The 288358-nt window shown below is 49.5% G+C and overlaps 1 protein-coding gene across 2 annotated transcripts; it reads right to left on the bottom strand.

The window, feature by feature from the left end:
• Nucleotides 1-1377: 1377 nt before the first annotated feature.
• LOC144808341 (NXPE family member 1-like) lies at nt 1378-158801 on the bottom strand. Of its 2 annotated transcripts, XR_013606852.1 has the most exons (8): nt 158673-158774; nt 98658-98766; nt 84652-85445; nt 44898-44959; nt 14486-14704; nt 3337-3888; nt 2173-2774; nt 1378-2027 (listed from the first exon to the last, which is right to left on the bottom strand). XR_013606852.1 is itself a non-coding variant. In XM_078673628.1 (7 exons), the coding sequence occupies exons 2-6, from the start codon at nt 98754-98756 to the stop codon at nt 3353-3355; spliced, it is 1710 nt and encodes a 569-aa protein (XP_078529754.1). In that variant the 5' UTR covers nt 98757-98766; nt 158673-158801; the 3' UTR covers nt 1378-2774; nt 3337-3352. The 2 variants fall into 2 exon arrangements, 1 of the variants encoding a protein (XP_078529754.1); XM_078673628.1 differs by having other exon boundaries at nt 1378-2774; nt 158673-158801.
• Nucleotides 158802-288358: the final 129557 nt, after the last annotated feature.

Below are 288358 nucleotides of genomic sequence, written 5' to 3' on the forward strand. Positions count from 1 at the left end.
GCCGAATGGATGAAGAACAGCCGACTGAAGCTGAACTCAGACAAAACAGAGGTCCTCATCATCGGATCCACCCCCTCAGCCTGGGACGACTCCTGGTGGCCAACGGCGCTGGGAACAGCACCAACACCTACCGACCACGCACGCAACCTGGGAATCATCCTCGACTCCTCCCTCTCCATGTCGAAGCAGGACAACGCTGTCTTCTCCTCCTGCTACAACACCCTCCGCATGTTATGCAGAATCTACAAGTGGATCCCCACCGAAACAAGAAAAACGATAACCCAGGCCCTCGTCAGTAGCAGGCTGGACTACGGCAATGCACTCTATGCAGCTATCCTGGCCAAACACCTACGACGATTGTAACTCATTCAAAATGCATCCGCCCGACTGATCTTCAACATCCCTCGCCACAGTCACATCACCCACCACCTGAAAAACCTACACTGGCTCCCCGTCAAAAAGAGGATCACCTTCAAGCTCCTCACCCACGCACACAAATCCCTCCACAACACCGGACCAGCCTACCTCAACGACCGACTCAGCTTCTACACCCCCACCCGACAGCTCCGCTCCGCCAGCCTTGCCCTCGCCGCTGTCCCCCGCATCCAACGTACAACCTCCGGCGGCAGATCCTTCTCCTTCCTCGCCGACAAGACCTGGAACACCATCCCCACCCACCTACGACTGACCCAGGACCTGCTCACCTTCAGAAGACTACTCAAGACATGGCTCTTTGAGCAGTAGCAGCACCCCCCACAGCGCCTTGAGACCCTCACGGGTAAGTAGTGCGCTCTATAAGTACTATGAATGATTGATTGGGAGGGCCTGGGGTGGTTGCCGGGGGTGTTGTGGCCCTCATGGGTATCGGAGCTGCATGATCATTGGCTCCATGGCATCTGTGGGTCTTCAGGGGTGGCTCTTGGCTGGGCCCCCTTTCATGCTGCAGGTAGTCATCCTGCTTCACATCAGCAGTAGGCAGGTGTTAATTCCCTGCTGCTACCGCGGCTTATCGCATGTTTTTGTTTCACTTTGCAGATCTGGCACTTCGTTGTGAAAGTGGTATTGTGGTTTTGTCATGTGTTTTTGCAAAGGGAACGCCTACTCTGCATCTCATTAGGGTTAGTTGGTGGTGTCCACCATGGAGATATATTTTGGGGCAGTTATCGTGGGAATACGGGCGATGTCTGCAGTTTGCACCAGCTTGTGAATGGGGTGTTAATTCTATCTCCACATTTGTTGCACTAGGGTGGGGATGAATCGGAGTTGAGTCCTTGTGAATATCCCCCTCAGATTCCCCAGGGAGTCATGGAAACAGGTCTTTCCCCTTTCGCTGTTTACTCATGCATGCCAAAGGTAGACACAAGAATGACACAAAGAGAGTTCACGAAACATTTATTGAAAACTATCATAGTCTTGCATGAAACATATATGCTGCCATACATGGGCAAATGATACAGAATAATATAACCAGCATTATGATCACAGTAAAAAGAATATTTATTCCAACCACTGTGGAACTATCCCCTCATGTATATCTAACCCTTCTCTGTGACCTTGGTGTCAGGGAAAATGTTATTTCCATGATCCCTGAGAGCATTGCACCCATACATCAATGCTACAGTTAGGCCCTCAGCCTGCTGTAGGTTGGCAATCCTTCTTGGCGAGATGGAAGGCACAGAGATGCATGTTTGAATCCATGATTGTCCCAGGACAGTCTCCACCTCTTGAATGCACCTCTCTGCCCATCAAGGGCACGATGCTTGTTTTATATATTATAAACAACCATGTTAGAAAATGCAGCCCTGAGAGGATGTTGGGCCCGATTCACAGAACTAACTTGAGACAAAATCCTAAACTTACTACCATTTTGGTATTCACAGGAGGCACTTACTCATTTCAGTATTTTCAGAAGTTAGGAGTCCTAACTTTAGGACTCCTAAATGCCTTCTTTGAATACCGAAAGTCTTAAAATTGGGATTTTTTGCAGTTTAGTATTAGTAAAGTTAAGGCTCCTAACTTTAGGACTCCTAAATGCCTTCTGTGAATACCGATAGTCTTAAAATTGGGATTTTTCTACTACTATACGGAGAAACATCCCAATTTTAGGACTTTCGGTATTCACAGAAGGCATTTAGGAGTCCTAAAGTTAGAACTCCTAACTTTTGTGAATACCGAAATGAGTACGTTCCTTCTGTGAATACCGAAATGAGTAAGTGCATTCTGTGAATACCAAAATGGTAGTAAGTTTAGGATTTTGTCTTAAGTTAGAGCTGTGAATCGGGCTCAATGTGTCTAGATGTTAGAAGCTTGTTGCTGAATGAACAATGAAAACAGTACATTATCATATCATGTATTCTGTCCAAACATGTACTAAATGTGCAGACTAAATCCAAAGACAAGCTAATGGATAAAAAGCAACACGTACAGCGTACACCTAGAATATGGCTGCAAAAGAAAATATACAATGTATAACTTTGCGATGCCGCGGCAGGCTAATAACATTTAAGACATGAAACCAAGAGAGAACCAAAGTAGATCCAAAAGGGAATCGCGATAGAACTCTGCTGCATGATGGTTATCCATAGGACAGCGACATGTTGACTCTGTAATGGACCAAAAGTCTTCACCAGAAAAATCGACAATAAATATAAATAATTTACACAAGGAACCAATGTTTTTGATCTCCTGGTTTTTGTTGTGTGCTCGTCCCTCATCCTTGTGTTATGTAAATTACAAAGTGGTCTAGGCACAATGTAAACATGTGCAGCCCGAGTCTTTGGGGCCCATTAGGATGTCTGGCGGATCGCCACCGCCATGTGGGCGGTGGCGATCCGCCAGACATCCTCACCCGGCCGTCACCCATTTCCCCCCGCCATATTACTATGGCGGGGGGGACCGCGGCGGACGGAAAGACCGTCCGCTGCTTTTCCACCCCGGTCGAAAAGGTTTAATATGGTGGCGGTGTCTATCAGACACCGCCAGCCATATTACAATGGGCCAAAACAGATGCCTTTCCGTGGCGGCAAAGGCAGGCGCTCTTCACTTCGAAGGCGAGGTGGGGGGTGCCTGTGGTACCCCCCTGCATTTGCATACACAATCCGGCATGCACCGCGCGGTGCCTGACGCTTTGTGTATGCAAATTCATACATGCATTTTTAGCATTGTGGTGGGCGGTGCTGAAAGCACCGCCCGCCACAATGTTAAAAATGCAGGATTCGCCCGCCACTGTGGCAGGCGCATCCTAATGGCCCCAACGGGACCACCGCCCTTATGGCGGGCGGTCTCATTATCCGATAGGATGGCGGGCGGACTAAGTCCGCCCGTCTTCCTAATGACCCCCCTTGTCTGTGTTTCAGCAGATGTATGCAAGGAATTGGTTGACTTCATTCTGGATGACCAGAGGCGGGGGATGCATATCATTCGAAGCGGCGGCTATAGTCATGTCCCACGCGTCCACAGTGGCAATGTTCAGATCCTTCAGCAGGTTGTTCAAGATTTTGTACTGAATGTAGCCATGGAAGTCACTCAGACATTCAAAATAAACTGGTTTAGAAGCAGTATTCTCAGTTTTGAGGACGATTTTTGTCTCCGGGCTTCTTAGAAGTAGTTTCTCTATGGCTTTGCGGACGCCGATCGCTCGCGCGATGTAGATGTGTAGAGGGAAGGCTCTGAAATGTGCCCCAAATGAAAGGGTGAGCACTGTTTGTTTATTCCCTCCAATATGATCAATATGTTCAGGGATAGCCTTGTCCTCCGCACATTTATGGAACTCTAGATACAGGAATGGAAGCCCATGGACTCGGAACTGGAGTTTGATGTTTCTGGAGGTGTCCACCCTTAGATGAGTCTTGAGCCATCCGTCGCCGTAGAGCTCAAGGTCCTTCAGATCTGAAATGTGAAAACAAGGCATTAATACAAGTTGGAACCTATAGACTGAAATTCCACCTGGAATGAGGAAACAAGGCCTTAGGCATTTAGAAAGAAAGATGCCTGAAGGAAGAAAACAAGTTGCTACAAATTATTAACTATGTGGAACTGAAGACTTTCGGAAAGTAGGAATTCAAGGCCTATCTATACTACTATAATAAAGGAAGAACTTTCAGCCTTTGAGGCGGGTAAACTCGGGAACCACAGCGCCAATCCACACACCCGATACGCCGTTGGAATCGACAGGGTGTGTAGATGGGTATAGGCTATATAAATTTTAAAACAAAATGTTATTTAAAAACTTTTAAGTAAAAAAAAAAGTAGTCCCTCCGAAGTAGCGCCGGCCGCAACGTGCGTGCTCACGTTAGGAGTGCGGGGAGGAGCGGCGTCCAGGAGCGCGACGAGGAGCGGCGGACATGGCGCGGGGAGGAGCGGTGACGTGAGGAGCAGCGGACAGGCCAGCGGCGGTGCGAGCAGCGGACAGGCGGGAGGAGCAGCGGCTCAGGTAAGGGGACCCATGTCGGGGCAGGCGGGGGTCGGGACAGGCGGGGGTCGGGGACCCATGTCGGGGCAGGAGGGGGTCGGGGCAGGCGGGGGCCAGGCCGGGCGGGGGCCCGGGCTGCTGCACAATGTCGGGGCGGGCAGGTGTCGGGGAAGCCTGTTGCACCCGGACAAGGTCGGGACGGGCTGCTAGTTAAATAATAAGTAATTTAAAGGGAATTTTATGCAGTGATACCTACCAGACTTCTGCCTTTTCTAAGCACTGCCAGTAATAGATGTTATCATCACTTGAGTTATGGCATTTTACTTATCTACCTACAGAAGGAAGGAATTCAGAGACTGCTTTCCTAGGATTCTAATTCATGACCTCGGGCATGCTGCATTTTGTCAGCAGCAATTGCTCAGCTCACTGAGCTATACTGTCAGATTGTGACATCATTATAATCTATATTTTCAATTATTATTTGCTTGAAATAAACATCTGTGTGTGATACACAGAGGTTAATAAGCATAATACAGGTCAGAGATTGGGAAGCATAGCCCTGAAGGATGTGTCTTTCTCTAGTCCCCGCATAGGTTTCTATAAGTCACATTGGGATACTTTGTGCAAACAGCAATAATCGATTCCGAAATCACGAGCTATTCGTTAAGTCCTATTCAAATAACTGGGAGTTCAGAGAGTCTGATCGAGCAGCCAACACAGAACCCACTCCCACCAATCACACCTTTTGCCCTCACACAGCAATGGCCTTCGTGGACCATGTGAGAGAATAGCAGTAACTACTTCACACCCTTTTATAAACCATGTGCCTTCACCTGGCCATGCTCAATCATGAGCAGGGCTATGACTAGCCCTGCTCATTATCCCTCAGCCCTGGGCACTCATTCAGCCACCAAACTATGATATCTCATGAACATGAGAGAAAAAGCACGTACCCTCTTTTACATCAAGGAACACTGTCCGAACTATAGCAAGGGCGATATCGCCGCTTTAGCGGGACTTTTTCTGGCGAAAGCGGCGATATTTCTATCGCCCTACTAGCAAGCTGTCGCTAACAGCAGTTAGGTACAGCTTGTAGGTGATAGCGAGCGGTTTGGGGCCCGCTTTGCATGTCAGCGATATTTATCGCTAATGACATGCAAAGTGGCCGTACCGAACCTGTTAGCCACTGAAAGCAGTCGCCAACACAGCTATCGCCTATTAGCAAGGCAGGCGAAGCGCGGTTATCGCCAAAACCTAACGCCTGCTCAGTCCACTTCTTAACCTGTACATCCAATGGGAGGTGGATATTCAGGTTAAGTCCCCATTAGCGATGATGCCTGAATAGCGCTGGGGGCTTATGTATGAGAGCCCTGCATCACTTTTGCACCACATGAAGTGGTACATACGTGACGCGGGCCTCTCATTTCGATTGATGATGCCACTCAAAGCCGCCCTGCGTGGCCTTGAGTGGCCTCATGAATCATGAGTGAGGCAACGCAACGCAATCGGCATCTCCTTACTCTGTTCCTGCAAGGCATTCCATGTGCATTGCGGCGGGTTTTCTCACGCATCACCCATGGAATGTAAACCTGTCCCGGATTTACAAAATCATGTCAATCTGGGGAAGAGACAAAAGCCGTACATACGAAGGTGAGGCGTAACCAGGAAAAATATGTTTCTTTATCCTCACTTGTTCCTCTTTCTATGATTCCTGAATGACGCACACACAAAAAAAGAGGATTGCACCTCTTGGGATTATTATTGAGCAGAAAGGTGCCCCTTCCTGCACATAAACAATCCTCCCAGCTCAGAGAGAAAGGACAGGAAGGGAAACATCCTTTACAACGCAACTGTTACAACGAAGTGCCTTTACGACGCACCCACTACAACGCAACTTTTACAACGAATTGCGCTGAGGGGCGCTCTAGGATAGGGAAAAGTTTCCAACACCTTCCCTACTATCCACGGGGACTGGAGTTGGAATAGTAAATTAAACTATTCCACTATCCAGCGCCCCCCAACGCAAGTCGTTGTAACGACTTGCGTTGTAAAACTTGCATCGTAAAGGCATGCGTTGTAATAGCATGCATTGTAACGTCATACATCCGGACAGGAAGGCACCAATATTGGTTAAATCCAGTGCATTCCTGCTCTTCACTTTGGTATGGGGCAGTGAAGCAGTAATCCCGTAAATAAGCCCCAGAGTTTCTGGTTGTCAGAGGTAGGCACCCTGTCCAAGCAGGAACCACAATCTCAGTCAGGGCAAGTCAGATAAACACTAAATAAGAACACAGGCTCACCCTCTGGTAGCCTGGCACACAGCATTCAGGCTAATCTAAAGAGGCAATGCGTACATTATTTGTGCAACAAAACACACTGTAACACAATGAAAATTCCCCCAAAAAGAATCCACACTAGTTTTACAAAAACAGAAAATATTTTTTTAAGAAGTCAAGAACAGATGAACACAAATCCAATAAGTACATGTCGAGTTATTCATTTTTAAAGATTACAAAGTGTTATAGCACTTAGAAGCAATATGCGCAATTGGGGGTTATCTGATCACCTGAACCGGGGCAAGTCAACAGTTCAGGCCAACCACGATGGAGCACAGGCCGTATATAGGAGCCACTCAGGCCTGGTGAACAGAGTACCTTGATCCTGGACAAAACAGCGCGATGCGGGCCCAGTTGAGCAATGCATCGATGTCGATTCCGCAGTGGTGGTGATGTACCGGTTCTGAAGATGAAGCGCCACAGCTAAGGGGCATTGGTTCCAATGCAACGTGCTGGGTTTCTCCATGCAGTCAAGGGATGTGTCGATCTCTCCACACTGCAGGGGTGGCGATGCGCAGTTCTGATGTGTTGAGTTCTGGAGGCGATGTACTGGTTGTAAGTGCGATGCGCAGATCCTAGTCCTGTAACCGGGTCGATGCGCCAGTACTGCTTCAAGCAGAATGGAGATGCATCGATTCCTCTGGTGGAAGTATCTGCATCCACTTCCAGTAAACCAGGCACAGGAGCAGGTGTATAGACTTTGACAGCCCTGAGTCTCACTCGGGGTGACAAATGCAAAAAGAACAATTGGTGGACAGAATGCAGAACACTGTCGTACATTCACCCCAGTACAGAGATCTGGGCCTAAATCCATCGTTTGTTTTACTCACCATGCCATTCCAATTTGGACCCAGCCATATGCAAATCAGTCTTGACTGTGTGCCCAATGGCAAACCTGCCAGGACAGGTCACCCCTGGACTGGAAACAAGCATCCTAGGGCCGGTTTCAGGCTTTCAGCCCTCATCCGCCAGGATAGCTTGACTCCAGTGGCATGGAGAGAACAGGACCCACGTCTGGGCATACCCGTCCCTCTCGTGGTGACAAATACAAAAAGAACAATTAATGGACAGAATGCAGAACAATGTCGTACATTCACCCCAGTACAAAGATCTGGGCCTAAATCCATCGTTTTTATGCTCACTATGACATTCCAATTTGGACCCAGCTGTAGGAGAGTAGGATCTGCTTACAATGCTTACCGCCACTTTTTGCTGGTGTTTCACTGTTTCTCGACTTTAGTCTGGCTGGGGCCCTGCTAACCAGGACCCCAGCCTAGCTGCTTCCTCTCTAAGATGATTGCATGTACTTTAGGTGCACTCCAGTTTGGGTACTGGGGTGCCCTTATGAGTCCCTAGTATATGGTACCTTAGGTACTAAGGGCATAGGTACCCCCGAGGCCTACCAGTGGCTGCAGCATGTATTATGCCACCCCTGGGAAGCCTCTCAAAATGATACCACAGGTCTGCTTCTGCAGCCTGGGTAAGGCGGTGCCTGCACCCCTTACTAAGATATAGGCTACTTATATCTACCTTTAATCACTGACACATGTAAACCTGTAAGTCACTCCTATGGCAGGTCTTGCCAATCCTGAAGGCAGAGTGCTTGGTTTTGTGTGAGAGGGTGCCCATGCATGAGCAGGACCCCGCTGCAGCTTTCGGAATCTATTAGCTGAAGCTGTTCTGTGATGCAGCCAGACCATATACTCTTAAGTGCATTATAAACTTGTGGTAAATGTTAACTTCGGTATGGATCCATCGAAACATATCGTGTTTGGTGTCGAACACTTTGGAATCCTACCCCCCCTGCCAGTCCTGGCAGCGGGGGTAGACTTCCATCCTTCTAGAGGGAGAGACATGTACACACTGGTCTGAACGGTAATAGTTTAAAAGAACTCTAACATCACAAAATGGATGCTGCAGCCACAGACACGGGCCTGACCTCCTGCTGCTGGACGAAACTCCGGCAGGGGAGGCCTGGACAATTGGTTTCCTGTCACAGGGAGGTGTAACCACCTCCCAGACAGGCTTTAGTGTATTGGGACTGGGTAGGAGCATTCAGTGAATTCTTTTCAGACAGTGCTGGGGGCACAATTGATGTCCCTGTGCATATCCCAGTTCAAACTGGTTGCAAGGGCACTCAGCCCCTGTTCTGGCGCGAAACTGGACAAAGGGAATGGGTGTAACCACCCCTCTTCGCAGACCCTCACATAGGTGGGTCCCCAGAGTATGTCCAACCCCCTTTCTTAGTATAAGTATGGGACCCCAGTCCTTAAGACTTCAGACTACACCTGGGCGAAACTCTGCAACACATATCCTGGAACTTCGACATTCTACACGACTAGAAGATGGAAGAATCTCCCTTGGGGTCAAGGAGTGACTTCCCTGTTCAAACAGGCACCAACAAAGCATTTGCCGGTCTGCATCTTTGAAGCGCCCGCCAGACTCCAAAGTACCTGCAGCCCAAGAAGAGGATTTCCAGACTTCTCTAAGGCCGACACGAGACCACAGCAAAGCTGAGACCCATAGCCTGAATGAGTGACGTGGAACCAGAACTCCTGACACCGTGCACATTTGCTAAGTGCATTGACTTCCCGAGCTTTCCTGAAGTTGCGCTTTGTAGCCCAAGCCCTGAGCATCATCTGCACTGAAGATTGTGGGCCTACACTCAACGAGAGTTCCGTGGGCTTGCTTCTTGCATTTCAATCAATCAATCATAACATTTGTATAGCGCACTACTCACCCGGAAGGGTCTCAAGGCGCTTGGGGAGGGGTCTGCTACTGCTCGAACAGCCAGGTCTTGAGTTGCCTCCTGAAGGCGAGGTGGTCCTGGGTCAGCCGAAGGTGGATGGGGAGGGAGTTCCATGTCTTGGCTGCCAGGTAAGAGAAGGATCTTCCTCTGGCGGTGGCTCTTCGGATGCGTGGTACGGCGGCGAGGGCGAGGCTTGTAGAACGTAGCTGGCGGGTGGGCGTGTAGAAGGTCAGGCGGTCGTTGAGGTACTTGGGGCCCAGGTCGTGGAGAGACTTGTGTGCGTGGGTGAGGAGCCTGAAAGTGATCCTCTTGTCGACGGGGAGCCAGTGCAGGTCCCTCAGGTGGCCGGAGATGTGGCTGCATCGGGGGATGTCCAGGATGAGTCGGGCGGAGGCGTTCTGGATGCGCTGGAGTATTTTCTGTAGCTTGGCTGTGGTTCCGGCGTAGAGGGCGTTTCCGTAGTCCAGTCGGCTGGTGACGAGTGCCTGGGTGACAGTCTTCCTGGTCTCAGTCAGGATCCTTCGGAAGATCTTGCGGAGCATGCGTAGGGTGTTGAAGCGTGATGAGGAGACGGCGTTGACTTGTCTGGTCATCGAGAGGGAGGAGTCCAGGATGAAGCCCAGGTTGCGTGCGTGGTCTGTTGGCTTGGGGGTGGTGCCCAGGGTGGGGGGCCACCAGGAGTCGTCCCAGGCGGAGGGTGATGGTCCCAGGATGAGGACTTCCGTCTTGTCTGAGTTCAGTTTCAGACGGCTGTTCTTCATCCACTCGACGACGTCTTTCATCCCTTCGTGTAGGCAGGTTCTGGCGGTGGCGGGGTCTCTGGTGAGGGACAGGATCAGCTGGGTGTCGTCAGCGTAGGAGATGATGTTGAGGTTGTGTTGGCGTGCGATGGCTGCAAGAGGTCTCATGTAGACGTTGAAGAGGGTGGGGCTGAGTGATGATCCTTGCGGTACGCCGCAGATGACTTCGGTGGCCTCGGAACGAAACTGGGGGAGGCGGACTCTCTGTGTTCTTCCGGCGAGGAACGAAATGATCCACTCCAGTGCCTTCCCTTGGATACCGATGTCGCTGAGGCGTTGAGCTAGGGTGCGGTGGCAGACAGTGTCGAACGCTGCAGAGAGGTCCAAGAGGATGAGGGCCGCTGTTTCCCCGTTGTCGAGCAGGGTTCGATGTCGTCGGTGGCTGCGATGAGGGCGGTCTCGGTGCTGTGGTTGGCTCGGAAACCGGACTGCGAGGGGTCGAGGGATCCGTTCGTCTCGAGGAAGGCGGCAAGCTGTCTGTTGATGGTCTTCTCGATGACTTTGGCCGGAAAAGGGAGGAGCGAGATGGGGCGGAAGTTCTTGAGATCGGTGGGGTCCGCTGTAGGTTTCTTCAGTAGGGCGCTGAGCTCGGCATGCTTCCAGCTCTCGGGGAAGGTGGCGGTGTTGAAGGAGGTGTTGATGATGTCCCAGAGTTGGGGTGCGATGGTGGAGTCGGCCTTGTTGAAGACGTGGTGGGGGCAGGGGTCGGTTGGAGATCCAGAATGGATGGTGTTCATCGTGCGGGCTGTCTCTTCGGTGGTTACCGTGGTCCAGGTGCAGAGGGTGGCAGTGGGGGCGTTGGTTCGACGGTTGGGTACGTGGTTGGTGCACCGAAGCTGTTGTGGATGTCGGTGATCTTGCGGTGGAAGAACGAGGCGAGAGAGTCGCAGAGATCTTGTGAAGGAGTGATGTCGTTGTTGCCGGTGCTGGGGTTGGAGAACTCCTTGACGATGCTGAAGAGTTCCTTGCTGTCGTGGGCGTTGTTGTCCAGTCGTTCCTTCAGTTCTGTTTTCTTGGTGGTGCGGATAAGCTGGTGGTGCTTGCGGGCGGCGTGTTTGAGGGCTGTCATGTTGTCTGCGGTCTGGTCGAGGAGCCAGGCTTTCTTGGAGTCCTTGAGTTCGTCGGTGAACCAGGAGGTTTTCTTGCTTCTAGGTCTGCTGGGAGGGTTCTTCAGTGGCGCGAGGTCATCGGCGCAGGCGGTCAGCCACTGTGTGAAGTCGCGGGCTGCTTGGTTGGGGTCCGTTGTGCTGGTGGGAGGTTATGGCTGAGGGAGGTGGTGAGCTGTTCTGTGGTGGTCTTGCTCCAGCTCCTGCGAGGAACCTGTTGTGGGTGGTGGTGGGTCGTGGTTCTTCTGAAGCTGAAGTGGACGCAGCTGTGGTCGGTCCAGTGAAGTCCGGTGGAGTGGCTGAAGGTGATGTGCTTGCTGGATGAGAAGACGGGGTCAAGTGTGTGGCCGGCGTAGTGGGTGGGGGTGTTGACCAGTTGCTTGAGTCCGAGGTTGGCGAGGTTGTCCAGCAGGGCGGCGGTGTTGTGGTCCTTGTTGTTCTCCGGGTGGAAGTTGAGGTCCCCTAGGAGGAAGTAGTCAGCGGAGGGGAGGGCGTGCGGGCTGATGAAGTCCGTGATGTCTTCGCTGAATTGTGTGCGTGGTCCCGGGGGTCTGTAGATGAGGGTGCCTCTGAGGGTCGTCTTTGGGTCGGTGTGTATCTGGAAGTGGAGGTGCTCGGCGGCGGAGAAGGTGTCGTTGGAGTCGGTCGTGATGCGGATGGTGTTCTTGTGTACGATGGCGACGCCTCCTCCAGTCTGGTTCATGCGGTCCCTCCGGGTGATCTTGTATCCGTCCGGGATGGCGATGGCGATGTCGGGCGCAGAGGAGGCGTTCATCCAGGTTTCTGTTAGGAAGGCGACGTCTGGTGAAGTTGTGTCGAGCAGGTTCCAAAGTTCGATGGTGTGTCTGTGGACGGATCGGGTGTTGAGCAGGATGCACTTGAGGTGATTGTTGCTGGTGCTCGGCTTGGCGGATGCGGTGCAGGTCCGGGGGCAGGTGAACTTGCAGGCTTGGCAGGTGAAGGGTCCGTTGGTGCGTCTCGGGGCGGCTCGGTAGCAGGCACGATTGCGGTCGGGTTTGAGTGCGATGAGGGTGGCGGCATCGTAGGTCCGTCGTGTGGGATGGCAACGTCGGGGGCCAGGGGTCCTGGCACTGGGCGCGGTCCTGGTGCGGACGGACGCAGACGGGCTTGCCTTTGGTGCGCCTTCGGCGCACAATCGGCCGCCAGCTGCGCGTGAACGCTGCGCGTACGCGTGCACTCCGCCATAAATGGCAAAGTGGGAGGGAGGAGCAGCTGGGAGGCGGGAGCGGGGCGGCCAATGGGGGGGATACAGAAAAGAAAGGGGCGGGGCCGCAGGCGAGCAGCGGTGGGGAGCGGGGAGAGGGCGGGAATGCGGCAGGGGGCACAAATACGCTAAACAGAGGCAGCGACGAGAAGCAAAGGCAAGCTACAAAGCAAAACTCTACAGTGGGAGATACTAGACACGAAACAGAGGCAGAAGCGATAACATGCAACAGAGGCAAAAACGAAAAACGACAAACACGCTACAGAGGCAGTGACAGGAATACAACGATCAGGAGCACAGCTACGGGCAGCGACGGCACTCAGCGGGATTGTGGGCAGCCTGGGCTCACTCACGGGGAGTGTGCTCGGTGCGTGGGGTGACCGGCCCAGAGGGTTTCCACTCGAGGCTCCTTCGCAACCCTAGTCTGTTGACTGGTGGGTCCCCTCAAAGGTTACTCTACTTTTCCTTGGGCTTCCCTGATTGCTCCAGATGTGTCCTGAATAGAGTCATGAGTCCCCTGTACCCACTCATGTCCCCAGGAGAATAGAGTTATGAGTCCCCTGCATCCTCATGTCCCCGGGAGAATAGAGTTGTGACTCCCCTGTACCCTCTCATGTACCCGGGAGAATAGAGTCATGAGTCCCCTGTACCCACTCATGTCCCCAGGAGAATAGAGTTATGAGTCCCCTGTATCCTCTCATGTGCTCGGGAGAATAGAGTCACGAGTCCCCTGTACCCACTCATGTCCCCAGGAGAATAGAGTCCTGATAACTCTATCCCCTCCCATTTCTGTGTCATGTCGTGTCTCTCTCATCACCGTGCACTAACCAGTACTAGGAGGGATGAAGCGGCCTCTTCTTATCACTTCTGTCCACTCCTGTACCAGGCCCTGGCAGAGATGGAGGGACCTCTTCAGACCCATTCCATCTCCTCCCAAGACCCCAGGAGAGAGGACTCAAGATCTCCAAAGAAGCCTCCAAAGTCACTCTGACCCCCTGAGAGCAGCACCTCAGGTGACATAAGAAAAGATCGGAAACACCTGCGAAGGAGGACTCTGCTTTCTGAGACACACAACACTCTGTGAGAATGTGACCAGGCTTCTGCCTCCATACAGAGTCATTCTGCAGACACATCTGGAACCCTCTGTTCCAACATCCGGTCATGTTGCTTTCTCTTCAACCCTTGAAGTTGAGACATACAGCTGCTGGTACTTTGGGGTAAACAACCTTTACAACGAAACTTTTACAACGAACTAGCATTACAACGCAACTTTTACAACGCAAACTATTACAACGCATTGCTCTGGGGGGCGCTCTAGGATAGGGAATAGGTTATTTTACCAGCCAATAACCTTCCCTACTATCCACGGGGACTGGAGTTGGAATAGTAAATTAAACTATTCACTATCCAGCGCCTAAAAGCATTATGCGTTGTAATGGTATGCGTTGTAAAAACCGCGTTGTAAAGGTAGGCGTTGTAAAAGTATGCGTTGTAACGTCATACATCCGTACTTTGGTGCAGACTGACACCTGACGCACAGGGCCTGACAGCCCTGGGCCCGAGACATGAGCTCTACAGCAGCTAATAATCTATACAGCCTCAGGTGACACACACCTGCTGACTGTCTGTCATTGCAGGATGCATGGGACATGCAGTTGTAATTCTGTTCAGGCTGAGGCAGAGCTGCAACTAGTCTAGTCTGGCCTATGCTGTGCATATAATGGTAGCCCCAGTAAAGGCCAGTATGGAGCATACAGCTGCTGAGGTTCTGATAAAGGCTGATATGGAATGTATAGACGATTATATTATTATACAGGCTAATGTGGTGTATGCTGCTGATGTTCTGATGTTGACTTACCTTTAAGAAGGCCAGTGAGGTGTTCGTACCACTGCATCATCGTGGAGTCCCCGATGAAGTGGAGGAAGTTTCCTTTCAGACAGCTGTTAATCTCATCCTGAGTATATATCTTGGTCAGGCTGCAGGAGGCAGGGTGCCAGATGTTCTGGAGGAAGTAACCACTGGGGAACTGATGCTTCATTCCTGTCTTGCACTTTTGCTTCACAGGTTCACTCTGATCTGCAAAGCAAAATGGTGGGCTGCATAAATTTAAAGACAAGATAAAAAGAGGACAGGGATATGGATCTTTAAAGTAAGCAAAGTAAAATGACATCAAAATGTACATACAGTATGAGTGATACAAACCTGTTCAGCCTAAGTATGGATGTAGAACTGTAATACAAATTAATAATGCCAATACACTTTGCAGACATCTTAATGATGACATGTCCTCAGTCACAAAACAGAATGAAGGCTTGGCCTGGTGGAATTTTAATTCCACAAGTGTAATTGGAGCAATTTGGTGACTCCGCGTTACTCTTGTAACCCTGAGTTCCCCCCAAATTTCACTAATCACTGCGTGGTGGGATTTTTTCAATTCAAGCAGCACGAGGACAAGCGTAACAACACAAGGCTTCAGAATAGGGGCTGGCAAGCACGAGGGAGTTGTGGCATCCCCTAGCATGATTTCCGGTTGCCAGAGGTACTTCCTGAGAGGTTTCTGGAAGTGGGAGGTCCTGGTCGGAGGGCTTCCTCCTAAGGGTATTTTCTACTCGAGCGGCACCAAAGTCAACTCCAAAACAGTTTTTTTTAGTAGGTATTCTACCTGAATGGACAGTCCGGGTATTTTGTTTTGCTCAAAATGCAATTTAATTTTTTTTTTAACAGAAAGGAAGTTCCACAGAGACTCAAATTCCTCTTCCTGGGCAGAAGACTCCACCCACTGCTTAGTCCATCTCTTGGAGGGAAAGAATCACTCTTTTTGTGCAATCCCTGATGTGGTCATCAGTAGGTAGTTATAGTTAGGACCTAGTTTCCATAGAAGAAGCATTTTTTGACTTGGCTATAACTTTGGCGTCGTTTGATCAAACTCCATGACATTTTCCCAAAGGGTCAAAGTAGGTTCTGATTGTCATGAAAAGTGATCTGCTCAGTACGGACCGAGAAATAGGGGTGCGAGAAAAGGGTGGGTTTGTAACATTCATTCCCATAGGAACTTGTTGTTGAACCTAAAGCCCGAACCGCTGGACGCAATTATGCCAAATTTGGCAGAAAGGTAGATGATGTTACACAGATTGTGCTTTTTAGGTCGAGCCTAGCGTTGCAGCGCGTGCGCTGTCACTTTGCGAGGCATGCTGTATACTGTGTAGCGTGGAAGCTTCGAGGAAGCTCTGCCCACTCTCCTCCCCTCTTTTTCATTGGCTTAGGTCCTAAATGCTGCCTTCTGATTGGTGTTTTGTTTGTTAGTCCGTCCTCATGACGGACATGTCCTTATTTGTATCCTTCCATAGCTACTGGCCCCTTTACTCCGAACACTCTTTTCTTCCCTGGCTCCCCCACCACCTCCTGCAGTCCTTGACTTCTTGCGACCCTGCCTCCACCCCCCACTCCTGTTACTGCCTTCTTGCCCACCCACACTCCCGTTTCCAATGCAATAGGTCTCACGTAAATGCAAGTCCTATTGCATTGCAAATGCTTGTTTATACAGGAAAAAAAACAGAATGTTGCTAAGATTATTCTTTTGTGGGCTACCAAGTACTTTTAGTTTTTACCTTTTGGGGCTTCAGTTCGTCAGGTGGTTTACAGAGCGAAGAGAAAGCCTGTGTGAGATGCTGAGAGGGGCGTGGTCGGCCCAGGGATGGCTGCTCGCTCCTGCCTACAGTGTCCGCATAGGTCGAAAGGACGGGACGGGACAGGACTTCTTCTCAGTGGTGATCGCTCTCTGCCTCATACAGAGCTCGTGCTCGTGCCTGCTCTGGACACCGGTCTGAAGGCCCCACTGAAGGTCAGTCCTTGTTATTCGTTTTTACTCTGTTTAGTAAGCCATGCTCGTTTTTTTTTTTATCCCATCTGTCGAAAGTGCACGGTTGCGTTTATAAACTGCTTCTTTTTTGGAGACAAAGGTGCCTTGTGGGAAACTCAATATAGAGACCACTAGATTTAGTTTTAATCAGTGGATTTCATGAGGAAATTTGTTCTGAAATAGGTGGCAACATTGCAGGAGAGGAAAGTGGAAGATTGCTTTAAAAAATGAATAGGGAGACTGTATCCTCACCCCCCAAATTGTCTTCTGTTGAGCGAGAGAGAGTTTCAGGGAAGGAACAGCCAAAATAAAGCCATTTTGGACTTTTCAAATCAGGGAGGGGAAGGTGGGGCCTTCCCCTCCCAAATAGAGTCTGATGACATGTATGTACTGAGTATCTGCACTTCTTTAATTTAAATAGGAGAGTGCCTGCACTTCTTATTACTGCTCAATACTTTTCATTGGAGAGTCTCAGGAGCAAGCAGGTACCTGCACTTCTATATTTCCATTTAAAGCCGATACAGTGCTTACATCCCCTTCCGCCCAAACCCCAGAAGTTGTTCGTGATTACAGCTCTTTAAAGAGCGAACGGTGTGTCATTTACTCTCTCATCTCATAAATATGGATGTGAAATGTCTTCAGGGAGATGCTTTTCTACTCAAATAAAAACAGATGGCAGAACTCAAAAGCTTGAAGCCAAACCAATAGCTCTTTAAATAATTGAAGCACATTATATGTACTCTGATAAAAGGCAGTTTTTTAATGGATTTCCACCCCAAAGTACAATTTCTTGTTAAAATTTGATATTCCCCTATTTTGGCACTGACCCTTCAGTGTCCATTAGGCAAAAAGGCTCCAACCTTAGGGCATGCCACAAAATATCTGTCCCTAAGGTTCTATATCGCTCCACTCCGATGTTGTCGAGCACTGCGGATCTAGATGCCCTTTGAATTGATTCGTGGCTTCGTATCAACATCGAGGCTGCTGCCCTCTCGGCTCCCTGGTTCAGTAATCTTCTGAAAGATAACAAAAGGAACTGCAGGAAAGCGGAGCGGTAATGGCGAAAATACTATCTACCCGATGACAGGAAGGCTTATAAAGATAGCCAAAAACTTATCCTACACTTATTAAAAAAAAGCTAAAATCAACTTCTTTCAATCTAAGATTGCTACTGCCCAAAAATTGAGTAAAAGAATTTTTAAGATAGCCAAATCTTTTATCTCACAGGCAGCCTGTTCTAAGATAGGGCCTTGCTCAGAGAAATGGTCAAAGCAGATCGCTCAATTCTTCCTTAGGAAAATCTCTCTGATTCAACATGCTTTTTCTAACATATCAGAGAATGAGTTGACTTTTTATAATAGCAACAATAGCAAATTTCATTTTTGGATCCTCCACCTCTTCTTGTTTTCCCAGAGCTTCAGCTGGATGAATCATTGTCCCTCCCTCAAAACATTAACTCGGGTTCCCCTACCGACCCCTGTCCGGCCAATATTTTGTCTCTGGTCGTCCCCTCAATAAACCCATTTGCTCACCAGCTCTTTCATACTTCGCTCTCCACGGGCATTACGCCCAAGCTGTGGAAGCATGCGAAGATTCTCCATCTGATAAAAAAAACTAAAGTTGATCCTATGGATCCGGCTAATTATAGGCGGATCTCTTTGCTTCTGGCTCTCTCTAAAGCTTTAGAGAAGCACGTCGACAAAAGTTCTTCAAATTCATATTGAAGATGCGAAGCTTCTCCATGATTCCCATGTCTGGCTTTAAGGCCATTTTCAGCACTGAGTTTGCGCTGCTGGAAATGACAGAATTCATCAAGGGCAAATTAGACGGGGGAGGTAAGGCTGTTTTGATATTACTCAATTTATCGGCGACCTTTGATACGGTCCCACACGAGAGGCTCTTAAATAGACTTAAAATATTGGCCTGTATTGGAAGGCGGTGATGCGAACGCTCTCACAGGTCACACATGTTACAGTATTGCCAGAACCTAGGTGCTGCTGCTCAATATCTGGGAGCCCACGAATCTCACTGGGACGGCCCAGGACTGGGTGACATTAGGCATGACAATAGCAAAGCATAACATCGTGCAACGCTGGGGATCTAGAGATAGCCCTACCCTCAATCTGTGGTGTAAGGATATCGACATGGCAATGATGGCGGAAAAATCAGTCTATGTACACCGAAGATGTCCCAAAAAATGGGCAAAGGTCTGGGGAGGTTGGAATAGCCATAGAGGCGACATATGCGACCCACCCCTGGGGGAAGACTCCGAGTCCGATGCCAGCATCTGGAAAAGAGAGCTCGACGTGTAGGTGCCGAAAGGATTGTTGTCAAGAGGAAGGGGTACACAGACAGATATTAATGCCCAGTACTGTATTTTTAAAAATATTGTTAACGGAGAGTAAACAGAATGTAGAAATGTTTATATGGATGACATGCAAATATGTACTTTATGCACTGCCATGCAAACAGTTCAATAAAAATTGTTTAAAAAAAATATATATTGGCCTGGGTGGTACTGTCCTCTCATGGACGTCCTTCCATCTGGAAAACAGATCTCAGGACATCTGGCTTCCACCTTTTTCCTCCCCGGTCCCTGCCATGAATGTAGGTGTCCCCCAGGGCTCCATTCTCAGCCCTACTGCTTTTTTTTATTTATCTTTCTCCGTTGGCCTCCTTGGTTGAGGAAGTGGGCGCAAAGACCATCTCTCAGGCTGACGACACTCAGCTTATTTTCTCATGTGACAGAGGCTCCGACATTGACGGGGTAAAGATCAACTCCTGTCTCTCGAAGGTTTTTAATTGGCTGAGGGTCAATCAACTTAAGTGGATAAGACGGAGGTGGTGTTTTCTTCTGGAAACTAATAACACCTGATTGGAGGGCCTGGTGGCCCACGGATCTTCAGACCCTGCCCGCTGATAAAGAGAAAGTAAAAAATCTGGGAATAATCATAGACAAACCATTGTCGATGCGCTCTCAGATCCAACATCTTTCCGGTGCATGCTTCGGCATCCTCCGTATGCTAAAAAACCTTTCACCGCTCCTGCCGCTGGAGAGTAGGACTGTCTTGCAGGCCCTTGTGACATCCAAACTCGATTATGTCAACTGCCTGTACCTTGGTCTTTCTAAATCCTTGACCCAGCGCCTGCAAGTGGTTCAAAATGTGGCAGCCAGAGCCATTGTGAGATCAAGACCTAGAGCTAGGATGACCCCGATTCTCAAATCCCTTCACTAGCTTCGTATTAAAGAGCGAATCAGCTTTAAAGCCATGACCATCTTCTTTAAAGCCTTTCACAAGGAAGGAGCTGGCTACTTAAAAAAACGAGTAAACCACTATCTTACATCTAGATCTTTGCGTTCCTCTAACGCTAATCTGGCCATTGTGCCCAAAACTCGCCTTGTTCGCACTGGCGGCAGATCCTTGGGCTTTGTGGGTGCCAAACCATGGAACAGCTTCCTGAGGCTTGACACAAATCTACTTTCTTTTAGAAAGAATCTAAAAACATGGCTCTTTAACAAATAATTGGCTTCTTCCTCTCCTTTTCCCTCCGTTGTCTATGCGCCAGGACATTCTAGCTTAAGTAGCTGCGCGCCTTATTAAATACTGCATTTCATTTAATTTCAATGCAGGTACTTTGAATCTTTTGTTAGTGCAATTGTGTATATTGGTAGCATAACAGTGACTTACAAAGATAAATGAAATCTAAAATGTTTTTTTGCATGTTTTCTTTCATTCTTTTGTAACTTTTCCGTAAGGCTGATGAAGTCTGGAAGCAAATTTAGAGTGCTAATAGTGTTGTTATTTATCAAAGCTGTGTTATCCATTTGTACGTGCTGCTTGCATGGTAACAACCTGATTACAAAATTCATGTGTTTGGTCACATTTTTAATGACTCACAAATGATTGTGTTTGACTTGACCTGATATCTGATTGATTTGTTCGAAATATGAATGACAATGTCACTAAAGAAAATCTGTCTCTCTGAATGTATATTTCGTGGCACAGAGAAAGGTGGAGGTAGATGAAGGTAGACCGGTATAGAGGTGAGGTAGTGAGGGAATATAGAAATGTATTAGGTATGGAACTATCTGAACAGGTGCGGATGGGGTTCAACCGCATGGCAGCCAAACTAGATGTACGTAGGTGTCTAAGTCCCATCAGGGACCACTCACGGTCCCTTACGGACACCCACAGTCCGCTCCATGCTCTCCAACTGACATCGCTGGAGCCCTGACTCAGAGACTAGAACAACTGTCCAGTGAGTGTGGGACTAGTGATGTCACACGGGTGTTGGAACACATGCGGAGGTCAATGGAGACCATGGAGCGGACGCAGGCGGAAAGAGTTGTTTCCACAGCTGCTCACCAGCGAGAGGTAGCTGGATTCCTCAATGACCTCAGGACCACCCTCTTGGCATTGCTGCCACAAAGCCTGGCACTGATGCATGCTGCTGTTACCACTACATCCACACCTCCACCCCCTAAAGTGTCAGTGCCTTACAGTGCGCCAGACATTCCACCTCCGGCCCCTGTCACACGGCATCATCGCAGGCCGCACACCTGCTCAGCACTTAAGGTATCCCTACCTCAGTGCACCGAAAGTCACCGTTCCATAGCGGTGTGCCTGTGCCGGCTGCATTGTATCCGGTGCCACCAAGTCTCTTCCCCGCAAGTCATGGACCCTGTATGATTGAGTATCGTGGTGCGGCAAACAGCATGTCACCTCCGCTCCAAGGGAATGTGATGTTGCAGGGCCTTAGGCCCTCATGCCTACATGTACACTACACGGATGCACCCAGATAAAGAGTGGAAATGGCATCCACCACGTGCGCCCGGCCCTTTTAATTGGCAGGGTCACCTGCCCCGTGACGCGTGTGCTGGATGGGTGTGGTGTGGGTTTTTACCAGCTGTGAGGGAGTGGCTATGGCATGCTGACAACTAGACCTGTGAGCAGCATATCGCTACCGGGAAGACCTGGCACATGTAGCGCTGTCGTCCCTCCCCTGTGTGCATAAGTGGAGTGGGTTGGCCTGGCCTGGTGTATGCCAGTCCAGCGTAAGAGTGTGAACAATGAGCCCGGGGCTCTGGGCTTGGTTCCGTACTGCGCTGGACAAGTAAGCAACTAATGCGTGTCTCCCTGTTGTATCAGTGCCACCCGGACCGCATTCAGCAAAGTCTCACCCTGTGACCCAAGTGCAACTTCATGAGCAACATGGACTTAAGGGGGAATCACTGAGCCAACATTCATCCGTACTTCCACACTTAAAAGATCATAGACATGACACACCTGTGTGATTATGAGTTTTTAAGGCACATTCAGTGGAGTGTTGCAGGTGGAGCAGTACTGGGCCGTGCAAGCCCCACTTTACATTGTCGGCCCGTGGAGGGCCAGCCAGAGTCCTTTAGGGATTGACAAGTCGAAAGGAAGAGGAAGAGTTCAGTCCGCAGTCTGATTGCTGTGTCATTGGCGATCAAACAGGATATGGCAGTCCATGTCGGGGTCCAAGGTGAGTGTCGCAGAGTGTATCGGGGACAGTGGAAGGTGACGATGCAGAGGGTAGGACCAAGCAGAAACAGGCCCTATGGCGGAGATGCATGCTACTGCGTACTTCGTACCACGAAGGCAGATTCATCCGGCTCTTCATCCTCTGCTGTTTCATGTGCCTGACATGTGGGTGGTGGTCTTCTGTCTCCTGCACTGTGTGACTGTGACACCTCAGGGGCAAGAGGTGGAGGGCCCGATTCACAGAATGAACTTAAGACTCAATCCTAAACTTACTACTATTTTGATATTCACAGAATGCACTTACTACTTTTGGCATTGACAGAAGTTAGGATTTTGTCTTAAGTCTGTCTTAAGTATGTCTGAAGTCTGTCTTGAGTTTGTCTTAAGACAAACTTAAGACAAAATCCTAAATTCTGTGAATACCAAAAGTAGTAAGTTCATTCTGTGAATGCCAAAAGTAGTAAGTGCATTCTGTGAATACCAAAATAGTAGTAAGTTTAGGATTGAGTCTTAAGTTCATTCTGTGAATCGGACCCATTATGTCTGTCGCACCTTGTGGCACTGACACTTCAGGGTGCGGAGATGTGGATGTAGTGGTAGCAGCAGCATGCGACAGCACCACGCTTTGTGGCAGCAATGCCATGAGGAAGGTTTTGAGGTAATTGAGGAACCCGGCTACCACTCGCTGGTGTGCAGCCATGGCAGCCGTTCTTTCCGCATTCACCTGCTCCATGGTCTCCATTAATCTCCGCATGTGTCCCAACTCCTGTGTGATATCGCTAGAGCCACTCTGACTGAACTGTTGTTCGATTCTCTGAGTCAGGGCTCCAGCAATGTCAGCCCTGGTCCATTGGAGAGCATGGAGCGGACTGTGGGTGTCCATTAGGGACCATGAGCGGTCCCTGATGGGACTTAGACGCCCACGTATGGCATCTAGTTTGTCTGCCATGCGGTCGAAGCCCTCCCGCACCTGTTCAGCCAGCTGCTCCTGGCACCCCAACACACAGCATTGGAAGGCCATGTGTTCTTCTTGGGTGTCCTGGGAGGCAGCCATGGTGGTGGGTGCTGCCTGCTGTGTGGTCTGTGCAGGGGGTGGGGTCTCCTCATAGCTGCTGGGCTACCATGCTCCTGGAGGTGGGGTGCAGAGGCTCTCCACAAGCTGTTGGAGGGCGTCCGAGTTGAAGCTGTGGTGGTCCTCTTTGTCATCAGAGAAGAGAGGGTCAGGCTGCGCTGCAGGAGGTGTTGATTCTCCCTCTGCAATGTGAAGGGGAGATGCAGTTTAACAATGAGTCCACATGTATGTTGTTGCATTGTACATGTTTTCATACAGACTGCATGACTATGTACATTGTGGCTGTTTGGGAGGAGCTGCCTATTTGATGGGGGACAGTGGACATATCGAAAACAGATGTTTCCCTGCAATGCCAAATGTGATTGGCCAGTGTCTACAACCAAGTGGCACCAGTTGTGTTGTTCTGTTTTGGACGTGTGGCTGTTTGTACCACATTGTGGCAGTGTTGGTTTGCTCTGCATATTATGTGTGTGTGCTACATTTTGGGGGAGTGGCCCCTGCAGCTCTGATTTTGCTGCCCCTTATCCCTTTCATGTGGTGTGCCTTTGACTTCTGTGCTTGAACAGTGCTGAGAATATTTATAATGCACTCAAAATGTATCACAAACTCGTGACATTTTACCCATACAGGTATACAAGAGCATTTTCCACATGGACTGCTATGAACAACCTGAACTTGGAACTAAACAGTTCTACTACTCGGCTTGTGCTGCAGTGCAGGCAATATTTGAAGGTGAACAATTTAATGGAACAACGCACACACACCGTTTAGGTGATTCCTCTACTCAGCTAGCAGAAATCCATGCCCTGTTACTAGCACAAGAAAAGGCTGGTCCATCCGTTCTCACACTCGCAGTGTTGAATTCCGCATTTTGTGTCCAAGGCTACAATGTAGATTTAACACATTTGAGCTTAAACTGATACAGAGATTGAAAAGGAAAGTCATTTAAAAATAAACAACTTTAGGAAAGTGATTGTCCACCAGAATATGGATAAGGTACCCTAGCTCTTCAGAGCGTTTGAGGACTTGCGTGCTGAAGCGCTGTCCTGAAGGTGCGCTGCGTTTTTTAAATCACCCGTTTTGTATTTCTGTTAATTTTTAGCTTGTTCTCCCCTGATTTTAATAGTGGGCATTTTCCCTCTTACCTGCACCTTAATTGCTGACTCACCGCTGCTTTAGCGGGTCCGGTTCTGGGGGTTCTAATACTGTGGAGAATCGGCTGCCATCTTGGGAGTGGTGGTGATGTTTTCTGGGTGCCATTTTGAGCAGTCTAGTGGTGTTGCAGACACGCGGTAACCCTACTTAAGGCGGTTCCTCAAGCGGGTCAGCCTGGATAAGGTACCCTAGGTCTTCAGAGCGTTTGAGGACTCGCGTGCTTTAGCGCTGTGCCGAAGGTGCGCTGCATTTTTTAAATCACCCGTTTTGTATTTCTGTTAATTTTTAGCTTGTTCTCCCCTGATTTTAATACTGGGCATTTTCCCTCTTACCTGCACCTTAATTGCTGACTCACGGCTGCTTTAGCGGGTCCGGTTCTGGGGATTCTGATACTGTGGAGAATCGGCCGCCATCTTGGGAGTGGTGTTGATGTTTTCTGGGCGCCATTTTGAGCGGTCTAGTGGTGTTGCAGACACGCGGTACCCCTACTTAAACCAGTCCTCAAGCGTGCAGCGGTATCGCGCAGCGGGCGCGCCCTCATCGCGCCTGAGTCGTGCCAGAGTCCTGCCCGTCTGCGCCCGTCAGCGCTAAGGAGGCGTAAGGCGTGGCGGTACTCTGCACGTGGGAGTTCGGAACATTCTTAGGTAATGTCCTCGGTGAGTGGATATTCCAGGGATGAGCTGCTGGGCATTAGGCAGTCGGTCCCATGCTGTTTGCATGGGCCTGTTAGTCCCCTTTGTGGCCCGTATAAGTGTGCCTGTGGAATTTGGTCTCTTAATGCCCCTTCTTCGATCTCTGCCCTGACGGAGTCTTCTCCGGTCAAACCCTCTCGCAGTAGACCACTGGTCTCTCTCGAGATATTACTATTTGGACTCTTAATATCAGATCCCTTCTGAAGCACCACTCAGAACTTCATGATCTCATAAGGGATGAGTCACCTGACGTCTTCTTCATGACGGAAACATGGCTTCAGGAAGTGGACACGGCAGCCGTGAATATTGCACTCCCTCCTGAGTATTCCATCTTCACTCACAATCGGGCATCTAGGGGAGGTGACATCGCTGTGGCCGTAAAGTCCTGCTACCCATGTGACTGGAGACTAGTGGATTTGGTAGGATGTGAAAGCGCGTTTTTCAGAATTTCTATTAGCCATCATTTCACTTTCTCTGGCCTCTTAATTTTCCATCCTCCCGGCTGTGACACTGCTTTTAGAAAGACACTCCCGGAATGTGTCAGTTCTTTGGCAATGGGCTGCGCAAACTTCAGCATACTTGGAGACCTTAACCTTCATTTTGATTGCGGTCATATTTCTGCCATTAGCAGTACTCTGGCGGATCTGGAGGCTCTTCAGCTAAATCAGATGGTTACCTTCACCACTCATGTGGGGGGCCACATCCTTGATCCTTTTTTTACGAATTTGACTGGGGCCAAGGTGGCTAGGCCCAGCCCAGTTGCTTGGACCGATCACTTTTATGTGAAAATTATTCTTTTGATCAAAGAGCACCCATTTAAGCCCCTGGATAGAGTTGTGCATAAACGCCACTGGAAGAAACTCGAACTGGAGGACTTGCATCATCTCCTGGAGGTCAACCCACTAGGCCCTTTTCTCAATGTAGAATCTGGGTATGACCTTTTCTGTGATTGGGTCTCTCGGGCCTTGGATGCATTGATCCCCGCTGTCTGGACTAAATGTCGTTCCAGAGAACCCAGCCCATGGTACGACAGTTCCCTGGTGCCGTTAAAATAAGCTTGTAAACAGGCAGAAAGGGACTGGCGGAAATCCTATGAGGCTGGAAAAAAAACTCTGTATTTCTCAAAAATTAAAACATATCATAGAGCTGTTTGTAGAGCCCGTGCAGCCTATTATTCCCAGGAATTTAGAAATAGCCTCAATCCGTCCAAGTTAATTTTTAAGGTCCTTAAGGACCTGACGGCCAAAAGAGCTCTTGCGGCGGAAATCTGTTCAGTGGCTCATTGCGAAGATCTGGCCGCTTTTTTCATTGAAAAGGTCCAAGCTATCTATCGCGCCTTTCCCATCACTGAGCCGGTAGCTGAGCCCACTAGCCCTACACTGGCCATATGTGAGGCCTTAGCCATTAGCCTTAGCCTCACTCCCTAGTCTGTCGAGGGAGACATTTCATAAGCTGGCCTATAAGATAAAATCTGGCTCGCCAGCGGATCCCTTGAGACCAGCTCAGTTCAGAGACTCTGCTGCTATTTGTCTTCCTCCAGTGCGCCACCTTATAAATCTTTCTCTCGCCTCAGGTGTTGTTCCAATTAAATGGAAACAGGCTGTTGTGACACCCATACTGAAAAAGGCTTCAATGGACCCCCTTAAACTCGAGAGCTATCGCCCGATTTCTCTCCTCCCTTGGGCCGCTAAAATTGCTGAGGCCTATGTGAATGGGGTGCTGTCTGAACATTTTGTGAGGGCAGGTATTCTGGATCCCTCCCAGAATGGTTTTCGTGCTGGTCACAGCACCGAGAAAGCCTTGCTCTCAATGACGGAACATCTTCTTTCTGTGCTTGACTCTGGTCAGACTGCGGCACTAGTACTACTTGATCTTAGTGCCGCGTTTGATACGGTCTCGCACAGGATCTTACTCCAACGTCTTGGAGAGGCGGGTGTCACAGGCACTGCACTCAACTGGTTTAGCTCCTTCCTTGCTGATCGGACCTTCAAGGTAGCTACCCCGCCTTTTGAGTCCAAGTCCTATCCGCTGGAGCTGGGTGTGCCTCAGGGCTCGTGGTTGAGTCCCACATTATTCAACCTTTATGTGAGACCGCTGGCGGATGTCGTCAAGCAGTGGGGCATGACTATGGTCTCTTATGCTGACGACACGTAGCTGGCAGTCGCCCTGAGTGGGGACTCTGACCTTGACGCCCCCAGATTCCGGGATGGACTCTTGGGGGTAGCTAGCTGGATGAATGCCAACTGTCTCCAGCTTAATGCTAAAAAAACTGAGGTAATGATTGTGGGCAAGCGGACGGATCTCTGGGGTGACATATGGTGGCCCCCTGAGCTGGGTGTAACTCCTATTCCAGTCTCAGAGGTAAAAAACTTGGGGGTTTGGTTAGATCCTGCCCTCAGTCTTTGTTGCCACACAAAAAAAGTGGCGGCCACCTGTTTTGCCATCTTACGAGGGTTGAGACCTATTTTGAGGTTCTTTGATGCTCCTACCAGGCAGTTTGGTCATACAGGCATCCATACTATCTCGGCTTGATTACGCCAGTTTGCTCCTGTTGGGGGCCAACCAGGCTGAAATCGCCCGGATGCAACGTGTCCAGAACGCCGCAGCTAGAGCCCTGGTAGGCTTACCGAGGTTCTGCTCTGCGGAAAGTACCATCCGTTCTTTGCACTGGCTGCCTATGGATCCACTTTAAGACCCTGTGCCTTTCCTTCAAGATCCTCAAGTTGGCCTCTCCCCAGATCCTTGATAATCTTTTGGTGCCTTACGTGCCCTCGCGTTCTTTGAGATCTCTGGGTCAAAACTTGGTGGTGGTCCCACGGTTCAGGCTGTGCAGGGCTGGAGGTCGGTCCTTCCGGGTTTTGGCTGCAAAATTGTGGAATTCTCTTCCGTCCCACATTCGTGAAATGGATGAGCTTCTGAAGTTTAGGAGGGCTATTAAAACGCATCTGTTCCCTCATACATCTTAGTACTCTGATCTGTGCGCTTCTGCCCTTGCTCTGCTGTGTTGTGTTTGGGTACCCTCTCTGAAGCGCCGGGACGCCCCTTGGCTGGGGCAGCTGTGCGCTATAAAAGTGTTATTAACATAACATAACATAACAATAAGCTTCGATTGAGGCCATTTACATCACACCAAGCCAATAAAAGTGAAGAGATTGACACTAAAGGGAACTGTGCAGCAGACTTGGTTGCAAAAACAAAGCTGGCTACTATAATCAGACGTCAAAGTAAGACCGACACAGATAGGTTGGCAGTGATTCATGCAACTGAAAGGAGGCAAGCCTTCTGATGACTTTACATCTAAAAGCTCCTACACCCTCACTGGACAATTCTTCAATGTTTATTTTACCCATGGTAGGAGATAGACAAATTCCTAATGAGGAAGCTATGTCAAATTTAATTAAGGCAGCTCAAAAGGGGATTGTGTCTGTTCATGATGGCATAGAAGCTACTACATCAATGCTAAAACAGCAATACTGGTGTCCGTACAAACCAAACAAACTAAAAAGATATGTGCCGCAATGTAATATTTGTCAACTGATGAAACATTTTACTGTTGCAACTTCAGACAGTGCAAACTCCCCTTACTATGTCTGTTTGCCCTTTTAGGGTAATAATTCTCGACTGTGTGTGACCAATACCTTTGATTCATGCTCTGGATTCCTATGGGTTTGGCCACAAAGAAATATCACTGCTCGAGAAGTCATAAAAGACTTAAGACTTCCAGTCCCTAGTAGCCATGGGAGCAGTTCATACCTTCCATTCAGACAGGGTCCTGTTTTGCTGCGAGGCATTCTGTGATGCCCTGTCGGCTCAGGGAGTACAATGTCTATATTCACATCCTTTCCATCGGAATTAAACAAAATCCTGGAACACGCCAATGGTATGTTAAAATAAGCCTCGACCACTAGGACATCAAGTACAATCAGTCAATCAATACATTTGTAGAGCGCGCTACTCACCCGTGAGGGTCTCAAGGCGCTGAAGGGAGGGGGGGTGGGTGCCGCTACTGCTCGAACAAGCAGGTCTTGAGGTGTTTCCTGAAGGTGAGATGGTCCAGGGTCAGTCGTAGGTGTGCACGGAGGGAGTTCCATGTCTTCGCTGCCAGGTAGGAGACCGATCTTCCTCCGGTGGTGGTTCTGCGAATCCGTGGGACGGTGGCGAGGGCGAGGCTAGTGGAGCGGAGCTGGCGGTTGGGGGTGTAGAATGAGAGGCGGTTGTTGAGGTATTCGGGGCCCATGTTGTAGAGCGCTTTGTATGCGTGGGTGAGCAGCCTGAACATGATCCTCTTGCTGACGGGGAGCCAGTGCAGGTTTCTCAGGTGGGCGATTATGTGGCTGTGGCGAGGGATGTCGAGAATGAGTCGTGCGGAGGCGTTCTGTATGCGCTGAAGGCATTTCTTAAGTTTGGCTGTGGTTCCTGCGTATAGGGCATTCCCGTAGTCCAGTCGGCTGGTGACGAGGGCCTGGGTGACCGTCTTTCTGGTTTCGGTGGAGATCCACCGGAAGATCTTTCGGAGCATGCGCAGGGTGTTAAAACATGAGGTCTGAGACTGCGTTGACTTGCTTGGTCATCGTGAGGGAGGAGTCCAGGATAAATGCCAGGTTGCGTGCGTAGTCCGTGGGTGTCGGTGCGGTGCCAGCGTCATGGGCCATGTTAGAATTGGGGGTCTCTGGTTGGCGCAAGTATGCACTTGTGACAAGCAGGGACCCTCTCCTCCAAGTCAGGGCGAAGGATGACCCCTTAGAATTACCCTTGCTCACCCTCTAGGTGCGTGGCGTGAGCAGCCAAGGCTATTCTTCAGGCGTTAGTTAGTTAAGCATTTGTAATCACACACACAGTAAAATATACCAATCCCCCCACAAATGGACACCAGGCTGTAAATATATAAAAATACGCTTCTTTATGTAAAAATATATATATGTAACTCAACAGACTTATCACAAGACCAAATAACGTTTTTGTTGCACCACAGGTTGTAAATAGGCAAAGGTTCTCAGTTGTAGCTTTCAATGGTTGTTTGTTCAAAAATACTTCAATGGTTTCACTTCAAGAAAATAGTTCCTTTTCTCCTTAGTTGCAGTTCAAAAATGGAGATTTCTCTGTTAAGGCGCTTTTGTTATAAATCTCCTAATTCCACAGTTCTCTCAGTGTTCTTTCCTTTCAAAAGAAAGCCTCTCTCTGTTCTGGGGCTTTGGGACCCTCCCTGGGCCTTCGGAGCGCCTTGCAGCGCCTCTCCTGCCTTCAAGGGTGAAACTGACACAGCCCCTACCAACTCTCACGCATCGGGCGTGAGCACGCCTGTGCCGGCCCCGGCTCTTCCTCTCAGCTCGAGGACAGAGTTAAAGGCGGGCCGGCCCAGCAGTGCAGGAGGACTCGGGGGACAGCGTGACAGGTGAGAGCAAGCTCGGGGTCCCTGACGGGGAGTGCTGACAGAGCACACAGCTCTACTCACCCGTGGGGGCTCCGGGCACTCGGAGGCTTCTCTGCGCAGCTCCCAGGCAGGGAGCGATGACGGGGAAAGAAGGAGTTGCAGGCCCCGGGCCCGGTGGTGATTTAATGCACACTTCTTCTTCTTTGGCAAGAGTCGGCACAGGCTTGTGCGACTCCAATGGGGGCACTCTTGGATCTTGACGCCAGCGGGCGTGTGCAGCCAGGCAGGCGCGGCCCGCGACCCTTGGCACGACGGTGCAGGGGTCTCCTCAGCGGGGGCGGCGCGGCCTGGCAAAACCTCGGGGATTGCGAAGCGGGGTCACAGGGCACGGACTGTGCAGCTGTCGACCCGGCGTGGATCACAATCCACAAAGGAAATTCCGGCGGGAGGGGTGAGAGCGCTTCAAGGCACTCCAGTAGCAGGCAAGGGGCAGAGGAGCAGGAAGCCAAGCCTGGGGGCAGAGAGCGACTCCGATCGGAGCGAGGCTCTCACAGGGCAGAGGCTGGCAAGCTCCCGAGTGCCACAGCCCTAGGAGGGGGCGATGAGGGGCGCAGTCTGGCTCCAGCAGGGAAGCACACACGGCTCGAAAGTCAAGACGAGCAAAAGCACCAAGGACCCACTAGTCCTGGGGTCCAGGTCAGGGGGCAAGCTCAATCAAGCCCTTGGAGAATGTTTAAAGCACAAAGAAGCAAAGTCTTTTCTCAGCAAGTCTTCTCCTCTCCTTTCTCAGCAAGGCAAGCAGCAGGCCAGTCCTCCCAGCGTCTCTTCTCCTTCTAGTCGGGCAGAGGTCCTTTGTGTTAAAACAGGATTCTAATTTACAAGGAGCATGGCTCCTACTTTTATACCCAGTTTCTTTTGTTCTCACAGGCCAGGGGGGCCTTTGCATAACTGCTCTCAGCCTCTGAGCACTTGTGGTGGGTACTTCTGCTTCTGTATTCAGTGTGAGGGCAGGCACATCAGCCGCTCCCCAGGGGGGCGGAGCCAGCATTGTGTGGACAGGGGCAGTCAGGAGCACTTTGTTGACAAGCTTCGGTCCTTCCTGGGCCAGGTGCAGGCTGAGTCATCAGTCGCTCCCCAGGGGGGCGGAGCCAGCATTGTGGTGGCAGAGCACAGCCTGATGCATAGCTCAGGGAAACTCCCACCTCCCACTAAGGTGTCATCCTGCCATTCACCACCTGTCGCCTCCCAGCCCTGTCACTCACACAACTCAGACAGTCAGATACACACAAAGCAGAGGCGGGCTGAAATGGTTAGGCAAGCAAATGCTAACTTTCTAAAAGTAGCATTTGCAAACACAGGATATTAAAATAAACTTTACTAAAAGAAGTATTTTATTATTCTGAGTTGTGGCATACCAAACATTAATTTCTACCATGTTCCCTGAGCCTGCTGGGATTATAGAGTGTAATAATTCCAGCAGCCCATCTGGCCTAAAGGGAACAGGTAGCCTTACAATAGTGAAAAACGAAATTGGCAGTAATTCACTATTAGGACATGCCACACACATCAGAGCATGTCCTACCTTACACTTACAATGCACCCTGCCCTCAGGCCTACCATAGGGGTGACTAATATGAAGATAAGGGAAGGTTTAGGGGCTGGCAAGTGTGTGCACTTGCCCAGCCAGCATGACAGTACCAGACTGCACGCAGGTTCTGCAATGGCAGACCCTAGACACATTTTAAAAGGCTGCTTCTGTGGGTGGTGCAACCAGCGCTGCAGGCCCACTAGCAGTATTGGCATTTACAAGCCCTGGCACTCCTGGTGCACTTTACTGGGGACTAACAGTAAATCCAATGAACCAATCATGGACATCAATCACAGTTACATTTTATACAGGGAAAGCATATGCACTTTAGCACTGGTTAGCAGTGGTAAAGCGCCCAGAGTCATTAAACCAACAAAAACAGGTCAGAGAGAGTATTGGAGGAAGGCAAAAAGTTTAGGGATGACCCTGCCAAGAGGGCCAGGTCCAACAGGCCACCAGGAGTCGTCCCAGGCGGATGGGGATTGTCCTAGGATGAGGACCTCCGTATTGTCCGAGTTGAGCTTCAGACGGCTGTGCTTCATCCATTCTGCGACATCTTTCATTCTGTCCTGGAAGTTGGCTTTGGTGGTGAGAGGGTCTTTGGTGAGGGAGAGTATCAGTTGGGTGTCGTCGGGGTAGGAGATGATGTTGATGTTGTGTTTGCGTGCGATGGTGGTGAGGGGGCTCCTGTAGATATTGAAGAGGGTTGGGCTGAGTGAGGAGCCCTGGGGTACGCCGCAGATGTTCTTTATGGCCTCAGAGCGGAATGGAGGGAGGCGGACTCTCTGGGTTCTATCAGAGAGGTAAGATGTTGTGCAGTCCAGGGCCTTTTTTTGGATCCCAGTGTAGTGGAGGTGGGTTATTAGGGTGCGGTGGCAGACGGTATCAAAGGCTGCCGAGAGGTCCAGGAGGATGAGAGCGGCTGTCTCTCCGTTGTCCATCAGGGTCCTAATGTCAACGGTTGCTGCGATGAGGGCGGTCTCGGTGCTGTTTTTGGCTCGAAATCCGGACTGGGATGGGATCGAGTGAGTTGTTTTCTTCGAGGAATGCAGTCAGCTGTTTATTGACGTCTTCTTGATGACTTTAGCTGGGAAGGGGAGGAGAGAGATGGGGCGGAAGTTCTTGAGGTCTTTGGGGTCCGCTGTTGGTTTCTTCAGAAGTGCGTTGATTTCTGTGTGTTTCCAGCTTCATGGGAAGGTGGCTGACGTGAAGGAGCTGTTAATGACGTTCCAGAGTTGGGGTGCGATGATGGTGTCGGCTTTGTTGAAGATACGATGAGGGCATGGGGCGGAGGGGGAGCCGGAGTGGATGGTGTTCATAACGCGGGTGGTGTCTTCCGTGCTGATGGGGGTCCATGCGCGGAGGCGGGTGGTGGGGGTCGTTGGTTTGGTGGCTGGAGGCGGAGTCTGGGGTCCGAAGCTGTCATGTATATCTGCGTTTTTGCGCTGGAAGAATGTGGCGAGGGAGTTGCAGAGGTCTTGCGATGGTGTGATGTAGACTGCATTAGCTACATAATTTGTATGACATAATATATAATCTGCCAACGGAAGTATTAGGTGGTCGTACTCAATATAAAATGAGCCTTTGAGTATTAATGTGCATGCCTGGTGTCACTGGATAGGTTGCAGAGTCAAAATTGTCTGACCCGCAACATTTATTTGAATCTTCTACTCTTCCTCCAAGAAGTCAGAAATGAACTATCCAATATGAAGCGCTGTGACGTTGTCACCAGTGAAGTTAAGCTTTTCAAAGCTGCTGATGGGTGGCTCCCCAGATTAGGAGAGCTAGTTCAGGAGACGATCCGTGATAAATACGTTTTCAAGCTACGTCACAGACCACATGTCCAATTGTTGGGGTAGAAGACACAAAACTAGTAGTCCTACTGCCAGTGCCTGGATCAAAGAAGCAGAGGAAGGTGCTGATGGACCACCTTAAGAAGCATTGACTCTAGAGTAAAACTGCACATCCTCTCCCGACTCCGCAAGAACGGCCTCTAGAAGAGTACGGCTATTTTGAAATCCAGAGCCCCAGTCCTGAGAAAACCTGGAAAAATCTGATTACCCATTACGGGTTTATATCATCTGCACTATTCAGTGAATCGCTCGCTGTCCATGGTTATCAATATTAGAATGAGAATATAAATGAGAAAAGTATTTGGGGCGCCACATGTTTGCAAGTTAATGGTATGGATGCTTTATGTCAAGCACGCATGATACACAGGGAAATAGTTTCTGAGCAAAACCATCCAGCAGAACACCTGCCTGGGATTTGGCCCCACGAGAGATTTGAAAACACTGCGGGCCCGATTCACAGAATGAACTTAAGACTCAATCCTAAACTTACTACTATTTTGGTATTCACAGAATGCACTTACTACTTTTGGTATTCACAGAAGTTAGGATTTTGTCTTAAGTCTGTCTTACCGCGACTTTCCCGGAAAGCTGGAAGCACGCCGAAATCACCACCCTCCTCAAGAAGCCCAAGGCGGACTCCAAGGACCTCAAAAACTTCCGGCCCATCTCCCTGCTGCCCTTCCCGGCGAAGGTCATTGAGAAAATCGTCAACATGCAACTGGCCCGCCACCTAGAAGACAACAACATCCTGGACCCATCCCAATCCGGATTCAGACGAAACCACAGCACCGAGACAGCCCTCATCGCTGCCACAGACGACATCAGGCACCAATTAGACAGCGGCGAAACATCAGCCCTCATCCTCCTGGACCTATCTGCCGCCTTTGACACGGTCTGCCATCACACACTAAAGACTCGCCTCCATGAAGCCGGTATCCAAGAGAAGGCCCCCGACTGGACCACATCCTTCCTCTCCGGCAGATCCCAGAGCGTCTGTCTTAAGTTTGTCTTAAATCTGTCTTAAGTCTGCTTTAAGAGTAATTTAAGACAACATCCTAACTTCTGTGAATACCAAAATAGTAGTAAGTTTAGGATTGAGTCTTAAGGTCATTCTGTGAATCGGGCCCTCCCTATTCTAAAAGGAAATTCATCACAGCTTTAAAGTTAGCATTGGTAAGAACATATTACTGAAAATGACTTGAATAAAACAATTCAGAATGGAACCTATAACTTGACTGTATTTGATTCTAATAGAGTTGCCATGTGGCCTTTAGATGCTAATGTGTGCATGAACATGAACAGGTTTTTCAAAAGCTCCTGGTCATTTAGCAAATCAACCAGACCCCAAGTATCATGGATAAACTCTTACAACAGTGTCCCTATATGTTTTGGGCAAACGTTGCCAGCAAAGCAAGCACCGTCCAGCTGCTGAGAATGAGCATTTGGCCACAATTCATTAAGAAATGGATTTTAGTGATTTTCTCCTGGGTACAAATCCAGTGAAAACCAAACCTCTTATATCCACAGTAATATATGCACTTATTGAAGAGAGCAGGATTATTCGGAAAGGGAAGCTGCAGAAAGGATCAGACGGGCAGAGCCAGAAATAACACAGATCACATTCAAAGTTATTGACACCGGCTTCTAAGCACTCTCAACATGAGTGAACATGATCAGATCGATAATGTCATCTACCCTCCACCTGCTGAAAGAAAATTCTAATATTTTGCAAGAAGAACAAGCTTCGATGCGAGCTCTGAGACACATGTGGGCATTACAAACCTAGCAGTGTCTCAGCAGCTCATGAACAAGACTTCCAGGTTTGAACCCTTTATTCAGACATTCATCCAAACAATGATGGCTCAGAGGAGGCGCCCTGAACTCTTTTGAGCCGTGAGGCAGCCCCCGCTGTCTGTGATGGAACATCCGTGATCACAGGGTTCCTGCAAGCGGTAAACCCCCGCCATTCAAAGTCTTTGGGCCTCATTTATGAGCCCTTGCGTCACTTTTACGCCGCGAGTGCGTCACTTTTTGTGATGCACCGGTGGCGTAAAAAATGCACCTTGCTGTGCCAGAGACATTTTTATCTAATTCCAGCAACAGAGTAACACTGAGGCATCCAGTAAGAACTGGCTGATTTACTGATAAAACAATTTACATTAATGATATTAAATGACAGGAGCGGGAGGCGGTCAGGGGTCTTGACCTGCGGGTCCCATATTTCAGTGAATATTCCTCAGGTTTCTGTTGAGCCGCAATCAAGCTTCAAAACCAACCAAGACAGGACATTTCCACCATCAACTGTTGGGCAAACAGCTGAGGAAGGGCTCATTCCAGCTCTGGCAGCCATTAGACAAATGTCATTCAATGTGGGCTGTTAAGGCGCTACTTCAATCTCTTGATTTAAAAACAATAAACACAGTCACTGAGGCTTCCCAAAGGTTGCTTCCTGTGCGGCAAGGTCCCAGCAGGAACACAAGAGCAGCCTGGTGGACCCACATCTGCAGCAGAGGGGCCTGTCATGTGGAGCTGTGTGCACAGGGCAGCCCTGGGTGTGTCTGACACTCACAGGAGCATCCTGACCACCGCCGAACACCTACACTTCCAGATCCACACCGACCCGAAGACCACCCTCAGAGGCACCCTGATCTACCGACCCCCGGGACCACGCACACGATTCAGCGAGGACATCGCCGACTTCGTCAGCCCACATGCCCTCCCCTCCGCTGACTACATCCTCCTGGGGGACCTCAACTTCCACCTGGAGAACAACAACGACCGCAACACCACCACCCTGCTCGACAACCTCGCCAACCTCGGACTCAAGCAGCTGGTGACCACCCCCACCCACCTCGCCGGACACACACTCGACGCCGTCTTCTCATCCAGCAAAGACATCACCTTCAGCCACGCCACTGGACTCCACTGGACGGACCACAGCTGCGTCCACTTTAACTTCAGAAGAACGACGATCCACCACCACCAGCAACAGGTTGCCCGCAGAAGCTGGAGCAAGATCACAGCCGACCAGCTCGCCGCTTCCCTGAGCCAGCACCCTCCCGCCAGCTCAGCGAACCCCAGCCAGGCCGCCGACAACCTCACGGAGTGGATCAGCAACTGCGCGGACGAACTCGCCCCCCTGAGGACCCCGCCCAGCAGACCCGGCAGCAGAAAAGCCCCATGGTTCACCGACGAACTCAAGAGCTCCAAGAAGAACTGCCGAGCTATCGAGAAAACCTGGCGCAGAGACCCAACACCAGACAACATGACTGCCCTCAAGCTCGCCACCCGAAAACACCACCAACTGATCCGCGCCACCAAGAAAACTGCATTCAAGGACCGGCTGGACAACAACGCACACAACAGCAAGGAACTCTTCAACATCGTGAAAGAGCTCTCCAACCCCAATGCCGGAAACAACGACATCACCCCATCGCAAGAACTCTGCAACTCCCTCGCCTCCTACTTCCACAACAAGATCGCGGACATACACAACAGCTTCAACACCCAACCGACGAACGCCACGTCCGACACGACCGAACCAACGCCCCCCACCACCACCCTCCGTGCCTGGACCCCGATCAGCACCGAAGACACCGTCCGCATGATGAACTCCATCCACTCCGGATCACCGACCGACCCCTGCCCTCACCACGTCTTCAACAAAGCCGACGCTGTCATCGCACCCCACCTACGGGACATCATCAACACCTCCTTCACCACCGCCACCTTCCCGGAGAGCTGGAAGCACGCCGAACTCAGCGCCCTACTCAAGAAACCAACAGCGGACCCCACCGAACTCAAGAACTACCGCCCCATCTCGCTGCTCCCGTTTCCGGCCAAAGTCATCGAGAAGACCGTCAACAAGCAACTGGCCGCATTCCTCGAGACGAACGGATCCCTCGACCCCTCACAGTCTGGCTTCCGAGCCAATCACAGCACCGAGACCGCCCTCATCGCTGCCACCGATGACATCCGAGCCATGATGGACAACGGAGAAACAGCGGCCCTCATCCTCCTAGACCTCTCCGCGGCCTTCGACACCGCCTGCCACCGCACCCTAGTGCAGCGCCTCTACAACGTCGGAATCCAGGAGAAGGCACTGGAATGGATCATCTCCTTCCTCGACGGAAGGACCCAGAGAGTCCGCCTACCACCGCACAAATCAAAGGCCACCGAAGTCATCTGCGGCGTACCCCAAGGATCCTCGCTGAGCCCAACCCTCTTCAACGTCTACATAAGCCCCCTCGCGGCCATCGCACGCCAACACAACCTGAACATCATCTCCTACGCCGACGACACCCAGCTGATCCTCTCCCTGACCAACGACCCCGCCGCCGCCAGAGCCAACCTTCACGAAGGAATGAAAGAGGTAGCCGAGTGGATGTCGACCAGCCGCCTGAAGCTGAACTCGGACAAGACGGAAGTCCTCATCCTGGGATCTTCGCCCTCCGCCTGGGACGACTCCTGGTGGCCCCCCGCCCTGGGAACCGCACCCAAACCGACAGACCACGCACGCAACCTGGGCTTCATCCTGGACTCCTCCCTCTCCATGACCAGGCAAGTCAACGCCGTCTCCTCGTCGTGCTTCAACATCCTGCGCATGCTACGGAAGATCTTCCGGTGGATCCCCACCGAGACCAGGAAGACTGTCACCCAGGCACTCGTCACCAGCCGACTGGACTACGGCAACGCCCTCTACGCCGGAACCACCGCCAAGCTCCAGAAGAGACTCCAACGGATCCAGAACGCCTCAGCCAGACTCATCCTCGACGTCCCATGACACAGCCACATCTCCGGACACCTAAGAGACCTGCACTGGCTCCCGGTCAACAAGAGAATCACCTTCCGTCTCCTCACCCACGCACACAAAGCCCTCCACGATCAAGGCCCGAGCTACCTCAACACCCGCATCAACTTCTACGATCCCAAACGACACCTCCAATCAGCCAGTCACGCCCTCGCCGCCGTCCCCCGCATCCGAAGAGCGACAACAGGAGGAAGGTCCTTCTCCTACCTGGCCGCCAAGACCTGGAACTCCCTCCCGACCGACCTGCGCCTGACCCAAGACCACCTCGCCTTCAGGAAGAAGCTCAAGACCTGGCTGTTCGGGCAGTAGCAGCACCCCCCTCCCCCTAGCGCCTTGAGACCCTCCGGGTAAGTAGAGCGCTCTATAAATGTCTATGATTGATTGATTGATTGATTGATTGATATGGACATGGGACTGATCTCAGGGGCAGCCCCGAGGTCCATCCATGGAGACTCTGAGCTGTGCAGCCAGTGACCCTTGCTGAGACTCCTGGACACTCAAAGGAGCTGCAGGACAGGCGCAGCAGGGAATCCATGGAGCCCAGAGGAGCTGTGCAGGGAGTCTGCAGCTCATATAAGCAGTATCAGTGATGCTGGGGTTATGGGGCTCACCCCTGCCCCCAGGCGAGCTGTGCAGGGAGTGTGCAGCTCATAGAAGCAGTATCAGTGATGTTGAGGTCATGGGGCTCCTCCCTGCCCCCAGGTGAGCTGTGCAGGAAGTCTGCAGCTCATAGAAGCAGTATCAGTGATGCTGAGGTCATGGGGCTCACCCCTGCCCCCAGGTGACCTGTGCAGGGAGTCTGCAGCTCATAGAAGCAGTATCAGTGATGCTGAGGTCATGGGGCTCACCCCTGCCCCCAGGTGAGCTGTGCAGGGAGTCTGCAGCTCATCGAAGCAGTGTCAGTGGTGCTGAGGTCATGGGGCTCACCCCTGCCCCAGGTGAGCTGTGCAGGGAGTCTGCAGCTCATAGAAGCAGTATCAGTGATGCTGAGGTCATGGGGCTCATCCCTGCCCCCAGGTGAGCTGTGCAGGGAGTCTGCAGCTCTTCGAAGCAGTATCAGTGATGCTGAGGTCATGGGGCTCATCCCGGCCCCCAGGTGAGCTGTGCAGGGAGTCTGCAGCTCATAGAAGCAGTATCAGTGATGCTGAGGTCATGGGGCTCATCCCTGCCCCCAGGTGAGCTGTGCAGGGAGTCTGCAGCTCATCGAAGCAGTATCAGTGATGCTGAGGTCATGGGGCTCATCCCTGCCCCCAGGTGAGCTGTGCAGGGAGTCTGCAGCTCATCGAAGCAGTATCAGTGATGCTGAGGTCATGGGGCTCCGCCCTGGCCCCAGGTGAGCTGTGCAGGGAGTCTGCAGCTCATAGAAGCAGTATCAGTGATGCTGAGGTCATGGGGCTCCTCCAGGGCCCCAGAGGAGCTGTGCAGAGAGTCTGCAGCTCATGGAAGCAGAATCAGTGATGCTGAGGTCATGGGGCTCACCTCTGCCCCCAGGCGAGCTGTGCAGGGAGTCTGCAGCTCATAGAAGCAGTATCAGTGATGCTGAGGTCATGGGGCTCACCCCTGCCCCCGGGTGAGCTGTGCAGGGAGTCTGCAGCTCATAGAAGCAGTATCGGTGATGCTGAGGTCATGGGGCTCACCCCTGGCCCCAGGTGAGCTGTGCAGGGAGTCTGCAGCTCATCGAAGCAGTATCAGTGATGCTGAGGTCTTGGGGCTCACCCTTGGCCCCAGGTGAGCTGTGCAGGGAGTGCAGCTCATAGAAGCAGTATCAGTGATGCTGAGGTCATGGGGCTCCTCCCTGGCCCCAGGTGAGCTGTGCAGGGAGTGCAGCTCATAGAAGCAGTATCAGTGATGCTGAGGTCATGGGGCTCCTCCCTGGCCCCAGGTGAGCTGTGCAGGGAGTGCAGCTCATAGAAGCAGTATCAGTGATGCTGAGGTCATGGGGCTCACCTCTGCCCCCAGGCGAGCTGTGCAGGGAGTGTGCAGCTCATAGAAGCAGTATCAGTGATGCTGAGGTCATGGGGCTCACCTCTGCCCCCAGGCGAGCTGTGCAGGGAGTCTGCAGCTCATAGAAGCAGTATCAGTGATGCTGAGGTCATGGGGCTCACCCCTGGCCCCAGGTGAGCTGTGCAGGGAGTCTGCAGCTCATAGAAGCAGTATCAGTGATGCTGAGGTCATGGGGCTCATCCCTCCCCCCAGGTGAGCTGTGCAGTGAGTCTGCAGCTCATAGAAGCAGTATCAGTGATGCTGAGGTCATGGGGCTCCTCCAGGGCCCCAGGTGAGCTGTGCAGGGAGTCTGCAGCTCATAGAAGCAGTATCAGTGATGCTGAGGTCATGGGGCTCACCCCTCCTCCCAGGTGAGCTGTGCAAGGAGTCTGCAGCTCATAGAAGCAGAATCAGTGATGTTGAGGTCACTGGGCACATCCCTCCCCGCAGGTGAGCTGTGGAAAGTGTCTGCAGCTCATAGAAGCAGTATCAGTGATGCTGAGGTCATGGGGCTCATCCCTGGCCCCCAGGGGAGCTGTGCAGGGAGTCTGCAGCTCATCGAAGCAGTATCAGTGATGCTGAGGTCATGGGGCTCACCCCTGCCCCCAGGTGACCTGTGCAGGGAGTCTGCAGCTCATAGAAGCAGTATAAGTGATGCTGAGGTCATGGGGCTCCTCCCTGCCCCCAGGTGAGCTGTGCAGGGAGTCTGCAGCTCATAGAAGCAGTATCAGTGATGCTGAGGTCATGGGGCTCACCCCTGCCCCAGGTGAGCTGTGCAGGGAGTCTGCAGCTCATCGAAGCAGTATCAGTGATGCTGAGGTCATGGGGCTCACCCCTGCCCCCAGGGGAGCTGTGCAGGGAGTCTGCAGCTCATCGAAGCAGTATCAGTGGTGCTGAGGTCATGGGGCTCACCCCTGCCCCAGGTGAACTGTGCAGGGAGTCTGCAGCTCATCGAAGCAGTGTCAGTGGTGCTGAGGTCATGGGGCTCACCCCTGCCCCAGGTGAGCTGTGCAGGGAGTGCAGCTCATAGAAGCAGTATCAGTGATGCTGAGGTCATGAGGCTCATCCCTGGCCCCAGGTGAGCTGTGCAGGGAGTCTGCAGCTCATAGAAGCAGTATCAGTGATGCTGAGGTCATGGGGCTCACCCCTGCCCCCAGGTGACCTGTGCAGGGAGTCTGCATCTCATAGAAGCAGTATCAGTGATGCTGAGGTCATGGGGCTCACCCCTGCCCCCAGGTGACCTGTGCAGGGAGTCTGCAGCTCATCGAAGCAGTGTCAGTGGTGCTGAGGTCATGGGGCTCACCCCTGCCCCAGGTGAGCTGTGCAGGGAGTCTGCAGCTCATAGAAGCAGTATCAGTGATGCTGAGGTCATGGGGCTCATCCCTGCCCCCAGGTGAGCTGTGCAGGGAGTCTGCAGCTCATCGAAGCAGTATCAGTGATGCTGAGGTCATGGGGCTCATCCCTGCCCCCAGGTGAGCTGTGCAGGGAGTCTGCAGCTCATCGAAGCAGTATCAGTGATGCTGAGGTCATGGGGCTCATCCCTGCCCCCAGGTGAGCTGTGCAGGGAGTCTGCAGCTCATCGAAGCAGTATCAGTGATGCTGAGGTCTTGGGGCTCACCCTTGGCCCCAGGTGAGCTGTGCAGGGAGTGCAGCTCATAGAAGCAGTATCAGTGATGCTGAGGTCATGGGGCTCCTCCCTGGCCCCAGGTGAGCTGTGCAGGGAGTCTGCAGCTCATAGAAGCAGTGTCAGTGGTGCTGAGGTCATGGGGCTCACCTCTGCCCCCAGGCGAGCTGTGCAGGGAGTGTGCAGCTCATAGAAGCAGTATCAGTGATGCTGAGGTCATGGGGCTCACCTCTGCCCCCAGGCGAGCTGTGCACGGAGTCTGCAGCTCATAGAAGCAGTATCAGTTATGCTGAGGTCAAGGGGCTCACCTCTGCCCCCAGGCGAGCTGTGCAGGGAGTGTGCAGCTCATAGAAGCAGTATCAGTGATGCTGAGGTCATGGGGCTCATCCCTCCCCCCAGGTGAGCTGTGCAGTGAGTCTGCAGCTCATAGAAGCAGTATCAGTGATGCTGAGGTCATGGGGCTCACCCCTGCCCCCAGGTGAGCTGTGCAAGGAGTCTGCAGCTCATGGAAGCAGTATCAGTGATGCTGAGGTCATGGGGCTCACCCCTCCTCCCAGGTGAGCTGTGCAAGGAGTCTGCAGCTCATAGAAGCAGAATCAGTGATGTTGAGGTCACTGGGCACATCCCTCCCCGCAGGTGAGCTGTGGAAAGTGTCTGCAGCTCATAGAAGCAGTATCAGTGATGCTGAGGTCACGGGGCTCACCCCTGCCCCAGGTGAGCTGTGCCGGGAGTCTGCAGCTCACAGAAGCAGTATCAGTGATGCTGGGGTCATGGGGCTCATCCCTGCCCCCAGGTGAGCTGTGCAGGGAGTCTGCAGCTCATAGAAGCAGTATCAGTGATGCTGAGGTCATGGGGCTCACCTCTGCCCCCAGGCGAGCTGTGCGAGGAGTCTGCAGCTCATAGAAGCAGTATCAGTGATGCTGGGGTCACGGGGCTCCTCCTGCCCCCAGGTGAGCTGTGCAGGGAGTCTGCAGCTCATAGAAGCAGTATCAGTGATGCTGAGGTCATGGGGCTCACCCCTGCCCCCAGGTGAGCTGTGCAGGGAGTCTGCAGCTCATAGAAGCAGTATCAGTGATGCTGAGGTCATGGGGATCCTCCCTGGCCCCAGGTGAGCTGTGCAGGGAGTCTGCAGCTCATAGAAGCAGTATCAGTGATGCTGGGGTCATGGGGCTCATCCCTGGCCCCAGGTGAGCTGTGCAGGGAGTCTGCAGCTAATAGAAGCAGTGTCAGTGGTGCTGAGGTCATGGGGCTCACCCCTGCCCCAGGTGAGCTGTGCAGGGAGTCTGCAGCTCATCGAAGCAGTATCAGTGATGCTGAGGTCATGGGGCTCACCTCTGCCCCCAGGCGAGCTGTGCACGGAGTCTGCAGCTCATAGAAGCAGTATCAGTGATGCTGGGGTCATGGGGCTCATCCCTGCCCCCAGGTGAGCTGTGCAGGGAGTCTGCAGCTCATAGAAGCAGTATCAGTGATGCTGCGGTCATGGGGCTCACCCCTGGCCCCAGGTGAGCTGTGCAGGGAGTCTGCAGCTCATAGAAGCAGTGTCAGTGATGCTGGGGTCATGGGGCTCATCCCTGCCCCCAGGTGAGCTGTGCAGGGAGTCTGCAGCTCATAGAAGCAGTATCAGTGATGCTGAGGTCATGGGGCTCCTCCCTGCCCCCAGGTGAGCTGTGCAGGGAGTCTGCAGCTCATAGAAGCAGTATCAGTGATGCTGAGGTCATGAGGCTCATCCCTGGCCCCAGGTGAGCTGTGCAGGGAGTCTGCAGCTCATAGAAGCAGTATCAGTGATGCTGAGGTCATGGGGCTCACCCCTGCCCCCAGGTGAGCTGTGCAGGGAGTCTGCAGCTCATAGAAGCAGTATCAGTGATGCTGAGGTCATGGGGCTCACCCCTGCCCCCAGGTGAGCTGTGCAGGGAGTCTGCAGCTCATAGAAGCAGTATCAGTGATGCTGAGGTCATGGGGCTCATCCCTGCCTCCAAGTGAGCTGTGCAGGGAGTCTGCAGCTCATAGAAGCAGAATCAGTGATGCTGAGGTCATGGGGCTCACCCCGTCCCCCAGGTGAGCTGTGCAGGGAGTCTGCAGCTCATAGAAGCAGTATCAGTGATGCTGAGGTCATGGGGCTCATCCCTGCCCCCAGGTGAGCTGTGCAGGGAGTCTGCAGCTCATATAAGCAGTATCAGTGATGCTGAGGTCATGGGGCTCCTCCCTGCCCCCAGGTGAGCTGTGCAGGGAGTCTACAGCTCATAGAAGCAGCATCAGTGATGCTGAGGTCATGGGGCTCACCCCGTCCCCCAGGTGAGCTGTGCAGGGAGTCTGCAGCTCATAGAAGCAGTATCAGTGATGCTGAGGTCATGGGGCTCATCCCTGCCCCCAGGTGAGCTGTGCAGGGAGTCTGCAGCTCATAGAAGCAGTATCAGTGATGCTGAGGTCATGGGGCTCACCCCTGGCCCCAGGTGAGCCGCGTGGGGACCGCAGGTCTGTCTTAGAGCCTCAACACCTGCCTTCTGTGTTCCAATGTCAGCAGCGCATATTCAGACACACCACAAACCACTGGAGACAATGTAATTCAATGTAAAACTGACTGAATAACTCTTAACATTTACTCGAATGCCAAATACAACTATTCATTCATTCACTCATTCATTCATTCACATTAGTGCTCTCTCTTTTAGCCTCACATTGCTCCCTCACATCACTGGTGAGATAAAGGTATCAAATATTTACAGATACTCAACATGTTTTTAGAAAGAAGACTCACTTGAGCACTTCAGAACACTGAGGTCTGGTACGCTGTGAGGGATGACTGCTCGGATGCGAGACCTGGAAAGGTAGAGAAAAGAATCATTACTGAGAACATGAGGGGCCTCAAAGCATGGAAAGGATGGCTCAGCGAGCTCTGGGGGGCTTGCATGTCTTACCTCAAAGCATGGAAAGGATGGCTCAGCGAGTTCTGGGGGGCTCGCATGACATCGAAGCATGGAAAGGATGGCTCAGCGAGCTCTGGGGGGCTTGCATGACATCAAAGCATGGAAAGGACGGCTCAGCGCGCTCTGGGGGGGCTTACATGTCACACCTCAAAGCATGGCAAGGATGGCTCAGCGAGCTCTGGGGGGGCTTACATGTCACACCTCAAAGCATGGCAAGGATGGCTCAGTGAGCTCTGGGGGGCTTGCATGACATCGAAGCATGGAAAGGAAGGCTCAGCGAGCTCTGGGGAGCTTGCATGACATCAAAGCATGGAAAGGATGGCTCAGCGAGTTCTGGGGGGCTCGCATGACATCGAAGCATGGAAAGGAAGGCTCAGCGAGCTCTGGGGAGCTTGCATGACATCAAAGCATGGAAAGGATGGCTCAGCGAGCTCTGGGGGGCTTGCATGACATCAAAGCATGGAAAGGATGGCTCAGCGAGCTCTGGGGAGCTTGCATGACATCAAAGCTTGGAAAGGATGGCTCAGTGAGCTCTGGGGGGCTTGCATGACATCAAAGCATGAAAAGGATGGCTCAGCGAGCTCTGGGGGGCTTGCATGACATCAAAGCATGAAAAGGATGGCTCAGTGAGCTCTGGGGGGCTGCCATGACATCAAAGCATGGAAAGGATGGCTCAGCGTGCTCTGGGGGGCTCGCATGACATCAAAGCATGAAAAGGATGGCTCAGCGAGCTCTGGGGGGCTTGCATGACATCAAAGCATGAAAAGGATGGCTCAGTGAGCTCCGGGGGGCTTGCATGACATCGAAGCATGGAAAGGATGGCTCAGCGAGCTCTGAGGGGCTTGCATGACATCAAAGCATGAAAAGGATGGCTCAGCGAGCTCTGGGGGGCTTGCATGACATCAAAGCATGAAAAGGATGGCTCAGCGAGCTCTGGGGGGCTTGCATGACATCAAAGCAAGGAAAGGATGGCTCAGTGAGCTCTGGGGGGCTTGCATGTCTTACCTCAAAGCATGGAAAGGATGGCTCAGCGAGCTCTGGGGGCTTGCATGACATTAAGCATGGAAAGGATGGCTCAGCGAGCTCTAGGGGCTTGCATGACATCGAAGCATGGAAAGGATGGCTCAGCGAGCTCTGGGGAGCTTGCATGACATCAAAGCATGGGAAGGATGGCTCAGCGAGCTCTGGGGGCTTGCATGACATCGAAGCATGGAAAGGATGGCTCAGCGAGCTCTGGGGGGCTTGCATCCATGGAAAGGATGGCTCAGCGAGCTCTGGGGGGCTTGCATCCATGGAAAGGATGGCTCAGCGAGCTCTGGGGGGCTTGCATGACATCGAAGCATGGAAAGGATGGCTCAGTGAGCTCTGGGGGGCTTGCATGTCTTACCTCAAAGCATGGAAAGGATGGCTCAGCGAGCTCTGGGGGGCTCGCATGACATTAAGCATGGAAAGGATGGCTCAGCGAGCTCTAGGGGCTTGCATGACATCGAAGCATGGAAAGGATGGCTCAGCGAGCTCTGGGGGGCTTGCATGACATCAAAGCATGAAAAGGATGGCTCAGCGAGCTCTGGGGGGCTTGCATCCATGGAAAGGATGGCTCAGCGAGCTCTGGGGGGCTTGCATCCATGGAAAGGATGGCTCAGCGAGCTCTGGGGGCTTGCATGACATCGAAGCATGGAAAGGATGGCTCAGCGAGCTCTGGGGGGCTTGCATGACATCGAAGCATGGAAAGGATGGCTCAGTGAGCTCTAGGGGCTTGCATGACATCGAAGCATGGAAAGGATGGCTCAGCGAGCTCTGGGGGGCTTGCATGACATCAAAGCATGAAAAGGATGGCTCAGCGAGCTCTGGGGGGCTTGCATCCATGGAAAGGATGGCTCAGTGAGCTCTGGGGGGCTTGCATGACATCAAAGCATGGAAAGGATGGCTCAGTGAGCTCTGGGGGGCTTGCATGTCTTACCTCAAAGCATGGAAAGGATGGCTCAGTGAGCTCTGGGGGGCTTGCATGTCTTACCTCAAAGCATGGAAAGGATGGCTCAGCGAGCTCTGGGGGGCTTGCATGACATCAAAGCATGGAAAGGATGGCTCAGCGAGCTCTGGGGGGCTTGCATGTCACACCTCAAAGCATGGAAAGGATGGCTCAGCGAGCTCTGGGGGCTTGCATGACATCAAAGCATGGAAAGGATGGGTCAGCGAGCTCTAGGGGCTTGCATGACATCGAAGCATGGAAAGGATGGCTCAGCGAGCTCTGGGGGGCTTGCATGACATCAAAGCATGAAAAGGATGGCTCAGCGAGCTCTGGGGGGGCTTACATGTCACACCTCAAAGCATGGAAAGGATGGCTCAGCGAGCTCTGGGGAGCTTGCATGACATCAAAGCAAGGAAAGGATGGCTCAGTGAGCTCTGGGGGGCTTGCATGACATCAAAGCATGGAAAGGATGGCTCAGTGAGCTCTGGGGGGCTCGCATGACATCGAAGCATGGAAAGGATGGCTCAGTGAGCTCTGGGGGGCTCGCATGACATCGAAGCATGGAAAGGATGGCTCAGCGAGCTCTGGGGGGGCTTGCATGTCTTACCTCAAAGCATGGAAAGGATGGCTCAGCGAGCTCTGGGGGGCTTGCATGACGTCAAAGCATGGAAAGGATGGCTCAGCGAGCTCTGGGGAGCTTGCATGACGTCAAAGCATGGAAAGGATGGCTCAGCGAGCTCTGGGGGGGCTTGCATGACATCAAAGCATGGAAAGGATGGCTCAGTGAGCTCTGGGGAGCTTGCATGACGTCAAAGCATGGAAAGGATGGCTCAGCGAGCTCTGGGGGGGCTTGCATGACATCAAAGCATGGAAAGGATGGCTCAGCGAGCTCTGGGGGGCTTGCATGACATTAAGCATGGAAAGGATGGCTCAGCGAGCTCTGGGGGGCTTGCATGACGTCAAAGCATGGAAAGGATGGCTCAGTGAGCTCTGGGGGGCTTGCATGACGTCAAAGCATGGAAAGGATGGCTCAGTGAGCTCTGGGGGGCTCGCATGACATCAAAGCATGGAAAGGATGGCTCAGCGAGCTCTGGGGGGCTTGCATGACGTCAAAGCATGGAAAGGATGGCTCAGTGAGCTCTGGGGGGCTTGCATGACATAAAAGCATGGAAAGGATGGCTCAGCGAGGTCTGGGGGGCTTGCATGACATAAAAGCATGGAAAGGATGGCTCAGTGAGCTCTGGGGGGCTTGCATGACATAAAAGCATGGAAAGGATGGCTCAGTGAGCTCTGGGGGGCTTGCATGACATAAAAGCATGGAAAGGATGGCTCAGTGAGCTCTGGGGGGCTTGCATGTCACACCTCAAAGCATGGAAAGGATGGCTCAGCGAGCTCTGGGGGGCTTGCATGTCACACCTCAAAGCATGGAAAGGATGGCTCAGCGAGGTCTGGGGGGCTTGCATGACATAAAAGCATGGAAAGGATGGCTCAGCGAGCTCTGGGGGGCTTGCATGACATAAAAGCATGGAAAGGATGGCTCAGCGAGCTCTGGGGGGGCTTGCATGTCACACCTCAAAGCATGGAAAGGATGGCTCAGCGAGCTCTGGGCGGCTTGCATGACCTCAAAGCATGGAAAGGATGGCTCAGCGAGCTCTGGGGGGCTTGCATGTCTTACCTCAAAGCATGGAAAGGATGGCTCAGCGAGCTCTGGGGGGCTTGCATGACATCAAAGCATGAAAAGGATGGCTCAGCGAGCTCTGGGGGGCTTGCATGACATCAAAGCATGGAAAGAATGGCTCAGCGAGCTTTGGGGGGCTTGCATGTCTTACCTCAAAGCATGGAAAGGATGGCTCAGCGAGCTCTGGGGGGCTTGCATGACATCAAAGCATGAAAAGGATGGCTCAGCGAGCTCTGGGGGGCTCGCATGACATCAAAGCATGGAAAGGATGGCTCAGCGAGCTCTGGGGGGCTTGCATGACATCAAAGCATAGAAAGGATGGCTCAGCGAGCTCTGGGGGGGCTTGCATGACATCAAAGCATGGAAAGGATGGCTCAGTGAGCTCTGGGGGGCTTGCATGTCACACCTCAAAGCATGCAAAGGATGGCTCAGCGAGCTCTAGGGGCTTGCATGACATCAAAGCATGGAAAGGATGGCTCAGCGAGCTCTGGGGGGCTCGCATGACATCAAAGCATAGAAAGGATGGCTCAGCGAGCTCTGGGGGGGCTTGCATGACATCAAAGCATGGAAAGGATGGCTCAGTGAGCTCTGGGGGGCTTGCATGACGTCAAAGCATGGAAAGGATGGCTCAGTGAGCTCTGGGGGGCTTGCATGACATAAAAGCATGGAAAGGATGGCTCAGTGAGGTCTGGGGGCTTGCATGACATCAAAGCATGGAAAGGATGGCTCAGCGAGCTCTGGGGGGCTTGCATGACATCAAAGCATGGAAAGGATGGCTCAGCGAGCTCTGGGGGGCTTGCATGACATCAAAGCATGGAAAGGATGGCTCAGCGAGCTCTGGGGGGCTTGCATGACATCAAAGCATGGAAAGGATGGTTCAGCGAGCTCTGGTGGGCTTGCATGACATAAAAGCATGGAAAGGATGGCTCAGCGAGCTCTGGGGGGCTTGCATGTCACACCTCAAAGCATGGAAAGGATGGCTCAGCGAGCTCTGGGGGGCTTGCATGACATCAAAGCTTGGAAAGGATGGCTCAGCGAGCTCTGGGGGGCTTGCATGACATCAAAGCATGGAAAGGACGGCTCAGCGCGCTCTGGGGGGCTTGCATGACATCAAAGCATGGAAAGGATGGCTCAGCGAGCTCTGGGGGGGCTTACATGTCACACCTCAAAGCATGGAAAGGATGGCTCAGCGAGTTCTGGGGGGCTCGCATGACATCGAAGCATGGAAAGGAAGGCTCAGCGAGCTCTGGGGAGCTTGCATGACATCAAAGCATGGAAAGGATGGCTCAGCGAGCTCTGGGGGGCTTGCATGACATCAAAGCATGGAAAGGATGGCTCAGCGAGCTCTGGGGGGCTTGCATGACATCAAAGCATGGAAAGGATGGCTCAGCGAGCTCTGGGGGGCTTGCATGACATAAAAGCATGGAAAGGATGGCTCAGTGAGCTCTGGGGGGCTTGCATGACATCAAAGCATGGAAAGGATGGCTCAGCGTGCTCTGGGGGGCTCGCATGACATCAAAGCATAGAAAGGATGGCTCAGCGAGCTCTGGGGGGCTTGCATGACATCAAAGCATGGAAAGGATGGTTCAGCGAGCTCTGGTGGGCTTGCATGTCACACCTCAAAGCATGGAAAGGATGGCTCAGCGAGCTCTGGGGTGCTTGCATGTCACACCTCAAAGCATGGAAAGGATGGCTCAGCGAGCTCTGGGGGGCTTGCATGTCACACCTCAAAGCATGGAAAGGATGGCTCAGCGAGCTCTGGGGGGCTTGCATGACATCAAAGCTTGGAAAGGATGGCTCAGCGAGCTCTGGGGGGCTTGCATGTCACACCTCAAAGCATGGAAAGGATGGCTCAGCGCGCTCTGGGGGGCTTGCATGACATCAAAGCATGGAAAGGATGGCTCAGCGAGCTCTGGGGGGGCTTGGGTCCATGGGAAGCATGGCTCAGCGAGCTCTGGGGGGGCTTACATGTCACACCTCAAAGCATGGAAAGGATGGCTCAGCGAGTTCTGGGGGGCTCGCATGACATCAAAGCATGGCAAGGATGGCTCAGCGAGCTCTGGGGGGCTTGCATGACATCAAAGCATGGAAAGGATGGCTCAGCGAGCTCTGGGGGGGCTTACATGTCACACCTCAAAGCATGGAAAGGATGGCTCAGCGAGCTCTGGGCGGCTCGTATGACATCGAAGCATGGAAAGGATGGCTCATCGAGCTCTGGGGGCTTGCATGACATCAAAGCAGGCAAAGGATGGCTCAGCGAGCTCTGGGGGGCTTGCATGTCACACCTCAAAGCATGGAAAGGATGGGTCAGCGAGCTCTAGGGGCTTGCATGTCACACCTCAAAGCATGCAAAGGATGGCTCAGCGAGCTCTGGGGGGCTTGCATGTCACACCTCAAAGCATGGAAAGGATGGCTCAGTGAGCTCTGGGGGGCGTGCATGTCACACCTCAAAGCATGGCAAGGATGGCTCAGTGAGCTCTGGGGGGCTTGCATGACATCAAAGAATGGAAAGGATGGCTCAGCGAGCTCTGGGGGGCTTGCATGACATCAAAGCATGGAAAGGATGGCTCAGCGAGCTCTAGGGGCTTGCATGTCACACCTCAAAGCATGCAAAGGATGGCTCAGCGAGCTCTGGGGGGCTTGCATGTCACACCTCAAAGCATGGAAAGGATGGCTCAGTGAGCTCTGGGGGGCGTGCATGTCACACCTCAAAGCATGGCAAGGATGGCTCAGTGAGCTCTGGGGGGCTTGCATGTCATCAAAGCATGGAATGGATGGCTCAGCGAGTTCTGGGAGGCTTGCATGACATCAAAGCATGGGAAGGATGGCTCAGAGAGCTCTGGGGGGTATGCATGACATCAAAGCATGGGAAGGATGGCTCAGCGAGCTCTGGGGGGCTTGCATGTCATCAAAGCATGGAAAGGATGGCTCAGCGAGCTCCGGGGGGCTTGCATGACATCAAAGCATGGAAAGGATGGCTCAGTGAGCTCTGGGGGGCTTGCATGACATCCAAGCATGGAACGGATGGCTCAGCGAGCTCTGGGGGGCTTTCATGGCACCAAAGCATGGAAAGGATGGCTCAGCGAGCTCTGGGGGGCTTGCATGACATCAAAGCATGGAAAGGATGGCTCAGCGAGCTCTGGGGACCTTGCATGACATCAAAGCATGGAAAGGATGGCTCAGCGAGCTCTGGGGGGCTTGCATGACATCAAAGCATGGAAAGGAAGGCTCAGTGAGGTCTGGGGGCTTTCATGGCACCAAAGCATGGAAAGGATGGCTCAGCGAGCTCTGGGGGGCTTTCATGACATCAAAGCATGAAAAGGATGGCTCAGTGAGGTCTGGGGGCTTTCATGGCACCAAAGCATGGAAAGGATGGCTCAGCGAGCTCTGGGGGGCTTGCATGACATCAAAGCATGGAACGGATGGCTCAGCAAACTCTGGGGGGCTTGCATGACCTCAAAGCATGGAAAGGATGGCTCAGCGAGCTCTGGGGGGCTTGCATGTCACACCTCAAAGCATGGAAAGGATGGCTCAGCGAGTTCTGGGGGGCTCGCATGACATCGAAGCATGGAAAGGATGGCTCAGCGAGCTCTGGGGGGGCTTGCATGACCTCAAAGCATGGAAAGGATGGCTCAGCGAGCTCTGGGGGGCTCGCATGACATCAAAGCATGGAAAGGATGGCTCAGCGAGCTCTGGGGAGCTTGCATGACATCAAAGCTTGGAAAGGATGGCTCAGCGAGCTCTGGGGGGCTTGCATGACATCAAAGCTTGGAAAGGATGGCTCAGCGAGCTCTGGGGGGCTTGCATGTCACACCTCAAAGCATGGAAAGGATGGCTCAGCGAGCTCTGGGGGGCTCGCATGACATCAAAGCATGGAAAGGATGGCTCAGCGAGCTCTGGGGGGCTCGCATGACATCAAAGCATGGAAAGGATGGCTCAGCGAGCTCTGGGGGGGCTTGCATGACCTCAAAGCATGGAAAGGATGGCTCAGCGAGCTCTGGGGGGCTCGCATGACATCAAAGCATGGAAAGGATGGCTCAGCGAGCTCTGGGGAGCTTGCATGACATCAAAGCTTGGAAAGGATGGCTCAGCGAGCTCTGGGGGGCTTGCATGACATCAAAGCTTGGAAAGGATGGCTCAGCGAGCTCTGGGGGGCTTGCATGTCACACCTCAAAGCATGGAAAGGATGGCTCAGCGAGCTCTGGGGGGCTCGCATGACATCAAAGCATGGAAAGGATGGCTCAGCGAGCTCTGGGGGGCTCGCATGACATCAAAGCATGGAAAGGATGGCTCAACGAGTGCTGGGGGCATGTCACACCTCAAAGCATGGACAGTATGGTTCAGTGAGGTCTGGGGGCTTGCATGACATCAAAGCATGGAAAGGATGGCTCAGCGAGCTCTGGGGGGGCTTACATGACATCAAAGCATGGAAAGGATGGCTCAGCCAGCTCTGGGGGGCTTGCATGTCACACCTCAAAGCATGGAACGGATGGCTCAGCGAGCTCTGGGGGGCTTGCATGACATCGAAGCATGGAAAGGATGGCTCAGCGAGCTCTGGGGGGGCTTGCATGACATCGAAGCATGGAAAGGATGGCTCAGCGAGCTCTGGGGGGCTTGCATGTCACACCGCAGATCATGGTAGTAAACTCAGCCTGTAATGCTCCTGATGTCATTGCATTGGCTAACGGTAACACCTGAGGGTGCAGCCCTTAGAAACAGGTGACTAAGTGCAGAGTCATTGTAAGCTCAGGCAAAAGGGATATTGCCCAGGGACCCACCTCCCAAGAGTCTCCTGTTGAAGAATGTCTCTCTTTTTCTCCTCTGTGTCTCTTGTTTACAGCCTTTCTCAGCCGACTGCGGCTTCTTATTTTGTCTCTCTCTATCCTGCATGAATCACTACTCTCCACCTTTCTTTCTCTTTCCCTACCTTGCCTACTTCCTGCTTTATTGTCACTCCTTTCTTATACTACATTACCCCCGCCCGCCACCTCTCACTCTCCTTCTCTATCTTTCTCTGATTTGTACTGTTGCAGCAAGAAGGCGTGTTGGGTTGGCGTGGCATGGCACCACTCAATATTGCCACAGTCTGGCACAGTCAATCTGCCTTGATCTAGGCCCGGGCACAGTTTGCGGAGTTGGGCTACGCGGAACTCCGTGAAGTCGCACAAAAACAGAATGTAGAGTTTCGCTTGCGGGCAGAGTTTTCCGGCGCACTTATTCACGTGCGATGGGAACGGGATGTGCTTTCTTGATGTCCAAATCTAACACAAACAGCAGCACACGGTTCTCTTGTGCGTCCTCGCGTTCCAAATCACGCGCAAATGGCACCGCTCTGTCCACATGGGCGTGGCCATCTTGTTCTTCCGCTCTCTGTTACGGTGCTGGGCCTAAATCTTAATCCCACTTTTATCTCTTTATTCCTCACCCTTTAAAATGTATCTACCCCTCATTTTAATTTTTTATGTTAGAGTGTGTCTTTGTGTATTTTACATTTTAGGGAAATTTCTTTCATGTTTTTGATGACTTTCTGTATTTTGTTATTTCTCCTTACTTTCTTCTTCTTTCCTTTTCCTTTTTTTTCTAACCCTTCCAGCGCCATGGCAGAGGGAGGATGGTCACATTTCCGGGAGGCGCTGCCTTCCAAGTGTAATTTACTATTCCAACTCCAGTCCATTTAATAGTAGGGAAAGTGTTGGCATAGTAAACTGCACTATTTGTAATGTTAGCACGCCATCTAGCGCACGTCGATGTAAAGACTTGCATTGTAATGGCACAGCGTGGTTACATCGCGGTCGTTGTAACGACCGTGATGTAACAGCATCGCGGTGTACTGACCACGATGTTAAAGATGTTTCCCATTTTTTACATCAGCACCGAAGGGCAAGCAGAGGGATGTTGTTGAGTGTCTGGGAGAAGCTGGTCAGGAGGTGCAGACCACCAGCGACGCTGCTGAGGGCTCTTCTAACCCCAGTAAACCCTAATATTTATTTATTATTTCCCTTATCCTGGGTTTTGTTATGAATGTTGTGGGCTTAGGGTAGAATCTTGGGGTATATTGGAATGTTGGTACTGGGTTCCAGGATCAGAGATTCTACCTGGAGGCTGGTGTTGCTGGTGAGAAATGAAGCTTCTCTGACACCCTTACCTGCCATCTTCCTTCCATGGCAGCGAGAATGGGGTACAAACTCGCTTGTGCAAGGCACAATGAATCCACCTTCGGTTTCATTCCTACTATCCCTGCATTAGCTTTTTTCCCTTATATTACATGGTTTTCTATTTTTTGGTAGCTGACTTTTTCCGGTCTCTAGTTCATCTTCTGCTTTGCTGGTTATCTTTCCCGTTCTCTTATATGTATCTTGTGGTTCTGTAAGAGTAAGGCTAGGAATATCACATTTGTTTGGTACTCTACTGTCTACCATGAAGATTGAAAGCCCAAGTAAGCCGGCATTATAAATAATATTCACTATGTATGTTCGCTGAGAAGGCTTTCTTATCCCTGCTCATTTTGTAACAGTTGAGTTCACGAGAGAGAGGTCATGGTCTCATAGACGTCCCCCCCATGTTGTGTGCTATCTCATTCATTTTTATTTCTACGGTTTACCAGCAGTTTTCCATGGCAGTGCAGCAAGGCTGGAAAAAGGTATGAGGTCACATTCCCAGTGCAGTTACCAACCAGCAGCACAGTCTTTCAATGAGCGTTATTCAACGCCTGGCTTGTCTAATATTGTGTGAACCAACCCAATGCCCAGAGTGATATACGATACTGCAGTGGTAACCGAACTGTAGTGATGGATTGCTGTTGTGACCGTCCTGATTTACTCAGAAGCGGTCGCTCCTCACGCTGCTCCCTGAACTGAAAGCGGTATAGTAGCGCCACACTGCCAGACTGCTCATCGCACTGCTTACTGCAATTATTTGCATATTGATCGTAGCGCTGTACCATTAGACTGATCACTGCTGCAATTCATTGTGCATATTGATCATAGCGCTATTCATTGTGCATATTGATCGTAGCGCTGTACTGTTAGACCAATAATCGCTTTGCCGCTTGAATTGTTGTGCCTGTTTGTACCGGTGCCACTGCTCTTTACTTTGCGATTGCCAGGTTGTGCCCCAGTCTCGTCGTGTTTCACTTTTCATTTCGCTGCCATTTTGTTGTTTGTTGTGCTTCCCAGCCCGGCTCTCCACCCCGCTCCCGCCTCCCTGCTGCTCCTCCCTCGCCCCTCCCCCCTCCACTATCCACATATGACAGATGCTTCTGCATGCAGCGTCCACGCGCAGCGGTCGCGCCCCATGCGTGCTGAAGGTGCGCCAAAGATAAGCCCGTCTACGCCCGTCCGCGCCTGGACCGCGCCCAGCGCCAGACCCCCTGGCCCCCACATAATCCACTCCGCCCGCATAACATACGACGCCGCAACCCTCTCAGCCCTTAACCCCGGCCGCACAACTACCTGCTATCAAGCCACCCCAGGACACACCCATGGACCCTTCACCTGCCACTCCTGCAAATTCGACTGCATCAGGACCCACACCAAATCCACAAACTCCAAACAGAGCTCCAACACTAACCACCTACAGTGTATCCTGCTCAACACCCTGTAGTGTAGTTCCTATTATCCCAATAGGCTCTGCGCATTGGAATAATACCTCCAATAGTATAGACCTAGACCAGACGTTAACTAGGTCTTCTACTGTCGATATTAGACTTAAAGTTTTGGGTTTGCCAGCTAGCTCAGAGTTCACTAGAAACTTTCTCGAATAGGCAAGGAGGAGTTGAACCTCCCTGGATAGACAAGAAGGGATTTCGTTTCTGACAACCATAGAACATGACAACTTTGCTCTCCCCTAATCAAGAGTGTATCTCTAGAGTCGTGTGAAAACAAAAGACAACTTATTTTACTCAGTCAGTACGTGCATTATTAGTTTCACCAGATTGTAGAGAAAAGGAAGAGACGGGCGTGTTCAATAAAAGATGTTATTTATTGATCAGTCTCTTTTCTCGTACAAGAGAAATGAATCGATATTATCGCAATACTTATGGTTAAGTAAAGTGCATACAATAAAAGCAGAATTATAAAATAATACTGTAAAAACATCGATATGGTTTCTAAGCCATACGTTATTTAAAATGGACAGAATATATACATACACATATACATTTAACTAATAGTACTCAACTGGTGCTTCTAACTACGCCTACCCCAGTGTACCTGACCTAAGCCTAATACGTGGGCGGGGATAGAAAGTAGCAGTTTAAGTTAAGTTTGTTTTGCCAAGTGACTGACTCAAGAATTCTCTGCAAGGGGTTATTCAGTTCCGTACCTTGAATCTAGGATGATTGAGGGATGGTATCTCTCATCTTTGGTCTCGATATTCCAGGCTGCCTGCAAGGGCTGCTCGGAAGCGCCGGAGCTGGATTTCTCGGCAGGAGAAAGGCAGCGTCTCGTTCTCAGCGCGTCAGGAAGGCGGGGCAGCGCCAGTGGGCTTCGCTCTCTGCTGAGCTTCGGCAAGTCTCGCTGCTCCGATCTCGTCACCACCGCGTGTGTTTGCTTAAGGCAATATCGGTAATATTTATACCTGTAAGGTGCCGAGATTGACGTAAGGATGGACATAGATACGTCAATAAGGATGTCATACGAGCTGGTCGTTAGCACATTCTTTTACTGAAGTTCTTTGAGAAATCAAAACAATGGCCGCAGGGATTTTCCCAGGTTGTCATAGGTTTGATTTGTTTTGAGAACTCCGTATGCCTTATCAGGGACTGGAGGAATATTGCTTGCCTAATTAGATGGCAAGCGTTATGACCTAATCAGATAACGCGCTCCTGTGCCGTGGTCTGGCGTAATCAGATAACGGTTTCTGCATCATGGGATGGCTGCTAGTTAATTTGTTAACCAGAATATGGTCAGGAATAGGGGGATCGATACAGAACCTATAGGAATTCATCACACCCACTCCACGCTAACTATGGCCATATTTACGAATCTAGGCATAGTAAAACATACTGTAGAGTATCGTGTATACCTTACCACCCCAAAATACACATAATGCATTTTGAAATTATGTAACATACGGGAAAAAAATAGTCATATGTACTATATGCACTCAAGCAGTAGAATAATGCTAAAATAATCACGCATATGTATACATTATTAGTAATTGAATATTAGAATTACACATGAAATGGCTCTTAATACAGAAGAAAAGTTCGAGACCATTTCATCACAGTTCAAAAATATTTATGAACATACCAGCGGGCAGCTAATGTCTATGAAGTTTCTAAAAATAGAAATTAGTTCTCTAAGAATAGTTCTTACTTTAAGCAGAAGAAAAGTGTCCCGTAAAATTAAAAAAATATATTTTGGGGCTGCTAAAAAAATTGCTGTCCGTGGACTGGAGGAAAAGTTGATCTTGCTACTTTATTATTAAAGTTGAAGGCCAAATTCAAGGTGTCGGGAACGCCGTGTGCTAGCTTGTTCAAGAGTCATTATTTCTGCTCTGGTGAGAACATCATATCATTGAGACTGCTGAAAAAGCTGTCAACAGCTTCCTGTGAGAGTTCCACTAACTCGGAAAAGGATGTAACCATGCATTCATGTGCATGATTGTCTCCATTGAAGTTTTGAGTAGTATTGCTGACAGAAGGTTGTACCTGATCGATGCTGCTTTCATCTTGATCTTCACTACCCCTTAATCGTAGTGGTGAAGTTTCCACGAATGCCGTCATCAGGATTGGCAGCCGTTGAGGGCAGCACAATGCATGAGCCTTTACCGGACCCAACAATGTTTCTGCATCCATTGGCGCATCCGATTGTAGCGTCAGACAGGTGTCCAACACGCATTCTTCTCCGCACAGCATGCACCTTAGTACAGGTAAAACACATCTTTGCCATATCGGCTGAAATGAAAGAAACCAAGTCATGTTCAGGTCTCTAAGCCGGGTTAGTCCCAGGATTTTTGATATCCGGTCCCGGTATCCAATGGCTCGGATTGTTTCTTCCCTTGTCGCGGGTGTTTTGTCTGTGACATGGTTTGCCATAACGAAATATAAGGACTAAGAATAGGATTCCTGCAATTAGTCCCAAAATGAGGGGAACTCCTCCAAAAATCGAATGGACGAAGTCTGGAAAAATACCCAGTATGGCTTTGAATGGTGTTAATGCCATCGAAAATACTGTCTTAAATACATTTGAGACTCCACTGGTATCAGAAATATTTAAGATTTCATTCAGGATTTCAGCGAAATGTATGGGGGAATTAGTTGATAATAATGAGTGAATCTCTGCAGTCGTCCTTGCGACTAGGAGATCATACGTTTCTTTTGATGACGTGAGCCTGGTCGGCGTCTGAAGAAGCACTGTTTTCATTCTGCTTAAAGTATCAACTCGAATAGAAGTAATTTTCAAGTTAGGCCCTGCCCTTGCCTCCCTGTCTGGAAAGGAGCTGGGGAACAATAAGCGTCCACAGCACATGACCTTCGCAGTCGTACTAACGAGATAAGGAACCCCGGGCAGTAGACTACAACATCTGCGATCCACAATTACAATGTAACTCCCGTTATAGAGTCTTTTAAAGAATGGTTCTATCTCTGTTGCAGGTGTGCCTAGCTGGTGACATGAAAGGTTATTTGAATTCCCTTCACAGGCTCCATGCAAACTAATTCCATTACACAGAAGTGTACCGCTTAGTGACCTCGCACAATTATTGCCACTAAGAAACGCTTTCTGTCCTTTATTACTGACACATGCATGTGAATAGGGCAAGTTCCATGTTGTCTTAATGTACCCTTTACCCAATTTTTCGTACATGCCAGCCTGTATATATTTTTGGCAGTATTGAAACCTGAAAGTAGATATCGGAATATTAATTATCCCATGTATTATCCATTCAATGACAGGTCGTTCTGACATTGTCAATGGTAATCTCTCGAGTTTCTCAATGCTCAGGATTGTATAATCAGCACCCTTTTGTGCCATACTGATTTGTTTATCAGTAAGGTTAAAGATATTGAATAGTGACGTTGTGTTGATTAAACGCCAATGCACATAGCCTGAACGCAGATTTTGTAACGTCCAGCCAAGCTGTACAATAGAACGCAATTGAGACTGACCGTGTTGTAACAACAGTAAGTCTTGCGATATTATGTCGATTGCTGATGACACAATGCTGTCCAATGAAAAGATTCTGGAGGACAGAGTCATTAACCCATTGTCCACTACAGAAAGCGGTTTTTCCAAATTAATACGGTCAATTTCCCGTATACTTTCTGCTGTCTCAATTTGAGTTATCTTCCAGGCCTCGTTGTAAGCTGCATATATAGAGGCTGCTATGAAGCGTTTTTGAACGCTGTTTGCGCGGTCCCATAATGAAATCACGCAAGTCAGCACCATCAGTAAGTAAAGTTAGGTGTTGCTTAATCTCTGTCAGTGTGGAAGTTTGTAGCCATTGAAGGCAGAGTTTGCCCACACTGTAGGTGGTGATTATCCCTGGGTGTTGTCTTTGGGAATATCTAGGGTCTGGCCTGGTCAATGTGAACCCCTGTGTTTTGTTCAGGAATCTGTCTTGACAGTTATTAGTATCTGTGGGCCAGATCAACCATTGTTTCCAATCAGGATTTGTTCTGTTTTGGTTTAATACAAAGTTTACGTCTATCTCTTCATCTGCAGAGTTATTGCTGTTCATTGTTGGTTTTGGAATAGACGGTTTATTTAAGTCTTTGATTTTGGCTAATCCAAGACAGGTAGTTTGTTGAATAGTTTCATTCAAGAATATAATTTGTTCTGGGATCATGCAGGCTCTAAACAATGATTCTATACCTTGGACTTGCCATTCTTTTGTACCCCAAACACTTTTTACTTCAACATTTTTGTCCCAATAATCAAAACCAAATGTATTCATTTGTTCAAAAAATGAGTCCGAATATATCAATTTTGTGTTTGTAAGCATGGTTTTTGTTCCTGTCCTATTTGACAATTTGAAATAAAATGTTTCAGCATTACTTGTGTTGAACCCTGAAAAGTATGAATATTTGTCATAAAAGGTTCTTGAGCTTCCTTTTGGAGGGGTTGCACAATGTTCCCATTGATTATAATTTAAAACATTTCTAGGTTGTGCTGATTTATGTAAAAAATGGTTACCATAGTGGTTGTAGCAGTACATACTGTCATAATTAGACAAACCCTGCAAATAATCATGTTTGGTAAATTTAGCAGACATCACTAGGTCAGACATCATGTCATTAATACTTTCAAAGTCCCAATCATCAGCAAATGAGTTTGGTTTTACAAAGTCACTCAACGAGATCTTGATTTGGCGTGGATATTTGAGGATTTCAACCGGACCATAGATTTCATAGTCAGTATTGTCCCATGCTACCCCACCCGGTATAGGATTGGCTGTGAAGTTGACTGAAGACAGTTCTCTTTTCTCGACGTGTGAAGACGTGTGTGGCTTGAGGATCAAGTTGATTTTCTGGCTTGCTGTGTCCATTTTTGCATATTTTCCCTCAATGAAGCGTCCCAAACATAGTATCATGATGAGCCAAAGTATCAGGATAAATACACCAAAGGACACCCAAAATTCAATCCATGGAGAAATCAGATAGGTTTCTTTCAGCTGTTTCAAAAGTTCCTTAGCTTTGTCTTTAAAAGTTTTTGTTGATGGCTGTGTCTTTGATTCACTTAGATCTTCAGAAGAATCATCGAAGTTTATGAAGTAGCCGGATGCCGTTCTGTCTATTGTTCCAATTGCTTCAGGATTACTGTTTCTTGCAGCTTCAGCATATTCATTTGTTACTTCATTGTAGGTTGGTGTGTCTCTACTAAATGTTTTTATTTGGGTTTTCAGAGGTGTGAGTTCCATTGCATTGTTGCATATTCCTTGTTGTTGTTCTGTAGGCGTTTCGAATGTGATTAGCCTTTTAGTTAGCACCTCTGTACTTGTAGCAAACCTCGGTGTTCTACTACTTATCGGGAGTCCACTTGGCCTACTGTTTGTTATCGGCCACATGATTGTGGTTTTACCAAGTCGATGGATACAACTCGGTTCTCCTTTTTACCAGCAAGTGGCGGTAGTACAACTGATCTCGTCCCGTTGATGGACAAGACAGGAACTGCTTTTCTGTAAGAAGGCCCAAATTCCTTCTTTACCGCGATCTTTTCTCTGACTAGATCCCCGATTTTTGGAATCCAGACAGGTCTTGCTGGGACAGGTGGTGGTTCTTCAGTGGTTGTTGGCTGCTGTTTCAACTTTATGTTGCTCAGGTCTTTTCTTGTTTTGTTTAAGTCCTGTAAAATAGCCAAACGATCTTTGATATCAAAGCTTTTTTCTTTCACCACTGAAGTCTGACTGTCAAGATCTAAGACTAGCGTCCTAGTCCCAAACAGTAATTCGTACGGACTGAATCCCCTCAGAGAATTTCTTGGCAAGTTGTTTAGACTACGTTGGACACTTATTAGATGTTTGACCCACCCAGCTCCCGAACCTAATACCTTTGCTGTTATAGATTGCTTTATGCCTTGGTTTTTTCTTTACACCATCCCGTATCCCTCAGGAAGGAAGTGAGAAGAATCCCGCTTCGCTATGCTCATTTGGCCGTGCTTTCCCACAAGCTTGAGGGCTAAAGTGAAAACATTGGTCAAACGTAGCATGCTCCTAGCGTATATGCCATTTAGACTCGCAAATCTTTGTATAACAGTCCCGACGTCAGCCGAGTGCTGGGGTCTACATTTATAAGTGGAAACTAGTCTTTATTTGTTAATGGGACGCATTATTTACACTTGTTTCACTGATTATTGTTTAGCCCTTATTGAGTGAAATGCCATGGTATTACCCCGTTCCTCTCGCCGCTGCGATCTCTGTTGCAGCCCGGGCATTTTTTTAAAAAAATGTGATGATACAGGCTCATGCCTGGCCACCAGTACACTGATTGTAGTTCTTCCAGAGAATCTTTTAGTTTGAGGTGTCTGAGACCCTCGCCCATATGTGCGTCTGCTATTAACAAAGTTCTCCTGTCCTTGTTTGGAATTACTCTATCCCCCACTCCAGGGATTCGAGCAAAAGGAACGGAGTTCGCATCGATTATGTATGTATATTCGAGTGGGTAACTGATCGGTAACGCTGAGCAGTCGCCTTTTGATGACGTTTTCACCGCCAGCATTGTTTCACCGTCAATGTATTTTACTGCATGCTTTTTCCTAGCTACGGAAGCCGATTTAGTTGCTACCGCTGTGGCTTTCTCAGCCAATGAATTCCCTGCAACGTGAACGCCATCACGATGATGACTCAGTGAGTGTATCACGTGAGTCTTTGGTAGTTCTTTTTTTAACAGAACTATTTGTTCCCAAAGCAGTTTTTGCTTTATTGTTGCACCTGTGTCATCTTTGTAACCGTTTTGAATCCATTTCTGTAAATCGCTGTTATATGATTTGACGCAGTAATACGAATCGGACACTATGAGTGTCGGGAATTCGCGATCTGCATTATCTAGCGCCATTTTCAATGCTATTATTTCAGTCTGTTGTTCTGAATTAGTTTCTACTGAGTGTGTTTTTGTTAATAGAGGTCTTAGTATACCTCCGCGTCACACTTCTTTTGTAATCTCACATGTGGGGTTGTATGCTTGTTCTCCCCAAACGGATGGTTGAGCATGTCCGTCTGTATAGATTACACAAGCGTACTGTCGTAATGGCAGAATGTTGATTGGCAGAGTGAATATTCTTTCATATTCTAGATATTTTAGTTCCTCTAGTTCTGGATCAAAGTAGTATTTTACTTTGTCCATTGTAATGGAATTCACCCATTGTATCCATTCCGGATTCAATGCTGTTGTTGGTAAATTACACGGGGTTGTTAATGCCTCGAAGGCTGATTCTGCTGTTCTGACTGTGATGTGTCTACCGTCAGCTTTATCTTTTTCTCTAGCTATTGCGGTTTGAACTGCATGAACAATGTTTTCTTTAATGCTGAATTTCTTTTCAGCTTTAGTGTACAAGTGTGATTTAAATGCAATTGGTACCTTTTCTCCCTCATTAGAGGTCAGGTATGTGAATCCGCATCTTCCTGGGATGACTCGAATCACAAGGTTGCGTGTGTTATCACGTGTTTCTAGTTTTGTTTTAATTAACATATCTGTTTGTAAGGATCTCAGAATTTCTGTGTGTGTTTGAGTCCAATTGGTTTTTTTAAAATCTGGTTTTATTAGATCATAAAGGGGTTTGACCCTTTCTGCGTAATTTGCAATGTATGTTCTTCCGAAATTTAGGAAGCCTAGAATTGACTGTAGGTTTTTTAGTGTTCTAGGTGCTTGGAGTACGGCACATTTCTCTAGGAAATTGTCAGCCAGGCTTTTGCCTTCACTTGATAATTCATATCCTAAGAACAGGACTATTAGATGGTCAATTCTAGATTTTTTAAAGTTGAATTTGTAACCCTCTGCCGCGAACCCAAGTATTATGGTGTTCACTCTCTTCAAGTGAGTATCCAAGTCATCGTCTGTTAGGTATATGTCGTCGACATACGATAATGCTTCGTCATCATATGTTTGTAGTAATTCTGTTACTCTCGCTGAGAATAATCCTGGGCTATTCTTGTACCCCTGGGGTAACCGACAGAATTCTTTTTGAGCGCCATTTATTGAGAACGCTGACAAGTATCTGCTCTCTGGTGCTATATTTTGACAAAAGAATCCATTAGAGATGTCTAATGTTGTTTTATATTTTTTGCGCACTATGTTATTCATTAGTGCAGCACTATGCGAGTTTTGTACTGCAAAAGTTTTGCAACATGAGTTAAGGTGTCTGTAATCCAAAACTAGACGATATGAATTGTCTGGTTTGGAGACAGGAAACAAAGGATTGTTCATTTGTGAGGTGCAAGTTTCAATCACCCCCTGGTATTCTAGTTGATCTAGAATTTCTTTTACCTGTTTTTTAGCTTCTTGCTTGATTGGATACTGCCTTTGTGCAGTAGGTTGTGATTTTAACTGGATTTTGTGAGGAGGAGAGTCCTCATCCCATCCTACATGATTTTTATATAAAGCAGGAGCTTGAGCTACTGCCCACTTTCTTGCAAGTGTATATTTTTTATGAATTGGAATATGATTTGAGAAGGCAGGCATAATTATTTCTTCGCCATGTGGGCACTCCCTGACGAACTCTGGTGGCCAATCTTTTTCAGCTAGAAGGATGTCATAGCCCTTGGAGAGATTATCCCAAAAAAGGCCCCTTATTTTCCTAGTCTTATCCCCTTCTATACGTAAAGTTATTTCATATATTTTGTGAGGTTTGCTAACTCTGGTGTCTGCAGTTTCCACCTGAATGTATTCATTCGTGTCCACTGTCTCCAGATGATTCATAAGGACTTTGCGTGCTATGCTCACTTCTGCTGCGCTGTCTAGCATTGTCTGAGCCCACTCTCCGTTTTTCAGCTGTGTCCTCAGTATTCTCGGCATTGTTGAATACTTTAATACTGGCTACCTTCTTTTTTGGAAACTGTAATTTTTTATTTGGATGAGCAGGTTCCTTGTCTTTGGACTTGACGTACCCTTCCCTGGGTTCCGATCGTCCTCTTCTTTCCGATTTCTGCGAGGAAGTCTGAAAAGATTGAGAGGGACGTGTATCAAAATCTTGATATCTATCCGGTTTCTTTATGTTATCCCTATTTCTAAGGTTGTATTTTTTCACAGAGGGCTCCCTTTGGGGAGACTTGGGTCCTTGGTCCGGAGATCTTTCTCTCCGCCGAGGAGACCTTCCTCTGGACTGGAATCTCTTTTCTTTTGGATTGGATTGTTTGTTTCCATCCCAGTTCTTCTTTTGACTGTTTAGATTATTTTTAATAAATATTTTTTCAGGACTTTCAATTAGTTGGGGCTTTACTGGTATTCCACCCAAACTATCTCTACCTAGTTCTTCATAGGATTTTTCTATAATTCTGGCAATTTCAGCTGGTTGGTCAGCTATATCTGTCTCTTTTAACCTCTGGCGGATCGCCACATTCGCTGCTTCTCCTTTTATGTTGGCTAGTAATATTGCCGAGACCTGCTTGAAGTCTTTTAGTAATTTCATACCGAGAGTTAAAGCGGGTTCTGGACCGTATTCGTCTTGAATTTGTTTTAGCACATCTGGTATTACCGACATGGATGGTACACCATGTGTTTTTGTGTAAATGGAAGCAAAGACTGTACCCCAAGTGTCACAGTCCTCCACGTGTGGTGCGATTCCCATTGGAAGACAGATAGTCAGAATCCTGTGTTTATCCACAGGGGTGGTGTCTGGAAACACCGCCTCTATTTGGGTGATTTTTTGTGCTAACCAGAATGGTATTTGTTCCTGTTTAGCTGGTACTTTACCTAGGCAGGACTGTATGTTCTGTGGTGTAATTTTATTTGTGTTCCCCTGATGTGGGGTCAGCTGTGGAATTTTAACTACAGGTTGGATGGTTGAAGTCCGCATTACATATTGGACTAGTTGTCTATATATTTTAATTAATTGTTTTAGTTGTACTAAAACATCTGCTGCAGACATTCTTTCGATGTCTGGATGTGGTGTGTATCCGGCTAGGACCGGCCACGTTGCTCCTGGTCTACCTAGTGGACCGAGCCTGGTGATGTGTTTGTTGTGTTTTAGGGCGCCATTAAACAAGAGCAGGTGCTCTTGGAATTTAAGTGGTACTTCTACTTCCTCGAAAGGAGTGTACTCATTAGGAGGTTCCTCTATTTTATAATAGTGGAACTCCTTCGTTACAGCATTTGCTGCTGGAAAGTTTATCCATGAATAGAATACCTCTGTCTGCCGATATTCGTGTGCCTCAATTACGAATATGACTGTACCACCTCTTGGTGTCAGTCCATTTTCTATAAGTTTTAACGTTATAGATCTTCTTATGTTGACCGGGATGAGTTTTATATCCGGGTCCGCTTCTTGCATAGTATTATCAGCTTCTATTAGTTCAGCTGCTACTCTAGCTCTCTCTCTTTCATCATCACTTTCTGGCATTTTACTGTCAGGAAGGTTATTCTGTTTGTTTGCAGATCAGGTTTCTTGTGGAGACAAAGATTAGATGCACAATATTTTGGAACAGTGTATCCTTCAACGTTGATTGAACCAAGAACCATACATAGGAGTTCCCTCCTGCGAGGTTTGGCGGATTTTACCTCTCACCCACTCCAGACGTCTTTGGAGTATTATGGGAAAAAGGGGTCTGAGTGAAAGAGCACGACTGAGTTACTCTAAAGTCTTGCGTTAGTTTTATCGCCTATCCAAACACGTTGGGCGCCATGTAGTGTAGTTCCTATTATCCCAATAGGCTCTGCGCATTGGAATAATACCTCCAATAGTATAGACCTAGACCAGACGTTAACTAGGTCTTCTACTGTCGATATTAGACTTAAAGTTTTGGGTTTGCCAGCTAGCTCAGAGTTCACTAGAAACTTTCTCGAATAGGCAAGGAGGAGTTGAACCTCCCTGGATAGACAAGAAGGGATTTAGTTTCTGACAACAATAGAACATGACAACTTTGCTCTCCCCTAATCAAGAGTGTATCTCTAGAGTCGTGTGAAAACAAAAGACAACTTATTTTACTCAGTCAGTACGTGCATTCTTAGTTTCACCAGATTGTAGAGAAAAGGAAGAGACGGGCGTGTTCAATAAAAGATGTTATTTATTGACCAGTCTCTTTAATCGTACAAGAGAAATGAATCGATATTATCGCAATACTTATGGTTAAGTAAAGTGCATACAATAAAAGCAGAATTATAAAATAATACTGTAAAAACATTGATATGGTTTCTAAGCCATACGTTATTTAAGATGGACAGAATATATACATACACATATACATTTAACTAATAGTACTCAACTGGTGCTTCTAACTACGCCTACCCCAGTGTACCTGACCTAAGCCTAATACGTGGGCGGGGATAGAAAGTAGCAGTTTAAGTTAAGTTTGTTTTGCCAAGTGACTGACTCAAGAATTCTCTGCAAGGGGTTATTCAGTTCCGTACCTTGAATCTAGGATGATTGAGGGATGGTATCTCTCATCTTTGGTCTCGATATTCCAGGCTGCCTGCAAGGGCTGCTCGGAAGCGCCGGAGCTGGATTTCTCGGCAGGAGAAAGGCAGCGTCTCGTTCTCAGCGTGTCAGGAAGGCGGGGCAGCGCCAGTGGGCTTCGCTCTCTGCTGAGCTTCGGCAAGTCTCGCTGCTCCGATCTCGTCACCACCGCGTGTGTTTGCTTAAGGCAATATCGGTAATATTTCTACCTGCAAGGTGCCGAGATTGACGTAAGGATGGACATAGATACGTCAATAAGGATGTCATACGAGCTGGTCGTTAGCACATTCTTTTACTGAAGTTCTTTGAGAAATCAAAACAATGGCCGCAGGGATTTTCCCAGGTTGTCATAGGTTTGATTTGTTTTGAGAACTCCGTATGCCTTATCAGGGACTGGAGGAATATTGCTTGCCTAATTAGATGGCAAGCGTTATGACCTAATCAGATAACGCGCTCCTGTGCCGTGGTCTGGCGTAATCAGATAACGGTTTCTGCATCATGGGATGGCTGCTAGTTAATTTGTTAACCAGAATAGGGTCAGGAATAGGGGGATTGATACAGAACCTATAGGAATACATCACAACCCTCTCGGTCCACAGACACGCCATTGAACTCTGGAACCTACTCGACACTACATCGCCGGACGTCGCCTTCCTTACAGAAACCTGGATGAACGCCTCATCAGCTCCCGACATCGCCATAGCCATCCCGGACGGCTAGAAGATCATCCGAAAGGACCGCACCAACCAAACAGGAGGAGGCATCGCCATCGTCCATAAGAACACCATCCGCATCACGACCAGTTCCGACGATTACCTCGCTACCGCCGAACACCTTCACTTCCAGATCCACACCGACCCCAAGACCACACTCAGAGGCACCCTCATCTACAGACCACCAGGACCCCGCACACAATTCAGCGAAGACATCACTGACTTCATCAGCCCACTCGCCCTCCCCTCCGAGGACTACATTCTACTGGGAGACCTCAACTTCCACCTGGAAAAGAAAAACGACAGCAACACCACCACCCTTCTGGACAACCTGGACAACCTCGGACTCGAACAACTTGTCAATACCCCCACCCACTATGCCGGACACACGCTCGACCCAATCTTCACCTCCAGCAAGCACATCACCTTCAATCACACCACAGCTCTCCACTGGACGGACCACAGCTGCGTTCACTTCAACTACAAAAAGACCACGACCCACAACCCCCCACAACCTATTCCCCGAAGAAACTGGAACAAAATTACTACCTACCAGCTTTCCACATCGCTTCACCAAAACCCTCCTGCCAAATCATCGGACCAAAACCAAGCAGCCACCAACCTCACACAATGGATCACCCACAGCGCTGACGAACTAGCACCCTTGAAAAACCATCAAATCAAGCAAGGTAGCAAAAAAGCCCCCTGGTTCACCGATGACCTTAAGAAATCCAAAAAGCTCTGTCGTACCCTTGAGAAAGCCTGGAGAAAAAACCCAACCATTGACAACCTGGCCACCTTCAAGAACGCCACCCGCAAACACCACCAACTGATCCGATCCACCAAGTAATCAGCATTCAAGGATTGCCTTGACAACAACGCCCAAAACAGCAAGGAACTATTCAACATTGTTAAAGAATTTACCAACCCCACCGCCGGCACCAATGACATCACTCCCTCCCAAGACCTCTGCGACTCCCTAGCCTCATTCTTCCACAACAAAATCGCCGACATACATAACAGCTTTGGAATCCAGTCCGAAGACCAGTCCACTCCACCCACCTCCGAACCAAAACCACCCTCCAACAACCTTTGCGCCTGGAACCCAATCACCACTGAAGACACCATCCGCCTGATCAACTCCATCCACTCGGGATCGCCAACCGACCCATGTCCCCACCACATTTTCAACAAAGCAGACTCCATTATCGCACCCCATCTACGTGACGTCATCAACTGCTCCTTCAACTCCGCTACCTTCCCGGAAAGCTGGAAACATGCCAAACTCAGCGCCCTTCTGAAGAAACCCACAGCAGACCCCACTGAACTTAAGAACTACCACCCCATCTCGCTCCTCCCATTCCCTACCAAAGTCATTGAGAAAGCCGTCAACAGTCAGCTCGCCGCCTTCCTCGAATCCAACAAATCCCTCGACCCCTCTCAGTCCAGCTTCCAAGCCAAACACAGCACCGAAACCGCCCTCATCGCAGCAACAGACGACATTCGAACTCTACTGGACAACGGAGAAACAGCTGCCCTCATCCTACTTGACCTCTCCGCAGCCTTCGACACAGTCTGTCATATCACCCTCATACAACGCCTCAGCAACATCGGAATACAAGGAAAAGCATTGGACTGGATCATCTCGTTCCTCGCCGGAAGAACTCAGAGAGTCCGCCTCCCCCCTTTTAGATCAGAGGCTACCGAAGTCATCTGCGGCGTACCACAAGGATCATCACTCAGTCCCACCCTCTTCAACATATACATGAGTCCCCTCGCATCCACCACACGCCAACACAACCTCAACATCATCTCCTACGCAGACGACACCCAGCTGATCCTCCCCCTCACCAAAGACCCAAACTCCGCCAAAACCAACTTTCACGAAGGAATGAAAGAAGTAGCCTAGTGGATGAAGAACAGCGGTTTAAAACTGAACTCGGACAAAATGGAAGTCCTCATCTTAGGTTCGTCCCCGGCTGCCTGGGATGACTCATGGTGGCCACCGGCCCTGGGAACCGCACCCATACCTACGGGCCACGCACGTAACCTGGGCCTTATCCTGGACTCCTCCCTCTCGATGACCAGACAAGTCAACGCCGTCTCATCATCATGCTTCAACCTCCTACACATGCTCAAAAAAATCTTCTGCTGGATCCCCGTCGAAACAAGAAAGACTGTCACCCACGCACTGGTCACAAGCTGACTGGATTACGGAAACACCCTTTACGCCGGAACCACAGCCAAACTGCAGAAAAAACTCCAACGCATCCAAAACGCCTCAGCCAGACTCATACTAGACATCCCCCGTCAAGCTCACATTTCCGTTCACCTGAAAGACCTCCACTGGCTCCCCGTCAACAAGAGAATAACGTTCCGTCTCCTCACCCATGCACACAAAGCCCTCTACGACCTAGGACCCGAATGCCTCAACACGCGACTAACCTTCTACACCCCCACCCGCCAACTACGATCGTCCAATCAAGCCCTCGCCGCAATTCCGCGCATCCATAGATCCACCATAGGAGGAAGATCCTTCTCCTACTTAGCGGCCAAAACCTGGAATTCTCTCCCCACCCACCTCCGCCTTACACAGAACCACCTCTCCTTCAGAAAGCAACTAAAAACTTGGATATTCGATAAGTAAAATACCCCCCCTTCCCCAAGCGCCTTGAGACCCTCTGGATGAGTAGTGCGCTATACACATTTTTGAACTTGAACTTGTTGTATTTTTTGACTGAAAAAATATAGGGTGGCATATCTGGCATCTAAAATATTTATTTTGGCCACAGAGACCAGCAGTGACGCCGGCCCCAGTGCAGCTGAAGGAGGGGATTCAGTTGGAGGGGGAGAGGTGGAGGTCGGTACGGGCACTGGTAAGTCGCATAATTGTTTGCTTATTGACAATGATACTCACTAGCTCCCAGGGTGTCGTCAACTCGTGATCGTGATCCCGCCCCAGCTTTATCAGCTGCAGTGGTAGTTGAGTTATAAGGGCCTCTTCTATCTGCAACTTACCAAAAGCTCACACAATAAGCGTTGATTGCTTGAGGGAAACGTGAAAAAAAGAAGGTTAAAAGAAAGGAAAATGGTATATTGGAGAAAGGGTGGGTGGGTAAAAGGATGACTGGAAGAAAGGGTGGATATTGAATGGATGGATAATACTTTGGAAATGTTGGTGAAAGACTGGATGAGGTAAAGTAAAGCTTAATCAAGGTGGCTACTGGTGAATTAGAATGAAAGGATGAATTAATATTTGCATTTTTTTGATGAATAAGCAGATCTTTCCATGGAGAGGGGTATAGTGCTCCCCTACTTCACTTACTTGGTTTACGTAGGGTTATGAAAGCTATGGGTCAAAGTGGGGGAATTTTTTATTTTATGTTCTGCTCTCTTGACTCAATGTATTTTTTGAGTGAGCCAGAAGTATCCCATTCATCATTCATCACTCCCCCTCCCCACCCAGGGCATTTCGCCACCTATGACTGAGGTGCAGGGTGGTTCAATTTATGATGTCACATGACTTCAGTAGTGTTGGATGTGCAATGTGTGTCTCCTTCAGTTAATGCAGCATTTACAAAGTTTTGAGTGCATTGCAAACCGAACACACAAGGGGTGTTTCCCTTCGCCCACTCAGTTACCTCTTAGTACCGTTTCCCTTTATTTTTCCCTAAGGTCTACCGTCCCAGTCTACCAGATAATTGGAAAATCCATTCTTGGCATGTGCCACATTTCATGTTACCACGTGAAGTGAAGTGAAACATACCACAGTCTTCCTGCCTCCCCTGGGGCCAAATGGGCGGAAAGCCCGCTAAGAACCAGAGATATGTTTATGGGCATGTCCGGGAGCGGCTCCTTAGGCAGGGGTTGCTGCCCTGTTTTTATTTCATTCATAATCATTTATTCCAGCCACAAATTAATGAAAACTGTTTTAGCAGAGTATTCCACTTTGAAACAGGCATGATTAAAGCGTCTGCAGCTCTGCGGAAGCACAGCTCCAGTCCTAACATCATAGGAAGGAGATGTATTTCTAAATGTCATTTTGTAAGTAGACCTCTCTGAGTGGAGTCTAGTTTCCATGAGTTTATCCAAAGCAGTCTATGACCAGCTATTGAAGCCGGGGAACATCGTTTACAATGCAACTTTCACTCCGCACGACCATTACGACGCAGCTATTACAACACAAGTCGTTACAACGACTTGCGCTGGAGGGCGCTGTAGGATAGGGAATAGTTTAATTTTCTATCCAACACCTTCTCTACTATCCACGGGGACTGGAGTTGGAATAGAAAATTAAACTATTCCACTATCCAGTGCCCCCAGCAAGTCGTTGTAACGACTTGAGTTGTAAAAACTGCGTTGTAATGGCATGCGGAGTAAAAGCATGCGTTGTGATCTCATACATCTATTGAATCCCAACCGATGCTGCGGCTGCCCACGAGCTATCGAATGCGACATCCGAGATTCATTTGAATACCAGTTTCATGCTTGCTAGAATATTAGTGGGGGTCTTCATTTCCTATAGGCAGTCATGAAGGTATTGAAAATGTTTAAGTAACACTTGGGTGTGGCATATGCTGAAAAATTAGAAGCAACATCAGACCTCTTAAACGAAGCTTCCAGACATTGGGCAGGTGGGAATTCTCTAATAAAATCTTAGATGCCGATGCCATTGAAACCAAAATAATGTTAACATTCTGAGTTTGAGTCCTGCACACCCCAGAACATTTCCTATTAGGATGGTTCCCTCACACGGCCAAAAACAAAATGACTGGGGCCCTCATTTATGAAAAGTGACGCATCGCTGCGTGAAAACACCGGTGCGTCACTTTTCATTATGCCCTCCTTGCGACACCAATGATGCGTCATATTTACAGTATGACGCATCATTACGCAAGGAGTTACAGATACGTCAGTATTTCTGACGTATCTGTATGGCGCAAAAGTGACGCATTGCTGGAGTGTGCCACAAAAGTGACGCAACTCCAGCAACGTGTACTTTCACATGGCCTGTGTCAGTCTTACGCCTGCTGTGAGGCAGGCGTACGAAATTGATGCATCTGTGTCCTAGAAGTGGCGCAGTGAAATCTCATAGATTTCACTGCATCACTTCTACGACCCTTTCTTGCGTCAAAACGCCCCCCTTGCATACATTATACCTGGCCATTTTGTAAATATGGCGCAACAAGGCGCGTTTTTTACGCTACTGGTGCGTCACAAAAAGTGATGCACCAGCGGCGTAAAAGTGACACACAGCCTCATGAATGAGGCCCTGGGAGTTTTCAGGACCTGGCCTATCACTTGGCCAAAAGGGAGCTAGCCAGAAACTGGAAGTCACCGGGGGGCCTAGAATTCCTTCCTGGAAAGTGAGTTGGAGAAATGTACGGGGCGGAGGGGAGACTGCTACGTAGGGAGCTAACCGAGGGGTAGGGAAGATAGACAGGGCCAGAGCTTGGGAGAATATAGTCAGTGCACTGGCAGTAGATGAGCAAGACAAAGATGAGGCAGGCAACCCACCACAGGAAACCCTGAGGAGGAACAGAATAGATGAGAGCACCAAGAACAAGGCTGTCAGGCGTACGAAGAGACTAAGACAACTACTGACGACTAAGAACCAACGAATACTCAGAGATCAGGCTGGGTGCACATAGGCGCAACTCAAGGGGGGTGGAGGAAATTTTTTTTAGTGCTAATGTTAATAAATGTACCGAGATTGCTAGTGGCAGGTCCTGTGTAATAGTCTGGAAGTACAGAGGACACATGACTGTGACTAGTTTCATTGAAAATCAATAACATTTGGTTGTAAAAAAAAAAACCTTAGAAGTTTGAGGAAAATCTCTTTAAAAATCTCTGACCTAATGTCTCTTGTTCAAGAATCGCAGAATGGCAGAATTATCTGGATCTTTCCACTGTTTATATAAAATTTCCTTTGACATCGTAGAAAATCTCAGGTCACATATATTGTAAATAAAACCCCTCTTCCTTTCGGTCTTTGCCTTTAACCCCTCCCATGCTGGTGACGGAACCGCTCCGTCACCAGCCTCGGTCGCGCTGTGCTGGTGACGGAGCGGTTCCGTCACGGCCCGCTCGGCGCGCCTGCGCGGTGCTGATATCGTGCCTGCGCTGGTTGTTCCATTGAGCGGGCGGGGCCGTGACGGAACCACTCCGTCAAAAGCACAGCGCGCCCGAGGCTCGTGAAGGAGCGGTTCCGTCACGAGCATGGGAGCGCCGCGCGGCCCCCCCTCCCTCCTAGCGCTGCGGCGGAATTGCTGCCGCAGCGAAGGGGTTAAAACCCAGGGTTTCTCTGATGGGAAACAATAATTCTCGCATTTGAGAGCCTTACATATATTTTCACTTTTGATCCCTTTCAAAATCATCCATCATCTTGCTCTTTAGAGCTCTTTCTCTGGGTTCTGCCACTGCAGAATCAACCTCCTTTTTAGGTCGAGCCCAGAGTGCGCCGCTCTGCGAGTCTTGCTGTACTGGAGTATGGAATAGAAGCCCCGCCCACCCTCAGTACATATTTGTCATTGTCCTTCGTAAATGCTGGCTTCTGAGTCGTAAATAGGCTTGTTAATCCCTCCTTAGTACCGCCTTGTCTTCATTTGTAACCTCACTTTGACGACTGGCCCTTTTACTTCAGTTGTTACAGATTTTGGGGTACGGGTGTATGGGAGATGCAGAGCAGGAATAGTAACTTTCGCAGGCTGAGACTGGAATTTCTAAGATGGAGGGACGCTCCAGCCTCATCCCCTCCGACAAAAAGGCTTGTAACTTTAGGATGGAATCACCCCCTCAACGCTGGCAGCTTGCACCGAGGTTCAAGGGTGCCTGCTTCGGCAGCAAATTGTGCACCAGCGCAGGAGAAAGCACAGGGATGTGTCAAATTGTTACAAATATGACGCATCCCTGTGCTTTTAAAATCACGCAGCTCAGCGCAGCAAAATGGTTTGCGGCGCAGCGCTGCGTCATTTAGTTGTAAATGAGGCTCTAGATTTTATATATAAATGGAGACAAGTGTGAGTGGATTATAGCCCATGTCTGAAGTGTTTTGTGGGGTGTGCATGTTACTGAAAACTGCTCAATATGTGTTGCAAACAAGTGTGTAGGTTCCCCTTGGGAGGTGCAAAGCTAGGGCCACATTTTGGCATACCTGGACCAATTTCCAGTCCCAATCCAACCCTAGAAATCTGTAGAAAGTGTCAAGGTGGATGTATGACGTTACAACGCATACATTTACATCGCGGTACATTACATTGCGGGTTTTACAATGCAAATCGTTACAACGACTTGAGTTGGAGGGCACTGGACTTAGGAGTTGTATAATTTACTATCCCAACTCCAGTCTGCATACAATAGGGAAGGTATTGGATAGTAAATTCTACTATTCCTTGTCCTAGAGCGCCCCCCAGCGCAAGTCGTTGTAACGACTTGTGTTGTGAAAACCACGATGTAATAGCATCGCGATGTAATCCCCGCTTTGTAGACGACCTCAAGGTCAAAGATTCAAATCTCATTGAGGATAGCCCAGCTTTTCATCCTTCTCATGTTTTCAAAATGAGTGCCAGTTGTGTGGGCAATAACAACACCAAGGGGCATATTACCAACAAGTAGCGATATATATCGCTAAATAGGCTTAGCGACGATTTTTTTATCGCTGCCTATCGCTGGATATGTTAGCAGAGAAAACGTGCTATTAGCAACGTTTTTCTCCATTGTGCTAAAATATCCAGCGATAGCGGCGAAATGCGTGAATATCGCTGAGAATACAGCTATATTCATGCATTAGCGACGAAATCCTCTTAGCCATGTCATCCACCTCCCATTGGATAACATGGCTTCGAACTGGTCTGGGCAGGTGTTAGTATTTGGAGATATTCGCGCTTAGCGTGAATATTTACAACGCTACGCCTGCCTTGCTAATAGGCGATAGCGACGTTAGCGACTGCTTTCAGTCGCTAACTGCTTGGGTACGCCCACTTTGCATGTCATTAGCGATAAACATCGCTGACATGCAAAGCGGGCCCCAAACCGCTCGCTATCGCCTATAAGCTGTCGCTAACATCAGTTAGCAACAGCTTGCTAATAGGGCGATAGAATTATCGCCGTTTAGCTAAATCGGCGATAATTGCCTATCGCCCTCCCTTGGTAATATGCCCCCTAATATTTACTTTGATTACTACAGCGAGATTGCATTGTTAATGGCTCGTGATACGTATACTATATAACCTGCTAAATACCTTTGTGCTTATTGATTTCAGTAATTATACTTCGAAATGAAGGCCCTATTATCTAGTAAAGTCTCTACTTAATATGCTTTCACTGCCATGCATTTTTTAACCGTGGGTATACATATACGCCTTTGCTCATGTAGTCTGTGGCCCTGGTGTCATTCGAAAGTCTGTAGCTGTAAATGTTATTTCAAACATGGTTTAACAGACTTGAGTTCCGCTTCGAATGATCTGCAGCGTAATTCTTTAAATAACCACCGGATGGCGATATACAACTGTGTAATGCATTTTAGCTTGTTCGAGGGATCGGTGGAAAAAAGATTGGCCTCATTTAACATTGACTGTATAGAAGATTGATAGCAGTGCAAATGTATTTATAACATCGAAATTGTCTTCTTCGACCCCAGGATATTGCGACATGCATCACATTTTCTAAATTTCGCACGCAGATTTGTAAAAATCGCAGCATTTTTACAAAACTCATGATTTTGCAATTATTTTGCAAATTGTGAAATCATGGAGAGTCTGCATAAGGGAGTATTTAGTGGAAATACCACTGCCAATGGAAACGCTGGGAGCCCCCAGAACCATACATGAGGTACTGTTGTATTCGATATCGGTACCCTAATATAGGTCCAGGGACCATCACTAGGGGTGGGCGGAATTTGCGAAATTCACTTTCGCAAACTATCGCGAAAATGTCAAAAATCTCCGCAAACACGCGGAAATATTGCGAAGACACAAAGTTTTTTTCCCCACCTGTTAGCAATATTTTTTGCATGATTGCGTTGAAAAATGTCTCGCCAACTTGCCCCATGCGGTCGCCATCTTGTTTTCACTTGTCCCGCCCGCTCGCGATGCTTATTTCCTTTTCGGGGCTTCGAATGACGTGTTCGCGATCGCAAACTCACGCAGGATAGCGTGTCCTGCTACCAACAATCCAACATAGGAAAACTCATCCGCGAACGCAGGGACGCTACCGCGCGCGCGAGAACGCATATTTAAAGCACAAGCAAGAAAAAGCTTCCGTTTCGCGACAGATTGCGAAAGTTTTTACATTTTCGCGCACTCCATGGAACGTGAAAATGTCAAATTATCGTAATTTCCGCGAGCGGAACGAAATTTAGCGCCCAGGCCTAAACATCATACACTTTCCCTACATCGGCTCCCGTCATTTCATATGACCGAGCCTTATAAGGACATAACTCCAAATAATGAAAGACTGCCTTGTATGGACATAACGCCTTATAAGGTCAGCAGCCTTTTATGGACAAAACCTTTCACCTAGTTCATGACGAGGGTGGGTTCTGCTCGATCGCTACTGCTAAGACATCATCCTTAGCATATATGAATAATTAATGAGTACACTCTCCAGGAGGTACACTTCATCTCTCCCATCGATGCACAAGGTTTAATCCCGAAACGTCATCCTCATACTGAACAATCGCTAACACACGCACATAGACTGTATAAATACAGCACCTCTTGCTATCAGTAGTCAGGAGGGAACCAAGACTTGAAGGCCGACACACTGACCAGAGACGCTGTGGCTCCGGCATGACATCGCTCCAGCTGACAATGGTCTATCGATCCCTTGTAGGGTGTCCATCTCGAGTCCAGGACGGAGTCCCAGACTCTCACTATTCAGGTATGGGGGTTGGACTAAATCCTAGCGGGATTCTTGGCTCTTAGATTCTAGGATATTAGGCTATTAGGCTCATTAGCTCTTTTGCACCTACTCACATGGTAGGTACACTTAGGTACATCTAGAAAGGCCTCTTAGGAGTACGCACTTTATTTTATAAATGAATTCTATATTGCAAAATGCTGGAACAATACTATTTCTTCTTATTCACTGTTCTGCTGGCTTTATATCTCTTTTACTCTGTGTCACAGTCGTAACAGCACACGTATTCTACATGAGAAGAACTACTGTACAATAAATTCTTATTGTAAACACGTTCGACTGTTTCTTCTCTGTATCTCTCTGAGAGCAAAAACAAGCAAGCACGAGTGACTGGGTAAAAAGTAATATAATGTTTCCACGAGTCTGAGGTTATTGTGTTCTAAAGTTGCACAAACTAATCTCTGTGATAACAGGAGATTCTAGTGGCACTGCGAGCTAGTTAATGCGAACCATAGGCTAATATATGCGGCGGGGTGTACACAGAGTCAGTCTGCCACCAGACCCGCAGTAAATGTTATCCGTAATCGTCGTATGTCCTGCATGACAGGCTACTTTTTGGGACTCAACTACAGTACGGGTGATTATCAAGGGACTTGCCAGAGGCAAAATACCTGGCAGTGCTGGTGTCCCTGTAGAATTCTACGCTGCCTGTGTGGCCCCCGGATTGGTAGAGCTATTTGGAACAGCATTGGACGAGGGCCATCTCCCTAGCACTACTCGAGAGGGGCTGATAGTCCCCCTCATCAAGCCAGGCAAATCTCTACGGGATTGTAGAGGCGATAGACCTCTATCCATGCTCAACCTGGACTTCTCAGCAGGATACTGGCGATGAGACTGCAGCCGTTAATGACAGAACTCATATATCCATACCAGGCTGGATTTATCCCGGGCCGGACCGCCGCACTCAACATAAGACACCTACTGGCGATCATGGAAGCATGTGGCAGGATGGGGGAGAGGCAGTGGTCTTTGACGTAGATATCGAAAAGGCATTTGATAGTCTAGAGTTGGAATTTCTATATAGTGTCACACAAAGAATGGGACAAGGTTTTCTGAGATGGGTCAAGCTGCTCTATATGGGCCCACTCGCTGGATTTAGAACATGTAAGACCATATCAGAACAATGTCACGTGGAGCGGGGTACGAGACAGGGGTTCCTCTCTCCCCATTGTTTTTTACCGTGGCTATGGAGCCGCGGACCTGCCTGGCTAGAGCAAACATAAAGTATAGAGGATGCACCTGGGACTAGTGTTCATCATATAGTATTATGTGCAGATGACCTCCTGATGTTCCTGGAAAACACAGGCAACACGTTGATGGGAGCAAGGGACTTAATGATGGAATTTGGGGAAAGGTCAGGCCTACACATTGACTGGCAAAAGTCCAGATTTTTTCCCCGTACAAAAAATAGGCACCCCCCCCCCCCCAGAGCTAGGAAATCTACAACGGGAACTTAGGTGCTTAGAGTACTTAGCAGTAAAGATATACCATACTCACCCTGACATGTTTGAGGTAAATATCTGGACAGCTATAAGATCTTTGAAGACCAGAATGGAATTTTGGAAGGGCTCCCTTTATAACTCGGGGAGGGTGACTCTTTTATGGTGAAATTTCCGCAGGTATTGTACTTTTTTACTACACTCCCAATATGGATACCCCCTGGATGGTATTCTGAGTTACATTCTTTAGTGGTGAGTTTCCTCGCGGGTATGGAGCGCAAACGGGTGGCCCTGAAAACATTGCAGCGACCAGCGACGGAGGGGGGCCAAGCGGTTCCTGACTTTGAAAGATACTGCCAGGCCGGCCAACTACAGTGGTTCACCCGGAGGATTGCAGAGCAATAATCGCCGTAACGAGATGGGAGGTAGCTTATACCAGACCTAAACACATTACTGAGAATGCTGGTACGAATGGACAGGGTTCCGAAAGGAGAGACCGGGGAGCTGCAACTAGTTCCGCGATTTTGGAGACGAGGCCTCCAGAAGACATGGAACCTGGTCCCTTATTCTACGGACCTCCCCATAACCTGTTAACACATGGGGGCAATGGGAGGGACTGGGAGGCTGGGGCATCCAGACTGGGGGACTTTATTTAGGACGGGTGCTACTCCAATCTTGAAGTATTCAGGGAGAGCTTTGATATTCCCCATAGGCAGTTCCTACAGCACGGAGGTGGCGGTGACGATCCTGGAGTATTGGGGGGCGGGACTATTGGAACACCATGAAACTTGCAGATACATGGGTATGGTAGGGGGTAGGATTAAGGTGGTCACATGCCTTTATACAGCACTAGGCGGGGATACCCTTGAACCGCTGACCACCCTCCGAGAGAGATGTGAAGAGGACCTAAATATCCCCTTAGAGAACAAAGCCTGGGAAACCGTAAAAGCGGGGACTCCTAAAGGGTCAAGGAACGCCCGTTTCCGTCTAATTCATTATTTCATACTGCATAGGGCATATCTTACCCCAGGTCGGATCAATAAATATTTCTATAGAAAAGATATGAAATGCCCAAGATGCAGAGAATTGGGAGCAGATATCCTACACATGCTCTGGACATGCTCAGTGCTGCGGGATTTTTGGAGACAAGGGACTGAAGCACTTGGGGAGATTATAGACCACTCGGTACCAGGGGACCCCGCGCACTGCCTACTGGGCTTATTTCTCCATACCTCCAAAACATGGGTCACCAGAAGGTTTCAAGACCTGCCATTGGTTTGGGCCAAAAGAGAAATAACAAGGCACTGGAAGGCGCAGGAGGGAACCCGATTGTTACCGTGGGAAAAAGAACTAGAACAATGGGCGCGCTCTGAAGGGAGGGCTCTCCTTAGAAATGCACAGTGGGGCATTGGTTCTATTGAAAGAGCAAGTGCATGAGAGGCTTCAGTAGAAGGCCCAGAGGGGCATATGTACAAGCCCCTATCGCCACGGGAATGTCACATCCAACCTGCCTCAGGCGAATCAAGCCCCACAGGACCGACGCCCAGAGGAAGTCTGATAGGACAGGAAGCAGGGGGATTCAAACCTAAACACCTCTGAATAAAGTAGATTTCAACTAATTAACTGCACAATAGAAGGGGAAGGGGCAAGATAGGACACACATCAACCTTACACTGTGATAAAATATTTAGCTCAGGTGAGGCCTCTGGTGGGATCTGCAAGGGGCGAGGGGTGGGGGAGAGAGTTAATGGACCCTGGCTCATCTGATAGGTATGTTTATTGTATGCAATTCCGAGCTCACATATTGTTGTACTGTAAGATAAGAAGAACTTGATATATAGCTCTAATGGAATGTAGAAGTAGATGTGACTGTGAATTCAATAAAATATGGTTAAAAACAAATATGTACATTCAGGGGCATATAAACAAGGTGGCGATAAATACATTATTGCCGCTTTCGGACGCTAAGCGACGACAATCATATCGCCGTGTCAACAAGGCCACTTAGCGTTGGTTTTCAACACTTAGTGACCGGATTTGTTATCGCCTAGCCTCACATCTCTAATGAGATGCAAGGTAGGCGTGTGGTAGGTGTGTCTGGGAACACTTCAGGGAAATCTATCGCTAACGGGGCTTCGCGATATTAACAACGAGGCCCAGTCAGCATTAGTGTTGCGATTTATATCGCTAACAGGTGCTTAACTCAGGAATTTAACGTCTGCTAAATACCTGATTTAGGCATACCTGTAATGGGGGGTGGATTATGTGGCTAAAACCACAGTCCCTATCAACAAGGTAATCGCCTTTTTCAATGGAATATCGCTGGAAAACAGCGATATTACATTGAAAACAGCAATAATCCCCGCTATCGCTGGGATTTTTATCTCCATGGGGTTAAGTGCTGTTAATACAACGCTAACATGGAGATTATCGGCAGCAATAGCTGGCGAAAGATATCCTCACGCTAACAGCGGTCAGCGATAATTATCGCTGCCGCTTGTTAACTCAAGTCAAGGCAAGGACTGGAAGACTACCTGGAAATCACTTTACAAATGTACCCAAAAGAAAAGCATTGTGTTTGCTTGTCATTTTCATCTTGAATCATGGCTGCAGAAAACTGTAATGCAACAAAACTAAAGTTCTTTTGTATTGTCTTGGTGCTTTTGTAAAGTGCATTGACACCATTTGGGTCTAGCCTGCACTATAAAAGTTGAAATAATAATACATAAAATCTACCTGCTCCTCTCCAGTGCACTCTATTTTGTCACTCTTAGTTAATACACATCCCCTCCCCCAGGGTACCTTTCACACAGCCCCTCCCCCTGGGTACCTTTTACGCAGCCACTCCCCCAGGGTACCTTTCACACATCCCCTCCCCCGGGTACCTTTCAAACACCCCTTCCCCCAGGGTACCTTTCACACAACTCCTCCCCCAGGGTACCTTTCATGCAACCCCTCCCCCAGGGTACCTTTCACGCAACCCCTCCCCCAGGGTACCTTTCACACAGCCCCTCCCCCCGGGTACCTTTCACACAGCCCCTCCTCCCAGGGTACCTTTCACACAGCCCCTCCCCCAGGGTACCTTTCACACTGCCCCTCCCCCCAGGGTACCTTTCACACAGCCCCCCACGGTACATTTCACACAGCCCCTCCCCCAGGGTACCTTTCACACTGCCCCTCCCCCCCAGGGTACCTTTCACACAGCCCCCCACGGTACATTTCACACAGCCCCTCCCCCAGGATACCTTTCACACAGCCCCTCCCCCCAGGGTACCTTTCACACATCCCCTCCCCCAGGGTACCTTTCACACAGCCCCTCCCCCTGGGGTACCTTTCACACAGCCCCTCCTCCCAGAGTACCTTTCACACAGCCCCTCCCCAGGGTACCTTTCACGCAGCCCCTCCCCCCAGGGTATCTTTCACACATCCCCTGCCCTCAGGGTACCTTTCACACTGCCCCTCCCCGCCAGGGTACATTACACACAGCCCCTCCCCCCAGGGTACCTTTCACACAGCCCCTCCCCTCAGGGTACATTTCACACAGCCCCTCCCCCAGGGTACCTTTCACACAGCCCCTCCCCCAGGGTACCTTTCACACAGCCCCTCCCCTCAGGGTACATTTCACACAGCCCCTCCCCCAGGGTACCTTTCACACAGCCCCTCCCCCAGGGTACCTTTCACGCAACCCCTCTCCCAGGGTACTTTTCACACAGCCCCTCCCCCCAGGGTACCTTTCACACATCCCCTCCCCTCAGGGTACCTTTCACACCGCCCCTCCCCCCCGGATACCTTTCACACTGCCCCTCCCCCCCAGGGTACCTTTCACACAGCCCCTCCCCCAGGGTACCTTTCACACTGCCCCTCCCCCAGGGTACCTTTCACACAGCCACTCCCCCAGGGTACTTTTCACAGAGCCCCTCCCCCCAGGGTACTTTTCACACAGCCCCTCCCCCCAGGGTACCTTTCACACATCCCCTCCCCTCAGGGTACCTTTCACACTGCCCCTCCCCCCAGGGTACCTTTCACACATCCCCTCCCGCCAGGGTACCTTTCACACTGCCCCTCCCCCCCAGGGTACCTTTCACACTGCCCCTCCCCCAGGGTACTTTTCACACATCCCCTCCCCCCCGGGTACCTTTCAAACATCCCCTCCCCCCCCGGGTACCTTTCACACATCCCCTCCCCCCAGGGTACCTTTCACACATCCCCTCCCGCCAGGGTACCTTTCACACTGTCACTCCCCCACAGGGTACCTTTCACACCACCACCCCCCCCAGGGTACATTTCACACAGCCCCTCCCCCCAGGGTACATTTCACACAGCCCTTGAACACTACTGGAAGCTTCTCTTGTAGAATGATCGGTTGCTTTGTCGATACTTGTGTGATATATAAATCGCACTCATACCCACATGTATACAATGAAGTCATTGGTGTGTGTTGTGCAAGGGACTTATCCATTTCATCCGGTGACGTGGTCCAGCGCATCCTGAGATCTGAGTGGAATCTGAAGGACACAGATGGACTTCATGCCTCCTCAGCTCTCTACGCCCTTCGATGTAAGTGTGGTGCACAAATACGTGATCTACGTGTAATGATGGGCAACTGTCTCTGCCATGATGATTGGCTAAGACCTTAACCCCCCTCTTTTCAGTACCAACCTGGCCAGAGCAGCAGCTTCTTACTAAGCACCTATCTTTCTTCAGTGCTACCACCCCAGAGTCATCAACTTGGAAACATGGTGCACAAATACACAGAAGCCATTGCCAACCGAGCTAGACCATGGACCCTGTGAGCATCTGTAGCCTAAGGTGAGGCACTTACTTGTCAAAGAGTGGCCGCTCCAGCTCGGTGAAGTATGAGCGCCCGGTGTAGTAGCTGCTCGTTTTAGTTATCGAGCTGCAGAACATGTGCGCAGGTCTGATGCAGTAGAAGGGATACTCATCCAACGCCTCCATCAAGTTGCAGACTTCCTCCTCAGTGTCCAGGTCATACCCGCACTTGGCCTCAACCTCATGCGTTGCATTGGTATATTTCGCCTTATGATCTATGTAGTTATAACCAGTGTTGCGTCCCCTCCATAGAGCTGCCACAGCTTCACTGGAGTGGATCACAAAGAGGGACACTTTCACTTTTCCTTCCCAGAATAAGATAAACTTTACATGATATGTTCCATTGTGGAAGTCCACAATCTTCCCAGAAGCTCCTGCCTTGAGATCTGGCGAGTAGATCCTCGCTCGTAGGAAGTCACCACCATATTTCTTCTTGTTACCCAAGTAATCGAACACATCAATCTGAATGGTCACATTGTCCCCAATGCAGTACCTCTCTCTGGGGTTTATGATGGACACCTTGCTCTTTGCCGCACACGTTGCGTTATCCGGGTGGGTGAAGCTTACTTTGGGTATTCGTTGATCTATTTTTCTCATGATCGTTTTTACTTGCTGATCAACTTCTTTCGATGGAGTCCTCCTCTCTGACTCATTTACAGCCCTCATGGGAACCTTTGGAAAGTTCATCAACGTGAACTTTAATTTGTCTTCCAGGTTGTCTTGCATCTTCTCCAAGACGGGTTCTGAGACAGACGTCATTTGGCAAAAATGGCTTAAAGTAGGAAACTGGCAACAACAAGAAAAAGCATCACATGATTATACTGCATTATACACAGAAGAGTCACAAATTGACATATTGTATACCCTTTTTTAATGTAGCAATGACGTCCGAGAAAAAGGTAATGGTATCTATCTATACAACAAACCACCCCTTCGAACAAAGCATTTGAACACCAAGACAGACGTGCCATAGGACCACAGTTGTAGTATCAAGAGTCAGGATGTCACAGGAAACTTAAGAGTAGGAGAACCTCAGAACTGTAAGCTGAAACTCCACAGGGTGGAGCACAGAAATGAAGTTAAGGAAAAGTTTTCTACTAAGGTCCAGATTACGATACCGTTTGGAAGGGCTCCGGATGGGATTTGGTTTTGCAGAATCAGATTTGGAACCCTTGTTTCTGATCGAATCGTACAGCTTTCCAACTGAACGATTACGATGTCTGGAAACCGTACGAGCAGTCCGAATCGGGTCCTAAAGGTATTTGCACAACCCAAGCCTTTTAGAGCTGATTAGTACAGTTACGGTTTCCGGACAACCGATTATGATGACTGATTCGGACAGCTGTTCCAGTTCGGTTTGCCCGGAACTAAATGGCTGTTGGAATCGGTCTTTGGGGGCCCATTGCAGTCATCCCTTCACCCGGAGGGCCTGTGGGGGTACCCATGGGACCCTTCTTCCCAACCATGCACAATGTGGCAGGCACCATGTGGTGCCGGCCACAGGGTGCAAGGTTTTCCCCTACAATCAATCAGGGATTTGAAGAGCGCACTACTCACCCCTGAGGGTCTCAAGGTGCTGGAGGGCGAGGGGGCTGTTTCTGGCAGCTCCGGTCATCCCAAGAGTCACGTCTTGAAGCTCCGCCCGAATGCTTGCAGTGTGGGGCATCGTCTGATGCTGAGGGGGAGTTCGTTCCAGGTCTGGGTCGGGAAACAGCGTTTATAACGCTGTCAATACCATGCGGGTAGGTTACAAAGCGGACGTTACATCGTCTGTGTTGTTACCACGCATGGCATTACATCGCAAGTCGTTTCTACGACTTACGCTAGATGGCGAGTAACACCAAGGAATGTGTTGGATTTTAAATCCAACACATTCCCTACTGTTGCACCAACTAGAGTATGAATAGCACTTTATACTATTCCTACGTCCAGCGCGCCATCTAGTGCAAGTCGTAGAATCGTCTTGCGATGTAAAGCCATGCGTGGTAACAACGCTGACGATGTAATGTCCGCGTTGTAACCTACTGCGTGGTAATGTATGTCATAGTAACATCATACATTCGGTCAGCAGAGCAGAGGTTTCTCTTGAGGGTGTAGACAAATATTCTTTTGTTGAGGTACTGGGTTCCGGTGTTGTAGAGGGCTTTGTAGGTGTATGTGAGCAGCTTCAAGGTCATTCTTTTTTCGACGTGGACCCACTTGAGATCTTGAAAGTGCTGTGTGATGTGTTCTTGTCGTGGGATTGAGAAGGACAAGTCTGGCTGCGGCGTTCTGGACAGTCTGGAGTTTGTGGAGTAGAGATTTCTCGATTCTGGCGTGGAGGGCGTTCCTGCAGTCCAGCCTACTAGTGATGTGCATGGGTGATGGTCTTCCTGGATTCGGGGGGATCCATTTGAACGGATTTTCATTTTAGAATGCAACCTTCTTCATTACTTCCTGGAAGTTGTGCCTGGTGATGTCGGGTTCCTTGGTGAGGGAGAGTATGAGCTGGGTGTTGTCGGCATAGGATACTATGCTGAGTCTGTGTTTTCTGACGATGGTTGCAAGGCGAGCAATGTTGAAGAGTGTGGGACTGAGGGAGGATCTTTGGGGTACTCCGCATCTGATCTCTGTTGGTTCGGAGAGGAATGGAGGGAGTCTGATTCTTTGACTTCGGTCGGCGAGGAAGGAGCGGATCCAGTCTAGGGCATTTTCCCTATATGCCGGCGTTGTGGAGTCTGGCGGCTAGTCTGCAGTGGGAGACAGTGTCAAAGGCTGCTGAGGGGTCTAGTAGAATGAGGGCTGCAGTGTGGCCTTGGTCGAGAAGTGTGCTAGGAAAGTGGTCGCAGCAGAAGCCGGATTGAGATGTGTCGAGGATGTTGTTGGATTCTATGAAGTTCGTTAGCTGGATGTTGACGATCTTCTTGGTGACTTTGGTGGCAAACGGGAAGAGGGAGATGGGCCTGTAGTTCTTGAGGTCTGTCAGGCTAGCGGAGGGCTTCTTGAGGAGGAGTTTGACTTCTACGTGTTTCCAGTCGTCGGGGAAGGTGCCTGTTTCAAGGGTGCAGTTGATTGTCCATCCTAGTTCTGGTGTGATGTCAGAGGTGGCCCTGTGGAAGATGTGTAGCGGGCAGGGGTTGGTGGTTGCTCCAGAGTGTATGCACCTCCTTGTCTTTGCGGTGTCTTCTGTGGTGACAGGAGTCCACGTGAGGATGGCCGACTGAGTGGAGTTGCTGGTGCGTGGTGTTGGATTGGTGCCATGGTTATATTCCTCAAAGTTGTCGTAGAGAGTCCAACCACCCCTTTTTTCAATGGGAGCCTGTGATCTCGTTCAGAACGCACCCTCCCATTGAAGTCAATGCGAGTCCAACCAAACGATGTTGGGAAGCATTATAATAGGTCGGTCGGACTTGCAGGACCCGATTCGTTTTGACACTAGTCCAAACCCGATTCAGTCAGGACCGTTTCCAGACGACATCGTAATCGTGCCCTAAGAAGCGAACCTCAAGCCTCCAGCATTGATTGACGTTTAAGGGGGGAAAGTAGAATGTTCCTGGATATTTCTGAAATAGGATGCCACTTTGCAGTTAGTCCTCAAGAGAGGTAGAAACTTTGTGGGTTGCTTTTTAAGGAAGTACTGAAGGAGGGAAACCCTAAGTGATTGGTAGGAGACACCCAAAGCTTGTATTTGTGATATCCCGGAGTTGAAAATGGGAAGAGGGGTGCTGAATGTGGTGCAACTTGCTTCACACAAAAAGTATTACCTGGGAATACTTTATGAAAATGGGAACCCCACAATGCTTTACAGCATAAGAACATGGCACTTAGGTACCCAACAAAGGCCTGATTTATAATTTAGCGGACCGGGTCACTGCGACACAAACGTGATGGATATTCCGCCTGCTGTATTACAAATCCCTTATATTCAAGGGCACTTGTAATCCAGAGGAAAAGATATCCATCACATTTGTGATGGAGTGACCTGTCGCTCCAAGCTCTACATCAAACACAAAGTTACAGAGGTTGTTAAAGTGCCTTAACCATGCAGCAATCCCTGGCCACCACTGAGTCACTGTTGCAGGCACACACTATCATAACATACAGCATTTGTATAAGGTTCACGTTGAGGGTTGTTGCAGGTTCACCAGCAGGTGCAAAGCTTCAGTGCGTCTGGGACGCACTTGACTGTTTTGTGATGAAGATCATTTTGACTGAGATTTGGTAAAGGTGCTGAGCAGCAAATGTTAGTGACTCCTGAGGAAGCTTCTCCTTGAGCCGATCTTGCCTGCTGGTCTTCGTGAAATGGGCCTTGGTTCTGTTCCCTCTTATTGGGCCCGATTCACTGAACTAACCTAAGACAAAATCCTAAACTTACTACCATTTTGGTATTCACAGAAGACACTCATTTCGGTATTCACAGAAGTTAGGACTCCTAAATTCCTTCTGTGAATACCAAAAGTCTTAAAGTTAGGATTTTTCTCAGTTTAGTAGTAGTAAAGTTAGGACTACTAACTTTAGGACTACTAAATGACTTCTGTGAATACCTAAAGTCTTAAAATTGGGATTTTTCTCAGTTTAGTAGTAGTAAAGTTAGGACTAACTTTACTACTACTAAATTGAGAAAACCCCTCATTTTAAGACTTTCGGTATTCACAGAAAGCATTTAGGAGTCCTAAATTTAGGAGTCCTAACTTCTGTGAATACCGAAATGAGTAAGTGCCTTCTGTGAATACGAAAATGGTAGTAAGTTTAGGATTTTGTCTTAAGTTAGTTCTGTGAATCGGGCCCCCTCACAGCAGCTATTCTGTCTGCCGAACTGGTCCACTACACCTTTTCCTCCGGAGAAAGCAGCTGTAGTTGTTTCATCCTGTGCAAGGCTTAACTTCCGCATCTAAGGCACAGGAGACTGAACACATCTGTTTCTTGCGGTTTCTTTTCTGACGTGGAAGCTGCAGAGCTTCAACCAGTGGCCCCGAAATGAAGACAAGGTACTGGCACCTGAGAAGGAGAACCATTGGTAAGCCAAGGGCATTGGTGGAAGCCAGGCTCTGATGACGTATGTCAACTTCAGATATCAGCGCCTCAGCAACAATTAACAGGATCCATACTCCTGCACTTCGATCTTCACTTCATAGAGCAGTAAAAGAAAAATGAATGTTTAATGGCACGTGGATTGGTAAGTCATCGATCTGGCCACCACAAGTGAGGTGAGGCCGATGCTGGGTGCATAGGAGAGCCTGCTCTTTTGAAACTAGCCAGATATTGGCATCGTTGCTGGGACAATCTCTGCCTGAATGTATGTTGATGCATAGACGTCGCCCCCTGTTGAGAACACTGAGGGGCATATGTACAAGGAGTTAACGCCGCCGTAGCGTTACCGCGGCTTCTTTTTTATCGCCTTATTTACAAGTTGCCGCTAACCTCAGTTAGCAGTAGTTTTATGGCAAAAATGTGCATTTTTAAGATTGCCACTTCTGTTAGTGGGAGTTAACGAAAATGAGATGCAAGGCAGGCGTTCCCATGCAAAAACTGAAAAACCAAAAATACTGCCTCAGCAACACTTTTCACTACGCCCTTCTAGAGACACCATGGATGCGCTGTATTCACTGTACAGCGCTCCATGTTGCAATTAATGACAGATACATCTGGAATCCTGATGTATCTGTCAGCGCTAAAGTCACGCATTGCTACAGTTGTGTCACACGCATGATACAACTCCAGCAATGTCTGCGACCAGCCTATCCCTGTGGCACTCCGTCACACTTACGCCTGCCATGAGGCAGGTGTAAGGTACTGACGCAGTGGTACAGTTCCTCCCTGAGCACTCTTAAAGTAAACAAACTTCAATAACCATCATTTGGTAATAGGTTTACATATAAGTACCTGTATTTGGCATATAGGTACAGTCGAATATACAATATACACAATTCAGCAATCAGTCCTTCTTAGTAAATCATATTTCCAGAGTAAGGCCAAATCCAACAAAAGGTCTTCTTCCAGTTATGATGTATATGAAGTTCCAAAATAAGTCAAATAATCCCAAAGTGCGGCCAGCCAAATCCAACAAAAGTACCAAAGAATTGAAAAAGTTTTTCTGAGGGTCCCCCTATCCCCGAGATAATCGGTCTTCCAGGTGGATTTTGTCTGTTCTCGTGGATTTTCGGCAAACTATGCAAGCAGGGAGACCGGGGAACTCCACTTTTAAATACATGTATTCGTCATATTCAAGTAATGTGTGTTCAAACCACTCTTTCAATTTGCAATTTATCTTACTTGAAACTATCTGTAACGGATTTGCTGTCAGTCGTTTATAACATTTGTCATCGCTGAGTTAGGTTAAAATGTCTTCGTTATAATCTACCTCGTCCATCACGACACTGTTTCCACCCTTGTCAGCCATTCGTATGATTAGCTCTGGTTTAGTAGTCATCATTTTCAAAGCTCCCCCTTCCCTCCTCGTCAAATTGTCTTCTCTATTGTATCTTTTAACTCTCCTGTCCATATCTATCAGTCTGTCTCTGTCCAAGTTAACCGCCATATAAAAGGCATCTATCATATTGCCTGATGATAATTGAGGGGTCCACCTCGATTTATTTTTTAGTCCACTACCCATACATTGACTCTGATTAATTTGCAAATCCTCAAGTAATTGAGAAATCGTCACAGGATCCTCTTCATTTTCTGTGAGTGATAACAATAGTTTGGTCAGTCGGAGTGAGCTTTCGTAGATGAACGCAATGCCTCCTCCTAGACGGTCAGGGTGGTTCTTGCGGGTGATTTAGAAGCAGTCAGGGGTGGCAATGGCAATGCCTGGTCCGGAGCAGGGGTTGGACCAGGTTTCTGTGAAGAAACCAATGTCTGAAGCGGTGGCGTTGAGTAGGTCCCAGATGCCTCTGGCGTATTTGTGGAGGGACCCCACATTGAGGAGGATGGAGTTGAGCCGGCCAGGTCTGCTGTTGGTCAGCAGGGCCACAGAAGGTACTGGTTTGCTGATGTAGCAGAAGGTGTGTTTGCAGTTTCAACAGGCGCAGGGTGCAAGGGTATCCTTTGGTGATGCTAGATGGCAGGCGGCGTGGCGTCAACGGTTGAGGGTGAGGAGGGTGCTGGTGTCATAGCGGTGGAGTGTCTGAGAGGCAGGGTCCCTGGTGCTGGTCACCGTACACAGTCAGGCGGACACAGTCGGGCTTTCCTTTGGCTTCCCTTTGGTTTGCCAGTGGCATGCCTGATGTACATGGCCCCACAGATTCCACCATTAAGTAGTGCTGCAGGGGGGCTGGCCAGCTGTGAGGCGGGAAACGCGGGGAAGGACACTGAAGGAGACGGGAACACGGGCGATTGCAGAAGCAATGTGGGGAAGGATAGGGAAAAAGGAACTGCAAAAAAGCACAGGAAAGACAAAGCCAAACACAGCAAAGATTAACAAAAAAATAAAAAGGAAAGAAGGAAAGCAACGGAGAAGAGCAGAAAGATGTACAGGAACATTAGACAAGAATGACAGGAGGGAAGTCAAGCTGCAGAGCAGTGACGCTCTACCACTGGACCACCAGGGATGAGGCGCGGGTAGGAGCCTGCGGGTGGAGGAGGGACTTGAACACCTGACCTCTGTATCAGAGGATCAGCAGCAGCAGATGGGGACAGCAGCAGCAGCAAACAGACGGTGCAGCGCTGTGGAAAGAGGAGGTCTACTAAGGTTTAGTCCCCCGTACACCCAAAAGCAAACTAACAAGGGACAAGGAAAGTCAGCACCACCTGGTTGGCTCTTCCAATGTGACTGGTGTGACCAGATTCTGTGTTCCCAATTACCCAGCAAGTAACAGTGGATCAAGCTTCATACCCAAGGGCCTGGGCAAGAACCGGCCCGGGCCCCAGGCACCCACTGCCACCAATGGCCGTTCTCAGCTTATTGAGTGAGTTATTGGAGCCCCCCACCAGTCTTGTGCGGTGCCCTTAGTGAAGTAGGTCATCCGCAGTGCACGGTGTGCATCACCCACAGGCACTAGGCCTGGACCCGACTCGCCCCCTGGCCTCCTCCAATATTAATCCCACCTTCTCCTCACCTGGACATTGACACAGGGGCTCAATGCACAGCACTCTCTCCAAATCTGTGACTCGACCAGCAGGAGAATCCACCAGGTGGGAAGTCACAAGACTGGGTACAGCAGTCACTGCCAAATCTGCTGGGGAACCTCCCGATGCAGGTGTTGCAACAGGGCCCCCTTATGCACAAAGTTGCAGCGTTCCCGCCACAAACATTTGGTACAGCTCAGGGGCCTCACTGTCCACAGCATTCGGCCAGAACAACATGCAACAGCTTATGTTGCAGAGAGGCACGGCACACCATTGATAATCTCCTCCGTGCACCCCGGCGTAGTGGTGGATCGTAGTATGCGATGCAGACCTCCCTTCGCTGGTGCGCAGGAGCGCCTCTGATGTTCACGGTTCCAAGGTGCGCAATGCGGTCTTTTCACACAGGTCAGCAACGTGTCTCCATGCGACCTGCCAGATATCACCACCAGGTAAGGACGATCGCCGCACCTCAATGTTCTACTGCCACGGCCCAGAGACTCCATAGCACCTGCGCATCCCACTCCGTGTCTCAGACGCAGCCCCAACGAGGTCTCCGGGCCCCGGGGACTGGCCGCACTTTCAAGGTTTTGGATACCATGGTGTTGCAAGGAGTGCACAATGAAAAGTGAGGCATCGCTGGTTTTTCACAGCAATACGCATCTTTTCATTGCTGTAGCCCTGAATTTCCTCTTCCAATGGGACTCTGGCTGGTCATCCTGGCTGTTGGGACGCTTAAAGGGGAGTTGATCTGTGCTGCCCTTAGCCCCGGCTGCTCCATTCTGCATTCCATTGGTTTTATTTTGTATTTTTCATTGGAGGCTGACTTAGAGTCTATTTTTGCCTCTAGAGGTAAAAAACAGTCACGTTGAGCTGACTAACATAAGTTTTCTTGCCACTAATGGGCCTTTCATCAGTTTTTGCCCACTAGCATCAGAATTTGTAGCATCTTCACGCTAGTGTTACTGGCAGTTTTCATCGCATCTATTTAAAATACATCGCAAACAGGGCGATAGTTTTTGGTGATGGACCGCGTTAAGAAAACTGCCGCTAACTAGCGTTAGCTGCAGTTCTTGTACATATGCCCCTGAATGATTGAGACACAAGCATCAAAGCATAGAAACCATAATCCAAATGCAGGAAATATCCTTACTGAGCGATATACCTGGACATGTAGTCACCTCCCTCCATGGTACAAGTAAAAGAAATACATCAGTATGCAAATCAGCTGCCTCCACCCCTCAGGGGAATTTGTACAGGCCCCCATCACCACCACAATGTCATTTATATCGACATTGTTGTGGCGAAAGGGGCTGCGCCTTATTTACAAAGCAGCGTTAAGCCTCTTTATGTGGCTTCACGCTGCCTTGTAAATAAGGTCCCCTTTCACGCTATGATTAGCGTGAGAGGGGTGGGAAGTTGGTGTTGGGGTGGCAGTCCACCGCAACACCTATTGATTTTGACATATGTACTTTGAAGGTTTACATGTCCTGGTAGTGAAAAACTCCCAAATTCATTTTTCATTACTAGCAGGCTTACCCCTCCCATAGGATAATAAAGAGAAGTCCTCATTTAATTTAATTTAATAAGCTGTAATTTCCAATTGGGAGCAGGTAGCCTGTCATGTTGGTGTCTATGAAATATTAATGATGCAACATCTTTGATGGTAAAGTCAGATTTTTCTTACCATGTTGAAAATCCACTTTTAGAAAGTTGGCATTTTCCTGCCCTTAACACTTTTTCGCCTGTAGCCTGCCTTGGGTCACATAACTGTCTATAACTGACAGACTTTGTGAATTCCTCCCTGACAGTTACACAACAGAGGTATCAGGTGTGCCTGAATCAGCTATCTGCTGTCAGGATGATGGCGGAGCTGAGCACAGCCCGACTTGCAACTGCATAACCTGTCCACTGCCTTCACACAAAGGGCTTTATGACCTCACATTGTCACTTCAGCCAACTTGGAGCCAGGACAGATGAGTCAGGAAATTCCATGCACTTCAAAGTCCCTGTCTAGAAGGTTCTCCTACCTTCCAGAACCAGGGCACCAGGGTATAAAAAGTGGACCTCAGACACCAACTCTTTAATACACTTCCGGAATTGTGACACTTTGCCAGGAAGAAGGACTATTGTGCTGATGAAAGCACTGCCACTCTGCTGGCCTACTCCTCTGAAGGACTTATGTCCTGTTTGATTGCTGCCGCAACTGTCCTGCTGGTCTGCTACCTTCTGCCTGAGGACAAGGACTGGATCTTCAATTGTCCTCACAAGTGACTCACAAGGGCTAATTTCCTGGCTTCCTGTTCAGAGCCACAGGGAAAAAAAGGCTTCCTCCATCTTGAACCCACACCTGGACTGAGCCAGAGTGAGTCCTCCTGACCCTCCACGTGGTGCACCTCTAGTTCTGAACCTTTGGAAGTTGTGCTAAATATACCCAGATGTCCCAAAATTGAACACTGAGGGCTTATACAAAATTTGTCCCAAAAGTGCTCTGAGAACCAGGAAGAGCATCACTGGTTAGATTGAGTTTGAGGCTTCTACATTCTTCTTCGCAGCAGTAAATCCTTTTCAGCTGTCCTACCAAGGGGTGTCTGGCCTCCTAGAACTGTCTTCGGCTTCAGCCATCTTCTTCTTTGCACTGAAGATGTTAAACTTTCATTTCAGAGACTAAGGGGGCGCATGCGATGTCGGTCGGAATTGCTTCTGACTAACACGTCTCAGACTCGCATCCAACTGACTTGCGGTCGGCGGTTCCAACCGACCGATTACAATGCAACCAAACACTGTTCGATCGGAGACCCATTAACTTCAGTAGGCACCCGTGTTTCGCCCGACATCACAGGGTCCTATCCTGAAATGAGGTGTGTGCGCAAAACCCTGACCCTTTCACAGGCCCCCCGCTATCCAACACTTTCCCTACTGGTGCACTCGTTCGAGTGGGAATAGTAATTTTTATCCACTCGCTATCCAACACTTTCCCTACTGGTGCACTCGTTCGAGTGGGAATAGTAATTTTTATCCACTCGCTATCCAACACTTTCCCTACTGTTGCACTCGCTGGAGTGGGAATAGTCATTTTTACCCTCCCGCTATCCAACACTTTTACTATTGGTGCACTCAGTGGAGTGGGAATAGTAATCTTTACACACCCGCAATCCAACACTTTCCCTACTGTTGCAATTACTGGAGTGGGAATAGTAATTTTAACTCATCTGCTATCCAACACTTTCCCTACTGTTACACTCCATGGGGTGGGAATAGTAAATTCTTCCCCTCCGCTATCCAACACTTTCCCTACCTTTGCAATTGCTGAAGTGGGAATAGTAAATTATTCCCCTTTGCTATCCAAAAAGTTTCCTACTGTTGCACTCTCTGGAGTAGGAACAGTAATTTTATTCCCTACACTATCCAAAATTGTATTTACTGTTATAGTTAATGTAGTGTAAAATAGTTTGTTTACAAATAATTATTAATTTAAATATTTGTACTTATTATACATATTTTATTTTTATATTTATATGACAGGTTTATGTATACATACAATTTTTATTATGTTTCTAACATATTATAATTAAATAAAATAATTATTTATTAATATTATTAAGTTAATATATATATATATATTAAAAAAATATGTATGTTTATTTTTATTTTATGTTACATTTATTATTATTCATTTTTAACATTTAAAAAACATTCTAACTATGTTTTTATTAATTATATTCAGTATTTAGTTAATTTAATAATATTTTTAAGACAGTTAAAAAAACAAGCATTGGCAATGCCAATTGGTCTCGGCATACTAATTTAACGATATACTAGTCTTAAACATGAGTGTCTTATTTATACATCTAGAACCAAAGAGTTTATCCATTCAAAAATGTGTTTGAGGTGAAAACGTAATAAGTCATCATTGAATAAAGCCTTCTGATGGAGAGCACAGGGCAAATTCTTGTGATCAGCCAAAAAGCACACATTCTTTGTTTGCAGCAAGCGTATAAGATGTCTTTTTCTATTTTAATGTTATGAACTGAAAAACTGCAAATTAGAATTCTTAGATGAGCCGTATTCTTATTTATAGTCTACGCATCAGTGGTAAGTTCATTCCTGTGTAACAGTTTAGCTCTCTGTGAAGAAGCAATGCTACAGCAACTGCAATAAGGGATGTCACCATTTTCTCACAGTGATATTAAGACCTCTCTTTGGGATTCTATTAGCCTGAATGTGTGGGATTAAAATGGTTTTACTTTTTAGGTCTGTCCTGAGAGCGTCGCTATCTACATACCTAGAGGCAGATTTACAAGCCACATGCGCCACTTTTGCGACACTTTTAACATGGCAAAAGTGACGCAAAAGTGGCTCAATGGGCTTGTAAATCTGCCCCCTATTGTTTTGTCAGGACTCAAAATGCAAGCCAGGCCTATAGGCTTTGCCAGTGCTTGTTTAATATATAGTATTAGAACATTGGAATGTTGGGAGCTCCATTGAAAACAACGGAGTGCTCCGGGCTTATAATGGCTGGTATAAGCCCGGAGCTCCAACATTCCAATGTTTCTTTGTTCACAGCTCTGAACAAAGGCTTCAGGGAGCCTGATGGGATTCCAATCCCCTCACGCTTCCAAAAGGCTTTGTTTTTTTTGTTAGAACATTCTGTCCTCTAGTGACAGAATGTTCTAATAGCCTTATAGCCCTTCATAGCAGGGCTATACCGCTATTAAAGTCCCTCTCCCCTGGGCTCGTCATGAGCACCGAAGAGGTTAAACAATGATATGTTGGTTTCGATATTTGTGTACTTACCTTTTTAAAGATAGGATGTCGATATTCTGTCCATCAATATTCTAGACTCGATAATCTTGTAGGTAGATATTCTGGTGTTAACCTGGGCTTCTATGGGAATTCACATGGGCATATTTTCAAGCCCATTATCGCCGTTTTAGTGGCAGTTTCCTGCTGCTAAAGCAGCGATAATTTTAACGCCGTTTCTTGATAATATGCCACTAACTTCTTCAGCTCACAGGAAATGGGTCTAACATCTCCACCTCTCAGGAGAAGTCAACCAGGGGCAAAGATGAGTGAGAACTGACTCCAACATTTTCAAATTGCAGCAGCCATCCACATGTGAAGCATGAACGGATTGTGATTGCCATCAGCACCTCACAGCAGAAGTCAGCTCCCGGTGAAGTATAAAACTGAGGCAAATGCAATAACAGCATCTGATAGGAGAAGCCACCCACAGGCAAAGCAAGGATAGGAAGCAGCTCTGGCATGTGCACCACACAGGAGAAACCAAATATAGGTCACGCATGAATAGTAGGAAACCTGGACATCAACACCCCACGGAAGAAACAAAACATTTGCAAAGAATGTGGGAGAAAATATGCTGGAATTTGCGAATTACAAGAAAAAAACATTCACAGGATAGGCATGAGTGCAGAGCATTGTAACTTCTGCAACTCACAGGAGAAGCATGGTCAGGAAATTTTGTCTGACAAGAGCACCTCGTCGGGGAAGCATGAGTGGGAATTGTGTCTGAATCCATCACCTCACCTCAGAAGCCAACCACAAGGGAACCATCATAGCGGATGGATCTTCCATCAGCACCTCTCAGGAGAAGTGGCCACCAGAGAAGCATGACCAGGCGATGGCTCAAGCCAGCATACCCGACTCCTGAGTCACCCGTCCCAGCCAAACGGTTACATAAACAGACCTACTCTGGATGCATTCTTCTTGTAAAGCGATTTGGATGCACATTTAACCCTTCCCTCAAAATCACCTCTTTTCTTATAAGAGGAGCTATCACTCGGGGAGAGATGGTTCCTCTCAGCCTCTCTTTCATGTATCTAGTCATACACCCTCATTCTGCACATAGCATCTCCACAAGCCATGCTGAGCCCTGGTTACGTCAAAAGCAAACTCCTCAGTCTGAATTCTGTCCTATGACCATGTGTGTCCTACCTGTAGCAGCCTTTGATGAATGGAAAAAGAGAGAATTAGTACGGTAGAAACTGCCAAGAACACGCCTATCTTTAAGTTCCTTGTCATTGGTATGAACATCTTGGTGCCCCTGTGGAGGAAAACAAAGAACAACAAAGTATTACAAAAATTAGATTGGGATCTCTTCTGATCTTTCAACATCAAGCTAAGAAGGATGCCAGGGAAATAGTCTGAGCAGCACTATCAGAGTTACAGCTAACAAGGGAACCCAAGAGTCGCCTGGGACCTTGGGTAAGTTCATACAGGGAAAAACTGGTATCACAAACAATAATATCCCTATAAATTCAAAGGTACCAAATGGTTACTCTAATCAGTTGATGTTAGACCTGACAGCCTTAGAGTGGTGTTCCCTAAACTATTTGCCTATTTACCTCCTCTTTTTGCTGTAATCTTTTGTTGGCCTTAGCACTCTGAGCACTTTACAAATGCTAATCAGCGCTACGGTGCATGTGCTTCTTCCCTAAAACTGGTTTCATTGACTTACCCACAATTGGTGTATTTAATCTATCTGTAAGTCCCTAATAGTGTGTACTGGTGCCCAAGGCCTGTTAGTTAAATGCTACTAGTGAGCCTGCAGCAGTGATTGTGCCACCCACACAAGTAGCCCTTTAAACATGTCTTAAGACTACCACTATACAGCCTGTGTGTGCAGTTTACACTGCTATGTCAACTTGGCCATTTATATCCATTGCCAAGCCTTAAACTCCCCTTTTATTGCATATAAATCGATCCTAAGGTAGACACTAGATAGCCATAAGACAGGGTGCTATGTAAACAAAAGGTAGGACATGCACTTTCAAGTTTTCCATGTCCTGGTAGTGAAAAATACCTCAATTAATTTGTCACTACTGTGAGATCTACGCGCTCATAGGTTAACATTAGGAATTCCTTATTAGACTTTTAATCTGTAATTTCTGTTGAGAAGGAGTAGCACTGCCATGTTTATATCACTGGAATGGTAATGATCAATCTTCTTTGCTGGCAAAGTTGGATTCAACATTACTATTTTAGAAATACTTTTAGAAAGATTGTGTATTTGTGAAAGTAGCCTGCACCTCGATCTAATTACAAAAGCTAATTTCTTAATGCTATAAGACAAACACCTTTCTTCTGTTTATCCCGATATATTTAATTATACCTTTTTTAGCTTATTTTTTCATTTCAATTTCATACATTGATGTACAGAGAATGAAAAATCATCATTATTTACAGTAGCATCTCAAATAACCGTGCTATACAAGAATATATCCCAACACATACAAATCATAATTGTGATTAAATAATGTCAATGAATCAATACATACAAAAAATAATTGTGATTAGATATTGTCAATAAACAACCATTGAACAATGTCCTTGAAATATTCAATAAAGTTTGAACAAGAAAAATTGCTTTTAAAGTCCTTAATTGTACATTTGAAAAATCAAAACACAATGTCTCAACCTATTTTGCTAATGTGTCTTAATTGTACAATCAAAAAATCAAACTCAATATCTCAGCTTATTTTGCCAATATGCCGACGCTTTTCGAGTACGCCATATTGGCAAAATAAGCTGAGATATTGATTTTGATTTTTTGATTGTGCAATTAAGACACATTAGCAAAACAGGTTGAGACATTGGGGGTCATTAGGAGGGTGGGCGGTCTTTGCCCGCCGGCCATCCTCACGGTACTTGGGACCACCCACCATAAGGGCGGGGGTCCCGTGGGGGGTATTAGAATGGGCCCGCCACAGTGGCGGCAGCATCCTGCTTTTTAAACATTGTGGCGGGCGGTGCTCTCAGCACCGCCCGCCACAATGCTAAAAATGTATATATGCATTTGCATACACAAAGCGGCAGGGTTCGCGTGGTGCCTGTCGCTTTGTGTATGCAAATGCTGGGGTATACCACAGTTACCCCCCATGTGCACCCCCCACCTCGCCTTCACTCCGGGGGCCCGCAGGCAGCCCCCGAAGTGAAGACCGCCTGCCTTTCCGTGGCGGCATCGCTGCCACTGAAAGGCATCTGTTGCAGCCCATACTAATATGGCTGGCGGTGTCTGAGAGACACCGCCACCATATTAAATCTTTTCCGCCCCGGTCACAAGGCGACTGGGGCGGAAAAGCGGCGGGCGGTCTTTCCGTCCACCGCGGACCCTCCAGCCATGCTAATATAGCAGGGGGTCATTCTGGTTAGGATGGCGGGTGGATTGCCCCCGCCAGGCCGGCGGTGGCTACCGCCAGCCTGGCGGGGGCAATCTGCCCGCCATCCTAATGGGCCCCATTGTGTTATGATTTTTCAAATGTGCAATTAAGGACTTTAAAAGCAATTTTTCTTGTTCAAACTTTATTGAATATTTCAAGGACATTGTTCAATGGTTGTTTATTGACAATATCTAATCACAATTATTTTTTGTATGTATTGATTCATTGACATTATTTAATCACAATTATGATTTGTATGTGTTGTGATATATTCTTGTATAGCACGGTTATTTGAGATGCTACTGTAAATAAGGATGGTTTTTTATTCTCTGTACATCAATGTATGAAATTGATATTGAATAATAAGCTAAAAAAGGTATAATTAAATATATCGGAATAAACAGAAGAAAGGTGTTTGCCTTATAGCATAAAGAAATTAGCTTTTGTAATTAGATCGAGGTGCAGGCAACTTTCACAAATACAAAGTTTAAAAAGGGCCCTGCTTAGCCCTCGTCCCTTTTGGGCCTAACTCCCCTTGTTTTTGCACTTTTAGAACTATGGCATTTCTCTGCTCTTAAAGCTTTGTGTGCCTTCAGCCTGTCTCAAATACACATCTGGGGTGGGTGAGAGCTGGCCTTTGTGCATTCCCTCTAGACACAGACACACAAAGGAAGGGTAGGGGTGACTGAGGGCCATCAGCATCGTGATGGTTCATTGTGGGCCTGAATGGGCAGTCTCCTGTCCCGACACAAAGGATTGATTACCCCACTCGAGCGATTCTGGAGCCAGGGCTGGGAAGGCAGGATGTAGGAAGCTGGCTCTCTATATAGAGTACTAAAAGGAAATACACTCTCCAGTGAGACCCAGATTGGTATACAGAGGCAAAAGAAGATAATGCTTTAATTGTGGTAATGTGGGCGGCAAGTTAGGCTTATCAGAGAGTAGTGCTAAACATTTGTTGTACTCGCAGAGGCCATAAATGAGACGCACACTCAAGAATAAATCTTAGACCAATTTGGAAAAATAACTCTTATTTTTAATGTTTTAGGCACCAAAATCAGTATGAGACGGCAAGTTTAGAAAATATGGTTGCAGCATAGTTTCAGAATAAAATACTTTAAACACCGTCAAGTATTACCGTGATAGTAGATGTATAATACACGGCAGTAACCTGCGTCTCTGTCATACAGTTTTAATATTGCAGGCAATGGGGGATAGGAGGGCCATCGAGCAAAGACCATCGGGGTCCAGGTTAAAGCACTCATGCTCCTGCAACGCTTGTGCCCACGGGCACTTGGGGATAGCTTGGTTCTCTGTGTTTCCACAGCAGAGTGGAAACGGCAGTTCTTAATTTCCTTGCTCTGGGATGCTGGATCCAGGGACACGTGGAAATGTCTGTGACCAGCAGCAGGTGCACCAAAGATTCACCTTGAACGATCTGTCAATGAAGTCGTGCCAGGATGGTTTCTGCCACATTCAATGCTATCACACAAGAGATGCAAAAACACAGGAGGGGGGTCATTTCCGATGCTGTTCGCAGATGCTGTGGAGTGACCTCTTGCTGAAGTGAAGCCTAGAGGCGTCTGTTGCCGGACTAGCTACCAATAATCCTTGGTTGCAGCAAAGGTCAAACAAACAGACCTCACAAGCTGGAGGTCATCGTGAGTGCAGCAGGGGCTTGGAACTTTGGTGAGAGCCAGATACCACACTTGGGGGCTGTAGCCATTTTTCTGGGTGACGACCACCTCAACGGTCCCAGCGGCGAGCACTTTGCACATTACTTCAGATATCGGTTGACCTAAAGTGTGGTTGGTTCCACTAATCCAAGGGAATTCCTAGTTCTTTGCCAAAGGCAGGCAGGTCTCCTGGGTTCTTGGAGCGAAGCTGGAGGACAAGATGACTTTGGTGATGGGATCGGCGTCAGCAGGCAGGCCAGCAGGTTTGGCTCCAGGTTAGACACACTTCTTCTTCTCCCAATAAAGGAAGTGCTGGTTGTAGCCAATGGGCTACCTACCATTAGATTGACTACAGCCTAATGTGACCACTTCATTTGGAAAGTGGGCATAACCCTGACTCTGGTTGGATAATTCTCGCCAAGACAAGAAGGAGGAATTGCAAAAGTGGCATCGGAATTGCCTGCCCCACCCTAGGGGTGCTGCTGGCTGAATGTGGGCCCACCTCCTAATCCAACTAATTTTCCCATCTTCCCGCTTTGGAATGCCATTCTGGCCAAGAGGAGGTGTGAAGCACCTACCACCAGAGCAGGCATTGTTTCAGGCCTCTGAGAGTGGAGGCTCTCACCCCATGAGCTCAGAAACATGTCTGGTAGTGGCAGGATGGCTAAGACTAGTCTGAGACCACACCAGTGTTTGGTAGGTTTTCAGGGGTCACCCCTAAGATGACCTCTGTGTGCATTTATTTATTTATTAGTACCAAACATCACTGGATACAGTGTAGCCATCATGGTGCTGGGGTACTCGCAATGACGGATGTCCAGCCCATGTACTCTCTAAGGTTTCCTTGTGCACTTACAAAATCTAAGGATGGGCTTAGATATTGCATGTTCATATCTGCTCAGGCATATATGACCACATATAGGATATAGTGCACCCTGCAGTAAGGCTGACTTACCTATATCTCATGCTGTATCTGTGGGCGTGGTTAACAAGGATGTGTTTCCATTGATATTATTGTTTGAATTTGTGAGAAAGAATTGTTCATACATTCACTAACTGTGTGGCCAGGTTACAAGTGAAAGAATAAACAACAGGAGAACACTCGTAAACCCAGTTGAGATCTGGGTGGTAATTGTGTGTTACAAAAAACAATATGTCAACAGGTGGTATTTGATAGACTAGTAAACAAACTTGCACATATAGTTGCAAAAGGAACAAGCAGGGAGTCTCAAAGTTTTGAGGATGTGCCAAAGGCACATTATATTTATAACAGATAAAGTGAAAACAGTAGTATCTGCACTGTTAACAATGAACGTGGGAGTAACCTGAAAACGCTTTGTGCACATAAGTGCTCGTGTCACACAGGGTGGACGGCTCAAGTGACAAGTGACACAGCGATGACCATCGCAAGGTGAACAATAGTGATAGTATTTACAAAGTACTTGTGGTTCACAGGTAATTATTTACAAAGGTTTACAGAGGGCTTAAAATATTTGTGAACCAGAGCTTAGCACCAAAAATTGCGCTGGAAAGTCAACGACTTTTTCGACCCGTCACAAGTTAGGGTTATCTTCAGGACCAGGTTACCTTTTAGATAGTGCTAATGTGGGAAAAGAACCTGGATTGTAAAATCTCATTGAGAGCAGAGGATCCGAGAGTCTAAGGGCCCTGCTGAGGGACCAGTAGGAGGTAAACAATCAAGGGTGGGGTAGGCTGCCAGGGTATGTGAATCAGCGGTAGGACACCGGCCCAAAGGTATAGGAGGATCAGTGTCAATATGAGGTTGTCCGCTGTCAAGAAAATGAATTGGCCAACCACCAGCGGTAGTGGTAGGCATCCTGTGGCCGAAAGTATTTTGCAGTTATGGCCCAAGGGCGTGATCATAGGCTTGCATAGGTGGGAAATGTCCAGGAGCTGGGGAGTTAAATTTGTGTGGAGCAATAAATGTGAACAGAGGTCCAGGAAACGATCCTCTGGGGGCCATCCATGAGGATCGGCACAAGTCCGGATCAGATCAGTTTGCTGTTGGCCATTGAGGGGAAACATCCTTTACATCGCTGCATTAAGAACGCTGCCATTACAAAGCAAGCGTTACATCGACTTGCACTGGAGGGCGCTATAACCTTAAGAATAGTAAGATTTACTATTCCAACACCTTCCCTACTATAAGTAGACTGGTGTTGGAATAGTAAATCTTACTACTCCTAAGTCCAGCCTCGCCCAGCGCAAGTCGTTGTAACGACTTGCGTAGTAAAAACTGCGTCAGTGACTGTGTCTAACAAGACCAGTCTATCAATTGATCCATCTTTAGGGTTGCTTAAGTGGAGGTCAGGGAGAGGGTCACTCTCTGCTTTCTGATCCTCATCTAAGGCCATCAGCATTGCCACTTAAGCCCAGTACTGATAGTGTTTAAGGCGGTTTCTATGAATGATGCTCTTGCGGTTCCTGCAAGTGCCAAGATCCACTAAATAGGTGACCTCTCTTTTTCTCTCAAGGATAGGGTAGGGTCTTGTCCATTTGCCCTGGAGACCCCTAGGATCCACAGGTTCCAAAACCCACACTGTCTGCTCTTGTTGGAACTCCACAATGGCAGCCTTTTGATCATACCAGAGCTTATGGAGCTCTTGGCTGGCCTCAAGGTTTTTATGTGCCTTTTCAATCTACTCGGCTATTTTGGAGCAAAGTCCAAACACATAGTCCACAGTATCCTGTTTAGACCTTTGAGAGGCTTCGCCCATCCTTTATTCACATCCCTTACGGGATGACCAAACAGAAGTTCAAGGGGTGAATACCCTACTCCCTTCATTGGCACCTCCATGTTGGCAAAAAGCAGACATTGCAGTAAGACATTCCATCCCCGAGTTTTTCAGGGAGTCTACCAATCATACCTTTCAGTGTATTATTGAACCGTTCAACAAATCTATTGGTCTATGGATGATATGGGGTAGTTAACCTATAGGCCACTCCACACTCAGCCCACATGTGTTTTAGGTAATCAGACATAAAGTTGGTACCTCTGTCTGATACCACCTCCTTAGGGAAAACCACCCTGGTAAAGATACCAAGGAGAGCCCTAGCCACTGCACGGGCAGTGGTAGTTCTAAGGGGAACAGACTCAAGATACCTGGCAGCATGATCCACTACTTCCAGTATGAATCTATTTACTGATGCTGTTTGAGGGTCAAGGAGACCAACCATGTCAATCCCTACCCTTTCAAAGGAAAACCCAACCACTGGAAGTGGAATAAAGGTGGCCTTCAGGTTGCCACTTGTCGTGGCAATGGCTTGACACCTTCACCTTCTGGGACATTACTGGCCAGTAAAAGTGGTTCACCCACCTACTCCACATTCTGATCTGGCCAAGATGCTCAGCTAGGAGGATGTTAGGGGCTAATGTAAGGAGAAACTCTCTAAACTGCTGAGTAACCCTGGGCGAGGTTGGGTAGTATCGCTACGCGTAGGTACGCATAGCTACGCGAAGTGCACTACGCAAGCTACGTGGAAAATGCTGTTCGCACTGATTGCCCAGTGCCGGATGCTTGCCCGCACTGTACAATCATTGTAAACGGCATCTTGCACAGTGCAAGTGGTTGTTTTCTGCCGCTCAAGTAGATTTGTTCTCGAGCGGCAGCTTTCTCAACACAGACTGGTAGTTTCTTATCACGAGCGGTCACGAGCATACGCGACCACTCGCAATGAGAAACCTGACCTCCCCGCGTTGAGAATCTCGCTGAGAGGTTTATTTTCCACGCTTGCGATCGGCAACTTGATGTTGCTGATCCTGAACAAGGAAAAAGTCTCGCCGGGATGTTAATTTTGCGCGTTCGCGGTCACCAACTTGACGTTGAGGACTGCGAGCAAGCAAAAAATGCCCACTACGCTACGCGTTTTTGCACTGTGTTACGGGCAATTCGCGTAGCGCGTAGTAGCGCAAACTACGCACGTTCTGCGTGCATAGCATAGTCCTACGCCCAGGTTTACTGCTGAGGTACTACCAATCTCCAAGTGGGACCAGGTTTGGGGTCTCTGATCTCAGAGTCCAGAAGTCCCTCCTCCCAATAGGTCCTGTGGGAGACACTGAGATCTCCCTTTTGCTGATCAGCAGCTTGCTGTCTTAGGCCAAGAATGGGGCAGGTCCCTTGTCCCTGGCACAGTTCTTCCCTAGAGGGTCCCCCTGGGTGCAGAAGCTCTTCCGTATAAGGCCCAAACACCTGGGGCTCAATTCCTTCTTGGGCTGACCAGGCGTCTCCCTGGGGGAATGGGGACTTGATCCGGGGTCTGTTTAAAGCCCGTTTCCCAGACTTCTTGCCCTTTCTTTTGTAAAGTTGGGCCATAGTTTCAGGCTCTAACACTTCTTTTTAACCCCTAGGCTCTACTATGTGCTCTTGTTTTTACGCACTCACTCAGTCATACCCAGCATGGCTGCATGGGTTTTTCTTTCTACCTCAACCCATGCTGAACACTCCAAATCATTACCAAGCAGACACTGTACAGGGATCGCAGATGATACCAACACCCTTCTGTGGCTAGTAACCCCTCCCCATTCTAATGCAATTTGATGCACCTTAGCCTGGTTATCAGCACTGAGGACACCAGTTGCTCAGTCACCAAGGTGACACTGGCACTGGTATCTCTCAGAGTTTCAACTCCAACCCAATTAATTTGTGGCTGTTGTGTGCATTTTTTCAGATTACAGGGCTAGACAGCCATGGTAGCTACATCGACCCCACCCTCAGTGGCTAGAGTTGCCTCAGTGAGCTCCTTGACATGGTCAGGGCCCACCTGTGATCCCATCTGGCGACTTACTATTACATTTGCTACAGGTACACTAGAGCCATTCTTTTTGTTTTACAGCTAAGATCTCCACACATGTCCAAGAGCCTGACAGTAATGACACCAAGCCTTTTTAATCCTAGTTCTTAGCCTGGTACCCACACTTAGGGCCCCATTAGGATGGCGGGCGGAAAACCACCCCGACCGCCATGGACGCGAAAAACAACCATCCGCCGGGACAGTGGATAAACCGGCGATCAAATTAGGATCACCTGCCAAAAAAGACCAACCGCGGCGGTAGCGGGTGAACAAAAACCGCTCGACGCGGTGGTGATGATCAAAAACCAACCCCGGGGGAAATTATTAAATCCCCGATGGTCCCGTGGTACGATCCCCTGTTTCTGACCGCCGGGGACGCACACTGGAGTAAATGGGAGAGTCAGCGGAAGAGCTGCAGCACAGCCACCGCAGCGAACGATCCTCACAAAACATGGCAGATGATGCAAAAACACCACAACAAAGGCAAACATTGCCCACAAAAAAGTTGCCATTCCCCCCAATACACCAAACACATCCCAATTAAACAAATAAATGCCAAACAGAAACATACAATTTCCAGGACAACTCCCACAACACACCTGACAGCAAAACTCCATTGGTACACACCCACATAGCTGAGTATAAAACTAGCCCCTTCACTGACCACAATCCTTTGCCACACTCCAGAAAAGAAGGGCATACACCAGACCTGACAGGAGAGGCAAGAGAACACAGCACACGACCACCACCACCATCACACCAGCACCAACAACCCTCCAGCACATAACACACCTGACACACAAACACCAGGCCCACCACCCACACCCTTGCACCCACAAACACTTTGCACACTACACACCATGGCATCACAGAAAATGCCCAAATTCACAGAAAGTGAGTTGACAGTCATGGTAAATGAGATAGTCAGAGTGGAACCACAACTGTTTGGTAGCCTGGTCCAACAGACGCCATTAGCCACAAGGACCCAAATGTGGGAAAGGAAAGTCCAAAGGGTCAATGCAGTAGGGAACACCCCGCGATCCAAGAAGGAGATCATGAAGCGGTGGCATAATCTTAAGAGGGTTGTCAAAGAGAGGAGAAGCAAGAACCGGGAGCTGGCTGACAGGACTGGCGGTGGCCCTCCCATTACACCAAAACCATTCACACCATGGGAGTAGAAGGTGCTTGCCATATTGCATCCTGAGAGTCTCACAGGAGTATCCGGGGGAGTGGAGGCTGGTAAGTAAAGTACAAACAAATGTTAACCAACACACTGATAAGTACTTTCTTGCACAACCCAAACACCATTGCATTGTTAACCTACACCTAACAGGTAAGTAGCTATCTTACCTGGGAGGCCTGTTTGTGGGAGGGAGGAGTGTACCACTACTCCCACCATGCCCCCTGTCCCACACCCCAGCAGGATGGATCACTCCCACACCCAGCAGCACTTGGAAGCCATTGTATTGTTCACCTTCATCTAACAGGTAGGTAGCCGTCTTGCCTGGGAGGCCTGTATGGGGGAGTGAGGCCTGTACCACTACTCCCACCATGCCCCCTGCCCCACACCCAGATGCACTTGGAAGCCATTGCATTGTTCACCTTCACCTAACAGGTAGGTAGCATGTTCGCGCAACCACACATCTGTCACCAATGAAATGCTGCCATATGCCAACACCAGCCCTCTCCATGCACAAATATGCACACCAACCCCACTTGACATGCACAGTGTGCACACAGGTAAGCAAAGGGAACGGTCACAGATAACAAAGAGTCACACACTAATGGAGATGCACAAGGAGGACCGTGCACAACCAAGCACAACACACACTGATGAGTGCTTTGCCATGTGGTCCAATCAGCAAGGAGCATGTAAAATTAGAGAAAGCAGGTGTGGGCTCATGAATACAAACATGTACATTACAGGTCAAAGTCATGCAGTACAATACAATGGCCACTCCATGGCCGGATGTGACCTCAGCCAGGTCATACGAATCAACATTGAGAGAACCATGAAACTCATTTGTGCTGGTCCCTACATTGCAACTGGTCCCTGTGAACATGATCACAGCATGATTTGCATGCTATGCATCGACATCTGACAACATGTACGAGTAATGTATGTACCTCTGCATCATGTCATGGGGCACAGTATTGCACATAGAAAAAGATGTGAAGGTCAGTCAATTGTGCACTGTACAGACACTGGATGACACACAGCTAACATAATTCTTGCTGAGTGCACAACACTGACCATTCCCCATCTAATCCACAGGTGACCAAGAACTCACTACTGAGGACATCATCAATGAGCAGTAGAGCCAGTCTCCACCCCGGTACATGGACTCTCGGATGCAGACTCCCAGGATTTTCCGGACAATGAGCTCGGGACCGGCCCATCTGGTGTGCCAGGGAGCACCAGGTCCCAGGACCCCATCCTCCCCACCACCACGTCTGTTGCAACAACAACAGCACAGCAGGGCCCTGCTGTTACGGCCTGTGCCTCCACCACCACCGCCACTGCCACCACCACCAGTGTCACCTGCAGCACCCTCCCTGTGCCAGGGAATGACCAGCCCACACCAACAACTGTGGACGGCAGGGAGAGTGTGCTGGGACCCACAGTGGTGAGGCAGAAGGGCAGGTGGGAGGGCCAGGGTTACCCCCAGACATCAGGAGGTTGGGACCCCATCCGTGGACCACTTCGCCAGAGTCATTGGGGCCTACAAACAGGTTCAGGGACAAAGTGGCCGGTCTGATAAACTATTATGCAAGCTCATTCTGCTGATGAGGTCCATCGACACACGCCTTGGACAAATGGTGGACCTCATGGGCCAGCAAGTGGCGTTACTGAGGGACAGGCCTGCGTCCCAAACAATACCTCCGCCCCCTCTGTTGTGCTGCAGGATGACAGTGCACCATCCTCCCCTGCGGCTACAGAGAGGGGTGAGTCCTCAGATGCCACTGGCCATGCAGCAGGGTCCCCCCCGGCCAAGCAACCAAGGGGGCGTCCAAAGAAGAGCCTGGGGGTCTCTGGAGGCAAAGTACCAGCCAAAACGCCAGTCACGGAGCCAGTCCTGATGGCAACCCTCTTCCCCACTGCATTGACTGTTTGGACTGTCTTTCCCCACACTGCCTTGTGAAGGGCACCTCTCTGTTGGACTTGGTAACCACATTGATGTGGTGTCTGCTCTTTCATCTCACTTACCATGACTGTCAACTCACCGCTCCCAGCACGCCATACGACTAGGCTTACTCACCCACTATCCAAGCATGCTCGGAAAGCAGAGTAGCCAACAGCCTGGGCACAATGCTGTTCCTCAGGATTTAGGGGTCATGGGCTGAGCCGGGGAATCTGGCACACACATGCGAGATGGTCATATCAGCCAGGCACACCACCTGCATATTGATCGAGTGATAATGTTTTCTATTACGGAAAATGTGCTCACTCGCCTGTGGTGGCACAAGACCGACATGTGTGCAATCAATGGCCCCAACAACATGGGGGATGTGCCCAAGGGGATATAAGTCTCCCTTCACACCTACCAATTCTGCTCCCCGGGGTAAATGTATGTATCTGTCCTTGTAGATCATCATTATTATTATTATTATTGTGTATTTTATATAGCGCGCAGCTACCCCAACGGGGTGTCCCGGCGCTTCTGAGTGAAAGCAGAGTGATAATCCTGGGGGGGTTAACAAAAGAGGAAAGTTTTTAGTGCCTTACGGAAGGGTAATTCTTCCTGAATCATCCTAATTGCGATCGGGAGTTTGTTCCAGAGAGTTGTGGCACAGACCTGGAAGGTTTTACCTCCAGAACGTGCTTTCCTGAATCTTGGTATGGAAAGCAGATGTTGGGAGTTGGAACGGAGGTTCCGAGAGTTACAGTAAGGACGGATGCTAACAGAGAGGTAGGCCGATCCCCTACCCCTAGTTGCTCGATGGGCTAAGGTCATGGCTTTGAATGCAGCTCTTTGATGGATTGGTAGCCAATGTAATGCTCTGCGATGTGGCGAAATATGGGTGCGTAGGGAAACCCCACAGACCAGCCGAACCGCCGCATTCTGGACTGTCTGGAGCCGATGTAGCAGGCCCGCGGGCAACCCTAAATACAGGCCGTTCGCATAGTCCAGGTGAGATGTAATCAATGCCTGGACTATGGTTTTCCTGGTGTCACTGGGGAGATAGGTGATGAATTTCCTAATCATCCTGATCTTGGAAAAACAAGCGGTAGAAACCGTCTGTATTTGGTTACTAAAGGAAAGATTTGAGTCCCACTTGACCCCTAGATTTTTTACAGAGTCCTTAGGGACAGGGGGAAGGCCGAGTTCCTGTGGCCACCAGAGAGTTGCATCTAGAGGGGAGGGTTGATGGAAAAAGAGAACGTCCGTTTTCGCCGCATTCATGCGGAGGCAGTTATGGTCCATCCATTTTGAAATGTCCCGCAGACAATTCTTCAAAGGATCAAAAGTAGTTTGTGTGGCACTCTCATAGGAGAAAAGCAGCTGAATATCATCTGCATAGGAAGTAGCTATAATGCCCGACCTAGCAATGAGTTCGGCCAGAGGAGAAAAATAAACATTGAACAATAGTGGGCTCAAAGCCGAGCCTTGAGGGACACCCCATTTCAGGGTACGGCTAACAGAAGTAAAAGGGTGAGTATAGACTGCCTGGGTGCGATTAGACAAAAAAGAGGTCAGCCACTCCAGGGCCTTCCCCTGAATGCCCTTCGACCGAAGACGGTCAATCAGGATGGGGTGAGAGACGGTGTTGAATGCTGCCGACAAGTCGAGCAGCACCAGCACCGCTCTGGAACCCCCATCCAGTTTCCACCGCACAGAGTCGGCCATTTCTATAAGGGCTGACTCAGTACTATGGCACTTTCTAAAACCATGTTGGGATTCATGAAGTAGACCGTGGGATTCAAGAAAACCTGCCAGTTGTTGCTGCGCTAGCTTTTCAAGGACCTTGGCAGGGGCTGGGAGCAGAGAGATGGGTCGATAGTTCACCGGCTCATTAGGATCTGTATTAGCTTTCTTTAAGATAGGGACCAGTTGGGCATGTTTCCAAGACTCCGGGAAAATTCCGGTTTTGAGCGAGTCGTTCCAGATGTAGTTGAGGAAGGGATTAAGAAAAGAGGCCAATGATTTATATTGCTCGGCTGGCCAAGGGTCAAGTGGTGAGCCGGAGCGGCATCTAGACAATTCCATCAGTGAGTGTTCCAGTGAGATTGCCTCAAAGTCTGAAAAGGTGGAGGAAGACTCGATGCAGTCAGGTAAAGACGTAGCACTCCCTAGATCATTATTCTTGGGGAAGGTGTCATAGATCTTCGCGATCTTGTCTTCAAAGAAGTCAGAGAGGCGGGAGCAAAGGGCCTGAGAGACTGGAAGACACTGTTTAAGAGCCAAGGGATCTGTGAAAGTCTTCACTGTGTTAAAAATTTCCCTGGCCGAGCCATGCGCTTTATTAATTTTCTCCTCCAGGTAACGTTTTTTATGCTCAATTATTTTCCTACGGTATTCTTTGAGGGCCAGTTTATATTTAAATTTTGTGTCAGTAGCATAGGATGACCTCCACCGGCGCTCCAACAGCTTACAAGAAGATTTATATTTGCGAAGCTCGTCGGAGTACCATGGGGCGGAGGGAGCTGCTCGAAAAGTTTTAATCGGTCGCATAGGAGCGAGCGAGTCAATAGCAGAGGTGATCCAGCAGTTGAGGTTAGTCAGGCGTGAATCTAAATCAGGGGCGTCTTTGGGAGTGGTATTTACAAGATGTAGGGCAACACTGCCAGGGGAGATCTTACTCCAATTACGTCCTACCGCCTTAGGGGGAATTCTAGGTCTCACATGCTGGCAAAAGTGAATAGTAAAAGGGATAAAAAAGTGGTCCGACCAAATCACCGGATAGGGATCCTCAATCAGGATGTTAGAGAAATTCGAGCAAACAAGATCAAGAGTATGACCAGCTTTGGCTGCAAGAACATCCCGCAGCACCATGCTGAACATGGGTTGAAACATCCCAGCAGCGCTGGCCACGGTCTTCTGGAAGGATCCAGTGGCAAAAAAATGGAGGACTTCTATCACCTTGTAAGTTGGTGGGAAAGCTGTTGGGTAGTGGCGACGAGGCTGCAGGTGGGGCTCCAACAGATCACAAAGGGTCTTCAGGGTGGCACTGTTGAGACGGAACTTGGAATTATCACTATATCCTCCATGTCCTCCAGCAGTGTAAAGTGACGTATCAGATTTGGCCTCCTCCTAGTTGAGATGAAATCGGACACATGTCTATGACATCCATCATGAGATGGCCACAGCATAACACATTCAGGATGAAACAGAATTAACAAACACTGACTTGAGGGATGTGTGACACAACATGTTGCATGGGTGTAAGTTTGAGCCACGCAGAGGATACACCTCTCCATTTACAATACACCAATGCGTAAAACACCACATAGGTCAATGTGAAAGCACATATTTTCAAGGCCACATTCCACATATGCACGCCTGGGAGCGTGCCATCCAGCCATTGTGCAACAAATCAACACAACTGTCTCATACTCATCTGCTGTCCTGTCACACCTCAATGCATCATTCAAACTTGGCACACATCTGCAACACAATGATCACAGTTGGTGGTGAATTTACAATTGCGTGTATGAGCACACAGATAAGCACAAGTAACAACATCATACAGTGAGACAAGCCTTGCCGAGGTCATCACTGCCGCACAACACATTCATATGTGTACATATTGTAGAGTCCTCTACAACACTGTCCTACCTCACCAAACATCTAATGCATTTGTGACATGTTAGGGACTACAGACCAATGTACATCACACATACACAACCATGGCCCATGTAGGCACCTGTGGATAATAATAATGACTTTTTTGCATGATTAATTAAAACTTTCGCAAACAAGTAAAACATAAATTTACACAATGTGGCTTCGGGCCCGATTCACAGAATGAACTTAAGACTCAATCGTAAACTTACTACTTTTGGCATTCACAGAATGAACTTACTACTTTTGGTATTCACTGAAGTTAGGATTTTGTCTTAAGTTTATCTTAAGACAAACTTAAGACTGACACAGGGTTACCCCATTATCCCTAGTGGAATGATGCCCGGCATTGCTTATCTGGTGGCCGTTAACCACAGGATTATTTGTTGTAAGCAAGTATTGTATACCCCAGCTCGCACAGTTAGGGAGGCACCACTGTGGCCTTCACTAAATGTTTCCAACATAGGGTTTGATTCTCTGAGCAGACTGAAAGCCATGCTGTTTCAGCAAAATGTTGCCTTAACTTCAGCCCGAGCGATCTTTGATCTCCAGGTTGCAAGGTCTTCAGCAGAGATACAGTCTCTGGTCCGTACGAACTTCCTGCTCCATTTGAGAGAAGTGGTCCATTGTATCTTTAACATGTCTGATATGCGGGGGATAGTACACTTATTTAAGAGCATTTGATCAGTGCTTTTCACAACTTTTCAAACTGTTTTTGGAGTGATTCCATCATTCATACACTCCGTACTTGGAAGCGTTTTTGGAGGGCTTCCTTTGGTCCTGATTTCCGTGGCGGGCATTCTGATTTTAATCCTATTGCATACGTGTAAGCGGGACTGAAGAATCAGAGGAGACAGGTAACTTGGGTAACTGTGGCTTTATTGGTTTTAGTAACTTTCTCCTCCTTGGGCTGGGTCGATAATACGGAAGGGAGATCTCTTGGTCCTTCCCTGGGGATTCCCTCCCTCTTAGTCCGCGTCGGCACCTCTCCAGCGTGCCCCAGACTCGTCTGCGACCATAAATAAATAAAAGAAAGTAAACCTATTTTAGTCTGGGGTGTGTGTTAAATGCACACAGGGATAGGGTGTGAGGAGTCACTCGGTGTCGTACGCTCTAGTAGATTCAGCTGTCGGAAGTGCTCAGGGTAGGTAGTGCTTGAGGATAACCGGTGACTTATCAGGACGGCATTAAACTTTTCTCCCTGCCCAGCCCACTATACATGCACATACCTGTGCTAGCCACCAGAAGTATGGCTGGGCAGAGCGTGGTGTCGTTGGCCTCCTGGCTCCGGTGGACTTCGGGCTGGCAATTCCAGGCGTCCTCTCTCACTCTTTAAGCTCGCTGTCCGTTCGTTCTCTTCTGCTTTGCTCTTTCCTCTCGACCCGCTGCTCTCTTCCGTTCGTCCGCATTCTACTCCTCCGGGTGAATGACACACCTCTCAATTCGTTGTTCTGGGTGTTTTCTCTTCCGCCTCCGTGACGTCAGTGAAAGGGGCCGGGACTCCTGCAAACTCGGCCCAGTTAAAGTAACAGGGTCCTGTCTCGGTCTCTGGCAGGCAGAATGGTGACGTTTCTGGTTGCTGCGGGGAGAGAGACGGTAAGGTGCTGTTGGTAGGTACAGTATCTCCTGACTGACTCCCATGTGGACTCTCCTTGTCACAATACGCAAGGGATGCCAACATCACTCGAGACACGGAGAGCACGCAGATAGAGTGACGTTGTTGTGAGCGATTGGTGTTCTTCCTGGGAACATCTTGGCTTCGAGAGTTGAATGAGCATTGGTTCCTGTCTTTCAGAGCAGCCTGGCTCGACTGCATTCTGCCAGTATTCCACTGCCTATTTTGAGTACCTCTGTCTGACAATTCCATTGTCTGCATTGCCGGACATAGACATGCTCCTGGCACCTTTGTGGGCCCATATGCACAGTTGTCCACAGCGTATTCCCATGTTGATGATGGCGTTCATAGAGTCTCCACAGGACGCTTCAGCTCCTGTTGGAACGAGGATCGGCTCTACAACAACTATGCAGTCATCGGCCTCTGCGGCTGCCGTGGGAACTGGAGATGATCACCTTTGCTCCCTTGACATCACACTGGAATTATTAGAGGGACCGCCTCCTGAGGATGCCATGTTCAGTGATGTTGAGACTTCAGCGCAAGATTCTTACAACAATCTGGCCTTTCCTGTGCTGGGAACCGTTTGGCAACTTTTAAACATAACAACAAATTAAAAGGTTGAGCTGACTTTGTTTTATTTTTCTCTCTGCTCCGTCTCAGCGCATGGGCGTTCAAGGTGCTCAGAAAAACAAAGAACATATATTCAAAAATATGGAAGACTTTTTTTAGAATGCCTTTTAGGGAAAAATGACTTTCATAGAAACCTTGCTTTCATGGACATTTTAAAGACATTTTAAGTGCTTTTAGTATGTTTTAGTACAAATGATGTTATGCCTTTTTAGAGCAATGACTATCAATACCTAGCTGACCTTGTTGACCTTTAGATGAGGCAGGGTGTCATGTCTCTTAGGAATGTCCCACCGAGTACATATCAACCATATACACTTTTGTCCCATCCGGAAGATCATAACGGTTTTGCATAAGTGACCTTTTACCTAGTAGCTTGCTTCTGTCTCTTCGGCACAGAGCTCTCGGTACAATATCATAATCCCTGTACCTGACGTACATAAACATGTGGCTTGGTGAGCAAAGTAACGATGGATTAAACCCAGATCTGTGACTGGGGGTGAATGTTTTGCCATTGTGCAACATTCCGTCCATCATCTCGTGTGTTTTGCTGTTCACCCTATGTGGGAAGGGTATGCCCAGATGTGGGTCCCGTGCTCACTAATCCACTGGAGTCAAGCTATCCTGGCTGAAAACAGCTGATAGCCAGAAACCGGTCCTAGGATGCTTGTTTCCAGTCCAGGGATGACATGGTTTGGCAGTTCGGGCTGGACTGTTCCCATGAGGCACAGGGTCAAGACTGATTTGCATATGGCCATGTCTGAACTGGGGTGGCTTGGTGATCAAAATAACGATGGATTAAACCCAGATCTGTGACTGTGGTGAATGTTTTGCCATTTTGCAACATTCCGTCCATCATCTTGTGTGTTTTGCTGTACGTAAACATGTCCCCATACACAGCAGATTTATTCTGTACAAGGTTCACCACTTTTTTCATGCAAGACCAACAGCCAGCTGTGCATGATCATTTTCTTTAGAAAAGGATGAGCAAAGGATTAGCGGATGTTTTCCAAAACATATTGGGGCATATTATCAAGAACAGGCGATAAAAGTATCGCCGCTTTAGCGCCGCGAAACTGCCGCTAAAGCGGCAATAATGGGCTTGATAATATGTCCTTGTGAATTCCCATAGCAGCCCAGGATCTGGTGTTAACATGGGCTGCTATGGGAATTCACAAGGGCATATTATCAAGCCCATTATCGCTGCTTTAGCGGCAGTTTCCTGCCGATAAAGCGGTGATAATTTTATCGCCTGTTCTTGATAATATGCCCCACTGATCCTAGAAGAAACCCTGGAGTGACCACTTTAGTATAAAAGATCCTCACTCCCCCATGGACCCTCACTCCAGGGCCTCATCATATCGAGACTGGACTACGGAAACGCCTTGTACCTGGGCGCACCAGTAGCTGTTATTAAAACACTTCAGCACGCCCAGAATGCTGCTGCAAGATTACTAACGGGGACGAACTCAAGGTGCTCAGCCAAACCCTCCCTCAAGGCACTTCATTGGCTTCCCATCCAGGAGCGCATCGCCTTCAAAGCCCTGTGTATCTCCCATAAAATCTTACAAGGCAAAGGCCCACCCATACTAAGACCCCTCATCAAGCCCCATAAATCCACCAGACAGCTCAGGTCGGACTCACTATTTCTGGCCAGCGTCCCCAGAATAAGAAGAGCTCGCACGGGCGGTCGCCGCTTTTCTTACAACGCTCCTAAGCTCTGGAACAGCCTCCCCATTAGCATCCGCAAAGAAAACAATCTGCTTACATTCCGCAGACTACTGAAAACCTGGCTGTTCCCATAATAATCCCTCCACAGGAGTACTGTTAGGCTGTCACTTTAGCGCTGGGACGCCCGAGGGTAGCTACGCGCTCGATAAATCCGCAATCAAATCAAATCAAATCATGGAAGGCAGAGGAGTATTCCTTCCGAGCTGGACCGAGACTCTGGAGGCTGATCGTTCGACAGGCAGAGACCTGACATCCCTTGCGGGGTGCCATCCTCGACGCAGAGACGGGGTCCTGCATTCAGAACCATCAGGTGAGGGGTTAGCACCTCCCCTGAGGATTCTTGGCTCCATTGGGATATATTCCATCATTCACATACGCATGCTTCACCTACATATCTAGGCTGAGTACATTAGGTAGGCTACGCGCTGGAGGAGTACGCCAATGCTATTGTTTTATATTATCTGTTTATATTCATCTTATTAGCACTATGGCAGAAATGTATCTACTATTTACAATATTGGTGCTCGCGATTACATTTGTATGCTCCTGTCTTTTGGTAGTCGCAGCAAATATGTTTCACACTAGACTGATGCTTGACCAATAAATAATTATTGAAACCTTTCCAATCGTCATTCTATGTCTAACCTGAGAAAACCAAGCACAAGTGACTGAACAAAAGATACTGTATTGTTTCCACAATCCCTGAGGAATCAGGGTTGTCATGTTCAGTGGGTGCCAGAAACTACATACACCACTGTAGAATACAGGGGGCTGGTGGTGGCACCGTATAGCTAGCTGGTCTAACAGCTGGCTCATCCTGTTGGGGTGTCCAGAGTCTGTCTGCACACCATTTCCTCAGTTTAGGTCATCCAAAATGTGTAGGTCCTGGGGAGTCCTAGGAACTACACGGATCCAGACAGTGACTCTTTTTCATACTTCTTCTCTTGATCCATCAAATCTGAGTTCTTAGGTTCAGGGTTGCAACCTAAATACTCAATTTAGAGGTTTTATGGGGAGTGACAGGTAGTAGCCAATGGGCTGCCTACCTTTAGAGTGTTTACACCCTCAATATGACCACTTCCTGTGGGAAGTGAGCATAACCTTGACCCCAGATGCTAATTCCGTCCAAACAATATGGAGGAATCTGGAAGTGGAGCCTACATCAGCTAGTACACCTTAGGGTGCTGGTTGGATTTGGACACACCTCCTAATCTTACTAACTTCCCGCCAGTCATGTCACCAAAAAGTAGAGTCAGGACAGGGCTGCCGGCATTTCCACTATCTGGAGAGGCCTGTTCCGCATAATGAAAGTGGCAGGGTCTTTCAAGCTTCCCACCCTGGAATGCATACTCTGCAAGGTGGAGGTGTAAACACCTCCACCCAGAGCAGGCTTTGGTCCCGACCTCTGAGAGCGAATGTTCTTACCTTAAGAGGTCAGGAACCTGTGTATGGTGCCTGGCTTGTCGAGACCAGTCATTCGATACTCTGGGAGTCGGTAGGTTTTCAGGGGTCACTTCTAAGGCGTCCGCTGGGTGCATGTATCATTGGCATCAGTGCAGGTTTGTAAAGATGAGATGTTTAGCACCAAACATCAGAGTTTACAGTGAAGCTATCATGGAGCGGGGGAACTCATAACCACATGACACAAGCCACCTATCTGGATCCCAGATGATTCCAATGGGGTGCCGTCAATAGTTCCCGATTCCCCCCCCAGACTTGCCCTTGGTTTACATGAGGAAACATTGCTCCGGTGGCAAATCCCCGGGCGAATGGGGTTGGGAAAGAGAGAGCGTGTAGAGTCAAAGATTCTGTGGCTCGTCTACTCAACAGCAACACTGCAGCATGCATTCACACCAGTCTGGTGAATGGTACCGGCAGTTATGGTCCCTATAAACAAACAAAAAATAAGGCTTTAATCTAGTATTAAGTCTATTTCTTAAGGTATCACCTCCGGAAAGCTTTCAAAAACTCAACCAATCTTTAGTTTTGTTGTTTTTTTGTCTTCATTTTTATTGTCAGAAGAGGCTCCTTTAACAAATTTTTTAAAACTGTAGTGAGTATGAGTTCAGCATCAAACCCACAAGCAAATTTGGACGGAGTTAGCTTCAGCCAAGTTCTTTCTGGCAGAGGTCTGCCAATAGGATTTACAAGTTGAACAAAAAGACTGGTTCCCTTTGTTTGCAGCACAAACTTGCGACTGAGCTCAGCGCATAGTAAAATAATGCCTGTTGATGTGTCTCTCCTTTCTTGTTGTTCTTTTTTTCCATCCAGGTGCTAGACTAATTCAAGACGTTCTGTGCGGTGAGGTCAAAGCAGGAGGATGAAGAGTCCTGGAAGCCGGGAAACAGCTAAGTGGCAGGCGAATAGGCTAAGCGAAGGGGAGGAGCAATAAATAAGGTCAATAGTCAGGGTACAAGACGTTTATTCATTCATACGTGTTGGGAGGAATGATATGAGCCATGCCGGTGTATTGTGATAGTCAAGAGAGGTGGGCTGTGGCAGGAATCCTGACACCATGAGTGTGCAGCCCATGCACTCGTTATGGCTTCCCTGTGCACTTGGAATATCTAAGGTTTTGCTTCAATATCACAGAGACACATCCACTAACGCAGATATGTCCTCACATGGAGTCTAGTGTACCCAGCCTTCGGGGTGTAAGCCCTCCTGTAGGGGTGACCTACTTACACCACATGCATTGCTCTGCTGGCATGGCACACAGGTGTGTGCCATGGCAACTCTTCCTTTTCTATGCACCAAGGCACGCAGGCTGCGGTGGCAGTTTTCCATGAGCTTGGGGAGTGATCCCTTAGGATGTTACAACTCATGCTGCAGCCCTTAGGGGTCCTCTTTAGGTCTAAGGCCCCAGGGACTTACAGCGAGCCTATAGGGGTGCCAATTGTGGAACAATGGTAAAGTTTAGGGAAAGGACACTGGTACCGGGGACCCGGGTAGAAGGACCCCAGCACACTTTCAGTCAAAGTTGCATCAGATACCAGGCAAAAGGTGTAGGGTAACCCTGTCAAAAAGGGCCCTTTTTCTACACAGATGGTTCGCTATGATGTGATCTTTGCAGTGGCGGCTCCTCCGCTAAGGCGGAGGAGAATCGCTCCACTGCTTCAGCTACAAGCTTAATACAAAAAAAGTCTGTTATTATAATTTTGTTTTCTATATTCAGCTTGCGTCTGAAGCCAGGCGAGCGGGGCTGGGCTCCCTGCATCCCAGGGGGAGCCGTGGTGGCAGTACCTACAGTGCTCATAGCGCTTTGGCCAGCCGTCTCGAGCCAGCCAAAGCGTCATGCGCACTCTGCACGTTCTCCAATCAGGCTGTATTACAGCCTTGGTGAAGAACATGCACAGCCCGCCAGCCCTTGTCTGAGTGCTGAACCACGGCACTCAGACCAATCACAATGCTGTTAAGGCAGCGTTGTGATTGGTCAGGGGATTCTGGAAGGCTGTGTGCTTCCTGCCGAGAGGGAGAATGAATTTGTTTTTATTATTCTCCATTCACTCGTCCCACTCATCCCCCCTGCCCCACCACCCCTGGACAGTACCAGCTGCTACTGGATCTTTGAGTTGAGTGTAGACTTGTTTTTCTATTATCTTGCTGATGAAGAGTTGGTGAGTGGTGGTCTGTTAGTTGGCAAGGTCATCAGGGTCGATTGTAGATTTTTTTAGAAGTGGGAGGATCTTGCTTGGCTTGAGAACTTCTGGGAAGATTCCTTGAGTGCGGAGGTGGGTGACAGTGCTAAGTGGAGATGAGAGGGCTTCCCCTGAGACAGCTTTAATGAAGGGAAAGGGGAAGACATCATCTTCATAGAAAGGGTCTTTGAAAGAGTTAAGTATGTCAGCCAGTTCTGCAAGAAATAGACTTTGAATGATGACCATTGTAGTATTCTATGAGAAGGGGTGGCTGTAAGAGGAGAAGCAAGCATGCCGCGGTTGTTGTAGTGCAGTTGGATATTCTGTATTTGTTCTCTAAAGAAGTTGGCAATATTGCACTTGTCGGCAGAGAGTTGGATAGGAGGGGCAGAAAGAGGGTTGATACAACGTTTGCTTTTCTTGAAGAGTGCTCTTTCTCTGTTGGTGGCTTCATTGATGGTCTTGGTATAGTACTTTGCTTTGGCTGATATAATGAGTTTGTGCTTGTTGTTTATGCTTGTTGCGAGGAGGGGCTACTGTATGATGAGGGCATTAGGAATTCTATGTTCTGTTACGTTATGTTACTGTTTCTCCAATATGAATTTACCTTAAAAAAACAAAAGACAGCAGGTGTTTGCAAAACTGGAACAGTTGGTTTAGTTAAACACTTCGGCCGGGAGAACAGTAACAGAATTTGGGTCTGAGGACTGTCTCAAAGTACAATTGATCTGTGCACAATTATATACAGTTCTTGGAGCATCAAGAAACATTTCTGAGATCATTTCCATGAGAAGGAAGGCTGGCCTAGTCATGGAGCTATAAATTACACCCAAAACTGAAAAGAAAGGAAGGGTTATTCGTGTTGCGATAAGTGGTGGCGCCTCCACAGTTTAACGTAAATTCTTGGTGGAACAAATATTAAAACGGTGCTACAGAAAAGAGGAACACCCACAACCTCCAAATCAGACAGTAGTCCACAAACAATGAATACAAAGGATCTGTGCACACGTCCTTTCGTTAACAGTATGAGTACTGTACGTAATTTAGACAACCATAAAACAAAACACAATGAGAGATGTTGATAGAAGTATTCTTTCAGTTTAGGTTTATTCCAGATGCCCAGCCAACACGTGTTTCGTCAGGGAGTTACACAAGACTTCCTAGGTGCTAGTGCTGTGCTGTGAGCAGGACGCGAGCCGTGAGGGGAACGGCATTCCTAACTCGGCATTTCTTTCTCCTGTCTCGCCGTGAGGGGAACGGCATTTTCCACCGTTGCCACGCCGTGAGGGAAACGGCTAAACTTAACTTCCCAGCAGCCTTGGGGGCGGTGCACATCACGCACGTCACCAACGCGCCCGGAGGCGCTTAAAGAAGGCGGAGCCCCTTGAGCTCCTGGGGGCTAGTGCTGTGCTGTGAGCAGGACGCGAGCCGTGAGGGGAACGGCGTTCCTAACTCGGCATTTCTTTCTCCTGTTACGCCGTGAGGGGAACAGCATTTTCCACCACCACCACGCCGTGAGGGAAACGGCTAAACTACACTTCCCAGCAGCCTTGGGGGCGGCGCACCTCACGCACGCCACCAACGCGCCCGGAGGCGCTTAAAGAAGGCGGAGCGCCTTGAGCTCCTGGGGGCTAGTGCTGTGCTGTGAGCTGGACGCGAGCCGTGAGGGGAACGGCATTCCTAACTCGGCATTTCTTTCTCCTGTCACGCCATGAGGGGAATGGCATTTTCCACCGCCACCACGGCGTGAGGGAAACGGCTAAACTACACTTCCCAGCAGGCGCACATCACGCACCCCACCAATGCGCCCGGAGGCGCTTAAAGAAGGCGGAACGCCTCTCGCCCCACGAGTCACGTGCGGGAGCATCGCGGGAGAAGCCCGGGACAAGGGCGGGACAGTCTGTGGCAGGACGAGGCTGGGTTGGGCCACAATCCCTGGCCGTCGCATCTAGGGCCAGTTCTCCCCAACCTGTGAGATATTGAAATACTTTATTTTAAAGACTCTGATTCGTTACATTTGTATTGTATTATTCATAATAGCTTTCGGATTTTAACATAAGTATTGCGGCCTTTGCTGGTGGTTTTAATAATGTCTAAACAGAAAACAGCAAAAAACCCCTCAGTGCCTGCCTGATTGGATAACTATCTAGTCAAAGTACTTAAGAAAATTAACAATGATCGGCGAGCATCACAAGGCCGTGGCATTCCCCCGTCTTTGTCTACATCTCTAGGGGTATCTGCATTAGATAGCTGTGAAGTGGATAATGTGAATGTTATTAATAATGAGGCACCAGTGCTAGCTGCATCTAGTCAGGTCGTGCTGGATGACTCCCCTGACTTCCCTGACACATCACCACAGGCTTCCCCGGCACGTAGAGTAATTAGAGCATGTAGGAAATTACCAATTAGATGCAGGGGAAATCAGAATAAAAAAAGAGTTGGAAACCCCCCTCCAAAAGTATAGTAGGCGAGGAGGATGCCACGGAAAAGGAAGATACTGCTAAACTGAACTCTGAACAATTAGATCTTCTGGTTAGCCTCATTGATGCTAAGTTAGAAAGCATTATTAAGCCCTTAGTGGCCAGATTAGATCTGATTTCAGCTGAAGTGACTAGATTAGGAGGGCTTTTGGATTCTCACATTGCCCTGGTTGGAAAACCTAAGATCATCGAGAAGGGCGCAAGAGTGAGTAAAGAGGTAAAAACCCCAGCCGAGGGGAGGCATAGTGTTAATGAGATAGTCCTATTAGATAGTCCACCTAGAACTCATCAGGAAAAAAAAAGGCCACCCCAGTGGCTGAGAGCAAAGAAGGGTGGACAGAAGTGAAGAGAAGGCGTTTTATTAATCTTTCCCCTGATTGTGCCCCCTATGTGGTCGTCTTAACTAATGTTCCGTCTGTTGAAACATGTACGACCCAGTCCCAACAAGAAACACATGACTCTTTAAAAAATAAAACAGTTTCTTGGCTGCATAGGCAATGTGGGTTTCCAGTTGCATATCCCGACCAAATTTTAACAACTAGAAGGGTCAACTGGATTGGCAACTCTACAAAGAATAATAGGGGTGACTGTGTTATTATTAACTTTAAACACCGCCAACACGCCGCTACTGTTTTGTTAAGAGCAGCATCCTTACCTTTTGAGGATAACAATGTCTGTGCTAGTCCACTTGGTTACTTTTATAGCCACCTTAGTAAAGCCATCCCTAATGATAATGATAGTAACAATACCAGGCAACTTCCATTTATATACCGGCCCAGTTTGGATATCTCATTGCAAAACCGATACCATGCCCTAAATAGCTTGGATACTAATGATTGACTCCCGCAGGTTCTTGAGCCCCCCCTGTGTGAGATTTCAGATACATTGGTAAGCGAGACTAGTGATAACCCTATGGTCCCTGAGCCGATTGGGGTGGTCAACCTAGACCTGACCAACGACTTTGGGACCTTACCTAGCGGAATTCAAAGGGAGGAGGTCGGTAGTAACGTAATTACGATACCGGATAGTATCGGGACAAGGGACAAAGGGATAACAATTGCAGGGTTGAAATCAAAGGGGAATGCCCTAGGGTGGTTGGACCTTATTAATACCTATGATATACTATGCCTCCAAGAAACTTGGTGCCGGGAAGATGTTAATTTTGAGGGATTTGTCTCTTACAATCTGCGGGCGCAGAGCATTGGACCAGCGAGAGCTAAAGGCGGTCTATTGATACTTGTGTCTATTAATCGCCCGATTGTAGTTAAAAGGTATCTAATTGTGGGAGCACATGTGCAGATCCTTTGGTTACTTGAAGACTAAGGACGTAACATTCTACTGTTAATTTACTACAATAATATTTTTGATAGCTCAAGCGTTACAGTAGTACATGACCTGGCAAGCGCCATCGAAAAGTTAATTTTAGAAGTAAATGTTTCTTTTGATTTTAAATGGGTTGGTTATTTCAACACTCCATTATTATGTCAATTTTCTACCCAAAAAGTCTGTGGGTTCACAAATAATGCCGGATTTGACGACTTGCATTTTGGGCATAACAGCTATGGTGTGGCACTACACTCATTTATTAGCTGCTATGATCTGGAAATGAATTAATCAGCTCCATTGTCAGGGATTGTTTGTTAGATATCACCTCCATCCTTGATAATGGTTCTGACCACAAGCAGGTTTTATTTTCTTTTCATGAAATTAATAAATTAATTGATGCCAGGTTCACTAGGCCAAAAAGCGCTCAGACTAAAAACGGCCAAGGCTGGTTCGACCATATATGCACCAGTTTATTAACTGATTTAAAACATGCACTCGCCAAAAGGCCGAGGGACACTAACTATATAAATAATTTAGGAACAGAATATAAGCGTGCCCTGAAATGGAGGAGGAGTGAGTTACAGCAGTTGGCTTGGGACTCTCTCAAGCAAGCTGCTGAATTATCTAACAGTACTCTGTTTTGGGCTACGGTTAGCTCTCCTATTTTGAAAGAAGAAAATATGCCAGAGTTAACCTCGAATGTCCCGAGTGATGGCTGGGTTAACCCATTTTTCAAACATATTTGATTCAAATAACTGTGTAGATCTCAACCTTAGAAGGTGGGCTGTTTTACCTTTGGATATTTCGGTCAGAGAGGTTGAACTTGCCATTCGTGCTAGTAAGGGGGGGAAAGCTCAGGGCCCCGATGGGGTGCCCGTTGATGGTTACAAAGCAGCCCCTGAGATGTGGAGCCCTCTCTTGGCTATCATTTTTAATGCCACGATATGTACCGAGGCACCCAAATCATGGGGGGAATCTATTAATATCCCAATACACAAAAAGGGCAGTCGATCTGATGTGAAAAATTACTGCCCCATTTCCCTTCTTGACTCCTCAGTTAAGATCATGAGTAGAGTCATGCTGGTTAGGCTAGAGGAATGGGTCGAGCAAGAGGGTATTCTTGACGACAGCCAGTATGGATTCAAAAAGGGTCGGGGAACACTCGACCAGTGTATAAACCTTGACTTATTGATCGGGAAATACACTGAAGCAAAACAAGGATCTCTGTACCTTTGTTTTGCAGACTTAAGTAGTGCTTTTGACATGGTTGACCATTCTATCCTGTGGCCAACCCTGTTACAGCTAGGAGCACCAGAGGGTATCATCTTTTTCCTCGCAAGGCTGTATGGGAAATTACAAACATCTCTGCGTTACGGCGTTAAAGGTGAATGCACCCCAAAATATAATTTCAAAAGAGGGATTAGACAGGGCTGTGTACTGGCCCCCTGTGAGAAGTTGGCCTGATATATGATGTTTCCAATTCTGCAACCACCTTGTATCAGTCCAAATAACCCCTTATGGTGTCTGGTTGTAAGTCAACCTTGTATACAAGCTATCATAATGGTAGCATAGACTAAGCAGCCTTAAAGGTTTAACTCAAGAGGTCGTGTTAAGCGAGCTGTTTTACCAATCACAATCCTGTAATACCAAATGAAAGGACACCACACAAGTATATATTATAAAAATATATGTATTTATTTCTAAGAATAATCCCCAGTACTCTTTATGACTAAAGGGGCACAAGCGTTAAATCAAAAGCACAGTATAACATACAAAGTTGCACAATTATGAATGAGGGCGGGGGCCACTCAGACCATATACTAAAAAAATGGTATAAGAGATACCAATCGATCAGTGGTTAGGCCTAGGGCCTAGGGAATCGCTGGGAGCAGTCGGGACAAGCAATGCTGAAGTTGGGAAAAGCCCGCGGGATTCGGGTGCAGCGCTGAAAGCGCACGCATGCACCAATGTTAGTCAATGGTGCGTAAAAGTTACACAAATAGAGTTTAAGGACACTTCCGCTGAACCTAGAAGGACAAAACTTTAGACACAGGCCCTAGAGGTGTGTACCAGTGTGGGAACACCGGCGTTGCAATGTTACCTCACCCACAGGAAGCGGGTGCACAGGGTCGAAGTGGCGTTGGGTTTTGTCACGCAGGCTCTTGGTGCTTGAAGCTGAAGAGGCTGCAGGCGATATGAAGGAGAAGTGTCCGGTGGGATCCAAGAGTGGATCCAAGTCGAAAAGTACCTGAAAGCAGAGGGGACAGAGTCTGGGTCACTCAGCAGTGACCAGGGTGGAACCAGGACGGAACCCGGCAATGTCGGGCGCAATCAGGTGGTCGTCGAGGAGCTTCTCTCCGCTGTCACGTGGGCTCTGGGGCATCTAGGACGTCCAGGAGCAGGTCACGATCTGTCCCACGCAGGCTCTCACCGTCGGCGCTGTCAGCTTCAAGATTGGAGCAAACAACACTTGGCAAAAGCAATCCACGTGGAACTGGAAGATTGCTTCTCACTCGGACCAGGAGGGTCAGAGTGGGGGCTCCTTTTCAAGGGAGCTGGTGCAAATCTGGAGCAACCAGATTCATGAGTCGTATTTCGGTTTTCGTCGGCACAGGGACCACAAGCCAGCTGGCAAGTGACCGGGCCAACGCGTTGAGCCAAAAGAAGCAGAAGGGCCCCACGCAGCACTCGTCGAGTGTGGAGGGCTGAACTTCGGTGCAAGAGTGGCTCAGGGTTAGGGTTTCTCAGACCCCAGTGTACAGCTTCGAGGGTCACTCATGGGCTGCACGGTCAGCGTCTCGTGGTCTTTTCAAGATGGCGTGCCCCACGCTTCCGGTCGCCTCCACGGGTCTCAGCTCTGCGGATCGGGCTGTAAGAAGGTAGGCAAGCTTGATCTCGTCGATCTCTGTCGCTCGAGTTCCGGCGGGAACTGCAACAAAGCAGACGTCGATGGCTGGATGGTGCCTGTTTGCACAGGGTGGTCACTCCTTGACCACAAGGGAGATTCTTCAGTCTTCTACATTGAGTAGGATGTCGAAGGGTCCAGAGTTTCGTTTCTTATGTTTCATCAGGATAATCTGAAGTGCATTGGCACTGCTCCCATTCTTATACCAATCTAGGGGGCTGGATTACCTGCTAGGTCCCCTCCTGTGGGTGGGACCCAGGAAGGGGGTGGGTACACCCCCTTCCTTTGATCCAGGCCGCGCTGGGACGGGGGCTGGTGTGCCCCAGAACCGGTTTGGCCGGATTATGCAAGGGGCAGCCTTGTGCGCCCCAAGCAGTGTCTGGTTTCTTTCAAACCTCCCTCCTACAATCCACTATCTCCTGTCTGGGGTGGTGTGACACCTCCCTGCGACAGGAAACCCTTTGTCCAGGCCCCCTTGGCTGAGTTTCGGTCAGCTACAGGGGGTCAGACTTGTGTCTGTGGCAGAAGCATCCATTTTGTGGATCTGAGGCTCTTTTAAAAATTAACCGCATTTCAGTAAAGTAACATGTCTTCTCCCTCTAGAGGGGTGGAATGCTATCCCCGTCACCAGGACTGGCGAGGGGATAGTATTCCAAATCGTATGACACCTTACACGACATGTTTTGATAAAGCCAAACCAAAGTTGCTATATAACCGCGAGGATTATAATGCACTTAAGAGTATATGGTATGGCATTATCCCGGAACAGCTTAGGGAGTTGTTCCCGACAGCTGCAGACAGGCTCAGCTCATGCTAGAGCTCCATCTCACATTAAACCACGCACTCTGCCTCCAGGATTGATTAGGCCTTCCATAGGAGTGGCTCACAGGTTTATATGTGTCCAGATATAGGTTTAGATATAGGTATACTATATCTAAGCAAGGGGTGTTTACACCACCTTACCCCAGCTGAGTGATCAGCCAGTTGTGTCAATTTAGGAACCAGCCAGGGGTGGCATAATACATGCTGCAGCCCCTGGTAGGCCTTGGTGGCACCTATGCCCTGAGCACCTATAGTGCATGGTACAGGGGCTGACAAGGAGTCAATTTCCAATTGTGGTATGTGCCTATAGCACATGTATCATTAATTTAGTGAGAGAACAGCAGGCTGGGGGTCTGATCAGCAGGCCCACAGCCTCAGTAAGTCGTAAACCAGTGAAGCAAAAAGCAAAAATTTGGGGTGACCATAGGATGGCAGACCCTACTCTCCTACACCCCCCTACTTTTTATCTTCTTTATTAACGGTACCGATGTAATTTAAAAAAATGTTAAAGCGGATGCCCCCCAGATCAAAGGTGTACCCGTCCCAGTGTTACTATACGCTGACGGTGCTGTTTTGCTCTCTAGAACCCCTTTGGGATTACAGCGTCTGCTCGATAGATTTTCTGTCTTTTTCAAAGACAGAAAACTGATCATTAACAAGGGGAAAACGCCCACTATGACGTGTGGGGCTAGAGGCACATTTTTAAATGCATTTTTTATTGATCATGAAAAGGTGCAACAAGTAGATACATTTTGCTACCTCGGTATAACCTTCTCTAAAGATAGAAAATGGTCCAATGAATTTAGTAATATTCACATTAAAATGGCTAAAAGTGCCCAGGGTGTCTTTAGATTTGCTGCCAAAGTGGGGGACCGACGTACCAGGGATATGCTCAAGATTTACCAAGCAAGATGTATTTCAATTGCACTATATGGGGCAGGTGTGTGGGGTCACAGAAGAGACTATCATCTGCAGCAGGAGGAAAACTCTTTTTTAAAAATACTCCTGTCTTTACCAACCTCCGCCCCTACTGAGTTAATCCACCGGGAACTGGATATCAACTTTCTAACAGACCTGTTATCCCTGAGGCCACTTATGATTTGGCGGTCAATTTGGCTTCAGGAAGAAAACATTTTTAACAGATCAATTATTGAGGATTGTATCTCGCTGGATAAACATCTAAATATACCCTGGCTAAAATATGTTGTTGTTTGTTTTTCTGAGATATTTAATTTAAATGTCCTGATTGATCCCAGTGCAGCATCCCAGATACCCAAAATAGAGCTGAAAATTAAATTCTTGGCTTATACTGCAAGGAAGCGGGCCTTAGCCTATGAATTTTTATTTACTGTAATGTTTTACAATAGCTATATTACCGTTGGAGGTTTCCCCAATTATTTGGTAGGGGTGACAAGGCCATCCCACACGTTTGTGCTAACCAGACTGAGGTTTGGAATAGCATATCACCTAGTGGCTCTGCCGAATCTTAAGAGACACCCACAAGGGCCATGTATGTGTGATGGCGTATCTAAACAGAGCATTTTGCACTTTTTACTGTTTTGTAAACTGTACATGAATTTCCGTACTGCCTATCTGAAACCTATGTTTGTTAAACATGGCGTACGTACAGTTAATCAGGCAATGAGTTTAATTTTTAATTTACAATCTGTCGATATCTGTTTTTATACTGCAACGTTTTTGACTCAGTGTATAAATATTAGGAAAAGCATGTGTTTTAACTAATCATGTTTGTAATATCTTGGTCGTTCTATGCCCTGAAATCTGATGTATTTTTATTCTATGTATGATTTTTTCTATTGTGCTTTTATGGTCATTTTATATGTGCCTAATAAAGCTTCATGAAATGAAATGAAAAAAATGAACCAGTGTACACAATACTTCAATTAGAGAATCGATAAAATAGCACCAATACAAAGTAGTCCCCAGTGGGATACCAAACCATATACAAAAATAGTGGAATGTGAACCACGACCATGGTCGAGACCAGGCCCAGAGGATGCAGAAGAATTGGGGACCCAAGATGCCACCTCAGGTGAGAGTCTAGGAACCCCACAATAGCTGTGTTCTAAAAGGATACACGTCTGCATACTCAATGCAGTTCAATGGGTATGTCGTGGTTGCAGTCTATTAGAAGAAAAATGACCCTTCCCAGCATACCCTGAAGACCCCCATGGAAGACAGCAGGTTAAGGAGCCATCTCACCAGTTGATGCCCTCAGAAGCAGGATACTATAACCACTGTCGACACAAACGGAGGACTTCAGGACAAGACCACTGTGGTGAAACGATGAAGAGTCTGCTGTAAGGACGACAGAGTCCGTTGGAACCCGATGCAGGTTTGTGTAGCAAAGTACCTGAAAGCAGAGGAGACAGAGCATATGCAGCGAGCACTGAAGACGGAGGCCTTCAGAGTTGTAGATACAGGGGGCCTTATTTATGAGGGCCTTGCGCCGTCGGTGCGTCACTTTTTCCCATTTTAAAAGTGGCGCACCGGCGGCGCAAGGCCTTCATAAATAAGGCCCAGGATACTTGTTGCACAGCCCAGGCTCTGCTGCGCCGAAGCAATAGCTCCACCTGAGCTACTGTGTAGTTGAGGACAGTCGAGTCCGACCGATCAACCAACCGTGGCAGCTCGAGTCACTTACAGTGGGGATAGACTCGATGGCAGAATCTTCTGAGGAGACCAACTCTTGGCGCAAGTCGATTAAGATAACCAGAGCCGTCACCGTGTAATGAAGTGATACAGCGATTGAAGAGTGTCCGACAAGGGATGCTGGCCTCAACTGCACATGAGGACAGTTCAGGGCCTCAAAGGAATACAGAACCACCTCCTATGTTGCTGAACATTGTGTAGTGCGGAGAAGCTGAGTGTTGGAAGACCGGTCGTCTGTGCTGCGGTGCTTGCGGATGCAGGGGAGAGATTCCTTCAAGTGTCTTTGGAGTTCCACAGATCTTGCTTGGACGTGTATGGAGCAAGGGTAGGGACAGTGCAACGGTCTTGCAGTACGAAGAGGCCAAGAGAAGCAGGAATCTTCTCCGATGCGGTTTCTAAGTATAGAGCGAAGACCAGACTATCCAGACGGTCAAATTTGAGGTGGAGTTGATCTGAATTGAATCCCACAATGCATCTAGGGACCCACCCACTAGTAGGCCCTTAAGTACCCTAAGGTGAGGGTTGGGACGATTCAGGGGTCCCTCCCAGAGGAGAGTTCAGACAGTGGAGAGGATACTCACATGGCCTTTGTCCAGTTTCATGCCAAAGCAGGGAGCCTACCTTCCCCTGCTAGGGCTAGACCCAGTAACAGGAGGGCAGAATCGTGTCTGGGGTTGGCAGCAGGCAAAAGGTTGCTGTCAGGCTCGGTTAGGTCAGTCCCGGCAACATGGAGGACCCCCACCATGGATGCAATCATACCTCCAACACCGGATACGGTGTTGGAGGTATGATCCCATCATGTTTGATCCCAAACATGCCCAGGTTTGTTAAGCCAGTTTAGTGATTGGTTCTTGCGTGATGGTGCAGGGCCTCTCTACAGGGTAATGGCAGATTCACTTACAAAGTCTGGAGAATGGACTCCGGGGTTTGTAGGGGTGGCTCACTCATGGAGGGTGACCCTCACACTCGTAACCGCCGCATGTTAGACCTTTCAGCCCTAGGGTGGTCTTTCCCTATTTTTTTTCGCCCTTGCCTTATTTTTCCCACCGTCTTTTTGTTGGCCTTATGTCTCCGGGCACCTTTCCATGGCCAATCCATGCTAAGGTGCAGGTGCTCTCTACTTCAAACATGGCTGCCACTGGCCCCTGCTACTGCAGCGTGGTCTTTTTCTAGTAGCACCCTAGTTGCCAGGAGCTGGCTGGGACCCCAAACATTGTTGCAATGCCAGCCTTCCATCGCCTGCCCATAGATAGAGTGGGGAAGCTCCTGGAACCTTCCAGAAGAGAGGCAGAGCCTATTTGTGCCGCCTTAGAGAGTGGTCACCTGACCTGGGCATATATAAAGATGGGAGGGGAACTTTTTAGTCAGTTGGGGCATCACTGACCTGGGGGACCCACGCAGGAGATTTAGGCGGTAGGGCCTAGTCAGGGACCTAAGCCACTGGGAGTGACAGGGCTTAGGTGCTGCCTTCCAAGTAGAGTGAGAAACCCTGTACTAGCCCACTGATCTGGCCCGGCGGGAGGGGAACCCAGGGACCATCTTCAGTGACCTTCTGGGGGAACTTAACAAGCCTTCAACTCAACCACCCCCCCTTTGAGAAACCACCTGCAAAGGGCGCCAGAATAACCAAGCACCGAGAAGACTACTCCTTTGCGCTAACCAGGACTACTGGGGGATCGACCAGGTACTGTGCGGTGCCGCTTCTGCGCCCCTCTGTCTTCATCGGGGCCAGCACTGTCCTGCCTTGCACCCTGACCTAGCTGCCTGGACTGCCTGCTAAGCGCTCCCCCTACTTAGCGCTAGACCACTGACCTGCCTGAAGCTCTGTGACCCTGCTAATTGCCCCCCTTTGAGCAGCGCTGTATCTGCCTCAATTACCACAGTCGAGTGAACTGCACCCGCGGTGCCACACTCTCTCCAAGCGCCATCCTGCCCTGAAGCGCCTGCTGTGCACTCACCGCCGCGGCCCGGAGCTGGTCGCACCCTGCTGAGGCGCCTGAGGAATCCTCTCCCTGTGACCGCGGCTCCAGCGCCGCACGTAGAAAACCCTGGGACGCGCTGTGCCTGCCAGCGCTGCTGTCCGCCATCGCGCTTTGCCCGGCGCCACCATCGGAGCCAGCGCCGACATCGTGCCCCCCTCGGCGGCCCTCGGAGCCAGGAGAGGGCCGCCGCACCGAGTACACTAGGCCGCGCTAGGTCTGAAGTCCTCGTCTCCCTCCTCACGTGACGGGGCGCCCGGTCTCATCATTGGCCGCGCCCCGCCCCTGCTGACGTCGTCGGAGGAAAGGCGGGAACGCCCCGCGAGCCGCACTGCCATTGGCGGCGGCGGGCACGCCCCCTCGGGAAGCCTGCCGATTGGTCCTGGGCCCGGGAAGCCTCTGGAGGCCGGGGACCGAGAGTTGAGCTCGCGCCAGGCACCATCAGTGCGCGAGTGCCCCCCTCCCACACGCCGGAGCAAATCCGGAGGGGTGCAATCGCCCCACAAGGCCCAAAGACCACCGGAGGGCTCAGGAAGAGCACAAGCCCCTCCGGTGACCATACCAGCCGCCATCCGCCTACGCCAGGGGCCCGGGAAGGCCCGAAGAAACAGGTAACCCCTTGGGGAAGGAGGGCGGGCAGCTGAGTTCGAGCGGGGCCTCTGGAGAACTGGAGGGAGGCCCCGAGATCGCCTCTCCCCGAGGCAGACTGCTGTTGGGCCCCATTGTCCCTAATTGCCCGGCGGGAACGCGAGGCTCGGGGTGGAGGAACCTAGAACCCCCGAATTGTGCATTAGCCCTCCTGGGCGAAAGGCCCTGGTGACTGGAACCTGTTGGCCCCCACCCAAGGCCTAGAACTGGGCCAACGCCCTAAAAGACACGCTTGGGGCCTGGAGTTAGTAGAATGCACCCCTGGCTAGGGGTCTGTTACTGGGTTTAAATGTTGCCTGGTTCCTAATATGATTTACTCCTGATACAGGGAAAGAGTTACTCAAGCTAAATGCCGGCTAAGGTAGACCCTGATGCCTGGGTTAATTGTTGATTGGTGAAGTACCTTTGCCTGGTGCATTACTTATTCTTAATGAGGAGCACATCGTTCCCTGAATGCCTACAGTGATATAAGGAAATGTTTTATTCCTGGTAGCGGAACTGATAATTAAATGCCTTTCTAATGAATTCCTTGCAGGGGCGGGCTTCCTGAAATATTTATGGAGATATGCTATATTGATTGTTGACTTACACCCTTTACTACTGCAATGAAATGGTTCTTGAAATGTGCTGCAGTGATGATGAAATGTTCTCTTTGCCCTCATGATGAAATGCACTATTGAATTATTGATGCCTTGATTATTGAGTACCCTGCATTTTATTCTAGATAAAAGCTAATGTTTTAATTCAACTCACTGGTGTGGACTGTCATTGCGTGCATTTAGTGTCTCAGTGGGTGTGTGCTGTGTAGTCACTTTACACCTGAGCTTTCGGCTGCCTACCTGCTCGTGCCAGGCTACCCCCGGGGTACTGGTGACCCCAGTTCTTACAAACAGTTTTCATTCCTAACTAATGAGATGTTCTTCCACTGTCTGAGGACAGGTTTATGCCGGAGTTCATATGAAAGGCTTATTGCTGGGAAATGAACTGTTTCTTCCCGTCTTATGACCAATTTATTCCTGCTAAGGAGTTTAATTAAATGTTCACCCTTGCTCGGTGAGAAGTTAATTGATTTGCCTACTGAACAGGTTACTTATCTGATGACATGTGGACTCTTGCTACATGACCTGCTCATCCTTGGCTGATGAGCTGGTTGTCCATGCTTAATGAGAGGCTCACCTTTGCTGGGTGCCTTGGTAGTTAATGCTTAATGAAATGTTTTACCCTGGTTCATTGTGAAGTAATAAGATGCTAATCCTTTAATGAAATGTTTATTGCGACGTGTTAAATTGGATATTGAACTGCTCCCTTTACTCCCCTCTGATGAAATGCTTTGATGAGTAATTGATACTGTGACTTTTGACTACCCTGAACCTTGATCTTATATAAAAACATATTGTTTTAAATCAAACTCACTGGTGTGGTCTCAGTCATTGCGTGCGTTTTATTATCTCAGTGGATGCGTGTGCTGTGTAGTCACTTAACACCCAAGCTTTCGGGTGCGTACCTGCTCGTGCCAGGCTACCCCAGGGGAACTGGCGACCCCAGTTCCTACAGTACCTATTTGAAAGACCCCCTGCCCTCAGTGGCTCTGTCTGGACAGGCCTGACCTCCCCTGGGGCATTTTCTCCACAAGGGGTAGGAGCAGTTACCTGAGGAGGCTGATCCTTACCTCCTGTCTGGGGGAGGAGGACTGCTCTTCATCCCTTGTGCTCTCTGTTGGAGCTGAGTGGGCCATTCTTTCAGGCTCCATTGCTCCATGGTTTCTTTGTGGTAGGTCCTGTGCCCTAGGGGTCACACCAACCTGTTCAAGGAGGCCGAACCTCTCTAGATAGATCCTGAGTTCTACTTTAGCCCAGGCTGAAATCTCATTGCCCAGCCGGCAATCTACAGGAAGGTTGGGGGACACTGTCACCTTCTTAGGGCCAGTTATCCACCCCAGCTGATATTGACTATTCAAATTCCATATTCCATATTCAACTATACTAATATACTACCCAAATAACTGAATAACATATCCACTACTCAAATTACTTCATTTACTATACTAATTTTCAACACTAATCCTTTATGGGTTCCAGGGTGGCGTGCTACTCACCAGAAAAGCGCTTTGACACCCATCAGGGGTAACAAGTGCTATATGAATGCCAATCTTTCTTCCCCTTTTATCCCTCCACTATCCTTCTCACTCCAAGTAACAGACTAATATCCACCACTGAAATTACCTCATATTTCACCATATTAATTCACCACTAATCCTTTATAGGCTTCCTGAATAGTGTGCGTCAACAATCGAGCGATAAATAAATACAAACCTTTGTTCTCCTCTATCCTTCTGCTATCATTCCATATCCAAACAACCGACTAACCTATACACCACTTAAAATGTACGTGCATGTTTCACTATACTAATTCAACACTAATCCTGTATGGGTCCCGGAGTAGCGTGCTACCCGCCGAAAAAGCGTTTCTACGCCTCATCAGGGGTAGTAAGCGCTATATAAATGCAATTACAATACAATACAATACAATAGGGTGATCTGTCCTAACACCATCACTGTTGGTCGCCTGGTCCATGTACCCAGGTAAAAGCTGAGAGGGGGACACAAGTCCACTGTGTCCCAACAGGCTACAGCTTTCTGACCATTATAAAAGTATTAGGACTTACAGTAAAAGTGGTAAAACCTATGCCACCATCACACACTAAAGTGGCCTGTGTAGGGGGCCTGGCTAGGCCAGACTCCGCCTCAGTACCCCTTGAAAACCCAACTAAAATTTTGAGTGCACTACTACTACTTGGAGTGCTACTACTAGGGGCCCTTGAGTGTGTGATAGCAGTAGGAGTTGTAGTAGCTGTTTCCTTGTTGCTTTGGTGTTCCCTGTCTAGGGGATGAAAGGGGTGAGACCCACCCCCAGAGGAAGTATTTTGGGGACCTTCAGAGGACCTCTCTGTAAACTTATTCCCACCTTTCTCTTGGGTCTTGGAATAATCTTCTGGTCTCCTCCACCTTGAGACCATGGGGCATATTATCAAGGGCAGTATCGCCACTTTAGCAGAACTTTTTGCCGCTAAAGCGACGATATTCTTATCGCTCTATTAACAACAGCGGAGCTAACATGCATCAGCGCATGTTAGCAGCCGATTTTGTAACGCTACGCATCTTAGTGATATACATCACTAATGAGATGCAAAGTAGGTGTTCCTTACAATTGCTGCGTTGAAAAACTTCGCTGTATTATCAACGCTGCCCCGGACCCACGTAGGGATGAGATAAGGCGTGCTAAGCCCCCATTAACGGCTGAATAAAACCTGACTTACCATTATTACCTATGGGAGGTGGATTGCATGGTTAAGTACACACTCGCCTATTACCAAGCTTTTCATTAGCGCTGTGAAATCCAGCGATGATTTCACAGCGCTAATGAAAAGCTTGGTAATATGGGGAGGATTATCACAGTCTATCGCTGGCTTGCACTTTGCCTTTTAGCAAAGCGTTGCTAATACGCCACTAACACAGCGATGTAATTCAGCGATAATGTAAAATGCACTAAGCTTGTTTTACGATATTTATCGCAGTTTGTAGATAATATGCCCCTAAATCTTAACCCTGGTTGGAACCCATGTGTCTGCCTTCTTTCCCAATTCTTGGTGAGAGGTCAGATCAGAATCCACCAAGTACTGGTGTAAGAGCTCATTTTGACAGTTATAAAGTATGTGCTCCATCCTGATTAAATTATACAGTCCCTCATAGTCCTGTACCTTACTTCCATGGAGCCAACTTTATGGAGCCTTAATAGGGCCATCAACAAAATCAACCCAGTCTTGATTGTTTGCATTCTGCGTGTCTCTGAACTTAATCCTGTATTGTTCAGTGGTTAGGCCAAACCAGTCAATGAGAGCACTCTTCAAGACATTGAACTTGTCAGCATCCTCCTCTCGAACAGCGAGGAGCTTGCCTCTACCTTTTTTTAGCAAAAGAGAGCCACAGGGTAGCTGTCTACTGCCCCTCAGGGACCTTCTGAACTTTACAGCTCCTCTCTAAGGCCGTGATCCATTTGTGGATGGCGTCCCCCTCCTGGTAGGTAGGGGCTATTCTGCTCAGGTTCCTGGGGCCTCATTTATGAGAAGTGACGCATCGCTGCGTGAAAGCAGTGATGCGTCACTTCTTAGTGCGCCCTCCTTGCGACATACCTGATGCGTCATATTTAATGTATGACGCATCATGTCGCAAGGAGTTACAGATACGTCAGTCTTTCTGACGTATCTGTAAGCGCAAAAGTGACGCATTGCTGGAGTGTGTCACAAAAGTGACGCAACTCCAGCAATGCGTCTTTCACATGGGGCAAGCCCCATGTGAAAGGGCCTGCGTCAGTCTTACGCCTGCTGTGAGGCAGGCTCAAGATTTAGACGCAACAGCGTCCTAGAAGTAACGCAGTGAAATCTCATAGATTTCACTGCGTCACTTCTACGAGGCTTTTTGCGGGGGAACGCCCCCTCTGCATACATTATACGTGACGCAGGTATAATGTAGCGCAGGGGTTTACAAAGTGACGCATCTGCTTAGATGCGTCACTTTGTAAATAGTGCGCAACAGGAGGCATGTTTTACGCCGCCGATGCGTCACAAAAAGTGACGCATCGGAAGCGCAAAACTGACGCAAGGCCTCATAAATGAGGCCCCTAGAGTCAAAAGAGGATTCCCTACTTCTAGGGGTGCTGGGGCTGCCTCCATAGGACTCTAGTCCCGAGTTCTACCTAGCCTTCTGTACCTAGAAGGCCTCCCTATCCAGGGCCAACTGATCTGGCCTGAGTTTGAGTTTAAATTCCCCAAGCTTAGCCCTTTGGTGTTCCCTATCTAGAGAGTTATCCATCTTGCTAAAGATGGCTGAACCTACCAAATTCACAGTGACAGTGAACTCTGCAGAGGAAGACATAGCCCTCCTCTGTCTACTCTGTACCCTCCCATGTGGCATAAAGGGGGACCTACTTCTAGGCGCCTTCTCTGTACCGTCTCCACTTTTCTCTGGGGGATGAGAGGTCTCCAGACGGGAGTTGTTAGACTCCTCCTGCCTCTTCTTCTGACACCTGTCCACCCCCACGTTCCTGCTCTCCAGACCTACCAGCTTTCTGGAGGTCATCCTGCAGCAGTACCTCTATGAGGCACTGAGGGCTAGTGCTTTCCCCTTTCTTGAGTTTTCTAGACGAAAACAGGGGGGCATATTACCAAGGCGGGCGATATGTGATTATCGCCGCTTTAGCGGCCGTTTTCGTCTGCTAAGCGGCGATTATTCTATCGCCCTATTAGCAAGCTGTCGCTAACAGCAGTTAGCGACAGCTTTTAGGCGATAGCGAGAGGTTTGGGGCCCACTTTGCATGTCAGCGATATTTATCGCTAATGAAATGCAAAGTGGGCGTACCCAACATGTTAGCGACTGAAAGCAAGGCGTAGTGATGGAAATATATGGGCTAAGCGCAAATATCTCCAAAAACTAACCCCTGCTCAGACCAGTTCTTAGCCATTATATCCAATGGGAGTTGGATATTATGGCTAAGTCCTCATTAGCGATAATGCGTGAATATCGCTGGATTACCAGCGATATTCACGCATTTTGCCGCTAACGTCGGATATTTTATCGCTTTAGAGATAAACGTTGCTAACAGCATGTTATCTCTGCGAGAATATCCAGCGATGCTTGGCGTTAAAAAAATACTCGCTAAGCCCATTTAGCGATAAATATCGCTCGTTGTTGGTAATATGCCCCAGGGTTCTCAGCACCCAGTGTATCTAGAAGGCACTGTATGCTGGCTTCTCCAACTAATGACATACTAGGTGTAGTGTGGTGTTGCACCTACCTTACCTAGTGGGAACTAAACTTTCTAAGATTGGAGAAAGGGTGTGCTAAGCCCTTGGCAACCAATCTGCAAGTTCAGTAGAACTTTACCAAACCAAGCAACCCTTATGGTGATTTTAGTGGTTTAGATAACTGTGGAAAGCTCTCTAAGTGGTAGCTGTGAGGAACAGCCTTCAGGCTTAGTCTAGGAGTGCAAAGCAGCTCGGATTGCAAGAATCTATTGCTTCAGTGGAGGCTAAGTGAAAAAGAGCCACACAGTGTACTTAAAAAAAGAGATATTTATTACAGTACTTACTAACAATAACCAGTGCACACAATTCTTTAATTAGAGAATCTGTAAAATAGCACCAATACTCAGTAGTCCCCGGGGGAAGACCAAACCATATTTGAAAAATAGTGGAGTGTGAACAACCACCATGGTCAACACCAGGCCCAGAGGATGCAGAAGAGTTAGGGACCCACAATACCACCCCAGGTGAGAGTCTAAGAACTACATGACAGAAGTGTACTAAAAGCATACAAGTCTGTGTAATCAATGCAGTTTAAAGGGTATGTCGCGGTTGCAGTCTGTTAGAAGAAAAAGGTCCCTTTCGGGGGTTGTGGCTTGACATGCCGCAAGATGGCCTCGTCACGGTGAAGCTCCCCACCGCGACTGAGACATTCGTTTCTTTGGAGCAGCAGTTCTTTCCAATTCTCTTCAAGCAGCAGAGTTCCTGAACGCACAGACGCAGGGGCTCCGGTAGCGTTCTTTTTTGGCTTCAATTAAATCTGTTTTTGAACCTGTTTTCCCCACGCCATGCTCACCTCATAATTGCCTGTTACAGCCACCATTTTAGGCTCTCTGAAAGGAAATGTGGTGATGAAGTTTATTGAATGGCGCTTATGCGCCCCAATGGCTATTTATTCTGGCATAAACATTTTTTCAAGTGGGCTTTCACTACCTTTCTAAAAGCGCTCTGGCTAACTTAACCCCTGCATTGCCTCTTCTAGTATTTTGGCAACCTGTGGCTCCATTAGATGAGTTCCCCTCATGGGCTTCGCCTGCTTTTGATTTTCCTTTGCAGCTCAGTGTTTTCAAATGTACTATTTCTCTACAATAGTTGCTAGATTGGTTTCTAGCTGCTTTCTCTTCAGATTCAGGTTTTTCTTTGGTTCTTCGGTACTATGATACGCACTGGAAATCTGTTTTTCTTCTGTAACTATGGTATTTTACGCAACCTATCCTCTGTTAATTTTACATGGAGTCTCCCTCCATCTCAAAAGAGTACCTCTGAGAGCATCTCTTTCCTCTGCAAAGACTCCACCAATACTGTCCCCAAAAGACAAAAAAAGGAGCCTTGCTCTCCCACAAAATCTCCTTTACCTTTAGCGCTAGAAGAGATAAAACTTGTGAAACCTTTTGTCATTGACATTAATGCTACTCTTCAGAGGTTAGAGGAGAAATGGTCCAATTGTTGAAAATTAGTACGTTTTGGTGAACATTATCTGCGCCATCTTGCCTCTTCCCCTGATGCCACACTTTTGTCGTGCGCGCCCGCCATTTTAAGATGCCCCGATCAGAACAAACCCTTTTGCATGCCGCTGGCCCCTGACATAGCCCTTTGCCTTCGCTAAGCCTGCACGCTGACCACCCCCTGCTTGCACCTGCCTTGAGTCATAAACCCCTCTTCGGCGCTGCTCTGCCCCAGGCCCTCATCCTGTTCCCAGCGCGACACCTCCCTGCTTTCCTTTCATGATCTCCGGCCCTTAGATGCAAACCCCCTTTTTCCCCGTGTGCCCGTTTTGTCCTCCCCGTTCCCAAGCCGACACCCAGCTCTGCCGATACCATCCTTGCCCCTCCCCGTACAATAGAAAGCTTCCCCCATCAAAGAATCCCCGGGTTGATCAAAGCCCCCCACCCCATGAGACCCGATCAAACCCCCCACATTCCGTGAATCGGCGGATTATCCAGCTGCGCGATGCTCATCACCTGTTGTGACTAGGGTGGGGACTTCAACTGTAAATGTGTATGGGAACGGGCCCAAAGGGGAGTTCCGAGAATGTCTTTTCCGTACATCAAAGCTTTAACATGTATGTGTAATCTGCAATAAAGTCATAAATGTGCGTATAAGAGGCCAGGCCTCAGGAATACAGTTAGAGCACCTCAGAACGATACCTTCTGTCCGTTTCGTTGTGTTCTCCTCCGGAGAGAATAAAGAAAACCTTGTTTCCTGCTTTCCAGTCTCCAGCGCCTGCCTCTTCATTTGATTTAATAACTAGAGGGTCACAGAGGCAATACCGCCGGGCAAATATCGATTGTCCCCGACCCGACTCAGGTTTTTACAATTGGCGTCCCAAGCGTGGGGCCCATCAGCGACTCGTGGATCCAGTGGGAGAGGTCCCGACGACAGAGTGAACGACTGCAACGATCGGGAGAGCTCTTGCCCAATAGACCCTCGTCTGGCAGCCGATCATCCGAACTTCACTAGTTCCGAACAGACCTCTCTCGAGTGATCTACGGTCCTGACTGGGAACCATCAGGAGTGCCGTGAGAAATACGAGAAAAAGAGGACGATCGGGCGCTGGATTCGGAAGACAAGAAACTGTCCGCATGGTCCGGGTAAGGTCGTGTTGCCACGACAAGTTGCGAAAAATTTGTTTGATTGCTTGATTGTTCAAAATACTAGTATTGCTCGTTTTATTTTTATTTTTTTTATTTTGGAGATTCACTGTCTGCAAACAGAGAAACAACAGGCTCTCTCTCTTTGCAAGCAGTGGAGGATAGGTAGGGTAGCAGCCGTGCTTGTCTTCTTTCTCCCCCACTTAATAATTGCTTGAAACTGAACTGTTGTTCGCAAAATATTGTTTCCTGGAGATTCCCTGTCTGCAAACAGGGAAGTGACCACCCTTTTTGCAGATAGTGAAAAGGGTAGGTAACGCAGATCTTTGCGGTCCTACTCATTCTCCCCATTGTCATTTGTCGGTCTTTTGGTTTTTTGATCCATGAGGTATTCACTACCTGCAAACAACGTAGAATAGAAATATTCTGTCTAGTCTTTGCACCTAGTGATAAGATAGGCAGTGCTGACTTTTAGTCCCTCGTTACGAGCCGTCATGTCTGTCTTCTCCCCACTGATAAATAGCCTGTTTAGCCCGGACCGGGTGCTAGAGGTGGACCATATAGCTCCACTAGAAGGCACCCCTAATAAGGACATGTTCATAAACTATGGGTTAGTCACCATAGCTTATAATAAATTATGGCACAGGTATACCGAAGATAGCCAAGACAAACAGTGGCCACTGGCAGGATCCTTTGACCTTGATAAAATAGAAACGTTAGAAATAGCCCTTCGAAATAATAAGACAACGCCAATTATGCTCGACAGTCTCGGTATGTGGCGCAGAGAGGCTACGAAACGACAGAGACAAGACGAGGACAAACCAAGTAGAGAAATATACCGACAGGACAACCCCAGGACACCGCTACCCACAACTTATCCCCCGACACTATGCAAAGGACGACCAGACTTAGGGTCAGACCAATGCGCTTTTTGTAGGTATGTCGGACACTGGAAAGCCCAATGCCCGACTCTACTGAGCGTGAGTAAAGGCAAAGGGCCGACAAGAACGACAGACCGACAGTACGAGAAAAGGCGCGAGACAAAGAAGAACCCGACTTACATAGACAGACCAGACAGAACTACCACGTTTGATTATGCCCGATGGCACAGATTTCGCCAGGAAAATCTCAGCGGCATGCTCAAGTTCTCCTAGGTCGGGCAATGTCAAGACGGGAACCCAGCCTCGTTTAGAATTCACAGACGGAAAGAGATAATTATGACCAATAACTGTTTTTATATTTGACTTGGGTCTTTGTATGTCGTACTTGTACTGTCCCCCGTCTGAGTTTGTGTGTATGTAATGTACAAATCTGCGTCATCCCTCTACACGTGTTTCCGTGTTACTCGACCTCTGTTAGCAGAAACTTAGCATAAAAGCAACCTGGAAAGAAAGAAATGGTAAAACAAAATCCGTAGACCATCAATGAACTTGAACTTTTAATTTAACACAACAAACAAGGAATAATAACGATAAACTTTGAAAATGAAAGTCAAACAGAACATTCGCCCCCCCCATTCTGGAACCTTCCAAAGTAGGGCAGGGTTACGGCTACGCCCAACCAACGACAACCCATATAAGGCGAGCCCCGCCGCCAACTCTTGGTCAGGAAATCTTAACGTATGGGGGAGCCGGAGGAGAGGCAGGAGCCCGCAGCCTGGGCATTTGCAGGTAGTCCCGCCACATGTCTCCTTGGCCGGCCGCAACGGGCCTGGAAAGACTAAGGTAGTCCCGCCACATGTCAAGAGGAGAACGAGGCACCTCTTCCTTTTCTCTTCCGTCACAGCCGCAGCAGTCCTGGACGGCGGGATGTCCTGCACGTACCTCCACAACAATTTGTCCAAGTTGGGCTGGGAGGGAGAGGCGACGCGGACGAGCCTCTCCCACCTCCACCGGTAGGAGGTTTCCCAGCCCCCCAGCCCGACGCCGAACACCCCCAGTCAGGCGATGGTGCCCATACTTCCACAGCACCGGACACACCATGGTGGCACCCCAGTACTTGCGCAGCACCGAACGTACAATGGTGGCACCCCAGTATTTGCGCAGCACCGAACGTACAATGGTGGCACTTGGGGAACACCGGATGTGGAGAGACCTTCATGCAGGGCGATGAAAAGGAGCGGCATGGAGTGCACCGGGAGAAGGAGACGATGTGAACGAGTCTCCCTCGCCCCCCAGGTGGGGGCACCACAGCTGCACCCCAGCTGAACGTCCCGCTTACACAAAACGGGGACCTCTTCCTTTCACTCCGAAGGATCTCTTCCATTCTTGCAAACTCGACGAGAGTGGCCCCTGTAGGGCCTCAAAATGGCGTCTGGATCCGCTGGAAGGCGGGCCCCGGCCACTAGAGTAACTTTGGCCAGCCATATAACTCGAACATTTGTCCCATGGAGCACGAGCCCCCATCTCCGACAGCATCTCCGCAGCCTTGAAGATCATACAAAGGTCCCCGGCGGAACCTTCGGCCTTTGCAGGTTTCCGGTAAGGGACGGCTGCCTTGATCGCCAACGAAACAAACATGACATTGCCACACCTTCTGTTAGCGTGAATTCTAGAACTGCCGAAAAGGACTCTGGTCCAAACTGCCAGTAATGGAAACATTTCCCCCTGATGCTGCTTCCGGACTGTGCCGGCCCCGCCCAAAATGGCGCTGGTATCAATCGGAACTTACGAACACCTCGTGGTGTTCCTTCGCACTGATATAAACTTGATGTTCTGAGATTTTATATGATCCTTTGTACACTTGGCTAGAAAAGACAAGGAGAGCTCACTCGACGAACAGTATGAAAGGATCCCCATTACAAATGTTGATTACAAATGTACACTGTATTATATTTTTATAACCGATGTAAACCTCATTTACGACGCACACGTACGGTATGCATATAGGAAATCTGATTACAACTATTGTGATTATGCTTCTGAATTATGAAATTAAATACCCTCGAACCCCCAGCCAATTAATAGACGTTTTAGTTACTTACAAATGAACGAGTAAAACTTTCCGATGTTTTTATTGCTGCAAGCGAAACCCCCCACTGTATGCACTTTAGCCATCGCCACGACCGGCCAAATACGACCGCACCCTCATAATCCATATGCTGAAATGATTTTGCAAAATAAAGTCTTTGAAACTATGGACGGGTATTGCATGCTTTATTTTAAAAAAATGTGGGATCGGTGGGAAAGTTTTTTTCTGTGCACCCTACTCTGCTCTCTCTTTAAGGTTAAAGGAAGATGGTTAACCAGCCCTGGAGGACGGATCGGATCAACAACACGACACTCCGCCTTCAAAGTACGCAACTGACCCATGAACTCTCGCGTAGAAGAAGACCTTGACTTCCAAGGATGGGTAAAACGAACGGTGTAAATGAGGGAATGTAAAAGGAGGGAGAAATAAAATAATGTAAATATTATAAAGTACCACGTTCCAAAGTATCAGGGGCCCAAGAACCGAAGAACCTTAGAACGCCACAGCGTTGAAAGAGGTTTAAGGACCCCGATAGTGAGATACATCCTTTTGACTAGATACCTCGCACTAGGCACCTCTGGTTTCCTTTTTACGTTTCCCCGCACACGACCTATATGAACACACTACCCCCCCCCCCTCGACTCCAGAAACCATATCCCCAGGGACCCTGCCCCGAGGAGGAAAGACGAGTAAGAGGTAAGTAAAGGACTTATGAATCCATGTATTTGAATGTGCGCGAATGCTGTCTCCCACCCCCCCCCCCTTTTTTTCCTCCCTCTGCAGGTTACATCAGAGATTACAGCCGAGGTGTGGCGAAGATCCGAAACCTTGCCATGTCTAATGCACGAAACGGACTAGCGCCGCAAGGTGGTGTCTAAGCACGCCTGCAAACTACTCACGTATCGAACAAACCCGAAAAATTAGCACAACCTGATAAAAAGTGATCACCCTTAAACCAGACCGGACGAATGAACCCATGTCACGTATGAGGCGAAACTGTGAGGGAATGCGTGTGTGTGTGACTGAGGCGTTGACCCAACTGGTCAAAGGACCGAGAATGCGAGAAAGTGCGACAAAATGGTACCTCCTTTCTTCTTTCCTTTTTTCTCAAAGCATGTCCCCTCTACCCTGTCTAATGCTCAAACTGCATGATTACAAGATCCTAGCGCAGACCCGCGAATGCCCTTTACTGTGTAATGCACTAAATAGCCTTTCTTGAATACACTGCCACCCTCTCTGTTGCACGTGTACTATTTAGCCTGCCGTTGCACTCTCTCTCTCTCTCTCTCTCTCTCTCTCTCTCCCTCTCTCTCTCTCTCTCTCTCTCTCTCTCTCTCTCTCTCTCTCTCTCTCACTCTCTCTCTCTATTTCTGCACTCCCACTCTTCCGAGTGGTTAGCCCCAAAAATTGGCAGACTGCCACCCCTAGCACCCCACCTAATTGGCTTCAAATACCGTCAGTATTTGCACAAAAACTTGTCTTTAATACAATCACCCTGAGGCCGCGTCATTACCTCTCCTTTTCCGCTAGAAGTCAATGAACCCAGGTGGGGCCGTAAGGGAAAGGACAGGTAAGACGACAGAGGTTCCCTAATCTGACCCGAAATAAGGGAACTACATGTCAACGGCTCCTATAGTATAAAAACAAGGACCTTAGAATACGCGACCCTCCTCTCCCCGAATTGTCGAAAAACCCAAACCGAAAAAATGATCACCCCTGTTACCTCCCCTGTATCAGCCGCCCAAGAACTGGAATTATGAAACTACCCCTCATTTCCGGTTGTGAGAGATGGGTCGATTTATGCCCTTGCCACAAGTTTCCTATATCCCTGGTTGTTTCCCATAAAACCCCTGTCCTTCCTGATTAAAGCAATCTGGCTGTAAAAGGTTATATAGGATCCAGAATGATGTTTTACAAGGTTAACAGACTAGTCCAAGGTAAAGAAATCACCGAAATAAACACCGTAGTAGTTTAAAAGCAGGATGCATCTATAGAAAGGAAATGTTTTAGTCATGTTCGTCTCTCAGCAAAATACCTGTGTAGTACCATGTTGATGACTCACAGTACCCTTTGTAAATGTAAAACTCTAGAGAACAGCATATCTTCGCCAGGTTCGTCTCACGAAGGTGGGTCACCATCAGATGAACTGTCGTGAACTAATTATGAAGGAAAGTCATAAGTAAATCCAACAGGCCCGTCACCGGTCATTTCATGTGCCAGTTGTGAGAACGAGCATTTTCATGCTTTGCCTGGAGCTGGGAGAGAAATAGACTTTTTGATTATCTCCATCTGCAAATTTTCTAAAGACTGTCTTTTCAAACTTGTTTAAGGGTACTGCTGTTGGAGGAGAGAAGGACCGGATGTGGGAGCACGAGGCCTGACTGCAGACCGAGGAACACCTGCGACATTAGCCAAGGCGAGACCACGACAGAAAAGAGCTGCAGGACGAGGCACTGTTTTCGACAGCATGAAAAGAAAGGGTCGACCTGATGCCCCTGCTCGACGTCTAGTGCCTGTCGACAAGTCCCCGCTCTCTGAATTCTGTCACACGCCCGCCTATTTGAAGTCTCTCGTTCCCCTAGTTTGTTCCCACTTTGGCCTTGCTCCATCCCTTTTTTTTCCTCTGACCTACCCTATGGACTGTTTTGAACGCTCTTCTTCCATCGGAACTTTCTGACAATCACCTCAAAGGACACAGGGCGAAAAGGACCTTACTGACCAGAAACGCGAGGAAAGGGTCGTGCCCTGCAACGCAGAACTTAGAACAGAGCTGGACTCGTAGCTCCACCGCCGGTGCTCAACAGCGCCAACGAAAGACCACAAAGAACAATGAGAACTCGTAAAACTTCGAACATTTGACATCCACAAGCACCGTTTTTGCTATGCCTCATTTCTCTCCCAGCCGCCATTATATTGATCCTGCTCCAATCCGAATCTGAAATATGTAATAACCTGCCAGTTCACGTTATGATATGTACTTGCTGCTCGCTACAGAACCGTTTTTGTATTGCATTCCTATGACTTTCCTGCTGAACAAGTTTATCAAAGTTTATCAAATAGGCCCACCTCCTAAAAACTAGAAATCTCAAAATGTATTGTTTACAATTTTTCATCTAGGGTTCCTACCGTTTTCCTTCTCATGCCCACCACAATAGACCCGAGTAGAAAATGAACCAGCAAGATGTCTTGAATATGTTAAAGGGAGGACTGTTGAAAATTAGTACGTTTTGGTGAACATTATCTGCGCCATCTTGCCTCTTCCCCTGATGCCACACTTTTGTCGTGCGCGCCCGCCATTTTAAGATGCCCCGATCAGAACAAACCCTTTTGCATGCCGCTGGCCCCTGACATAGCCCTTTGCCTTCGCTAAGCCTGCACGCTGACCACCCCCTGCTTGCACCTGCCTTGAGTCATAAACCCCTCTTCGGCGCTGCTCTGCCCCAGGCCCTCATCCTGTTCCCAGCGCGACACCTCCCTGCTTTCCTTTCATGATCTCCGGCCCTTAGATGCAAACCCCCTTTTTCCCCGTGTGCCCGTTTTGTCCTCCCCGTTCCCAAGCCGACACCCAGCTCTGCCGATACCATCCTTGCCCCTCCCCGTACAATAGAAAGCTTCCCCCATCAAAGAATCCCCGGGTTGATCAAAGCCCCCCACCCCATGAGACCCAATCAAACCCCCCACATTCCGTGAATCGGCGGATTATCCAGCTGCGCGATGCTCATCACCTGTTGTGACTAGGGTGGGGACTTCAACTGTAAATGTGTATGGGAACGGGCCCAAAGGGGAGTTCCGAGAATGTCTTTTCCGTACATCAAAGCTTTAACATGTATGTGTAATCTGCAATAAAGTCATAAATGTGCGTATAAGAGGCCAGGCCTCAGGAATACAGTTAGAGCACCTCAGAACGATACCTTCTGTCCGTTTCGTTGTGTTCTCCTCCGGAGAGAATAAAGAAAACCTTGTTTCCTGCTTTCCAGTCTCCAGCGCCTGCCTCTTCATTTGATTTAATAACTAGAGGGTCACAGAGGCAATACCGCCGGGCAAATATCGATTGTCCCCGACCCGACTCAGGTTTTTACACAATCTTGACACTAGATTGTCGGTGGTGGGGCAAAATATTAGCAATGTTCAAGATGAGACTCCTATGGTTGACGCTATGTCCAAGGATATAGCTCTCCTTAAACAACAAATGGAGGACTTGGAAAATCCCAATAGGTGCAATAACCATAGAATTTATGGTATCCCTGAATGGGAGGAGGGATCTGACATGCTTGCGTTACTCAAAATTAATATTCCTAAACTGGTTGGTCTTAACCTCTTCGGTGCTCATGACGGCTCCTGGCAATCATGAGTCACGGTAGGTGTGTGCACATGGCGGCCGGGAACAATCAGAATGTTGCCACTCCTCCCACGTGGTGTTAATTCCCCGCCTGTGCGGGAGAAATAATCAGTAGGTGGTGTTCTGACGGCTCCCGGCCATCATGAGTACACGCCCACCGTGATTTATGACGGCGGGAAGCCATCATGAGCACCCCAGCACCACACTCCCGTCCCCCATGCACCGTGGTGGAATTTGCACCACGGCAAAGGGGTTAAGGAAAGCACTACTCTTAACCTTCAATGTGCTCATCGCATTGGACCAAATCCTGGAGGATCCTCTTCCCTCCGTCATCCAGCCGCTCCAGAGGGATAATTGGCCCTACTCATTTTGTAGTTTTTTTCTATTATTGAAGATGAAGAAGCAGGACGGGGAGCGCAAAGGCAGGAGTGGCGGCAAACAACAGGTAAGTGCCTTTTAAAATTATTTTTAAAGGACTGTGGGAAGTGGGAGGGGGCGTAGCGTATTTCCACTGAGTTTTCCACTACGCCTGCTGTACCCACCCTTACATATTACTATGTATCCATACTTCTTTCAAAGCATGTTTAAACTCATATTTTTGAACTAAGTTTCTGTAAAAACATCTTTCAGACCTATTTTCCGTTTTTGCGGTTCTTCGAGACATCGCGATAACATCGTTAACAACAACAATTGTGCCTTTTCCATAAAGTGAAATCACATATATGCACACATATTACACTATTTTACAACCTATGGGTTACTTACAGTATTCTCTAAAGTCATGTTTTGTAGAGAGTCTCTATAAAAACTATCTGAAAAACCTATTTTATTTTTTCGCAGTGACTCCGGAGATCACAATGACGTTGGTAATCACGATTCCCCCGGTCATGTCGCGAAAGAGGAAAACAAAAGCTGACAATCAATGACCACCAACACATCCAAAAATAATATGTAAAAAAATTATTTCTGAAACATGATTATATACATACTTCTTAAAATCATGTTTAAATTCATATTTTTGCACTACATTTCTTTAAAACCCATCTTGCAGACCTATTATTCATTTTTGCAGTTATTCGGGACGTTGCAATGACGTTGTTAAACGCAATGATTGCGCCTTTTCCATAAAGTGAAAACACATATATGCACACAAACTACAGTATTTTACACACTAGAAGTTTATTACTGTACGGTTCAAGCTCATGTTTTTCTAGTGTATTTCTAGAACAACCATCTCTAAAACCTAGTTTCCGTTTTCCTAGTAAGACCGGAGATCCCCACGGTTATGTCATAAATGCTATGTGCAAAAGCAGGAATTCAATAGCCACCACCACATTCAAAAATGATAACTATATAATTAATTCTATCCAACACAGTTGAGAACTCACTATATAAATAACTCTATAAAAAGATTTATAAACATCTCTATAACAATGCGAACTAATGATTAATTGTTTTTTTTTGTATTTTCACCAAATAGTTGCAATGACGTTAATAGTCGCAATGTCCCGCGATGGTACATGGGTTTTCAGATTTTCTGTCGCGGTAACTGTTCCCGATAGATGAAATGGCAGACACAACTTTCAATTCAGGTTGCGTCCAGCCAATCAGTGCATTCTCGTTGTCTCGTGCATTCGCAGCACACATAGAAGTTACAAAATGTCATTTTTTCCAAAAATGATTGTTTATGTACAGGAAGGGACTTTCTGCACATGAACGACCAATGGAGTTTCCATGTTTCCATGTGTGCTTCCCAACGCCGCACATGCACAAACAGCAAAAACAAGGCGAAATTAAACATTTCTCCTTGTTTTGCCAGGGTAAGACCAGGTTTTCCTTGGTCTTAAATTTGGCGCTGCCCCATATTTACTCCATCCTTGTAAATATAGGGCAGGGTCAAAATCAATGGGTGTTGCGGTGTAACGACCAACACAACACCCATTGCCCTCCCCTTTTAGGCTAAGTAAAGCGTGAAAGGGCGCCTTATTTACAAGGCAGTGTTAAGCCATCTTAGCGGCTTAACGCTGCCTTGTAAATAAGGCGAAGTCTCTTTCGCCACCACAATGTCCAAAAGGGTGAAATTTTGGTGGCGATAGGGGCTTGTAAATATGCACTTTTCGCCTATCTTCCCATCCTTCAAAGATTTCGATTCAAACCTGATGGGGCATGTGCCTTACACCTCTAGTTCTTTGAAAGGTAAACAGCACCAGGCCCCTCTCAGGAGCGCTTTGAGACTCTGCACTCATCGTATACTCTGCTCACACTACATTCCCCAACCCTCCTTACACGCAGCACCTAACTCATCATTTGCACTCACACCCCCACCCTCTACACTCACCTCACACACTCCCCATCATATATACTCACCTCAAACATTTCTCACCTTCTGCAATCACTTCCTCCCCTCTAACACTTCACTCCTTCTGAACTCATGCACCCACCTCAAACGCTCCTCATCCTCCGCACTTAACTCACACTTCACACTGAACTTGAACTCTTTAACCTCTGCACTTAGATCAGACCCTCCTCAGCCCCCACCTCAAACACTCCTCCCTCAGTGCACTCACCCACTATCCTTATACTCAACACTTAACTCACACAGTTGTCTCTCTGTTCTCATCCCCATCCTCTGCACTCATCTAACACGCTCCTCATTCTCTGCACTCATCCATCCTCCTCATACTCAGCACTTAACTCACACAACTTGCCCTTGACACTCACCACTACTCTCTGCACCTCACCTAACACACTCTTCACTCCATGCACTCACCTACTCTCCTCACACTTGGCACTCAACTCACACAGCTCACCCTCTGCACTCACCTCCAGTCTCTAAACTGACCTCACTCAATCCTCAACATATGTACTCACCCTAAACAATTCTCACGCTCCTCACTCTCCTCACCCTCTGTAATGAGATCACACAATCCCCACCCTCTGCACTCACCTAAAACACACTTCATTTCATGCAATCTCCTCAAACACTTATCATCCTCAGGGCTCAGCTCAAACTTCAGCCTGAACTCAAACCCTCTACTCTCTGCACTCAGACAAGACTCTCCTCAGCCCTCTGTCCTCACCTCAGACACTTCTCACTCTAACTCAAACTTCAGCCTGAACTCAAACCCTCTACTCTCTGCACTCAGACAAGACTCTCCTCAGCCCTCTGTCCTCACCTCAGACTCTACTCACTCTAACTCAAACATCACCCTGACCTCAAACCCTGTACTATCTGCACTCAGACAAGACTCTCCTCAGCCCTCTGTCCTCACCTCAGACTCTACTCACTCTAACTCAAACATCACCCTGACCTCAAACCCTCTACTATCTGCACTCAGACAAGACTCTCCTCAGTCCTCGGTCCTCACCTCCGACTCTACTCACTCTAACTCAAACTTCACCCTGAACTCAAACCCTCTACTATCTGCACTCAGACAAGACTCTCCTCAGTCCTCGGTCCTCACCTCAGACTCTACTCACTCCAATTCAAACTTCACCCTGAACTCAAACCCTCTACTCTCTGCACTCAGACAAGACTCTCCTCAGTCCTCGGTCCTCACCTCAGACTCTACTCACTCCAATTCAATCTTCAGCCTCAACTCAAACCCTCTACTTACCCTCTGCACTCAGATGAAACTCTACTCAGCACTCTGCTCTCACCTCAAACGCTCATCTGCCTCTGCACTCAGTTCACACAAACCAGTTTCTGCACAAACGACTTTCTGCACTCACCGTTTTCCTCACAATCTGCACTCACCACATACACTCCTCACTCTCTGAACTCACCTCAAACACTTCTCATCCACTATACTTACCTCACAAACCTCCTAGCCTTCGAAGTCACATCACACATATCTCGCCCTGTGCACTAACTCCCTGTTCTTACCTTATGTACCCACACAGACACCCTGGCACTCTGCACTCACTTCACATAGTACTGCCCCTCTCCACCTCACACACTCCTCACCCCTTGACTCACCTCACACACTCCTCACCCCTTGACTCACCTCACACACTCCTCACCCCTTTACTCACCTCACACACTCCTCACCCCTTGACTCACCTCACACACTCCTCACCCCTTGACTCACCTCACACACTCCTCACCCCTTGACTCACCTCACACACTCCTCACCCCTTCAGTCACCTCACACACTCTCCCCCTTTCCGTCACCTCACACATTCTCCCCTTCAGTCACCTCACACACTCTCCCCCTTCAGTCACCTCACACTCTACTCACCCCTTCAGTCACCTCACACACTCTCCCCCTTTCCGTCACCTCACACATTCTCCCCTTCAGTCACCTCACACTCCCCCCCTTCAGTCACCTCACACACTCCTCACCCCTCCAGTCACCTCACACTCCCCCCCTCAGTCACCTCACACACTCTCCCCCTTTCCGTCACCTCACACATTCTCCCCTTCAGTCACCTTCACACTCTCCCCCTTCAGTCACCTCACACACTCTCCCCCTTCAGTCACCTCACACTCTACTCACCCCTTCAGTCACCTCACACACTCTCCCCCTTTCCGTCACCTCACACATTCTCCCCTTCAGTCACCTCACACACTCTCCCCCTTCAGTCACCTCACACACTCTCCCCCTTCAGTCACCTCACACACTCTTCCCCCTTCAGTCACCTCACACTCTACTCACCCCTTCAGTCACCTCACACACTCCTCACCCCTTGACTCACCTCACACACTCTCCCCCTTCAGTCACCTCACACACTCTCCCCCTTCAGTCACCTCACACTCTACTCACCCCTTCAGTCACCTCACACACTCCTCACCCCTTCAGTCACCTCACACACTCCTCACCCCTTGACTCACCTCACACACTCTCCCCCTTCAGTCACCTCACACACTCCCCCTTCAGTCACCTCACACATTCTCCCCTTCAGTCACCTCACACACTCTCCCCCTTCAGTCACCTCACACTCTACTCACCCCTTCAGTCACCTCACACACTCTCCCCCTTCAGTCACCTCACACATTCTCCCCTTCAGTCACCTCACACACTCTCCCCCTTCAGTCACCTCACACACTCTCCCCTTCAGTCACCTCACACACTCCTCACCCCTTGACTCACCTCACACACTCCCCCCTTTCAGTCACCTCACACACTCCCCCCTTTCAGTCACCTCACACACTCCCCCCCTTTCAGTCACCTCACATACTCCCCCCCTTTCAGTCACCTCACACACTCCTCACCCCTTCAGTCACCTCACACACTCCTCACCCCTTCAGTCACCTCACACACTCCCCCCCTTTCAGTCACCTCACACACTCCCCCCCTTTCAGTCACCTCACACACTCCTCACCCCTTCAGTCACCTCACACACTCCCCCCCTTTCAGTCACCTCACACACTCCTCACCCCTTCAGTCACCTCACATACTCCCCCCCTTTCAGTCACCTCACACACTCCTCACCCCTTCAGTCACCTCACACACTCCTCACCCCTTCAGTCACCTCACACACTCCCCCCTTTCAGTCACCTCACACACTCCTCACCCCTTCAGTCACCTCACACACTCCTCACCCCTTCAGTCACCTCACACACTCCCCCCCTTTCAGTCACTTCACACACTCCCCCCCTTTCAGTCACCTCACACACTCCTCACCCCTTCAGTCACCTCACACACTCCTCGCCCTTTCAGTCACCTCACACTCTACTCACCCCTTCAGTCACCTCACACACTCCCCCCCTTTCAGTCACCTCACACACTCCCCCCCTTTCAGTCACTTCACACACTCCTCGCCCTTTCAGTCACCTCACACTCTACTCACCCCTTCAGTCACCTCACACACTCCTCGCCCTTTCAGTCACCTCACACTCTACTCACCCCTTCAGTCACCTCACACACTCCCCCCTTTCAGTCACCTCACACACTCCTCACCCCTTCAGTCACCTCACACACTCCTCACCCCTTCAGTCACTTCACACACTCCCCCCCTTTCAGTCACCTCACACACTCCTCGCCCTTTCAGTCACCTCACACTCTACTCACCCCTTCAGTCACCTCACACACTCCCCCCCTTTCAGTCCCCTCACACACTCCCCCCCTTTCAGTCACTTCACACACTCCTCGCCCTTTCAGTCACCTCACACTCTACTCACCCCTTCAGTCACCTCACACACTCCTCACCCTTTCAGTCACCTCACACTCTACTCACCCCTTCAGTCACCTCACACTCTACTCACCCCTTCAGTCACCTCACACACTCCCCCCCTTTCAGTCACCTCACACACTCCCCCCCTTTCAGTCACTTCACACACTCCTCGCCCTTTCAGTCACCTCACACTCTACTCACCCCTTCAGTCACCTCACACACTCCCCCCTTTCAGTCACCTCACACACTCCTCACCCCTTCAGTCACCTCACACACTCCTCACCCCTTCAGTCACTTCACACACTCCCCCCCTTTCAGTCACCTCACACACTCCTCGCCCTTTCAGTCACCTCACACACTCCTCGCCCTTTCAGTCACCTCACACACTCCCCCCCTTTCAGTCACCTCACACACTCCTCACCCCTTCAGTCACCTCACACACTCCTCACCCCTTCAGTCACCTCACACACTCCTCGCCCTTTCAGTCACCTCACACACTCCTCACCCCTTCAGTCACCTCACACACTCCTCACCCCTTCAGTCACCTCACACACTCCTCGCCCTTTCAGTCACCTCACACACTCCTCACCCCTTCAGTCACCTCACACTCTACTCACCCCTTCAGTCACCTCACACACTCCTCGCCCTTTCAGTCACCTCACACTCTACTCACCCCTTCAGTCACCTCACACACTCCCCCCTTTCAGTCACCTCACACACTCCTCACCCCTTCAGTCACCTCACACACTCCTCACCCCTTCAGTCACTTCACACACTCCCCCCCTTTCAGTCACCTCACACACTCCTCGCCCTTTCAGTCACCTCACACACTCCTCGCCCTTTCAGTCACCTCACACACTCCCCCCCTTTCAGTCACCTCACACACTCCTCACCCCTTCAGTCACCTCACACACTCCTCACCCCTTCAGTCACCTCACACACTCCTCGCCCTTTCAGTCACCTCACACACTCCCCCCTTTCAGTCACCTCACACACTCCTCACCCCTTCAGTCACCTCACACACTCCCCCCTTTCAGTCACCTCACACACTCCTCACCCCTTCAGTCACCTCACACACTCCCCCCTTTCAGTCACCTCACACACTCCCCCCCTTCAGTCACCTCACACACTCCTCACCCCTTCAGTCACCTCACACACTCCTCGCCCTTTCAGTCACCTCACACACTCCTCACCCCTTCAGTCACCTCACACACTCCTCACCCCTTCAGTCACCTCACACACTCCTCGCCCTTTCAGTCACCTCACACACTCCTCACCCCTTCAGTCACCTCACACTCTACTCACCCCTTCAGTCACCTCACACACTCCCCCCCTTTCAGTCACCTCACACACTCCTCGCCCTTTCAGTCACCTCACACACTCCTCGCCCTTTCAGTCACCTCACACACTCCCCCCCTTTCAGTCACCTCACACACTCCTCACCCCTTCAGTCACCTCACACACTCCTCACCCCTTCAGTCACCTCACACACTCCTCACCCCTTCAGTCACCTCACACACTCCCCCCTTTCAGTCACCTCACACACTCCTCACCCCTTCAGTCACCTCACACACTCCCCCCTTTCAGTCACCTCACACACTCCTCACCCCTTCAGTCACCTCACACACTCCCCCCTTTCAGTCACCTCACACACTCCTCACCCCTTCAGTCACCTCACACACTCCCCCCTTTCAGTCACCTCACACACTCCTCACCCCTTCAGTCACCTCACACACTCCCCCCTTTCAGTCACCTCACACACTCCTCACCCCTTCAGTCACCTCACACACTCCCCCCTTTCAGTCACCTCACACACTCCTCACCCCTTCAGTCACCTCACACACTCCCCCCTTTCAGTCACCTCACACACTCCTCACCCCTTCAGTCACCTCACACACTCCCCCCTTTCAGTCACCTCACACACTCCTCACCCCTTCAGTCACCTCACACACTCCCCCCTTTCAGTCACCTCACACACTCCCCCCCTTTCAGTCACCTCATACACTCCTCACCCCTTCAGTCACCTCACACACTCCCCCCTTTCAGTCACCTCACACACTCCTCACCCCTTCAGTCACCTCACACACTCCCCCCTTTCAGTCACCTCACACACTCCCCCCCTTTCAGTCACCTCATACACTCCTCACCCCTTCAGTCACCTCACACGCTCACCTCACCCTCTGCTCCCCGTGCACTCACCTGTGCTCACCGGAGTCCCCGCATCTCTTGTGCTCAGATCACACAATGCTCGGTGTCTTGTGTCATCAGCTGTGGTCGGAGCGCCGGCTGCGCCTCTCTCAGTCCAGTCATGGAGGCGGGGCTCTGATTACTCTGAAACTGAAGGGGTCACGTTAATTTCTCATTTGTTTCCAGCCCTGCCCGTCCCTCGCCCGCTGCCAAGGGTCGGATCTTTAGGGACTGGTCCTTGTGCAGACGCCCAGGCTCCCTGCCCACAGCCGGGGGCGCCGGCAGCTTCGGCTGCCCCCTGAGCAGGGGTGCAGCAGACAGTACATGTCTGGGGTGGGCAGGGACAGGCTTGGGGAGGGGGCACCAGAAGCTTCGGCTGCCCCCTGAGCAGGGGTGCAGCAGACAGTACATGTCTGGGGTGGGCAGGGACAGGCTTGGGGAGGGGGCACCGGCAGCCTTGGGTGCCCCCTGAGCAGGGGTGCAGCAGACAGTACATGTCTGGGGAGGGCAGGGACAGGCTTGGGGAGGGGGCACCAGAAGCTTCGGCTGCTCCCTGAGCAGGGGTGCAGCAGACAGTACATGTCTGGGGTGGGCAGGGACAGGCTTGGGGAGGGGGCACCAGAAGCTTCGGCTGCCCCCTGAGCAGGGGTGCAGCAGACAGTACATGTCTGGGGAGGGCAGGGACAGGCTTGGGGAGGGGGCACCAGAAGCTTCGGCTGCCCCCTGAGCAGGGGTGCAGCAGACAGTACATGTCTGGGGTGGGCAGGGACAGGCTTGGGGAGGGGGCACCAGAAGCTTCGGCTGCCCCCTGAGCAGGGGTGCAGCAGACAGTACATGTCTGGGGTGGGCAGGGACAGGCTTGGGGAGGGGGCACCAGAAGCTTCGGCTGCCCCCTGAGCAGGGGTGCAGCAGACAGTACATGTCTGGGGTGGGCAGGGACAGGCTTGGGGACTCTCCTATGACCCGACACAGAGCTCCAGCTGCTGGCGAACCGGATCCTATATATGGAAACCCACACAAAGGCAGAGCCATGAATGAAAAGAAAGGCCGGCCTGCCCCCCAGGCTGCAGGGACGCTTTATTCATATTTCCATTCTGTAATAGTGCCAGGGCGGACGTCTGACGTCACGCATAGGTTGGGATTGGAAGAGGACGCCTTCACACTTTCACAAAGCTTTACAGCTGCCTCGAGGAAGCCTAGGTTTATTGGGACAAAGTCCTGTTGACTTTTATTAGTAGATACAAAGCCCTGGGTGTTAGCCTGGGATTGCTCACGTACAACCTGTAAAACCGCTCCTTGGCACGAGGCAGCACATGGGCCACTCTCCAAGGCAAATCAGAATTAGTGCTGGCAGGTAAATCCCAACACAGCCCTTTACAGCGTGTGAAGCAAAGCTAGTGGAAGGTGCGAGCATGTTTCCCTCTGAGTCATTCTGCACCGTCTGCTGCAGCCGGTTGTATACAGTCACCAGCCTCACACCTGGGTTCACCTACCTATGTATTCGCAGCGCTTTCTCTCCCAGGCTGGCACCTCATGAGACTATGAAGACACAGGTCACGTGTCCCTCGCGCATCAGCCATTTATACACACTGAGGGGCATATTATCAAGGACCGGTGTTAAAATTATCGCCGTTTTATCAGCAGGAAACTGCCGATAAAACGGCGATAATGGTCTTGATAATACGCCCTTGTTAATTCCCATAGAAGCCCATGTTCTGGTGTTAACATGGGCTTCTATGGGAATTAACAAGGGTGTATTATCAAGACCATTATCGCCGTTTTATCGGCAGTTTCTGCCGATAAAACGGTGATAATTTTAACACCGGTCCTTGATAATATGCTCTTGATTTCTTAACTAATCATTTGAAACAAATATTATTTACTACCAGAACAATGCACTCCCACTCATTAGTTTCTCTTTCATTTCTTTTTCACTTAAGGGGGCAGATTTATGATGACTGGCGCATCCCCAGGGATGCGCCAGTCATCCTGCGCCGCTGCTCCGCCACCCATGGTGCGCCGCATTTACAATGCGGCGCACCATGGGACAAAAACGGCACAGATGCGTGACGCATCTGTGCCGTAAAGGTGGCGCATTGCTGGAGCTGCGTCGCAAGCGCGACGCAGCTCCAGCAAGGCTCGGGGTGCCTCATCTCCACAATGCTGCGTCAAGACTTACGCCTGCTTCAAGCAGGCGCAGGGTTTTGACGCAGCATTGTCCTGAAAGTGACTGAGTGAAATCTCATAGATTTCACTCAGCCACTTTTAGGAGGCGTTCCTGCGCAGGAACGCCCCCCCTGCGCAGGAACGCCTCCTTATGGCGCAGAGCTTTACAACGTGACGCATCTCCTAGATGCGTCACGTTGTAAATAGGGCGCATTATTTGCGCCGCCGTTGCGTCAAATAAAGTGACGCACCGGCGGCGCAAGGTCTTCATAAATCTGCCCCTTCATAACGTTACTATCACTATAACAGCTAAATACAGGGATAAGCGACTGAAAGAGATCAGCTTGCGAATGGTTTTCCACTCTGCTGCATTTCATGGTGCTGCACTTCCAGTAACTTGTCATCGGTTTGAGCTAGAATCATTTTCCTGATCATCTCTGAAGATTATTCATAAAGGGGGTGGTGATGGACAGAGTATCTGAATTAAGCAGAACACTCTGAAGATTATGCAGCCGATGATGGACAACTGCGACAACTGCAACAACTGCGACAACTGCGACAACTGCGACAACTGCGACAACTGCAACAACTGCAACAACTGCGACAACTGCAACAACTGCGACAACTGCGACAACTGCGACAACTGCAACAACTGCAACAACTGCGACAACTGCGACAACTGCAACAACTGCGACAACTGCGACAACTGCAACAACTGCAACAACTGCGACAACTGCGACAACTGCAACAACTGCGACAACTGCGACAACTGCGACAACTGCGACAACTGCGACAAGTCCAGCGGCTGCAGAATCGCGTTCTTCAAGCCGCCCGGTTGCCGCTCGACATGTTATTAGTAAAAGTAAAAAGTAAAAGTCACAAGTTGTCCTACGCACACGTGGTCCAAATATTAGCAAAAACAATCCCCTGAGACATGTTCCTCTTTCCACGTGTGCCGCAGAATGCCGCACACGTAGAAAGAGGAAAAAACATGGAGATATAGAAATAGTTCTGCTTGTTGCGACTCACCTGGGAAGACGCAGCATTTTTGCACATTCCCGGGTCTTCCACTTCTGGTAGATCTGGCAATGCGTCACAATCCATGGACCTGCGTGGGAACACCCACGCGGCATCCGTGGTACGCCTCACTGGCGCAGAGTACGGCAACGCTGCGATTTGAGCGGATTTGCCTCACTCCAGATTTATGAAGCCACTCAGGGCCTCACAGGGGGCCTTTCACGCCTTCGCAGCTCGCATCTTGGGCTTGTGTCGCGCCTGCACCATGTTGGTTGGTGCAACAGCAAAGCAACTCCCCTTGTAAATATGGCCCTAAATGTGAGAAAATGTAGAACAGGAAAAACCAGCTGGTGGGAAAGTAACAAACTATAAAGGTTCGAGAGAGAAGCCCTGAAGATCCTACCCATGGGCATTCAACCGCACTGTGCTGCGGGGAGGGGCCTGATTTACATACGCCACGCCGCCGCAGTGCTGTCCTAGCATTTGATTGAATCGCGCACATACCACGCGTCCTGCTTAGCAGCCTCTCGCAGCTGCTTCTTGAAAAAAGCCACGCAGAATTTAAATCAAGGCGGAACCTGGGGGCATATTACCAAGATTAAGCGATATTTATCACTTAACACAGTTAGCGGCAATATTATTACCGCTGAGCTCCGCCGATTTTTATCGCAGATAAACCTTGCTAATATCAAGGTTTAGCTCAAAAGTGATAAAAATCGGCCGTAATGCATGAAAATCGCTGAAAAGTCAGCGATATTCATGCATTACCGAGCTAATGCTCTTAGCCATGTTATCCACCTCCCATTGGATAACATGGCTAAGAACTGCTCAGGGCAGGCGTTAGCTTTTGGAGATATTCGCACTTAGCGTGAATATCTCCAAAAGTTGGTAATAGGAGATAGTGATGTTAGCGACTGTTTCCAGTCGCTAACATCTTGGCACGCCCACTTTGCATGTCATTAGTGATAAATATCACTGACATGCAAAGCGGGGCCCAAGATGGTCGCTACCTCCTACTAGCTGTGGCTAACTGGTGATAGCGACAGCTAGGTAATAGGGAGATCATTTTATCTGCGCTTTCTTGGCTTTTAAAGCCAAAGTGGAGATAAATCCCCTTGATAATATGCCCCTCAGTTTTGGAAAGCAGTCAATAATCCCTTCTTTAAGGAAGACTTAACACTTCTAACGAAGAGGATCACTTCTCTGCTTTATATCAGGAGTCTATGATCCTCCCCCCCTTGGGTCAGGGCGTTTAACTGTCATTGCAATGGGAAGAGGTTAGGGATGCGATCGTTTCTCTATCGAGAGGGTAAGGCACTAGGAGCTAAGGAGATTTCTAGCGATTTATTTAAGACGTGTGGATCTCTTGGCCCCTCTTTTAACCCTCTATCTTAACGCTGCTATTACCACCTCAATCCTGGAGTCTTGGCGACATTCCACCATCATTCCGGTTTATAAAAAGGGGAACAGAAGCAATACTTCCTGTCATAGGCCTATTAGAATAATGGAAAAAGATGTTCAAATCATAGGCAGAGTCATCTTGGATAGGCTAACAGAGCGGGCAGAAGCGCAGAACATATTGTCAGACATCCAGTATGGGCTTCATGAGTGGACGGGTACAGCCGAGCAGAACACCAATCTCCATCTTTATAGTTAACAAATATGTAATGGGAAAGAAAGGGTCTCTTCATCTCGCCTTCATGGACCTCAGCTCTGCAGTTGATTTGGTTAACACCTTCACTGCGGCGGCTATTCCGCCGCAGTGCTAAGGGTTCGGGGCGGCCGCGCGGCGGCCGCATGCTGGTGACGGAACCGCTCCGTCACCAGCGTCGGTTGAGCTGTGCTGGTGACGGAGCGGTTCCGTCATGGCCCGCCCCGCGCAATAGAACCCTCAGCGCAGGCGCGGAATTCGCGCCGCGCATGAGCGTTCTATCGAGCGGGGCGGGCCATGACGGAACCGCTCCTTCATCAGCACAGCGCACCCACAGCTGATGACGGAGCGGTTCCGTCATCAGCACCGAAGGGGTTAACAGAAAGAAGCTCTGAGCATAGCTGAGATCTAAGGGGTGGATGAGTGTCTAGTTAAGTTCCCTGGGGATCTTCATCGTGGTTTGATGGCCTCAGTTGGCTATGGTGGTAATGGCGAATGTACCGAGCCTTTGACACTTAGGAAGGGGGTCCGGCAGGGCTGTATTTTGGCCTCCTTTCTTTTTATTACGTATGTTAATCCGCCTTGAAAAAGAACTTCTGGTTCTGGGCATACATGTTCCAACAGCAGGTGGCAGGATGCTTCCAGCTCTTTTATATGCAGATGATGCTGCCTTAATCGCCTGTACTGCTACAAGCCTACAGCAGCTTTTAGATCTGTTTGTTGACTTCATGAGTAGTCTGGACTTACGTACCAGCTTTAACAAGTCTAATGTAATGACCCTTGGTCCGAAGAAAATGAAAAGTGCAATTTTTTATGTCCAGGGTCATACATTTTCTAAGGTTGACAACTTCACTTATCTAGGTATTTTATTAGATTCAAAACTTAATTGGGGGGGTCGTGGTCAGGCCACGCAGGAAGATGGGCGCCTGAGGACCGAGCTCCGTTGTGGGACGGACTCCTGACGAGCTGCTTTCCCGCACCTGGACCGCCGGACTTACCATTCGGTGCTCCATAGTCCCTGGAGAGCATGGTGACAGTCCTGGTATTTTCATTCTCGACGGAGCGGCGCTGCTTCTTCCTCATTCCTTGCCGGTGAGGTGACCGCCCGTTCTATTCACGCACTCCGGATATGCGCGTTGTCTGAGGCCGCGCCTCCTCGCACTGCAAGGCCGCGCCTTCTCTATTACAGGGCCGCGCCTTCTCTATTACAGGGCCGCGCCTTCTCTACTACAAGGCCGTGCCTTCTCTATTACAGGGCCGCGCCTTCTCTACTACAAGGCCGCGCCTTCTCTACTACAAGGCCGCGCCTTCTCTACTACAAGGCCGCGCCTTCTCTACTACAAGGCCGCGCCTTCTCTACTACAAGGCCGCGCCTTCTCTACTACAAGGCCGTGCCTTCTCTATTACAGGGCCGTGCCTTCTCTATTACAGGGCCGCGCCTTCTCTACTACAAGGCCGCGCCTTCTCTACTACAAGGCCGTGCCTTCTCTACTACAAGGCTGCGCCTTCTCTACTACAAGGCCGCGCCTTCTCTACTACAAGGCTGCGCCTTCTCTACTACAAGGCCGCGCCTTCTCTACTACAAGGCCGCGCCTTCTCTATTACAAGGCCGCGCCTTCTCTACTACAAGGCTGCGCCTTCTCTACTACAAGGCCGCGCCTTCTCTACTACAAGGCCGCGCCTTCTCTATTACAGGGCCGCGCCTTCTCTACTACAAGGCCGCGCCTTCTCTACTACAAGGCTGCGCCTTCTCTACTACAAGGCCGCGCCTTCTCTATTACAGGGCCGCGCCTTCTCTATTACAGGGCCGCGCCTTCTCTACTACAAGGCCGCGCCTTCTCTACTACAAGGCCACGCCTTCTCTACTACAAGGCCGCGCCTTCTCTACTACAAGGCCGCGCCTTCTCTACTACAAGGCCGCGCCTTCTCTACTACAAGGCCGCGCCTTCTCTACTACAAGGCCGCGCCTTCTCTACTACAAGGCCGCGCCTTCTCTACTACAAGGCCGTGCCTTCTCTATTACAGGGCCGCGCCTTCTCTACTACAAGGCCGCGCCTTCTCTACTACAAGGCCGTGCCTTCTCTACTACAAGGCTGCGCCTTCTCTACTACAAGGCCGCGCCTTCTCTACTACAAGGCTGCGCCTTCTCTACTACAAGGCCGCGCCTTCTCTACTACAAGGCCGCGCCTTCTCTATTACAGGGCCGCGCCTTCTCTACTACAAGGCCGCGCCTTCTCTATTACAGGGCCGCGCCTTCTCTACTACAAGGCCGCGCCTTCTCTACTACAAGGCCGCGCCTTCTCTACTACAAGGCCGTGCCTTCTCTATTACAGGGCCGCGCCTTCTCTACTACAAGGCCGCGCCTTCTCTACTACAAGGCCGTGCCTTCTCTACTACAAGGCCGCGCCTTCTCTACTACAAGGCCGCGCCTTCTCTACTACAAGGCCGCGCCTTCTCTACTACAAGGCCGCGCCTTCTCTACTACAAGGCCGCGCCTTCTCTACTACAAGGCCGCGCCTTCTCTACTACAAGGCCGTGCCTTCTCTACTACAAGGCCGCGCCTTCTCTACTACAAGGCCGCGCCTTCTCTACTACAAGGCCGCGCCTTCTCTACTACAAGGCCGCGCCTTCTCTACTACAAGGCCGCGCCTTCTCTACTACAAGGCCGCGCCTTCTCTACTACAAGGCCGCGCCTTCTCTACTACAAGGCCGCGCCTTCTCTACTACAAGGCCGTGCCTTCTCTATTACAGGGCCGCGCCTTCTCTACTACAAGGCCGCGCCTTCTCTACTACAAGGCCGTGCCTTCTCTACTACAAGGCTGCGCCTTCTCTACTACAAGGCCGCGCCTTCTCTACTACAAGGCTGCGCCTTCTCTACTACAAGGCCGCGCCTTCTCTACTACAAGGCCGCGCCTTCTCTATTACAGGGCCGCGCCTTCTCTACTACAAGGCTGCACCTTCTCTACTACAAGGCCGCGCCTTCTCTACTACAAGGCCGCGCCTTCTCTATTACAGGGCCGCGCCTTCTCTACTACAAGGCCGCGCCTTCTCTACTACAAGGCTGCGCCTTCTCTACTACAAGGCCGCGCCTTCTCTATTACAGGGCCGCGCCTTCTCTATTACAGGGCCGCGCCTTCTCTACTACAAGGCCGCGCCTTCTCTACTACAAGGCCGCGCCTTCTCTACTACAAGGCCGTGCCTTCTCTATTACAGGGCCGCGCCTTCTCTACTACAAGGCCGCGCCTTCTCTACTACAAGGCCGCGCCTTCTCTACTACAAGGCCGCGCCTTCTCTACTACAAGGCCGTGCCTTCTCTATTACAGGGCCGCGCCTTCTCTACTACAAGGCCGCGCCTTCTCTACTACAAGGCCGTGCCTTCTCTACTACAAGGCTGCGCCTTCTCTACTACAAGGCCGCGCCTTCTCTACTACAAGGCTGCGCCTTCTCTACTACAAGGCCGCGCCTTCTCTACTACAAGGCCGCGCCTTCTCTACTACAAGGCTGCGCCTTCTCTACTACAAGGCCGCGCCTTCTCTACTACAAGGCCGCGCCTTCTCTATTACAGGGCCGCGCCTTCTCTACTACAAGGCCGCGCCTTCTCTACTACAAGGCTGCGCCTTCTCTATTACAGGGCCGCGCCTTCTCTATTACAGGGCCGCGCCTTCTCTATTACAGGGCCGCGCCTCCTCGCGTCTGTCAGGCAGCACCTCTTCCAATATTATGCATGTACCGGCCTTGAAGTGCCTCTCACTGCGGTCGTAGGAGAGGGTTCTGCATTATCGGCAAGGTTCTTTCTTCTTTTTCAATACAAACAAACAAAGAGGAGGAACAATAAAGGAGGTGGAGAAATTAAACTAAAAGCGACATTTTCTTATTCAGTGCCCCTCTGCACAACGGAGCCTCACAGCTTATGGGGGTTTTTACTTCTTGCCTCTTAAAATACTTTAACTCTACATGGCCTTTTCTGGAAAAAGGCAAATATTACTAACCATATTACTTTCTCCTCACACATTATGCCGTGGGCAGTCTCCTCATGATTAATGAGCAGAGCAATTAACTACTGTTGGCAATGTGCTTATTTTCTCAGTCACTTCTTCCTGTGCTATTTTTATACATATTCCGGCTACACTGCCATCAGCCTGTTACTTACGACATAGCTTTATGAGGAAGATAACTTTATTATGTATATTGCGTTTATGAGATATTCTGCCACGGAACACTTAGATTTCATTAACTCACAAGAGCGCGCTTCCTCATTCTTTGTGTGTCCTCATGCTCACATTGCGCCTCTTTATGACAACGTTTCCTTCTTTATGCAGGAATTTCACAACTATCCTCATTTGTCATAAGCATATATATATTTTTTTTTGCCTTAATTAACTCTTGTTATGTATGCTATCATTTCCCCATGATGCTTTGTAGTGTACAATGCTTTCTATTACTATAACCAGCCTGTATATATGAAGGTGCCAGTTTTTCCCATACGGTTGAGGTGTTCACCCATTTTGTCAGACATGGGGTTGACGTCTTTCACATGTTGCAGTGTTCTTTGCTTCAAGCTTGTTGTTTTTTAGACGTGTATCATTTATATATACGTTATGAATTACAGCACCAGGCCTGATGTTATGTGATATTTGATACTGACACTAACCCTTCTCTTATTGCAGGCCTTTTCTTTATTGACTCGCTACAATTTGCATATCATTCTTTGTTACAAACCTGAGTACTTGCTAATTTTCTCTTTGATGGTGCATAATTCCCCTCAGTATTTTTCTTGTATGGAATTTAACTTTTGCTTTATTGAGTGATATGTACACGGTTTTACGTCATTGCACTTCATATTGTGATTCTCTCTTTACCTCCTGTCATTCAATACGAAGTTGCTCTCATCATTGCTTCGTACAGAGCTCCCACATCAATTCGCTTCTGTAGAACATCTGCGAAGCGGAAAGTGACAATGTCAAACCACAGGAATGGTAATAAAGTACCTAAACAACCACACTTTACTGAAGTTGTGAAGCAATCTGTTAATTTATCAACGAAAGGGACCTTGTCTTCGCCATCAACTGCTACCCAAGCTACGCTGTCTCACGGTGACTAGACAGTATCTGACACCATGCAAAAAATATTGCAAGAGCTTTCTGGGGTCAATCGTCGATTGGAAGGGCTGGACATCACAATCACAACCTTAGCTGAAGAAACAAAATCGATTAGGGCAGACCTCACCACTTTTCATACAAGAATTGAAACTCTTGATTCTAAAATACTGGCCATGGAGAATCGTTTGGATTCAGTTCAAACCTCGGATCAGGATCTTCTCTTTCTCCACAGTAAAATCGTCGACCTGGAAGACCGCTGTCGGAGAGACAATGTACGTTTTTTTGGATTTCCGGAGAACATTGAAAAGAATGACATGAAACGGTTCCTCTATGATACTCTTCCGCTAATGTCTGGCATTTCTTTTGCTCCACCTCTTGAAATTCAACGTACCCACAGACTTGGCCCTCCACGTCCAGATCCCTCTGCGCGTCCGAGGCCAAATATTGCTTGTTTTCTTAGGCACGAACAAACTAGACAAATTTTGTCTGCAGCACGCTCACGAGGTCCCTTTCTCTTTCAAGGTCATACTATTCATATAGCTGCAGATTTCTCCAAAGAGACGAATGAACGACGAAAGGCATTTCTTTCAATGCGACCTCAATTACGTCAGCTAGACATCAAGTATGGTTTATTTGAACCTGCACGCTTCCGTATTACCAGGAATGGAGAATCCAAAGATTTCTATGATCCTGCCCTTCTGCAACGATTTCTGGATGACATCACGACTCAAGACATGGAAACACACTCTTCTCAATGTGATCAGTCTCAATCGTCTTCTTCTCCCTCCTCACATATGCCATTGCAACATTCACGCAATGTTAGTACTTCCAGGCAGCGGGGTAGAGATCTAAATCGTCTTCCTCGCTCTCAGGATGATAGGGTGTCAGCTCTGCACTCTGTTTCTACTTTTACTAAGGATCCGCAGAGAGACAAATCTAGATCGCCTCTTAAAACACCCTCAGATGCTGACTGAATTCTTCTTTATTGTTCACTTGTTCATTTTTGTGCTTTCTTATTTCTTCACTCATATATTGTATTTAATTCTGTTTCCTTTTTCAGGTTGCAATATTTGCTCTAATGTTATTATGTAATTTTTTACTCGGCACTATTTTTCTTTTCTCTTAAAGAAGAGATACATGTTTTCACAATATTCAAATGTTAATTGCATATTTTGATATAGTACCTAGCGTTTTGCATATTTTTTCTTCATTATTGGTCATCCCCTTGTAGGCATTAGCGTTATTTTTATTTTGTATTGCATTTTATAATTCTAAGTTATCTCAAAGCTTGTCCTTAATATGGATATTCACTTGCTTTCCATGTTTAAATGTTCTTACTATATATACTCTTCCTCCTTCTCTTAACGCATAGTATGTTTATTTCTTGTTATTAGTTTCTTTGTGACATGTTAAGTCTATTTTGACCTTTTCCTCCGAACTGACCACCACTTTATTTTATTCCTTGTTATGGTAAGTTATGATGTCTCCTTTCTTTATATATATATATATATATTTTTTTTTTATCGTACATGTTTTCCTCTTCCTTTAACCCTCCTTCTTCTTTCTTCCCTATTTCTTTCATTCTACATCTTATTCTTTTTTATTGTATTATTATCTCTTATATTTCTCTAGCCTGTTCATCAACTGCTACTCTAACTCATTCTTTTGTCTTCATTTATTTATGAATGTTCGTGTTCGCTTTCTTTTTCATCTTTCTTTTATCTTATGCTGTTGCTTTCTTACTTTTTTAATTCTTGTCTTCATCTATTGCAATATTCTCTTACTTTATTATTATAAGTTATATCATTTTGTACTTCTGATTGTTCCTATGTCATTGCTTTACAATGCAAAGTTGTATGTTAAGGTTTATTAGGTTTATTATAGTATTGCATTTAATATTTGATATTTATGACATTTCTCATGTATTCCATATTGCCCTCTGGTTATTTGATCCGCGTTTTGTTTTTTTCTCGGATGGGGTCCTGTCCCACGACGTTGCTTTGGTGCGCCCAGACCCGCAGTTCACAGTCTAGGTTTTTCTCACTATCCTCTTCTCTTATTTCTCTATCCACTTCTTTTTTGTTTATTTTTTATTTTTTATTTTTTTTATGTACTTTTCTAATTTTCTCACATCCTTTTACTCCTTCTATTTCTTCCTTCCCATTTCTCTTTCATCAGCTTCTTGTACTTTTTCAGCTTTTGCCATTTGATATCCAGAGTAACATCCTTTTCCATTTTTCCCTGTACTCTTACTCCTCCTCCTTTTCTCTCTTTTGCTCTTAAATTCTTCTACCATGTTTCATAATCATTCTCTATCAGTGGTTTCCTGGAATGTTCATGGTCATACGCATTATATCAAAAGAAAGAAGGTTCTCTCATATTTGCACTCTAAACATGTGGATATAGCTCTACTGCAGGAAACACACTTAGATGACATTGAATCTAATAAACTCAGTAGAGACTGGGTTGGGAAGGTTATCCATAGTAGTGTTTCCAAGACTGATCCCACCAATCCTAATCCTGTGCGTAAATGCGGTGTAGCCATTCTTGTCCGAAAATCACTTCCCTTCACGATCTCTGAGACATGGTCTGAACCGGAGGGTCGCTATGTTTTCCGCTAAATTGAAAATCGGGAATTCTTTCATTGGTCTTGGTTCTATATATGCCCCAATTGGTGCTAAAAAACAATTTTTCCTCCAATTGAATCGTCTTCTTACAGAGATTAATGCCTCTCAGTACCTCATCGGAGGGGACTGGAATTTGGTTCAAGATCCTATCCTTGACAAAACTGGTCGCTTTGATAATGCCAATGCTGCTGATAGGGCAATATTGCAAGACATTCTCGCTGACAATGGTCTTGTTGATCATTGGCGGCTTAGTCATCCACAGGATAAGGAGTATACATTCTTTTCTTCCATGCATGGTACATTTTCCCGTCTAGATTATTTCCTTCTTTCACAAAACACAGTTCAATTGGTTACAGATTCACTAATCTTAGAAGCCGCCATATCTGATCACTCTCCTGTTCTTATTTCTCTTGATTTAGGTCTCTCTAGACCAGGGTGTAAACCATGGAGAATGAGTTTACACAAATACAAGACGCCTGGAGGTAAACTTCTTTTACAATCTCATCTTCAAGATTACCTCACTACTAATAAGAACTCTGTCTCTTCCAAGAGAACAGTTTGGGCAGCAGCTAAAGCTACTATCAGGGGACAACTAATGCGCGATGCTGCTCTCATTAACAGAAACAATGCGGCTAAACAAACGGACCTTGAACGGGACATTCAACATTATTCTCATTTGTATATTTCACATCCTACCTTACAGAATCGCAAAATGCTGGAACAAGCACAAATGTCTCTTAATAGTCTTTTTACATCTAAGGCTGAATATGCCTTGCAAAGAATGAAAGGGAGACATTACGAACAAGGGGAAAAAGCTGGTCGTTTACTGGCTGCACAATTGCGCCAGAGGGAAGCTGCTATGGCAATTCCAGCTATCAAGTCTAGCCACGGTGACATACTTACTAGACCTCAAGAAATAGTTGAAGAATTTGCTTCCTTCTACAGATCTCTTTACTCTCCAAGTGAACAAATAGATAAAAATAAAATGTCCATCTTTTTAGATCAGATTAATCTCCCACAACTTTCTGATGATGGCAGAGCTTTACTTGATGGTAATATTACAAGAGATGAGATCTCTTCGGCTATTACTGCTTTGCCATATCATAAGGCCCCAGGGGAGGATGGTTTCCCTCCCGAATTCTATAGATGGACCGGTCAGGGTATGATAGATACTTTACATGCTGCGTTCCTAGAAGCTGATAAAGAATCCTCTTTAGGCTCCCTTTCTAACAAGGCAATTATAGCTGTCTTGCCCAAACCCGGCAAAGATCCTTTACTGTGCGGCAGTTATCGGCCTATATCTCTCCTGAATTCTGATATTAAGATACTAGCTAGTATTCTTGCATCCCGCCTTTGCAAAGTTTTACCTTCTTTAATCCATAATTCTCAAGTGGGTTTTGTTCCGGGCCGCTCATCCCGGAATCATCTTCGCACTTTGTCCCATACTTTATGGTTGGCTAAGTCTATGACAGAAGATGCTCTGGTTCTCTCACTTGATGCTGAAAAAGCATTTGATCGCATTGAATGGGAATACCTCTTTACAATCATGCAACGATTTGGCTTAGGTGATCAATTTATTAATAAAGTGCGTTTACTATATGATAGTCCACTAGCTCAGGTCAATTGTGGAGGTTTCCTATCTACTTCATTTCCTATTCGCAGAGGTACCCGTCAAGGATGTCCGTTATCCCCTCTTCTCTTTCTTTTAGCAATGGAACCTCTGGCTGCGGCAATTCGACAATCTAATGAAGTTGTAGGCGTTCCTCTTCCAATTGGTCATTCCAAAATTTACCTGTATGCAGATGATATTCTTCTTACTCTTACTGACCTCCCCCGCTCCCTCCCTGCCCTTCTTCAAATTATTACTAATTTCTTCTCCTTCTCAGGATATAAAATAAATTGGGATAAGAGTGAAGCGTTACCCATCTCAATTGGTACTACGAAGACAGCAATTTCTGGATTCCCTTTTCATTGGCAACCGTCACGTCTTAAGTATCTAGGCATATTGATTAACAGAGGCTTGGACGATATGGTCACAGATAATCTGACTCCTTTATTTACCCAAATGCAGAGGGACTTTGACAAATGGAAAGCTTTGGGATTATCTCTTTGGGGAAGGGTTCAAGCGGTTAAGATGGTCACTTTACCGAGATTCCTTTATGTTTTAGGTATGCTTCCTCTCCACATTCCTTTAGCTACTCTTAGATCCATTGACTCCAAAATAAAACTCTTTATTTGGGGTACGGCTAAACCGCGTCTCGCCATTGCTAAATTAAAAGCCCATCAGTTATATGGGGGTATGGGTCTTCCCTCTATTGAGCATTATTCACTTGCCCTTCATATTTCTCAACTCTCATTTTTTCTACCCAAATCTAAAGATATTCCTCAATGGGTATCAATTGAACGTCGCCTTTTAACTCAAGATTTGGGATTATCCCTCTTATACGGTACTGGGACCAGTTCTTCTGACCCTAAAAATCCTATCTTATCTGCTATGCATAAATCTTGGCAGAGGGGTCATCGCATATTAAATTCCAACCCGCGAATTCACGTTAAAGCTCCCCTATGGCACAATTCAGCTATTCGCATTAGTGGCCGTATCTTGTCTTGGCCTTTATGGGAAGAGGCTGGTATTTATTCCGTAGATCAACTTCTCCATGACGGTGATTTCAAAACCTTTCCCCAACTATGTGAGGAATTTCATCTCCCACTTTTACAATCCTCTAAATACATCCAACTTCAAAAATGTATTAAAAAACACTTAGGTTCTCCTCCATGTCTGCTTCAAGTATCTCCCATTTTGTCTTATTTACAGTTCTGGGGGAATTCTAAAGGAGTGACTTCTGGTCTCTATAAAACGTTTTTACATCCTCTCTTCTCACAGCCTCTTTCACGTACCCTTCAGATGAAATGGCAATCCCGTTTATCTGTTATGTTCTCTAACACTCAATGGGATCAAATTTTGGAGGGATTGCATAAAGGTGTTCGGGAAGCCCGTCTTAAATTCTGTATCTTTAAAATCCTTCATGAATGGCATTGGTCTCCTGTTAAGTTACATCAAGCTAAGTTATTATCCCATACTTCTTGCTGGAGATGTTCTGCTCCTGGTTGTGACATAACACACATTATTTGCGAATGTCCACGTACTAGACCCTTTTGGCTCTTTGTGGGAAAGACATTGCATTCTACAATGACCCTAACCTTACCTCTTACACCTGCCACCATTATCCTACATGATTTTCGTAGTTGCCCAAAACTTTCCAAGACACAGATTGGTCTTCTTCATACTGCTTTGGCTACAGCCAAGATTTGTATTTTACGTCACTGGAAATCTTCCTCGGCTCCTTCTCAGGAAGAATGGTTAGTGGCTATGATGCAAACGGCTCTTCATGAACGCACAATTTACAATCTTCAGGACCAAGCTGCCATCTTTTTTCAAACCTGGTCCCCATTTCTGGAAGCTACGGTAGATGATGATTCTGCATCTACTTCCTCTTCTCCAACACATGCTCTATCTACTTAACCTATTTCCTTCAGTGTCTACTTTTATATTACTTTGCTCTGGTTATTTTTCCCTTCTTGCCCTTACTCCTTTAACCCTTTTGTTACTCTGGTATTTTCTTACTTTCTTTCTTACTTTCTTTTTTCTTTTCTTTTTGCTCTATGTTTTCTTTTCTTTTCATTTACTTTAATCTTAGATACCAAGCTATGTCCACCTTTTCTAACATTACTTTGTATTAGGTCATGGAATATGTGCTGATACATTTATCTATTTGATCTACTTTGCATAAAATTTACTATTACTTGTATTTTCTCTTTTTCCTATGATATTTTATTGCTTTGTTGCTATTTCTGTATTTTATTGAATAACCCAATAAAAAATAAAAAAATTTAAAAAAAACTTAATTGGCAACCTCTACTCAAGAAGAACACCAGAATTCGTATAAGAGCTTGTGCTGGGGTGAATTAATTTTCTTCTCGCATGAGTCAAAAGCCACTAAAAAATGATAATTTATATTTAAAGGGCCAAGTGTCTTCCCATAACTACTTTCGGTAGTGTTATATCCTGACTTCAATGTTATGCATGCACTGCCTGTCGAATCTAACAGTGATAACCTGCCTTGGAATGTTGTGAGTCAAATGAGTCACAGTTTACTGGACTGACAGCATGCTGGCTGCTCCTGGTGGGGTCTTGATATGGTCTTGATGTGATCTTGTAACTATCTTGAAGAAACCTCTCTGAACCACCTCTACCTGTGTGGACTTGATCACTACAATTTTAGGCGACGATCTTCAAAAGAACATGCAACTATCACCTCTTTAAACTTCAAGCAACTTCAAGTACAGACTCTACAGTAACTCAAGCTAAGCAACTGGCATCTTTGACCCCCACCAGTGACCTCCCATCGGTCTCCCACACCAGTCTGCCAGTTGTTCCTGTGCGTTTGGGGAAGTGCTGTTTCTGGAGCTGCCCCTTCTCTTTTGGGTGTCTAATCTCCACTACGTCTACACGTTTTGTGCTGTGCCTGCAGCGAGGGTAAGCCTGTCTTTCAATGATGTCTGCGTCCTGTGCTGTGCCTTCAGCGATGGTAAGCCAAATCTAGTAATAGTAAATGTATTTGAGCTTGTAAAGCGCACTGCTACCCGTCTGTAGGTTTCCTGGCGCTGTATAACTCTGGGAAACCCGTCCTGGCTTTTCCCTGTGGGATGGTCCCTGCTGGGAGTCCCCAAGGTGGAGCCAGGCATCCCCGGAATTGATGGGGCCGTTGTGGAGATTAGGCAAGCTAATGCCCAGAGTTGCCGAGTGGAACTCCTGATTAAAGTAAGCACCGAAGTGAGAATTATCGAGTCCGCTGACCCAAGTCCATGACCCTGCCGCATCGGGAATTGAACCCTGGTCCCGGGTTAACTTCTGCTCCCGGGTCTGCCGCCTCTAACCAGTGAGCCACACTACTCCACAAGTCTGTTCACCTGCCACATATCTACGTATGCACATTGTCTGGGGACGAAGTGTGCTACTATATGTGCTCCAGACAAGACAGTCTCTCCTATCTGGATGTCTGTTCTATTGCGCTTTCAAGTGACTGTCTTATTCAAGGTATTTGTACCTTGCAGGGGAACCTGTATTCAAGCCTACTCTTCAGCTGTGCAAGCGGTTTTATTCTTCAGCTTATGTCCATGTTTCAGTGAGCGTTGAGTGGGGAATTCATTTTTTTAAGTAGCCGAGCATCTTGTTATCTCTGGGGCGGCATCTCTGGCCAGCCAATGCACACATTTGGGAAAGCGGGGACTGTGGCTGTGTGATTTCTGGTGAGTGTTAAACTTTAATTTTTTTTTTTTTTTGGATGCTCATGCAGTCACCTCCCCATTACAGTTTAACCGCTGCCATTCAAACTGCCTTCGAGGCTCCCGACCGCGCGCTTACACTCAATGCGCGCAGCTTTACCTTTCTCACTAGGCCTTCAAGTTGCTCTCAGTGACGTCCGCAGCCTCTTCTTTTTTTTTTTTTCCCCCCAAATTTTTTTTTTTAATTAAAATATAGATATACATATCAGAAGATACAAACAGTACAGAGTATGCAGGGGGGGGTACGTTCGGGATTGGGCATAGTGTTGCCACCAGGTTGTGCGCTGTACATGTTGAGATATATCTCGGCTTGACATTCCGTGTGCTGCAGTGCCCCCCCTAGGGAAGAGAAAGAGGAAGACAGAGGAGAGAGGGGGGCGTTCTCAGGTTTGTTCCAGATGTGCGTCAAGGGCCTCCCACATGTCAGTTTTTGCGTTGTGCTCCTTCGAGAAATTGCCTGTGATGTTGTCTGCGCCTCTGAGGAAGGTGACCCAGTTTATCCAGTGTTTTTCCAGTTTGTTAATATGATTTTAACTGCCGCTGTCAGTAGGATGTCCACTAGGTCTCTTTCCTCTTTGTTTCCTAGGCTGTGTGTCATGAACCCTGTGGCTAGATCTACGAAAGTAATTGGTATGTCCTTGCCTGTCACGTCGTTGATAAAGTTGTTTACTTTCTTCCAGAAGTTCCTGACTTTTTGGCATTCGAAAATGAGGTGTTCCAGGCTTCCATTCTCTCTTTCACAGTTCCAGCATGTTCCAGTGTCTCTTATGCCTGTTTTGTGGAGCCTCGCCGGGGTCCAGTAGGCTCTGTGAAGGAGCCAGAATTTCGTTCGCGCCAGTTGCGGCGTGACTTTGTTGCTGGTCGCTGACTTCCACAGTTTGCTTTTTTCCTCGTCATTGAGGTGTCTCGTTGTTAGTGCCTCCCATGTGTTCATCACTTTCCTGTTCAGCGTGGATGTCTGGGGGCATAGTAGTTTGTATATTTTTGCTGTGTGATGGCCTGTGGTGTTGAGGGTGTCCATGTATTTGATGATCGTTGGTGGTGTCTTGCTTAGGTTCGCCTTTGTTGTGGCCGTCTTTATTTTTAGAAATGTGTATAGTTCTGTGTCTGGGAGGCCGTGGATCTGTTGCAGATTCTGGAAGGTGAGTGGGGAGTTTTTCGTTTCTAGCTGGTTTGGCGTGGTGACTCCACTCTTCATCCATAGTTCGTTGTCCAGTACTTTGCCCTGGTAGAGTATCCTTGAGTTGTACCAAATTGAGTCCCATTTTGTTCCCCCGATGTGTTGTTCCATAACTTTGTCTACCTTCACCAGGGCCTCTTTGGTGTGTTTGATGATAGGGTTCAGTCTGAGGGGGTGTTTGTTTGCAGTGAGCAGTGCTATCGGGTTTAGCCCACCTAAAATGTTCCTTTCTACTTTCAGCCATTCTGGTTCGTAGTTTTGTGTGTTTGTGACCCAGAATAGGCCTTGTTTGGCTAGGCAGCCTGTTTGGAAGTGTTTGAAGTTCATTATGTTCAGCCCGCCCAGGTTTTTCGTTAGTCTCAGCTTCTGCAGGCTGATTCTCGGTCTCTTGTCCCTCCATAAGAATTTGTTTAATAATTTGTCGAACTTCTTGTGGAAGTTTTCTGTCATGGCCAGGGGTAGCATGCTGAGTGTGTAGTTTACGACCGGCGTTACCATCATCTTTATGGTTTCGACCCTACCCCACCAGCTGATGTATTTGGGGGACCATATGTCTAGTCTCTCTTTTATCTCCTTCAATGTTGCTTCTTCGTTGTGCTCCAGGGTGGCACTTAGGTCTCTCCCAAACAGTAGTCCCAGACACTTGAGTGGTTTTGTTTGCCAGGCAAGACCTGATTGGCCCAGTACAGTTCTTGTCGTGTGTACATTCATTGATTTGCACTCAGATTTGTCTTTGTTGAGCTTGTACCCTGAGGCGGCTGCGTATTCTCCTATGGTGTCCATTAAGGCGGTGATTGATGTTGTGGGTTTTGTGGTGGTGATGAGGATGTCGTCCGCGTATGCTGCCAGTTTCACCGTTTTGCTTTTGATTGTGACACCGGTTATGTCTTTGTTGTCCCTTATCATGGCTAGTAATGGTTCGAGTGCTAGCAGGAACAGTCCGGGTGATAGGGGGCAGCCTTGCCTTGTGCCCCTTTCTAACGTTAGGGCTTCTGATGTACCTCCATTCACCATGACTCTGGCTCTTGGTTTGTTGTACAGGGCCATAACCATTGTTCTGTATTTAGTGCCCAGGCCAAATGTCTCCATGCATGTGTCCAGGAAGGGCCAGGATACTCTATCAAAGGCTTTCTCAGCGTCTAGTGCTATCATCACCGCCTGTTCTGCACTGTGTGTTGTTAGATTGATGAGGTGGCAGAGCAGTCGTGTGTTGTCTGGGGATAGCCTATTTTTGATGTAGCCTCCCTGCGAATTGTGGATGAGTAGTGGTAGGACCCTATTTAGTATGTTTGCCAGTATTTTTGCGTATATTTTGCAATCTACATTGATGAGTGATATGGGTCTGTAGCTTTGTGGGAATTGCGGGTCTTTCCCTTCTTTAGGGATTACGATGATGTTGGCCTCTGCCATTGACTCCGTCATTCTGCCACTTCGGATACAGTGCGTGTATGTTTCTGCCATGGTTGGTCTCAGTTGGCCGAGGAATGTTTTATAGAAGGCTGCGGTGTACCCATCAGGTCCCGGTGCCTTATTCGTTTTCAGTTAGTTGACTGCTGCATCGATCTCTGCATCTGTTATGTTCTCTTCGAGTGTCTCTCTTTGTTCGGTCGTTAGTGTTGGTAGGTTGATTCTGCTCAGCAGGCTTTTCCATCCGTCGTCGTTCAGTTTCTCGTCTGCACTGTATAGTTCTTGGTAGAATTGTCTGAAGACCACTAGGATCCCTTTGTTCGTCGTTTGTGATTTGTTTGTTTTGTCCGTTATGGCTGCGATTGCGTGCTGCCTCTGCTTCGCTTTCAGGTACGATGCTAGTTGTTTCCCTGCTTTGTTGGCTGAGCATAGGTTTATGGCTTTGTATTTATTTATCCAGGTGCCTGCTCTTTCACTCAGGATCTTGTTCAGCTCGTACTTTTTCTTTGTTAGGGTTGTTAAGGTGTTTTTGTCTGTAAGGTTCGCACAGTGACCTTTCTCCAAGAGGCCTATCTGTTCTTCCAGTTCCTTTATTTTCTTGTTCCTGCCTTTGTTCATTCTGGACTTGATGTTGATAAGCTTCCCCCTGATGGTTGCTTTTAGTGCATCCCAGATGGTGTTTTTCTCCACTTCGCCATTGTTGTTGACCTCTAGATATTCTTTTATGGCTTCCTCAATTTCCTTGATGTTGCTCGGGTTCTGCAGGATATCCCCGTTTAGTCTCCATCTGCTGGTTGGTTTGTCATTGTGCCTCCCGCTCATTGAGAGTGTGATGTGTGCGTGGTCCGAGATGGTTATTGGTGCTATCTCAGTGTGATCGATCAGATGGGAGTGTGTTTTGGACATTAGGATGTAGTCAATCCTGCTGTAAGAGTTGTGTGGGTGAGAGTAGAAGCTGTATTCGCGCGCATCAGGGTGCTGCAGCCTCCAAGGGTCCGTGAGTTGGAGCTTGGTGCAGAAGTCTTTCAGAATGTTTGGGTTGTGGGTGACATGGCTTGCTCTGTGCGGGTGTCTGTCTGTTGCTTGGTCTAGGACCTGGTTCATATCTCCTGCCACGAGGAGGAGGTCTTCTTGTGGGATACCTGATAGTTTTGTGCTGACCCTCTCCCAGAATTCTTTGTCATCCAAATTTGGTCCGTGTATGTTGGCTATATGTATTGTCTCGTCTCCCCTTTTCAGACTCGTCAGTAGTAGTCTGCCTTCCTCGTCTGTGTGTGTTTCCCCAGCTGTCATATTGGCTTTCTTGCTTACTATTGTGACTACTCCCGTTTCTTGTGGTTGGCGGGAGAGCAAAAGACCTCCCCTATCCACCTCGCTTTCAGCTGTGAAGTCTCTTCTTGTGAGAGTCTTGTTTCTTGTAGTACATAGACGTCCCCTTTCAGTTTTGCCAGGTAATCAAGCGTTTTCCTACGTTTGACTGGATGGTTTAGGACTTTGACGTTCAGGGACACCACTTTGAGGTTTGTGGCTATCTTGGCTTGTGTTGGTGTGGTCATGGTGGTTTCTTTGTGTCGTAGCTTATGGGTGGCTTGTCAGACGGCCTGCTTAGGCCTGTCGTAGGCGTCATTGAGCTTCGTCGCCCACTTGGAGACGTCGCCCCCGGGCTGTGGGTAAGTGAGGTAAGTAAAGGTAGGCGTGTAGAGATAGTAAAGACATATAGAAAAAGAAAAACATGCTTCTGTACTGTGGTATTCGCTCGCCAACTCCCCTTTATCCCTCCTCCACTCCGTCCTCCCTCTTGCCCTCCCTCCCCCTCCCCCCGCTTTTTGAAATGTGAGCGTGTGACAGCAAGAGTCCCTTTCTCTCCCTTCTCCCAAGTCTGCATAATTGCTGAGAAGGGACAGAAAACCCCCTATCACACTTGTCCTTACATAGTATTTCCCCCCTTACTCGATAGCGTCTGTGATAAAAGGATATGGTTGTGCTGCTGCGTCCTGAGGTAGGTGGTATGTCCATATTCTTCTTCTTCTCGCCCCTCATTTGGGGGGGTTTGGTTCAGTCAGGTAAGGTTGTCACGCTTGTGCTAGTCTGAGGAGACTGAGGTAGATTGAGGTTGCATTCTCCCCTTGTGCTTGCGCTTTTCTGCGACCGTGCTTAGGGTTTAACATCTTCCTTACTTGAGGTAGGTATGTCGATAAAGTTGAAAGGAAAAACAAAAAGACGGTGTTGCTGGGTCTATGCATGAGCATCTGCTCTCTCGTCGCTTATGTAGGCGTTATTCCTCTCCGCCATCCGCCGCGTCTGATGGGGCCCTTCTTTTTGCTCCTGGGCTCTGTGCCTCCATGTTCTCTGGTTCCGGCCCCCTCAAGTATCTTTTCAGCTCATTGGGGTCATCGAATACGAGTGTGTTGTTCTTGTCAGTTATTTTCATTCTGGCCGGCCCGGCGAAGCTGAAAGTGATATTGTCTCTACGCATTTTGTCCCGTAAGGCAAGGAAACCCTTCCTGGTTTCTACTGTGAGTTTAGAGTAGTCCTGCGTGATAGTTATTTTTTGGCCGTTCATGATCAGCGGTTGGCCCTTCCTGGTAAATGCAAAGATTGCATCTGTTTGGTTGCCTCTCAGTGGTTTGCATATGATCGGTCTCGGGCTGTTGCTGTTTTGGAGCTTCCTTGCCGGGATTCTGTATGCTTTTTCTATTTCGAATGGTCTTTCGAATCTCAAACCCGTGATTTTTGGTAAGAGGTTTTCCAGCATGGCCGCACACGAACCTGGGGTGTCCTCCTCTCCTTCTGGCACTCCCAGTAGCCTTATGTTCCCCTTTCTGCTCTTGTCATCGTACTCCGCCTGGATCCTTTCCAGGGTGTTCGTTTTCTTAATGACAATGCCCAGATCCTTGTGGGTTATTCTTGTGAGGTCTTCCAGATCTCCGACTCTTTTCTCAGCCTCATCTATTCTGCCATCAGCTCTGCTCTGTGCTGCTCTTATGGCTATTAGCTCCATCTGGATGTTGTCCACTATTTTTTTTGTAGCTTTTGCAAGGTCGTTGCCCTCGGTGATTTTCTTCAGGAGTGTGTATAGTGTGATTGCTTCATTGCTTTGGCCATTCTTGAGCTTGCCTGGGGACTCTGGGTATTCGTTCCTACTTTTTTTGGGGTCGTTGGCGATCTTTTTATCGTCTTTTCCCGCCATTGTTTCGAGCCCTCTCCTGATTTGGTGCGATAGGAGCCTCCCTGCCTTTTGCTGCCTGTTGGGGTCCTTCTTGGTGTTCCCGATCACCTTTGTGTTAGCGTTATTCAGTGTTTGTATGCTTGGTTCTTGAAACCGACTTGGCCCCCTGACTGTTCTTGTTCTGGTCTTTGTCTCCGCCAGTTCTTTGGAGTGCTCCCCTTTGGTTGTTAATCTGTAGGCTCTTCTTTGTTGTGGCTAGTTGTCTGTCTGCACGCTGCGCACACCGGCGCTACTTTCATCAGCTTCTGGGTATTGTACACTGCAAGGGGTGATTGGCCAGTGCAACCCCCGCTTGGAGTGTGTGCTGGTTTCGTACTGTTGGCGTGGTTTGCTGTTACTTGTTATTTGTTACTCGTAGCTAGCCTCCCACTGTTTTGCTTGCCCCTTACAGAATGGCCGCCGCTTCGTTAGCGGGCTCTTGTTCCTATTACCAGGTCGTGTACTTGCTTCGGGATGTCGCGGCGGCAGTTCGTCTCCGTCGTCTGCCTGCTGCTTATCTGTGTGCCGCTATGGCTGGTTTTGTTCGTTTGCTTCCTTTCGGGGTTGCTTCCACTTCAAAATGGCCGCCTTGTTGTGGGTAGCTTGTTGTTATGATGCCCCTCTCAAAATGGCCACTGCTTGTTTATCGTGTGGTTCTGAGCTCAATTCAAAATGGCCGCTGCGGTGGTGCTTCCTTTCTGCGCCTTTAAGCTACCGCTAGCTCCCTCACGGCTGTATTTCCCTTGCCTCTGCGATGGTGTTTGCCTTCTGCGCTTACAGGCTACACGCCACCGCTAACCTCACCAGGCGAGCGGTCCTTTGTGGCGTTTGCTCCGGGCTTCCCTCTGGGCTTGGCTGGTTCGTTTGCCCCCACTTCAGAATGGCGATGGTGCTTGCTTCCTGCGCTTTGAGACTGCCGCTGGCTTACCCAAGGCGAGATCTACTTTGCGCGCCTGCTCTGGGCTTGCTCTGGGCTTTGGCCCGTTCGTTTGCTCCCTTCAGGGGTTTTGCTCCCGCTTAAAATGGCCGCCTTGTGATGGGTAGCTTGATGCTATGGTGCCTCTTGTTTTTATCGTATGGTTCTGAGCCCAATTCAGGATGGCCGCTGCGATGGTAGTTCCTTTCTGCGCCTTTAAGCTACCGCTAGCTCCCCCAAGGCTGTATCTCCCTTGCGGCGCTTGCTCTGGGCATGCTCTGGGTTTGGCTGGCTGCGCTTCTCCGTTTCGCTCCGGTGGTGCTTTTACCCGCTCCCCGCCTGCCGTCGCTTATGCCCTCTAGCCAGCTCACCTGCTTCGTGTTAGTGGGCTCCGGCGTGTGTGGGCTGTTGGGTTGTCGGACCCCCTCGTGGCCTTGGCTTCTGCCCACGGGTTCTACCACCTGAGCCACCGGTGTGGCTGCCGCCGTCTGGTTGTGATTGTGGCTTGGCAAGATGGCCTCCCTTGGCTTCAGTTTCGGTTTCGTTTTTTACACACCGTCCCCGAGCGCTTGCTCCCGATTCTTTTTACTGCCCCTGCAGGACTGCTTGGGTCGTCAGCTCCTGGTCGGAGTTTCGGAGTTCCGGTGTTCCTCCTTCCGCCTTGTTTCGATCTCTCTGATCGCCCTGTTACTGCTTGCCTGCTTGCTTGCCTTCCGCCGCCATCTTGTGCTGCTTCGCTCTTTTCTGCTCGCTCGTTCTTTGCAGGTTTTCCTCCTCTCCTGTTTCCCTTCGGGTGCTGCCGGTTTCATCCAAGTGGGCAGTCCGCCTTCATACGCCTACTTTTGCGCAATTTGCCTCACACCCGCCGTTATGCTTGCCGCTTGTTCGACTTGGGGGTCGGGAGCTCTGGACCTACAAGTGCTTACTCCTCGCCATTCAAGCCACGCCCCAAAAGCTGCAGTCTCTTGTGCAGATCTAACAAGCTGAATCAGGGAGTGACCACGGACTCCGTAAAAGGCACTTCAGGGGGGCGATAGGCAACTATCACCGATTTAGTGGCCGTTTTCGGCCGCTAAGCAGCGATAATTCTATCGCCCTAATAGCAAGCTGTCGCTAACTGATGTTAGCGACAGCTTTTAGGCGATCGCGAGCGGTCTGGGGCCCGCTTTGCATGTCGCTAATGCCATGCAAAGTGGGTGTACCCAACCAGTTAGCGACTGAAAGCAGTCGCTAACGTCGCTATTGCCTATTAGTAAGGCAGGCGTAGCGATGGAAATATTCGCGCTAAGCGCGAATATCTCCAAATACTAACACCTGCCCAGACCAGTTCTTAGCCATGTTATCCAATGGGAGGTTTATAACATGGCTAAGAGCATTTCGTCGCTAATGCGTGAATATCGCTGTATTCTCAGCGATATTCACGCATTTCGCCGCTATCGCTCGATAAAAAAAATCGCCGCTAAGCCTATTTAGCGATAATTATCGCTACTTGTTGGTAATATGCCCCTCAGTTCCCTGTCAAGTCTTAAGTATAAACAGCTATGCTAGATGCTAGTGACCCAAGCATGCATGCAAACGTGTTTAAAGCGCAACGTTAAATGCCACCCAGTGTGAACTCGGGTTCAGCTTAAATATTTCAAAGGAAAGAATACTTTTTAAATGAATGACACTCAGTAGGCTCTGCTGTCTGGAGCTTTTGGCCTGGTGCTTAATGAATATTACAAATAAAAACATTTAAAAAACTAAGGGGCATATTATCAAGGAACGGAGTTAAAATTATCGCCGCTTTAGCGTCAGGAAACTGCCGCTAAAGTGGCAATAATGGGCTTGATAATATGCCCTTGAGAATTCCAATAGTAGCCCATATTCTGGTGTTAACATGGGCTTCTCTTGGAATTCCGTACGGCATATTATCAAGCCCATTATCGCCGCTTTAGCGGCAGTTTCCAGCCATTAAAGCGGCGATAATTTTAACGCCATTCCTTGATAATATGCCCCTGATTTTTTTTTTTAAATGGTGGAACCAACTGCTGACTGTCATCAAATAATAAGGCTGTCCAGTCTAATTTAATCTCCTGCCTCTTTCTTCCATCACTCAACACTTCTGAACTTTTGTGTCATTTCTACAGTTTCTTTTTCATATCAGCATAATCCACCCCCTATGTAGTGAATAGGTAAATCAGGATTATAGCAGATGTTAGTTTTTTGGCGAAAACAGCGGTTTTCGCCAAAAACTAACGTCTGCTGAAATCCCGAGGGACACCTTGTAAATATCACGATGTGCATTTCACGATAATTTACAACGTAGTCAGTCAGGGATACGCCCAGTGATGCCTACTTTGCATCTCATTAGAGATGCAAAGCGAGACGTTGGCAAAACGGCTGCAAACATGCGCTAATGCATGTTAGCACCCACTTGCAAATAGGGCGATAAGATTATCTCCGCTTTTTTGGCTTTTAAAGCCAAAAAAGCGGAAATAAGGCCCTTGTTAATATGCCCCTCGGAAAGTAGGAGATTGTCCTAGATAAAGGACCCGCGCTCCCAGAGCTGCTCCCCATCATAGGCAGAGCTCCACCCAGACGGAATCAGACACCTGCGGCAACATTCTTAGATATGTTACTTTTCCACCTCTCTTCTGCCCTGCACAAGGCTCATGTCTACAGTCGCATATTTTTTTAAAGTTCAGTTTTTAAAATAATTTACCCCCAGATTCATCAAGAACACATTTTGCGATTGCTTAATAGCGAAAAATACCGATTCGCTATTAAGGAATAGCAAAATGCTATGCATCAAGAAATCACGAAAAAAATAGCGATTTCTAATAACTCCTTAATTGCGACTCGCAAATTGCGAGTCGCAATTAAGGAATATCTCCCCATTCATTCCTATGGGCAATCTATGGGAAGACAATCTCAATTTGCTAATCGCAATTAGCGATTCGCAAATTGAGATTGCGATTTTAAGGGTGCGGGGGTGTCCAAAGGACACCCTGTTGCACCCCTGAAATTGATCTGTGCACATATGTTGCGCACACACATGCCTTTAGGGCATGTGTGTGCGCAATATGAAACTTTGAAAAATGCTCTTCAGTGCATTTTTCAAAGTTTTTGCAAATTACCACGAAGATGTACTTCATGGTAATTTGCGTGCCCTAATAGCGAATTCGCTATTTTTTTCACTTTCATGCATTGCATTTAAGGAATCTCAATTTGAGATTCCTTAAATGCAAAGAATCGCAATTTAGCGAATTCTTAATTAGCGATTTTTGCTTTTGGGATGCATCATCCCAAATGCAAAAATACCGCTCGCAAAGGGCCAGATTCTCAGCATTTGGCCCTTTGCGAGCGGATTTGAGCTTGATGAATCTGGCTGTAAGGTCTTTAAATTTCCCATAAAGCATTGCGTCAACGTTATAAAACAAGTTAGTAAATACGTCAATAAATTTGGAGCTGCCTTGGCGCAGATGCAAATCCCGTCCATTTCACCTGCGTTGCATCTCGAGGGGCACAAACAGGAGGGGGAGCGCGAGTGCGTGGACTGCTGTGACATTGTCGAGCCATGCAGCTTGAGGATGGTCAACCAATGGGCTGCTTTGATTGGCTACAGCGCTGACATATGGCCCTATTCTGATGAAAACATTAACATGTGCTAGGACGCTTCTGATTGGTGCATGGCAGCAGGGACATCTTAAGGATTTTGGGGGCCTCTGCTCGGAATAGCTTTTGAATTTATTATCTAATTCCAGTTCTTTCATGCCCTCTTTGCCCAGGTCATTGGCAGTGCACAGGCACACTCATCCACATTTTAAATGTGTTTACATCTAATATTCAAGGATTGCAAAGTGCATTGGGGCATATTATCAAGGGATTTATCTCCGCTTTTTTGGCTTTAAAAGCCAAGAAAGCGGAGATAAAATTATCTCCCTATTACCTAGCTGTCGCTAACACCAGTTAGCGACAGCTAGTAGGAGATAGCGACCATCTTGGGCCCCACTTTGCATGTCAGTGATATTTATTGCTAATGACATGCAAAGTGGGCGTGCCAAGATGTTAGCGACTGGAAACAGTCGCTAACATCGCTATCCCCTATTACCAACTAAGCACGATTATCTCCAAAAGCTAACACCTGCCCTGAGCAGTTCTTAGCCATGTTATCCAATGGGAGGTGGATAACATGGCCAAGAGCATTAGCTCGGTAATGCATGAATATCGCTGACTTTTCAGCGATATTCATGCATTGCGGCCGTTTTTTATCGCATTTGCGATAAACCTTGGTAATATCAAGGTTTATCTGCGATAAAAATCGCCGCAGCTCAGCGGTAAAATGTTGTCTCTAACCAAGCAATAGCGATAATTATCGCTATTGCTTGGTAATATGCCCCACAGTTTTCATGAGTGCCTCATTATCCAAAGCGCTGTGGTGCACGGAATATCTTTATCAATGAAAAAAAAACTATTTTTTTTTTGTCGGTTCTGTATTTTGTGCTGTGACGTACACCGCACCCGACTGAGTAAACCTGAATGAATCCACACACAGCCGAAATATAGCGATCACTACCTTAATCACAGAGAATGACAGCGGTTTCCAGGCCAGGGAAATACCCCTTCAGCTCTCCTAGTGCTCCTCAGTTTGCCACAAGGGTCTCACCGAGTGCCACAGTCGTGAGATTCTGATCTAACCTAAGAAAACGAACAATCTTCAGCAGCGACCTTTGCTGTGACGTGTCATTGGAGCATGGGTCTCACTAGAATTTAAAGCAAGCATTTCCAATGCAATAGTCTCACATTCATGAGAGTTTGAGCGATTGGCATTGTAAATGACAAGGACTTTTATTTATGCTTTGTTTTTTAAAACACAAATAAAAGGCAGTGTCGCTTACGATGCCAAGACTGTAGCATTGGAAATGCTCGTGAATGACCCTGGCTGTTTCCTGAAGTTCTACTTTTCCTGCACGTTGCTCGCTGCTGATGTCACTCAGGTGACTCATTCTCAAGTACATCTCCCTGCTCAGTAATCCCTGCCCTGGGATGTTTCCTAGAAGGGAGGCGCCTGCCTTCAAGGCCCACGAGCCCGCCAACACCCAGCACCACACGCCTGGGACACGCCTCGCCCTGCTGCTCGAGGCGGGCCCGCCCTCGGCCCTCGGCCCTCTGCCCTCTGCCCTCTGCCCTCTGCCCTCTGCCCTCGGCCCTCTGCCCTCTGCCCTCTGCCCTCTGCCCTCGGCCCTCTGCCCTCTGCCCTCGGCCCTCTGCCCTCTGCCCTCGGCCCTCTGCCCTCTGCCCTCGGCCCTCTGCCCTCTGCCCTCTGCCCTCTACCCTCGGGCCTCTGCCCTCTGCCCTCTGCCCTCTGCCCTCTACCCTCTACCCTATACCCTCTACCCTCGGCCCTCTGCCCTCTGCCCTCTGCCCTCTGCCCTCTGCCCTCGACCCTCTACCCACGGCCCTCTGCCCTCTGCCCTCTGCCCTCTGCCTTCTACCCTCTACCCTCTGCCCTCGGCCCTCTACCCTCTACCCTATACCCTCTACCCTCGGCCCTCTACCCTCTACCCTCGGCCCTCTACCCTCTACCCTCTGCCCTCGGGCCTCTGCCCTCTGCCCTCTGCCCTCTGCCCTCCGCCCTCTGCCCTCTGCCCTCGTCTGGGGGGGCTGCCTGAGGGAGGGAGGGAAGAAAGGCGCCATGTTCAGAGCTGCCAACTCACAGGTGCCTCTGCCTGGCACGGATGCAAATTCAGGACAGTGTAAAAATTCAGGAAAAACATTCAGGACTGAAGGTATGTTTTACAGACACATCAGAGGAAGTTCTGCGATAGCATAAAAGTAAGTAAATAGACAAGCACTTAAGTACAAGTCAAAGTAAGTACTTCCCGTTGTTCGCTGTGCGTGCAGTTTTGTGCAGCTGTGCAGGTCTTTCTGTGGTATTCATATGATAATAATCTATTTATATGGTTCCTGCACTGGGTTGTCCGGTCTGATATTTTGTTTACAGTGAGAGAAGCGGTCTGGAAGATCTGCTCGGACGGACTTTGGGGCATATTATCAACACAGGCGATAAAATTATCGCTGCTTTTATCGGCAGAAAACTGCCGCTAAAGCCGCTTTTGCGGCAGTTTTCTGCCGATAAAAGCAGCGATAATTTTATCGCCTGTGTTGATAATATGCCCCTTTGTTTCCAGCATCTGATATCTGAGCGCCATTGTGAGACGTCACGCGGCACGCACAGGTGAACGAAAGGGAGGATTGCTGTGATGAACCCACTAAAGAAAACGCATTACGGGTGTTTCAGCACGTGGAACTTAAAATATGGAATCTGACTCTGCTTATGGGGGCTTCGCAGAGAGTGGCACTGGCTGACGGAAGTCACAAAGGTGCTTTTTCCTGCAGCTTTCTTAAAGAAGGCACTGTCGATACACTATTGCATTGTTTAATGTTGATGCCTTGCCTCTCACTATATGATACTATGAGGCTCTCCTTAAAACCTTTCACCTAAAAAAAAAATGCAAACATTTACAATTACTTGTGTAACATTCAAGTTGCAGTTGTGTGTCACTCGAAATGTCATATGCATGACGTATAGATCCCACACATAAGCACACAGCACATACATAGGCAAGTGAGTAGCCAGAAAATGTAAATGCCTCCCACTTTGATCTAAAGCTCATATGGCACCAAGAAAGCAAAGTAAGTCATCACAAGCCCTACCCCTGGAATCCACCATTTCAAATTTACATTCAGTCATCTATTCATTCTTCCATCCATGATTCAGTCTTTCACCATTCATGCTGTCCTTCCATCTGTGTGCCCTTCCATATCCAAACTTTTCAACAATTTGCAAACCTATCCACCATCTATCCTTCCAGCTATCATTTCACTCATCCATCCCTTCATCCATCCATTCACCTTTTCATCAAATCCATTCTTTCACTCATCCATCCACTCTTCTTCCCATCCATCCATTCACTCATCCATCCAACCATTTACCCTTTCACCCAAGCCAACCTTTCACTCATCTATCCACTCTTCCACTTATTCATCCACTCACTAATCCATCCAACCATTTACCCTTTCACTCATCCAGCCATCCTTTCACTTACTCATCCATCTACCCAGTCACTCATCCGTCCACCCATTTTCCCTTTCACTCATCCATCCATCCTTTCTTCCAGCTCTCCACCCTCCCTTTCACTCATGTATGCATTCTTCCACTCATCCATCTTTCCATACCTCTTTTCACTCATCCATGCACCCATTCACACATCCATTTATCCAATCATTCATCCATGATTTCACTCATCGATCCATCCATCCATCCTCCCTTTCCCTATCTATTCCCCTTTCACTTAGCCACCCCTCCTTCCACCCACCCTTCACCCACCCACCCACCCATCCAGTTGTAGACGGAAGAGGCCCGTCAAGAACTTCACCTCTCTGTAGTTCCTAACACACGGTTGGGTAGGGTGGGGGAGGGTTCACTATGCTCCTGCACATAGGTAATCTGCAAACTTGGAAGTCATGAGTCAGGCATGACGCACAGTGCCAGGACGTGAGGCGACTGTGACATGGTGTTGTTTCCAGGGCTTTAAGTGGGATGGAAAAACTGGGGGTCTCTCTAAGGGCCGTGTCTGAGTAATTAAGGGCGTGGCTTAAAACCGCTCTGCTAAAAATATGTACTGAGCATAATGTGCCGGCCGACTGTCATTTTGCTGATTCTATCATTGCATCCAGTAACATTAGACCTACAACAAGCCATGACTATTGGCTTTGTCAATGGATGTTAGTTGCATAAAATAAATAAAAAAGCAGCAGCTATGGCTTGTATATAATATGAAAAAAATGTCAGCTCTGAAATGATGAGACTGTGTAAGAACTATAACCTCTTCTATTTAACTTCTTTCTCCAGCTTCCTTTCATGAACTGGCACAGAGCAGCATGGGTGTTTTTGTGCATTTGTTTTGTACATTTCTTCCATCTGACCCTGACAGAATGCCCTGCCCTAGACCACAGCAGGAGGAAGCCACCACATGATTTAACAGCCCAGACTGGCCCATTGTCATTCTGTATGTGACAATCAGCCGGCACACAGAATGACACTGGGTGGGCTGGGGCTGCTCTTGTGCTCGGGCGATGGGTGTGAGGCGGCCGCATCAGGGAGCTGAGGCCTCTCCCAGGGGAACAGCGCTGCTCCATGCAAGCCCCAAAATGACAGGCAAATGGCATCCGTAAAAGCGATCCTCGCGGACATCGGATGTGAGGTTTAAATTACGGACTGTTGGACTTGGCCCTTCTGGCAGGTTCACCCCTAAACTTTTTGCTTTGGTATGTGACTTGGTGTTAGTTATTTTTGGCTTCTGCGCACTTTAACACTGTGGCCCAGTGTAACGTGCGTGCGCACTCTGAGTGCGTGTTTTGAGGTTGGCCTGCCCTCCCATAGGAATGCATGGGGAATGTATGTGTCCATGGTAGTTCCTGATGTGTGGGGAGTGCAGGGTCGAGTTTGGTATGTGCGAACTCGTGAGATTGAATGCTGCGCGATTATGCGTGCAGCGTTAATGTGTCTAGTGTGGAAGTGCCACTTCTACAAGCTGGCATGTCTGTGTAATAAATGTGAAGTGACTGTCTGGCTTGTGATTGGCTGGAGCTGGCTGGTGTGCCTAGCTCCAGGAGTCAGGATGGGTCTGCCCCGGTGGTGAATAGAGAGATTTATATCCAGATGGGTGGGAGGAGTGCACCTGGGACCTGAAAAGGGCTGGGCCTTCCCTACACAATGCTGGCTCCGCCCCCTGTGGTACGTCTGATGTCCCTAGCCTGACTAGTGAATGGGGAGAGGGGCTGAGCACAACAGAGTGCTCCAAAACCAGCTGCGTCTGGTTTTCCTTTAACCCTGCAGCCTGAGACAAAGGATTAATGTGTATAAAAGAGGGGCTGTGACCCCACGAAAATGTTCACTTCCTGATCCTTTCTTGAGGGGGGCCTGCTGCTGCTGCTGGGCGCCAGGAGGACCGCCACTAGGGACTGCCTCCCTGCCTGGAGGGCCCTGTGAGCTGGCTTCCTAAGGACTTTTGCTGGACTTTCCCTGGACTTTGTCCTTGTAGCGCCTGGGAGGGCTTGATTGTGGTGCTGGAGAGCGCTGTGCTTCCCTGAGCCATGCTTCCCTCTTTGAACATACCCAGCCCACTTACCAAGCCATGTCTTTCCCAGACCGGAATCAAGCATCCAAGGACCGGTTTCTGGCTATCAGCCTTCATCAGCCTGGATAGCTTGACGCCAGTGGTGTGGAGAGCCTGGGACTCACGTCTGAGCATACCCATCCCTCTTTGAACAGCAGCACGGAGCTGCGATTCCAGTCCTGAGGGATTCCCCGGCGTGGGGATCCCCCTTTGCTTATTTTCGAAGGAAGTGCCCACTCTGCATTTTGCACCGCATACCTGCCAATTTTTATTGAAGTCCCTAGCGGGTGCCCACCCTGCTTTATAGGTTAATTCGAGGGAGCCCACCCCTCATCTAAACTCACTGCCGTGACCTGGAAGTGCCTCAACCGAAAACCGGAAGCCGACGGGAGCCCACTCCGCGCTCCGGTGTGGAAGGGAGAAGTGAGCGGAACGTAGAGCCCAGGCGGGAGCCTACTGTGAGAAGTTGGCCTGGTAGGGGATGTTTCCAATTCTGGAACCACCTACTACCTGACCAAACAATCCCCTTATGGTGTCTGGTTGTAAGTCAACCTTATTAGACAAGCTATCCTAGGGGTAGCATGGACTAAGCAGCCTAAAGGCTTAACTTAAGAGGTCGTGTTAAGCGAGCTGTTTTACCACATACAATCCTGTAATACCAAATGAAAGGACACCACACAAGTATATATTATAAAAATATATGTGTTTATTACTAAAAACAATCCCCAGTATTCTTTATGAATAAAGGGGCACAAGCGTTAAATCAAAAGCACTGTTTAAACATACAAGTTGCACAATTATGGATGAGGGCAGGGGGCCACTCAAACCATATACTAAACAAGTGGTATAAGAGAGGCCACTCGAACAGTGGTTAGGCCTAGGGCCTAGGGAATCGCTGGGAGCAGTCAGGACAAGCAATGCTGAAGTCGGGAATGGCCCTCGGGATTCGGGAGATGTGCGGAAAGCGCACGCATGCACCAATGTTAACCAATGGTGCGTAAAAGTCAAATAGTTAAAGTTTAAGGACACTTCCGCTGAACCTAGAGGAACAAAACTTAACACACAGACCCTAGAGGTGTGCACCAGTGTGGGAACACCGGCGGAGCAAAGTTACCTCACCCACAGGAAGTGGGTGCACAGGGTCGAAGTGGCGTCGGGTTTTGACACGCAGGTTCTTGGTGCTTGAAGCTGAAATGGCTGCAGGCAGGGTGAAGACGAAGTGTCCGGTGGAGTCCAAGGGTGGACTCAAGTTGTAGAGTACCTGAAAGCAGAGGGGACAGAGTCTGGGTCACTCAGCAGTGACCAGGGTGGAACCAGGACGGAACCAGGCAATGTCGGGCGCAATCAGGTGGTCGTCGAGGAGCTTCTCTCCGCTGTCACGTGGGCTCTGGGGCATCTGCGACGTCCAGGAGCAGGTCACGATCTGTCCCACGCAGGCTCTCACCGTCGGTGCAGTCGGCTTCAGGTTTGGAGCAAACAAGCCTTGGTAAGAGCAATCCACGCAGGATCGGAAGATTGCTTCTCACTCGGACCAGGAAGGTCAGAGTCGGGGCTCCTTTTCAGGGGAGCTGGTGTGGATCTGGAGCAACCAGATTCACGAGTCTTCTTTGGTAGTTCGTCGGCACAGGGACCACAAGCCAGCTGGCAAGTGACCGGGCCAACGCGTTGAGCCAAATCGTGCCAAAGGGCCCCACGCAGCACTCGTCGAGTGTGGAGGGCTGAACTTCGGCTCAGGAGTAGCTCAGGGTGGGGGCTTCTCAAACCCCGGTGTACAGCTTCGAGGGTCACTCGTGGGCTGCACGGTCAGCGTCTCGAGGTCACTTCAAGATGGCGTGCCCCACGCTTCCGGTCGCCTCCACGGGTCTCAGCTTTGCAGGGACTGTGGATCGGGCTGTTAGAAGCTGGGCAGGCTTGATCTCGTCGATCTCAGTCGCTCGAGTTCCGGCGGGAACTGCAACTAAGTAGACGTCGAGGGCTGGATGGTGCCTGCTGCTGCAGGGTGGTCACTCCTTGACCACAAGGGAGATTCTTCGGGCTTCCACGTTGAGATGGAGGGCGAAGGGTCCAGAATATCGTTTCAAATGTTTCTTCCAGGAAATCTGATGTGCATTGGCACTGCTCCCACTCTTATTCGAATCTGGTGGGCGTGATTACCTGCTAGGTCCCCTCCTATGGGTGGGACCCAGGAAGTGGGTGGATACACCCCCTTCCTTTGATCCAGGCCGCCCTGGCACGAGGGCTGGAGTGCCCCAGAACCGGTTTGGCCGGATTATGCAAGGGGCAGCCTTGTGCGCCCCAGGCAGTGTCTGGTTTCTTTCAAACCTCCCTGCTACAATACACTATCTCCTGTCTGGAGGGCGGTGACACCCTCCTGTGACAGGAAACCCTTTGTCCAGGACCCCCTTGACTGGGTTTCGGTCAGCTCCAGGGGTCCAGACATTTGTCTGTGGCAGAGGCATCCATTTTGTGGATCTTAAGGCCTTTGGAGAAATCAACCGCATTAAAGTGAAGTAACATGTCTTACCCCTCTAGAGGGGTGGAATGCCATCCCCGTCGCCAGAACTGGCGAGGGGATGGTATTCCAAAGCGTATGACACCTTACACGACATGTTTTGATAAAGCCAAACCAGAGTTGCTAAATAACCGCGAGGATTATAAGGCACTTAATAGTATATGGTATGGCATTATCCTGAAACAGCTTAGGGATTTGTTCCCGACGGCTGCAGACAGGCTCAGCTCATGCTAGAGCTCCATCTCACATAAAAACCAAGCACCCAGCCTCCAGGATTGGTGAGGCCTGTCTATAGGAGTGGCTCACAGGTTTACATGTGTCCAGATATAGGTTTAGACATAGGCATACTATATCTAAGCAAGGGGTGTGTACACCACCTTACCCCAGCTGAGTGATCAGCCAGTTGTGTCAATTTAAGAACCAGCCAGGGGTGGCAAAAGATATGCTGCAGCCCCTGGTAGGCCTTAGTGGCTCCTGTGCCCTGTGCACCTATAGTGCATTCTACAGGGGCTGACAAGGAGTCCATTTCCAATTGGTATGTGCCTATAGCACATGTGTCATTAATTTAGTGAGAGAACAGCAGGCTGGGGGTCTGATCAGCAGGCCCACAGCCTCAGTAGTCGAAAACCAGTGAAGCAAAAAGCAAAAATTTGGGGTGACCATAGGATAGCAGACCCTACTCTCCTACACCTACCCCGCACTGGACTCGGGCCGAAGGAGCAGAAGAGTCCCGGAGAGCCCCCGGAGCTCCCGCCAGGTTGAAGCAGTTGGCCGCCTGACGTCGGGGCTCCCGTGTGAGCGAGGGGAGCCCCGTCCAGCCAAAACCCTGAGAAGAGCACCAGCACCGAGAGAAAGCAGACGGTGAGTGTCGACGGGCTGGGGGAAAGCTCAGGGCACGTTCGTAGTGCCTGAGAGAGGCACAGTTGTATTCAGAGCCCACTAGGGCCATTGTTTCGCGAGTCCCCAGAGCGGGACTCCAACGTGGCGCCATTTGTTGATTTTAGAGCCCACGAGGCTCCCGGGGGCATTTCTGGTAAATAGAGCCTGAAAGGCTCCAACCTGAACGGGGCGTTTTGGTACTTCAGACCCCAGGGGACTCCAACGATTGCGAGGGCATATTTTATTTTAGAGCCTATGCGTGGCTCCAGCGTCTGGGGGCATTTCGGAGGGTAGAGCAGCCCCGGTTGGCAGCGAGCCACTCCCCCAGCTTGGCAGCATTGTTATTTAGGGCCCACAAGGCTCCTGAGGGCACCGTTGTATTATTCATAGAGCCTGCAAGGCTCCCACGTTGTTCTTGGGCACTGTTGGTTATTTGGAAGCCCAGAGGAGAGCCAGGAGGCACGCTGGTGCCAGGCTCAGGTTCACAGCTGCCCAGCACTTAGTGGGCAGCTGCATCGTTTAGGCCTGTTGCGCATGCTTCTTTGGCTGCCTGGGCAGCCAGCCCGACATTCTGGACATTGGGCCTGTGAGCCGCTGAGAGGCCAAGTTGGCCTGGGGTCAGTTAAGTGATTTTTGGCACAAATGTGATTACTTGCCTAAAGTGATTTCTGCATAATATGCAATGCCTTCATGCCTATACCCCTAAAAGTATTTTTATGCTTAGGAGGTTGTTTTTCCTAGTATAGGTTATGCTAGTGAGTTCATGGTTCCCTGCGTGATATATGCCTAAAGTGGTTAGGATTGCGTAGTGTGTCCTTACCTTTTACCAGTGGTTACTGGTTGTGTGCTACATTCGCTATTTGGTGCTACAAGTATTCTATGTTCTAAAAGTGCTATTTCTACAAAGTGCAAGTTCTACCAAGTGCTTATTTCTGACAGTGGTCCATGTGGCCCTGTCCTGTGTATATAATCCCCTGTAAATTCCGCTTGTGCCAGTGTCACAGTGTAAATTGTGTGTTTAATATCTAATGTGTTTGCTATAATACAAAGGCTATTTTTATATATAACCTTGTGTGGAGTTCCCTTTGTGGTGGGCCTTGGGTGTTGTTGCTGGGTGTACGCGCAAACGCTTTACACATCGCCTCCGGGATAAGCCTGACTGCTCGTGCCAAACTACCAAGGGGTTGAGCAGGGGTTATCTTTGGCGTGTAACTTCCTTGCCCTGACTAGAGTGGTGGTTTCTGCCTGGCTTTGGCGCAAGCTCTCCCTGCCGCCATCTCGGCGAGGACGGAGGCCACGCCCCCTTCTGAGGCCACGCCCGACGCCGTCCTACAAATAGCGCTGAATACAAGCGCCCCTCATTAAGCTAGATCTGAGCGGAAGCCGAGAGCGTTTTTATTTGATTTTAAAAAACGTTACTATTGTACTGATTGTCACTTTACTCTGTTGCACTTGGCACCCACTTGCTCCTGTTGTGAGCTCTGGGGGCCGCGGCCCCCAGAGCAAACAATCTCTCCCTGCCGCCATCTCGGCGAGGACGGAGGCCACGCCCCCTTCTGAGGCCACGCCCCCAACGCCGCCCCTCCACACCTATAAATAATGTGCATCTTTCAGACGCGCAGCGGGCGCGCCGTTTGCGTGCCGAAGGCGCCCCAAAGGGAAGCCCGTCTGCGCCCGTCTGCGCCAGGCCGGGCCTTAGGGCAAGCCTCGCTGGCCACCTCACCTCATACTCGTCTCAATCCCTCCGAGAGCTACAGCATCTTGCCCCCCCGCTGTCTCCTAATACCAACCACTGTATACACACAGCCGGCCTGACGCGCCCTGCTCTACACCCTCCATGCGGACGCTCACCTTCAGTCAAACCGATCAAGAACGCTACCTCCATTAGGGTGTCATATTTGAACACCCGCTCTCTAGTAAAACACTATGAGGACATTTACATTTTGCTATCCAACAACAACCCTGACATACTCTTGCTGACTGAAACATGGTTAACGTCTGAGTCCCTCCCAGACATTTTGGCGGCCCTCCCCCCTGACTATTACATTCTCCACGCGATCGCCCCGGGGGTGGGGTGGCAGCCATTATATCTAAGCGCCTGAACTCGATCTCCTCTTACTCCCTCCCCCTTCCTGAGGTGGATAACTTACTTATTACTGTGGAAACTGACTCCGGTGCCCTCACTTTCCTCCTCTTATATCGGCCTCCATATCCTATGCCATCCTTTTCTACCCTCATGAGCGAACAGCTGTCCAATCTACTAACGCAGCACTCCAGCTTCGCCCTTTTTGGCGACCTAAACTACTGGTTCAATGACACCAATGCCGGTCCCCATGCTATAGAGCTCTTTGAGTCTCTCAACAGTCTGAACCTCACCCAACAGGTCACCCGGCCCACCCATACCAAGGGCCACATCCTGGACCAGATCTGGACCTGCAATCTGGCGCTGTCCCAGCCAGATTTATCCCCTTGTGTCTGGTCAGACCATTACTTAGTTGAAACCTCCATCACTGTCGTCGGCCGGATTCCTGCTCCTCTGATGGCCGGCGGTTTCTCACGAAAATGGAATACATATGACTCCCAGGGCTTCCTCACAACCCTGGCCGACACCCGTCCAGTCTTTAATCCCTCTGACAACATCGACAGAATTGAATACGACATCGGATCCTGGCTGAAGTCGGCCAGTGACCACTTTGCCCCCCTGATCAAATTCCCCCGCACTAGGCATCACCATTCTCACAGATGGTTCTCCGATGACCTCAAACAACACAAATTAAAAACGCGCCAGCTGGAACGCATCTGGAGACGCGATTATTCCATCTCAGCCAGGCAGACCTATATGGCTGCGCGCAGAGAATACAAAACTGCCCTTACCCTAGCCAAAACGGAACACTTTTCCAATAGGATCTCGTCGGCGGTTAACAAATCTAAGGAGGTGTTCAAAGTCATGAATGAACTTACCACAGACGACAGAATCCTCCCAGCCCAGACCCCTACTCAAGAGGCATGTGACACTCTCAACCTCTTCTTTGTGGAAAAGATCACCAAAATCAAAAACTCTATCCCTTCCCCTCCCCAGCCATACCCATCGGACACTCCCTCTTACAACCCCCCGACCCTCACTACCTTTCCTGCTCTGAACCCGATCTCATTAGGGAACTGGCCACTCGCGTTAAATCCGGCTCCCCCAATGACTGCTGTCCGCCATCTGTTTTGAGGAGTATCTGCCTTAATCTACCCGACTGTATTCTTCCCCTACTGAATGGTTCACTCAGCAGTCGCATCGTCCCTAGCTCTCTCAAGGAGGCCATCCTAGTGCCCCTCCTCAAGAAACCTGGCGCCGACCCCGTGGAGCCTTCCAATTACCGTCCCATCTCCCTTCTCCCCTACTTCTCAAAACTAATGGAGGCCCATGTCACCCGATGTCTGTCAAACTTTATCGAATCTTCCTGTCATCTTGAGCCAAACCAAGCTGGCTTCAGACCTGCCCACTCTACTGAGGCCATCATCTTGGCAGTCCTGGACACACTCAGGAGCAATGCGGATGCGGGGTTCCCCCAAGCCCTCGTACTCCTGGACCTGTCGGCCGCGTTCTACACGGTGTTTTTTGTATATGCTCTTTAGGACAGATTTATGTCGCACTTGCGGCACTTTTGCACCACCGTTGCATCAGTTCTGTGATGCAGCGGAGGTGTAAACACTGCGCCACGTTGCAACATATTTACATCGTGACGCATGTATGGAGATGCGTCACGGTGTAAGGCCCTGCACCACATGAAACCTGACACAGGTTTCATGTGGGCGTTTCCACGCGGGGGGGGCGTTCCGTCGCAGGAACGCCCCTGAAAAGTGACTCTGTGAAATCTACAAGATTTCACTCAGTCACTTTCCCAACGCTGATGCGTCAAAACCCTGCGTAAGGCTTGACGCACCAGGTTAAAGATTGGGCAAGTTGGAAAAGTGCTGGAGTTGCGTGCCGCACCCAACACAACTTCAGCACTGCGCCAACTTCTCGCCCTAGATACGACACGCTTTTGTTTATTCCTGCGCCATGGTGCGCCGCATTGTAAATGCGGCGCATCATGGGTGGCGCAAGGATAAACTTGCGTGCCGTATCTTTCCTGGCGCATCTCTGCTGATTTGCAGAGATGCGCCAGGCAACATAAATGTGCCCCTTTGTGTTCAAGGCATCTGCTTGGTCCTTCCCCTAGGTTAGGGGGGAACCCAAAATCATCACCTTTCTCATTGCCTAATTCTTTCATTCACAAAGTTCACTTTTGTGAATTGGTTGTATGCTTTTTAGCGTGTAAAATTCCTTTTTCAAAGCATCTGAGGATGTTGTTGATTTAGCTGCTACCAGATTAAGCACAGTTTTTGAACTGTACTACGTGCAATTTGCAAATTTGTACAAACTATGTAGCGTAGAGCTATGCCCAGGGTTACTTATTAGGGACTACAACTTACAATGGTCAAATTTAAACACAAACCTGAAGTGTCTCAACCAGCATGAGCTGGGCTGAGCTATGCGGCTTCCGTGTCCAGGTAACAGATAAGATCCCAGACTCCTTGTGGCTCGACCTTGTAAGCATGTGAAGCAAGTAGGCTGCTCTTATTGGTGGCTGACCAACACCAAAACTTCTCACAAGTTTTGCGTATTCAGAAAATTAAACAGTTCTCAGTCGTCACTATCTCACCCCCTCGACAGTGGAAACACAAATCCCCCGCCCAAATACCAAAGCTTGAAATCAGAGGGGTCTGATCACTGGCCTCAAGTAATAATGTAATACTTTACTAGTGCCGCTATTTGAGCTATAACCTGCAAGCATTATTAATTATCTGCATCTCCAAAACTGTGGGGCATATGTACAAGCCCCTATCGCCACGGGAACGTCACTTTCTCAGACTTTCCTTTTGTGATAGGGCCTCTCCTTATTTACAATGCAGCATTAAGCCTCTTAAAGTGGCTTAACGCTGCCTTGTAAATAAACCCCCTTACACTATGCTTAGCGTGAAAGAGGTGGGCAGTGGGTGTTGCGGTGGACGTTACACCGCAACGCCCATTGATTTTGACACTGCCCTCTATTTCCAAGGGTGGCGTGAATAGGAGGCAGCGCCAAAATTAGGACCTTTAACTTGGCGAAACGGGGAGAAATGCTTCATTTCTCCTCGTTTTTGCTTTTTCCATGTGTGCTGCTTGTGCATCACACATGGAAAAAGCAAAACGCCAAGGTTTGTTTATGTTCTGGAAGGTGACTTTTAAAAATTAAATTTTGTAACTTCCATGTGTAGTGCATCAAGCAGCACACATAGAAGTGACAGAATGGCATTTAAAAAGTGTTTATGTGCAGGAAACGACACCAACTTGAACATAAACAATCTTCACCTGCACGCAGACACCCTTGCACTATGGTGCAAGGGTGCCTGTGTTGGCGCTAGGCTGCTAAGCGTAGCGCCGGCTCAGGGGGAAACGCAAGGCTGCACCATATTCTTGTAAATATGGTGCAGCCCTGCGTTTCTGAAGTGGCGGAGTAAGGCATTAAGCCATGACAGCTAACTCCGCCACTACTTCATGCCTATGGCCCTTTGTATTCCCCTCAGAAATGTGTGCCTAGTTCATCTGCCTGTCCTAGTCATCTCATCCTGTAGACTGAGGCACACCAGCGGTGATGCAATATGAAATACAGGTCAGAAGAAGCAATGCCACCAGGAGGCGCTCTTACTGGAAACTAGAAACCAGACAAAGGGGCAGATTTACAAGCCCCATATGCCGCCGGTGCATCACGTTGCGTGACGCACCGGTGGCGCAGCTGCCAAGGGATATTTACAAGCACAGGTAAAGTCACCCTGCGTGACTTTACCTGTGCTTGTAAATATCGTCCGTGTTCGCGCCGCACTTTGCGTGTTAGGGGCGGCACATGGGTGTTGCTGTGGGTGTTCCCACACAACACCCATGTCCAGTGCTGCATTTCCAGATTTACGAGAAATAGGAAACCTGGAACTGCGTCCGTTTGCAGCGCCACCGTAGGGGTGGCGTAGCCAAGCGAAACGAGGAGAAATGTTTTCATTTCTCCTCGTTTTTTCCTCTTTCAATGCGTGCTGTGTTCTACAGCCCGCATTGAAAGAGGAAAATGCCTGCAGCGACTGCTTTTGTGCAGGAAGGTGCCCCTTCCTGGACAAAAACAATCTCCCATGGCGCAGGCATCCTTGCATTGCGCCAACGCGTGGCAGCTGTTTGTGCGCCAGGGCAGGGGAGAGCACAGGAATGCAACATATCATTATAGATATGTCGCATTCCTGTGCTCTGAAAGTGCCTCAGCGTGGCGCAGCCAAAGGGCTTGCGTTGCCGCGCTGCGGCACTTTCTTGTAGATCTGCCCCGAAGTCCTTTCATGTCTGGAAAACTCCCATCCGAAATACTTTGCGCCCATTGAAAACAATCATCATTGTACCGCCTTGCAACGCCATAACACCCCTCCAGCAGAGGCGACTGCTGGGTTTCAAGGGGTGTTAACACCCCCTCAAGTTGAACAAAGTGAAGTTGTGGGGGCATATTACCAAGCAATAGCGATAATTATCGCTATTGTTTGGTTAGAGAGAAAATTTTACCGCTAAGCTGCGGCGATTTTTATCGCAGATAAACCTTGGTATTACCAAGGTTTATCGCAAATGCGATAAAAAACGGCCGCAATGCATGAATATCGCTGAAAAGTCAGCGATATTCATGCATTACCGAGCTAATGCTCTTAGCCATGTTATCCACCTCCCATTGGATAACATGGATAAGAACTGCTCAGGGCAGGTGTTAGCTTTTGGAGATATTCACGCTTAGCGCGAATATCTCCAAAAGTTGGTAATAGGAGATAGCGATGTTAGCGACTGTTTCCAGTCGCTAACATCTTGGCACGCCCACTTTGCATGTCATTAGTGATGAATATCACTGACATGCATAGTGGGTACCGAGATGGTCGCTATCTCCTACAAGCTGTCGCTAACTGGTGTTAGCGACAGCTAGGTAATAGGGAGATAATTTTATCTCCGCTTTCTTGGCTTTTAAAGCCAAAAAAGCGGAGATAAACACCCTTGATAATATGCCCGTGGTTCTCTCCCACTTAGCAAGTTTTGATGGGACAAGATGATGCATTTTACAGCACACTTTGCGCTTACACAGGCTATAAATGCAGAAGATTTGAAGGGGCGCTAATGGCATATTCCAATCCATCTGTAATTCAATGGCCTTTACCATCCCAGGGGATTTAAGTGCACCCCCCTCCCCCCCTAAGCAAACTTTGAAATAAAATGACTGGACAGCAGTGGAGTTTTCTCTTCACTGCTGAAAAGCTAGTTATTCAGTTTCAAAATGTTTTATTTTTTATTTTTTCACGTTTATTCAATTCTTTTTTTTTATTTTTTCAATCTATGTTCTGACTGAATCTGCTTGCAAAGGCATTGTGGAAAACTCTAACTTTATGCAAATGTCACAGCCTTAGGTCCGGTGCTACAAAGCTAAATAAACACCGAAACATCCTCACCGAATCTTCTCGGCGGGACTGGCGCGAGATCTCAGAAGCACCCTGGTCTTCCAAACTCCTCCACTACCAGCCTCGACGCAACAACAACCTCCCTGAATCCATCTCCACCATCACCCCCTGGACTCTGCCCATACAGACATCTGGCTCCGCTTAAAACCAACAAAGCTATGAGACCCAGGCCGCAAGCACGCTGGTACACCGAAGAACTCAGGGGCATATTATCAAGGGGGTTTATCTCCGCTCTTTTGGCTTTAAAAGCCAAGAAAGCGGAGATAAAATTATCTCCCTATTACCTAGCTGTCGCTAACACCACTAACAGGAGTTGCATGTCAGTGATATTTATCACTAATGATATGCAAAGTGGGCGTGCCAAGATGTTAGCGACTGGAAACAGTCGCTAACATCGCTATCTTCTATTACCAACTTTTGGAGATATTCGCGCTAAGCGCGAATATCTCCAAAAGCTAACACCTGCCCTGAGCAGTTCTTAGCCATGTTATCCAATGGGAGGTGGATAACATGGCTAAGAGCATTAGCTCGCTAATGCATGAATATCGCTGACTTTTCAGCGATATTCATGCATTGCGGCCATTTTTTATCGCATTTGCGATAAACCTTGATAATAGCAAGGTTTATCTGCGATAATTTCTGACGATGCTTAGCGGTAAAAAATTCGTTGCTAAGCATCGTTAGCGATAAATATCGCTTAACGTTGGTAATATGCCCCTCAGGCTCACCAAACACCGCTGCAAGCAACTTGAACACAGATGGAGAGAACCTCAGAACAACACCAACAAGAACACCTACAAATCCACCCTCAGACACTTCTATCAGCAAATCCCAGCTGCCAGACGCTCACCAACCGCATTGAAATCACCATGAACAGCAACTAGGAGAACGTTCCCATTGTGTGAGATTTCACCTCCCTAGCAGCCAGCTCCACCTGCGTAACCAACCCCCTCTCAAGACTTCTGCACCCAGCTGTCTTCAACAACAAGATCACCAGCATCTATAAACACTTCGAGCCCCACCAGGACCCTTGCATCGCTTCTGCCATCTCAACCAACACCCGGAGGACCACCCTGACCACTTCGTCTACCACCAGCACTCAAGAGACAGCAACAACCATGCAGTCCATACATTCTGGAGCAATCATCCATGTAGCCCCCACCCTGATCCTAGAAGACTCAATTATCACAGCCACCCACCCGACACCTGGAAACACACCACAGCAAAACCAAAGGGAAGGATGGACGGAGTGTTGAACTTTGCAAGCACTCACCCCCAGTCAACTGATCTGGGTTTAATCCATCACCGTTCTTTAGCCCACTCTGCCACCCCAGTTCAGACATGGCTATATGCAAATCAGTCTGACCCTGTGCCTCATGGGAACAGTCCAGCCCGAACTGCCAAGCCATGTCTTCCCTGGACTGGAAACAAGCATCCTAGGACCGGTTTCTGGCATTGCAGCCGTCTTCAGCCCGGCTTGCTTGAATCCAGTGGCAAAGTGAGCAAGGGACTCACATCTGGGCATACCCTGCCACACTTATGGCAAACTAAGCGGTACAAAAGGGGGTGGTGATGGACGGAGCATCTGAATCAATCAAACACTCACACCCAGTCAAAAGATCTGGGTTTGATCCATCACCGTTCTTTAGCCCACTCTGCCACCCCAGTTCAGACATGGCCATATGCAAATCAGTCTGACCCTGTGCCTCATGGGAACAGTCCAGCCCGAACTGCCAAGCCATGCCTTCCCTGGACAACACCACAAGCCACATGGAAAGGATGATAGGCAACGCCTCACCATCAAAGTCTCTGACAACCACCCCCTCAACCCTGCTCAATCTGGATTCAAGCTCAAATACATTATGAAGGCCACGCACATTGCTGCCGTGCAGATGTTTCAAGGTAAGGGAACAGTGGGCAATGGCCCGGGGCCCACACCTCCCAAGGGGCCCCATGAGAAGGTGGTCGTTCTCTCTTGGACCTCTGCCTATTCTCTTTCTCTGTCTAAATGTCTCAGCCTCTCTGCCCACCTCTATCTCCGACGCTGTCTTTTTATCCTGTCTCTTGTTAAAGACTTTTAGGATCCCGGGTAAAACATATTAAATCTGTTTTTGTGGGATGTATGACGTTACAACGCATGCTATTACAAAGCTTGCCTTTACGACGCAAGTTTTACAACGCAAGTCGTTACAACGACTTGCGTTGGGGGGCGCTGGATAGTGAATAGTTTAATTTACTATTCCAACTCCAGTCCCCGTGGACAGTAGGGAAGGTGTTGGAAACAATTCCCTATCCTAGAGCGCCCCCCAGCGCAATTCGTTGTAAAAGTTGCGTTGTAATGGTTGCGTTGTAAAGGCACTTCGTTGTAAAAGTTGCGTTGTAAAGGATGTTCCCCGTTTTTGTGTGACCCTAATCAAGTTTAACATAATGCAGCACACAACATCACCTTTAGGCTGGAGCAGAAATGATTATTTCTATTCTGGCCATGGTGCTGCCATCTGGCTGGGGCTTTCCAACATGTGGTGTTGGGCACACAGAGGCCTGCAGGCCTCCGGTCCAAAGTACCTGTAATTAATGGTAAATCCTAGAAACACAGAACTATGCGTGATGATTCAGGAAACTCGTCCTCTGTAATTAACCTGGCGGGATTCTTTCCTGAAATTCTAGTTTTCCTGCATGTTACTCACTGCTTGTGTAACTCAGGTGACTAATTCCAAAGTACAAGTCTCACCTGCTCAGCTATCCTTGTTTCTGGATGTTTCCTAGAAGGGAGGCGCCGGCTGCAAGGCCCACAAACCCGCCAACACCCAGCACGACATGCCTGGGACACGCAGTTCATGCAGAGGCGTGTGTGTTGCAAACACCATGGGGCCTATTATCAAGGGATTTATCTCCGCTTTTTTGGCTTTGAAAGCGAAAGAAAGCGGAGATAAAATTATCTCCCTATCAGCAACAGGGTGCTAACACGCAAATTCGCATGTTAGCACCCTTTTTCTCTACGCTTCCCCTTGCATCTCTAATGAGATGCAAAGGGGGCGTTCCAGAGAAAAATAATAGGAGAAATGTTGTTAAGCGACATTTCTCCTATTATCAAGGATTTCGCTAACCCTGTTCGTGATAAAAAAAAAGCAGCTCTAACCGCGGTTAACGCTGCTTTTTTTACACCTGGTATTTTCCTGACTTAGCCATGATATCCTATGGAAGGTGGATATCATGGCTAAGTTTGTGAGCCCCTATCATAAAGCTAACGCCAAACTTTGAGAGATTATCGTTGGTTTTCCAGCGATAATCTCTCATTTGGCAGTTAGCGCGAGGATTTGTATCACTTCTGAGATAAGCGTTGCTAATAGCACGCTATCTCAGTGATGAAAATCCACGCTACCTGGCGATAATTATCCTAGCGCTAAGTGCGCTTAGCGATAATTATCACTGGGGCTTGATAATATGCCCCATGTCCTTCTAAGTGGGACTGACCACACTTTGCTCTCTGCTCCTGCTGTTTGCAGACACTTTGGGCTGCATGAGAGAGGGAGAGCAGAAATGCTCCATGGTCAGACCTGCCAGCTCACTGGTGCCTCTGCATGAGATACATATGATGGGGTGGCCGGCAAATTCCGCCCCACTCGCGGAACTTGCGAAATTTCGGCATTTCGCGTTCCGCGAAAACGTTGGGTCTTCCGCGTCGGAACGGAGGGGCATATTACCAACGATTAGCGATATTTATCGCTAACGAGGCTTAGCAACGAATTTTTTAACGCTAAGCATCGCCGGAAATTATCGCAGAGATAACTTGCTATTAGTAGGGGTCCCAGGGTTTTCTTAGCCCCTTCCGCAGCGCTGCCGGATGCTGGGATTTCCAAGGCTGCCTAGTTTTGATTCCACCTCATAACTCTTCTTTCCATCATCCTACACTTACTATATCTCACTCTTTCAATTTTTTAAAACATTTCTCTTCTGCTTTTGTAACGGTGTTCTTGTCTTTACCCTTCTCCTCATTGCTCTCTTTTCGCTCTTTCTCTCTCTTCTTCTTGGTCGAAGCCCTATGAGGAAAAGTTAAGCGCGGACACTTACAGCGAGCGCTGATACCCGCCACCTCCAGTAAGCACCGTGCCAAATTTAAACACTGAGAAAGGGGTCGAAAGATGGCTGGAGAGACTGAAGGAAATTAAACGGTATCCAGGCCGAAAAAGAGTAAAACAATGAAAATTAGTATAACATTCTTCTCACAGATATATTATTAGTTGAATATATATGGACTTTGCATGTGTGAACTCGCAAAGAAGCCCCGCCCCGAAATCTCCGCCAGCACGCGAAATTCCACGTGTTCGCGGAGAGTTTTTGCCGTTACGCGGAATTTTGCGAAAGGCAATTTCTCAAATTCAGCCCAAGCTGAGTGAGAACCACTGTAAATAGTAGATTTTCCGAGGCTTTGAGCTGCCTACGTCCATTAAGGGGTGTAACAACACTCCAGGGCATTCGCACCAGCCAACCAAGCTTTTTGTGGGAAGAGGAGGAGGGGGCTTGGAGGCAGGGTTGTAGCAAAAGTGCCTCCTAGATACTTCTTGCACGCGGCCCGCACCTCCAAGACCCCACCCGCTCGCACAGTGAGATTTCTTTTCAAGCTGGCAGGTCTGCGTTGTGTTGTGGGCTCTAGGCCCACAAGCTGCTAAAATAGTGGACACAGAGGCAGTGGATATATTGGGTTAACTGGCCTCGAGCATGTGCACTCGGCCCTTTTATTTGCAGGCTAACGTCACTCCTGACGCCTGTGTTGGATGGGTGTGGGATGCGAGTGTGTCCAGCCCTCGAGGGAGTGGCTGGACACACTCTAAGACACTAGAATGTGTTTGGCACGAAACTGCATTCCTCTCAAACTTTATTAAAACAAAGTCTAACCTTTGGAAATAAACTATGCACATAAGACACCACTGAGTCTCTCGGTCTAGAGCGGCGGTCTGCAGGACAACGGTAGAGAGGTGCAGCTGGGAGCACCCGGGCATCTCGGCACATTTCCATAAATTAACCAGCTACTACTGGGCACAAACAATGTGTCCATGGAGTCCCGATACTCTGGCAGCCTGCCCGTCGGATCAAAGTCCATTTACACACTGGTGGATGGAACTGTGTGCTTTTCAATCAATCAATCAATTAATCAATCAATCAATCACGGGCTTTTAAAGCACACTACTCACCCGTGAGGGTCTCAAGGCACAGGGGGGTGCAGCTCCGGGTCACCTGAAAAGCCAGGTCTTGAGGCTCTTCCTGAAGGTGTGCAGGGTGGGGGAGCGTCTGATGTTGACTGGGAGCTCGTTCCAGTTCTTGAGGCTCTTCCTGAAGGGGTGCAGGGTGGGGGAGCGTCTGATGTTGACCAGGAGCTCGTTCCAGGTCTTGAGGCTCTCCCTGAAGGGGCACAGAGTGGGGGAGCGTCTGATGTTGACTGGGAGCTCGTTCCAGGTCTTGAGGCTCTTCCTGAAGGTGTGCAGAGTGGGGGAGCGTCTGATGTTGACTGGGAGCTCGTTCCAGTTCTTGAGGCTCTTCCTGAAGGTGTGCAGAGTTGGGGAGCGTCTGATGTTGACTGGGAGCTCGTTCCAGGTCTTGAGGCTCTTCCTGAAGGTGTGCAGGGTGGGGGAGCGTCTGATGTTGACCAGGAGCTCGTTCCAGGTCTTGAGGCTCTCCCTGAAGGGGCACAGAGTGGGGGAGCGTCTGATGTTGACTGGGAGCTCGTTCCAGGTCTTGAGGCTCTTCCTGAAGGTGTGCAGAGTGGGGGAGCGTCTGATGTTGACTGGGAGCTCGTTCCAGGTCTTGAGGCTCTTCCTGAAGGTGTGCAGAGTGGGGGAGCGTCTGATGCTGACTGGGATCTCGTTCCAGGTCTTGAGGCTCTTCCTGAAGGTGTGCAGGGTGGGGGAGCGTCTGATGTTGACCAGGAGCTCGTTCCAGGTCTTGAGGCTCCTCCTGAAGGTGTGCAGAGTTGGGGAGCGTCTGATGTTGACTGGGAGCTCGTTCCAGGTCTTGAGGCTCTTCCTGAAGGTGTGCAGGGTGGGGGAGCGTCTGATGTTGACCAGGAGCTCGTTCCAGGTCTTGAGGCTCTCCCTGAAGGGGCACAGAGTGGGGGAGCGTCTGATGTTGACTGGGAGCTCGTTCCAGGTCTTGAGGCTCTTCCTGAAGGTGTGCAGAGTGGGGGAGCGTCTGATGTTGACTGGGAGCTCGTTCCAGGTCTTGAGGCTCTTCCTGAAGGTGTGCAGGGTGGGGGAGCGTCTGATGTTGACCAGGAGCTCGTTCCAGGTCTTGAGGCTCTCCCTGAAGGGGCACAGAGTGGGGGAGCGTCTGATGTTGACTGGGAGCTCGTTCCAGGTCTTGAGGCTCTTCCTGAAGGTGTGCAGAGTGGGGGAGCGTCTGATGTTGACTGGGAGCTCGTTCCAGGTCTTGAGGCTCTTCCTGAAGGGGTTCAGAGTAGGGGAGCGTCTGATGGTGACTGGGAGCTCGTTCCAGGTCTTGAGGCTCTTTCTGAAGGTGTGCAGAGTGGGGGAGCGTCTGATGTTGACTGGGAGCTCGTTCCAGGTCTTGAGGCTCTTCCTGAAGGTGTGCAGGGTGGGGGAGCGTCTGATGGTGACTGGGAGCTCGTTCCAGGTCTTGAGGCTCTTTCTGAAGGTGTGCAGGGTGGGGGAGCGTCTGATGTTGACCAGGAGCTCGTTCCAGGTCTTGAGGCTCTCCCTGAAGGGGCACAGAGTGGGGGAGCGTCTGATGTTGACTGGGAGCTCGTTCCAGGTCTTGAGGCTCTTCCTGAAGGTGTGCAGAGTGGGGGAGCGTCTGATGTTGACTGGGAGCTCGTTCCAGGTCTTGAGGCTCTTCCTGAAGGGGTTCAGAGTAGGGGAGCGTCTGATGGTGACTGGGAGCTTGTTCCAGGTCTTGAGGCTCTTCCTGAAGGTGTGCAGAGTGGGGGAGCGTCTGATGCTGACTGGGATCTCGTTCCAGGTCTTGAGGCTCTTCCTGAAGGGGTTCAGAGTAGGGGAGCGTCTGATGGTGACTGGGAGCTTGTTCCAGGTCTTGAGGCTCTTCCTGAAGGGGTTCAGAGTAGGGGAGCGTCTGATGGTGACTGGGAGCTTGTTCCAGGTCTTGAGGCTCTTCCTGAAGGTGTGCAGGGTGGGGTAGCGTCTGATGTTGACTCGGAGCTCGTTCCAGGTCTTGAGGCTCTTCCTGAAGGTGTGCAGAGTGGGGGAGCATCTGATGGTGACTGGGAGCTCGTTCCAGGTCTTGAGGCTCTTCCTGAAGGTGTGCAGAGTGGGGGAGCGTCTGATGTTGACTGGGAGCTCGTTCCAGGTCTTGAGGCTCTTCCTGAAGGGGTGCAGAGTGGGGGAGCGTCTGATGTTGACTGGGAGCTCGTTCCAGATCTTGAGGCTCCTCCTGAAGGTGTACAGAGTGGGGGAGCGTCTGATGTTGACTGGGAGCTCGTTCCAGGTCTTGAGGCTCTTCCTGAAGGTGTGCAGAGTGGGGGAGCGTCTGATGTTGACTGGGAGCTCGTTCCAGGCCTTGAGGCTCTTCCTGAAGGTGTGCAGAGTGGGGGAGCGTCTGATGCTGACTGGGGGCTCGTTCCAGGTCTTAAGGCTCTTCCTGAAGGTGTGCAGGGTCGGGGAGCGTCTGATGGTGACTGGGAGCTCGTTCCAGGTCTTCAGGCTCTTCCTGAAGGTGTGCAGGGTGGGGGAGCGTCTGAGGTTCACGGGGAGCTCGTTCCAGGTCTTGAGGCTCCTTCTGAAGGTGTGCAGGGTGGGGGAGCGTCTGAGGTTCACGGGGAGCTCGTTCCAGGTCTTGAGGTTCTTCCTGAAGGTGTGCAGAGTACGGGAGCGTCTGATGGTGACTGGGAGCTCGTTCCAGGTCTTGAGGCTCTTCCTGAAGGTGTGCAGAGTGGGGGAGCGTCTGATGCTGACTGGGAGCTCGTTCCAGGTCTTGAGGCTCTTCCTGAAGGGGTGCAGGGTGGGGGAGCGTCTGATGGTGACTGGGAGCTCGTTCCAGGTCTTGAGGCTCTTCCTGAAGGGGTGCAGAGTGGGGGAGCGTCTGATGTTCACTGGGAGCTCGTTCCAGGTCTTGAGGCTCTCCCTGAAGGGGCACAGAGTGGGGGAGCATCTGATGCTGACTGGGAGCTCGTTCCAGGTCTTGAGGCTCTTCCTGAAGGTGTGCAGAGTACGGGAGCGTCTGATGGTGACTGGGAGCTCGTTCCAGGTCTTGAGGCTCTTCCTGAAGGGGTGCAGGGTGGGGGAGCGTCTGATGGTGACTGGGAGCTCGTTCCAGGTCTTGAGGCTCTTCCTGAAGGTGTGCAGGGTGGATGAGCATCTGATGCTGACTGGGAGCTCGTTCCAGGTCTTGAGGCTCTTCCTGAAGGTGTGCAGAGTACGGGAGCGTCTGATGGTGGGAGCTCGTTCCAGGTCTTGAGGCTCTTCCTGAAGGGGTGCAGAGTGGGGGAGCATCTGATGGTGACTGGGAGCTCGTTCCAGGTCTTGAGGGTCTTCCTGAAGGTGTGCAGAGTGGGGGAGCATCTGATGGTGACTGGGAGCTCGTTCCAGTTCTTGAGGCTCTTCCTCAAGGTGTGCAGAGTACGGGAGCGTCTGATGGTGACTGGGAGCTTGTTCCAGTTCTTGAGGCTCTTCCTGAAGGTGTGCAGCGTAGGGGAGCTTCTGATGCTGACTGGGAGCTCGTTCCAGGTCTTGAGGCTCTTCCTGAAGGTGTGCAGAGTACGGGAGCGTCTGATGGTGACTGGGAGCTCGTTCCAGGTCTTGAGGCTCTTCCTGAAGGTGTGCAGAGTGAGGGAGCGTCTGATGGTGACTGGGAGCTCGTTCCAGGTCTTGAGGCTCTTCCTGAAGGGGTGCAGAGTGGGGGAGCGTCTGATGTTCACTGGGAGCTCGTTCCAGGTCTTGAGGCTCTTCCTGAAGGGGCACAGAGTGGGGGAGCATCTGATGCTGACTGGGAGCTCGTTCCAGGTCTTGAGGCTCTTCCTGAAGGTGTGCAGAGTACGGGAGCGTCTGATGGTGACTGGGAGCTCGTTCCAGGTCTTGAGGCTCTTCCTGAAGGTGTGCAGAGTACGGGAGCGTCTGATGGTGACTGGGAGCTCGTTCCAGGTCTTGAGGCTCTTCCTGAAGGTGTGCAGAGTACGGGAGCGTCTGATGGTGACTGGGAGCTCGTTCCAGGTCTTGAGGCTCTTCCTGAAGGTGTGCAGAGTACAGGAGCGTCTGATGGTGACTGGGAGCTCGTTCCAGGTCTTGAGGCTCTTCCTGAAGGTGTGCAGAGTACGGGAGCGTCTGATGGTGACTGGGAGCTCGTTCCAGGTCTTTTCTGTGACGTAGGAGAAGGCTCCTCCACCTGCTCTTTATCTGCGGATGCCCGGGTTTCTTCGGCTAGGGCGAGGTCAACGGAGCGGAGGTTTCTTTTGGCTGCGTGGAAAGAGACTCTTACTTTGAGGTATTTGGGTCCGATGTTGTGGAGGGATTTGTAGGCGTGGGTGAGTAGCTTGACAGTTACTCTCTTCTCAATGGGGGGTCAGGGGAGGTCTTGTGGGTGTTGGGTCATGTGTGCATATCGTGAGACGTCAAGGACGAGTCTGGCTGCAGTGTTCTGTATGGTCTGTAGTTTGCGTAGCAGGGATTTGTTGATTCCAGCGTAGAGAGCGTTTCCGTAGTTCAGTCGGCTAGTTATGATGGTGATGGTAATTCTGGCTTCGGGGGGATCCACTTGAAGGTCATGCAGAGGATGCGGAGGGAGTTGACACAGGTGGAGGCGACAGCGTTGATCGAGTGAGTCATGGTGAGGGAGGAGTCCAGAGGATGCCGAGGTTCTGGGCATGGTCCGTCGGGGTGGGTGGGTTTCCGAGGGCGGAGGGCCACCAGGAGTTGTCTTGTAGTGGTACGAGTCTTTGTTCTTCTCCCCTTCTCGATCTCTCCAGTGCACCTGTGTTCATCCGGTTGTTTAGGGTGACAATATTGTTACTCTTCTTTTCCTTCTTGACGTAGCATTGTGCCACATTCTCTTCTCCGTGTTGTGGGGGTGGAAGATTGCCACTTGGGGAATTGCGACTCTCCTCATGCCTGCAATGGGCCGATGTGCAACGCAGTCTTATGGCACTGTTGGGGGCACCTCTTGCCTAATCTCTTTGCTGTCTTTTGCCCACTGTGGGCGATGATAGTGCAGTGGAGACGTAGAGGCTGCCTCCTGCATCGGGCCACGCTAGCCTTTTACTCCTCTACCCTCTACGGAGGAGCACTGGTGGTGCCCAGTGCCTCATGTGTGCGCATGCATCATCTTTTCCAGGGTGCCCACGGCTGGCTCCCTGTATGCTTTCGTCTTCTCACTTGGGGTTAGTGTCTGTTGCCATTTTCTCCTCACAGGAAGTGTGCACTGTCCTTTGTCAATGTCGTAGTCCCCTCTCACCTTTTCTTCTTGTGACCCTCAATGCTTAGTCTGGTAGGCTTTGACAGACTTGTTGAGGCCACAGTGGGCTTTTCGGGGTGCTTTGCTGGAGTTTGATTTCGCAGCCCAGCCTAGACGTTGATGTGCTGGTTCTGCAGGCCTATCTCGCTCATCAGGATTCCTGCAGACATGGGGAGACATGCTTAGTGTTCACTGCACTGGTGCTGTACCTTTGCTCACCAGTGGAGGCAGCAGCAAGTCCCTGTTGAAAATGCTAGCCCGATCACGGGCTGCTGTACGGGCCACTATTGCTGGGTGTGGTTTTGCACAATTGTTCTGTAGGTGTCAACGCAGTCGCTTCTTGCAGGCCAGGCCATGGCTGCTCTCTTATACTAGGGGCCGTGAGTGATGGCGCTTTGTGTCTCCTTTCAGGCCTCTCTGCATGCGCTGCTTCCGGTGAGGCACGGGATGCATTGCAGGCTCTATACACATGCCCGGCGGCATGTCCCTTTAAACAGGCTTAAACCCAGGCTGCTTGAGATTTTGTCACCACCAGGTGCAGTGTGGTGAAGCGACAGCTAGGTGGCACTTCCTGCCGGCCAAGAGCGGCTTCATTGAGGCACAGACCTCCCAGTACATGTGTGCAGCTTCATTGAAGCCACTGACCTCCCCGTACATGTGTGCAGCTTCATTGAGGCCACTGACCTCCCAGCACATGTGTGCAGCTTCATTGACGCCACTGACCTCCCAGCACATGTGTGCAGCTTCATTGAGGCCACTGACCTCCCAGCACATGTGTGCAGCTTCATTGACGCCACTGACCTCCCAGCACATGTGTGCAGCTTCATTGAGGCCACAGAGCTCCCAGCACATGTGTGCAGCTTCATTGACGCCACTGACCTCCCAGCACATGTGTGCAGCTTCATTGAGGCCACTGACCTCCCAGCACATGTGTGCAGCTTCATTCAGGCCACTGACCTCCCAGCACATGTGTGCAGCTTCATTCAGGCCACTGACCTCCCCGTACATGTGTGCAGCTTCATTCAGGCCACTGACCTCCCAGCACATGTGTGCAGCTTCATTGAGGCCACACACCTCCCAGCACATGTGTGCAGCTTCATTGACACTGCTGACCTCCCAGCACATGTGTGCAGCTTCATTGACGCCATTGACCTCTCAGCACATGTGTGCAGCTTCATTGAGGCCACACACCTCCCAGCACATGTGTGCAGCTTCATTGACGCCACTGACCTCCCAGCACATGTGTGCAGCTTCATTGAGGCCACTGACCTCCCAGCACATGTGTGCAGCTTCATTGAGGCCACTGACCTCCCCGTACAGGTGCGCAGCTTCATTGAGGCCACTGACCTCCCAGCACATATGTGCAGCTTCATTGAGGCCACTGACCTCCCAGCACATGTGTGCAGCTTCATTGATGCCACTGACCTCACAGCACATGTGGGCAGCTTCATTGAGGCCACAGACCTCCCAGCACATGTGTGCAGCTTCATTGACGCCACGGACCTCCCCGTACATGTGTGCAGCTTCATTGAGGACACTGACCTCCCCGTACATGTGTGCAGCTTCATTGACACCACTGACCTCCCCGTACATGTGTGCAGCTTTATTGAGGCCACTGACCTCCCCGCACATATGTGCAGCTTCATTGAGGCCACTGACCTCCCAGAACATGTGTGCAGCTTCATTGAGGCCACTGACCTCCCAGCACATGTGTGCAGCTTCATTGAGGCCACTGACCTCCCAGCACATGTGTGCAGCTTCATTGACGCCACTGACCTCCCAGCACATGTGTGCAGCTTCATTGAGGCCACTGACCTCCCAGTACATTTGTGCAGCTTCATTGAGGCCACCGACCTCCCAGAACATATGTGCAGCTTCATTGAGGCCACTGACCTCCCAGCACATGTGTGCAGCTTCATTGAGGCCACTGACCTCCCCGTACATGTGTGCAGCTTCATTGAGGCCACTGACCTCCCAGAACATATGTGCAGCTTCATTGAGGCCACTGACCTCCCAGCACATATGTGCAGCTTCATTGACGCCACTGACCTCCCAGCACATGTGTGCGGCTTCATTGACGCCACTGACCTCCCCGTACATGTGTGCAGCTTCATTGACGCCACTGACCTCCCAGCACATGTGTGCAGCTTCATTGACGCCACTGACCTCCCCGTACATGTGTGCAGCTTCATTGAGGCCACTGACCTCCCAGCACTTGTGGGCAGCTTCATTGAGGCCACTGACCTCCCCGTACATGTGTGCAGCTTCATTGAGGCCACTGACCTCCCAGATCATATGTGCGGCTTCATGGAGGCCACTGACCTCCCAGCACATGTGTGCAGCTTCATTGACGCCACTGACTTCCCAGCACATGTGTGCAGCTTCATTGACGCCACTGACCTCCCAGCACATATGTGCAGCTTCATTGACGCCACTGACCTCCCAGCACATGTGTGCAGCTTCATTGAGGCCACAGACCTCCCAGCACATGTGTGCAGCTTCATTGAGGCCACTGACCTCCCAGCACATGTGTGCAGCTTCATTGAGGCCACTGACCTCCCCGTACATGTGTGCAGCTTCATTGAGGCCACTGACCTTCCCGTACATGTGTGCAGCTTCATTCAGGCCACTGACCTCCCAGCACATGTGTGCAGCTTCATTGATGCCACTGACCTCCCCGTACATGTGTGCAGCTTCATTGAGGCCACGGACCACCCAGCACATGTGTGCAGCTTCATTGAGGCCACTGACCTCCCAGCACATGTGTGCAGCTTCATTGAGGCCACTGACCTCCCAGCACATGTGTGCAGCTTCATTGACGCCACTGACCTCCCCGTACATGTGTGCAGCTTCATTGAGGCCACTGACCTCCCAGCACTTGTGGGCAGCTTCATTGAGGCCACTGACCTCCCCGTACATGTGTGCAGCTTCATTGAGGCCACTGACCTCCCCGTACATGTGTGCAGCTTCATTCAGGCCACTGACCTCCCCGTACATGTGTGCAGCTTCATTGACGCCACTGACCTCCCAGCACATGTGTGCAGCTTCATTGACGCCACTGACCTCCCCGAACATGTGTGCAGCTTCATTGAGGCCACTGACCTCCCAGTACATGTGTGCAGCTTCATTGACACCACTGACCTCCAAGCACATGTGTGCAGCTTCATTGAGGCCACTGACCTCCCAGTACATGTGTGCAGCTTCATTGAGGCCACTGACCTCCCAGAACATGTGTGCAGCTTCATTGAGGCCACTGACCTCCCCGTACATGTGTGCAGCTTCATTGAGGCCACTGACCTCCCAGCACATGTGTGCAGCTTCATTGATGCCACTGAACTCCCAGCACATGTGTGCAGCTTCATTGACGCCACTGACCTCCCAGCACATGTGTGCAGCTTCATTGACGCCACTGACCTCCCAGCACATGTGTGCAGCTTCATTGAGGCCATTGACCTCCCAGCACATGTGTGCTGCTTCATTGAGGCCACTGACCTCCCAGCACTTGTGGGCAGCTTCATTGAGGCCACTGAACTCCCAGCACATGTGTGCAGCTTCATTGACGCCACTGACCTCCCAGCACATGTTTGCAGCTTCATTGAGGCCACTGACCTCCCAGAACATATGTGCAGCTTTATTGAGGCCACTGACCTCCCAGCACATGTGTGCAGCTTCATTGACACCACTGACCTCCCCGTACATGTGTGCAGCTTCATTGACGCCACTGACCTCCCAGCACATGTGTGCAGCTTCATTGAGGCCACTGACCTCCCAGCACATGTGTGCAGCTTCATTGACGCCACTGACCTCCAAGCACATGCGTGCAGCTTCATTGAGGCCACTGACCTCCCAGCACATGTGTGCAGCTTCATTGATGCCACTGACCTCCCCGTACATGTGTGCAGCTTCATTGACGCCACTGACCTCCCAGCACATGTGTGCAGCTTCATTGACGCCACTGACCTCCCAGCACATGTGTGCAGCTTCATTGAGGCCACTGACCTCCCAGCACATGTGTGCAGCTTCATTGAGGCCACTGACCTCCCAGCACATGTGTGCAGCTTCATTGATGCCACTGACCTCCCCGTACATGTGTGCAGCTTCATTGACGCCACTGACCTCCCAGCACATGTGTGCAGCTTCATTGACGCCACTGACCTCCCAGCACATGTGTGCAGCTTCATTGACGCCACTGACCTCCCAGCACATGTGTGCAGCTTCATTGACGCCACTGACCTCCCAGCACATGTGTGCAGCTTCATTGAGGCCACTGACCTCCCAGCACATGTGTGCAGCTTCATTGAGGCCACTGAACTCCCAGCACATGTGTGCAGCTTCATTGACGCCACTGACCTCCCCGTACATGTGTGCAGCTTCATTCAGGCCACTGACCTCCCAGCACATGTGTGAGGCTTCATTGACGCCACTGACCTCCCCGTACATGTGTGCAGCTTCATTCAGGCCACTGACCTCCCAGCACATGTGTGCAGCTTCATTGACGCCACTGACCTCCCCGTACATGTGTGCAGCTTCATTCAGGCCACTGACCTCCCAGCACATGTGTGCAGCTTCATTGACGCCACTGACCTCCCCGTACATGTGTGCAGCTTCATTGAGGCCACAGACCTCCCAGCACATGTGTGCAGCTTCATTGAGGCCACTGACCTCCCAGCACATGTGTGCAGCTTCATTGAGGCCACAGACCTCCCAGCACATGTGTGCAGCTACATTGAGGCCACTGACCTCCCAGCACATGTGTGCAGCTTCATTGAGGCCACAGACCTCCCAGCACATGTGTGCAGCTTAATTGAGGCCACAGACCTCCCAGCACATGTGTGCAGCTACATTGAGGCCACTGACCTCCCAGCACATGTGTGCAGCTTCATTGAGGCCACTGACCTCCCAGCACATGTGTGCAGCTTCATTGAGGCCACTGACCTCCCCGTACATGTGTGCAGCTTCATTGAGGCCACTGACCTCCCCGTACATGTGTGCAGCTTCATTCAGGCCACTGACCTCCCCGTACATGTGTGCAGCTTCATTGATGCCACTGACCTCCAAGCACATGTGTGCAGCTTCATTGAGGCCACTGACCTCCCAGTACATGTGTGCAGCTTCATTGAGGCCACTGACCTCCCAGAACATATGTGCAGCTTCATTGAGGCCACTGACCTCCCAGCACATGTGTGCAGCTTCATTGAGGCCACTGACCTCCCAGCACATGTGTGCAGCTTCATTGAGGCCACTGACCTCCCCGTACATGTGTGCAGCTTCATTGATGCCACTGACCTCCCAGCACATGTGTGCAGCTTCATTGAGGCCACAGACCTCCCAGCACATGTGTGCAGCTTCATTGAGGCCACAGACCTCCCAGCACATGTGTGCAGCTTCATTGAGGCCACTGACCTCCCCGTACATGTGTGCAGCTTCATTGATGCCACTGACCTCCCAGCACATGTGTGCAGCTTCATTGAGGCCACAGACCTCCCAGCACATGTGTGCAGCTTCATTGAGGCCACTGACCTCCCAGCACATGTGTGCAGCTTCATTTGACGCCACTGACCTCCAAGCACATGTGTGCACCTTCATTGAGGCCACTGACCTCCAAGCACATGTGTGCACCTTCATTGAGGCCACTGACCTCCCCGTACATGTGTGCAGCTTCATTCAGGCCACTGACCTCCCCGTACATGTGTGCAGCTTCATTGAGGCCACTGACCTCCCCGTACATGTGTGCAGCTTCATTGAAGCCACTGACCTCACCGTACATGTGTGCAGCTTCATTGAGGCCACTGACCTCCCAGCACATGTGTGCAGCTTCATTGAGGCCACTGACCTCCCAGCACATGTGTGCAGCTTCATTGAGGCCACAGACCTCCCCGTACATGTGTGCAGCTTCATTGACGCCACTGACCTCCCAGCACATGTGTGCAGCTTCATTGACGCCACTGACCTCCCAGCACATGTGTGCAGCTTCATTGACGCCACTGACCTCCCAGCACATGTGTGCAGCTTCATTGAGGCCACTGACCTCATCGTACATGTGTGCAGCTTCATTGAGGCCACTGACCTCCCAGCACATGTGTGCAGCTTCATTGAGGCCACTGACCTCCCAGCACATGTGTGCAGCTTCATTGAGGCTACTGACCTCCCAGCACATGTGTGCAGCTTCATTGAGGCCACTGAACTCCTAGCACATGTGGGCAGCTTCATTGACGCCACTGACCTCCCCGTACATGTGTGCAGCTTCACTGACGCCACTGACCTCCCCGTACATGTGTGCAGCTTCATTCAGGCCACTGACCTCCCAGCACATGTGTGAGGCTTCATTGACGCCACTGACCTCCCCGTACATGTGTGCAGCTTCATTCAGGCCACTGACCTCCCAGCACATGTGTGCAGCTTCATTGACGCCACTGACCTCCCCGTACATGTGTGCAGCTACATTCAGGCCACTGACCTCCCAGCACATGTGTGCAGCTTCATTGACGCCACTGACCTCCCCGTACATGTGTGCAGCTTCATTGAGGCCACAGACCTCCCAGCACATGTGTGCAGCTTCATTGAGGCCACTGACCTCCCAGCACATGTGTGCAGCTTCATTGAGGCCACAGACCTCCCAGCACATGTGTGCAGCTACATTGAGGCCACTGACCTCCCAGCACATGTGTGCAGCTTCATTGAGGCCACTGACCTCCCCGTACATGTGTGCAGTTTCATTGACGCCACTGACCTCCCCGTACATGTGTGCAGCTTCATTGAGGCCACTGACCTCCCCGTACATGTGTGCAGCTTCATTGATGCCACTGACCTCCAAGCACATGTGTGCAGCTTCATTGAGGCCACTGACCTCCCAGTACATGTGTGCAGCTTCATTGAGGCCACTGACCTCCCAGAACATATGTGCAGCTTCATTGAGGCCACTGACCTCCCAGCACATGTGTGCAGCTTCATTGAGGCCACTGACCTCCCAGCACATGTGTGCAGCTTCATTGAGGCCACTGACCTCCCCGTACATGTGTGCAGCTTCATTGATGCCACTGACCTCCCAGCACATGTGTGCAGCTTCATTGAGGCCACAGACCTCCCAGCACATGTGTGCAGCTTCATTGACGCCACTGACCTTCAAGCACATGTGTGCACCTTCATTGAGGCCACTGACCTACCCGTACATGTGTGCAGCTTCATTCAGGCCACTGACCTCCCCGTACATGTGTGCAGCTTCATTGAAGCCACTGACCTCCCCGTACATGTGTGCAGCTTCATTGAGGCCACTGACCTCCCAGCACATGTGTGCAGCTTCATTGACGCCACTGACCTCCCAGCACATGTGTGCAGCTTCATTGAGGCCACTGACCTCCCCGTACATGTGTGCAGCTTCATTGAGGCCACTGACCTCCCCGTACATGTGTGCAGCTTCATTGAGGCCACTGACCTCCCAGCACATGTGTGCAGCTTCATTCAGGCCACTGACCTCCCCGTACATGTGTGCAGCTTCATTGAAGCCACTGACCTCCCCGTACATGTGTGCAGCTTCATTGAAGCCACTGACCTCCCAGTACATGTGTGCAGCTTCATTGAGGCCACTGACCTCCCAGCACATGTGTGCAGCTTCATTGACGCCACTGACCTCCCAGCACATGTGTGCAGCTTCATTGACGCCACTGACCTCCCCGTACATGTGTGCAGCTTCATTGACGCCACTGACCTCCCCGTACATGTGTGCTGCTTCATTGAGGCCACTGACCTCCCCGTACATGTGTGCAGCTTCATTGACGCCACTGACCTCCCCGTACATGTGTGCAGCTTCATTGAGGCCACTGACCTCCCAGCACATGTGTGCAGCTTCATTGACGCCACTGACCTCCCCGTACATGTGTGCAGCTTCATTGAGGCCACTGATCTCCCAGCAAATGTGTGCAGCTTCATTGAGGCCACTGACCTCCCCGTACATGTGTGCAGCTTCATTGAGGCCACTGACCTCCCAGCACATGTGTGCAGCTTCATTGAGGCCACTGACCTCCCAGCACATGTGTGCAGCTTCATTGACGCCACTGACCTCCCAGCACATGTGTGCAGCTTCATTGAGGCCACAGACCTCCCCGTACATGTGTGCAGCTTCATTGAGGCCACTGACCTCCCCGTACATGTGTGCAGCTTCATTGAGGCCACTGACCTCCCAGCACTTGTGGGCAGCTTCATTGAGGCCACTGAACTCCCAGCACATGTGTGCAGCTTCATTGACGCCACTGACCTCCCAGCACATGTGTGCAGCTTCATTGAGGCCACTGACCTCCCAGCACATGTGTGCAGCTTCATTGAGGCCACTGAACTCCCAGCACATGTGTGCAGCTTCATTGATGCCACTGACCTCCCAGCACATGTGTGCAGCTTCTTTGAGGCCATTGACCTCCCAGTACATGTGTGCAGCTTCATTGAGGCCACTGACCTCCCAGCACATGTGTGCAGCTTCATTGACGCCACTGACCTCCCAGCACATGTGTGGAGCTTCATTGAGGCCACTGACCTCCCAGCACATGTGTGCAGCTTCATTGAGGCCAGTGACCTCCCAGCACATGTGTGCAGCTTCATTGACGCCACTGGCCTCCCAGCACATGTGTGCAGCTTCATTGACGCCACTGACCTCCCCGTACATGTGTGCAGCTTCATTGAGGCCACTGACCTCCCAGCACTTGTGGGCAGCTTCATTGAGGCCACTGAACTCCCAGCACATGTGTGCAGCTTCATTGACGCCACTGACCTCCCAGCACATGTGTGCAGCTTCATTGAGGCCACTGACCTCCCAGCACATGTGTGCAGCTTCATTGAGGCCAGTGACCTCCCAGCACATGTGTGCAGCTTCATTGAGGCCACTGAACTCCCAGCACATGTGTGCAGCTTCATTGATGCCACTGACCTCCCAGCACATGTGTGCAGCTTCTTTGAGGCCATTGACCTCCCAGTACATGTGTGCAGCTTCATTGAGGCCACTGACCTCCCAGCACATGTGTGCAGCTTCATTGACGCCACTGACCTCCCAGCACATGTGTGGAGCTTCATTGAGGCCACTGACCTCCCAGCACATGTGTGCAGCTTCATTGACGCCACTGACATCCCAGAACATATGTGCAGCTTCATTGACACCACTGAACTCCTAGCACATGTTTGCAGCTTCATTGAGGCCACAGACCTCCCCGTACATGTGTGCAGCTTCATTGACACCACTGACATCCCAGCACATGTGTGCAGCTTCATTGACGCCACTGACCTCCCAGCACATGTGTGCAGCTTCATTGAGGCAACTGACCTCCCCGTACATGTGTGCAGCTTCATTCAGGCCACTGACCTCCCCGTACATGTGTGCAGCTTCATTGAGGCCACTGACCTCCCCGTACATGTGTGCAGCTTCATTCAGGCCACTGACCTCCCAGCACATGTGTGCAGCTTCATTGAGGCCACTGACCTCCCCGTACATGTGTGCAGCTTCATTCAGGCCACTGACCTCCCCGTACATGTGTGCAGCTTCATTGACGCCACTGACCTCCCAGCACATGTGTGCAGCTTCATTGAGGCCACTGACCTCCCCGTACATGTGTGCAGCTTCATTCAGGCCACTGACCTCCCAGCACATGTGTGCAGCTTCATTGAGGCCACTGACCTCCCCGTACATGTGTGCAGCTTCATTGAGGCCACTGACCTCCCAGAACATATGTGAAGCTTCATTGAGGCCACTGACCTCCCAGCACATGTGTGCAGCTTCATTGAGGCCACTGATCTCCCAGCACATGTGTGCAGCTTCATTCAGGCCACAGACCTCCCAGCACATGTGTGCAGCTTCATTAACGCCACTGACCTCCCAGCACATGTGTGCAGCTTCATTGAGGCCACTGACCTCCCCGTACATGTGTGCAGCTTCATTGATGCCACTGACCTCCCAGCACATGTATGCAGCTTCATTGATGCCACTGACCTCCCCGCACATGTGTGCAGCTTCATTGACGCCACTGACCTCCAAGCACATGTGTGCAGCTTCATTGATGCCACTGACCTCCAAGCACATGTGTGCACCTTCATTGAGGCCACTGACCTCCCCGTACATGTGTGCAGCTTCATTCAGGCCACTGACCTCCCCGTACATGTGTGCAGCTTCATTGAGGCCACTGACCTCCCCGTACATGTGTGCAGCTTCATTCAGGCCACTGACCTCCCAGCACATGTGTGCAGCTTCATTGAGGCCACAGACCTCCCCGTACATGTGTGCAGCTTCATTGACGCCACTGACCTCCCAGCACATGTGTGCAGCTTCATTGAGGCCACTGACCTCCCCGTACATGTGTGCAGCTTCATTGATGCCACTGACCTCCCAGCACATGTCTGCAGCTTCATTGACGCCACAGACCTCCCAGCACATGTGTGCAGCTTCATTGAGGCCACTGACCTCCCAGCACATGTGTGCAGCTTCATTGAGACCACTGACCTCCCAGCACATGTGTGCAGCTTCATTGACGCCACTGACCTCCCAGCACATGTGTGCAGCTTCATTGACGCCACTGACCTCCCCGTACATGTGAGCAGCTTCATTCAGGCCACTGACCTCCCAGCACATGTGTGCAGCTTCATTGACGCCACTGACCTCCCCGTACATGTGTGCAGCTTCATTCAGGCCACTGACCTCCCAGCACATGTGTGCAGCTTCATTGACGCCACTGACCTCCAAGTACATGTGTGCAGCTTCATTGAGGCCACAGACCTCCCAGCACATGTGTGCAGCTTCATTGAGGCCACTGACCTCCCAGCACATGTGTGCAGCTTCATTGAGGCCACAGACCTCCCAGTACATGTGTGCAGCTACATTGAGGCCACTGACCTCCCAGCACATGTGTGCAGCTTCATTGAGGCCACAGACCTCCCAGTACATGTGTGCAGCTTCATTGACGCCACTGACCTCCCCGTACATGTGTGCAGCTTCATTGAGGCCACTGACCTCCCAGCACTTGTGGGCAGCTTCATTGAGGCCACTGACCTCCCCGTACATGTGTGCAGCTTCATTGAGGCCACTGACCTCCCCGTACATGTGTGCAGCTTCATTAAGGCCACTGACCTCCCAGCACATGTGTGCAGCTTCATTGACGCCACTGACCTCCCCGTACATGTGTGCAGCTTCATTGAGGCCACTGACCTCCCCGTACATGTGTGTAGCTTTGTTGACGCCACTGACCTCCAAGCACATGTGTGCAGCTTCATTGAGGACACTGACCTCCCAGTACATGTGTGCAGCTTCATTGACGCCACTGACCTCCCAGAACATATGTGCAGCTTCATTGAGGCCACTGACCTCCCAGCACATGTGTGCAGCTTCATTGAGGCCACTGACCTCCCAGCACATGTGTGCAGCTTCATTCAGGCCACAGACCTCCCAGCACAAGTGTGCAGCTTCATTAACGCCACTGACCTCCCAGCACATGTGTGCAGCTTCATTGAGGCCACTGACCTCCCCGTACATGTGTGCAGCTTCATTGATGCCACTGACCTCCCAGCACATGTGTGCAGCTTCATTGACACCACTGACCTCCCCGCACATGTATGCAGCTTCATTGACGCCACTGACCTCCAAGCACATGTGTGCAGCTTCATTGAGGCCACTGACCTCCAAGCACATGTGTGCACCTTCATTGACACCAATGACCTCCCCGTACATGTGTGCAGCTTCATTCAGGCCACTGACCTCCCCGTACATGTGTGCAGATTCATTGAGGCCACTGACCTCCCGAACATGTGTGCAGCTTCATTCAGGCCACTGACCTCCCAGCACATGTGTGCAGCTTCATTGACGCCACTGACCTCCCCGTACATGTGTGCAGCTTCATTGAGGCCACTGACCTCCCTGTACATGTGTGCAGCTTCATTCAGGCCACTGACCTCCCATCACATGTGTGCAGCTTCATTGATGCCACTGACCTCCCCGTACATGTGTGCAGCTTCATTGAGGCCACTGACCTCCCCGTACATGTGTGCAGCTTCATTGACGCCACTGACCTCCCAGCACATGTGTGCAGCTTCATTGACGCCATTGACCTCCCAGCACATGTGTGCAGCTTCATTGACGCCACTGACCTATGGCCAATTCAATAATGCTGGTCGCATTGTTTATTCACGCAGTTCGCTGCTTAATTTACGGCCACCTTTATTACCTGACTGTCATTTTTTCGACATGGCAGTAACCCCCAATAACGATGTGATGCACTGTGCACACTGTAACAAAGAGATAGTTAACAACACGCTCAAACACTCAGCTATTACATATATCACAGATACTGATATACTTATAGCTATGGCCCTTATTAATGCTCGCTCCCTCTGCAAACACAGACAAGAAATTGCCGATCTCATAATTGATCACAATTTAGACCTACTGTTCATTACTGAAACATGGACTGATAAAGCTTCCGAGCCGGACTTAGTGGTTGCTACACCCAATGGTTATAAAGTTTATCGACAGGATAGAACAGGTGGAAAAAGAGGAGGAGGATTAGCAATTATAGCCAGAGAAAGGTTTCGTATTACAATATCATCTATCCCAGAAACTTCCTGCGAAGCCTTACAGTTCAGAGTTGAGCTTAGTGCCCTATTTAATATCAAAGGGATACTCCTTTATCGACCTCCAGGAGGCAGGGCAGTTTTTCTATCAGGCCTAAGTTCCATACTGGAATCACTGGCCATTGAGGACTCTTTTACGGTCTTAGGTGATCTGAACTTCCATCTGGAAGACAAGAGCCAGAGCGATACTCTGGCCTTGCTTTCAGACATGGATATATTAGGGCTCAGACAATTGGTGACCTCGTCCACACACGAGGCAGGACATACATTGGACGGTATATTCTCTAATGTTAAGGGCCTCCAAGTTTCCGATATTCTGCCAATGTCCTGGACCGATCACCACGCTATCTTTTTTACTATAAGAGTCCCAACCACGGATTATAAAAAATGTAAAACTTTTCCCCACACTCCCTTTAAAGCCTGGAAGAATATCAACCATCCTAAACTGATAGATCAGCTAGACATTACGCGACCAGTGATCTCCCCCGATCCTAACATTGCAACATCACAGTTTCATGACTGGGTGGGCCATGCTACCAATCTCCTGGTCCCCATAAAATCTATGTCTAAAAACCGAGTTAGGCCTACAGCATTGTGGTACACAGAAGAATTAAAAACACAAAAGCAACACAGTAGGCACTTTGAAAGGCAGTGGAGAAAAACATATGACGTGGCGAGTAGAAAGCGATATAAAGACTCACTCGCCGTTTATAAAGGAATGATAGCCACAGCCAAAAAGTCTTTCTACTGCGCCCAGATTGAGCAAGCTCAACACTCCAGTAAAAAATTGTATGAAATTACCAAAATTTTGTCTGGTAATCTTCCTGACCTTATCCCCCCTCCATCCCAAAAAATGTGTGATGAGCTCGCTACTTTCTTTTTTTCTAAAGTAGACGATATTTACCAGACGTTTACATCTAAGTCTAACACATCTAATCTCTCGCTCTTCAATAAACATACAACCCTTTTAAACAGTTTCAATCTTTTAACCGATAACCAAGTAAAGACCATCGTCACCTCTATTAAATCGGGATCTGCCTTAGATCCATGTCCGGTATCAGTTCTTCTCCCTGCTGTCGACCTCTTAATACCAGTAATTACTCAGGTATCCAATGCCATCCTCAGTTCAGGAACCTATCCCAATGCTTTAAAAAAGACACTTCTGAAACCCCTTTTAAAGAAACCGGGTCTTGATAAAAGTGACCTGAAGAATTACAGGCCTATTGCCAGTCTCCCCTTCATAGGAAAAGTGGTCGAAAAGGCTATGAATTCACAATTGTCGGAGTATCTTGAGAATTATAGACGGCTCGATGATACACAGTTCGGATTCCGGAAATATCATGGGACCGAAACAGCCTTAATCAAGGCGGCAGATGAAGTACGAGCTATACGAGACCAGGGTGGGACAGCTCTCCTGGTAATGTTGGACTTGTCTGCAGCCTTCGACACGGTCGATCATAAGATCTTGATCGACCGTGTCGGTAATATGGGCATTGGACAAACGGCATTAAAATTGCTCGCCTCGTTCCTCAATGACAGAACCCAGGCTGTCGCCTTGGGGACATACCAATCTGCTCAGTTGTCTCTGCCGTGTGGAGTTCCTCAAGGCTCATCCCTTAGTCCGACACTATTTAATATCTATGTGTCGGACCTTGCTAGTGTCATCAAAAGCCACGGGATGAGCCTAACTTCATACGCAGATGACACGCAACTGGTACTAGCCATTAAAGGCGATGGTCTGGATGTGGCTCAACGCTTTCAAGAAGGAATGTTGGCCATAGAAGATTGGATGGCGATAAACAGCCTAAAACTTAACTCTGAAAAAACCGAGGTGGTCATTTTTGGACCACTTGAACCACCTTGGTCCTCAGCCTGGTGGCCATCTACTCTCGGAGCTCTCCCAACTCCAGTGGCTAAGGTTAGAAATTTAGGAGTCACCTTCGACGATGCTCTCATTTTCATAGACCATGCGAATAAAGTAGCATCATCGGCACACTATAAGCTACGCATGATTAAGAAAATAAGTCCGTTTTTACCAGCAGCTGCCATTAAAACCCTGGTTAGCTCCCTGGTTCTATCGGCCCTTGACTACTGCAATGGTCTATTTTTAAACACTCAGGCCAGGGTCCTCAAAAAGTTGCAGTCGATACAAAATGCTGCTGCCCGTCTACTCTCCGGACTTCCAAAATTTGCGGCCATATCAGGAACAATAAAAGATTTATATTGGTTGACCATCCACAATAGGATTAAATTTAAATCCTTATGTTTAGTCTACAAGTCCTTAAACAACAGAGGTCCCCAATTTCTAAAGGACCAGTTGGTTCGATACCTGCCCCCTAGACAGCTCCGGTCCTCCAATCTCAATCAACTCATGGTCCCTCGGTCCAAAACAGTCTCATGGGGTGATCGTCGTTTCCTCACAGCGGCACCTAAACTATGGAACACCTTGCCCCAAGACATTAGACTAAGCCCATCACTCCTGCAGTTTCGCAAGAAACTAAAGACATGGTTGTTCAATCAATAACGGTTATCTCTGAATCACTCTGAACACTACAGGCCACACCAATCAATAATTCTGCAAATTTCAGCGCCAAGACGCCCTCGGGTATAAGCCGCGCTTTATAAATGCTAAACATAAACATAAACATAAACATGACCTCCCAGCACATGTGTGCAGCTTCATTGACGCCACTGACCTCCCAGCACATGTGTTCAGCTTCATTGAGGCCACTGACCTCCCCGTACATGTGTGCAGCTTCATTGATGCCACTGACCTCCCCGTACATGTGTGCAGCTTCATTGAGGCCACTGACCTCCCAGAACATATGTGCAGCTTCATTGACGCCACTGACCTCCCAGCACATGTGTGCAGCTTCATTGACGCCACTGACCTCCCAGAACATGTGTGCAGCTTCATTGACGCCACTGACCTCCCAGCACATGTGTTCAGCTTCATTGAGGCCACTGACCTCCCCGTACATGTGTGCAGCTTCATTGATGCCACTGACCTCCCCGTACATGTGTGCAGCTTCATTGAGGCCACTGACCTCCCAGAACATATGTGCAGCTTCATTGAGGCCACTGACCTCCCAGTACATGTGTGCAGCTTCATTGAGGCCACTGACCTCCCAGCACTTGTGGGCAGCTTCATTGAGGCCACTGAACTCCCAGCACATGTGTGCAGCTTCATTGACGCCACTGACCTCCCAGCACATGTGTGCAGCTTCATTGAGGCCACTGACCTCCCAGCACATGTGTGCAGCTTCATTGAGGCCAGTGACCTCCCAGCACATGTGTGCAGCTTCATTGAGGCCACTGAACTCCCAGCACATGTGTGCAGCTTCATTGATGCCACTGACCTCCCAGCACATGTGTGCAGCTTCTTTGAGGCCACTGACCTCCCCGTACATGTGTGCAGCTTCATTGAGGCCACTGACCTCCCAGCACATGTGTGCAGCTTCATTGAGGCCACTGACCTCCCCGTACATGTGTGCAGCTTCATTGAGGCCACTGACCTCCCCGCACATATGTGCAGCTTCATTGATACCACTGACCTCCCCGTACATGTGTGCAGCTTCATTGAGGCCACTGACCTCCCCGTACATGTGTGCAGCTTCATTGACGCCACTGACCTCCCAGCACATGTGTGCAGCTTCATTGACGCCACTGACCTCCCAGCACATGTGTGCAGCTTCATTGAGGCCACTGACCTCCAAGCACAAGTGTGCAGCTTCATTGAGGCCACACACCTCCCAGCACATGTGTGCAGCTTCATTGACACCACTGACCTCCCCGTACATGTGTGCAGCTTTATTGAGGCCACTGACCTCCCAGTACATGTGTGCAGCTTTATTGAGGCCACTGACCTCCCCGCACATGTGTGCAGCTTCATTGAGGCCACTGACCTCCCCGTACATGTGTGCAGCTTCATTGAGGCCACTGACCTCCCCGTACATGTGTGCAGCTTCATTGAGGCCACTGACCTCCCAGCACTTGTGTGCAGCTTCATTGACGCCACTGACCTCCCAGCACATGTGTGCAGCTTCATTGAGGCCACTGACCTCCCAGCACATGTGTGCAGCTTCATTGAGGCCACTGACCTCCCAGCACATGTGTGCAGCTTCTTTGACGCCACTGACCTCCCAGCACATATGTGGAGCTTCATTGAGGCCACTGACCTCCCCGTACATGTGTGCAGCTTCATTGACGCCACTGACCTCCCCGTATATGTGTGCAGCTTCATTGACGCCACTGACCTCCCCGTACATGTGTGCAGCTTCATTGACACCACTGACATCCCAGCACATGTGTGCAGCTTCATTGAGGCCACTGACCTCCCCGCACATGTGTGCGGCTTCATTGACGCCACTGACCTCCCAGCACATGTGTGCGGCTTCATTGAGGCCACAGACCTCCCAGCACATGTGTGGAGCTTCATTGAGGCCACTGACCTCCCCGTACATGTGTGCAGCTTCATTGAGGCCACTGACCTCCCCGTACATGTGTGCAGCTTCATTGACGCCACTGACCTCCCCGTACATGTGTGCAGCTTCATTGAGGCCACTGACCTCCCAGCACATGTGTGCAGCTTCATTGACGCCACTGACCTCCCCGTACATGTGTGCAGCTTCATTGAGGCCACTGACCTCCCCGCACATGTGTGGAGCTTCATTGAGGCCACTGACCTCCCAGAACATGTGTGCAGCTTCATTGAGGCCACTGACCTCCCAGCACATGTGTGCAGCTTCATTGAGGCCACTGACCTCCCAGCACATGTGTGCAGCTTCATTGACGCCACTGACCTCCCAGCACATGTGTGCAGCTTCATTGACGCCACTGACCTCCCAGCACATGTGTGCAGCTTCATTGACGCCACTGACCTCCCAGCACATGTGTGCAGCTTCATTGACGCCACTGACCTCCCCGTACATGTGTGCAGCTTCATTGAGGCCACTGACCTCCCCGTACATGTGTGCAGCTTCATTGACGCCACTGACCTCCCCGTACATGTGTGCAGCTTCATTGACGCCACTGACCTCCCCGTACATGTGTGCAGCTTCATTGAGGCCACAGACCTCCCCGTACATGTGTGCAGCTTCATTGACGCCACTGACCTCCCAGCACATGTGTGCAGCTTCATTGACGCCACTGACCTCCCAGCACATGTGTGCAGCTTCATTGACGCCACTGACCTCCCAGCACATGTGTGCAGCTTCATTGAGGCCACTGACCTCCCAGCACATGTGTGCAGCTTCATTGAGGCCACTGACCTCCCAGTACATGTGTGCAGCTTCATTGACGCCACTGACCTCCCAGCACATGTGTGCAGCTTCATTGAGGCTACTGACCTCCAAGCACATGTGTGCAGCTTCATTGACGCCACTGACCTCCCCGTACATGTGTGCAGCTTCATTGAGGCCACTGACCTCCCCGTACATGTGTGCAGCTTCATTGACGCCACTGACCTCCCAGCACATGTGTGCAGCTTCATTGCGGCCACTGACCTCCCCGTACATGTGTGCAGCTTCATTGACGCCACTGACCTCCCAGCACATGTGTGCAGCTTCATTGCGGCCACTGACCTCCCCGTACATGTGTGCAGCTTCATTGACGCCACTGACCTCCCAGCACATGTGGGCAGCTTCATTGAGGCCACTGAACTCCCAGCACATGTGTGCAGCTTCATTGACGCCACTGACCTCCCAGCACATGTGTGCAGCTTCATTGAGGCCACTGACCTCCCAGCACATGTGTGCAGCTTCATTGAGGCCACTGACCTCCCAGCACATGTGTGCAGCTTCATTGAGGCCACTGACCTCCCAGCACATGTGTGCAGCTTCATTGAGGCCACTGACCTCCCAGCACATGTGTGCAGCTTCATTGAGGCCACTGACCTCCCCGTACATGTGTGCAGCTTCATTGAGGCCACTGACCTCCCAGCACATGTGTGCAGCTTCATTGCGGCCACTGACCTCCCCGTACATGTGTGCAGCTTCATTGACGCCACTGACCTCCCAGCACATGTGTGCAGCTTCATTGACGCCACTGACCTCCCAGCACATGTGTGCAGCTTCATTGACGCCACTGACCTCCCAGCACATGTGTGCAGCTTCATTGACGCCACTGACCTCCCCGTACATGTGTGCAGCTTCATTGAGGCCACTGACCTCCCCGTACATGTGTGCAGCTTCATTGACGCCACTGACCTCCCCGTACATGTGTGCAGCTTCATTGACGCCACTGACCTCCCCGTACATGTGTGCAGCTTCATTGAGGCCACTGACCTCCCCGTACATGTGTGCAGCTTCATTGACGCCACTGACCTCCCCGTACATGTGTGCAGCTTCATTGAGGCCACTGACCTCCCAGCACATGTGTGCAGCTTCATTGAGGCCACTGACCTCCCCGTACATGTGTGCAGCTTCATTGAGGCCACTGACCTCCCCGTACATGTGTGCAGCTTCATTGAGGCCACTGACCTCCCAGCACATGTGTGCAGCTTCATTGAGGCCACTGACCTCCCAGCACATGTGTGCAGCTTCATTGACGCCACTGACCTCCCCGTACATGTGTGCAGCTTCATTGACGCCACTGACCTCCCCGTACATGTGTGCAGCTTCATTGAGGCCACTGACCTCCCCGTACATGTGTGCAGCTTCATTGACGCCACTGACCTCCCCGTACATGTGTGCAGCTTCATTGAGGCCACTGACCTCCCAGCACATGTGTGCAGCTTCATTGAGGCCACTGACCTCCCCGTACATGTGTGCAGCTTCATTGAGGCCACTGACCTCCCCGTACATGTGTGCAGCTTCATTGATGCCACTGACCTCCCAGCACATGTGTGCAGCTTCATTGAGGCCACTGACCTCCCCGTACATGTGTGCAGCTTCATTGAGGCCACTGACCTCCCAGCACATGTGTGCAGCTTCATTGAGGCCACTGACCTCCCCGTACATGTGTGCAGCTTCATTGAGGCCACTGACCTCCCCGTACATGTGTGCAGCTTCATTGATGCCACTGACCTCCCAGCACATGTGTGCAGCTTCATTGATGCCACTGACCTCCCCGTACATGTGTGCAGCTTCATTGAGGCCACTGACCTCCCAGCACATGTGTGCAGCTTCATTGAGGCCACTGACCTCCCAGCACATGTGTGCAGCTTCATTGAGGCCACTGACCTCCCAGCACATGTGTGCAGCTTCATTGACGCCACTGACCTCCCCGTACATGTGTGCAGCTTCATTGACGCCACTGACCTCCCCGTACATGTGTGCAGCTTCATTGAGGCCACAGACCTCCCCGTACATGTGTGCAGCTTCATTGACGCCACTGACCTCCCCGTACATGTGTGCAGCTTCATTGACGCCACTGACCTCCCCGTACATGTGTGCAGCTTCATTGAGGCCACTGACCTCCCAGCACATGTGTGCAGCTTCATTGAGGCCACTGACCTCCCCGTACATGTGTGCAGCTTCATTGACGCCACTGACCTCCCCGTACATGTGTGCAGCTTCATTGAGGCCACTGACCTCCCCGTACATGTGTGCAGCTTCATTGAGGCCACTGACCTCCCAGCACATGTGTGCAGCTTCATTGACGCCATTGACCTCCCAGAACATATGTGCAGCTTCATTGAGGCCACTGACCTCCCCGTACATGTGTGCAGCTTCATTGAGGCCACTGACCTCCCAGCACATGTGTGCAGCTTCATTGATGCCACTGACCTCCCAGCACATGTGTGCAGCTTCATTGAGGCCACTGACCTCCCCGTACATGTGTGCAGCTTCATTGAGGCCACTGACCTCCCCGTACATGTGTGCAGCTTCATTGAGGCCACTGACCTCCCCGTACATGTGTGCAGCTTCATTGAGGCCACTGACCTCCCCGTACATGTGTGCAGCTTCATTGAGGCCACTGACCTCCCCGTACATGTGTGCAGCTTCATTGAGGCCACTGACCTCCCCGTACATGTGTGCAGCTTCATTGACGCCACTGACCTCCCCGTACATGTGTGCAGCTTCATTGAGGCCACTGACCTCCCCGTACATGTGTGCAGCTTCATTGAGGCCACTGACCTCCCCGTACATGTGTGCAGCTTCATTGAGGCCACTGACCTCCCAGCACATGTGTGCAGCTTCATTGAGGCCACTGACCTCCCCGTACATGTGTGCAGCTTCATTGACGCCACTGACCTCCCCGTACATGTGTGCAGCTTCATTGACGCCACTGACCTCCCCGTACATGTGTGCAGCTTCATTGAGGCCACTGACCTCCCCGTACATGTGTGCAGCTTCATTGAGGCCACTGACCTCCCCGTACATGTGTGCAGCTTCATTGAGGCCACTGACCTCCCCGTACATGTGTGCAGCTTCATTGAGGCCACTGACCTCCCAGCACATGTGTGCAGCTTCATTGAGGCCACTGAACTCCCAGCACATGTGTGCAGCTTCATTGAGGCCACTGACCTCCCCGTACATGTGTGCAGCTTCATTGAGGCCACTGACCTCCCAGCACATGTGTGCAGCTTCATTGACGCCACTGACCTCCCAGCACATGTGTGCAGCTTCATTGAGGCCACTGACCTCCCCGTACATGTGTGCAGCTTCATTGAGGCCACTGACCTCCCATCACATGTGTGCAGCTTCATTGACGCCACTGACCTCCCAGCACATGCGTGCAGCTTCATTCAGGCCACTGACCTCCCCGTACATGTGTGCAGCTTCATTGACGCCACTGACCTCCCAGCACATGCGTGCAGCTTCATTGAGGCCACTGACCTCCCCGTACATGTATGCAGCTTCATTGACGCCACTGACCTCCAAGCACATGTGTGCAGCTTCATTGAGGCCACTGACCTCCCAGCACTTGTGGGCAGCTTCATTGAGGCCACTGAACTCCCAGCACATGTGTGCAGCTTCATTGAGGCCACTGACCTCCCCGTACATGTGTGCAGCTTCATTGAGGCCACTGACCTCCCCGTACATGTGTGCAGCTTCATTGAGGCCACTGACCTCCCAGCACATGTGTGCAGCTTCATTGACGCCACTGACCTCCCAGCACATGTGTGCAGCTTCATTGAGGCCACTGACCTCCCATCACATGTGTGCAGCTTCATTGACGCCACTGACCTCCCAGCACATGCGTGCAGCTTCATTCAGGCCACTGACCTCCCCGTACATGTGTGCAGCTTCATTGAGGCCACTGACCTCCCAGAACATATGTGAAGCTTCATTGAGGCCACAGAGCTCCCAGCACATGTGTGCAGCTTCATTGAGGCCACTGACCTCCCAGCACATGTGTGCAGCTTCATTGACGCCACTGACCTCCCCGTACATGTGTGCAGCTTCATTGACGCCACTGACCTCCCCGTACATGTGTGCAGCTTCATTGAGGCCACAGACCTCCCCGTACATGTGTGCAGCTTCATTGACGCCACTGACCTCCCCGTACATGTGTGCAGCTTCATTGACGCCACTGACCTCCCCGTACATGTGTGCAGCTTCATTGAGGCCACTGACCTCCCAGCACATGTGTGCAGCTTCATTGAGGCCACTGACCTCCCCGTACATGTGTGCAGCTTCATTGACGCCACTGACCTCCCCGTACATGTGTGCAGCTTCATTGAGGCCACTGACCTCCCCGTACATGTGTGCAGCTTCATTGAGGCCACTGACCTCCCAGCACATGTGTGCAGCTTCATTGACGCCATTGACCTCCCAGAACATATGTGCAGCTTCATTGAGGCCACTCACCTCCCCGTACATGTGTGCAGCTTCATTGAGGCCACTGACCTCCCAGCACATGTGTGCAGCTTCATTGATGCCACTGACCTCCCAGCACATGTGTGCAGCTTCATTGAGGCCACTGACCTCCCCGTACATGTGTGCAGCTTCATTGAGGCCACTGACCTCCCCGTACATGTGTGCAGCTTCATTGAGGCCACTGACCTCCCCGTACATGTGTGCAGCTTCATTGAGGCCACTGACCTCCCCGTACATGTGTGCAGCTTCATTGAGGCCACTGACCTCCCCGTACATGTGTGCAGCTTCATTGAGGCCACTGACCTCCCCGTACATGTGTGCAGCTTCATTGACGCCACTGACCTCCCCGTACATGTGTGCAGCTTCATTGAGGCCACTGACCTCCCCGTACATGTGTGCAGCTTCATTGAGGCCACTGACCTCCCCGTACATGTGTGCAGCTTCATTGAGGCCACTGACCTCCCAGCACATGTGTGCAGCTTCATTGAGGCCACTGACCTCCCCGTACATGTGTGCAGCTTCATTGACGCCACTGACCTCCCCGTACATGTGTGCAGCTTCATTGACGCCACTGACCTCCCCGTACATGTGTGCAGCTTCATTGAGGCCACTGACCTCCCCGTACATGTGTGCAGCTTCATTGAGGCCACTGACCTCCCCGTACATGTGTGCAGCTTCATTGAGGCCACTGACCTCCCCGTACATGTGTGCAGCTTCATTGAGGCCACTGACCTCCCAGCACATGTGTGCAGCTTCATTGAGGCCACTGAACTCCCAGCACATGTGTGCAGCTTCATTGAGGCCACTGACCTCCCCGTACATGTGTGCAGCTTCATTGAGGCCACTGACCTCCCAGCACATGTGTGCAGCTTCATTGACGCCACTGACCTCCCAGCACATGTGTGCAGCTTCATTGAGGCCACTGACCTCCCCGTACATGTGTGCAGCTTCATTGAGGCCACTGACCTCCCATCACATGTGTGCAGCTTCATTGACGCCACTGACCTCCCAGCACATGCGTGCAGCTTCATTCAGGCCACTGACCTCCCCGTACATGTGTGCAGCTTCATTGACGCCACTGACCTCCCAGCACATGCGTGCAGCTTCATTGAGGCCACTGACCTCCCCGTACATGTATGCAGCTTCATTGACGCCACTGACCTCCAAGCACATGTGTGCAGCTTCATTGAGGCCACTGACCTCCCAGCACTTGTGGGCAGCTTCATTGAGGCCACTGAACTCCCAGCACATGTGTGCAGCTTCATTGAGGCCACTGACCTCCCCGTACATGTGTGCAGCTTCATTGAGGCCACTGACCTCCCCGTACATGTGTGCAGCTTCATTGAGGCCACTGACCTCCCAGCACATGTGTGCAGCTTCATTGACGCCACTGACCTCCCAGCACATGTGTGCAGCTTCATTGAGGCCACTGACCTCCCATCACATGTGTGCAGCTTCATTGACGCCACTGACCTCCCATCACATGTGTGCAGCTTCATTGACGCCACTGACCTCCCAGCACATGTGTGCAGCTTCATTGAGGCCACTGACCTCCCCGTACATGTGTGCAGCTTCATTGAGGCCACTGACCTCCCAGCACATGTGTGCAGCTTCATTGACGCCACTGACCTCCCATCACATGTGTGCAGCTTCATTGAGGCCACTGACCTCCCATCACATGTGTGCAGCTTCATTGACGCCACTGACCTCCCAGCACATGCGTGCAGCTTCATTCAGGCCACTGACCTCCCCGTACATGTGTGCAGCTTCATTGACGCCACTGACCTCCCAGCACATGCGTGCAGCTTCATTGAGGCCACTGACCTCCCCGTACATGTATGCAGCTTCATTGACGCCACTGACCTCCCAGCACATGTGTGCAGCTTCATTGAGGCCACTGACCTCCCAGCACATGCGTGCAGCTTCATTGAGGCCACTGACCTCCCCGTACATGTATGCAGCTTCATTGACGCCACTGACCTCCCAGCACATGTGTGCAGCTTCATTGAGGCCACTGACCTCCCAGCACTTGTGGGCAGCTTCATTGAGGCCACTGAACTCCCAGCACATGTGTGCAGCTTCATTGAGGCCACTGACCTCCCCGTACATGTGTGCAGCTTCATTGAGGCCACTGACCTCCCATCACATGTGTGCAGCTTCATTGACGCCACTGACCTCCCAGCACATGCGTGCAGCTTCATTCAGGCCACTGACCTCCCCGTACATGTGTGCAGCTTCATTGACGCCACTGACCTCCCCGTACATGTGTGCAGCTTCATTGAGGCCACTGACCTCCCATCACATGTGTGCAGCTTCATTGACGCCACTGACCTCCCAGCACATGCGTGCAGCTTCATTCAGGCCACTGACCTCCCCGTACATGTGTGCAGCTTCATTGAGGCCACTGACCTCCCAGCACATGTGTGCAGCTTCATTGAGGCCACTGACCTCCCATCACATGTGTGCAGCTTCATTGACGCCACTGACCTCCCAGCACATGTGTGCAGCTTCATTGAGGCCACTGACCTCCCATCACATGTGTGCAGCTTCATTGAGGCCACTGACCTCCCAGCACATGCGTGCAGCTTCATTGAGGCCACTGACCTCCCCGTACATGTGTGCAGCTTCATTGACGCCACTGACCTCCCCGTACATGTGTGCAGCTTCATTGACGCCACTGACCTCCCCGTACATGTGTGCAGCTTCATTGACGCCACTGACCTCCCAGCACATGTGTGCAGCTTCATTGAGGCCACTGACCTCCCATCACATGTGTGCAGCTTCATTGAGGCCACTGACCTCCCAGCACATGCGTGCAGCTTCATTGAGGCCACTGACCTCCCAGCACATGTGTGCAGCTTCATTGACGCCACTGACCTCCCATCACATGTGTGCAGCTTCATTGAGGCCACTGACCTCCCCGTACATGTGTGCAGCTTCATTGACGCCACTGACCTCCAAGCACATGTGTGCAGCTTCATTGACGCCACTGACCTCCCAGCACATGCGTGCAGCTTCTTTCAGGCCACTGACCTCCCCGTACATGTGTGAAGCTTCATTGAGGCCACTGACCTCCCAGCACATGTGTGCAGCTTCATTGAGGCCACTGACCTCCCAGCACATGTGTGCAGCTTCATTGACGCCACTGACCTCCCATCACATGTGTGCAGCTTCATTGAGGCTACTGACCTCCCATCACATGTGTGCAGCTTCATTGACGCCACTGACCTCCCAGCACATGCGTGCAGCTTCATTCAGGCCACTGACCTCCCCGTACATGTGTGCAGCTTCATTGACGCCACTGACCTCCCAGCACATGCGTGCAGCTTCATTGAGGCCACTGACCTCCCCGTACATGTATGCAGCTTCATTGACGCCACTGACCTCCCAGCACATGTGTGCAGCTTCATTGAGGCCACTGACCTCCCAGCACATGCGTGCAGCTTCATTGAGGCCACTGACCTCCCCGTACATGTATGCAGCTTCATTGACGCCACTGACCTCCCAGCACATGTGTGCAGCTTCATTGAGGCCACTGACCTCCCAGCACTTGTGTGCAGCTTCATTGAGGCCACTGACCTCCCTGTACATGTGTGCAGCTTCATTGAGGCCACTGAACTCCCAGCACATGTGTGCAGCTTCATTGAGGCCACTGACCTCCCCGTACATGTGTGCAGCTTCATTGAGGCCACTGACCTCCCCGTACATGTGTGCAGCTTCATTGAGGCCACTGACCTCCCATCACATGTGTGCAGCTTCATTGACGCCACTGACCTCCCAGCACATGCGTGCAGCTTCATTCAGGCCACTGACCTCCCCGTACATGTGTGCAGCTTCATTGACGCCACTGACCTCCCCGTACATGTGTGCAGCTTCATTGAGGCCACTGACCTCCCATCACATGTGTGCAGCTTCATTGACGCCACTGACCTCCCAGCACATGCGTGCAGCTTCATTCAGGCCACTGACCTCCCCGTACATGTGTGCAGCTTCATTGAGGCCACTGACCTCCCAGCACATGTGTGCAGCTTCATTGAGGCCACTGACCTCCCATCACATGTGTGCAGCTTCATTGACGCCACTGACCTCCCAGCACATGTGTGCAGCTTCATTGAGGCCACTGACCTCCCATCACATGTGTGCAGCTTCATTGAGGCCACTGACCTCCCAGCACATGCGTGCAGCTTCATTGAGGCCACTGACCTCCCCGTACATGTGTGCAGCTTCATTGACGCCACTGACCTCCCCGTACATGTGTGCAGCTTCATTGACGCCACTGACCTCCCCGTACATGTGTGCAGCTTCATTGAGGCCACAGACCTCCCCGTACATGTGTGCAGCTTCATTGACGCCACTGACCTCCCAGCACATGTGTGCAGCTTCATTGACGCCACTGACCTCCCAGCACATGTGTGCAGCTTCATTGAGGCCACTGACCTCCCAGCACATGCGTGCAGCTTCATTGAGGCCACTGACCTCCCAGCACATGTGTGCAGCTTCATTGAGGCCACTGACCTCCCAGCACATGCGTGCAGCTTCATTGAGGCCACTGACCTCCCAGCACATGTGTGCAGCTTCATTGACGCCACTGACCTCCAAGCACATGTGTGCAGCTTCATTGACGCCACTGACCTCCCAGCACATGCGTGCAGCTTCTTTCAGGCCACTGACCTCCCCGTACATGTGTGAAGCTTCATTGAGGCCACTGACCTCCCCGCACATGTGTGTTTGTGGGTCTTTTGAATGCAATCCTAGTCTGCGCCCAGAACAAGACGTGATGATTTTTAGATTTCAAGAGTTCTGCACGTTTTAAATAAATCATATCTGGAGCCGGAGCATCGAACAGGCTGCAAGAAAAGGAAGAGTTAGTCACTTGTGGTAACTCAGGGCCTTTACGTTTTTAAATCCCACTGCTGGGATCAACCATGGCGCTCCTCTGCCATCTAGTGGCAGCATAAGAGCGCTGCTCTCCTGGGGCCTGAATACAAGGCGCATCCCACTGGCTAAGGGTCAAGCTGCTGCCATTTCACAATCACCATCTCCCAATCTGCGACAGGATCCTGCAATTGTAGGTAAAATCCCATAACAAGGGGAACTGGTTCCAGACGTAAAACCACGTGCAATGGACCCTCCTTCAAAGACACTTCCAAATGCAATTCACGCCCTCTCTATCATCTGAAGGAAGACCTTCCGTTATAGAAAACTCCACCCTCCATGCCTATGGAAGTGCCTTCCCAGGGTGTTCCTGTGGTTTGAGAGTCTACCATTTATTACGGTATTATCCTTCTATCTGTATTGTGTACTGCTTTGTAACATGCACACGTCACTTTCCTTCTTGTAATGTATCGTTTGCACCTCTTGTATTTTGTTTGCTTTTGTTACATGCACAATTGCCACCATTGCCTCATGTAACTTAACGTTTGCTTTTGTAATTTTTTCACTTGTGATTTTTCCTCATGTTTCACTACTGTTCCTATTGTGAAGCGCAGAAAATAAATAAATAAATAATTTAACGCACGTATGTGCCCCCTGGTCTGAGCAGGGGCTAAGTGTGGACCAGTGGGTGGGGCAATGGGGGAAGGAGGAGGAGGGAAGGAGTTATTTTTTTCTCATTTAAAAACAAGGCAAATTAGGCTGCTTCTGTACCATTTATTCAGCCAGAATTACCATCCAGAAAAACTGGGTCTTGTTCTCTACCCCACCCGGAACAAGCATTGGCATAGCCAATAGGTCTCGCCTTTGGGACCTTATAAGTGTTTAGCCATTCAACAGTTGATGTTGATGCACCAAGGATATTGTGCTGGATAACTAAACACTTACATGGTCCCAAAGGCGAGACCTATTGGCTATGCCAATGCTTGTTGCTTTTTCCATGTGTGATGCCTTGTGCAGCACACATGGAAAAAGCAAAATGCCATGGTTTGCTGCATGACAGTGACAGGACGGCATTTATAGGATTGATTATGTGCAGCAAGGGGCACCTTACTACACATAACCTATCCTCGCCTGCACACAGACTCCCGTGCACGGGTGTCTGCATTGGCGCTCAGTTGCTAAACTTAGCGCCATCGCAGGGGGGAACGCAAGGCTGCACCACATTCTTGTAAATGGTGCAGCCTCGCGTTTCAGAAGTGGCGGAGAGCGGCATAAAGCCAGGAAGGCTCACCCCTCTCTCCTCCACTTCCTAGCACATATCCCCCTAAATTCCTCAGGGCCTCGTTTACTATAATTTAATGCCGGGCTGCACGGAACATCCTTTTGCGCCGTAGCCCAGCATTAAAAGAAAAGGGCGGGAAAGCACGGCATGAGATACGACAGATTCATGCCCTCTGAAACTGCGCTGTACACAAATGTCTGCCCAGCACCAATGCAAGCCCCCTGGCACCACTGCTGAATGCCAGTCCCGCTAAAAGACTGGTAATAAGCCACGGATGGTGTGTGGCTGGACAGTGCCAGGCGCAGAATGCCAATCCTGGCAAAGGGCTAGTGCCAGGGCAACAAAGGGTGGTGGGAGGCCTGTGCCAGGCTCCTGTACGTCAGTGCTGGGGCCGATACCAGGGCTGCGAAGAGTGCCAGCAACACGGGTAAAACCTTCTGAGGTGGTTCACCATCCCCTAACCTGCAGACGGGCTCTTTCTGTGGTCATTGTCGAACACGCTCCAGTCAATGCCCCTAACCCTTCCACCACCCTCCAGCCACCCCCAGCAGAGCCGGACTCACACGCCGTGTTGCCCCTCACCCCTCCCCCACCCTCCAGCTACCCCCAGCAGAGCCGGACTCACACGCCGTGTTGCCCCTCACCCTTCCCCCACCCTCCAGCCACCCCCAGCAGAGCCGGACTCACACGCAGTGATGCCCCTCACCCCTCCCCCACCCTCCAGCTACCCCTAGCAGAGCCGGGCTCACACGCCGTGTTGCCCCTCACCCATCCACCACCCTCCAGCCACCCCCAGCAGAGCCGGACTCACACGCGGTGATGCCCCTCACCCATCCACCACCCTCCAGCCACCCCCAGCAGAGCCGGACTCACACGCCGTGTTGCCCCTCACCCCTCCCCCACCCTCCAGCTACCCCTAGCAGAGCCGGGCTCACACGCCGTGTTGCCCCTCACCCATCCACCACCCTCCAGCCACCCCCAGCAGAGCCGGACTCACACGCCGTGTTGCCCCTCACCCTTCCACCACGCTCCAGCCACCCCTAGCAGAGCCGGACTCACACGCCGTGTTGCCCCTCACCCTTCCACCACGCTCCAGCCACCCCTAGCAGAGCCGGACTCACACGCCGTGTTGCCCCTCACCCTTCCACCACGCTCCAACCACCCCTAGCAGAGCCGGACTCACACGCCGTGTTGCCCCTCACCCTTCCACCACCCTCCAGCCTTCTCCAGCAGAGCCGGGATGGCTCTTCCAGCAGAGTCACTTCTGCGAGACTTGCGTCAGAATGCCCCCCTGCATACATTATACCTGGCGCAGGTATAATGAGGCGCAGGGGTTTACAAAGTGACGCATCTATCTAGATGCGTCACGTTGTAAATATGGTGCAAAAAGGAACATTTTTAAATGTAAATGTAAATTGATACTTGTATAGCGCACTACTCACCCGCAAGGGTCTCAAGGCGCTTGTACGAATACCGCTGTGGAACCCATCCCTGTGAGGCCAGGCATCCTTAGCGTTGTGGGGGCCGTTGTGGAGATTAAGCAAGCTATTGCCCAGAGGTGCAGAGTGGGACTCCATGATTGGAATAGGCACCGAGGCGAGAATTATCAGGTCAGTGGAATTTTTGAGCCCAAGACCCGCCGAGGCGGGGAATTGAACCCTGGTCCCGGGCTAGACCTCTGCATCAGGGTCTGCCGCTCTAACCATTGAGCCACACTTCTCCTTTTTACGCTGCTGGTGTGTCACAAAAAGTGACGCACCAGCGGCGTAAAAGTGACGCAATGTCTCATAAATAAGCCCCTTGGGCTCTACCAGCTACTCTCTTGAGTTTGGTACTCATGCCTTTGTGGTTTGGCTGGGGAGATCCCCCAGGAACCCGAATATTTCAGCATACAGGTGGCAGGCCATTTTGCATGTCAACAAAGGCTTAGCCCGGGGTGGAGGAACGTGCCCCTTACCATGCATGAACATGGTTTCACTTTCTTAAATAAATGATTGAGTCCGTTCCATTATGGTTTTACATTTTGTTCTTCCAGGTTGGGATTGGGCATTCTGTGAAGAGAGGGCAGACTGTCCACTTGCTGTGCGTTGCATAGACTGGGTCTCTGTTTGTTAAGTCTGTATGGATCACTTCCTACGTTTACTGGGGCATATTTACAAGGAACTGACGCATCTACATAGATGCGTCAGTTTCCTTGCGTCACCTCCAAATGTCCTTGCGCCACCATGGATGTGCTGTATTCTCAATACAGTGCACCATAATGCAAGGAATTGCAGATGTGTCAGATATTCTGGCACATCTGTTGGAAGAAAAGTGACGCATTGTTGGAGTTTGTCACAAAAGTGACGCAACTCCAGCAATGCACCAGAAAACATAGGTAGGTCCCATGAAAAATGCCCTGCATCAATCCTTACGCCCGGTCTGAGCAGGCGTAGGGATTTTGACGCAGTGAAGGCGTAGAGTGACGCAGTGAAATCTTGTAAATTTCACTGCGCTAGTTCTACATGGCTTTTTGCATGGGAACACCTACCCTGCATACACTGGGGCAGATCTACAAGCCCCTTGCGACACTTTCACACCGCCGTCACCTCACTTCTGTGACGCAGCGGTGGCATAAACAATGTGCCACTATGCGACATATTTACATCGTGACGCATCTAGTGAGATGCGTCACGATGTAAAGCCCTGCTCTACCTTATACCTGCGTCAGGTGTAATGTATGGAGGGTGGGCGTTCCGTCCCAAAGAACCCCTTAAAAGTCACTGTTACATCCCCGCTGCGTCAAAGCCTTATGCATGCTTGTAGCGGGTGTAAAGGGTGACGCAGCACAACAAGTATAGGCTGGCCCTGAGCAGTGCTGGAGTTGTGTTGCGCTTGCGATACGACTCCAGCACTGCGTCACCTATACGCTGATAGATGCGTCACGCATCTGTCTCTCCTTGCAGTATGGTGCGCCACATTGTAAATGCGGCGCATCCATGGTGGCGCAAGGGGTTCCTAACATCACGCAACATAACTGGTGCATCCCTGCTGATCTGCAAGATGGCACCCGTTATTGTAAATCTGCCCATAAGGGGCTTATTTATGAGCCCTTTTGTCACTTTTGCGCCGCTGGTGCATCACTTTTTGTGACGCACCAGCGGTGTATAAAATGCACCACGTTGCGTCATATTTCCAAAGTCAATCAATCAATCAATCATGCCATTTGTATAGCGCACTACTCACCCGGGAGGGTCTCAAGGCGCTTGGGGGGAGGGGTATGCTACTGCTCGAACAGCCAGGTCTTGAGTTGTTTCCTGAAGGCGAGATGGTCCTGGGTCAGCCGAAGGTGGATGGGGAGGGAGTTCCAAGTCTTGGCAGCCAGGTAAGAGAAGGATCTTCCTCCGGCGGTGGCTCTTCGGATGCGTGGTACGGCTGCGAGGGCGAGGCTGGTGGACCGTAGCTGGCGGGTGGGCGTGTAGAAGGTCAGGCGGTCGTTGAGGTACTTGGGGCCCAGGTCGTAGAGAGACTTGTGTGCGTGCGTGAGGAGCCGGAACGTGATCCTCTTGTCGACGGGGAGCCAGTGCAGGTTCCTCAGGTGGCTGGAGATGTGGCTGTGTCGGGGGACATCCAGGATGAGTCGGGCGGAGGCGTTCTGGATGCGCTGGAGTCTTTTCTGTAGCTTGGCTGTGGTTCCGGCGTAGAGGGCGTTTCCGTAGTCCAGTCGGCTGGTGACGAGTGCCTGGGTGACAGTCTTCCTGGTCTCGGTCGGGATCCAGCGGAAGATCTTGCGAAGCATACGCAGGGTGTTGAAGCACGATGAGGAGACGGCGTTGACTTGTCTGGTCATCGAGAGGGAGGGTCCAGGATGAAGCCCAGGTTGTGTGCGTGGTCGGTTGGCTTGGGTGCGGTGCCCAGGGCGGGGGGCCACCAGGAGTCGTCCCAGGCGGAGGGCGAAGATCCCAGGATGAGGACTTCCGTCTTGTCCGAGTTCAGTTTCAGGCGGCTAGTCATCATCCATTCGGCTACGTGTTTCATCCCTTCGTGTAGGGTAGGTAGATGCGTCACTTTGTAAACCCCTGCGCCATATTATAACTGTGCCAGGTATAATGTATGCAGGGCGGGCTTTTTGACCCAAGTAAGTCTTGTAGAACTGACGTGCCACTTCTAGGAAGCAAATACATCATTATCTTACGCCTGCCTCATGGTCGGCGTAAGACTGATGTATGCACATTTGAAATGGGACTTGCCCATGTAAAATGACCCTTTGCTGGAGTTGCGTCACTTTTGTGACACACTCCAGCAATGCGTCATTTTTGCGCCTACAGATACGTCAGAAATACTGACGTATCTGTAACTCCTTCCGACATGATGCGTCATACTGTAAATATGACGCATCATTGGTGTCATAAGTAGGGCACAATTAACCGCATCGATGCGACGCATATTTCCGGTGTGCGCTAACTCTAAACGGAAACCTATGCGTCATGACGTGCTCAGCTCGTCATGAGCGTAGGAGAGGTGTACCTCATGACGAGCTGAGCTCGTCATCAGCATCGAAGGTGTTAAAAGTGACGCATCGCTGTTTTCTCGCAGCGATGCGACCACCTTTCATAAATGAGGCCCTGGGGGGTTTTTGTACAAGCCCAGTGTGCTGTTGGTACGTCACTTTTTTGGATGTTCCGGTGTCGCGCTGGTTTTACCGATATCTACGAGGCCACCGAAAGCCGCCCTGCATGGCTTTTCATGGCCTCATGTATACGTTGTAAGGCAATGCTGCACAAGTTGCGGCGTTGCCTCACACTGCCCTGGGAAGTCGTGCCATGGGTGTTGCGGTGGGTGTTCCCACTCAATGCCCAAGGTTTTTGACACATTTTCAGATATACAACAAAGCGTAATTCTGAGAATGCGTCAACACCCTGCACCTCCCCAGGGGTGGCGTAAGGGTTGTTTTTGTGAAGGTAAGTGCCCCTCCCACCACAGAAACAGCCGCCCCTTTCACTGACCCGGTTCTGGTCCTTGCCACACCTGCAGTTCAGCTGTCTGGCTCTGTCTTGCCACCCCCACCTGCTAGCCGGGCACCAGGCCTGTACAACCCACTACAGTTCTAAGGCTACCAGTGACCTGGCACCCACCTTTCGGAGGCTCTTGCATCCACCCAGCTCTGTCCTAGCACTCACCCCTTATCAGCCTGGCACTCACCCCTCAGCTGTCGGGTACTCACCTCTCACCAGCCTGGCACTCACCCCTTACCAGCCTGGTACTCACCCCTCACCAGCCTGACACTCACCCCTCACCAGCCTGGCACTCACCCTTCACCGGCCTGACACTAACCCCTCACCAGCCTGGCACTCACCCCTCACCAGCCTGGCACTCACCCCTCAGCTGCCTGGCATTCTCCCCTCACCAACCTGGCACTCACCCCTCAGCTGCCTGACACTCTCCCCTCACCAGCCAGGCACTCACCCCATACCTGCCTGGCACTCACCTCTCACCAGCCTGGCACTCACCCCTCACCAGCCTGGCACTCACCCCTCAGCTGCCAGGCACTCACCCCTCACCAGCCTGGCACTCACCCCTCAGCTGCCTGACACTCTCCCCTCACCAGCCAGGCACTCACCCCATACCTGCCTGGCACTCACCTCTCACCAGCCTGGCACTCACCCCTCACCAGCCTGGCACTCACCCCTCAGCTGCCTGGCATTCTCCCCTCACCAACCTGGCACTCACCCCTCAGCTGCCTGACACTCTCCCCTCACCAGCCAGGCACTCACCCCATACCTGCCTGGCACTCACCTCTCACCAGCCTGGCACTCACCCCTCACCAGCCTGGCACTCACCCCTCAGCTGCCAGGCACTCACCCCTCACCAGCCTGGCACTCACCCCTCAGCTGCCTGACACTCTCCCCTCACCAGCCAGGCACTCACCCCATACCTGCCTGGCACTCACCTCTCACCAGCCTGGCACTCACCCCTCACCAGCCTGGCACTCACCTCTCACCAGCCTGGCACTCACCCCTCACCAGCCTGGCACTCACCCCTCAGCTGCCAGGCACTCACCCCTCACCAGCCTGGCACTCACCCCTCAGCTGCCTGGCATTCTCCCCTCACCAGCCTGGCACTCACCCCTCACCAGCCTGGTACTCACCCCTCACCAGCCTGGCACTCACCCCTCACCAGCCTGGCACTCTCCCCTCACCAGCCAGGCACTCACCCCATACCTGCCTGGCACTCACCTCTCACCAGCCTGGCACTCACCCCTCAGCTGCCAGGCACTCACCCCTCAGCTGCCAGGCACTCACCCCTCAGCTGCCTGGCACTCACCCCATACCTGCCTGGCACTCACCCCTCACCAGCCTGGCACTCACCCCTCAGCTGCCAGGCACTCACCCCTTACCAGCCTGGCACTCACCCCTCAGCTGCCTGGCATTCTCCCCTCACCAGCCTGGCACTCACCCCTCACCAGCCTGGTACTCACCCCTCACCAGCCTGGCACTCACCCCTCACCAGCCTGGTACTCACCCCTCACCAGCCTGGCACTCACCCCTCAGCTGCCAGGCACTCACCCATCACCAGCCTGGCCCTCACCCCTCCCCAGCCTGGCATTCTCCCCTCACCAGCCTGGCACTCACCCCTCGCCAGCCTGGCACTCACCCCTCAGTTGCCTGGCACTCACCACTCACCAACCTGGCACTCACCCCTCAGCTGCCTGGCATTCTCCCCTCACCAGCCTGGCACTCACCCCTCACCAGCCTGGCACTCATCCCTCAGCTGCCTGGCACTCACCCCTCAGCTGCCTGGCACTCACCCCTCAGCTGCCTGGAACTCACCCCTCACCTGACTGGCACTCACCCCTCACCTGACTGGCACTCACCCCTCACCTGCCTGGCACTCACCCTTCACCTGACTGGCACTCACCCTTCACCTGACTGGCACTCACGCCTCAGCAGCCTGGCACTCACCCTCACCAGCCTGGCACACACCCCTCACCAGCCTGGCACTCACCCCTCAGCTGCCTGGCACTCACCCCTCAGCTGCCTGGCACTCACCCCTCACCAGCCTGGCACTCACCCCTCAGCTGCCTGGCACTCACCTCTCACCAGCCTGGCATTCTCCCCTCACCTGACTGGCACTCACCCTTCACAAGCCTGGCACTCACCCCTCAGCAGCCTGGCACTCACCCCTCAGCTGCCTGGCACTCACCCCTCACAGCCTGGCACTCACCCCTCTCCAGCCAGGCATTCTCCCCTCACCAGCCTGGCACTCACCCCTCACCAGCCTGGCACTCACCCCTCAGCTGCCTGGCACTCACCCCTCAGCTGCCTGGCACTCACCCCTCAGCTGCCTGGCACTCACCCCTCACCAGCCTGGCACTCACCCCTCAGCTGCCTGGCACTCACCCCTCACCAGCCTGGCACTGCCACCCTTGGCACGCAGAGGGCGGGATCTTTCCCTCTAATACTTGGACCCGCAGACAGGCCTCCTGTGGCGCCCCCTCCAGGCCATGGATGTGAAGCGTCAGATCATAGCCTCATCGCCACAAAGCCTGGCTAGTGAAAGGAGCTCGGTGGCTTTAATTATTTTTAAAAAAAAACAAAAAAAGGACTTTATTAGGACAATACGAGGCAATTCAGAAGACAATGACAGCAACTTTACTTTCCATCCTGGCTACTTTGAGGACATGAAAGGATTCAAAATGATGTACAAGTGACGACAAAAGGCCTCTTAATGACGCACAAAACCTGCTCCTGCCGCTCCTGGCCAAGAATGAATGTAAATGTAAATGTGAGTCTGAGTCTGCAGAACCCGCGATGGTGTTCCTGAGACCCCCTCACTGCTTCCAACCCTGGGGGTGCCGCCACCCGGTGGAGGACCCCGGAAGTGCCTCATTGTCGAAGCTTTCTTTCAGCCCCGCCCAGTGACGCCCCGGGGGGCAGGGAAGGTCCGCGGCCGGACTGGCCACAGCGGGCACCGGGCGGTTCCCCGGTCCTGGGTGTCTCCACGGCGGGAATGAACGTCAATCACATTAGATGAGGGACCAGAGGGGTCTTCAAAGGGGCAGGAAAGCTGGGGGCCCCCGGTTCAGCCAGTCTCCACCTCATTCATTCATTCATTCATTCATTCATTCAACAGGATAACACTTCAGATAATACTCGGCAAGCGAAGTGTCTCTACTTTTAATTGCAGGTACATCAAATACACTATACGCCAAGGGGATTATTTACAAAGAAAGTGACTCCGCGCGCCGCAGGCCCTCTGGATCACTTTCAAAGCACAGGGACGCGACCCCTACAGAGGGGGGCAGGACTGATTTTTCATCATCATATTTTGACGCAGGACAAGACTGCGAGAAAGGCAGAAAAACACAGAAATAATGAGATAGAGAAAGAAAGAAATGTAAATGTAAATGTAAATATACAGGAATTTATATAGCGCAAATCACCGAGCGGTTTCTAAGCGCTTGCTTAGGGAACCCGTCCTGGTATTCCCCTGTGAGATAACCCCGGCAGGGTATCCGCAAGGTGAAAGCCAGGCATCCCGCCGCGAGGGGCCGTTGTGGAGATTAAGCAAGCTATTGCCCAGAGTCGCAGAGTGTGAACCCGTGAATCGAGTAGGCACCGGAGCGAGAATTGTCGAGTCCATGGACAATTTAGGACTCAAGACCCCACCGAGCCGGGAATTGAACCCTGGTCCCAGGCTGACCTCTGCTTCCAGGTCTGCCTCCTCTAACCAGTGAGCCACACTTGTGGTTCTGAAAATCTGGATTCATATAATAGTACTGGACTCGAGAATAAAAACTTCGTCGAAATAGGACGAATTTGGTATCAAAAGACCGAGAATGACGAGTACATCATGTACATGTATTTTCGGCGTATTCGAGTGACGATTTCACCTCGAAATCGTCATTTACATTCTGAACCCCACTCCCATTTATATGTTGCCCTTTACATAGGCCTTAATCCAGTTGAATTTGATTCCACAAGGACACATACTCCTTAATCAACTTCTCCCTGACCTCAGTACAAGTTAGAACCATTGCCCCAGGCCGAACTCGTCAGGTCAGTTCCCTCCCAGTGGCCGAGCAAGATAGCATCTAGGCTCAACCAGCCATAAAACCATTACAGCGCGCACACCTGCCATATCTCGCTCACATCTTTCCTCCACTCCTTTGCTTCACTTACTTTATGATGGGGAGGTGACCGTTTTTATTGGGGGTCCAGCGATATCTGATGAAATGTTGGGCCTTGCCGGATGATTTGTTATGGGCAGCACGACGTGAAATATGTACATGTCATCATGACTCTGCTTTTCCTTTGTACTGGAAATATGTTAACTATTTACTTTACAACCAAGAATGTTTTGCCTAGGGCCTAAAACCGTGTATAAAAAGAGAAGCCTGACTTCGTGAAAGTGTGCAGTCTCCTGAGAACATACCCGTATTGTACTTCTAGGACCCTGTTACCTTGGTTGCAGCCAATAAACTAATCTTTGACTTCACCTAGAAGACTCTGAGTTTCTGTAGGTCTGACTCAGGAGAACCCGAGGTCTCTGGGTGTTGATTCCCTGACACCGCTGGGTTACCGGTTCTGTGCCGGTTCTTAAAAACCCAGTACCTCAGTTGGCGCCCAACGTTTGGGGCGATTCCAGTGGTACCAGTCAGCCTGAAGATCGTGAGGAGCTTCGTGTGAAAATTCCGGAGGAGGGCTAAACCACCTCATCGACCCCTGCATGTCGACGTGGTCCGAAGGTCTTTGCTGCGAGGTTCCCCGCTTCCCGACGGCTACAAGGACTGCTGCCCTGGCTATCGCCCTGATGTTGGACCCTTGAAGTTTTCGGTAGAGCGAAACACTAAGACGAGTCTTCTGGTGACGCCATCGATATTTTTCAGTTAAGTATAAGTGGAGCGTCTCCCCAGTCCTTAGTTGGACTACTTTGTGGTATCTTTGGGATACAAAAGGTTTTATATTGGTACTTGCAAGCACCATAACCGAAGGACTCGTGTATTCACGAGAAATATCGTAATCGATAAATCCTTTGAAGTTTTGGAACTAGACTAGAGAGCGAGGATGCCTAGTCTTAGACTTGGGAATTTGTTTTGTCTTGGTAATAATAGGGACTCCCGATTGGAGGACTCATGTCCGGTTCCTCCAGTTGGAACTCCGACTTACGAGCTATATGTAAAGCATGGGGTAGGCCCCATCGTTTACAACGAAGTATGGATTAAATACACTAGAAAAGATGGTGTTTTAAAATGGCCCCAATATGGTAGCTTTGATTCTGAAATCTTAGACAACCTTGAAGTGAAACTCTTTAAAAAGAAAGCCCGGCCGGCGATGTTTGACTCTTTCCGCTTATGGCGCAAAGAAGCCAAACAAAAAGAAATTAAATTAGCTAAGAAAAATAAGAGAGAAGGGGGACTTTCAGTAATGCAAGCTGCTGTGCAGTTTAAAGATAATGAAGAAGAGCAGACGAGTGAGCAGTTGCACATGCAACGTAAAATGGCAATAGATAAATGTTATCCAGTTTTGCCGTCTCTTCAGCAAGAGGCAGCAAAAGAGCGTGAAAAAGACCCATTAATGTCGCAATTATTAACTTCACCACCCCCCTATGCGCAGAATGCCACAGCACCCCCGCAACCTTTAGTTGCGCAAACTACGCCTCCTGCTCCTCAACAGCACCCACCAGCTGTTCTTCAGCTGGCTCCTACTTCTTCGGTGCAGCCTCCTCCAGGCCCACCGACCACCTCTGTTTCACCTGTGTTTTCTACGATTTTGCCTACTGTACTTTTTACATCTCCTAATGCTCCCTCTACAACTTTGCCTAGTGCCCCCTCTATTTCCCCTGATACCTCTTCTGCCATCTCTACCCCCGCCTTATATCACCCCGTTTTTCCATCTGTTTGTCCTTCAGTTTCACCTTCCGTTCGGCAGAAAATGGCCAGCACTGTTACTAATCTTCTTTTACCTCTTTTTGGGTCGCCTACTACGACCCCTAACATGGGAAGAAGACAGTTGCGAAGTCAACTGCCTGATTATCAAGAGAGAGATTCCCTGAATAGTTTAGCTCGGAAATGGGTCATGGACACTGCAAAATATGATGTACAGTCTGTCATGGAAGTCTTCCATCAATGGGAAGCAGCGACACAGAGATATGTTTTCGAACAGATGTGTGTCTTTCTTGGCGAGGATTTGGAAGACAATGATCAAGAATGCATCCCACAAGAAATGTGTCGTGTACGATTTAAGTTTGGAGAGGGTATGATTGTAGGTCCAGATGTGGAAAAGGCAGTTGAAATGCTATTATCATATCGGCGTAAGGGAAACAGTTCTGGGTCACCATCTGAATCTAGTGCATCTAGTAGGAAAAAAGCACGACAATACCCTATGAGAGAAGTTCCCCCACAGTGGAGAGAGGGTGACGCGACAGCTGTCCCACCTGTCCTGCCCCACTTTCACCGAGTATGGGTACATGTTCCATGGAAGCGAGCTGAAGTTTTAGCACTCAAACAAACATTACCAGATCCGCGTAAAAATCCTGCAGGGTACTATAAAGAATTGTCACAAACTGCTGGGTCATGTATAATGAATTTAGCCGATATCGATATGTTATTTGGGAATGTTGTTCCACAGCCTTTATGGGGTAAAATTCGTCATGTAGATCATGACCAGGAATTAGGTGACACGTGGGCTAATATCACTGCTACAGATGCCCGCCAAGTTGGTGGTGCCAAGCCTGAACCTTTGATAGCAGAACTACCTGGTAGAATAGTAGATTACATGAAAACGATAATGCCTGCAATACGCGTAAATTGGGATAAGTTGTCTGCATGCAAGCAAAAGAAAGAAGAAACTGTTTCAGATTTCTTCACCAGATTTGAAGAAACATTCATTGACCATAGCGGTCAAGATATGACCACGGAAGGTGGTCAGAGATTGTTTGTCGATAAATTCGTGCACAATCTGCTTCCAGAATTGTGTAGGAAATTAAAAGATTCAGAAAGTTCTTGGGCAGTCTCATCTTCAGCGCAGATATTAGCTACTGCACAATACTACGAGAATAGAGACAAAGATGAGAAAGATAAAGTTGAAAAGAAAACTAGAGAACTCAAAACGAAGGTTTTGTTACAGCAAGCCTATCCGCCACGTGGTGGTGGTAATCAAAATAATAATGGTCAGAATCACTACCAAAATACTTTTCAGCAGCCTCAACAGTATCAGAGAAACTTGCAAAGATTCGATTACACTCAACCCCGTGTAGGTCCTAACCAGTGTTTATATTGCAAACAAGAGGGTCATTACAAGTATAATTGCCCTGCCCTATCGCAATGTGCAAATGGAGTTCCTGGCGTTAGAGGTCGTGGTAGTCAGCAAGCACCTAGAGGTAGAGGACGTGGAAACGCCCCTCAGGACGCGCGCCCCCTTCCGCCACAAAACTCTATGAACAGGTTTGATCAGCAAAATAACGTATCTGACAGGACAGCTCAATACTACGTTGATGAGTATTACACAGAAAATGAGCAGTGGGAGAATGAGGATTGCTAGGACAGCCTTAGACAAGGAGAGGGAGTTGTTTCAGTTCCAGTAGATCAGAGTGGACCTTACGTTGAGGTGATTACATCAGGTGTGTCAGAGCCTTTTCTGTTGGATACTGGTGCTACAAAGAGTTCTATTATGCACTCCAAACTCCCTGGCGCACCTTTGTCTGGCGAAATGAACGTTTCTGTAGGTTTTTCTGGCGCCCCAGTTAGAAATCCGATTTCTGACCCTTTATCTCTTTCTGTTGGTCCTTGTGAATTCGAAGCACCCCTTATTCTGACAACAGGTTGTGGTGAAAATTTGCTAGGATTAGATTTGCTAAAAAGATTGTATGCGACTTTGTACTGTTCTCCTTCAGGAGTACAACTTACTTTAGGTAAGAAAGTGGTTTCTCCCATTTATTTGTCGAGAAATGCACTTCCAGCAGAATTATCGACTCTCCCAGATATTCTTTGGGCTACTGGTCCGAATGATGTAGGTCTTTTAGAAATTCCACCATATGTTGTAACATTGAAGTCAAATGTCAAAATGCCACGAACTCCCCAATACAGAATATCTAATGAGGGTGAAAAAGCTTTGCTAGAAATTGTTTACGAATTGATTGAAAAAGACGTGATTGAAGAAACACGAGGCAATGTTTGCAATAGTCCTGTTCTGCCTGTTTTAAAACGAACTGACCCTTCTCAGCCACCTGTGTACAGATTTGTGATTGACCTTAGAGAGGTGAATAAAATAGTTGTGCCACAATTCCCAGTTGTCCCCGACATTACCACATTATTGACTATGATTCCAGCTTCTGCCTCCTGGTTTTCGGTGATTGACCTGAAGAATGCTTTCTTCAGTATCCCGATTGCTGAGGAAAGCAGGGATATTTTTTCCTTCAGTTTAGGAGGTCGCAGCTTCCACTTCAAACGCGCTCCTCAGGGCTACTGTGAAAGCCCCTCAATATACAGTCAAGCTCTGAAAGCCCAGCTTGACACAATGGTTTTGCCTAAAGGTGCCACTCTTGTACAGTACGTGGACGATTTGCTCATCGCTGCGGATACTGAGAAAATTTGTAAAACGGCCACGTTGTCATTATTGCGTCATCTATGTGATCTGCATCACAAGGTGTCACTTTCCAAGCTTCAATATTGCCGACAAGAAGTGACCTACTTAGGTCATCTCTTATCGAAGGAGGGAAGGAAACTGACCCCAGAAAGAATTCAGGCAATAGCAAAATTGAATGTGCCAAGAACACAGAGAGAAGTACGTGCTTTCTTGGGCATTACATCATACTGTAGACAGTGGATTCCAAATTTTTCATTATTGGCCAAACCCTTGGTGGCATTAACGTGTAAAAATACACCCAATCCCATTCCTTGGTCTGAAGAGTGTCAGAAAAGTTTTCTCGAATTACGCACAGCATTATGTTCGGCCCCTGTGTTAGGTACGCCCAACTACAGTAAGCCTTTCACATTGTATGTCCACGAGAAGGAGGGCTGTGCATTGTCTGTGTTGACTCAGTTATTCGGAGGTAGACAGCGGCCATGCGCCTATTTTTCGTCAACTTTGGATCCGGTAGCACGAGCATTGCCAAGTTGTTTAAGGGCCACAGCAGCAGCAGCTGTTTCTATTCGACAGTCTGCTGGTCTAGTAATGAATAATACACTAATCGTGATGGTCCCGCATGCAGTAGACACATTGCTAAATAGGACCAAGACACAGCACTTAACGAGTGCTCGACTGTCCAGTTACGAATTGACGCTGCTAGCGAGCCATGTGCATATAAAAAGGTGTAATACCTTGAACCTAGCCACATCGTTACCAATTGCAGAAGAATCAGATGCTTCAGAACAGCACGATTGTTTTCTTAGAACAGAGGAAGAGACGAAAGGGAGAATTGATTTATTCGACACTCCTCTCGCTGAATGTGAGGGCACATTATGGGTAGATGGTTCATGCTTTAAGCTCCCAAATGGGAACGTGACTACAGCATATGCTGTCACAACTTTGCACACAGTCATTGAAACCGCGCGAATACCACATGGTTCAGCTCAAGCCGCGGAACTCGTTGCACTTACGAGAGCATGTGTATTGTCTAGAGAAATGAGAGTGACTGTCTACACTGACAGTCAGTATGCATTTGGAGTGGTTCACAGTTTTGGACGATTGTGGAGAGAACGTGGGTTCCTGACTTCGCATGGAGCTAAGATTCAGCATGGTCAGTTGGTGAATGAGCTTCTTGAATCACTGACGTTGCCCCTGCAAATAGCGATTGTGAAATGTAGTGCACACAAAAAGGTGACTGATGATGTTGGTCGTGGAAATGCATTTGCTGATGAAACCGCTAAGGAAACTGCAAAGAATGTGATGAGCCGAATGTATGTTGCGAGCCCAGAAAGATGGACTGGTGATGTTGGAATATGTGAGGACACGATAGAAAGTGTGAAGTCCATCCAAGCTGAGGCCACGGAGAAAGAGTTGAGCCCGTGGAGAGAGAGTACGGGTAGAATGGATGCAAATGGATGTTGGATTGAATCGACAGAGCATCAGAGATGGTTGTTACCCGATGCATATGTGCCTGCAGTGTTTACAATGGCTCATGGGATGGCCCATATCAGCGCGAAAGGGATTTGCGAGTTGTTGGCCCCAGTGTGGAAGAATTCGGGGATTCCCAAGTGTGCAGAGAATGTTGTCAAGAATTGCATGGTATGTCTGAAACACAATCCTGGTAGGGGAACCCCAACTCCAGCTGGTCATTTTGCACCTCCTACGTATCCGTTCGAGGTTTTGCAGCTAGATTTCATACATATGGAGAGGTGCAACAACTTAAAATACGTGCTCGTGGTTGTTTGTGCCTTCTCAAGATGGGTAGAAGCCTATCCCCTAAAAGACAATACTGCCTTGTCCACAGCGAAAGCCCTTGTAAAAGAGTTCTTCCCCAGGTTCGGAATGCCGAGAATGGTCTGGTCTGACAACGGAAGTGAATTTGTGGGTCGTGTGATGAAAAGAGTGTGTGAAGGGCTAGGCATTAGGCAGAAGTTCCACGCTGCAAATCACCCCCAATCAGCTGGATTAGTGGAATGTTACAATGGCACGCTTAAACTTAAATTGGCCAAAATCCAAGCGAGCACAGGTCTTAAATGGCCTGACGCTCTACCCTTAGCACTCCTATCCACCAGAATGACTGTGCATTCGCGAGTGAAACTCAGTCCCTACAAAATAATCTTTGGTCGGCCAGCCAACATATGGGGAGTGCCTAGGCCCACGAAGTTTAGCGAGCTGCAACACCCTATTTTGCTTGATTATTTGTATGAATTGATGGCTAAATTGCGTGTTTTGCATCAACAGGTTCACAACACCTTGCCTCCGGTCTCTGAGACTCCGGGTCACTCCATTGACCCCGGTTCCTGGGTGCTCGTCCGCAACTTTCAAAGAACAAGAAACGACCAGCCCAGATGGACCGGGCCTCACCTCGTCCTCCTGTCTACAAGGTCGGCTGTTAGGGTGGAGGGGAAGGCCAATTGGGTCCACGGGTTCCATTGTAAGAAGATACCCTTCCCTCTGCCAGATGACCAATGGGTCCAGAAAGGAGGCACTGACTCAGAACGCACAACTGATGAACGTGTAAAAGAAGCTAACCCTGATTGTGAAAGTGAGAAAATTTTTCAAGAAACTGTGCCACCACCAGAACAATTGAACTCTGTGGAACCTGAACTACTATTTCTGGACCGGACAGTACCCGGGAAAAGACGCTACAATTTGCGACTAAGAAAAACAGACTAAAAGTAAAATTGATTCCTTTTTATGATCTGAGAAAAAACTATGGACAAATAAAAAATGTGTTTTTTCCCCAAATCCTATTTTTGAAAGTGCAGATCTCCCATCTAGGTAACTTGCTTATTTTTGTTTTTTTCGAACCGCCATCCGGGTTCCGCTGCTAGGGTCGCGGTTGATTAAAGACTTTTGGGTGCAGCTGACGACGTTAGGTCGGTAGTTCTGGTTGGTCCAAGGGAGTTGCCCTAGACTGACGTGTGGAAAAGTAAATTTTGTCATATTCTGTGTCTCTACGTGTCATCCATCATATGTTATGTGTGCATGACCAATATGCATATGTTATTCCCCATGTCCGATTCAAGACGCAATTATAGTTGTGTCCTCCTCTAGTATGCCAGTTTCCAGTCCTCGTGAATACTACGAATACCAGGCCTATGTAAAGCTACGTTGCCACGTTTCTCAGTGTGCACGTTATTTCATTATAAAGTCCCCGTTTCTAGGCCTCAAAAGGGCCTGGACACTAGATTCAGCTCCTGTCTCCTGAAGCCTCGCTGAGGAGCGATCCAGCCCCCACCTGTATCCTCGACCTTTCACTTACTTCCTGCCTCGCAGTGCCCGGTGCAGCTTGGCTCTGCCTCTGAGTCTGCCAAGACTATGTTATGATTCCAGCTATCAGTTTAGTCCTCCTTCTCTGCATTCCTAAGCTACTGAACTGCATCAATAGTTTCCGTCATTGTCTAGCCTATGCGGCTCCATATTAAGAGAAATACTGTATTTAATGGTCATTCAATATTCTTCATCACGCACTACATGTAGAATAAATGCATGCTCCAGTCTTAGAGTCAATTAGCCTTTCCCCTCCTGACTTCTAGTTTATATCAACATGTTCCCTAAACATCAGATACTAGATAGGGTTTAGGTACATGTCGCTCCGACCCTCCAGACTTCAGTCTCTGCTCCTAGCACAGAGTTCATAGCCCCCAGCTTCTCCTCGTAACACGTCATTGCCAGTTTGCGCGCACCACCAGGTTAGAGGCCCCGGCTCCTTAGGTAGCCCCCTCCTATGTTTCCGCCCCATTCATGACATATCCTGTTACGTCTGCACCACATGTCTATGTATACGCCCAGTTACACCTCTTTTTACTCTTATCTTTCGCGACTGCTACGCGTCACGCCTTCTGCTCCACCCACTGCTACGCCTACTGCAATGTAATGCTATGTGTTTGCGTTATGTATATATGCTCGTGTATTGTTATTAAAAGTTAGCGCGCTCATCCCAGACCCAGCCCCAGCAGCTGCTGGGCCCTGTCATCCTATTCCTATGCAGGTTGTCCTGTTCCTGTCCTTATGCTGTATTAAACCTGCAAAACTCCTACTACCTCGAATCTTGACTCTTATTTATTGAGCTATCTGTTATGATATATGTCTAGTCAAAAATAGGGTATTATTTATTTATTTACCACATAATGGCGCCCGAATAGGGACTTGCCCTTTCCCCACGCGTCGGTGAAGCCACGCCGACCCCCTGACCCTCTGCAGTCGTGACGGAACTCTTCTGCGCAGTGGCAGATATTTCTGCTCAAGTATCCCTCAGGCCCACGGAGGAGACGGAGGAGGCGGTCCAGCATCCAGACGAGACGGTGGAGGAACGCGGCGAGTCCCGACCAGAGCCCAAGCCAAGAGTCCAAGGTCCGAGGTATCCGGAGGTCCACCCGTAACTGAAGTCCGAAGTTCGTCGTCATCGTCGTAGCAGTGCAGTCCAGTCCGAGGCCTTCCGTTCTTGCTGCCCGGTGAGTACCGTTACTGGGGTGGTATCTAGACAGGGTCAATTTAATTGACTCTGGTCTGTGGGTTGGTGGTACACAGTCCCACAAACGAAGTGTCCACTTCGGTGGATACGGGTCCTGACGTGTCTCTTTAAGAGACCGGTAAGTTTCGTACTGTTTCAGCAGTGCATCTAGTTTCTGTTCTAGTCAGCTTCTGTTCTCGAGAAAATTCACGTGTTCCGTTCTCAGTATTTCCAGGTAGTATTCTGTTCGAACTGTTATTTTAAATGTTCTTCATGTATTTTAATGTTGTGGTATGAGTGCGACGTGATTTCGTGTTTTCATTGTGTATTGTATTATGCTCAGATTATAGTCCAGTCATGCCGCTCTTCTCAAAATTACGTCAGTTAAAGACTAGAAAGGGTCTGCTGGAAGCAGCAGTTCCCGTCCCGCCCAGGGACAGTCCAGGTCACTTTATGTATCAGAAACATGGCATAAGTGCCATATTGTATCTAGATTTATGGGTAGAGTATACCAAACAGTTAGAAGAAAAGTATAGATGGCCCGTATCGGGTACATGGGATGCCGAGTGCATCATGCGAGTAGAGGAAGCATTATGGAAAAAGAAAGCCAGACAATCACAGAAAGATGCCATCGAGTTATGGCGCAAAGAAGCTCATAAAAGAACCGAAAGAGAAATCAGAAAGTCAGAACTAAGTAGAGAATCCCAAGAACGAGCCCAAGAAAGAGAATTAATCGAGATAGGTGAACGAGTTAGAACTGAGCAATCAGACAGACAGAGGAATGCCCTCATTAAGGGTATGTATCCTCTTCTTGCTGAGGGCTTGCCAAAAACGACCCCGGAGGCATCCAGTAATTTCCCGCCACCGTTAGTTCCGACCAAGCTACGTCACAAACCGACCGCAGCTGATATTTTTATTTCGTCCTATCTGGACGACACAGTCCCCGAATATGCAAATCCTGTTCGCGCTCCGCCAGTCCCTGTAAATCAGGTAATTCCTGCTCCTCCAGACACCGGGGTGCCCTTAACAGCCCCCCCGGGTCAGCCCGCCATACAAGTCCAGCCCACGTTACAATTACCGACCCTGCCAGGACGAAAAGCATCAGTTGATGATTCTAGTCTAGGGGCCGCAGGAGGAGGTCTTCCTCAAACTCCGCCGCCATACAAGCGTTTATCAGCACTCGAATTACATGCTCAAGCATCACAGCGTACTCCCAAGAGTAATAAGTCTGTTGCAGAAATCAGGCAAACCCTTGGCGAATGTGTCTATGACCCAGTTCCAGGCGAGTTTAATATGGTTTTATATTCCGTACGCGTAAGGAGAGTGACCGAGTATCTAGTCACCCTGCCGAATATGAAAGAAGATCTAGACAGGATATATCGTTTCATCCGAACAGGGGATGACCCACAAAGTATTAGTGATGCCATGTCTCAAAGGAAAGCCGAGATTCAGCGCATGATATTAAAGTTCTTAATTAACTGTCTAATAAGAGAACAAGATTATCCGTCTAAAGACCCGGAAGAAATGAAAACTCTGACAAAGTGGAGTGATAATATAGCCGAAGGAAAGCACAATACCATTGGTGCCATGGAAAGTATGTACAAGAAAATCCGTAGAGAGATAATAAAGATACACGAACAGCGTAAAGCAGCACAAGTAAGCGAGAAAGAAAGTACCTCTGATCCTGAAGAGGAAGACGACGAGAATACTGCCAGAATAGCGTATGTAGGAAAACCCAGATTTCCAGATCGCCATTTACGTCTAGAACACAAGTCAATTTTCCATCATTCAGCACCAGAACAAGGTTCCCTAGAACAAGTATTTCAAGCTACCGATCACATTCTGAAATCACGAATCGGTTATAGTGAGTTAAGTACTATGCATGAACAAGAAATAGTTCGGTCAGCAGTCCGATGGATTACTGATTCTACCACTTTTCCAGACGAAATAGTGGCACAAATGTTTCTGAAAATGCCCCCAGCCGAGCAGCGACTGGTGGGTATATATATGATTCAGCACCTCATTACTCTGTATGAGGGTCAACATTCTGATCCAGGCCCGTTACACGATATCCTGAACGAGTTACTCCAGTACAGATGGAGAGGTCTAGGTACCGATTTAATTAGTGTCATTTTAGAACAGCGCCACAAATATAGAACGTTTCTGAAACCGCATTTTGTTCATGTCTCACCCCCAGAAAGTAAATCATTCTACATAGACAGACAGAATCCGTTACGAGAAGTCCACCCAGTCAGAGGAACGGGTGGCGAAATGCAACGAGTGTTTGTATACACTCCGATCACAAAGATGGAACTCCTCGAAATGAAGAAATTAATTCCCTGTCATGACAAAGATCCAGCAGGGTTCCATAGAGAATTAAAAGACATGCTCCGTATGGGAGAATACACTTACCCAGATATCATTAAAATGTTAAAGGTTCTGTTGCCCGCAGGGGTGTATGAAAAGCTGAAGGAAAAAGAATGGGAGGTGGGAGAGAAAAAGATAGATTGGGCAGTCCTAGATGCAGAAGATAAGATACGTGTACCAGGTACTGGTCTTGGAGAGAAATGTAAAGAATTACCAGAATTATTAATTCAAGTTTTACCCAGATTATTAACAACGAGAAAAGAAGACTGGGATGCAATCTCAGCCTGTAAACAGAAACAAGATGAAGATATTAGTGATTTTTATTCTAGGTTTGAAAAGTGCTTTAGTATCAACAGTGGTCTCAAGACAAGTAGTGAGTCATACCCTCACCTTTTCGTTACCAAATTAGTCGAGAATTCAAGTCCACCAATTAAAAACCGAGTTCTGAAAGTCGAAAGTACCTGGCAAGCAAATACTCCGTCCCAGATGCTCCAGATGCTCCAGTACCACCAGAATAGAATCAGGGAAGAGCAAGAACACGAAAGAAAACGTATGAAAGACACGAAAATGAAAGTACTAGTTGCACAATCTGTTCCTCAAGACAGTCAGAAGAGGGGTCCGAATCAAGCCAGTCATCCTGCAGCTCCCGTTAAAGGGAACTGCAATTATTGTAAACAGCCAGGTCATTTTATAAATGAGTGTGCAGTTCTGAAACATAACATAGCTACTGGTAAGACTAAAGAAAGACCACGTCCGCCTAGACAGGAACAAGTTTCACAGATTCCTCAGCCACAGAATGCACAACAGACAGTTACAGTACCGCAGCCTATTGCTGCAACACAGCATGTTACATCACAGATGTACCAGTATGCACAGTCTGAGTATCCAGAGTACCAGCCATATTCATGAAACAGCCTAGAGAGGGAGGTAGGCTTGCCTCTCATCGAGATACCTGTAGATCAAGAAGGTCCCTATGTTCACAGTCAAGTATTAGGGAAAGACAGAAAGTTTTTGATTGATACAGGGGCAAGTAGGACCACAATTAGTCATGCCGAAGTTCCAGGGGCTCCGCTCTCAGGCTCAAGAAATGTTTCCCTTGGATTTTCAGGAAAGCCTATCGTTAATGAGATTTCAAAGCCAGTCACTCTAGAAGTAGGTCCATTGTCCCGCACTACTGATCTGTTACTTACTAAGTCATGCCCAGAAAATCTATTAGGCATTAAAACACTGAAAGAGTTAGGTGCCGTTATATGTTGTTCCCCAGAGGGAATACGTCTGTTCCTACGTGACTTTAAGGGTCACTATGTATTACGAGATTTTGATTCAAGACTGTCTAAAGTTCCGCAGCATTTATGGGCGCAAGGTCCAACTGATGTAGGTTACATGCAAATCACACCCCATCGTGTGACCCTGAAACCAGGTGTAGTGTTACCACGAATCAGACAGTATAGATTGCCACCTGAGGCTGTAGCAGCCTTATCCAAAATTATAGACGAGCTCATGGCTCAAGGAGTAGTTGTAGAAACTGACTCCAATGTATGTAACTCTCCGATCATTCCAGTCATGAAACGTACTGATCTAAATGCACCCCCAGTATATCGATTAGTGATTGATTTACGGGAACTTAATAAATGTATTATTCCGCAGTACCCAGTTGTCCCAGACATCTCTTCTCTGTTAACTGCTATTGATTCCGAAGCCACGTTCTTCACTGTAATCGACCTCAAGAATGCATTTTTCAGTGTTCCTATTCATCCAGACAGCCAGTTCCTTTTCGGATTTTGTTTAAATGGAAGGAGCTATATGTTTACACGAGCTCCTCAAGGTTTCACAGAAAGCCCTAGTATTTACAGTCAAGCACTTAAGAGACAACTAGACAACATTCACATGCCAACTGACACTGCCCTGCTGCAGTATGTCGATGATCTACTGATCACAGCCCGTTCTGAGCGTGCTTGCGAGCGAGCATCCCTTACAGTCTTGTATTTCCTAGCCGAGATGGGGCACAAGGTGTCCCCTTCGAAGCTTCAATTCTGTGTCCAGCAAGTGGTCTACTTAGGACACTTACTGTCCAAGAGGGGTAGGCAGTTGACACCAGACCGTATCCAGTTAATAGCGAATCTTCCACAGCCCAAGGCCCAGAAGGAGGTGCGTGCTTTTATCGGCCTTACTTCTTACTGCAGACAATGGATTCCTCAGTATGCATTTCTAGCCAAGCCACTGATACAGTTAACGACACAGGAGGCAGCCGTATCGACTGTCCTCCCTTGGACATCTGAACATACACTTAGTTTCAACGAGTTGAAGAAAGCTTTATGCCAAGCTCCAGTTCTAGCTACACCGAACTACAGTAAGCCTTTTACACTTTTCGTTACTGAACGTGAAGGTACAGCATTATCTGTTCTCACACAAGATCAAGCAGGACAGTACAAGCCGTGTGCTTATTTTTCGAGCACACTAGATCCAGTCGCCCAGGCGTTGCCTGCGTGCCTCAAGTCAGTTGCAGCCACAGCACTAGCTATCAGACAAAGTGATTCCATAGTCTTAGGACATACCTTGACAGTACAAGTCCCACACTCCGTGGAAGTTCTTTTAAATCGAACACAAACACAGCACTTGACAATTGCACGTTTAACAGGTTATGAATTGACACTGTTCCAGCCACACATAGAAATCAGACGCTGCAACGTTTTGAATCCTGCTACACTGTTACCATCAGTTAATTCAAATTCTGCCACACACGACTGTGTGGAAGTAGTCAACATTACGACAAAGCCAAGACAAGATCTGACAGATATTCCGTTACCAGATCCCGACCTGACACTTTATGTGGATGGGTCATGTATGAGAACTAGTACAGGAGAACTAGTCGCCGCGTATGCAGTGACTACTGACACTGAAGTTATTGAGACACACCGTATTGATACCCTGTCCGCTCAAGCAGCAGAGCTAGTTGCTCTGACACAAGCCTGTATACACGCCAAGAACCTGAAAGTTAATGTTTACACAGATTCACGTTACGCATTTGGAGTTGTACACGACTTTGGAGTGCTCTGGCAAGAGAGAGGTTTCATGACTTCTCATGGAACCAAGATTCAGCATGGTCTCCTTATTCAAGCTCTGTTAGATGCAATACATTTACCGACATCTATCGCTATCATGAAATGCAAAGCACATACGAAAGTTACTGACATTATTTCTCAAGGTAATGATCTAGCAGATCGCACAGCCAAGCTTACAGCACAGACTCTAGACAGTCCAGTTAACATGACACACACTCCAGATCCGACTACATGTATGACCGTTAAGGACCCTACTCAAGATGTCATAGATATCCAGTTACATGCTACTCCCGATGAAATCAAGAAATGGTCTGAACAAGGAGGGGTCCAGACAGATCAAGGATGGGTGACGAAGGGTAGGACCGCATGGTTTCTCCCCGACTCTATGGTTCAAGTCATCATTAATACCGCACATAGTCCAGCACATTTAGGAGAAAAAGCTATGTTAGACAGTATCCAGAACATTTGGTTCAACAAGCATTTACGAGCTGCAGCCAAGCAGAAAGTCCGTACCTGTATGATATGTTGTCAGTTTAACCCAGGTAAAAGTGTCCCGGTGGAACAAGGTGGTTTCCAGCCTCCTGACCACCCTTTTGAAGTCCTCCAGATGGATTATATTCAGATGGAGCGATGTCGAGGTTTCAAGTATGTCCTTGTAGTTGTATGCGCTTTGTCCAGATGGACAGAAGCATATCCAGTCCCAGATTACACAGCCGCGACCACTGCCAAGCAGTTGGTTCGTGAATTTTTCCCTCGATATGGACTCCCTAGAGTCGTATATTCTGATAACGGTCAGCCATTCTCATCTGAACTGATGAAGCACGTTTCCCTGTTGTTAGGGTACCAGTGGAAGTTTCATTGTGTACGCCATCCTGAAGCAGCCGGTCTAGTCGAGAGACATAATCAGACTCTGAAAATCCGTATTGCAAAAGTGTGTAAAGATAAGGGTGTGGACTGGCTAGTAGCTCTGCCAGTCGCTTTGTTTTATATGCGCATGGTCGCATATTCCAGATCAGGTCTGTCCCCGTATGAGGTCGTTTTCGGCCGCCCCCCTAACATGTGGGGTACTCCTAGACCCCGAAGTATTACTGATGTTTCATGTAATATGCTGACAGATTACCTAGCTTCCTTGATGTCTGCCCTCAACTCATGTCGTTCACAGGTTGCCGCCGCATTTCCAGACAATACCGAGGTGGCACCGCATGAGATCGTTCCAGGTTCGATGGTGCTCGTCCGGAATTTTGACAGATCAAGTCCGCTGGAGCCACGTTGGAAGGAGCCCCGTCAGGTCCTCCTCACCACCCGTACAGCCGTGAAATTGGAAGGACGCCGCGGCTGGGTGCATCTTTCGCACGTCGAGAAATTCTACGGATTAAAACCGGTCTCTAAGAACATTTCCCAGGATATCAAGACTTGTCAAAACATTGTTCCTAAGGACTGTCCCGCAAATGACATTGATACAACCCCTCCCTTGGTAGAGAAAACTCCGCAGCAGGAGTATAAGCAAAAACTCCGGTCTAGTAAAATAAGTCAGTCAGTTTGATTGTATAAGTCCTCCCCTAGGTGAAACGGTTAGACTGTTTCTGACATGTATAAAATAGACCCCCATAGTGAGAGAGTTAGTCAAAACTCAAACCGATGTATCGTTTTTCTGAGTTTCATATTATTCATCAGCATAATGATTTCCTGCACTAGTTACGCATTTTTCCTGTGTTTCCCAGTTTCTCATGTAAATAAGCATTCTAATGTTACAGTAGAACACACGTTTAGTGATCTGCCTCCTCACGAATATTCATACCGCCTCGCTATGCGTAACAATACCTTCATCCGTATGTTGCATTATTCACACCAGACCAGCAATGCCACTAATTGTTGGGTGTGTGGTCGACTCCCCCCTTTCCAGACATCGAAGGGAGTTCTGCCACTCTTTCCTTATCCTTTTTCCCATAATGGTTCGTGTGGAGCATGGTCCACGTTAACGTCATCCTCGACAGATATGTCCTTTCTTAACAGCACATGTTTCCCAGACAAGAAAGGTCTCCCCCACAGAACAGGTTTAGATCTAGAAAATGAAGTGTACAATTTAGGTAACTATTCGTCGAATTTTATGGTCCTGAATGTTCAGTCTGATACTACTCCAGACTCACCTGCTATTTCAGTATTACCAGTCAAAGGCGAATTATGTGTTCGTAATTATGGTTCCGTACACGTAGGACATAGTGATTGTACTACTATTATCCAGTATAGTGACAGTGGGAAATCTATTTTTAAAGCTTCACGTCATTCTTATTTTGTTTGTGGTCAGACCGCATATGTTCGTCTGCCCCTCGATTGGGAGGGAACCTGTTACATTGCCTTCCTACTGCCACCTGTTTTTCTAGCCCCACCTGACTACCATAGGAATTCCTACCTAGTACATATTAGACACAAAAGAAACCTCCCGATTGTCGATTATACTGAAACTGCTGCAGAGCAATTCATTGATATTGATAAAGGTGTGTTCCCTTATTTAGGTACAGTTGTAAACAGTAAGCTAATCCGTAGGTTAACAAGAACCCTTGAAGCTGTAGTAGATGAGACTGCCTCCGCTCTAGGTAACTTAACCGAAGAGCAATCCTTTATGAGAATTGTTGTGCTCCAGAATCGTCTCGTCCTTGACGTCATACTGGCCGATAGGGGCGGGGCCTGTAGAGTCCTCGGATCTAGTTGTTGCATTTTCATTCCAAATAACGCGCCGTCTGTTTATTCAGCTATAACCAGACTTCATAAAATAGCCCATCTATTACACCAAGATCCAGGCACCTGGACATGGTCCGGTTGGTTCTGGAATATAATTTCCGCCTGGGGATGGAAAGTCCTGTCCTTTCTAGGTATCGCAGTAGCGATCATATTCAGCTGCTGTCTCTGTATACAATGTGGCCCTGCGATTTGCGGCATATGTGCTACCTCTTGTATTCCTAGTCCCAAGCCCCGTTCTAAATCTCGTTCCAAGACAATTCGAGATGAACAAATGGTACTATATGAAATGATAGATGGTATCATGAATATTGATGTTTCCTGATGGAAACGTAGTGACAAGGAGGGAATGTGGAAAAGTAAATTTTGTCATATTCTGTGTCTCTACGTGTCATCCATCATATGTTATGTGTGCATGACCAATATGCATATGTTATTCCCCATGTCCGATTCAAGACGCAATTATAGTTGTGTCCTCCTCTAGTATGCCAGTTTCCAGTCCTCGTGAATACTACGAATACCAGGCCTATGTAAAGCTACGTTGCCACGTTTCTCAGTGTGCACGTTATTTCATTATAAAGTCCCCGTTTCTAGGCCTCAAAAGGGCCTGGACACTAGATTCAGCTCCTGTCTCCTGAAGCCTCGCTGAGGAGCGATCCAGCCCCCACCTGTATCCTCGACCTTTCACTTACTTCCTGCCTCGCAGTGCCCGGTGCAGCTTGGCTCTGCCTCTGAGTCTGCCAAGACTATGTTATGATTCCAGCTATCAGTTTAGTCCTCCTTCTCTGCATTCCTAAGCTACTGAACTGCATCAATAGTTTCCGTCATTGTCTAGCCTATGCGGCTCCATATTAAGAGAAATACTGTATTTAATGGTCATTCAATATTCTTCATCACGCACTACATGTAGAATAAATGCATGCTCCAGTCTTAGAGTCAATTAGCCTTTCCCCTCCTGACTTCTAGTTTATATCAACATGTTCCCTAAACATCAGATACTAGATAGGGTTTAGGTACATGTCGCTCTGACCCTCCAGACTTCAGTCTCTGCTCCTAGCACAGAGTTCATAGCCCCCAGCTTCTCCTCGTAACACGTCATTGCCAGTTTGCGCGCACCACCAGGTTAGAGGCCCCGGCTCCTTAGGTAGCCCCCTCCTATGTTTCCTCCCCATTCATGACATATCCTGTTACGTCTGCACCACATGTCTATGTATACGCCCAGTTACACCTCTTTTTACTCTTATCTTTCGCGACTGCTACGCGTCACGCCTTCTGCTCCACCCACTGCTACGCCTACTGCAATGTAATGCTATGTGTTTGCGTTATGTATATATGCTCGTGTATTGTTATTAAAAGTTAGCGCGCTCATCCCAGACCCAGCCCCAGCAGCTGCTGGGCCCTGTCATCCTATTCCTATGCAGGTTGTCCTGTTCCTGTCCTTATGCTGTATTAAACCTGCAAAACTCCTACTACCTCGAATCTTGACTCTTATTTATTGAGCTATCTGTTATGATATATGTCTAGTCAAAAATAGGGTATTATTTATTTATTTACCACAGACGGAAGCATCCTTTAGCAGAGGCAACCTACCACTGCGGGCAGCACCTTAGAGAGGATGGAGTTTCCTGATGTGGAGAGGCCTGCCAAACGAATGAACTTTAAGCAGAGACTTTTTAACACAATGACGAAGAAAAGTTTTATTATAGTGTGTATTTTTATGTTATCCAGCATAATGGTCTTTTTGATGTTATGTTTTATTCTCTTTTCATGTGACATTTGCACCCACTACATCACCCATACCTCCTCCTACTGTTTCCTCACATTCTTTCCACCCTCTGCCTGACCACGAATCAAATAGGAGATTAGAGTTCATTAATAACTCCTTCGTTCAGTTATTACACCAACACCAACTTGTAATGAACACAACTAACTGTTGGGTGTGTGGTCTCATGCCCCACACCACGGATAAAGGTATCCCCTGTTTGGTCCTGCCATTTAGTCACAATGGTTCAGTCTGGGCATATAGGACAATGTTCATATATGCACGAGAAATCCAACCCCTACGTTCTGTAAAAGACAACCTCAAGACTAGCGCCCTAGTCAAAGGTATAGTTGACATGATCAAGGAAGTAACTTCTTACGAAGATACCCCGGAGGATGAGATACTTGCATATGTAGGTTGGAACGTGACCGGATATGGCACTACATTAAGTGAGAAACAGCAAGCCAAAAGATCGTCCCCTATCTGGATCGTACCCCATCAAGGTCACCTGTGTCTGCAAGGTATTGGCAAGAATCCCAGAGCTCAGCTAGGGAAGGGTGTCTGTACAGAAACGTATGTTTTCGGATCTCAGACTTCCCCTGCCTTTTTAGCCGCTAAGGGTACTTATTTCATCTGCCACGATAGAGCCTATATATGGTTACCCCCTGACTTCTCGGGCTCATGTTTTGTTTCATTCCTGTTACCTCCCATCTACACAGCAGCGGCGGATTACCATCGGACAAGGGTAGTTAGAGGTGTTTTGAGTAAAGAAGACACTGCAGGTCAAGAATTTGGTGACTTTGCAATGGGTTTTCTGCCGTTCTGGGGAGCCATGGCTAACAGCAGGAACATAAGGCAATTGACAAGGGTAGTTGAATCCACCGTGACTGAAACTGCTGGTGCCCTTAGTAACCTGACTGCTGAGCTCCAGTCGGATCGACTTATGACCCTTCAGAACCGGGTCGCTTTGGATGTAATACTTGCGGACCGAGGTGGAGTATGCAAATTGATCCAGTCTAGTTGTTGCATTTTTATCCCAGATAATGCTCCAACCTTGTACAGGGCCATCTCCAAATTACATAAGATATCTGAATCTATCCATGTGGATAAAGGAGATTGGTCATTAATGGGGTGGTTCTGGGAACTGATATCTGCCTGGGGATGGAAAATTCTGATGGTCATTGGGATGGTCTTAGCCATTCTTTTCCTGTTCTGTCTATGCATACAGTGTGCTCCTGCAATATGTAGCCTCTGTGTTACATCATGTGTAAGGAAGCCTGTGTCGAGAGATGAACTGAGTACTAGAATGATGTTACAGCAACATCTCAATGACTTTAGGAATATAGATCTGGACTCAGACTAACATGAGGATAGATTAATTGCCTATGTAAGGGCAAAAGGAGGGTTTGTGGTTCTGAAAATCTGGATTCATATAATAGTACTGGACTCGAGAATAAAAACTTCGTCGAAATAGGACGAATTTGGTATCAAAAGACCGAGAATGACGAGTACATCATGTACATGTATTTTCGGCGTTTTCGAGTGACGATTTCACCTCGAAATCGTCATTTACATTCTGAACCCCACTCCCATTTATATGTTGCCCTTTACATAGGCCTTAATCCAGTTGAATTTGATTCCACAAGGACACATACTCCTTAATCGACTTCTCCCTGACCTCAGTACAAGTTAGAACCATTGCCCCAGGCCGAACTCGTCAGGTCAGTTCCCTCCCAGTGGCCGAGCAAGATAGCATCTAGGCTCAACCAGCCATAAAACCATTACAGCGCGCACACCTGCCATATCTCGCTCACATCTTTCCTCCACTCCTTTGCTTCACTTCCTTTATGATGGGGAGGTGACCGTTTTTATTGGGGGTCCAGCGATATCTGATGAAATGTTGGGCCTTGCCGGATGATTTGTTATGGGCAGCACGACGTGAAATATGTACATGTCATCATGACTCTGCTTTTCCTTTGTACTGGAAATATGTTAACTATTTACTTTACAACCAAGAATGTTTTGCCTAGGGCCTAAAACCGTGTATAAAAAGAGAAGCCTGACTTCATGAAAGTGTGCAGTCTCCTGAGAACATACCCGTATTGTACTTCTAGGACCCTGTTACCTTGGTTGCAGCCAATAAACTAATCTTTGACTTCACCTAGAAGACTCCGAGTTTCTGTAGGTCTGACTCAGGAGAACCCGAGGTCTCTGGGTGTTGATTCCCTGACACCGCTGGGTTACCGGTTCTGTGCCGGTTCTTAAAAACCCAGTACCTCACACTTCTCCAAGAAGAGAAAGGCAGAAGACAGAAAAAGACAGGAAGACGAAGGCAAAGGAAGGAATCAAGGATGACAAATAAGGATAAGGAGACAGGAAGTGCAGGGTAGAGGTGGAATCAAAACTAGGACCCCCGAATCACACCTACGTCTCTCATCCTCATCCCAGTCATTACTAAAGAGGAGTCTGGCACCTCCAGAGAGGAGGAGGCAGGCATACCCTCACAATGCCAGCCTTGCCCACCCTGACTGGGCGCAGTGAAGGGGCTGGGGCTCCCAGGCTCCTCCGGGTTTGTCGTCCCGGTGCCAGCGCAGTTCTTTCACCATCACAAGGATCGATCAGATCAGGTAAAGTTGCGCCACTTTATCGATTTATCCTGAATACACTTTGAGAGCCTGGCATGGCGGCCATGGATAAGAAATCTGACAAACAACGTCATGTCTCCGCTCCCGCTCCTCCGTCTCCCTCTTGCAAGCGTCGCGGAGATGGAAGAGAGGACGAAAAGGGAAAAACATCAGGGAATTGTTCTGGAGACCCTGGCTGCCAATAAGGGGGGTGTTGATGGCAATCCTGAACAAGCATTTGCAATGCAATAGGTCTCGCATCTGCGAGAGTTTGAGCTATTGGCATTGTAATTTACAATACCTTTTATTTATATGTTTTTAAAACCTTCAAATGGTGCGTAAACAACACTATAGAGCAAATCTACAAGAAAGTACCGCAGCGCGGCACCAAAAGCCCTGTGTGTTCCAGGTCTTGGCGGCGAGGTGGGAGAACGATCTGCCGCCGGAGGTTGCTCTTCAGATGCGGGGTACTGTGGCGAGGGCGAGGTCGGCGGAGCGGAGCTGGCGGTTGGGGGTGTAGAAGCTGAGTCGTCTGTTGAGGTACTCTGGTCCGGTGTCGTGGAGTGCTTTGTGTACGTGGGTGAGGAGCTTGAAGGTGATCCTCTTGTTGACGGGGAGCCAGTGCAGGTCTCCCAAGTGGGCTGTGATGTGGCTGCGGCGAGGGATGTCGAGCATCAGGCGTACAGAGGGGTTTTGAATGCGTTGGAGTTTTTTCAGGAGTTTGGCTGAGGCTCCTGCATAGAGGGCGTTTCCATAGTCCAACCTGCTGCTGATGAGGGCCTGGGTGACCGTTCTTCTAGTTTCTGTGGGGATCCACCTGTAGATCTTGCGGAGCATGCGGAGGGTGTTGAAGCAGGAGGACAGGACGGAGTTGACCTTTTGTGTCATGGAGTGAGTAGAGTCGAGGATGACCCCTAGGTTGCGTGCATGGTCGGTGGGTATTGGATCTGTTTTCAGTGCGGTCGGCCACCAGCAGTCATCCCAAGCCGAGGGGGTGGAGCCGAGGATGAGGACTTCTGTCTTGTCCGAGTTTAGCTTCAGTCGGCTGTTTTTCATCCACTCGGCGACGGCTTTCATTCCTTCATGGAGGTTGGTTTTGGCAATGAGGGGGACCTTGGTGAGGGAGAAGATTAGCTGTGTCTTGTCGGCGTAGGAGATGATGTTGAGGTCGTGCAGTCGGGCAACGTGGTCGAGCAGTGCCATGTAGATGTTAAAAAATGTTGGGCTGAGGGATGAGCCCTGGGATACACCGCTAATGATCTTGGTGGCTTCGGAGCGGAAAGGGGGGAGGTGGACGCTTTGGGTTCTGCCAAAGAGGAAGGAGGTGGTCCAGTCCAGAGCCTTGTCTTGGATGCCAGCGTGGTGGAGGCGTGTGCGTAGGGTGCGGTGGCAGACAGTGTCGAAGGTGGCTGACTGATCCAGGAGAATGAGGGATGCGGTTTCTCCATTGTCCAGCAGGGCTGATGTAATCGGTGGCTGCGATGAGGGCAGTTTCGGTGCTGTAGTTGCTGTGGAACCCGGACTGGGACGGGTCCAGGATGCTGTTCTCTTCGAGGTAGCAGGTCAGTTGCCTGTTTACGGTCTTCTCGATGACCTTTGCCGGGAACGGGAGCAGGGAGATGGGCCGGAAGTTCTTGAGGTCCTTGGGGTCAGCGTTGGTTTTTTGAGTAAGGCGTTGATCTCGGCGTGCTTCCAGCTCTCCGGGAAGGTTGCTGTCTCGAAGGAGATGTTGATGGCTTTACGGAGAAGGGGTGCGATGGTGGTGCTGACTTTGTTGAAGATGTGGGGTGGGCATGGATCTGACAGAGATCCGGGGTGGATGGTGTTCATGATTTTGATGGTGTCGTCATCGTTTACGTTGGTCCAGGAGAGCAGGGGGTCGGTGCGGATGGTGGACGTGGGGATCGCGGTCTCAGTGTTTGTCGGGGCGATTGGTACATTTAAGCTGTTGTGGATGTCGGTGTTCTTGCGATGGAAGAAGGTGGCCAGCGAGTTGCACAGGTCTTGCGAGGGTAGCATGTCGTTGGTGTTGGAGCTGGTGTTGGAGAGTTCCTTCATGATGTTGAAGAGCTCTTTGATGTTGTGTGCGTTGTTGTCGATGTGGTCTTTGAAGGAGGCCCTTTTGGCGGATCTGATGAGGTGATGGTGTCTGCGGGTGCCGTTCTTGTGGGCTGCGTAGCTGTCCGGTGTCTGTTCATGGAGCCATTTCTTCTCTAGCTGTCGTCAGGTTTGCTTGGAGGCCCGGAGGTCTTCAGTGAACCAACTGGCTAACTTGTTGGCGTGTCTGTTGGAGGGTTTCTTGATTGGGGCGAGGGTGTTTGCGCAGTCATCGATCCATTGTCTGAGGTTGTGGGCGGCGGTGTCGGGGTCGGTGGGGTCGGTGGGTGGGCTCTGAGCAAGGGTGGTGGTAAGCTGATCTTTGGTGACTTTGCTCCAGCAGTGGCAGGCGATCTGTTGGGTGCGTGGTGCATGGTGGGTTTCCGGAAGGTGAAGTGGATGCAGCGTTGGTTGGTCCAGTGGAGTTCGGTGGTGTGGTTGGACGGGCGCAGATGAGCTTGCCTTAGGCGTTCCCGCTGCGCACCAGCGGTGCGCCCGCTGCGCACATCCGCCATAAGAAGGGGAGGTGGGAGGGAGGAGCAGCTGGGTGGTGGGAGCGGACAAATGGGAGAGTGAGTGGGCGGAGCCGCAGGGGACACAGCGGAGGGAAACGCGAGTGAGGAACAGCGAGGGGTACAGAATGCAAAAAAGGGCACAGGGCACAGAATGGCACAAGAGAGGAAAAAAAAGGAATGAAACGAAGGCAAAATAAACAGTGGCAACAAAAGCAATACAATTATGCTAAGACAAAAGTGAAGCGAGGACGCAGGGGACGCAGCGGCTGGAAAACCCACGGGAGGAACGGCGAGAAGCAGAGAAAGGCCACAGGGCACAGAATAGCACAAGAGGGTGAAAGGAGAATGAAACGAAGACAAAATAAACAATGATAACAAAAAGCAGTACAATAACAGTGAGCAATTCACGGCCTACCACTGGCCACCAGGGATGAGGCCAGGTGGTAGCCTGCGGGTGGAGGAGGGCCTCGAACTTCCATCAGCAGCAGCTGGAAAACCAGAGATGTTCCATGGAAAACATCGCTATCTCAGGAATAATTATCGCCATTGCGCTATGCTTTGGTAATACAGCACTAGCATGGCGATAATTATCTGAGATAGCAGGCGATAGAATTCCTCACGCTAAGGGCGATAATTATCGCTGCCGCTTGTTGTTATGCCCCTAAATTGTCTGTAGCTCAAACGGATCAAAAGTTACCCAAAAACGTGCCGTGTGTTGCTGCAAAGTGTAGGGCCCTTGGCAAAGGTTGACTGGTCACCTTTCTCACTGCTGCATTTGTATGTTACACTGGTACTAATGAGGCAGATTCTTTGTAGAAATTGTTAGTATGTGTAAAAATGTCAAAATAATAAAGTATCAGAAATTATACTGTATTATGTTGCATCCTTTTTTCTGTATCATTAATTAAACGCTGCAGCATAATTTTGTTATCCATTGTTGCATAATTCCAGTGGCCTCAAAGCAGGCAGCACATGTTAAAAGAGCTTGTTCATGAAGCAGAGACCGTGAAGTTTGTGAACTTAGGTCGGTGTGCGTGCATATCCTGTATTGCCGATCCCTGGCGAGTTGCACAACTACTCCTGAAACAAGCCTAATGGAGGTACCCATGGGTGAGGCGGACTGGCCTCAAGGGTCCTGTGACCTCAGTGACAGAGTCACTGTTGCTCTAGGGGGTGGTGCTTCATAGGCCTGCCTGCAAGACTGCTGGAGGTGATCTTGAGTATGGATTGTAGTAGACAGGCCTTCAAGGTTAACCCAGACTTGAGCACTTGAATTTTGTAACGCGTAGCTTGGCCGCATTCTCCTCTAACTTGCTTCCTTTTAAATAACGACTTAATTTTACTGTTAAAATCTGTGTGGGGAACTTACTCTGCTGGTTTTTACCGTGCTAATGCCTGTGGGCCTCACTTATGAGGTTTTGCCCTAGGGAAGCGCAGCAGGGGAAGGAATGCGTCGTATCTATAAGATACGGCGCATTCCTATCCTTTTCCCTGCACTGGCGCACAATGGGCTGCCGTGCGCCAGCGCAGGCCCCTTTGCACGATGGTGCAAGGGGGCCTGCGTTGCGGGGATGATTTTTTTCTTACAGGAAGAGAAACCTTTCTGTACAAAAATAATCACAGGAGGCTTTTCCTCTTTCTACGTGTGCTGCAGAATAAAGATATTTCTCCCCGTTGCGCCTCACCCTGGGGAGTCGTAAGCTTTTGGCACTGCCTCAGTTGTACGATTTCTCGTAAATCTGGGGCAGTGTCAAAAGGCCACGGGTGTAACTGGGAACACCCCCAGCAACACCCATTGCACGCCCCTTTAACTGGGAACACTGCGTTAAAGGGACTGATATTTATCAGGCAGCATTGAGCCAAAAAAAGTGGCTTAGTGCTGCCTGATAAATATCACGCAGGCTTCTGCGCCACGGAACGTCACAAAAAGTGACGTTGCGATGGCGCAAGGGGCCTCATAAAGGAGGCCCTGTGTTTTTACCTCGCGCTACCTTTAGCACTCACTTCCGGGTTGTGCCACTTAGAGCCACCATTTTGGCGAGTGCGTGCTCTAGTGGTTGAGAAGGTCGGAGGTTTATAAGGCGTGCTGCGTGAACGGCTGTTGCCCTGAGCACTTGAATTTGTGTACCGCGTAGCTTGGCCGCATTCTCCTCTAACTTGCTTCCTTTTAAATAACGATTCAATTTTTATTTTACTTTTAAAATCTGTGTGGGGAACTTACTTTGCTGGGTTTACTGTGCAAATTTCTGTGTTTTTACCTTGCGCTACCTTCAACCCTCACTTCCGGGTTGTGCCACTTAGAGCCGCCATTTTGCCAATTGCGTGCTCTAGTGGTTGAGAAGGGCAGAGGATTATACTGCATGTGCGTGGAGCAGGCGCACCACCGGCGCACCGAAGGCAAGCCTGTCTGCACCGGTCAGCATCCCGGAGGCAGCCAGCGCCAGCCACTATGCCGGTGACACTATCCAAAACAGCGCTAGAACTATTCAGTATAACAGTAAGGAACTGTTAGCCCTTAACGCCCTTAATTGTAGAAACTGTGTGAGATGGGATGCTTCGTTAAACAGCTCCTATTTTTGTGCTAAAGTGTTAGCCAGTTCCTCCATTTCCTCGGTTGATCAGCTCAGGGCAGGGAGGGTGTCGGTCACTATTATGGCCTCACTTATAAATGCCCGCTCAATGTCTAAACATTGCCAGGACATTTTTGAGCTACTCTCGGATACGTCTCTTGCCATACTCTTTTTGACTGAAACTTGGCTTACTTCATCCTCTTGTCCAGTCATTGAAATGTCCATCCCCACAGGCTTCAAAATTGCCCGTGCTGATCGGAAAAACGGGCCGGGGGTGTGGCAGTGGTGGTTAAAGAGAGATGGGAGTGTCTTTTCACTGAACTTATGGATTCTCCTGATGTTGAAGTTTTGGATTTTTGCATAAAATTTCCCCCCAATACTGCCTGGGCGGGATTGTGCAGTACCGTTCTCCTGGCCCCTTAGACCCTTTCCCAAAGTTGCTGGACACTTGGATCATACCCAGAGCTTTGCGTTACTCTCACTTCCTGCTCCTCGGGGACTGTAATATCCACATGGATAACTCGGATGGGAATGGCACGTGTGATTTCTTAACCTTGCTGCAGTCGACCGAACCTAAACAATATCTCCTCGCCGACTCATAGTGGTGGCCATACGCTTGACGTAGTCTGCTCCAGTTTGCCACTGCTGGTGAACCACCCGCAGCCTGTTACCTGGTCAGATCTCTATTTAATCTCCTTTTCCTGGACTATTTCCAAGTGTCCCTTCTCCTCTAGGTCGCGCTGTGCTGGCACACCTAGGGCTCCCCACAAAGTCGATCCCGCGGCTCTGTGCATTCCGCTGGCCGACTCTCAGCCACATCTCCCTGAGGATCTGGACTTGGCTCTGGGACAGTTTAATAATTGGGTTGAGAAGGTGGTCTGTGATCTTTCACCGCAAGTCACACCTCAACGCCTTAATACGCCTCTGTCCAAACCCTGGTTTACGCCTTTGCTCAAATCCCAGAAACAGCCGTGTAAAAGGCTGGAAAGAAAATGGAGACAGAACTATAGCATAGCTGACAAGACTGAATTGAAAAAAGCTAAAAAATCCTACTACGCCGCAATCATTGCAGCGAAACGCTGTTTCTACGCCGATCGTATCGCCATGTTGGGCAATAATGCCAAGGAACTGTTTAATATTGTTAAAAGTTATGTCACTCCAAAAGCCATGAACAATGCCCACACACCTTCCCTCACGTGGTGCGAAGACCTTTCTAACTTTTTTATAAATAAAGTTAGATCACTCCAATCGCTATTTAATACACCAGTAGCCCAGACCACGCAGGTGCCCGCGGATTTTAATTCCGTCTCTGACACCGAAACAGTTTTTTCCTCTTTCTCCGTCATACCCCTTGCAGAGTCCCTTGCTGCCTTGACCTCTTTAAAATCTGGTTCTCCTCTCGATCCTTGTCCCGCCAAACTCATGGCCCATGCAGCTGTAGTCATCAATCCTCTGGTGAACCAGCTCATTAACGCATCTTTGTTATCAGCTTTGGTTCCTCCCGTCTGGAAGCAGGCCATGCTGGTTCCTCTTATAAAAAAGCTGACTCTGGATCTCCACATTACATCCAGCTATCGTCCTATCTCTCTGCTTCCGGGTGTGGCCAAAGTATGTGAGAAGCTGGTTAATAAACAGCTGACCTCATAAATTGAACAGCGGGGTTTGCTGCATCCAGCTCAATCTGGATTCCGTGCCTCATACAGCACTGAGTCTGCCTTGGTGGAAACTACGGAGGCCATCCGGGAGACGTTATCTGCTGGGGGCAGGGCAGTGCTGGTCCTATTGGACCCATCTGGCGCGTCAGATACTGTCCCCCACACTCTTCTCCTGGCTCGATCGAATGGTTAAAGTCCTTCCTCGTCAGGAAAACCCAGCAAGTTTGGATGCCCCCTTTTGCATCTACTACCCAAGCAGTGCAAACAGGGGTCCCTCAGGGTTTCATACTGAGCCCTTTGTTATTTAACCTGTATATGACCCCTCTAATCCAGATAGCCGAGGATTGTGGCGCTAAAGTGTTAGCCTATGCTGATGATACTCTTTTATTCACCTGGAAAAAGCATGAGACTTCTACATCACGTCAGAACCTGCCTGTCTGCTGTGTTCAACTGGTTTACGTCTGCCCAGTTGAAATGCAATGAAGATAAAACAGAGATACTGTTCTTTGGGGAATTCCCTCGGTTGTTTTGGCATGACTGCTGGCCTGCTGATGCCCCTTGACCATCCCCTTCGGGCCTTCCAGTGAAAAGCCTTGGGATCTGGTTTGACGAAAAACTCAGTTTTGTCAACCAGGGGCCCGATGTAGGTAAATCTCATTTACCGATTTTGAAATACCGAATCATACCGATTCGGTATTTCAAAATCTGTAAATGGGATGTAGGTCCCAACATCTGGATTCGTTACCGAATCCTTAACAATTCTTTAATTACCGATTCGGTAAATACCGAATCGGTAATGCCCGTTAATTCCTATGGGCTTTGGAGCCCATAGGAATGATTAGGCATTACCGATTCGGTATTTACCGAATCGGTAATTAAAGAATTCACAAGGGTGCAGGGGGTGTCACTTTGACACCCTCTAGCACCCCCAAAACGGGCATGTGTGCAATGTGACACACAGACATGCCCTAAGGGCACGTCTGTCTGTCACATGGCACATGTGTACATGCACAGATGTGCATGTACACAGGAATCGGTTTTTTACCATGGATTTGTATTCCATGGTAAAATACCGATTCTGTAAGCCATGTGCTGATGGAACATAGGCTACCTACATTGCATTTTCGGTATTTTTACCGAATCGTTATCATTACCGAATCGGTAAATTTACCGATTCGGTAATGATAACGAATCGGTAAAATTACCGAAAATGTGCCCCTACATCTCGATAGCCCTTTACCGATCGGAAACGGCCGAAAATCGGTATTTTCGGCCGATTCCGATCGGTAAAGGGCTACCTACATCGGGCCCCAGATCATTAAACTGACAGGTACATGTTTCGGTATTTTGAAGCTTCTTAGAACTTTTTTGCCCCTGTTGCCTCTCCCCGCCAAAGAAACAGTAGTCCGGGCCTTAGTCACCTCCCGTCTTGATTATGCTAATGCATTATATGTGGGTCTTACGGGCTACCTCATGGATAAGTTACAGGTTGTGGAGAACGCCACTGTGCGGCTGCTGTTGGACTTAACCAAGCACATTAGTGCGAGGCAACATCTACGCAACTTGCATTGGCTGCCGATAAAAGCTAGGGTCATGTTCAAGGCTTTAGTTACGGCCCATGCAGCGCTCTACGAGTACGGCCCGGCATATCTGAGGAAACGTTTCTCGTTTTATGTCCCGGGCAGACTCTAACGCTCATCGAACATGTGCCTGACCTCCATACCCAGAATTCGTCTGAAAAGAAAGGGGGCGGCTCCTTGTCCTATCTGGCTGCTAAGTCTTGGAACTTTCTTTCCCTGGAGCTCCGTAGCCTTCAAAACCCTACTCCGTTCAGGAAAAAAATCAAAACTTTCCTATGCAATTAAGCTGGTTTCCTTTCTGCCTCTAACTCTGATCCCTGTTCACGTTTTTTCTGGGCTCGCGTCTGGACACTCTTCCGTGTAGCCGTGCACGTTATAAATCACCACTAACATAACCTTAAACATTGCCACCGCTAGAGTCCACCTGCTGGTGCGAAGACACCAGGGCTTCTAAGGTCTAGCGGGGGCATGTGCTCCCTCTGGAGAGTGGTCTGGGGGACTGGTCATGAAGGCTGAACCTGGTTCCCTTGTTCCAAATTCGGCAGCTCTGGACATAGCGCCACATTATCTACCCCGCTGAACAACATACTGCCCTGCTGAGAGTAACTCGCACTGTCGTCAACTACAACCCAATTGTGCTCCGCTATAAACACCTGGATGTGATTCAATTCAAAATTATTTACTTGACAAGAGTAATAAGCTGCCTGAAAAAAGAAGTAACAATATCCTGGAAAAACAAACACTCTTCAGGACTTCAAAATTAAGTAAAGCATGTGAAATGTAAGAAGGAACAAGATGGTTACCTTAACGCTTTTACACTCATTATTCAGAAATCAGTGAGTGCTTTCGCCTGAAAATTTAAGGACATGACTACCGGGCCCAGAAGGGACCCGTTCCAATGTCCATTACTTATATCCTTACAAAACGTTAGCAGTATGGTTTAAGAAGACCACATCCGTGAACACAGAGAGTGGTACACATTTTGTTTTCCAATCCACCCATCAAGGAGGTATTGCAGCACCTCCAGGAATGGTGCAGTTCCCCACTCAGGGAAAACAATGCGGTTTAAAGAAATAGAGAAAAGTAAAGTAGCGCTTCACTGGCAAACTCTATAAAGTGGCGCTAATTTGTTTGGGGGTGAGTAAAATCAATCAGGCCACTTTGCGACCGCTCTGTCTTGCTTTGTTTAGTTATTTATTTAAATTTTTCATATTTTGAACATTTTATTTCCCTCAATCCGAGTCTGCACTTTGGAATAGAAAAATGTCAGAAAAAGACAACGGAGGGGGCGTGGCCAGCAACATGGCGAGCTAGGACGTGAGGCTCAGGAGCTCCCGGAGAGCTGAACCAATATCCGACATACATGTACGATCCCCACCACCCACAATCCTACAAAGGCGGCGGCAACACCCTGGGACACTGTGGCATCAGCCCCCCTGCCGCGCAGCGGTCCGTGTACCTGAAAAATTGACTTTGTGCTCCTGCCCGGGAACTGTCCTTGGTGGCAAGATGGCGGCGTAGGTGGCCGAGCGACGGGTTGTTGGGGTGCCGCCGTGAAGGACACCTGAGGAGGTGCTGTGGGGCATCCGGTGGGTCCTGCAGGTCTGGAGGTGTGTGACGAGAAGTCCCGGCTACCGGCTGCCCTTCACCAAGATGGCGACTGAAGTGAGGCGGCAGTGATCGGGAGCGCTGGTGCTACATCCCCCACTGTTCCGGGACTGAGAAAGCGGTAGCGGGAGAGCGGCGCAAGGATCTCTGAGCAGGGGTGTTGGGACCCCAGCCGCCGTGTGTACGTCGGGGCGCCACCCTCACGCTCCGGCAACTTTACAAACATGGCGGCCGAGACCGCGCAACGGTGACTGCAGGGGCCGCGGGCCGGTCCCCGCGACACACGCGGCCACCCGCCGGGACCCGAGGCTGCATTCCACCGGCCTGCTAGCAGCCCGGAGCGGGCGATAGACTACTCGGCGATAGCCCCTCCGCCTGGCATTTGGACAGGTTGCTCCTGCTTCACCGGGGGTGACCCCCCCACAACATCGGGAGCCCAGAGGGTCGGGCCCTGGTGACTTGGCCTCCCCCTCACCCTTAGACTGAACGTTGGACATGGGAGAGGTCCTGAGGGGGTGAGCCGTAGTGAGCTCCGTAAATAGGACACATTATTCCCTGCTCATGAGAAGGAGCAAAGAAATTACGCCACAGAGGATTCAGTGCACATTGCCTCCCCAACAAAAGGCTTAATTAAACACAAGACCACAGCCTTACAGGGACGTCGGAGACCAGATCCACACCTGGGGGAGGGGCGCCCGGCGACGGAGGACTGTGAATGATCGATACCTGCCGGCACAGACCCACCGATTACACCCCGCGAAGACAGAATACGTAAGCAGGGGACGCCCTGGAGGCTGTGTCAGGGGGAAGTTCAAGTTCAAGTTCAAGAATTTGTATAGCGCACTACTCACCCAGAGGGTCTCAAGGCGCTTGAGGGAGGGGGTTACTTTACTTATCGAATAACCAAGTTTTTAGTTGCTTTCTGAAGGAGAGGTGGTTCTGTGTAAGGCGGAGGTGGGTGGGGAGAGAATTCCAGGTTTTGGCCGCTAAGTAGGAGAAGGATCTTCCTCCCATGGTGGATCTATGGATGCGCGGAATTGCGGCGAGGGCTTGGTTGGACGATCGTAGTTGGCGGGTGGGGGTGTAAAAGGAAAGTCGCGTGTTGAGGCATTCGGGTCCTAGGTCGTAGAGGGCTTTGTGTGCGTGGGTGAGAAGACGGAACGTTATTCTCTTGTTGACGGGGAGCCAGTGGAGGTCTTTCAGGTGACCGGAGATGTGAGCTTGGCGGGGGATGTCTAGTATGAGTCTGGCTGAGGCGTTTTGGATGCGTTGGAGTTTTTTCTGTAGTTTGGCTGTGGTTCCGGCGTAAAGGGTGTTTCCGTAATCCAGTCGGCTTGTGACCAGTGCGTGGGTGACCGTCTTTCTTGTTTCGGTGGGGATCCAACGGAAGGTTTTTTTGAGCATACGTAGGGTGTTGTACCATGATGATGAGACGGCGTTGACTTGTCTGGTCATCGAGAGGGAGGAGTCCAGGATGAAACCCAGGTTACGTGCGTGGTCCGTAGGTATGGGTGCGGTTCCCAGGGCCGGTGGCCACCATGAGTCGTCCCAGGCAGTGGGGGATGAACCTAAGATGAGCACTTCCGTTTTGTCCGAGTTCAGTTTTAAGCGGCTGTTCTTCATCCACTCGGCTCCCTCTTTCATTCCTTCGTGTAAGTTGGTTTTGGCGGTGTTTGGGTCTTTGGTGAGGGAGAGGATCAGCTGGGTGTCGTCTGCGTAGGAGATGATGTTGAGGTTGTGTTGGCGCGCGATGGATGCGAGGGGACTCTTGTATACGTTGAAGAGGGTGGGACTGAGTGATGATCCTTGTGGTACGCCGCAGATGACTTCGGTGGCCTCTGATTTAAAAGGGGGGAGGCGGAGTCTCTGGGTTCTTCCGGCGAGGAATGAGATGATCCAGTCCAATGCTTTTCCTTGAATTCCGACGTTGCTGAGGCATTGTATGAGAGTGCTATGACAGACTGTATCGAAGGCAGCGGAGAGGTCAAGTAGGATGAGGGCAACTGTTTCTCCGTTGTCCAGTAGTGTTCGAATGTCGTCTGTTGCTGCGATGAGGGCGGTTTCGGTGCTGTATTTGGCTCGGAAGCCGGACTGTGAGGGGTCGAGAGATTTGTTGGATTCGAGGAAGGAGGCGAGCTGACTGTTGACAGCTTTCTCAATGACTTTGGCAGGGAATGGGAGGAGCGAGATGGGGCGGTAGTTCTTAAGTTCAGTGGGGTCTGCTGTGGGTTTCTTCAGAAGGGTGCTGAGTTCGGCATGTTTCCAGCTTTCCGGGAAGGTAGCGGAGTTGAGGGAGCAGTTGATGACGTCTCGGAGATGGGGTGCGATAATGGAGTCTGCTTTGTTGAAAATGTGGTGGGGACATGGGTCGGTTGGTGATCCTGAGTGGATGGAGTTCATCAGGCGGATGGTGTCTTCAGTGGTGATTGGGTTCCAGGTGCAAAGGTTGTTAGAGGGGGGTTTTGGTTCGGAGGTGGGAGGAGAGGATTGGTCTCCAGACTGGTTTTCAAAGCTGTTATGTATGTCGGCGATTTTGTTGTGGAAGAATGAGGCTAGGGAGTCGCAGAGGTCTTGGGAGGGAGTGATGTCGTTGGTGCCGGCGGTGGGGTTGGTAAATTCTTTGACGATGTTGAATAGTTCCTTGCTGTTGTGGGCGTTGTTGTCGAGTCGATCCTTAAATGCTGATTTCTTGGTGGATCGGATCAGTTGGTGGTGTTTGTGGGTGGCGTTCTTGAAGGTAGCCAGGTTGTCAGTGGTAGGGTTTTTTCTCCAGGCTTTCTCGAGGGTTCGACAGAACTTCTTGGATTTCTTAAGGTCATCGTTGAACCAGGGGGCTTTTTTGCTACCTTGCTTGATTTGGTGGTTTTTCAAGGGTGCTAGTTCGTCGGCGCTGCGGGTGATCCATTGTGTGAGGTTGGTGGCTGCTTGGTTTGGGTCCGATGATTTAGCAGGAGGGTTTTGGTGGAGCGATGTGAAGAGTTGGTCGGTGGTAATTTTGTTCCAGTTTCTTCGGAGAATTGGTTGTGGGAGGTTGTGGGTCGTGGTCTTTTTGTAGTTGAAGTGAACGCAGCTGTGGTCCGTCCAATGGAGAGTTGTGGTGTGGTTGAAGGAGATGTGCTTGCTGGAGGTGAAGATTGGGTCGAGCGTGTGCCCGGCATAGTGAGTGGGGGTATCAACAAGTTGTTCGAGTCCGAGGTTGGCCAGGTTGTCCAGAAGGGTGGTGGTGTTGCTGTCGTTTTTCTTTTCCAGGTGGAAGTTGAGGTCTCCCAGTAGAATGTAATCCTTGGAGGGGAGGGCGTGAGGGCTGATGAAGTCAGTGAAGTCTTCGCTGAATTGTGTGCGGGGTCCTGGTGGCCTGTAGATGAGTGTGGGTTTGGGGTCGGTGTGGATCTGGAAGTGAAGGTGTTCGGCGGAAGCGAGGTTATCGTCGGAACTGGTCGTGATGGGGATGGTGTTCTTATGGACGATGGCGATGCCTCCTCCGGTTTGGTTGGTGCGGTCCTTTCGGATGATCTTGTAGCCGTCCGGGATGGCTATGGCGATGTCGGGAGCTGATGAGGCTTTCATCCAGGTTTCTGTAAGGAAGGCGACGTCCGGTGATGAAGTGTCGAGTAGGTTCCAAAGATCAATGGCGTGTCTGTGGACCGAGCGGGTGTTGAGCAGGATGCATTTTAGGTGGTTATTGTCGGAGCTCTGTTTGGAGTTTGTGGATTTGGTGTGGGTCCTGATGCAGTCGAAATTGCAGGAGTGGCAGGTGAAGGGTCCATGGGTGTGTCCTGGGGCGGCTTGGTAGCAGTTTGGTGGTCGCCCGGGGTTAAGGGCTGAGAGGGTTGTGGCGTCGTACGTTATGCGGGCGGAGTGGATTTTGCGGGGGCCAGGAGGTCTGGCGCTGGGCGCGGTCCAGGCACGGACGGGCGTAGACGGGCTTACCTTTGGCGCGCCTTTGGCGCGCATGGGGCGCGCTCGCTGCGCGCAAAAGCATCTGTCATATGTGGATAGTGGAGGGGGAGGGGCGAGGGAGGAGCAGCTGGGAGGCGGGAGCGGGGTGGAGAGGCTGGCTACGAGGCACAACAAACAAAATGGCAATGAAAGCAGAACTGAAACAGGACGAGATTGGGGCACCGAGATGAATGACGCTATGGGCAGTGGCACCGGCACAATCAAGCAGTAATTCTGATTTTAAAAGTCTAGCAATGTGAGCGCTAACTTGCACACAATAAATGCGAGCAAAGGACACTATAATTAATTAGCAATAGCGAGCAATAGCGATATAATAGTGAGCAATAGCGATATTATAGTGAGCAATAGCGCTACGATACCCAGGCACTAAAATTCTTCACAGGCAAGCAGTGTGAGCCAAGCGCTGCAATATCCAGGCAGGGAGCGTGGGGAGCGACCGCTTCTCAGCAGAGTCAGAGAGGTCACTGATCTTGTAAGGCACCGATCTTGCAGTAATAACACTCGTGGCAATCTGAGACTGTGCAACGGAGAAGCAGCGGTACCCTGACTCTTGGAGTGCGAGGCACGGATCGAGGGCCCCCCCCCCCCCACATCCCCAGGACCACCTAGCCCGCCGGACTGAATAGGACTGTGAGAAGTTGGCCTGGTAGGGGATGTTTCCAATTCTGGAACCACCTACTACCTGACCAAACAATCCCCTTATGGTGTCTGGTTGTAAGTCAACCTTATTAGACAAGCTATCCTAGGGGTAGCATGGACTAAGCAGCCTAAAGGCTTAACTTAAGAGGTCGTGTTAAGCGAGCTGTTTTACCACATACAATCCTGTAATACCAAATGAAAGGACACCACACAAGTATATATTATAAAAATATATGTGTTTATTACTAAAAACAATCCCCAGTATTCTTTATGAATAAAGGGGCACAAGCGTTAAATCAAAAGCACTGTTTAAACATACAAGTTGCACAATTATGGATGAGGGCAGGGGGCCACTCAAACCATATACTAAACAAGTGGTATAAGAGAGGCCACTCGAACAGTGGTTAGGCCTAGGGCCTAGGGAATCGCTGGGAGCAGTCAGGACAAGCAATGCTGAAGTCGGGAATGGCCCTCGGGATTCGGGAGATGTGCGGAAAGCGCACGCATGCACCAATGTTAACCAATGGTGCGTAAAAGTCAAATAGTTAAAGTTTAAGGACACTTCCGCTGAACCTAGAGGAACAAAACTTAACACACAGACCCTAGAGGTGTGCACCAGTGTGGGAACACCGGCGGAGCAAAGTTACCTCACCCACAGGAAGTGGGTGCACAGGGTCGAAGTGGCGTCGGGTTTTGACACGCAGGCTCTTGGTGCTTGAAGCTGAAAGGGCTGCAGGCAGGGTGAAGATGAAGTGTCCGGTGGAGTCCAAGGGTGGACTCAAGTTGTAGAGTACCTGAAAGCAGAGGGGACAGAGTCTGGGTCA

This window comes from Lissotriton helveticus, chromosome 1_1 (assembly GCF_964261635.1).
Source record: "Lissotriton helveticus chromosome 1_1, aLisHel1.1, whole genome shotgun sequence".
Classification (NCBI taxonomy): domain Eukaryota; kingdom Metazoa; phylum Chordata; class Amphibia; order Caudata; family Salamandridae; genus Lissotriton; species Lissotriton helveticus.

Bases quoted from the DNA above. Each gene is read 5' to 3' on its own strand.
- LOC144808341 (XM_078673628.1), bottom strand. From the start codon at position 98,756: ATGTTCATACCAATGACAAGGAACTTAAAGATAGGCGTGTTCTTGGCA. The intron at 44,960-84,651 runs GTAAGTGCCTCA...CTACCTTTCCAG, and splicing joins GAGCGGCCACTCTTTGACAA to GTCTCGCATCCGAGCAGTCA. The intron at 3,889-14,485 runs GTAAGTCAACAT...TTCACATTTCAG, and splicing joins CCTCACTGGCCTTCTTAAAG to ATCTGAAGGACCTTGAGCTC.